This window comes from Canis lupus, chromosome 4, assembly GCF_011100685.1.
Source record: "Canis lupus familiaris isolate Mischka breed German Shepherd chromosome 4, alternate assembly UU_Cfam_GSD_1.0, whole genome shotgun sequence".
NCBI lineage: Eukaryota > Metazoa > Chordata > Mammalia > Carnivora > Canidae > Canis > Canis lupus.
This window is the reverse complement of record NC_049225.1, coordinates 24,916,815-25,136,320: the sequence shown is the minus strand read 5'-3', so window position 1 is coordinate 25,136,320 and position 219,506 is coordinate 24,916,815. Positions and strand designations below refer to the sequence as shown.

The 219,506-nt window shown below is 46.8% G+C and overlaps 7 protein-coding genes, 2 long non-coding RNA genes and 1 pseudogene across 47 annotated transcripts; 4 read left to right on the top strand and 6 right to left on the bottom strand.

Annotated features, from left to right (window-relative positions):
• The first annotated feature begins 21,907 nt into the window (after positions 1–21,907).
• On the top strand, positions 21,908–30,960 carry LOC119876182 (annotated as a pseudogene).
• A 38,711-nt stretch (positions 30,961–69,671) lies between these two features.
• On the bottom strand, positions 69,672–74,425 carry PLAU (plasminogen activator, urokinase). Its single transcript, NM_001194952.1, has 11 exons — positions 74,326–74,425; positions 74,025–74,097; positions 73,554–73,587; positions 73,290–73,397; positions 72,787–72,961; positions 72,514–72,605; positions 72,109–72,328; positions 71,743–71,891; positions 71,025–71,165; positions 70,526–70,674; positions 69,672–69,848 (listed from the first exon to the last, which is right to left on the bottom strand). Exons 2-11 carry the CDS (start codon positions 74,064–74,066, stop codon positions 69,672–69,674), a joined length of 1,287 nt encoding a protein of 428 aa, NP_001181881.1. The 5' UTR covers positions 74,067–74,097; positions 74,326–74,425.
• On the top strand, positions 72,538–76,717 carry LOC119871478. The gene is made up of 3 exons (XR_005357968.1): positions 72,538–73,420; positions 74,892–75,035; positions 76,385–76,717. It is a non-coding gene; the product is annotated as an uncharacterized LOC119871478 (long non-coding RNA).
• Positions 76,718–80,761: 4,044 nt separating this feature from the next.
• Positions 80,762–103,580, bottom strand: LOC111095488. Its single transcript, XR_005357967.1, has 3 exons — positions 102,988–103,580; positions 97,441–97,597; positions 80,762–80,824 (listed from the first exon to the last, which is right to left on the bottom strand). It is a non-coding gene; the product is annotated as an uncharacterized LOC111095488 (long non-coding RNA).
• Positions 103,581–103,959: 379 nt separating this feature from the next.
• Positions 103,960–159,319, top strand: CAMK2G (calcium/calmodulin dependent protein kinase II gamma). 26 transcript variants are annotated; one of them, XR_005357965.1, is made up of 23 exons: positions 103,960–104,166; positions 105,534–105,628; positions 116,811–116,870; positions 124,374–124,428; positions 125,313–125,378; positions 127,784–127,856; positions 128,006–128,108; positions 128,537–128,620; positions 129,067–129,161; positions 129,757–129,879; positions 133,791–133,874; positions 134,118–134,160; positions 136,719–136,781; positions 138,778–138,821; positions 146,573–146,605; positions 148,797–148,865; positions 150,032–150,076; positions 151,370–151,418; positions 152,613–152,726; positions 154,645–154,720; positions 155,042–155,144; positions 156,606–156,850; positions 157,294–159,319. XR_005357965.1 is itself a non-coding variant. In XM_038534385.1 (23 exons), exons 1-22 carry the CDS (start codon positions 104,102–104,104, stop codon positions 156,836–156,838), a joined length of 1,743 nt encoding a protein of 580 aa, XP_038390313.1. In that variant the 5' UTR covers positions 103,961–104,101; the 3' UTR covers positions 156,839–156,850; positions 157,294–159,319. The 26 variants fall into 26 exon arrangements, 25 of the variants coding, with proteins under 25 accessions (XP_038390313.1, XP_038390320.1, XP_038390336.1 ...); XM_038534385.1 differs by having other exon boundaries at positions 103,961–104,166; positions 105,558–105,628; positions 155,042–155,136; XM_038534384.1 differs by having other exon boundaries at positions 103,964–104,166; positions 155,042–155,136.
• A 611-nt stretch (positions 159,320–159,930) lies between these two features.
• On the top strand, positions 159,931–168,277 carry NDST2 (N-deacetylase and N-sulfotransferase 2). 6 transcript variants are annotated; one of them, XM_038534379.1, is made up of 16 exons: positions 159,931–160,067; positions 160,738–160,973; positions 162,223–162,261; positions 162,350–163,705; positions 163,893–163,980; positions 164,293–164,447; positions 164,632–164,817; positions 165,097–165,225; positions 165,357–165,539; positions 165,632–165,728; positions 166,255–166,378; positions 166,517–166,691; positions 166,943–167,062; positions 167,168–167,277; positions 167,449–167,551; positions 167,648–168,277. In XM_038534379.1, exons 4-16 carry the CDS (start codon positions 162,701–162,703, stop codon positions 167,771–167,773), a joined length of 2,601 nt encoding a protein of 866 aa, XP_038390307.1. In that variant the 5' UTR covers positions 159,931–160,067; positions 160,738–160,973; positions 162,223–162,261; positions 162,350–162,700; the 3' UTR covers positions 167,774–168,277. The 6 variants fall into 6 exon arrangements, with proteins under 6 accessions (XP_038390307.1, XP_038390308.1, XP_038390303.1 ...); XM_038534380.1 differs by having other exon boundaries at positions 166,892–167,062; positions 167,168–167,240; XM_038534375.1 differs by having other exon boundaries at positions 166,892–167,062.
• A 122-nt stretch (positions 168,278–168,399) lies between these two features.
• ZSWIM8 (zinc finger SWIM-type containing 8) lies at positions 168,400–182,835 on the bottom strand. Of its 5 annotated transcripts, none has more exons than XM_038534370.1 (26): positions 182,336–182,835; positions 180,045–180,198; positions 179,698–179,792; positions 179,349–179,521; positions 179,065–179,172; positions 178,871–178,952; positions 178,613–178,733; positions 178,173–178,374; positions 177,852–178,027; positions 176,490–177,483; positions 175,579–175,710; positions 175,267–175,446; positions 174,978–175,161; positions 174,669–174,767; positions 173,769–173,893; positions 172,868–173,108; positions 172,609–172,767; positions 172,282–172,510; positions 171,818–172,107; positions 171,439–171,662; positions 170,419–170,907; positions 170,004–170,187; positions 169,725–169,901; positions 169,434–169,553; positions 168,998–169,108; positions 168,400–168,877 (listed from the first exon to the last, which is right to left on the bottom strand). In XM_038534370.1, exons 1-26 carry the CDS (start codon positions 182,541–182,543, stop codon positions 168,417–168,419), a joined length of 5,718 nt encoding a protein of 1,905 aa, XP_038390298.1. In that variant the 5' UTR covers positions 182,544–182,835; the 3' UTR covers positions 168,400–168,416. The 5 variants fall into 5 exon arrangements, with proteins under 5 accessions (XP_038390298.1, XP_038390299.1, XP_038390302.1 ...); XM_038534371.1 differs by having other exon boundaries at positions 170,028–170,187; positions 182,336–182,834; XM_038534372.1 differs by having other exon boundaries at positions 168,406–168,877; positions 168,998–169,176; positions 182,336–182,834.
• Positions 182,836–184,599: 1,764 nt separating this feature from the next.
• Positions 184,600–185,923, bottom strand: CHCHD1 (coiled-coil-helix-coiled-coil-helix domain containing 1). 2 transcript variants are annotated; one of them, XM_038534383.1, is made up of 4 exons: positions 185,755–185,923; positions 185,512–185,630; positions 185,330–185,421; positions 184,780–184,906 (listed from the first exon to the last, which is right to left on the bottom strand). In XM_038534383.1, the coding sequence occupies exons 1-3, from the start codon at positions 185,876–185,878 to the stop codon at positions 185,332–185,334; spliced, it is 333 nt and encodes a 110-aa protein (XP_038390311.1). In that variant the 5' UTR covers positions 185,879–185,923; the 3' UTR covers positions 184,780–184,906; positions 185,330–185,331. The 2 variants fall into 2 exon arrangements, with proteins under 2 accessions (XP_038390310.1, XP_038390311.1); XM_038534382.1 differs by lacking the exon at positions 185,330–185,421 and having other exon boundaries at positions 184,600–184,906; positions 185,755–185,916.
• Positions 185,924–188,462: 2,539 nt separating this feature from the next.
• FUT11 (fucosyltransferase 11) lies at positions 188,463–194,077 on the bottom strand. 2 transcript variants are annotated; one of them, XR_005357964.1, is made up of 4 exons: positions 193,354–194,077; positions 192,612–193,237; positions 190,467–190,967; positions 188,463–190,221 (listed from the first exon to the last, which is right to left on the bottom strand). XR_005357964.1 is itself a non-coding variant. In XM_038534381.1 (3 exons), the coding sequence occupies exons 1-3, from the start codon at positions 194,059–194,061 to the stop codon at positions 190,820–190,822; spliced, it is 1,482 nt and encodes a 493-aa protein (XP_038390309.1). In that variant the 5' UTR covers positions 194,062–194,077; the 3' UTR covers positions 188,463–190,819. The 2 variants fall into 2 exon arrangements, 1 of the variants encoding a protein (XP_038390309.1); XM_038534381.1 differs by having other exon boundaries at positions 188,463–190,967.
• A 191-nt stretch (positions 194,078–194,268) lies between these two features.
• On the bottom strand, positions 194,269–219,193 carry SEC24C (SEC24 homolog C, COPII coat complex component). Of its 3 annotated transcripts, none has more exons than XM_038534366.1 (24): positions 219,040–219,193; positions 217,049–217,247; positions 214,646–214,781; positions 206,068–206,243; positions 205,488–205,859; positions 205,092–205,228; positions 203,589–203,657; positions 202,189–202,300; positions 201,626–201,753; positions 200,273–200,411; positions 199,950–200,065; positions 199,653–199,777; positions 199,314–199,505; positions 199,013–199,106; positions 198,679–198,795; positions 198,157–198,327; positions 197,570–197,666; positions 197,322–197,467; positions 196,962–197,100; positions 196,696–196,814; positions 196,421–196,600; positions 195,969–196,160; positions 195,648–195,737; positions 194,269–195,503 (listed from the first exon to the last, which is right to left on the bottom strand). In XM_038534366.1, the coding sequence occupies exons 2-24, from the start codon at positions 217,218–217,220 to the stop codon at positions 195,363–195,365; spliced, it is 3,360 nt and encodes a 1,119-aa protein (XP_038390294.1). In that variant the 5' UTR covers positions 217,221–217,247; positions 219,040–219,193; the 3' UTR covers positions 194,269–195,362. The 3 variants fall into 3 exon arrangements, with proteins under 3 accessions (XP_038390294.1, XP_038390295.1, XP_038390296.1); XM_038534367.1 differs by lacking the exon at positions 219,040–219,193 and adding an exon at positions 218,164–218,860; XM_038534368.1 differs by lacking the exon at positions 203,589–203,657 and having other exon boundaries at positions 194,270–195,503.
• Positions 219,194–219,506: the final 313 nt, after the last annotated feature.

Below are 219,506 nucleotides of genomic sequence, written 5' to 3'. Positions count from 1 at the left end.
TATGACCAAATTACTGATCCTTTCATGGCGCACTTTGTGTACAGCGTCTGGTGAATGTCTTCCTTATCTCAAATTCTCTTTTGCCCAAGCTTTCCCATGCCAAGGTAACACTTGCACTAATATGTCCAAGCTGAAGATCCTCAAGTCAAATGAAAATATTTCTCAAAGTCCCACATTTTGCAAGAGGCTAAACTATGGGTGTGTTGTCCCGTGCAACTTTTTTTTTTTTTTAAGATTTATTTAAGAGAGATGGAGACAGAGCGGTGGGGAGGGGCAGAGGAAAAAGAGTCTCCAGCAGACTCATGATTAGGGGGCAAGGAGCCCCTAGGATCTCAACCCAGAGACCATGACCTGAGCTGAAATCAAGAATCTGATGCCACCCGGGCACCCCTGGCTTATTCAGTTTTTTAAATTATTTTTTGTCTGGTAATACAGATCCCCTGTTTCTGCTGTGCATGCTGCCAAATCCTGCACTTTTCCTTCTCATGATACCTTCACTTTCTTGTTACTGCTTCCATATCCTTACAGGCAGTGGAATTCATTATCTATTTTAAGCTCACATTTGTTTAGTACTCTATAAGTTCCAGGCACTGGAAAAACCCTTATTCAAATTCAGGTATATGCAGTGTACTTTTTTATTCTCCCCCATTTTACAGATGAAGAATCTGAACTCTGTAGTTTATCTAAAATTTCACAAAGGGTCAAGCTACCCAATTTGTGGGACCCAGTACAAAATGAAAATGTGGATCCCCTTGTTCAACGAGCGGGGAAAACTGCTGTTAAAGACACTAAAATGGGGCACCTGGGTGGCACAGTCGGTTAAGCATCCGATTTTTGGTTTCAGCTCAGGTTGTGATCACAGGGTTGTGAGATCAAGCTCTGCCTCGGGCTTGCACTCAGCGTAGTATCTGGTGGAGAGCCTCTCTCCTCCCTCTGCCCCTCCCCGCCTCTAAAATAAATAAGTAAATCATTTTTTTAAAAGATACTAAAATATAAGGTTTATTCCCTTCTTTGCAGCCTCTCTCTCAACTTGTAATGTTATTTTTTATTTATTATTTAATGTCACATTACCTGATCAGCGAGATACCTTTGATGTGAATACAGAACCCCCACAAGAACTTGGGGGCCCACGCAACCCACTGGCTGCCTGGAGCCCCTCCTGCCAGCTGCCAAACTGACATACTGTTCCCAGCTAAAGGCAAGCCAAGCCAGGCATTTCTCCTTCCCACAGGCCTTCCTCTACAACCCACAGCAGATGCGTGACCACAAAAGGCTTCTTTCCCTCCACACTGAGGCTTGCTCAGTAACTGAATCAAGGGAGAGAAAGAGGCCCACTACCCCTTAACAACCCCCAAACCTACGGTGGTACCGGGAGCTTGAGTTGGGAACAGCCACCACGATGCCTCACCCCTTGTCACTATGGAGAGCACACTCGGAACCCTGCCCAGGACAAAGCAGAACCCAGCTGGGATCACTGGACAGCAGTGGGGACAGGAAGGGGAGGCTACCGGAGTGGGGTTAGGGGACCAAGATGTTGGGGGAGCAGGCAGCCTAAAACCCATCTGAAGGAGATGGTGAGAGGCAGGACCATACAAAGCTGCAGCACCAAACCCCTGGTGCATGCTCCACGGTCCCATTGGACTTCTAAAATAAAAACTCGGAGATAAAATTGTTAAAAATCAAGACAGAGGGGATCCCTGGGTGGCTCAGCGGTTATGTGCCTGCCTTTGGCCCAGGGCATGATCCTGGAGTCCCAGGATTGAGTCCCACATCGGGCTCCTTGCATGGAGCCTGCTTCTCCCTCTGCTTCTCTCTCTCCCTGTGTCTCTCATGAATAAATAAATAAAATCTTAAAAAAAAAATCAAGACAGTGACTACAGAGCATTAGACCTCAAATGTGAAGCTCTTCGGAGAGCGGAGCTTGTGTGACTACACCGACTGGACATCCTGGCCTGTGATCCCGGCCCTAGTTCACAGCTGGTAACCCAAGTCTGACCACAATGGACTCTCAATTACTAAAGATTTCTCAGAAACCACCTTATCTCTCAGAAACCCTCTCATCAAAACAAATGAACTTTTTGTCTAGCCCACCACAGCTACCAAAGCTGTTTTCTCTGCTTATTATTTCACATTAATAATATTTGGGCAAAAAAAAATAATAATAATAATAATATTTGGGCAATGGAATTATGTACAATCTTTTTTCTGTAATCTTTACTCTTTACTCTGCCTCCAGGTCGATGATTATATACCTTATGTGCAGTTTAACACATTCTTCTGTCCTGTGTATTTCCTGCAAATCAGCAGCAAGATTCAGAGGCTTAATCATGCACTAGTCTTCTCACTGAAATATATTGTTCTTACCTCCAGGCTAACCATATTAGCCTCCCTAAAATACCACATGGCACATCCAGGCCAGTGCTCCCCTCTATCCACATCCATGTCCGTGTCTGTCCCCCTCCTTGCGGACATCCGTGTGCACACATCCATGAGCACACATCTTCCTTCCACACATCCTCTAAAATCTTCCATGGCACCTTTTAATGAATGTTAACATCAATGCCCTCCACAGTCTGGGCTCAGACCAACCTCTCTGTCTTCTGCATCCCTGCCCAGATGCACAGGCAAGTGGGTTAAATAGCTCAAAGAGCACAAATTTGGACTGTGAACCATATTTGGGATTGAACCATAATCCCAGCTTTACAATTTGATTGGGACAGAACTCTGGCAGATGGCTTTTCTTCTCTCTGCCTGAATTTCTTCCCTTGTAAGAAGTAAAATAATTCCACCCTTATAGAGCCGACAAGAGGGTTGGTAAATGAGTTTGTGCAAAGCACCTAGGAGATCCTTTGTGAAAGGAAGCTGCTATGGTTACTGGAGCAGTCACAGGAGATATAATCACAATCTCCAAAAATTACTGGTAGAGTTTCCCTTTGGAGCTTTTGCCTACATTTCTTTCCCAACTAGAAAGCTCTCTCTGCCTCTCTAATCTTGCCCACTGTGGTAGGGGAAATTCTAAGATGTCTGCCTAGATTTTCTATCCCTGGTATAATCCACAAGACTGCAAATGTAATGGATTTTACCTCCATGGTGCTATTATGGGTGACCTTAAAATAGGGGACATTATCCAGACAAGTCTGACCTAATCCCAGTAGCCCCTTTATATATATTTTTAAAGATTATTTATTTATTTATTAATTTATTCATGAGAGATGCAGAGAGAGAGAGCGAGAGAGAGGCAGAGGGGGAAGAAGGCTCCATGCAGGGAGCCCGACGTGGGACTCGATCCCAGGTCTCCAGGATCACACCCCGGACTGAAGGCAGCCCTAAACCACTGAGCCACCGGGGCTGCCCCCATCAGCCCCTTTAAAACAGAGTTTTCTTCAGCTGGTCACAGAAGAAGAAGAAGGTAAAAATTAGAACCACAAGAAGGATTTAACAAGCTGTCGCTGAATTAAAGATGCAGGAGGCCATATGTCAAAGAGTGCAGGCAGCGTCTAGGAGCTATGAGTGGACCCTGGCTGACAGCAGGGAAACATGGACTTCAGCCTCACAGCTGCAAGGAACTAAATTCTTCCAACAAGAAGAATGATCCTGAAACAGATTTTCCCCCAGAACCCCCAGACAAGAGCTCAGTCCATCTGACATCTTGATTTCAGACTGTGATACTGAGCATTGAACCCAGCCACACCATGCAGGATGAACGCCTGACCTTTACAACTGCGAGATAATACATAAGGGCTGTGAGGCATTTGTTACATAGCAATAGAATACTAATGTGTCTACCTTCAAAGCCCACTTCTAGTCCTTTCTATATGACTCCCTGGCATAAACTATTTATACAAATCTTTCTTCCTTCATAACACTTTTCACAATTGCCCTTTTATCACATGACCAATTGTACATTTCTCTCCTATTATAGAGACTGCTAGATGTCCCCGATATTTGTTCTGTTCTTTCTCCACAGGAATAGAACCCCAGATTTATAGCTGAGCATTTAGCCACACTATTCCAAACTGACACATGGCAAGTTACAAAGCTTTGGTTTTCTCATCTCTGAAACAGGAATAATAATCTTTTCAGTCTTTTTTTAACACAAAGGGCTTAGCTCATAGTCAGCACAAGAAAAGCATTAACCAAGGTCAATTCACAGCCAGCACTGGACTAAGAACCATCATGAAACTGAGTCACAGAAAATGTAGTGAAGCCCATGTGGTCATGTACCAACCAAGAAGAGATCACCATGGGCCTAAGGATACGAAAGAGTTTATGGGACAGTGGAACTAAATCTGGCTTCAAAGGAAGAATATTTGGTTAAGCAGTCAAGAGGCAAATATTCTAGAATAAGGCCTGGAGGTGGGAGCATGTTCTGGGACAGTGGTTAAAGTACAATAGTCTACCCTTACTCATGGAGAATACATTCCAAGACTCCCAGTGGATGCCTGAAACTGCAGATAGTATCGAACTCTACCTATTTACACTGTTTTTTCCTACACATACATACCTATGATAAGATTTAATTTATAAATTAGGCACAGTAAGAGATTAACAATAATAACTAATAATAAAATAGAACAATTAGGGGATCCCTGGCTCAGCAGTTTGGTGCCTGCCTTTGGTCCAGGGCATGATCCTGGAGTCCCAGGATCGAGTCCCGCATCGGGCTTCGTGCATGGAGCCTGCTTCTCCCTCTGCCTGTGTCTCTGCCTCTCTGTCTCTCTCTACCATGAATAAATAAATAAAATCTTTAAAAATTCTTTAAAAATAGAACAATTATAACAACATACTGCAATAAAAGTTTATAAATGTGGTCTTTCTCTCAAAACATCTTACTGTACAATATTTGCCTTTCCTCTTGTGATGCTGGTTGATGATCAGATGCCTAGGTGATGGGTCAAACGAGGTGAATGACAGGCACTGTGATGAAGTGCAGAGGACTCTCAAACTTCTGCCATTTTCAGAAGGAAGACCAGCTGCTTCAGGGCCACAGTTGATTATGGATAACCGAAACCCTGAAAGTGAGACTTTGGATGATAGGGATGACTGTCATCGGATGAAAGTGAATGTTCACACAGCTCAAAGGTAGGATCAAAAAGGTAAATTTCCACAAGACTATGACCTACAGAGGTTAAGGACTGTATGACTTTTTCTCGTGGTTGCAGCCAGCTTAGCATCGCTCTGCTGTATAATTAGCCTCAGGCCACTAATGATAGGGAACCTTGTAAGATAAGTAAAAATTTAGCATTTCTCAGTTAAAAGTAATTGAGGAATAGTTTTTGATGGTGGGAATTATTTTACACAGTGCCCCATGGCATGGGAAATTTCAGATTGTTCTCGGTCCACAGCAGTTTTCTGAGATAGGTGGAAAACAAGAAGTACAGCTCTCTTTTATTACACAGACTGGGAAATTGAGACACAGTAGCAACTGTCAGTACAAATACAGTTTGTGGAAATTTGAATCAAGGAAGGAGGTGAACATAAAATCTGAGTCTTCTGTATATGGTTGTATTTATTTGTTTAGTTTCTGTTCTCTCCTCCTGATTCATTTTTGGACTGCTCTACCTAAATCGTGTGCCTAAGAATTGGCTTTAGCTTCTCAATACTTTCTAGTAGACTTCCCACCCACATGAGTAAATCTATAACTTACACACAAACACAAACACACACACACGCTGCATCCCTCAGGTCGCACAGATGTACCATCTCTGCTCAGACCATCTCACCATCCTCTTCCCCACACTGTCCCCACATCAGAACCACACAACAGCTTAATTAGTACTTCTGCCTTTTCTTCCCTAAATGCTACATGAACACCAAATCCTGCCCTCCACCCCCACCCAAAACCACAACCACTTCCCCCATCACTTTGAAGACAACATGGAGGGCTCCCCGGGTGGCTCAGCAGTTTAGCACCACCTTCGGACCAGGGTGTGATCCTGGAGACCTGGGATCCAGTCCCATGTCAGGCTCCCTGCTTGGAGCCTGCTTCTCCCTCTGCCTGTGTCTTTGACTCTCTCTCTCTCTCTCTCTCTGTGTGTCTCTCATGAATAATGAATAAAGAAAAAAAAGGAAAAGAACGTGGATTTTCTCTTCTTTTCTTTTTTACCACCTATTTCATTGAGGTGTGATTAACAAAACTTAATATACACATATACACACACATATATAAGTGTACGACATAAGATTTTGATACAATATGCACTGTGAAATGATTACCACAATCAAGCTATTTCACACAATCATCATCTCATGTAGTTACATTTTTCCTGTGTGTGAGAATACTTAAGATCTACTTTCTTAGAAAATGTCAAGTATACAATAAATTATTACTAACTATAGTCACCAGGCTGTGACCAGTCTCTAGAACTTATTCACCTTATAACCTAGAGTTTGTACCCTTTGACAAACATCTCCCCATTTCTCTCACTTCCCCCACACACACCCTGGCATTCAGTCTTATTTCTTTTCTTTTTCTTTTTGTTTAAGTTTTAAAATTTGAGTGTAGTTGACACATAATGTCACATTTGTTTCAGGTATACAACACAGTGACTCACAAGTTTATACATTATGCTATGCTCACCGCAAGTATAGCTACCATCTGCCACCATACCACATCATTACAATATCAATGACTATATTCCTTATACGTTCCTTTTATTCCCACACCCCTTCTACTCTGTTTCTGAGTTCAACTTATTTAGATTCTACATATCGTGTAGTATTTTATCTTTGTGTAGTATTTTATCCTTATCTTTCACTCAGCATCATGTTCTCTAAGTTCATCCATGTTGTCACAAATGAAAGAATTTATTTCTTTGTTAAAGGTGAATAATATTCCACTATTTACATATGCCATGTTTTCTTTTCTCTTTGACAAGCACTTAAATTGTTCCGTGTTTTGACTATTGTGAATAATGCTGCAATGAACGTGAGAGTACAGACATCTCTTCAAGAACTACATTTTATTTCTTTTATATAAATACCCAGAAGTGGGATTGCATTTTCTAAAGAAGACATCCAAGCAGCCAACAGGTATATAAAAATGTGCTCAACATCACTAAAAATCAGGGAAATGCAAATCAAAACCACATTGAGATATCACTTGACACCTGTTAGGATGGCTATTATCAAAAAATCAAAAAATAGTAAGTGCTGGCGAGGATGTGGAGAAAAGTGAATCCTTATTCACTGTTGGGAATGTAAATTGGTACAGGCATTATGGAAAACAGAAGTGAGGTTCCTCAAAAATAGAACTACCTTATGATCCTACTCTTCTCCCTTTTGACCAATTTTTTAAAAATTCAATGTGGATTTAAATCACTTTCAGCTTCACACTTTTTCCATGTTCTCATTTTTTTTATTGCACCTTAACCTTCTGCATTGTGTGAGAAAGCTACAAAGAAGGCTATTAAAAATTATGTAAAACTTCAACTCCCAGAGATAACTACTAATAACATTTTAATATATTCCCTTTCAGCCTTTTTTCTGCTCATATATATTTTTATGTGTGTGTTCATTTTTTTCTCATACAAATTTTTACTGAGATAATTTACACACCATAAAATTCACCCTTTTAAAGTATAATGTTCAACTTTTATTCCTGCTATTTTCACCTCAACATTATTATATCAAGAACATATGCGCATGACATTGAATATTCTTCAAAACTTGATTTTTGTGGTTAGCTTATAGCCATATTACATTTAAAGTGTGCAAGAATCATAGTTCATTTAAAAATCTTCTTGGTGGACATTTAGGTTGCCTCCAACTTTTCATTATTGTAAATAATGCTTGGAAAGATAGCCTTGAGTTTTTATTTTTATAGGCATTGAATTATCATTTTAATACATTTATTATTTATGAGAGGGATAAACACCATTGGCTGCCTCCCCAATAGGCATCTCTCTCTCCCTCATCCTTAGCTTATAGAATCTCACAGTTTGGAGAGGTATATTAATTATCTATTGTTGTCTATATATTACACCAAAATAATAATCCTTTGCTCTCTCTCACATTTTCTGTACCTTAAGAATTTGAAAGTGGCTTGGCTGGGAGGTTCTAGCTCAGAGTCTCTCTGGTTGCAGCCAGCAGGAGTCATCTCCAAAGCTCCTTCAGTCACAAGTTAGATACCTGGACTGGAAAGTCGAGGAGAGCTGGAGGCTTAAGTGGTAGAGCCTTTCAAGAATCTCTTTCCATTTGTACATAGTCCCCCCTCACCACTATCTCACAAGCATGCCAACTGCAGGGTAGCCAGACTTCTTATACAGGACTCAGTACTATAAAAGCACATCTCTCAAGAGATCAAGAGGTAGGCAGAAGCTGTATCACCTTTTTAACCTAGTCTTGCAAGTCACTAATAGCATTTCCCACCTGAGTCATGCACAGGCCTAGCCAGATTTCAGCAAGGGAACATAGAGAAATATCAATGTGACATTTAAGGAGAACATTTGGGAAATCTAACCTGCCAGAAGAGGCAAACATGCTCAGAAAAGGTGGAACTCTACCCAAACCTAAGGGGTGAACCATGATTTGTCTGAACCAAGTATGCCAATCCCACTCTTTGTTATTAGTGCAAAAGACTCTGCTAGCTGCCCACTCAAAATTTATTTTCCCTTCCTCCTGTCAGAACCCAGCTAAACACGCTAATTTACCCTGGCTCTTGCAGCTGGGACAGCCAAGTGATAAAATCTGCCTTAATGAAACTAAGATAAGAGATCCAGGAAACCCTTTCATTTTCCTCTTGTAAGTCCTTTTCCCTTTCTGATGCATAAGAATACAGTTCCAGAGATAGTGCTTGAAGGCATGGGCCAATCAATACTGTCTATCTACTTGCTTATAGTGATTGGTTCAGGAATGAGCATTTGGTCCAATTTGGTCCAATATGAAAAAGAGTGACTCCCAGGGATAGGACCTCCCAAAGACAAGCTTTCTTTTTCCCTCAAAGCATAACGTGAAAATAGGAAGCATCTGCAATCATTTTGCTTTCATGAGGGGAAAGTTTGAAGTTCTGAAGAATACAATAGGAGCTTGAATTTGAAGGCAACAGCAAGAAGTGAGAGCGAGAGACAGAGAGAGAAATCTGTCTGCAGTGAAATTTTTAATCTGGACTCAATCCTCACCTAAAGCCAGACTGACCTCAGGATTTCTCAGTTACTGATAGTATTAGTCAGGGCTTTCTTGAGAAACAGAGCCAAGAGGAACCAAAGAGACTTATTATAAAGAATTGGCTCATGCCATTACAGAAGAGGGCAAGTCCCAAGAGCTGCAGGGTGACTGGCAATCTGGAGACCCAGGAGAGCAATGTTTTAGTTCTAGTCTAAGTGTGAAGGCCTGAGAACCAGGAGAGGTGATGGTGTAATTCCTGTCAAAGGCCAACAGGCTCAAGACCCAGAAAAATCCATGTTTCAGTTTCAGTCTGGAGCCAGGAAACAAACTAATGTCCCAGTTGGAAAATAGTCAGGAAATAATGAATTCTCTCTTACTTGGGGGAGGATTACCCTTTTTGTTTCATTCAGGCCTTCAGTTGTTTGGAAAAAATCCACTCATGTTAGAGAAGGCAATCTGCTTACTCAGTCTACCAATTTTTTTTTTTAAGATTTTTATTTTTCTTGTAGTCTCTACACCCAACGTGGGGCTTGAACTCATGACTCCACAATCAAGAGTTGCATGCTCCACAGACTGAGCCAGCCAGGCACCCTCAGTCTACCAATTTAAATATTAATCTCATCCAAGAACACTCATCACAGAAAACACCCAGAATAATGTTTGATCAAATATCGGGGCACCCCATGGCACAAGCTAGCTGACACAAAACTAATCAGCACATTGAGCAAATTAATTCCTCGTGTGGTTTAAGCCAGTTTGATTTGGATTTTCTTTCCCTTGCAACCAAAAAAGACTAAATTGATAGCCTTGATACTAAACTGATACAAGGAACCTACTGTGTGCTAGACTGTGCCAGGTGCACCAAAACGGTGAATAAGACAGAGCTTCCAGTCTAGCAGCATGTGTAGGAAGACTATTGCTTTTTTTTTTTTTTTTTTTAATTTCCTTAAGTAATCTCTACCTCCAATGTAGGGCTCAAATTCACAACCCTGAGATCAAGAGTTGCACCTTCCATTGACTGGCCCAAACAGGGGTCCAAGACCATCGCTGCTTCTTCTTCTTCTTTTTTTTTTTAATGATATTGAAGTTTAACATTCAGATGACCCACAAGTTGGTTGACATCTTGACTGCAACCTCATGAGAGACCCCAACCCAGAGCCACCCTGATAAGCTGCTCCTAAGTCCTTGACCCACAGACATTTATGTGAGATAATAAACATTTTTGTTGCATTAAAATTTCAGGTAATGTTTTACCTAAGAATGGATATGTAATATACCCCTTCCCCAGACATATTCACTAATCTGACTCCTTTCATCATCATAGGTTAGCTTTGTCTGTTCTTGAAATTTATATAAATGAATTCATACTATATGTACTCTTTTGTTCTTGGTTTCTTCCACTCACCATATATCTGTGAGAATCATCATATGCTTACATCTAGCATAGTCTGTTTTTTTGTTATTGTTGTGTAAATATACCAAAATGTATCCTTTCTACTGCTGGTGGACATTTGTTTTCCTTTTTCACATTTTGACATGTAAATAAAACTTCTATGAACATTCATATAAGTCTTTTGGTTGGATACATATATACTCATTTTTCTTAGAAGCCATTATTAAAATGTAATATTCCTTGCTTCTAACTTTCCCATACTACTGCCCACTCTGATATTTTATTTGTTAGCGTGTCCTACCATTCTTTTGAAAATGACTTAAAACTCAATCTCACCTTTTAAACATTTCCAAACAGCCTTTAATTTGCAAATTTTAACTACGTATAATGGCAAAGGAATAACCAGAGGACACTGTACTGTTTTCTTAGCTGTGTGGAGAATCAGTTCTAGCTCCCTCATTCCCATGGGTTTTTAAAATCTATCAAATGGAACTTTCCATCCTAGATTTTTATGTACATAGAACTTCTTTCAGCAATGTTTTTGCAGATCCCAGAATTATGCTAGTGAGTAAAACTACTACATAACAAAATTGATGAACAGCTCATTTTTGCATATGCCAGCAGCAGTTCTCAAATGTTTTCATCTCAGGACCTCTATACACTTCTAAAAATTATCGAGGTCCCCAAAGATCTTTTGTTTATGTGATTATATTTATCAGTCTTTACTGCTTTAGGGGCGCCTGGGTGGCTCAGTCAGTTAAGTGTCTGCCCTCAGCTCAGGTCATGATATCAAGATCCTGGATTGAGCCCCACATTGGGCTCCCTGCAGTTGGGAGCCTGCTTCTCCCTCTCCCTCTGCCTGACGCTCCCCTTGCTTGGGCTCTCTCTCTCTGTCAAATAAATTTATAAAATCTTAAATATATATTTATATTTATATGTATATTTATATTTACTGCTTTAAAGTAATTGATGAGGAGTGCCTGAGTGGCTCAGTCAGTTAAGCAGCTGCCTTTGGCCCAGGTCGTGATCCCGGGGTCCTGGGATCTAGCCCCGCATGGGGCTCCCTGCTTGATGGGCAGCCTGTTTCTCCCTTTCCACTGCTTGTGCTTTCTCTCTCTCTCAAATAAGTAAATAAAATCTTTTTTAAAAATTGATGAATATGTATTAATTCATTTTTTAAAATAATGATAAATCCATCATGTGTTAACATTTTTTTTTTCATCATGTGTTAACATAAATACCATATGTTTGTGAAAAATAATGTGGACCCCCCCCCCGAAAAGGTTTCAGAGACTCAAAGCAGTCCCTGGACTACACTTTGAGAACCACTGGTCTGTGCAATGAGTTCTTTGCCCCTATTGTATCATTTTGTAGCAATCATCTTTTATTTTGACTTTCCAATATCACATCTTTATTTGGTGACAAAACCCTTCTTTCCAAAAGAGAATCTATTCAAGATGGTTCAGATGAATCTGACCACATCACTTTTCTCATTCAGTGATAAGTATGTGTGATCCATGATTGGCTAGAGGTTCTTGGGAACTCTCATGCTGAGCTATTAGGAAATTATTTCTCTCTCAATCTCTCTCTGCCTCTGTCTCTCTCTCCTGTCTTCCCTCTCTACCCCCCAGGTTGCAAATCATGGCCTAATAACAGCTGTCTTCCCCATTAAGTAGAGAGCCTTCTAAGAGATGGAAAGATTCCATCCCTGACAACATAATTTGAATTATTGGAGCAAGCAAGCCAGGATTGCAAAATCTCTCCTCCCTTTTCTCAGTTGTGTTAGCCAGTTTGCTTAAGTTAGGTCTTTGTCACTGGCAAGTGAAGAAACACTGGTTAATATACATTGATAACATTTGTACATCACTTAAAATCTTCAACATTTAAAAGCAACACGAACATTTCAGGTGTTGTGGTAAGGCAACAGGCAAATTGTTTAGGGGCATGAAGTCTCCCAGACATTTAGGTCAGTAGTTCTAAATATTGGTTGCACCTCAGCAACAACCAAGGGAGCTTTTTCAAAATAGAAACTTTAAACCCTGCCCAGTTGGTCTGTGCTAAAGCTAAAGAATATGTATCATTAGTAAGATCCGTTGGTGATTCTGACAAAATCAGACTGAGCTCTAGCATTTGAAAACACTAATCTAGGAAGCTGTTCACTCTATCTATAAGAACAATATTTACTACAGTGTGAATTTCTATTTTCTTCTTTATAGAAGAAAACTTCTTTGGCTGGTACAAGAACGCCATGATTTTCAGAAATTCATTTAAGAGAAATTTTGAAATTTACAAATTTAGTGAAATGTTCATCCGAGGTATAGCACCCATGTACTCCTATCACCTCTCAGTCAAGATCATTTAGAAGTTCCTCATAGATTTTGAATACTAACCCTTTGTCTGATAAAACATTTGCGAAAATCTTCTTCCATTCTGTAGGTTGTATTTTAGTTTGATCAATTGTTTCCTTTGCTGTGCAAAAGCTTTTTATCTTGATGAAGTCCCAATAGTTCATTTTTGCCTTTGTTTCCCTTGCCTTTGGAGACATGTCTAGCCAGAAGTTGTTGCAGCTGAGGTCAAAGAGGTTGCTGTCTGTGTTCTCTTTCAGGATTTTGATGGATTCCTGTCTCACATTTAGGTCCTCCATCCATTTGAGTTTACTTTTGTGTATGGTGTAAGAAAATGGTCCAGTTTCATTCTTCTGAATATAGCTGTTCAATTTTTGCAACACCATTTGTTGAAGAGACTGTCTTTTTCTTTTCTTTTTTTTTTTTTTTTGAAATATTTTATTTATTTATTTATTCATGAGAGACACAGAGAGAAAGAGAGAGGCAAAGACACAGGCAGAGGATGAAGCCGGCTCCATGCAGGGAGCCTGACGTGGGACTCGATCCTGAGACTCCAGGATCACGCCCTGGGCCGAAGGCAGGCGCTAATCCACTGAGCCACCCAGGGATCCCCTGAGACTGTCTTTTGTCCAGTGGATATCCCTTCCTGCTTTGTCGAAAATTAGTTGACCATAGAGTTGAGGGTCCATTTTTAGGTTCTCTATTCTGTTCCATGGATCTATGTGTCTGTTCTTGTGTCAGTACCATGCTGTTTTGATGGTTACAGCTTCATAATATAGCTATAAAGAACTTATCAAACTCAACATTCAAAGAACAAATAATCCAGTCAAGAAGTGGGCAGAAGACATGAACAGACATTTCTTCAAAGACATACAAATGTGGCCAATAGACACATGAAAAAATGTTCCATATCACCCAGCCTCAGGGAAATACAAACGAAACCACAATGAGATACCACCTCACCAGTCAGATATAGCTAAAATTACCAAGTTAGGAAACGACAGATGTTGGTAAGGATGTAGAGAAAGGGGAACCCTCTTACACTGTTGGTGAGAATGCTAGCTGGTGCAGTCACTCTGGAAAACACTATGGAGAAAAAGAAAAAAAAAACACTATGGAGGTTCCTCAAAAAGTTGAAAATAGAGCTACCTATGACCCAGCAATTGCACTACTGGGTTTTTACCTCAAAGATACAAATGTAGTGATCCGAAGGGGCACATGCACCCCAATATTTATGGCAACAATGTCCACAATAGGCAAACTATGGAAAGAGTCCAGATTCCATCAACAGATGAATGGATAAAGAAGATGTGATATACGTATCACCTCTTTATATATGTATAAATATATATAAATATAAAACATATATATTATATAATGGAATACTACTCAGCCATTAAAAAAACGAAATCTTGCCATTTGCAACAACATGATGGAACTAGAGCCTATTATGCTAAGTGACATAAATCACCCAGAGAAAGACAATTATCATATGATCTCACACATATGTAGAATTTAAGAAACAAAACAGAGGATCATAGAGGAAGAGAAGAAAACATAAAACAAGATGAAATCAGAGAGGGAGACAAACCATAAAAGACTCTTAATCATAGGAAACAAACTGAGGGTTGCTGGAGGAGGGGGATGGGATAACTGGGTGATAGGCATTTAGGAGGGCATGTGATGTAATGAGGGCTGGATGTTATATAAGACTGATGAATCACTGACCTCTACCTCTGAAACCGATAATACAGTATATGTTAATTAATTGAATTTAAATACAATTTTTTTGAAATTAAAAAAAAAGAATGCTTTAGCTGTGAATAGCAGACTGGCGTAAATGAATAGGAAGTTAATTTCCAAATTTGACTATGATAGAGTAACAGGGACCAGATTTACCCTCTTGCCTAAAAACTATATATATAAAAAAAAAAAAGACAAAATATTTGAAACAATCATTTTCAAACATTGGACAATAGGCAGTCCATGGTATTGATCCCTGAAAGAAGGGAAATGAGGGGTACAAGCTTTACAATTGCCCTGGCTCAATGCAGGGAAGGAGAACCCAGAGTCCCCGGTACCCCTGAGTAGAGGAGGTTTTGCACGGAGTACAGGCAGGTCAAGGTGAGTCAGAACTTCAACAAAAAAGCCATATTTTGCAAATAGAAGAATATCCCACAGAATCCAAGGGTAAGATGTGCAGCCAAGTCTCATAAGAGACCGGACAAAAGGGATCAGGGATTAGTCAAGTACAATAGCAGCTATCTTTTATTTCTGTGTCTTCTTCAGGAGCGACTTGTTTTCCTGGGCACCTGCTTCATTCTCCATTCTCCTCCCTCTATAGTCTGAATTTCTTTACTTTTTCATCCACAGTCTGGAAAATGACTGTCCAAACTCTCTTTGTTCTCCCTTCATTTTCTGTTACGTGCATTTCCCCTCATTACTTGCATATTCAATAGCGTCTTGATTTGCTTTTCAGAGGACCAGAACTAACAAATTAGCATCAGTACATTCTGGCTTATTCAGTCTTAAAAACAATCATGTGGGGGTGCCTGAGTTAAGCGTCTGACTTCAGCTCAGGTCATGATCTCAGTGTCCTGGGATCAAGCTCAGTATCCCAGCTCAGCGAGGAGTCTGCTTGTACCTCTGCCTTTTCCCCTGCTCATGCTCTCTCTCTCTCAAATAAATAAATGAAATCTTTAAAAAAATAAAATAAAATAACGATCATGTGAAATATGGCTATCATTATGAACAGTCAATCCTCCAACATGAGATGAAGTTCATACCTGTGGTCCCTTCTGCAGTCCTTTCCCTCATTAAAAAAAAAAAAAAAAAAAAAAAAAAAGACAAAAACAAACAAACCCAGGAGGTGGGGCAGCCCGGGTGGCTCAGCGGTTTAGCGCCGCCCTCAGCCCAGAGCGTGATCCTGGGGAAGGGGATCGAATCCCATGTCGGGCTTCCTGCATGGAGCCTGCTTCCCCCTCTGCCTGTGTCTCTGCCTCTCTCTCTCTCATGAATAAATAAATAAATAAAATCTTAAAAAAAAAAAGCAGGAAAAACATCTTACACTACTCTCCAAGAATGCGTAATAATTATAGGTATAGGGCAGCCTAAATTAATAGAATGAGACCTTCATCTTCAAGGTCGCCTAAATTCATAGAATGGGACCTTCATCTTCAAGGTCACTAAAGAGACACCTAATTTACGTGATCAAATATGTAATTTCTTGATTGAAAAAAATCACTGTATTTTAGTTTGTTTATTCAGTTTTTCCTCCTAAGAGCAAAGGATGAATATATTGTATTTACTTGCATAATTAAAGTCATAGCTTTTCCAGAAGAGAGGGCAGTCAACTTTCAATACATATCCAAATCTTCACTTATTAGGAAGAAGGGCTAATATAACTTTTAAGTTATATTATAACTTTTAAGTAATAGTTTTTATTTGACTTTAAAAATGTCAAGTTCCAGTTTCTGTCATGGCAATCCATTGCAAATGGATTCATTTCATTTAGTTCTAAAAACAATAATGTTTTACATTCATCTACATTTTACAGAAGAGGAAACTACATGTCAGAGAAATTAGGAAATTTACCCAAGGTTGCTTCACTGAGTCTTGGAGACAGAAATTAAACTGACTTCCTTCCAGCAGTAATTTTGTTCTTTTTGTTGCTTTTTGAGATGCCACTGAAAATCTAGTTGCTAAACTCTTTGTTAATAATTATATATGGATTTTTAAGCAAACTTGCTTGTCCTTTTTGTTATTTTTTTTTTCTTGAGAAAGAGAGAAAGAGCTCAGGGGGGAGGTGAAGAGAGAGAATCTCAAGCAGGCTCCGAGCATGAAGCCCCACATGGGGCTCAATCTCATGACCCTGAGATCATGATCTGAACCAAAGTCAAGACATTTAACCAACAGAGGCATTCAGGTGTCCCTGTCCCTTTTGCTATTTAAGAAAGTGTGAACTGTGAACTGCTTTGTCAAAAAGTTGAATATACATAGATATTTGCTATATGTTGCTCAAGTTTCTGACACAGGGGGAGGGAAAAGGCTTTCCTTTTCTCTTCCCCTTTCTCTTCACTGGGGCTGAGCTTTCCACTGGTATCTAGTAAGAGTGGAGTTTGGTATGTCCAGGGTTAGGAAAACAAATAAATATAGATTTCTCACTATCGGAGAAAAGTGTTACAACTATGGCAAGTGGCTCAAGTGGTTGAGTGTCTGCCTTTGGCTCAGGGCATGATCCCAGGGTACTGGGATCAAGTCCCACATCGGGCTTTCCATGGGGAGCCTACTTCTCCCTCTGCCTATGTCTCTGTCTCTCTCTGTGTCTTAATCTCTATGTCTCTCACAAATAAAGAAATAAAATCTTAAAAAAAAAAAAAGAATTGGAGATATCAGTATTACGACCTGATTAGATAGACAGACAAATGTAACTGTGTATATGTGTGTGTTTCTGTTCACTAGAAAGTCTAGAAGCAAGGACATTCTAATAACAATGAGCATGTTTAGATCTTGGTTTCTAGATAACATTATCCACTAAAAGGAACCAGTTCTCCTTGCTAAAATGGCCGACTCTAGGAGAAGTATAAGATATATGTATTTAGAACATTTTATGACACTAGAAAGTAAAAAAAAAGTTTGAAAAATGATAGAGACATGTCCCTAAGACATAGCAATCAGCTTGAGGGGGCTCCCGCTGGTCAAGTCTGGGACAAAATGAGTATCAAAATAAATAATAACAATAACAGATTTTAATCCTATGAGTAAAAGAGAAATCCTGAGCCCGTACTGTCATTAATAGGAGAGTAAGGAAAGTTCTATCCTACTTAATAAATCTAGGGAGAATGATAAGTCTAGAAAATTCTCATCTCATAATCATCAGAATAATAATTTATTCAGGTTAGAATCATTAATCAATGCTAAAACTGGTGAAAATTTGATAAGAAACAAGACATTCAAATGATCTCAAAGATCTTTGCTACAAATTAATCATTAATTATGTTACAATAGAGAACCTGGCAGACAATATCTTAGCTAAGTAATTAAAGTTGATATCACCATTAATGGAACAAATTGATACCATGTACCTCCTCATATGATCCCCAGAGACTAGCACAGCATTACTTCTGTGAGATTCCTATCGAAATGCCTAAATTATAAAGAAACAGCAGACAAGTTCCCATAATTGAGAAACATTCTCAAAAGTAATTGGTTTGGACTGTCCAAAACTATCAAGATCAAGATCATGAAAGATAACTAAGAAACTGAGAAACTTCCAGATTGAAGAACACTAAAGAAACACAACAACTAAATGCAACATGTGATTCTAAAATCAAATCCTGGAATGAATGAATGAATGAATGAATGAATGAATGAATGAATGAAAATAAATAAATAAAATCAAACCCTGGACCCATAAGGGACATTACTGAGACCATGGGTAAGATTTGTATGGGGTATATAGATTAGATGATATTACTGGATCAATTTAATTTCCTGATTTTGATTGTTGTATTGAATCCTTTCACTCAAGAAATACAAACTGAAATATTAAAGGGTAATGGGGCATTGTGCCTACAACTTATTCTCAAACGATTAAGAAATAATAGTAAGTGGGGGCAGCCTGGGTGGCTCAGCAGTTTAGTGCCGCCTTCAGCCCAGGGCATGATCCTGGAGGTTGGGGATCGAGTCCCACATCGGGCTCCCTGCATGGAGCCTGCTTCTCCCTCTGCCTGTGTCTCTGCCTCTCTCTCTGTGTCTCTCATGAATAAATAAGTAAAATCTTAAAAAAAAAAAAAAAAAGAATAGTAAGTGGAGGATCAAGATGGGGGGTTTCTGTGTACTATTTTGCCACCTTTTTGGTAAATTTGAAATTATTTATAAAAAAAAGTTTTTGAAATGAAAAACTATGGCAGCTTCTTCCCCCCAAAGAGCTCTAAGAACAGCAAACACTTGTGGGATTAAAAGACTGGAGGAATACAAAACAAAAATTTTCATTTCAATCATTCATGGCTACATAATAAAAACACTCCAAAATTCAGTGGCTTTATTATATTCTCTGTCATGATTCTGTGGATTGACCAGCCTCAGTTGGGAGTTCTCCTCCATGTGAGGTCAGATGAAGCCCCTGTCATTTGGGCCTCCACTAGGCTGGATCATCCAAGATGGCACACTCCCATGTCTGGAACTTCGCTGAGGGTGGTTAGAAGGAGGGAGAGGGCATATATGGGCTGCTGGGAAAGCTGGGCCTCCTTCTCCATGCAGTCTCAAGGTCTCTCTTTTTCTACCTGGCCTCCCCCGAGTCACTTCTCCATGTGATGTCTTTGGGGCCATCCGATTGGGCAGAGGCCACCAGCGGGTGGTAACAGAATTCACCCGAGGCAGAACAAACGAGATGGAAGTTTATTGAATACACTGTAAGGGGAACAGCGGGCAGAAGGAGCAAAGGAGAGACTGCCAGGAGACTGGTTGGGGGGTGCTGCAGTTAAGAGGGAAGGTGAGGAGGGATAAGAACTATGCAATTTTCTTTTTTTGATACCTGTGTCCAGGTGTAAGTAACCCATTGGTCAGCTTGGGTTTATGGATATTTTGAGGTGGGTCACCTAATGGGCCTGTTTATATTCAGCTTGGGGGATCACTGTGGGCCCTTCTACCGCACTCAGGTTTCCATTGTTTAAGTTGGTTGCCTAAAAGTGGCCTCTACAATCTCTCCTGCAGTAAAGCCAGACTTTCTACATGGCACTTTAGGACTCTCTTCAAAAGTGTAAAAACAGGGCCGCCTGAATGGCTCAGTGGTTGGGTGTCTGCCCTCAGGTGGTGATCCTGGGGTCCTGGGATCTGTCCCCTTGGGGCTTCCTGGAGGAGCCTGCTTCTCCCTCTGCATATGGCTCTGCCTCTCTCTGTGTCTCTCATGAATGAATGAATGAATGAATGAATGAATGAATGAATAAATAAATAAATAAATTTTTAAAAATGTAAAAACAGGACCCCTGGATGACTCCGTTGGTTAAGCATGGGACTTTTTTTTTTTTTTTTTAAAGCATGGGACTCTTGATCTCAGCTCAGGTCTTGATCTCAGGGTGGTGAGATCAACGCCCCCCCAATGCTGGGCTTCTCCCTCTGCCCTTTACCTCCTCACACTGCCTCCTCTGACACACACAGCAGGAGTGCTCTCTCCCCTCTTTCTAAAAAAAAAAAAAAAAAAAAAAAAAGCACAGAAGCAAAAATTGCTGAGTATTCTTAAGTCTAGAACTGACCTAATGTCATTTTCACTGTATTTTTTTGATTAAACCAAAACAAAACAAAAAGGTAGAGAAATGTTCAAACAAAAAAAAAAATGCAAAAAGTGTATGAGCATTCATGCACCCATCATCTAGCTTCAAAATTTTGTATGAAACTTTAAGTCTAATTTAAATTATTAATAATTAAAAAAAAAGAATGAAGTCAATCCAGATTCTATGTGAGAGGGGACCATACAAAAGCATGAATAACAGGGAGTATACCAGGGGCCATCTTCACAGCTTAGCTACTGTGCCCTCACAGCTAGTTTACCTGTCTCCCTGCCAGAAATTTGTTATATTTTAAAATCATATTAGAGAAGTCATCTTTAAAATCCAAATATGAACCAATGCAAACTAGATTAAATCTGAGACATGCTTTAGATTCTTGTATAATCTTTCTTTTCTTCCTCTAACCATTTACATAACTTTGTGGTTGTTTCTTGTGGTTTTAAAACAGCTGTTTTCTCATTAAAAGTTTGTCATATCTGAGTAGTAAACTAACTACTTTGATTTATGAAGGTGTTCTTGATTATATTTTTATTTGTTGTTTAGATTTCAAGAATGGGTTGAAATAACCAAATGGATTTTGATAATGATGTTCTTCCACTGCTACGAAGTTTTAGCAGCTTTATTAAGATTTATTATAAATGCTATAAAATTCACACATTTAAAGTATATAGTTCAATGGTTTCTAATATGTTTACAAAGTTATGAAACCATCACCACAATCAATTTTAGAATATTTTCATTATCCCCAATTTTCTCAGTCACTCCCTATTACAACACCCTTAACCCAAGGCCTAGGTACCACTAATCTATATTCTGTCTCTATTGATTCACCTATTCTGGGCAATTCATATAAGTGGAATTATACAATCAGTATGTGGTTCTTTGTGATTCACTTCTTTCAATTAGCATGTTTTTAAGGCTCAATCATATGATAGTACGTATCAGTACCTCACTTTTTTTTGTTACTGATAATATTCCATTATGTAGATATGCCATATTTTGCTTATTAATCAGCAGCTTGTGGGCATTTGGATTGTTTCCACTTTTTCAGTATTATCAGTAATGCTGCTATGAACATTCAGATACATGTTCTTATGTAGACATAAGTTTTCATTTCTCTTGGGTTGACATCTAAGTCTATGAATATTTAATTATATTTTATAATACATTAATTATATATGTAATAAATTTTATATAATTAATTATATTTAATTACATTTAAATACATTTATACATCTGATTAATTTTGTATCTTTTATAATACATCTGATTCATTGATATTTTTATGAGAAAGCTAATGGTTATTCTCCAGTTATTAAACTTTATCTTTCTTTTTTTTTTTAAAGATTTTATTTATTTATTCATGAGAGACAGAGAGAAAGAGACAGAGAGAGAGGCAGAGACACAGGCAGAGGGAGAAGCAGGCTCCATGCAGGGAGCCTCATGCGGGACTCGATCCCAGGACTCCAGGATCATACCCTGGGCTGAAGGCGGCTCTAAACCGCTGAGCCACCCAGGCTGCCCAAACTTTATCTTTCTAATCTACAGTGAACAGTAAATAATAGTTAATTTGAGGGAGGATGATTATAGAAGTTGATGAGAACTTTACTTAAAGGATAAAGGAATTTAGGCACTTAGACATTGAATGCAACTTCATGGTGTAAAATCCTGATTCTAGCTCACTTGCTGTAGCCGGCCTGCATTCTGCATTCTCCCACCACCTTCAGCAATCGCAATGGAAGAGGAGTTTGGAACTCATCACTGACAACCGATGTGGCATGCGCATGGCGAGCTTTGCTGGAGACCATGCACCCTGAGCCATGTTCCCATCCATCATCTGTTGATTCTGACACCAGGGTCTTATGGGTGGGAATGGGCCAGGAGGACTCCTACATGGGCAATGAGGCCCAGAGCAAGCAGGGCATCCTCACCCTCAAGAATGTCATTAATCACAGCATTGTCACCAAATGGGACAACATGGAGAAGACCTGGCACCACACCTTCTACAACAAGCTGCACGTGGCCCCCGAGGAGCACCCCATCCTGCTGACCAAGGTCCCCCAGAACCCCAAGGCCAATCATGAGATGATTCAGATCATGGAGAACTTCAACACCTCCAGCCATGTATGTGGCCATCCAGGCTGTGCTGTCCCTGTATGGTTCTGGCCACACCACTAGTATTGTCATAGCCTCTGAGGATGGGGTAACCCACACTGTGCCCAACTATGAGGGGCACACCTTGCCCCATACCATCCTGCATCTGGACCTGGCTGGACAAGACCTGACAGGCTACCTCCTGAAGATCCTCACAGAGTATGGCTACAGCTTCACCACCACAGCCAAGCAGGAAATTGTGTGTGACATCCAGGAGAAGCTCTGCTACATTGCCCTGGATTTCAAGCAGAGATAGCCATCACCTCATTTTCCTCCTTCCTGGAGAAGAGCTACGAGCTGCCAGATAGGCAGGTGATCACCAGTGGCAACAGCGGCTCCACCTATCCCAAGGTTCTCATTCAGCCTTCTTTCCTGGGTATGGCATCCTTTGATACCGGAGACAGCCTTCAATTCCATCATGAAGTATGATGTTGGTATCCAGAATGACATCTATGCTAACACAGTCTGTCTGGTGGGAATGCCATGTACCCCAGCAATGCAGACCGGATGAAGAAGGAGATCACAGCTCTGACGCCCAGCACAATGAAGAGCGAGATCATCTCTCCTCCTGAACGCAAGTACTCCGTGTGGACTGGGGGCTCCATTCTACCTTCACTGTCCATCATACTTCATCCTGAGGTTGAGAACATGTTTATGGACGAGAAATCCATTCATTTTAGAATCTGCAAGACTGTGAGGTTCTTTTTTTTTTTAAGATTTTATTTATTTATTTGAGAGTGAGAGAACACTAGAGAGACAGAACAAGCATGAATGGAGGAAGCAGGCTCCCTGCTGACATGGGGCTCAATCCCAGGATCCCAGGATGATGACCTGAGTAGAAGGCAGACACTTTTTTTTTTAAGATTTTATTTATTTATTCATGAGAGACACAGAGAGAGAAAGAGAGGCAGAGACACGGGCAGAGGGAGAAGCAGGCTCCATGCAGGGAGTCCAATGTGGGACTCAATCCTGGGTCTCCAGGATCATGCCCTGGACTGAAGGCGGTGCTAAACCTCTGAGCCACCAGGGCTGCCCCACTTTTTTTTTTTTTTTTTTAAGATTTTATTTATTTATTCATGAAAGACAGAGAGAGAGGCAGAGACACAGGCAGAGGGAGAAGCGGGCTCCATGCAGGGAGCCTGATGTGGGACTCCAGGATCACGCCCCAGGCCAAAGGCAGGCGCTAAACTGCTGAGCCACCCAGGGATTCCCAGAAGGTAGACACTTAACTGACTGAGCCACCCAGGTGCTCCTGACTGTGAGGTTCTTGATCTGTGCAGGATATTAATGTGTAAGGGCTGCCTCTTCCAAGATTTCTCTAGAAAATCTTGCCAGAGGCTGGCAAGAGTCCTGAACCAGTTGTCATTTCTGTCTTGCCGGTCTGACAGGGTTGGGAAGGTATGAGCCTAGGTAAACCCACTTTCCTTTCTTACCAGATATTTTCCTGCCAAAACACAGTGGGTTGTTAGTTGCCTTGAGTTGGAAATTGGTTTGCATTTCCAACAGTAAATTTATTCATCCTTTTAATTTATGTAAGGTTTTTGTACACAATTCTCTCTCTCTCTCTCTTTTTTAAGATTTTATTTATTTATTAATGAGAGACAGAAAGAGAGAGAGAGAGAGAGAGAGAGGCAGAGACACAGGCAGAGGGAGAAGCAGGCTCTATGCAAGGAGCCCGACGCGACTCGATCCCGGGTCTCCAGGATCACGCCCTGGGCGGAAGGCGGCACTAAACTGCTGAGCCACCGGGGCTGCCCTGTACACAATTTTAAATTCTTTAAGAGACGTGGACAAGTTTTGGTTTTCTATTGTCATGTGAGAACATTAGGCCCCAGGGATGCCTCATTGTGTGAGGAAAATAAAGTGCTGCAGTAAAAAAAATCAAATCAAATCAAATCAAATACTGATTCTACCATTCACAGGACGTGAGACCTTAAGCAAGTTACTTAACCTCGCTGAACTTCACTTTCCCTGTCTGCAAAGTGAAGGAAACTATAATAATAACTACCTTATCTAGGTGTTTGTGAGGATTAAATTAGATACCTCTAAACCTACTACTGGGCACTTTGTAAGCACGTATTAATTGTTAGTAATTATTAGTAATGATTTATATGCTGTTGCATTCTTACATTTTTTGAAAAAAATTATTTAATTATTTTAGAGAGCGAGAGAGAGTAGGGGGAGGGGCAGAGGGAAAGGAAGAGAGAATCTTAAGCAGACTCAGTCCTGATTGTGGACCTGAGATGGGGCTTGATCCTAGGGACCCTGAGATCAGGACTTAAGCTGAAACCATGAATCAATTGCTTAACTAACTGTCACCCAGGTGCCCCTACATTCTTGTATTTTTATGATGAACATGCATTGCTTTTGAAATTCTAAAAATTATTTTTAAATGTATAGTCAACCTTAATTTTGAGTGTTTACTAATTTAAAGGCATTCTTAAATTATCAAATCATGCTTTGAGCTGGAAATTTTCACCCTGCTCTCTTGGTGTTTCAGAGAAAATGGAGGCTGCTGATTTAAGGTTTGAATTGTCCTTTTAGTTATTTGTTTCCATTTTATAAACCAAGGAAGAAAAATTTCCTGGGCACAAAAATTAATGAACTTGTGGTACTATTTTTTTTTACCAAAATTGATCTTGAAACAACTACTAACAGTATTAAATTTCCTAATCTACAAAGAGTTCCTTTAAATATTCCATTGGTCATTTGGATCTTCAAAGCAAAGCAAGTCCAGCTAAATTTCATGTTGACCCCTAAGGCTTTTTGTTTTAGTGCAAGAGAACTCTGTTAATAATCTAGCATTTTCCCCAAGATCCTGTCTCATTTCCCTCTGGCTGATTTGAACACTCCATTTTAATTCATTGCCTGTGGAATTAGTAATTATATGATTTCTCTTGCGACTCCAATCTTAAATAATGATATCCCTTCAATAAGTCGTGTTCTATTTATAGGACTGAAAGAGAAATTTGATTTTTTAGAAGAAAACAGCAGCAATACTAGATAGAAATCACTGCTTAAATGTATTTTAGAAGACATTTCCTAGCCTTTTTTTTTTTTTTTATTGCTTTATTCATGTTTCTGGTCAGAAGAACCAGGATGCAAAATGGGGAGCTTGTGAGATTCTCAACCCAGCTCGACCCACCAATGCTTGGACTCAACTAGTAGCCACTCACTAGGATCTCCAAATGGATACCAGGGCCATTTTCCAGACCTTAGGAGTCCTATAGCCTTTAACCACCCAACTTGTAAGTACCTACAAGCTAACAAGTGCTTTTCTTGAGGCTATCTTTCTGTGTGTATGTGTGTGTAGCAGCTTTATTGAGATATAATTTATATACTCCGCAACTTACCCATTTAGAGTGCACAATTTATTGATTTTTAATATATTCACAGAGTTGTGCAATCCTTACCACAATGAATTTTACAACATTTCCATCGCCCTAAATAGGAACATCATATCCACTAAGAACACTCCACTTTTCACATAATGACACCAAGCTAATCCAAAATGTATTTACATTTATCCTACTAAAGCAAAAGAGACAGATTAGAAGGAAAGCTCAAACTGTGCATAGTGGTCTAATTTTTAAATTCTGTCACTGTGTTTTGTCCTATCTCAAATTATGGAAAGACTATTTTCCAGGATTTTAATTTTTGTTAATTTGGGAAATTTATATTTTATAACCCAAAAGATTGAAATTGAGAAGATACAGAATTTTCCAGCACCTAAAATTGTTAAAATAGGCACCTGGGTGGCTCAGTCAGTTAAGCTCCCGGCTTCATTTGCCTCAGGTCATGATCTCAGGGTGGTGAGATCCAGCGGTGAGTCAGGCTCTACCCTGGGTATGGAGTCTACTTAAGATTCTCTCAGTACCCCTGGGTGGCTTCCGGGGTCGAGTCCCACATGGAGCTCCCTACGAGAAGCCTGCTTCTCCCTCTGCCTGTGTCTCTGCCTCTCTTTGTGTATCTCTCGTGAATAAATAAAATCTTAAAAAAAAAAAAGACTCACTATATTATGATCTGAACTTTGCAGTCTAGAAGAATATGTGTCTCTCAACATTTTTGAAAATATGATGATGAACATTCTTCTATCTAGAAAGAAAAAAATATGATCCTATTTATCAAGTTTCCAGAATAGTGTAGACTTTTATGGAGCACTTGCGTCTTCTCATCCTAAAGGCCTGAGTAGGCTTTAGGGACAAATGGAGTAAGACATAATGATGTAACTTAAGAAGCATTACAAAAGAAGATATGTCTTTAATTATTGCAAGGACATTCTTCATTTTGCTTACAACAACATCCCTGGTTACAGAAGTCAGAAATTCATATGGGCTAATACATTTTTATTGTAGGCACTCACACCTTAGCACAAATTATTTTAATAACTACACTTACCTCTTAACCCTTGCTTAAGTACAGAACTAAGATGTTCTGATAGTAGAGGAGGTGCTTTTAAAAAGATGGAAAACAAGTAATTTTATAGCTTACAAAGGGGAATTGGAACATACCACATACATTAAATTTGTTAGGTTACTTATGGCTCACAACGACACCATGAGATAAGCAGTATAATTTTTATTTTAAAAGAAGGGGAAAAAGTAAAAGACACCCGGGTGACTCCATTGGTTTAGCATCCGACTCTTGATTTGGGCTCAGGTCATGATCTCAGGGTTGTGAAATCAAGCCCCTTGTCTGGCTCTGTGCTCAGTCAGTACAGAGTTGGTTGGGATTCTCTTTCCCTTTCCCTCTGCCGCTGCCCCCATTCATGCTATCAATCAATCAATCAATCAATCAATAATCTTTAAAAAAGGGGGGGAAGAGTCTAAACAAGTTATTAAGGTCACACAGATTATACAAGGAGAACCAGGATTTTAACTCATATCTATCTGAGTCCAAAAAAATCAGAGCACCCACTATCTGTCCTGAATAGAGAATAAATACTTGCTAGATGCTGGGGCTGGGAAGGAGAGAATGTGGAGAGCAGAGCTATACCGAAACCAAACCTTCCGTTCTCTACAATTTTTTTTCTGTGCCCCTGGTTGCCACAACCACCTGCTGGCAGCACCTCCAACCCCAATGGTTCAGCTGTGCAGAAGTGCTAATGGGTCCCTAAATGCTTCCTGGCTTAGTGGAGAGGGGAGCTACTGTAGTTGACTAAGTTAGGATGGCAGCAACTGCTGCTGCCTGAGCCACACACACTCCAGCAAAACTTCCTTATTTGGAAAAGTCTTTCCCATGCTATCTGGGCAGAAAGAATACAATCTTACATTTAAGAAAAACAAAATGCTTTGACCTACATCAGAAGGAGCACTTGAAAACACTGAAACACAGAGAAATGGCAAAAATATCAAGTATATTTCCCTTTTTAAAAGATTTACTTATTTATTTATTTGAGAGAGAGAGAGAAAGAGAAAGAGAGCATATATGTGCAAGCAAGCAGGGGGGTGGGGTAGGTGCAGAGGGAGAGAGAGAATCCTGAAGCAGAGTCCCCGCCCAGCACAGAACCTAGTGCAGGGCTCAATCTCAGGACCCTGAGACCATGAACTGAGCCAAGATCAAGAGTCGAATGATTAACCGACTGGGCCACCCAGGTGCCCATGACCGGTATATTTCTAAATACTTTGGTCAAGTGGAAGGTACGGGGCAGGGAGGGCGGTGGGTGAGGGGGGAATGCTTCATCAGATAGCTAAAAGAACATTCAAGAATCCTTTTTCTTTAACCCCAGAAGTTGGTCTAGTCAACAGTAAGCTTTACATCTCAGTTATATGAAATTTAGCACACTTTTTACTGGAACAAAGAAAAATACATTTTAGAATTATTTATGCTGATCAAGCCAGGAGGGACCTTAATGGCAGACACTGTACTTTCTCAGATACTGTAGCATTGCTTCTCCTCCCCTGTGCAGAGGCTATATTTGAAAAGGCAGGACCAAGTGGATATTTGCAGGATGGGCCAGTGAGGTCAACCTGAGTGTCAGCAATTGTGGCTCCTGGAGCAGCTCCACTACCAAAGAAAAGAGGGGACTTAAGTCTCAACTCTGCCACTAACTTGCTGGGTGAATTTGGGCAAATTACTTAACCTTTCTGAGTGGACCTCTGTTTGCTCTCCTTTGAAGAGAGGTTGGACTAAATGATCTCAACAGCCTTTGTGGAATTGACTTTCTATTTTGTGACTTCCATAATATGGAAAAGGGTTTGTCTAGGCTAAAATGTGCAATAGAAACCATAGGTTTCCAATATCCCTTACACACCCCTCATTTCCTAACTTTCCTCCTGGTCATTCCTCCCAAAGGACCCAGTGGTATGCAAAGCACAATAAGCTGAATATCATTCCCAGTGCTTATCAAAATTTATCTGTCCCATGTTCCATTCCCTCAGAGTCTGCTTTCAACCACCTGGCCCTGAGTGATGACGATTAAATCAGATAAAATAATCCTCATTGAGATTAGCTAACATGTAACCCCCCTTGCAAAATACCTTAAAAATAATCACAATATACATCTCCTCTCCAAAGTTCCTAATATCTGCATTATTCACTTATGTGTAGGGAGACAATTAGTGAAAGGGTCTTCCTATGCCCCTCAAATTGCATTAAGATTGTATTGCTGGGACGCCTGGGTGGCTCAGTGGTTGAGAGTCTGCCTTTGGCTCAGGTCCTATTCCAGGGTCCTGGGATCAAGTCCCACATCGGGCTCCCCACAGGGAGCCTGCTTTTCTCTCTGCCTATGTCTCTGCCTCTCTCTCTCTCTTTGTCTCTCATGAATAAAGAAAATCTATTTAGAAAAAAAAAAGGTTGGATTGCCTTCTCTGATCGGTGACACTTGGTGAAGTTGTCTTATCTTGGCAGGAAGATTGGAAACTCAAGATGGAGATTTTGTTTTCCTCTGCATTAATCTGCAGCTAATGCCAGTGAACATTATCCTTGTTTAATTACACTCACTAACCAACTGACACAACTTCCCCTGGGAAGAAGCTTATCCGACTCTGACTCATGCTTTACAGCGTGTTGGATTTGAGGAAATGGATAATATACGCCCCGCTGGCTTTGGAATTTTAAACAGAAACCCACATGCCGCCAAGTCTCCAGCTTACTCCCAAATATGGGAGAATGTGTGCCCCAGCCACGGTTGCAGGAGGCATGCTCAGTGTGACAACAGGCAAGACCCAGGGTGTGCGCTGAGTGCCAGGCCAGGCCAGGCCGGGGGAGCCAGAGCAAGCATCCACTTATAGGAAAAGGAACAACCCCAGAAAAAAACAAGGAGAATGCCTCTTCTAAGGACTATGTCCCTTTTCTAGAGCTATCTTGATGATGACTTAGCAGTGAATGTCTTATTAAAAGTGGAATTAAAAAAAAAAAACAAAGTGAAATGAGTTGCCAGCACCAGGAACTAAAGAGGTATGATTTCAAGGGGCCAATCTTTTTTTTTTTTTTTTTTTTTATTCATGAGAGACAGAGAGAGAGGCAGAGGGGAGACCTAGGCAGAGGGAGAAGCAGGCTCCCTGCGGGGAGCCAGATGTGGGACTTGATCCCAAGACCCCCTGGATCACGACCTGAGCCGAAGGCAGCCGCTCAACCACTGAGCCACTCAGGTGTCCCTTTTTGTTGTTGTTAATTTATTTATTCATGAGAGACACAGAGAGAGGCTCCAGGGGCCAATCTTAAGAGGTTTTTAAAGCAGACACAGCATGTCAGAACAGGAGAGAAAATGATAGGAGCTTTGTGTTGAGCTGCTGGGGTCCCCCTGCACCCAGATCATGGCAAAAAACCATCTGGTAGCCAGTGTGCACCAGGCTTCTCTAGAATCAGAGATGTTGCCAGAGCAGAGCTAACTGGGGGCGATTACTCTAATGTCTGAGTCTGAGCTTTGGGGGCAGAGGACAGTAACCCAGAGGAGAAAGAGATGGCTCATCAACTGGAGGTCAAAAAAGAAAGATTCACAGTCCGATTTAACTCCGATCCCCAACTCCATGGCTGAGCCCCTCCTCCTTTTGCCTTGATGGAGTATTTTCTTTGCATAAGACACTGTACGAAAGCACTTCATGTGCATCATTTTATTCGGGTAGGTTTTTTTATTATCCCCATTTACAGATAGTAAGATTAAAGCTCATACAGGTGAAGTAACTTGCCCAAACTCCCATAGCCAGTACACAGCAAAGCTGAGGTTTGATTCCAAGTGCTTCCTTTCTAAAGGTGATGTGTTTATTACACAGGCTGCCTTAAAAAGTGTAAGAGGGAATATCAACCCTAATCCACCACTCAAAAATAAGCACTGTATTCTTTCCAGATCTCTCTTCATATAAATGTTTGTGGTGTTTATTTTAACCTGATTTTAGTAGAATAAAATCTGAGATTGACAGGGCTTCCAGGAAGAGGGAGAATGAGTCACCCTCTGTAATTTATCCAGATTTCTCTTCCCCTTAAAAAGCTCTAGTTTAGGGAACCTGCACTTGGTTGAGTCCTAAGCCCTCTGCTGGTCTCCAAGAGGCGCGGGTGTCTTGCTGGGAGCATCATACCCAAGTACACAGTAGGTACTCAATTGTTTCTCTCCAGTGGCATTGTCAAAGATAGATTTTTCTGTGATCCTTGCCCTCTGCTCTGGTGTAGATATTTAAGAGCTTTGTGTTCCTTTCCTCTCCAGATGGTGCTGGAGAGGAAAGGTGTTGGAGCCAAATAAAGAACCAACTGCCCAAGGAGCCTAAAAACGCAAACACGTCATGCTCTGGAAAGCAAAATTGATGCCACTACTGCTGTCCTAAGACTGCCCTTTAAAGCCCTTACTCAGGGGCACCTTGGTGGCTCAGTTTGTTAAGCATCTCACTCTTGATTGTGACTCAGGTCATGATCTCTGGGTTGTGAGGTCAAGCCCCACATTCGGCTCCATGCTGGGTGTGGAGCCTGTTTAAGATTCTCTCTCTCTCTCTTTCCCTCTGCCACTCTCCCCTGTCTCCAATAAATAAATAAATAAATAAATAAATAAATAAATAAAGCCCTCCCTGAATTTGTAATCCTGGTCTTTCTCATGGCTCCTGATGAAATGAAGAACTTTGAGGGCAGAGATGGTCACTGGCGAGGTTAAATGTGTGTGTTGTGGTAGTGGGGAAGAACAGAGTGGGATCTAGGTTCAATGACACTCCTTGAGCTCATAGGAGCTCCTGTCATCAGATCTAGTGTGACTTCAGGAGGCTAGAGAATCACCCACAGGCAATGACAGGACTGACTCCAAGGGGCGGTGAATTTCCCTGATTGGTCATGAGGCCTTAGCTGAGGAAGCAGAATGAATCATGACAAAAGCTAACCAAGGACACAGGAAACCTGCTTTCCTTCTCACTTCTCACTAACCAGTACCTTCTCTGTAACACGTATAACCACACATATTCTCTTAGAAAAAAAAAATTACATATATTTTACTATGATTGAAAAAAAGATACCAATCCAGGTTCAATATTCTCTCTCCTTGGGGCACCTGGGTGGCTCAGTGGTTGAGTGTCTGCCTTTGGCTCAGGGTCCTGGGATCGAGTCCCACATTGGGCTCCCTGTAGGGAGCCTGCTTCTCCTTCTGCCTATGTCTCTGCCTCTCTCTGTATCTCTCATGAATAAATAAATAAAATCTTTTAAAAATATATTCTCTCTCTCCTTATTCCCATGTCTATATATTCCTCAGGGTTTTTTTCCCCAAGCAATGTAATCCACAATATTGCATTTGAATCCCCTCAGTTTGTGATATAATAAGAGTTGTTATGATTAGTTTCCTAAACCAGAGATTACTAATTTTTGTCTTTTTCTTTTTGCTAACTTTTTGTGGAAGTGTGACATATATACAGAAAAGTGCACAAATCATAATTGCTCATCCTAAGGTATACATATCTTTTTTTTAAGGTATACATATCTTTGACTTTGATAGATATTGTCAGATATTTTTCAAAGGTGGTTGTAACCAATTTACACTTCAGTAGCAATGTCTGAGAGCTCCAGTTGCTCCATATCCTCACCAACACTTAGTGTTGTCTGCCTTTTTTATTTTAGCCTTTCTGGTGTGATGTGTAGGCATCTCCTATTGTGCTTTTTTTTTTAATATTTTATTTACTTATTCATGAGTGACACAGAGAGAGAGGCAGACACAGGCAAAGGGAAAAGCAGGCTCCATGCAGGGAGCCTGACGTGGGACTGGGCTGAAGGCAGCACCAAACCACTGAGCCACCCAGGCTGCCCTCCTATTGCTCTTTTAATTTGCATTTTCCTGCTAATTAGAGAATTGAGTATTTTTTCACGTGTTTATTAACCATTGGATATGCTAGGGGCTTTTTAAGTTTTGTTTTCCCAGTTATCAAAGTAATACATGCTAATTGAAAAAGATTTGGCAAATACAGAAAGGAATGATGATGGCTTTGTACTATGTCAATTTAGCTAAATTGGAACTATGTTTTTCAGAATTTTTTTCCTTGTCTGGTTCTGGGCTAGAGTTGGCCAGGAAACAATTTGCATAGGCCTTGGAGGGCAGAAGGGAAGGAGCCATGTTTTTGCGCAGGAGGTCTGAATAGAGGCAGGCACCATTACAGTTCACACAAGTTGTCTCAGATCTGCTGACTCATCTTGTTGGCACAGGAGGGCAGTTGGACTCACAGTTCCCAACAGATTTTGTCCTTCGACTTGTCTACCTCCTGGGTCAAACGTGTGTTTAGCTCCTTGCCAAAGGATCCAACTCCTTCTGCAGATCATTGCCATCACTGAAGCTAGAGGTTGTGGAGGCAGTGAGAGATTGATATGACAGTTCTACTTCACCCTTGTGGTGCCACATTTTTCTTGCAATTTCTGGTTTGCTCCCGCTCCCCCATATTTCACATCTCTTTGTTCTTCCTGACTACCTACCTTCCTGATTTCAGGCCCAGCCCCAAAAACATAAGCAGCAAGTGCATGCAAGCTGTTGAACCAGCTCCTACGGTTGCATGATGTCAAATCCCCACAATAAACCTCTGACTCTGTCATTCTTAGATGTTCTTCATCTCTAATTAAACACTGAGAAGAAACCAACTTCACCTCTCAACCCACACCCATGGGCCACTATCAACATCTCAGTGTGTATTTTTCCCACCTGGCGTCTTTTCATTGAAGAGAATGAGCTCTGAGGTGAAGGATTGCTCAGGGCTCTGCTGGCAATGTGGCAAAGCAGTCAGTATGTTGGTTTCATCCCTGCTAATGTGGTGTGTTGCTTCCACTGGGTCCCAGAATCCCTGAGTGACTCTTGACTCCTCCAGCCTTCCTGGGGCCTTCTAGCTCTGAGCACGAGCTCTGTGCCTGTGAGAGCAGCTTTTGATCACATTTTCCTGGGCTCTGTAGCCACCTGCTTTTACAGCTTCCCCATTTTGTTCTGACCAAATTATAGGAGTTCCACCTTTCTGTTCCTCTTCAGAAAAAGAACAGTCTTTTAAACCAAGAGTCATGCTGTCATCCACACCCAGAGAACCTACCGAGAAGTGATGGCCACCAGGGGGCCAGAGAGAGTCCTCAGGCCTTCTCCCCACCAAACACAGGTCCCGTGAAGTCACGTAGAGCTGGAGTCCTTTGATTTAAGCATTACTGTCTTGAGAGTTCTCTTTTAAAATATAAGTACTCCTGAGAGAGGCAACGCATGAAATCCATAATTCTCCAGAATGCATTTCCCAGATGCACTAGTAAGTGACATGGTATCACAAAACCTTCTGGAAGAGAACAGGCTGGACAGGAGGCAGCCAGGGGAAGGTGAAGCCAAAGAACAAATTACCTGCTGTGCAATTTGGCCAAGAACCTCCGGGACAATGGGTTTCACAAAAAACAAGAGTCAACATCCATTTTCTGCTCAAACCTGAGACTTGGGCCCAGGCTCTGCTCCTCAGCTAGAGGGTGGACCCACGGGGACATTGTTTCTGAGAAGAACAGAACCAGAGAGAAGCATCTGGAGATAGAGTGCAATTTAGAAACTAGTGATGATAAGAAGGAACTGGTGACACATACTCTCCCAGTGTGTCAGTTCTGCCTCATTGGTTTCTTGAAGAAGAACAAAAAGTGGGTGTTGTCGTTAAGGTTTCTTGCTTTGTTTACTTTCCTTTTCCAACAGCTATACCTACGGTTGGGCTCGTTACTGGTTTGTTCCTATCACCACCCACCAAGAGGAGAGGACAGTTACCCCACAGGCTGACTGCTCACCCGGGAGCCCCAGGAAGGCAAGGAGGCCATAGCCCAAAGCACAGGAGTGCCCAGGGGTAACATTATCCTGCCAGAGCTAAACAAGAAACTGGGTGTTTAGAATAACTTCAAGAAAGTCGTGGGTGTTTCCTCTGTCAGAGAAACAAGAAACCACAGTGAGATAATGGATGGCTATATTCAGGTCACAGATTATCAGCTGCCATTGCTGCTTCCTGTTCAGAATTCGATGAAACTCCTTTCTAGTCACTTGGAGCTTCATGGATTCTGCAAGTGATAGCATTTAGTCGTGTGAGGCTTGGAAGTGCTGCTAACCAGAGGTGCCACTGGGGTTATTTTGAAGATGGGTTGTGAGGCTTCAGGGGCCTGTTCCTGGTAAGAGTAGGTGGTGAGTAAGAGACCAACAGTAAGAATAATTTTTTGCCAAACTCTTGGTATTTTTCAGGCTTTTAGATTAAGAGATTTTTTGGTACTACTTCATTTGACTCTTTCTATAAAAAGACTTTATTTTTAAGTACCCTTGATACCCAACATGGGGCTTGAACTCACAACCCAAGATCAAAAGTCATATGCTTCATCAACTGAGCCAGTCAGGAGCCCATCATTTGACTCTTAAAACAAGTGCTATGTAAAAGGCAAGTTGGTGAGGATACAGAGAAACTGGAACCTTCTACACTTTTGCTGGGAATGCAAAATGGTGTAGCCACTATGAAAAGCAATGTGGAGGTTCTTCAAAATGTTGAAAATAGAATTAACCCACAACTATATGGTCAACTAATCTTCGACAAAACAGGAAAGTGTATCCAAAGGGAAGAAGATAGTCTCTAACAAACGGTGTTGGGGAAACTGGACAGCAACATAAAAAAGAATGAAGGCGGACCACTTTCTTACACCAAACACCAAAATGAATTCAAAATGGATCAAAGACCTAAGTATGAGACCCGAAACCATGAAAATCCTAGAGAAGAACACAGGCAGTAACCTCTTAGACATCAGCTGTAGCAAGTTCCTGCTAAATATGTCTCCCGAGGCAAAGGAAACAAAAGCAAAAATAAACCATTGGAACTTCATCACAATAAAAATCTTCTGCACAGGGATCCCTGGGTGGCTCAGCAGTTTAGTGCCTGCCTTCTGCCCAGGGCGTGATCCTGAAGTCTGGGATCAAGTCCCACATCAAGCTCCCTGCATGGAGCCTGCTTCTGCCTCTGCCTCTGTCTCTACCTCTCTCTCTCTCTGTCTCTCTCTCTCTCTCTCTGTGGGTCTCTCATGAATAAATAAATAAAATCTTTAAAAAAAATCTTCTGCACAGTGAAGGAACAATCAATAAAACTAAAAGGCAACCTACTGAATAGGAGAAGATATTTGCAAATGACATATATAATAAAGGATTACTATCTAAAACCTATAAAGTACTTATCAAGCTCAACAACACCCCAAAAATGAATATCCAATTTAAAAATGGGCAGAAGACGTGAAAAGATATTTTTCCGAAGAAAACATATAGATGGCCAACAGACACATGAATAGATGCTCAACATCACTGATCACCAGGGAAATGCAAATCAAAACCACAATGAGCTATCACCTCACATCTGTCAGAGTGGCTAAAATTAACAACACAGGAAAGAACAGATGTATGTGAGGATGTGGAGAAAGGAGTATTCTCTTGATGGGAATGCAAACTGATGCAGCCACTCTGGAAAGCAATATAGAGTTTCCTCAGAAAGTTAAAAATAGAACTACTCTATGATCCAGCAATTACACTACTGGCTATTTACCTACAGAATACAAAAATACTAATTCAAAGGCATCCTGGGGCATCTGGGTGGCTCAGTCAGTTAAGCATCCCACTCTTGATCTCAGCTCAGGGTTATGAGTTCAAGTCTGTGTTGGGCTCCACACTGGGTGTGGAGACTACTTTAAAAAGGGGGGAGGGGCAGCCCAGGTGGCTCAGCGGTTTAGCACCGCCTTCAGCCCAGGGCGTAATCCTGGAGACCTGGGATCGAGTCTCGCATCGGGCTCCCTGCATGGAGCCTGCTTCTCCCTCTGCCTGTGTCTCTGCCTCTCTCTCTGTGTCTCTCATTTATAAATAAACAAAATCTTTAAAAAAGGGCGGGGGGAGATACAAGCTCCCCTCCCCGTGTTTACAGCAGCATTGTCTATAATAGCCAAATTGTGGAAACAGCCCAAGTGTCCATCAAAATAAAGAAGATGTGGTATACACACACACACACGCACATGTAATGAATTATTACTCGGCCATAAAAAAGGAATGAAATCATGCCATTTGAAATGACATGAATGAAGCTAGAGACTAGTATGCTAAGCAAAGTAAGTCAATCAGAGAAAGATAAATATCATATGATTTCACTAATATGTGAAATTTAAGAAATAGAACAAATGAGCAAAGGATAAATGAGAGAGAGGCAAACCAAGAAATAGACTCTTGGCTATAGAGAACAAACTGGATGGTTACCAGAGGGGAGGTGGTTGGGGGGAATGGGTGGAATAAGTGATGGAAATTAAGGAGTGCACTTGTGATAACACTGGATATCACATAGAATAGATGAATAACTATATTGTACATCTGAAACTAATATGCTATATGTTAACTAACTGGAATTTAAATAAAAAATTTTAAAAATAAAAAAATTGAAAATATAGAATTATTGTGTCATTCAGCAATCCCACTTCTGGGTATTTATCCAAAAGAATTGAAATCAGGATCACCAATCAATATTAGCACTTCTATGTCCATTGCACCACTATTCACACTGGTCAAGATGTGGAAACAACTTAAATGTTCACTGAAGGATGAATGGATAAAGAAAATGTAGGGGCACCAGGGTGGCATTGTCCATTAAGCCTCTGACTCTTGGTTTCAGCTCAGGTCAGGTCGTGCTCTCAGGGTCCTGGGATTGAGCCCCATGCAGGGCTCCATGCTCAGTGTGGAGTCCACTTGAGATATTCTCTCTCCCCTCCCCTCAGCCCCCTTCCCCCATCCCACCCCCACCCCACAAATATGCTCTATCTCTCTCAAATAAATAAATAAATCTTTTTTTAAAAAAAGAAAGAAATATACATTCAATGGGATATTATTCAGCCTTTAAAAGAAGGAAAGCCTAAAAATATGTGACAGCATGGTTGAGCCTTGACGACATTACACTAAATGAAATAAGTCAGTTACAAGACAAGTATTATATGATTGCACTTACATGAGACACCAAAAATAGTCAAACTCCTAGAAGCAGAAAACAGAACTGTGGTGGCCAAGGGCAGGCTGGAGAGTTGCTAATCAATAGGTTTAGAGCTTTAGTAATGCAAAATGAATAAGTTCTAGAGATCTGTATAACATTATGCCTGTAGTTAACAATACTGTGTTATACACTTAAAAATCTGTTAGGAACAGATATCATGTAAAGTGTTCTTACCACAATAAAATAAAAATACAAATTTAATTTTAAAACCACCCTATGAGAGCACCTGGGTGGCTCAGTCGGTTAAGCATCTGCCTTTGGGCTCAGGTCATGATCCCAGGTTCCTGGAATTGAGCCCCACATCTGGCTCCTTGCTCAACAAAGAGTCTGCTTCTCCCTCTCCCTGTGTCCCTACCCCACACCCATTTGCTGTCTCTCTCTCTCTCTCTCTCTCAAATAAATAAAATCTTTAAAAAACACCACCCTATGAGAATGGTACTATTATTATCCCCATTTTATAGATGAGACAAGAGGATCATAAATGTTAAAGTAATTTGCCTAGGGGTCACAGTAGTAGAACTGGGAGCTACAGTCAAGACTTGCTTCTCTCTCTCTCTCTCTTTCTCTCTCTCTTTCTCTCTCTCTCTCAGTACTTTATTGAACTATCATTTGCATATACTTAATATGTGTATACCCATGTGGCCACCAACCAGATTAAAATTAGAGCACTTACATCATTCTTAAAGAGTTCCCCTGTGCCCCTCTCCAGCAAGTACCCACTCCCCCTAACTTCCAAGGTAACCAATATTCTTTTTTTTTTTTTTTAATTTTTATTTATTTATGATAGTCACAGAGAGAGAGAGAGAGAGAGAGGCAGAGACATAGGCAGAGGGAGAAGCAGGCTCCATGCACCGGGAGCCTGATGTGGGATTCGATCCCGGGTCTCCAGGATCGCGCCCTGGGCCAAAGGCAGGCGCCAAACCGCTGCGCCACCCAGGGATCCCGGTAACCAATATTCTGACTTCTACCCTCATACATTCATTTTACCTATTCTTGAACTTCATATGAATGAAATCATACTCTTATATCTGGCTTCTTTTGCTCAGTATAGTGTTCTAGGATTTGTCCACACTGTATGTATCAATTTATTCCTTTTTATTGCTTGAGCAGTATTTGATTTTATGAATATACTATCCAGTTTACTCATCCATTCTCTTGTTGATGAATATTGAGGTGGTTTCCAGTTTTAGAGCCCTTTTGAATAACGATGCCATGAACATTCTTCTTAGGTAGGAATAGGTTTTACTTTATTTAATACTGTCAAAAAACAGCCTAGTTGCTCCACATCCCTGCCAACACATGGAGTCATTGGTCTTTTCATTCTTGCCTTTAGAATGAGTGTGAGAATGGGCTCTTTCCAATTCCAAAGCCTATGCAGCACCATAAAGTTCTGGATTTGAGCTCTTGCTTCATCCATGGCTGTCTGTCTTGGGTAGGAATAAGTGGCCTAAGTACCACTTACATGCTGGCAGCAAGAATGAAAAGTGGCTTTTCCAAGACAGCTAGTGTCTTAGAGATCTGCCTCCTCCATCATTTCTGAGGCGTGCCCATCAAATTCAAGATTAAGTGTATACATGCCATTCTCTAGGAAAGCTCTCTTAGAGAAAGCTCTCCTGTGGCTTCTGGTACAGGGGTGTGTGCCAAGTGTGTGGCCAGTGTGGTCAGAGCCTACTGTGAGGTTGGGCCTGTTCTTCACTGTTAACAACTTGGAGTGCTTCAAGTTAGAACATCAGAAGGCTCTCAAGGATGTCCTGGCCCAGGAAGTGCGTTAGCCTGAAGCATAAAAACTCTACAACTATTTTTTGGCTTGGTGTTATCCCCCAGTGTGACCTTGGGTGAGTTTTTTAACCTTTTGTGACTCAGTTTTGTAAACTATTAAATGGGGGCAGCAATTGGTTCTTCAAGGGCTTCTTATTGTTCTTAGAGTGTTTGTTTCCTCAGCTCATCTTTCCCTCACATCCCCTGTGCTTCTACTGCACTGACCTATTTAATGTTCACCAGCAGGATATCTTCTTTCTATAAAAGCTGCTTTTAGACAGGGTATTCCCTTTCTCTGGAACAGCCTTTCCCACCTTGTCCAACTGGCAAACCTTTCTTTATTCTCCAACACTCGACATAAGCTGTATCTCTCTGAAGCCTTCTCTGGTCATTCCTTGTCTCTTCTGGCAGATGGAGGGCCCCATGACAGTTGGTATTATACATCCATTCCTATCACATTGTTCTTTGTGAGTCTTCCCCATCAGGCTGCGGGTTCCTTAATAAGAAAAAGCTCTAGCCCTGTGTCAGGCTCATAACAGTGGCTCAATAAACATTTTCTGAATTAATGAATAAATCTTGAAAGAAGAGGAAATATAGAAAAAAATTTTTTAAAGGAAATTAAGCTTTCATTATTGTCTTCGTTAGTAAAAAAAATATATATGCATATTATAAAATATTCAAGCAAGGGAAGTAGAGGTTTCTCCTCTTCCACCCTACATCCAGGGACAGCCCTATCAGCAATTTGCTTCCAGACCTTTTTCTATACGTGTACATTTTTTTCCCAATAATGGGGTCATATTGTTCAGAAACCATTTTTATTTGTTATATCATGAACACCCTTTGGAAATGTCTCCTTTCTTCATTATTATTCAAATATAAGTTGGAAGAACAAGTCTCAGACTTTGTAAACAAGTAGGGGATAGAAACTTAAGGACAGAGTTTCCTTCTCCATTCAAATCTCTAAGAAATCTAAAAAGTCCCTTACTCATTCATTCCTTTGTTCTTTTTTTTTTTTTTTTTTTTTGCATGGAGCCCAGTGAAGGACTTGAACTCACAACCCTAAGATCAAGACCTGAGCTGAGATCCCATCTAGGCCTTGCATCTCATTGGCTAGAACAAAACAGGATCCAGGACCCCCAGACACTTTGACTGAGTCACTCAGGTGCCCCAAATCCTTTGTTGTTTTCAGTTTTTAAAACTTTTTTAGGGACACCTGGGTGGCTCCTCAGTTGGGTGCCTGCCTTCAGCCCAGGTCGTGATCCCGGCATCCGGGATCGAGTTCTGCATCGGGCTCCTTGTCTATGTCTTTGCCTCTTTCTCTCAGTCCATGTCTCTCATGAATAAATAAATAAATCTTAAAAATAATAAAAATAAAATAAAACTTTTTTTAGAGGGGGGGTTGGGAGGAGAAAGAAAGAGAATCATAAGCAGCCTCCATGCCCAACACAAAGTCCAAGGCAGGGTTTCATCTCACAACCCTGAGATCATGACCTGAGCCAAAATCAAGGGTCTGACACTTAACCAACTGACCCACCCAGGCACCCTGTTCCTTTGTTCTTTTAACTACAAAAGTGATGTGAATGCACTGTAACAGATTCAGACAATACAGAAGTGTATAGAGAGGTAGATGTTTTCCATATATGTATGCATATATGTGTATGCAAAATTTTTAAGAAGAAAAAGATTTTACTATATGTGTTGCTTTTTTCTTCTTAATAGCTCATGGACAACCTTCCATATAGAAGGTCTCTATCAACTGCATTCTTTCTGATGCTTGCATAGTATTCCTTTGCATGATATACTACAATTTAGATGTTTTCTAACCCACTGTTGATACAATACATCCATTCACAAAATACTATTGAACACCAATAAAAAAAACTAAGTATCAGTGTGGAGCTCACTATGACACGTTTATCCCAGGATGCTGTGGGAGCCCAGAGGAGACACACAGACTGGGGAGCCTGTATTTGACAGTACCTGTAGCCAAGGAGGATGGAACAAAAAATGTGAATCTAAAAGGCCAGCTGCCAAGCACTTTCCCTCCCATCTAGGCCTTACATCTCATTGGCTAGAACAATGCAGGATCCAGGACCCCCAGAAGGAGCTTCCAGAACATGAGCTGAATGGAGCAAGCACATTTTGCTTTAGATGAACAAATTGATTTTGCAGAAACAGGAAATTTCTCTCATACTTGAAGTCCTAAAATAGAAAAAATATGCTGGGATGCACAGGGACTTGGGGAATTTGGTTAATGTTGTGAAGTAAATTTGATGTGCATTTTGAATCTGACAATTTCAATGTGAGCTGTTCCTCGCTTCTCGAAAAGGCTTTTACTGAAAATTAAGAAATGTCAACTATCAAAGAATGTTCACATAGTAACAGAATGAAGTAAGAGAACACTTCTAAGTATCGCTGTTCTCAAAGGTGCAGGAAATGGAACCCTTCAGGCTCCACTGGGGAGACTATAAATCAGGCAACCTAGAGAGCCAAATGTGGCCTGGCCCAGCCTTCCTCTTTAGCCTTGACTCCAGATTTTCTCCCTGACACTGGCTCTGGTATTCCTCCAACTTAGCACACTGTCCACCTGAGGGCCTCTACACAGGCTTTCTTTGTCTGGAAAGCCCCTTGCTCCCCAGTCATCCTCAGACCCCTGGTCTCTCTAGTCTTCCTATTCATCCTGGATGTCTCAGCTTCAGGGAGGCTGTCTCTAAACTCCTAGTACAAATTAGTTTCCTCTTTGTACATTCTCTGACAACTCTGTTCTTTTTTTTTAAAGAAGTTACCACAATCCCCATAATATATTAATTCACGTGATTATTTGTTTAGTGATAATGTCTGTTTAGCGACACAGGATGAGCCTGTGTCGTTTTGCTCATAGCTGAATACCTAGGGTCTCATAAGTGTCAGACACAAAATCTCACCCAATATATATTTGCTGAATAAATGAATGCTTTTAGAGGGTAGTCTCTATCAAAATGGTAAATGTGAGGATACTGTGTGATTCAACCATCCTACTGAAGGACTCTATCCTATGGAAACAGCAAGACTGCCCTGAGACATGGGTGCACGTGTATCTGTGGATGCATCATTTGTATTAGCAGAGGTTTAGAAAATACCTCATGTGATACATCATTCAATGGAATACTATATAACCATTCAAAGGATATATATATATATATATAAATAACTGAATTACTGATATGAAAAATGTCAAGGGAGGGGTGAATAAGTAGAGCACAAAAGATTTTTAAGGCAATGAAATTACTCTGTATGATACAAAAATGATGGATACATGTCATTATCTATTTGTTGAAACCCATAGAATGTACAACACCAAGAGTGAACCGTAATACAAACTATGGACTTTGGGTGATAAGGATGTATCAATATAGGTTCATTGATTACAACAAATATACCACTCTGGTGGGCTATGTTGATAGAGGGGGAGGCTGTATGTGGATAGGTGTAGGGAGTATATGGGAAATCTTTGTACCGTCTACTTGCTTTTGCTATGAGCTTAAAAGCGTTCTTTTAAAAAATCTATTTAAAGAAAAAAACAAGTCCTTGGGCCATATATGGAGGATTTCTACCTTTTCATTTACATATTTTACACATTTGTGTTTTTTGAATTTGTTACACTGCGCATATATATTAACTACCTTTGTAATTAAGAAATATTAAAGATCAAAAAGAAAGGAAGTAAAATACTGTCAGTCTATATATACAATCCATACTGTACGACTGCATACATGCACAATAACAAGCAGACATGCAAACATACTCAGAGCTCTTTAACCACCAATGATAGTATCCAAGCCTTTCCCTCAACATCTGCAGGATCACACATTTTCATTCAGTGTAGACCTTGCAGAGGGAGAGGAAAGCTGCTCAACTCCAGGAGATTGGATCAAACTTGGTCCTGAAAGAGGATGAATCTGGGACCCAGGGGAGGTTGGTCTGCAAGACATCTCTGCAAGACATCCAGGGAGGTGTCTTCTAAGCCTGGCACACTGTTCTTTCAGGTAGGCCCAAATAAGGTTTTTTTGCATAATTACAACATTTACATATTTTTTTAAAGATTTATTTATTTATTTGAGAGAGAGAGTGAGGAGGGGGGTGGAGAGGAGAGACAGAGGGAGAGGGAAAGAGAATACCCCAAGCAGACTCCACACTAAGCTCAGAGCCCAAAGCAGGGCTCAATCTCTGGACCCTGACGTCATAACCTGAGCTGAAATCGAGAGTCAGATGCTTAACCAACTGAGTCACCTCGGTGCCCCAACATCTACATATTTTTGTTGTGAAATTTAGACAATACAAAAAAGTACAAAGAACCAATAACCTATAGCTCCACATCCTAGTAATAATAGGACCTAGAGATAGAAACAACTTGGTGTAAATTCTTCTAAACTTTAAAAGTCACACATTTATAAACACAATATGTGTGCAAACATCTTATAAAACACTTGCCTGATTGACATATTTTCCTATTTTCATTTCTTTTTATATGCCTCTGCACTGGAGCTCTCACTTTTTTTTTAAGAAACATTTTATTTTGGAATAATTTTAGATTCACAGAAAAGTAGCAAAGGTAGTCAGAGAGTTCTTGTGTAACTTTCACCCAGCTTGCCCTAACATTAACACCTTACATACCTGAAGGTATCGAAACTAAGACATTAACATTAGTATAGTACTATTAACCTAAATTTAGGCACTGTTCAGATTTTACTAGTTTTTCCACTTATGTCCTTTTTATATTCCAGGATACCACACTGCATTGACACAAACAAGTTTTCACAATTTTCACCAGCTTCTTAAGTTGCCACTGCATGTAGCACTAATGTGGGTCCAGAGTGCCTTCCTACAGTTTTCTATCTCCTTGCTTTCAGGCCAAACATTTACTTTTCTTATGTGCTTCTCCATAGACTGCCTTTTCTGAACCCCATAGATAAGAGCTCTCTCTAAAGACTCCTTTGGTCAGATAAATCCTGCTCACTGCCCTTTCTCTGAGTAGAGTAATTCCAGCCAGGAGGTTTGCTCATTAGGAAGCATCTCACCCAAGACTGGATTAGATCCATGGTGCTCTGGCTCCCCTCATTGTGCATCTTCTCTATGCCTTCCATTGTAATTCCAACACCATGACTTCCCTGAGCATGTCACCTGGGAGCCAAAGCCTTTACCTGCTTTCTCACTCATTCAATTCCTATGTCACTTTTAAATGCCTCCAAGGGTGCCTGGGTGGTTCAGTCAGTTAAGCAATTGACTCTTGGTTTCAGCTCAAGTCATAATCTCAAGGTCATGAGATCGAACCCTGTGCTGGGTTGCATGCTGGGGCGTGGAGCCTGCTTAAGATTCTCTTCCTCTCCCTCTGTCCCTCCCTCAATGCCCCCTCTCTCTAAAAAGATAAAGTAAAATAAAATAAAATAAAATAAAATAAAATAAAATAAAATATCTCCAAGATGCCTGAAACATTTTGCAATAATCTTCATGGGTCTTCCTTTGAAATGTCTATCCAAATTTTATATAGCCACCAACTATTCTAATCATTAAGGGAAGCTCTAGATGCTCTTATTATTGACCAACATTTTGGGGGTACTTCATTTGTCTCTGGTACAGAAAGTTGGACAAATCTCTTCAGTTCGTCATACATTTATTTCATCATCAGTAAGTAGGTGCCTTCTTTTATTTTTTCCCCCTACATACTCATCCTTCTCCTCACCCCATAAGGGATACTCATTATAATGCATTTAGTACATGTCCTTGGGGCATGCCTGGATGACTCCGTCAGTTAAGCAGCCAACTCTTGATTTTGGGTCAGGTCATAATATCAGGGTCATGGGATCGAGCCCAACGATGGGATGGAGCCCCACGTTGGGCTTCCCACTTAGTGGAGACTCAGCTTCAGGATTTTCTCACTCTTCTGCTCCTCCCCCACTCACTCTCTCTATCAAGTAAATAAATAAATCTTTAAAAAAGAAAGTTACACATCATATGTAACTCTTTTCTTAAAAGATTTTATTCATTCACTTGAGAGAGAGAGAGAGTGCAGGAGCAAGGGGAGGGGCGCAGGGAGAAGCAGACTCCCCACTGAGCACAGAGCTGGACACAGCCCAGAACTTCTGGATCATGACCTGAGCCAAAGGCAGGCAACTGAGCCACACAAGCACCCCTGTAACTCTTTTTTTTTTAAATTGTTATTTAAAAAAATACATGTCCTTGGGTTTACAGGCATTCTTAAAAGACAGTGTTCTCTTTTTTTTGGACAGATATGATGTTAGTTTACATAAATGGTATTATACCATAAGTTTTAGTATATTTCTTCCCTACATCACCTGGGAGTGACATACATTTTTAATATTGTTGTGTGGCTTTGAGTACATTTGATTCATTAAATCTGATTGCTGCACAGTACTGCAAAATGGGCATCCATACATTTTACTTCACCATTTCTCCAGGGGGTTGAACACCTGGGTCGCCTCTGCACGCAATCCTCTAACAAATTTGCTTGTTGATGTTCCATTAGGGACCTTTTGAGAGTTTTTTCCAGGGCAGTATACCCAGGAGTGGGATTGCTGGTTCTTTGGGTATAGCATATTTAAATTCATGAGATAGAGTCAGATGGCTTTTAGAATGGTTCTACAAGTTTATATTTCCACCTGTGGTTCCCTCTCCCCCATACCTTGCCAACACATATTAGGTAACATATGACTTGTCTAACTTTTGCTAATCTGATTAACACAAAGTGATAATATGTTTTAATTTGCATTGCTCAGGATGCTTCTAAGGTTGAGCATCTTCACCTACTGGTGAGCCATTCTGATTTCCCATCTGTGATTTCCTAATTTATCAATTGCTCACTTTTCCATTGGGTTTCTTTTCTTTCTTTTTTTTTTAAGATTTTATTTATTTATTTATTTATGAGAGACACAGAGAGAGGCAGAGAGGCAGAGAGGCAGAAGCAGTCTCCAAGCAAGGAGCCTGACGTGGGACTCGATCCCAGGTCTCCAGGATCACATCCTGGGCTGAAGATAGCGCTAAACCACTGTGCCACACAGGCTGCCTTCCATTGGGTTTCTGGTCTTTTTCTTGTTGACCTGTGGGAGTTTCCTATACATTCCAGATAGTAATCCTGAGTCTGAGCAAACTGGATTCCTAAACACAGACTGCTCTAGAAATGGGCTTTTTGTGTTGTTACAAATATACTTTTCCTCTTTATGGTCCGGTGATAAAAACTGGCCACCTTATTGTGGTGGAGCCATAGTCTCCATCCCGTGAAATCCACAATCACAGGGGTCCGCGCAGTGGCCAGCCAGGGCCGACCTGGGCATATGAGTAGAGGGACACATGATTTCAGGGGTGGCTGAGCCTGTCTCATGACCTGGGTGATATACAAAACGAGAAAGAAAACAGAATTGGGGAAGCTGCTACTACTAGCAACTTAACGGCCAAACTTCACACATAAGTGTTCTTAGTCTGTATGAAACTAAGCTGTTTTTTCTATAAAGTTTCCATGTGCAATATTGGATGAGAAACAGGGTCGAAGGGGGGAAGGAAACTGTGGTGATATAAACTGCTTTATTCACGATGACTAAAACCTCTGTCTGTTTGAAGTGAGCCTTTGCTAGACCTAAAAGGCTCTATTTTCTCAATAACCTGATACCAGCTTTTGTCACTAGCCATGGCAGCTGCACTAAGCTGTGGGCTCCCTTGTGTTATTTTTATCCAAAATACTCACTGGATCCCACTTGGTCACCAGTATGTGCAAAGAAGGTTTGAGGGCCTGAATGCACCCATCTACTTCACAGTGATGAATGCCAGCCACATGGGCAAGAAGAAGCATTTTTATTAAGTGGCTGGGTAAGGCTCCCGCTGCCCTCAGAACAAGGTTCTTTAGTAAAAGCTGGATCAGAGAACTCAGCTGTGGCCAAGGGGCCTCAGCAAGGCTCCCTGTTCCCTCTCTCTGAATCAGAGAGTTCATGACCCAACCAGCTGCATAGAAGAGGTCTGCCCTTCTCAGAAAGGCCAGGCCCTTTATGGTCCATATGGAGGCAGAAATCAGAAGAGAAGACATTTAGTCATTTTTAAGAGGTTTTATTTATTTCTTTGAGAGAAAGAGGGAGAGAGAGCATGAGCAGGGGGAGGGACTGAGGGAGAAGGAGAAGCAGACTCCATGCTCAGCATAGAACCTGACACAGGGCTTAGACATAGAACCTGACACAGAGTCCTGGGATCATGACCTGAGCCAAAGGCAGATGCTCAACCGACTGAGCCACTCAGGTGTCCAAGAAATTTAGTTATAAATCCCCACACAGCAACAGACCATTTCTCTTCCTGGGCTAAGTCATCTTGCCCTCAGACCTGGACCTGCCTCCCTTCCTCAGCACCTCTATCAGAACAATTTCTAAAACCCAGAGAGTGGCATAAACAACCTTGAGGTAGCCAAAGCTTATCTTCTCTGAGCCCCTTTTGACAGCAAAGTCCACATACTGTCCATCAGGCCATCTCCCCTCCTCAAGCCTTTCGCCCCAGCCAGAGTTCTGGGCGCCACCCCATCTTTAGCTGCTTTCACCCCCAGCCCAGCAGAGGCCGCTAGAGTAATGCAGATGGAGCCAGTGTTGGCAGGAGCAGGGAAAGGGCTCCCAACAGGGCCTTGGGGCGGTATAATAGTCTGTCCTTCAGAAGCTCTTAGTCCAAGAACCCAGCTGGGCCAGCACTCTGAGCCTCCTGCTTGGAGTTCCCCTCACCCCTCTCAGAAGTGAAGCTAGGGCCAGAGTACTTCCATTTTATGATTTTAAAAAATATGTTTCCTAGTTCCATTTTTATGGCTCTGGATGTTTTTTTAATGTCCCCTCAAATTACTAAAATTGTGGTTTATTTCAAGTGTCTATATTTAGTAAATTAAACCTTATGATACTCCCACCTACCCTCAGCCCCATATACTGCAACATAATGGTACCGTTCACAAGCTGTATGAAAACAATTTATAGCACACTATATAGTTGACATGGTCTTGGTAATGGGACAGGTTTGAGAGGCACGTTTTTTGCTGAGCCCAGTGAGTGATGGATACATAAGCCCCACATATAAGGTCTGAATGTAAGGCCCTTCATGAATGGGAGGCCCTAGCCAAATGGCCCTCCTAGTCTACTGTCTACTCTCCACCCCTGCCCTCCAAGGACCAAGCCATGGAGGAAGATTAAACTGAGTGCAGAGTGGAGAAGGGGTGTGTGTGTCAGAAGTTACTGGTCCCCCTCTTCCAGTTCCCAACCTGTCATCCTCAGATGGAGGGATGCATTCAGCGGGCTTCAGGGATGAATCTGGATGGCAAGAGGGAGGCCTCTCTGCTCCTAGCTGTTCTGTGTACAAGCCTCTGACACCCCAAAACCTCCACTCTGGGCCATTATTCCCACCCCTTAGGCCCCAGAGCCTTTTCCTGTGGTTGTGTTGTTTTTCTCAGAGCAGGAAGTCTTCCTGGAAATTCTCCAGGAATCCAACATCCTCCTTCTCACCCAGGGGACACTGGCCTCAGGCGTGCAGCCCACCCCACCCATCCCACCTCCACTCTGGGCTTAGACAGGACGCCTCATCAACAGGAAATCATCTTCCCAGGACCTAGCATCTTGCCCTCAGAATGCTCTGGGCCTCTTCTCCTCAGGAACACTCAGAACAACCACCTTTTACAGTTGAAGAGAAAATAACAACCCAAATTTCCACAGTGCTGCTTATCTGCTTGTCCTTTTTCTTGCCTGGGACCTGGAGGCTGAGCACCATGAACCACCCCACCACTACCACACACACACACACACACACACACACTCCACTACCAAGATCTGTGGTTTCTGCTCTGGAGCTCAGCACTTTCAATCTCTTCCTCCTCTTTCAACTGTCAGAATCCCCATCTGATCTAGTTGTCATGGGAAATAATAAGGCCGACGTGAATGACTGGCAAGGACCCCAATATTCTCTCTCCTGGGAAGGTTATATTATAGATTGATAGCTCAGGTATCCTGAAGAGTCTATGCAACCCTAGTCCTCCTGGATGCTCCTGAAATATGGGGTTCTATGGTCAAATATGTTTGGGGGACATCATATATATATATCTACGATCCTTTATTCACAATGTTGAAGTCAAAAAAAGTCCTGAAAACAAAATTTTTCATCACTTGGGGTAAAACTTGACCTAAATGATGTGTAGTTTTTTTCAGATTCTTTATTTAACCTACTTGGTGTGACTGTCCATATGTTTTGCTGCAGAAGTATGTGATTACAGAGCCTGTTCCACTCTGCTGAGGATGCTATGGAAAAAATAGCACATTCACTATATTATCTTGTTAAAATATGAAAAATTCCAATTTCTGAATATATCTGTCCACAAGGGCTTTGGATTCTGGATTGTGAACTGCATACAACCCCTTGACTGGATATTTAGCCTATCCATAGCATTTTAAGGCCCTGAGAAGCCTTGTCACCAAGAAACTAAACTTAAAGAGCATTCTCCAAATTTATTTGACTACAAAACTCTTTGTTCCACTGCATACCTATTAATACCTCACAGAACTTCCATGTGGACACTAGGAAAGTCTAACAGTGGACGCTTAGATATAGGAAAATGTGGATCATCCTGAAAGCTCTTAGATCCTAGGTCCTAGGGAGAGTTTTTCCTTATTCTCAAGGCTAATGCTGTGGGAAAGAAGAAAATCTGGAGTAGGGCAGACTGAGGCAAGACTCTGATGACTCATGTGGGTCTGGGACAGGGACAGGGCCTGCTAGAAAACCCAATTAGGACAGACACCTATGTCAAGACTCAAACTAGAGAGCCAGACAAGAATCAGGAGGGAAACAGTTAAAAGTTCAGCTGAAAGGGTGCCTGGGTGGCTCAGTGGTTAAGCATCTGCCTTTGGTTGAGGTCATGATCTCTGGGTTCTGGGATCCAGCCCTGGGATAGAGCCCTGGGATGTAGACCGCATGAGACTTTCCTGCTCAGCAGGGAGTCTGCTTCTCCCTCAGCCCCTCCCCCTGCTCATATTCTCTTTCTCTCAAATACATAAAATTCTAAAATAAATCAATACATAAAAGTTCAGCTGAAGATCAGAAAAGCAAGAAATACAATTTAAAGCACGTGGAAGGGATCCCTGGGTGGCGCAGCGGTTTAGCGCCTGCCTTTGGCCCAGGGCGCGATCCTGGAGACCCGGGATCGAATCCCACGTCGGGCTCCCGGTGCATGGAGCCTGCTTCTCTCTCTGCCTCTCTCTCTCTCTCACTGTGTGCCTATCATAAATAAATAAAAAAAATTTAAAAAAAAAATAAAGCACGTGGAAGTCCAAATACCCAACACAAAAATCCTGGAAGCTAAGTTAACCGTTTGCCCCATCCTATGAGATTTTTTTTTTTTTTTTTTTTGGTTCTCAAAACATTCCACTATTTATTTTTTTTTAATTTTTTATTGGTGTTCAATTTACTAACATACAGAATAACCCCCAGTGCCCGTCACCCATTCACTCCCACCCCCCGCCCTCCTCCCCTTCTACCACCCCTAGTTCGTTTCCCAGAGTTAGCAGTCTTTACGTTCTGTCTCCCTTTCTGATATTTCCCACACATTTCTTCTCCCTTCCCTTATATTCCTTTTCACTATTATTTATATTCCCCAAATGAATGAGAACATATAATGTTTGTCCTTCTCCGACTGACTTACTTCACTCAGCATAATACCCTCCAGTTCCATCCACGTTGAAGCAAATGGTGGGTATTTGTCATTTCTAATAGCTGAGTAATATTCCATTGTATACATAAACCACATCTTCTTTATCCACTCATCTTTCGTTGGACACCGAGGCTCCTTCCACAGTTTGGCTATTGTGGACATTGCTGCTATAAACATCGGGGTGCAGGTGTCCCGGCGTTTCACTGCATCTGTATCTTTGGGGTAAATCCCCAACAGTGCAATTGCTGGGTGTAGGGCAGGTCTATTTTTAACTCTTTGAGGAACCTCCACACAGTTTTCCAGAGTAGCTGCACCAGTTCACATTCCCACCAACAGTGTAAGAGGGTTCCCTATTCTCCGCATCCCCTCCAACATTTGTTGTTTCCTGCCTTGTTAATTTGCCCCATTCTCACTGGTGTGAGGTGGTATCTCATTGTGGTTTTGATTTGTATTTCCCTGATGGCAAGTGATGCAGAGCATTTTCTCATATGCATGTTGGCCATGTCTATGTCTTCCTCTGTGAGATTTCTCTTCATGTCTTTTGCCCATTTCATGATTGGATTGTTTGTTTCTTTGGTGTTGAGTTTAATAAGTTCTTTATAGATCTTGGAAACTAGCCCTTTATCTGATGTCATTTGCAAATATCTTCTCCCATTCTGTAGGTTGTCTTTTAGTTTTGTTGACTGTATCCTTTGCTGTGCAAAAGCTTCTTATCTTGATGAAGTCCCAATAGTTCATTTTTGCTTTTGTTTCTTTTGCCTTCGTGGATGTATCTTGCAAGAAGTTACTATGGCCGAGTTCAAAAAGGGTGTTGCCTGTGTTCTTCTCTAGGATTTTGATGGAATCTTGTCTCACATTTAGATCTTTCATCCATTTTGAGTTTATCTTTGTGTATGGTGAAAGAGAGTGGTCTAGTTTCATTCTTCTGCATGTGGATGTCCAATTTTCCCAGCACCATTTATTGAAGAGACTGTCTTTCTTCCAATGGATAGTCTTTCCTCCTTTATCAAATATTAGTTGACCTCCTATGAGATTTTATATGCCTCCTATAAAAATAAAGACCTACGCCCACTCTAGAGTTTGCATTATATAAAACGAAATGAAAGCTCCTGGCTGGTGTGTTAAATCAGTGAAGAGGCAGCTAAGCACATAATGCCTCCTCCTGACCCAGGTGGAAGGGATACTGAGCGATTTGTAAGAATAGCAAATTCAGGCAATAAGAGCTTCCAATATATTTCTTGTATCTTGGTCTCTGACTGCTGCTGGATGTTATCATTCTTTTAAATTGCAAATTGGTAAAACAAAAAGAAAAATCCTGTTGGGCTCAGTTACCATGTGTCAGTGGGACCAGAGCCGGGAGCTGCAGCCTGTCAGAGTATGCAGGTGAGGAGGTGCCATCCTGGCTAGGACTCCTTAGCAGTGTTGGGTCTGTTAGATGTCAGGAAACTCTTCAGAGTTAGCTCTGGGTGACCTGGAGGATAACTCATTAATGGCTATCTCTGAGCTCTTAAGGCTGGTGCTCTGGAACAGCATGAGCACACCGGGAAAAGGATATGCCAAATCCATCGCAGGCTTTGTTGTCGCTGACCCCTGCCTCTTGCTACTGTGAGTACAGTATGTTCAAGGCCTTTTTTAAAATGTCTCTTCCAAAAGTCTCACACTCAGCTTCTGGCTACCTCCCTGTGCCTGCCCTCTCTATGGCTTATTCTTAGTCTCAGGGTTTCTCAACCTTGGCACTATTGACACCGGGGACCACATAGTTCTTTGCTGTGTGTAGCTGTTCTATGCACTGAAGAATGTTAGTTAACCCTAGATGCCAGTAGCATCTCCCCACTTATGGTAACCAAAACTGTTTCCAGAAACTTCCACCTCTAGAGGAGCAAAATCACCACTCCTTGTTGAGAACCACCGTTCTATGAATGAGGAGTTAGCATGACAGACTGAGTGAGACCCCAGTTCTGCCCTGGGCTAGCTGTATGCCTAGAATCCATAATATTTCCTAAATGACCCTATAGTATTTCTGGATGAATTTAACTTCTCTGATCCTCAATTTCCTCATAAAATAGAGGAAAATGATAATAAATATCTCATGGGCTTGTTGGGAGGGTTAAATGAAGTGACTCATGTAGAAAGATTAAAGTGATTGGCACAAACGAGCATTCCAATACCTGTGGGTTATTATTTACCCCTTTCCCTCCAGGGCTCCACACCTGCTTTCAGAGTGACCACTAACTGACCTTAAACTGCCTTATAAAACATTTCAAAGCATTTCATTCTGACCTTCCCTCTCAAACTTCATTTCCTTAACATTGCCTCCAGCTCAACACCCCAGACCTATTGACTGCTTGCAATTCCAGGGAAGCAGTCAACTTTTTTATGGCTCCTGTGGTCTTCGTGCATGCATGCTGTTCCTTATGCTCAGTATTCTCTTCCCCTCCCCTGGCTGACTGCTGCGTACCTTTCAGGTCTCAGTATGGGCAGCACCAAGTCCAGGAAGGCTTCACCTCCCAAGCCAGGACAGAGGGAGCCTCCTTCCACTCCTGTCATTTTGTTTCTGATACTTGCATGGCCATTGCCCAGTTCTCTGAACTACTCTCCTGACTGGGATCTCTGTGAGGCAAGGGATGCTGTGTTGCTCTATGCAGAGTCTCTGGAAACTTGCTCAGTGCCTGATGTCCAACAGGGACTTTGTAACGTTTGTACAGTTGATGCCTAACTTGATGAACTGCTTCAACATTAATATGGAAAAATTTCTCTTCCTTCCCAGATAACCAGGCATTAATCTTTCCATTTGAATAGGTAGTATTTGAAAATGGAACAAAATTCGAGTTATTAAAAGGTATAGGGAGGGGGCCCCCTGGGTGGTGCAGTTAGTTAAGCATCAATTCTTGGTTTCAGCTCAGGTCATGATCTCAGGGTCCTGAGATCAAGCCCCGAGTCAGAGTCCACACTCAGCATAGAGTCTGCTTGAGATTCTCTCTCTTCCTCTCCCTCTGCCCCTCCTGCTTGTGCTTTCTCTCTCTCTCTCTCTCTCAATAAATAAATAAAATCTTAAAAAAAAAAAAAGATATATGGAGAAGAGTAAGGCTCCCTCTCCCATCCTGCAGCTCCCTGGTCTCCCTCCCTAGAGGTCACTACAGTACTGGGCAGCCTTCCACTGATGTCCAACTATGTGCTTATGTGCTCCCCCACTGTCAGGACTCCAGCCGAGGCAGCCAGCATGCATCCTCTCCGTTCCCCAAATCCCACTTGCCATACTCAAGAAAATGGATACATTGGGGGCAGGAAACAAACTTTTGACTCTTTTCAAAGGCAGCATGATAGGAGATGGCAGATGGCAGGGGTGACAGCAAAGGGGAAATCTGGTAGTTCCCAGCATGGTCACCACCCCAAAATCTCCTCAACTGTCTACACACACATGAACACACGCACGCACATACGTACACATACCCAGAATAAAAGCAGAAGCTGTGGGGACATCCCCTGGAGCACTGTCACCTGCAGAGCCTCACCCTCTCCCTCACTACCTTGAGAAATCTGAGGGAGAGGGAGGGTCAGGCCCAGCTTCAGGCTTCCTCCTTCCTCCCCAATTAGAGGAAGCCAGTTTCAATGCTGAGTCACTTCCCATGGGGTTGGGCTTTACCTGGGGGTCTGAGTCACCACACAGGTGCCAGTGAGGGAGAGGTGCTGTCCGATATGACACATCTGCTTGCCCAGGAAGGACATTAGCCATTGGGGGTTGTGGAAACTACTGCAAGTCTGACCCTGGGTGCTAAGAACCCATGCTGTTCTGTGAAGGTCTTTGGAGTTCTGGGCCAAGGGCAAGCCTTTGGCTCCTTTGTTTCTCTAACACCTTTTCCTTTCTCCTTCTCATCCCCCTCTACCCATGGGGAATGAGCCATCCTGACCTGCAGCTCCCAGCACCTCTGTGGATAAAGCCACAACACTCCTGAGAGGACAGGGGTAAAGGCCCCTGAGTCCCAGGCACTTCATGGGGCTTCCATAAATGTTATTTGCCTTCTCCTCTCTCTGGATTGAGGAGAAAGTCCAGGGCCTGAGAAGTACCAATAAGCATACTGATTCCAAGGTAGCCTCAGCACCTGACCTAATATCTCTCTCTCTCTCTCTCTTTTTTTTTTTTTTTAAGATTTATTTATTTATTCATGAGAGACACAGAGAGATAAAGAGGCAGAGACACAGGCAGAGGGAGAAGCAGGCTCCATGCAGGGAGCCCAATGCAGGACCCAATCCCAGGACTCCAGGACCACTCCCAGAGCCCAAGGCAGACACCCAACCGCCAAGCCACCCAGATGTCCCCTGACCTAATATCTCAACCATGCCAGGGGCGTCCCAGAGCTGGCCAGAGGTGACCAACCAAACCCTGGGAGAGGCTGGACTCTGTCCTGGGAATCTTCACCTTGGCTTGGCTTTCACTGTGCCTGTAGCAACTGTTTCCACTCCTATTAAGCTGTACTAACTGTAGTAGGCTTAATAATTGCCTCCCAAAGATGTCCACATCCTAATCCCCAGAATTTATGAATCCCAGTTCACATGGCAAAGGAGACTTTGCAGATGCAATTGAGTTAAGGATCTTGAGATGGGGAGATTATCCTGGATTATCCAGGTGGACCCAATATCATCACAAGGGTCCTTATAAGAGGGAACAAGAGGAACCAGAGTGAAAAGAGGGTCTGTCACGATGTAAACAGAAGTCAGAGTGATATGGGACCTGACGCCAAGGACGGAAGGCAGCCTTTAGAAGCTAAAAGGCAAGAAAAGAGATTCCGCCTAGAGCTTCAGTCTTACTGACTCATTTTGGACTTTTGACCTCTAGAACCATAAAATAATATATCTGGTTATTTTAAGCCACTAAATTTGTGGTCTTTTGTTACACTAACAGTAGAAACTAATACAGATTTTGGTACTGGGAGTAGGGTGTTGATATAACAAATACCTTAAAAACCAAGTAGCTTTGGAATTGGTCCATAGGCAGTGGACAGAAGAATTTTAAGAATGATAGAAAAATCCTAGGCCGCCTTGAACAGACTTGTTAGTAGAACTATGGATGTTGAAAATTGCTAATGAGGAGTAAGAAGGAAGTGAGGAGCACAGTAGAGAGAAAACCTATTTTGTCTTAGAGAATATCTAAATCATCACAAACAGAATGCTAGTAAAAATATGAAAATTAAAGGAGTTGCTGGTGAAGGCTTAGAAGTAAGGAATATTTTATTGAAACCTGGAGGAAGGGATGCCTGGGTAGCTCAGTGGTTGAGTGTCTGCCTTTGGCTCAGGGTGTGATCCTGGAGTCCTGGGATCAAATCCCACATCGGGCTCCCTGCATGGAGCCTGCTTCTCCCTCTGCCTGTGTTTCTGCCTCTCCCTCTCTGTGTCTCTTGTGAATAAATAAGTAAAATCTTAAAAAGAAAGAAAGAAAGAAAGAAAGAAAGAAAGAAAGAAAGAAAGAAAGAAAGAAAGAAAGAAAGAAAGAAAGAAAGAAAGAGAAAGATGGAGGAAAGAGAGGAGGGGTCTTTGTTATATAGTGGTGGGAAACTTATCCAAATTGTATCCTTCAGTTATATGGAAAGCTGGAAAGCAGAACTTGTGAGGAATGAACTTGGATATTTAGCTTAGGAGATTTCCAAAGAAAGTATTGAAGGTGCAATCTGGCTTATTTTTGTTCTTTATAGTAAAATGTGAGAGAAAGAGATAGAGGGAAGAACTATAAACAAAAGAGAAGTAGGACTAGTGATTTGGGAAATTCTCAGCCTATCTAGATTGGCAAGGGTGCTAAAATTAGAAGAATCACTGTCAGAAATGAATACTCTGGGGAGAAAGCCAAACATGTGACTAGACAACCTTTTGTTAATGCCTTGAAGGATCAAAAGGTATTCATTTACCCAGAGGACTCTTCTGAAAATATTAGGCATGTGACTCATGAAACCCCACCACCACCTCAGTAGAATCCAGAAATAGAGGTGGGACCATCCAGGAAAAATCTGTGGAGGAGACTTTTGTCTAATGAAGTGAATGTCTGTGACATACATGGGAGACCTACAGGTTCTTGGGAATTTTATACCAGCAGAAACAATGTCAACTTGGATTGAAAGGGACAGAGAACAAACAAAATGAAAGAAATCTGATAGACTCCCAACATTCTATAGGCAAGAAACAAGATGATAAAAATTACTCAGCTGCAAACAGAATTATCATTCAAGTAAAAGATGGAACAACTAAGAGAGAGGGGCAAGCCCAGAGGTCAGAGTCTCAAGCCCCAGAGGATTATTCCCAGGCCTTGAAACCTAAAGGAGTTTGCCCAGCTATATTTTGGAATTTCTTAGGACCAGTGACCTTTTTTCCTTTCATTTTCTCCCTTTTCTTGAGTGAGAATGTCTAAAACTATTATTCAATACCTATCCCTGAAAGCTGATGACTTGTTTCCTGAGTTTCACCAGTGCACAGATGGAGGGAAAATGGTCCTCAGAATGGATTGTACCCAGTGTCTCACTCATATTTTATTTAGAATATTTAGATGATGAGATGTAAAGGATTTTGAGCTGATAAGATTTTTTAAAGATTTTATTTATTTATTCATGAGAGACACAGAGAGAGAGGCAGAAACATAGGCAGAGGGAGAAGCAGGCTCCCTGTAGGGAGCCCAGTGTGGGACTCGATCCCAAGACCCTGGGATCATGCCCTGAGCCAAAGGCAGACGCTCAACCACTGAGCCACCCAGGTGTCCCAAGCTGATAAAATTTAGGTCAGATTTTAGACTTTGAGTGATACCCTGATGGATTGAGATTTTGCAGGAGGTTGGAATAGAGTGGGTGTGTTTTGTATATGAAATAAATGTGAAGCTTTAGGGTCCAGAGGTTAAACTGTGGTAGGCTGAGTAATGACCCTCAAGAATATCCACATCTTAATTCCTGGAATCTGTGAATATGTTAGCTGACGTGGCAAAAGGGACTTTGCTGATGTGATTAAGTTAAGGATTTTAAGATGGGGAGATTATTCTAGATTATCTGAGAGGGGACAGTGTAATCACAATGGATAAGGGGATTCTTAAAAGAGGGAAAAAGGAGGATCAGAGTGAGAGAAGGTGTGATGACAGAAGCCAAGGCTGAAGTGATGTGGAGTCATGAGCCAGGGAATGTAGGTAGCCTTTAGAAGCTGGAAAAGGCAAAGAAATGGATTCTGCTCCCCTAGAGCCTCCAGAAGGAACACCGCCCTGCTGACCAATTTTGAACTTCTGACCTCAAGAGCTATAGAATAATACATTTGTGTTATTTTAAATCACTAAATTGTAGTAATTTATTGCAACAGCAGTAGGAAACTAATACACTAACCCTCTTCGGGATCCCTGGGTGGTGCAGCGGTTTGGCTCCTGCCTTTGGCCCAGGGTGCAATCCTGGAGACCCGGGATCGAATCCCACGTCGGGCTCCCGGTGCATGGAGCCTGCTTCTCCCTCTGCCTGTGTCTCTGCCTCTCTCTCTCTCTCTCTCTGTGACTATCATAAATAAATAAAAATAAAAAAATTTAAAAAAAAAATACACTAACCCTCTTCATTCACCAAGTTCCATACCATTCAAGCCAACCTGCTCATCTTCCACCTGAGACACTCTGCCTTTTTATCTCCTCTAGACTTCCAACTTGACATTTATAACTAATTTCCCCTCCAGACTTCCACCAACTCTTTCCTTGGCACTCCTTCACTTTCTCTTGTTTCCTGATCCTTCCCAGATCTGCATTAGCCTTTAACTGGATGGTTTAACCTAAACAATATATTAAAATCATTTGGATGTGGCTGGATGGGATGGGGATAAGGGAGGGGGAAGATTTGTAAAAATATTGAAGCCCCAGCCTGGACAGACTAAAGCAGACTCTCAGGTATGTCATTATTAAAGCTCCCAGGTGGTTCTAATGTGCATACTATCATCGAGAACACCTGCCAACGTGTTGCTCCAGGGTTATCAAACTTTTATATGCATAAAAATTACCTAGAGAACTCTGGATGTTAAGTGCCAGGATCTCAGGCCCAGAGTCTGGTTCAATACATAAGATACTCAGATCCTACTCTTCTGACAATCTCCCCGGAGGGTAAGATGCAGGTGGCATTTGGAACTTTAAGAGACATTTCCACAGCCTCCTGTCTGCTCTCTCCCCCAAGAGACTCAGCTAATTGATAAGATGAATTCCTTAGATCAATGATTCTCAATCTTTGATGAATATCAGAAGCACCTAGGGAGCTTGCTAAAAATACAGTTTCCCAGACGCCAATCCAGTTTCGTTTAACCAGGTTATGGTTAACAAGCTCCCCAGGAAGTTTGGGTTCATACTTCAGTCTGAGAATAAGTGCCTTAAATCAGTGATTCTCAAATTTGAGTATGTAACAGAATCACCTGCAGGGCTTCTTAAAACAGATTGTTGTGCTCCAACTCTAGAGTTTTTAATTCAGTTAGTATGGGATAGGGCCTAATAATTTGCATTTCTAACAAGTGCCAGGTGATGCTGAAGTTGCTGATTTAAGAACCAAACTTGGAGGACCACTACTTTGTTTGTTTGTTTGTTTGTTTGTTTGTTTGTTTGTTTGTTTAAAATAAGCTATATGCCCAATGTGGGACTTGAACTTGTACTTACAACTGAGATCTGGGGTCCCTTACTCTACCGACTGAGTCAGCCAGGAGCCCCAGAGAACCACCACTTTAGATTGATGTTCTAAGCAAAGTGTTTATTTCATCATATGCCTTTCTCCGTCCTTTCTCCTGATTCAGCCATGAAAGAGTCAGCCAAGGAGAAAGAAAGGGCTAAGGCAAGTAGCCAAAGGAGTTTTGACCTGAGGAGGTTAAAAGAGAGGCTATCAGAGAAGGACTTCTGGTAAGCTCACCATAGGGGCATCCTAGCACAAATCTAATAGGTCTCCAAGGCCAGGGATGGTGGCCAAAGTCCAGTGAAAAATAAGAGTGATATGATCAATAGCTGTTAACTACACACACACACACACACACACACACACACACACACACATCGAGCCCTACCGGGACTCAAGGACTTACAGCTACCCTAGCAGAGCCTCTCAGCCTGTGATGGCATGCAGGTAAAGTAAGTAATAAGAGAAAATTTGAGGTCACCTTTGTCACCAAAGTAATTAGAGGAAAAGCCAAGCTGAGACTATAGAGTCCTGCTCACCAATAGTATTGACCTCAGCTTATACATATGCTCTAGAGAAGAGAACTAAAGAGACCAAAAAGCAAAGATGGGAAGAGCCAGATGAAAGAGGAAAGTCATTCCCTGTCCTTTTTATTAAGAGGGAGTGAAAAATTAAGGGCAACTGGCAGGGGGATGGAAGGATTGGGCTGGGAACCCAACCAGCCAAAGTCTTTATTTATTTTATTTATTACTAAATCCATTTTATTTTCATACTCTGCATGCAGGAATTGGCTATGTGCTAAGTGCATGTGACCTGCTCAAACACCAGAAGTCATGTCTCAGTTTTAGGAAGCGAGAGAGCAAACAGCTAGAACTAGTCTGCAGATCCCCTTATATGTACCAAAAGCCTAAGCACTAACTTACTGACAGTGCATCACAGGACTGGAGGTTTTGGAGAAGTTCCTGGAGTCAGAACCCCAGTCACAGGGCTGAACAGACTAGGGATGTTTAGGCAACAAGCATCAATGTCTGCAGGTTTGGATAACATCACTGCTTAGTGATCCTGGTGATCAAGAAGTTCTCCAACTGGGTGGACTGAGTCACAGAGGCCATCAGCAGATCTAGCCTTGTAGATACTGATCCTCCAAATTCCACCAAACTCTAATTTGTTCAACTACCTACTAGATATGGCTTTAGGGAAATCACTTATGGTAGAACCTCAGCTATAAATTTATGCAATTATCTTACCTGTCTGAAGACAGGAAGCTAAGCCAAATGATACCTCCTTCTCCTTGCATCCCCCAGCCAGGCGCCAAGTTAATCCTATCTTCACAAAATCTCCCATATCTGCACACTCTCCTCACACCCCCACTGCCACTGTCCTGGTTCAGACCGTCTGTAGCTCCCACTTGGCTCAGATAGTGGTCTCTGAACCCACTTTCCCTGTCCATAATATCATCTAGGCCCAAGAATCTTCTTTTAATCCATATTTTATACTACCACATGCCCCAAACCTTTTAATGACTGTCCACCACAATGAAGTCCAAAGTCCTTCATGTGGCAGGCAAGGTCCTCTGGGTTCTATCTCTCACCAATCCCTCCAGACAAATCACCTGTACGAAACTGGCTTTATACCCCATCTACCTGAACAACCTGCAGTTCCTTAGTGCCCCCTTGCTCTCTCCTGCCTCTTTACTTTTGCACATGCTGTGTCCTCTGCTCAGATTGTCATTTCCTCCTTCCATATTTGCCCTCCAAGACCCCATTCTTATCCATCCATGACCATCGTGCACATCTTCCTCATAGCTATAGGAACGTTGTACCCCGTTTATTTGCTTGTCTCTTTTCCCAGTTGACCTTTTACTCCCACTGAAGCTGAGACTGGGGCTTTAACTTCCACATCCAGTACATAGCACAGTGCCAGGCCTGCAAGAAACTCTCAATAAATGTTTGTTACATGAATGAAAGATAAATCAACGAATCAATGAGTATCTTGAGTGCCCTCCCACCCCCCAATACTCATCAGCTTGGCCTGAGTGTCCTTCTTGTAGAAGTCCTTTTAAAAAAATGCCATGTCCTTGGGCTGGTAGCATATTAAAGTTAATGAGTTATTTTAGACTTTAACTGGGTGATCAAGCAAAACAAGGGCACACACACACACACACAAAAAAAGCCCCGGGAAAGGAGGTATTAAGGCAAGGGTGGGGAGGGCACCTACATCTCCTTTTAAATGCAAATAATATTGCTTCATATGTATATACAGTTTATAAAGAACTTTCACATACTTTACCTATGATGCCTGGATCCAGAAAGGTAGGTTGGATGAGTGTTATTAGCTACATTGTATGGACAAGGCTTGGAGATACCTGTAACACCTAGGAAAAGGCTTATGACAAAACAGTCAAAGGAAAAGGACAAGATACAAAATGATGTGTAGAATGTGAACACAACTAGGTAAAAAAGAAGCAAATAGAAAAAAAAGAAATACATCAGAATGCATTCATTCAATAAAAATTTGTTAAATGTCTGCCATATTCTAGACATCATGCTAGGTGCTGGGGATACAGTAGTGATCAAAAACATATTGTCCCTCGTGGAGGTTATAATCTGATGAAAAAGTGAACATCAATCAAATACTGATGTAGCAGAGACAAAATTGCAACAATTACAAGTGCATTAAAGAGGTGATACTTAAAAAAAAAAAAAAAGAGGTGATACTTGTTGCCATGACATTATAGACAGAGGGATCTTTTTTTTTTTAAGATTTTATTTATTTATTCATGAGAGACACACACAGAGAGGCAGAGACACAGGCAGAGTGAGAAGTAGCCTCCATGAAGGGAGCCAATGCAGGACTCCATCTTGGGTCTCCAGGACCAAGCCCTGGGCTGAAGGCGGCGCTAAACCGCTGAGCCACCTGGGCTGCCTCTAGACAGAGGAATCTTATATAAATAGAGGTAGCCCAGGAAAGACTTCCTTGAGGAAATGATCTCTGAAGCACAAGAGATAACCAGTCAAAGAAAGTCTCAGGCATGAGATGTCTGGGCAGCTCACTGGTTGAGCACCTGCCTTTGGCTCAGGGTGTGAGCCAAAGATCCGGCCTGAGATCCGGTCCTGGATAGGGCTCCCTGCATGGAGCCTGCTTCTCCCTCTGCCTGTGTCTCTGCTTCTCTCTGTGTGTCTCTCATGAATAAATAAAGTCTTAAAAAAAAAAAAAAGTCCCAGGCAGAAGTAACGTTATGAACAAGGGCTCCATGATAATAAGAAAGGGGCTGATGAGTAAGAGAATTGCATAGTAGAGCAAGACTGGGAGAGGTTGGTTCCAGGTGGAGCTGGAGAGAAAATAGGGACCAGACACTGCCCGATACAGCCAGCCAGGAGCAATGGGAGTCATTAGGTACGCTTGCATTTTCAAAAGATTTTCCCAGAATGGATTGGTGGGGTTGTGGGAGGAAGTTGGGGTAGAGATAGAATCAATGGGGGAAGCCAGTTGGGAAGCTATAGTGGTAGTTGAAGCAGGAGCTAATGGTGACTCTACACAGGTGCAAATGAAAAAGGGATGACTTCAAGAGCTATGAGGCAAATTGCCAGGATGGGATGAGGGGCGTGAGGGGAGAGAAGCATCAGGAGACTCCTGGGTTTCTGGATGTGAATGGAGGTGGTGCCACCCAAGTCAGAGAGTGATAGAGTAAGTTCACCAGGTTGGGGTCTGAAAAAAGGGCCAATTTGAGGCAGGTTGAGTTTGAGGTGCCCTGTATGAGACAACCAAAAGAGGGTGTCAAGTAGACAACAGAAAATAAGGGTAGGTCTGGCTGGAAATAACCATTTGCAAGTCAACTGTTTATTGGTGGTAATTTAAGCCTGGGTGTGAAAGAGACTGTGAGAGAAAGTTTAAGGTGGGAAGAGGAGAAGGTCTAGGATGAGGCCTTAGGGAACCTGATATTCAGGGCCACTAGAGGAGGTTGATTGCAAAGGAGACACAAGAAACCAGAGATGTTAACAACAGCTATGAAATCCTATGGGAATATTTTATTTTCACAGTTACTTTTAAAATTGGGTGGAATTTTTTTTTTTTTTAAGATCCATCCATTTATTCTAGAGAGGGGAGGGGAGGAGCAGAGGAAGAGGGAGAGAGAGAATCCCAGGCAGACTCCCTGCTGAGAGCAGAGCCCAACATGCGGCTCTACTCCACAATCTCAAGATCATGACCAGAACTGAAATCAAGAGTCTAATGTTTAACTGACTGAGCCACCCAGGTGCCCCTACTGGGGGAAAATTTTAGTTAAGGAAAAATAAATTTGGGCAGTCCAGGTGGCTCAGCGGTTTAGTGCCGCCTTCAGCCCAGGGCCTGGTCCTGGAGACCCGGGATCAAGTCCCACGTCGGGCTCCCTGCATGCAGCCTGCTTCTCCCTCTGCCTGTGTCTCTGCCTCTCGCTCTGTGTCTCTCATGAATAAATAAATAAAATATTTTTTTTAAAAAAGGAAAAAAACTTTTTATGACTTCTGGACCTCAATTATCTTTCTGGATTTTGAAAAATAGTACCCATGGGCAAGAGGTGGTATTCAAAACATTTAATTAGCAGGTCTTCAGAGTACCAACACTTGGATGGCAGCTGGAGTAGGGATGGGTCTCAGAGGCTTTTGCTAGGGAGCCCTCTGCCCACTTTTAACCTTATGGTTGCTGGATCATGAAGTGGAAAGCGGCTGGGTGGCAGGAGGCCACATGGAAGGGATTTTGGAACAATAGCTATTTCGTGATTGCTACTGATTATCAGCCCTGCCTAAGGGTCCTCACCAACTGAATCCCACCAGCTCCCCCCACCTCCCATTTTCTGCCTACTTGTTGCCAATGCTCAAATGCTTTTCTCTACCACAGCAGTTTATTCATCATTTCTTCCTTTTTTTTTTTAAGATTTTATTCATTTATTCATGAGAGACACAAAAAGAGGCAGATACAGGCAGAGGGAGAAGCAGGCTCCATGCAGGGAGTCCGATGTGGGACTTGATCCTAGGACTCCAGGATCACACCCTGGGCCAAAGGCAGGCATTCAACCGCTAAGCAACCCAGGCATCCCCATTTCTTCCTTCTTTAAAAAGTAATCTCTATGCTAAATGTGGGGCTTAAACTCATGACCCCAAGATCAAGAGTCACACACTCTAATGACTGAGTTATCCAGGCACCCCTAGTCATCATTTCTTGAGAACCCCTTGCCTTTTCATGTCTTCATGATCTTACCTATGCCTAGAATGCCTTTCTCCTCCTTGTTTGGCAAATTTCTTTGCATCTTTATAGGCCCAGGTAAAACATCACCTCCTCTATAAAATCTTCCTTGACTTCCCAAGGTAGAATTAATTGCCTCTTTATCACTGTTCTGTAAATATACATACTTTTATTATAGCATTTATCACATTGAATTGTGTCTTGGTTCTGTCTCCTTCACAAAGTTGTGAGCTCTTTGAGGACTAGGACTGTGTCCCATTCATTCTTATACCCCAGCATCTACAACAATGCCTGGTGTCCATGTACTTGATTTTTTTTTTTTAATTTGTTGAGTGATTCTCGAATAGGACTGCAAGGTCAGAAGGGGGCCTATGCTACCTTTTCTCCCAGTTGGCTATTTAAAACTCAGCAACAGCCCTGATACATGCTACAACACTGATGAAACTGAAGACATTATGGCAAGCCAAAGAAGTCAGTTACAAAAGACCACATATTCTATGATCCCAGTTGCGTGAAATGTCCAGCAGAGGCAAAGCCACAGAAGCAGAAAGTGGATTAGGAGCTTGAGGGGATGGGGAAGAAAAAAAGAGTGATAGCTAAGGACTATGGAGTTTCTTTTTGAGGTGGTAAAAACATTCTTGCACCGACTGTGGTGGTGTTGCACACCTCTGTGGATATAAAAATCATTAAGTTGTGTACTCTAAAGGTGAATTGTATGGTGTGTGAATTATATCTCAATAGTACTGTTATTTTAAAAACACCTGTTACATAAAAAAAACAAACACAAAACCAAAAAACAAAACAAAAAGAAACCCCACCACTGTGTCTGATTCCAAGGGAAGATTCAAATATTTGCTGCTGTTGAGGAAGATGGTCGCGCTGGGAGTGTGGAGAGGTAGGTGAGGCACGTGGTTGTTGTGGGGGGTTGTCATACGTGGAAATCAAGTTGAGTCCTTGTAATAAAACGGGCCACAGAATATTTCAGAAGGAGGGGTTCTGGTGAAAACGGAAACCACTTCAATGAAATCAGGTTTCAGCAAAAAAGGGATGAGGTTAGCTCGAGAAGAGTGAAATTTTACTTTGAAACTGGTGGCTGAGTGTGGTCTCCTCACTTGGCCTGGGAATTTTTTAAGAGGAAAGAGAATATGTAATATAGTATAAAATAACATAACATAACATAACATAACATAACATAACATAACATAATATAATATAATATAATATAATATAATATAATATAGGCGGCGGAGGGGGGGACCTCTGATACACTCACCCTGTAAACCCAGCATCTAGGAAGTAGGGAGCTTGAAAGGAGGCTGCCCTCCTTTTCCCAGGCTGGGAGCTGCTGGAAGGTCCTTTGTCACAGTGCAGGGCCTGCAGACTCTGAAGCCTGACTCTTCCACTTACCAGATGTAATGTTTTGGGAAAAGGGAAAATCATTCAACCTTAGTGCTTCCACTGTCTCTACCATAAAATGGGGGTAATGATAGCACATTCCTCACAGGACTGTTGTGAGGATTAAACCAGTGAAGATTTTTTTTTTAAGATTTTATTTATTTATTCGTGAGACACAGACAGAGGCAGAGACATAGGCAGAGGGAGAAGCAGGCTCCCTGCGGGAAGCCTAGGGTGGGACTCGATCCCAGGACCCCGGGATCACACCCTGAGCCAAAGGCAGATGCTCAACCACTGAGCCACCCAGGTGCCTCTCATATGAAGAATTTACAGTATCCAGTACAGGAGTGCCTGGCTGGTTCAGTGGGTAGAGCATGTGACTCTTGATCTTGGAGTCATAAGTTCAAACCCCATGTTGGGCAAAGAATTTGCTTAAAAAACCAAAACCAAAACAAAACCCAGTGCCCTGTACATAGTGAGGATGAGAAGAAGGCAGTCCCTAAAGGGATGGACAGGTTAGTGTCTAGAGCCACAATACTGGTGGCTGGAGAAGTGGCTGTTCCCTGGATAGCCTTGAGAGAGATTGGGGAAGAGGTAGCAACTGGTGCTGGTGGTGGTGGCGGCAGTGGCCGGGAGGTGGGGGTGTCAGGTCAGGGTGGTGGCTGGGAAATGGTCTGAAGAGTTAGCAGCAGCATTGCTCAACCCTGCTGGTGGGGCTCAGACTTCCTGTTTTCAGTGTCTGTGAGCCCTGATGCTGGAACTACTCATGTTGGAACAAGATCTTTCTTGGCCCCTGAGGCGGTGGGGGGGGTGGGATGCAGAGGCTATGAAGCAGCTCAGCCTGGGCTGGGCCCCTTAGCTTCACATCATGCCTTTTCTTTCCTGGCAAGCTTAAGCTTCCATAAAACCCACTCATGCAATCCTGGGGTGGAGGAGAGGAGGGGGCTCCTGCTCAATTCTGTAAGAATTTACAAAGTTTTGTAATAACAGCCAACGTCGTTGTGCCTTTACTAGGTGCCAGTATTGTACTAAGAGATTTGGGAACTCATGAATCCTTGTAACATTCCTGGGAGGTAGATATTATTATCTCTTTTTCACAGATGGGGAAACGGGCAGAGTCCCAAGTCACACAGTTAGTGTCAGAGCCAGGGTTCTAGTCCAGACTACCTGACTCTATAAACCATGCTCTGAACCACTGTATTACAATAAATAACTTGGCCTGCTAGATTATAGGGATTAAAAGCAAAATACTCTGGGTTCCTGCTTGCCAGTTGCCCAAGGTCTAGGGAGCCTCTGAATCGGAAGCCCACGAGACATTGCACCCTTAAACTCCACTCAAAAAACTGACTATTCATGCAGAGGACACATTCTGACCATATCTTGAATTTACTTGGACCTTCAGGTAATCTGGCCAGTTGTCCCCAAAGGATCTCAATCGAGAGTGCTTATCAGAAACATCTGGGAAAAAAAAGAAAAAGAAACCTCTGGGGAATTTTTCTAAACTCACAAGACCTGGCACCAGCCCTGACCTGAATCACAATCTCTATGGGTGGAGCATTGGCATGTATATATTTTTTAAAAGGTTCTTAGGTGACTTGGTTAAGAAACACTGCCAAAACCCATTAACATAGCTTGGAAATTTCAACATTTTACCATCCAGTTGTATCTCCCCACCTGCCTTCTACACTCCAGTTCTCCAGAAGTCAATGTTTGGTTCAAAATGTGTGGCCACCTCCATTAGGATACCACCTAGCTCTAGATTCTGAGTCCCCTAATATTTGGGATAGCAGTGACTGGTCATGAGCTCCATTAACACACTGAGAAAACTTAGCACCAGACCGTCACACAGATGATGGGAAATTGTTTTCTGTTCCCTGAATGCCACACTCAAGCTGGGCTGGGTTTTAGATCAGCAATTTGCACTCATGCAGGTGTTTTGCTTGGTTGAGGTCAGCCCCAGGGTTATTATGAGCAGGGTGAAGAGAATATGGTGGGGCCTATCCTAGCGGATCACTGTGTACAGCTGTACAAGATGTGCACTGTACAAAGGCATCAGTCTAAGGAGGGAATTGACAGTTGATATCAAGCCTGCACACCATGTGCTTATGTGATATGGAGGACCTACTCTATAACTCTTCTAGACTCTACTTCCCAAAGCCCCATTAAGTCCAGAGATTCAGCCCCCAAGAAACTCTGGGGTATATGCCACCACCATTATTTTCCACTTTTTAAGCTTCCCAACTCCCTCTCATACAAGTACCAAGAAGGAACCAAAGTCTTCAGAAAAATCACATTTTATTGATCTTTATTCAAAATTACAAAAATAGATATAAATAAAAATAGCAGAATATAATTATTAAATATTCAGTGTACACAAGTGGTCCTCACCTCACCCAGTGAGGATTGGATAAACTCAGCTGAAAGGTCAGAAGGGATAACTGGCCAAGAAAGAACATCTATGTAAAAATGAAACTGAAAATTTAGTGCTGGTCACAGGCCATGCCCCAGAATGATACATTCATAGGCATCATCACATGAGAGGCCCAAGAGGCCCTAGGAGTGACCTCTCCAGACCATTTTATGTGACATCAAAGTACACTCAGTTTAGGGAAATATCTAGACTTGCAGTCAAACTCAGGAACACTAGCTGTTACACACACTGACACTCAGCCTGTGCACCAGTGTGCAAACATATACACACATATATAATATTTCCTGATACATTCATGGAATGTCAGAGCCTTTCCATCAAGTCATTAGTGTCTCCACTCCCCAAGCCACTGTTCAACAGTGGCCACGCTCCCTCAAGAGACCTCTGTTCTGTTCTACTTCCTAATTAAGAAATTATTCATTTCCCAACAGTGGGCCTCATGAATGAATGCCCGCTGTTGGGGGAGCTGGCTCTCTTTCTACCTATGCTCAGAAAATGGCATTTTTCACTCCAGGAGGCTTTAGTTCATAGAAAGACAAACAACTGGTCAATACCATCCTGGGTCAGGGCCATTCCTCCATCCTGGCCTCAAGAGATCTGGGCACTCAGCACCCAGGCCTATATCTGAAGATCAAGCTATTGCTGCTCACTCTGGTGGGCAGTACAAGCAAAATCATCTCTGTAATAGCCTATCTTCCTCAGTTCCTTCCTTATAGAGAGCTGATGCAGATGGTTCTACAGCAAAAAATGATAGCATGGGAGTGGGTGGACCCCTCTCTTCCCTTGGCCCCTTGGGGAGCCTCAGAGGGTTAGGCCATTCTGTTCCCCTATGTGCCTGTGGATCCAAGGCAGGAAGCGTGAGACCCTTGTGTAGACGCCTGGCTTGTTCTTCATGGCACATCCACTGCCCCAGCTCACAATCCCAGTCAGAGTCAGGCGGCCTTGGGTAGAGCAGACCAGGGGCCCCCCGGAGTCTCCCTGTTAAGTCAAAGACACAGAAAGTGAGCCCCGGGAAAAGTGAAGAGGGGCCCATCTGACCCAATCACCCAGTCATCCCCAAGAGAAAGAGAGAGTTTCTTAGTTTTAAAATCCTTAGTGATTCCGCATTTCCTACCATATCAAGTTTAAAATACTCTGCTTGGCTTACAAAGCCCAGCTATCTGCCACAATTCCATCTGCATTCTCAGGTTCTTTTCCTCCCCATCCTGGAATATGTCATGCTCATTCTCATTTTTGTATCTTTCAGTGGCAATGTTCTCCTTTCTTCCCCGTCTCCTCAGATGCCTACAGAGTCACAGTCTCTTTAAAGCCTCCCCTCTTGACCACCTAATTGGCACTCACCCCTCGCTCCCCAACATCTGATCATTTACAATTTATACCAGGCCCTGAGCACTGAGTAGCATTATTTTTCTATTGTTCTCCTCTTTTATGGCCTTATTTCCTTCCTGTCTCCAGCCTGAAGTGCCTAGCACAGAGCCAGGCTCACAACTGTTTGGTAAACACATAAAGATCAGTTTAAACTGTCTAAGGCCTGAGCTCCTAATTCTGACTTCTTGGGGCTCTGGCTGGAGAGAGGCTCCCCAAAGTTGGCAGGGACAGGCTCACGAGCCCTGGGGAGTTCTGGGGGTGACAGGAAGAGAGGCTGGAACTCTCACCTGGCAGGAATCTGTTTCCCACTCTGGGTCAGCAGCACACAGCATTTGGTCGGTGACTTCAGAGCCATAGTAGTGGGGCTGCTGACACTCCTGGTGGGAAACCAGCTTCACAACAGTCATTTTCAGCTGCTCTGGATAGAGATAGTCAGCTAGATGGAGTAAACAAGGAGAAGTTTACATGAAGATGTGTCTGTTCAACCTTCCCACGGGACCCTTGGCCAGGGAGGAGACGAAAAGGTGCTCCTGTCAGGGAAAGCCTTTACTCTTTCTGTCCCAAATCTGAGCTTTTACCTCATGTATAGCCTCTTACCCCCTATCTATTTACCTTAATGATCCATCACTCCCTAAACAGTGCTCCCCATTCCATCCCTAAACCCATCTGCTACCTCCACAATGCTCCCATCTCTATCTCCACGTTCCTCTCTTGTTCAAGTTGAGCTCACCTCCAGGCGACAAGACTCCCCCAGGACCCTCTCAGCCAGCCCCAAATGTCACTTACTGGAATTCTCTTTTCCAAAGCCACTGATCTCACAGCTTGCACCAAAATGAGCATCACCACGTGATGGAGGGAGGCAGATGGTTTGTATGGACCTGGATGGCTGTGCACACTGGCCCTCATCAGAACGGATCTTCAGCAAGGCTGAAGGGGGAAGAGGGAAGCAGGAGAGGTCAGGGGGAAAGATCTCTACCTGGTCAGGCGGTCACCGTCTCTCCCCTCCAAATGCTGAAGGATTGGATGTTTATCCCCAAATCAGTTAGGGACAGAGGTCATCCTGGAAAGTCTGCTGATAGCTTATTACCTGAAACAAGTCTCCCCTGTCCCATTCCTCAAGGGCTTTGTTCCAGCTGCTGACATAAGACTCGGCCAGCCAGGGCTGCTACATACAGATGTATGGGTGGCTGAGGTAGATGAGCTAAATTCAGCCCATTGCTGAATTTCCAGATCCTGGGACAGGCAGAGGTTGCATCCAACAAAAGAAGGGGCCTCTCAGCCCAAGTCATACGCACATGGGGCCATTGACATCTAGATGAGGCTAAATGTTTGGAAATTCAAGGACTCCTACAGAGGAGCAGCAGGCCCCTCACATATGTCCCTTTATTATATAAAACAGGATCTTCAGTTCCCCCTAACAACCTCAATCTCCCATTTGGTTCTCTTCTTGGACCCCACTTCCTCCAATCATCATCTTTATGGCAGAAAAGGGTTTTCCACTCACCAATATCATTGTGGTGAGCAAGACTGTCAGCACTATAGTCCTCATGCAAGATGAGCTTTTCCACCTCAAACTTCATCTCCCCAAATGTTTTGGAGATACGCTTTGACCGACCCAGGTAGACAATGTAGTCATCCTTCTTCTGGGAATTACTGTGGGAGGGGAGACTTGTCAGATAGTCTGATCTCATGAGATCTTGTCATTTCCCCTCCACAGCAACCTCAGAGCACGACTTGTCCCCAAAGCCATGGACTGCATGGAGAGGACTTAAGGGGGGTGGAATTTAAGTGGAATCCTTTGCTGGGAAGGAGAATGGGATGTTTTGGGGGTAAGGCAGGAGGGTCAGGGAGAAGAGACGGAGGGACTTACATGAAGCAGTGTGTGGCGCTGACCACCCAGCAAGGACTAATGAGGCTGCCACCACACTGATAGGTGACAGAGCCTCCACGGTGCTTCCTGTAGATGGCTGCAAACCAAGGCTGGTTCTCGATGGTGGTGAATTCTCCACCAATAATCTTAAAGCGAGGCCTCAGAGCCTTCTGGCCACATTGAAACTCTGCTTTTTCTGGAGGAGAGTGGGGATTTTTTTCTGGAGAAGAAAGAAAAGGATGTCTTAGGGAGGCAAGTAGGATAGTGTCCCTGTCTTGTCCTCTGACCTCCCAGTTTTTCAAGGCCAGGCAGGCCTCCCTCCTCCACCCTCTTGTGATGGGATAAAGGGACACATAAGTTTGTCCCCTTCCACCTGACTGTCATAAACAGGTCAGTGACACTCACCAAAAGAGCAGTGCTGCACCGTGCACTCCTGGACAAGCTGCATCAGGCCAACCTGCACATAGCACCACGGCTTTCTCTGGTGGTCCGGGTTCCTGGTAACACAGAGAGGTTGGGGGGAGTGTCATTCCAACCCAGAATGCATTTTCTTCCCCTCCAGGGAAAAGTCAGCCAGAGGCCTTGCTATTCTCATGCTTATGGACAGCACTCCGGAAATATAGGGGATGGTAACAGGGTCCCTGTGGGGCTAGAGACTCTTTGCTGCTCCCACCTCACCTGCAGTAATTGTGTTTGCCCAGGCCCAGCTGAAGGGCATCAGGTCTGAGGGCATGGTACTGTTTCAGAAGAACAGCTGCGGAGTTCCAGGCCAGGCAGGGCCGGCCCCTGGTGTTGGTGTTGGCCTTCCCGCGGTAAGAGTGACCATTCCCCTCGTAGCAGGTTTTTGATGTATCTAAGGAAGAATGGGAGGATGAGAGATATTAGAAAGAAGAGGAAATTCAGACAGGTATTTTAGAGAGCCTATCAGGCCTCACATGATTTCAGGCCCGGCAGAAAGCACTAGAAAGGGTTTCCTTCCCTCCTCATTGCACATTTGTGCAACCACAGATTCACGAAACAGCATGTGTTTATGCTCCACTGTGTATATCACACAGGGATGAAGATGTTCCCTGCTCCACCTCCAGCTCCTGACTCCTGCCTGCTCTTGCACCTTGCCCATCCTCCCTGTCCCCAAGTCTCTGGTGCCCCCTCCTCCCCAGTTAGAGTCAGGATCCCCATACCTATCTCACAGTGTTCCCCCTGGAATTTCTTTGGGCAGTTGCATCGCTGAATGTTGGAGAAGTACTTGTAGGACACGCACGTTCCTCCGTTCAGACAGCTGCAGTTTGCTGGAGATCACAGAGATGGAAGGGTAAGCAAGGGGGGGGGGCGCAGGAGCAGCAAGGGGGGAGCCAGGCCTGCAGCGCCGTCTGGGAGGGGCCGCCCCCTGAGGCTTCTGCAAGTGGTCTGTGCAGCCAGATATTGTGCAACGGGTGGATACTCACATGCGCTAGACACTGGATGAAACTCATGGCTGCCCTGGAAGAGATGGAGGCGAGGAGAAGTTCATCCAAGGTCCCAGGCTCCTGGGCCTCAAAGATGAGGAAACACTGGCCCCAATCCCAAATCTCACCCTTTCCTCCGTGTCCCTCTGTCCTCTCCTTGTTCACATCTAACTAGCCCTCAAGTGCAAGATCATAGGTTTCAAGCAGGGAGAAACGGATGGACTCAAGCCGGCGTCACAGAGCCGGCAAGGAGGCTGGCGCGGTCTCTGGGGCTTCTTCCCCCCTTGCCCCAAAGTGGGAACTCCCTGAGCCGTCAGGATGCTCACGGCCACATCTGTCCTCCTCCCCCTGACGCGGTCCGGCCCCGCGGTTGCTGGAACCCGGGGCACTCCGGCCCCCTAGGCCGCCCCCCGCCCCCCTCGGGCCGCGGGGAGCCAGAGCGGGAAAGCCGCTAATTCGAGAGTCGCTCACCACTAGGGCGCCCAGGAGCAGGCACGTCATCAGGGCTCTCATGGTGGCGGGGCTGAGGCTCCGGGCGGCGGCTCTGCTCGGGAGGGAGAGGTCAACTTGAGAAGGACGCGGGGGAGCGAGGACGCGGGCCGGGGGTGCCGGCAGCTCGGGCAGGGCCGGGGCGCGGGCGGGGCTCCCCGCGGGGGGATGCCCGGCGAGGCGCACCGGCGCGGGCAGCGCTGACTCAGGCTCGGCGGGGCCGGGCCGGGCACCCCGCGCGGCCGGGGCTGGGGCGGGGGGTGTCGGGGCGGCCTGCACTCACCGGTAGCTGCGGCGGGGGGACGCGGAGCCGGGACGGAGGGACCCGCTGGGGCTCGGACAGTCCGCGAGGCTCTGGGGCTCCGGGGGCCGCGCTGTGCCGCTCGCAGGCTGCGGGGCTCTGTCTATATCAGGACCCGCCCCGGCCCTGGCCCCGCCCCAGCCTGGGATCTCCCCAACCCTTTCCTTCCCTCGGCTTCCCTGGGGACAGCCGCGACCTGGACCCGTGGGCTTCCACGGCCTCGGCTGGGAGCGGGGCGCAGCGCGGCCCCCAGCGCAGGGGACGAGCGAGGTCTGAACAGAGGGATCGAGGGGCATCTAACTCCCTCGGCCCCTCCTCCCGTTCACCTGGCCCCGGCTCCACCCCAGGCCGAGAGCGCCCCGAACTGCACTAGCGAGACTCTCCTCCGTCCGGCTCTGCTGTCTCTTCCCAGATCCCCTAAATCAGCTCTTTTCCAGTCTTCCCACCTTCGGCCCCCCACTGCCTAAGAGAGTGACCGGGACCCCGGGGTATAGGGACCTAGTGCGCGGCTCCTAGAGCTAAGTCTCTTTCTCCACGTGAAAATGCAGGTGACAGGGGCACCTGGCTGGCTCAGTGCGGGGAGCGTGGGACTCTTCATCTCTGCGTTGCCAGTTGCAGCCCCAGGTCGCTGTAAGAGGTCACTTAAAAATAAAATCTTTGAAAAGAAAGAAAATGCATGTGACACGGACTCGGTGAGTCTTGCTAACAGGGGATGTGTCTGTCAAATAGGAGCTTCCCAAAATTCATCAATCCAACCAGTGGATAAGACAAGCGAGTTTATTGCTTCTGAAGGAAAGGGCCTTTGGTAGTGGCTGGCAGGGGCAGCTTGTAGGCAAGGTCGGATTTTTCTTGCAGTTTGACTTAAGAGTGGTCTTTGAAAGTGAGGGCTTGATAAGGGTTGGATGAGGAATACCGGATTGTGAGAGCAAAGTCTAAGGGCACAAACTATCAATGCTTTCTATTGAAGTATTGATGGATGTTTCAAAAAGTTCCTATAACAAACAATCCTTTTATTTGCTGGGGCCAGAGTATACTTTATTGATAAAGACACTAGTAAAGCCTCATTAACCCTGACAGTAAGCTGTGGAGGGGTAAGAAGTTCTGTTTTCACATCTGAGGAGAGGGATTGGGGAATTGGAGGACAAGAATGAGATTATTTTTCACTGTATGCCCTTTTATGCTGTTTACATTTTTGAAAACATACCTTTGTATCACCCATTCCAAAAACGTAATTACAGATTTTTTTAAAAAACACATATGTATTGGGGATCCCTGCGTGGCTCAGCGGTTTAGCACCTGCCTTCAGACCAGGGTGTGATCCTGGAGTCCTGGGATCGAGTTCCGCATCCAGCTCCCATCATGGAGCCTGCTTCTCCCTCTACCTGTGTCTCTGCCTCTCTCTGTGTGTCTCTCATGAATAAATAAATAAAATCTTTAAAAAAAAAAACCACATATGTACTTAGTATTCCAGACTTCATCATAAAGCCTTGCTTCTAGTAAGATAAAAAATGATTGCTTATCAAACCAGATTGGCCTCCAGGAAGACAAACCATGTGTAAAGGACTCCACCCGCCCTTCCTGCCCTGGGCAAGGGCACATAGTTGTATAGACGTGCACAAGCACATATTCCTCAGACATGTGTTTGTTTGTTTTTTTTTTTAAAGATTTTATTTACTTATTCATGAGAGAGAGAGAGAGGCAGAGACACAGGCAGAGGGAGAAGCAGGCTCCATGCAGGGAGCCTGACGTGGGACTCGATCTCAGGACCCCAGGATCATGCCCTGGGCCAAAGGCGGCGCTAAACCTCTGAGCCACCCAGGCTGCCCTCCTCAGACATAGGTAAAGAAGCACAGCAGGGACTCTGAGGTTCAGTCCACCCCATCCCTTTCCCCTAAGGTTGGGAACCAGAGCTTGGGGTCACTTCCTGCTACCCAGAAGGACTGTCCCCAGTAATGGGAGAAAAGAGGGCCGATCCCTATAACTCACTAGGGCCCTAAAGCCTGGCCCAAGGCTTGGTCCCTTTTTCTGCTTGAACCTACAGCGTTTTGCTGCCTGGCAAACCTGCACGTTGGGTCTGGATCCACTTGAGAGGGGCAAGAGGAAGGCAGCAGAGGAGGGAAGAGGAAAGCTGCTTTGTTCTGCTCCTGACAGAGGCCTCAGGATGCCAGCCTCTCCTGGGGAAAGTGCCGGTTAACCATCCAGCTTTCATGAGGAAGGGGACCCATCATCTTCTGTAGAGAGTTTTTCTGTGCCCAGCTGAGCTGCCAACATCTCAGGGAAGGGACTGAATCAGAGAGGCGATAGGTCTCAGAGCTGGCCTTGCTAGTTCCTGGAGAGGACTGTAGCATGTTTTGTTTGGATTTAATTGCAAATAAATGTGATCAAAATGTAAACAGAGATGTTGCAGCCTGAGGACTTACCCCGAAACTACTAGACTGGGTATCAGGAAATTCCCAGCATACTGTCATGATTCACAGAGCACCCCCAACAGCTCTCATGACTCTAGATTACTTGGCTGGAGGCTGTCATGCTGATTCTTGAGAGCAGGATGACCTCATTTCCTCCTGGACAAAGAGGCTTGGAGACCGTTATGCAGCTGACACTTTTCTTCCCCTTCCTTCCCCCTGTGGTCCCTTCTCCTGGTTGAACAATACTGAAGCCTCCAACTCCGCTTTCTTTCCACTCTGCGATCTTTGGTGCTCTCTGAAATCTCTGTGTCCATCTTCTGGTGCACAACTGTGTTAGTCTTTTCAATTCCTTGAGGGCAGGGATCACATCCTCAAAGTCTTTGTCTCCTCTCAGCCTGGGCACGTGCCTTGTTCACATAGGTGCTTTATGAGGAATGGATCAGCAAACAAGTGAGAACAGAGAGCTTTGGGTCACTCTGGAAGTTCCCCTACTCTCTTTTCTTCTTGCCATAAAAAAATAATACTGTCTTGTGCTAAAAAGCACTTTTTTAAAAAAGATTTTTATTTATTCATGAGAGACAGAGAGAGAGAGAGAGAGAGAGAGAGGCAGAGGGAGAAGCAGGCTCCGTGCAGAGAGCCCGACGTGGGACTCGATCCCGGGACTCCAGGACCATGCCCTGGGCCAAAGGCAGGCACCAAACTGCTGAGCCACCCAGGGATACCCCTAAAAAGCACTTTGATACAAATTATTCCTCTTTGTGGCATAGCTGGAAAGCATTATTCCCACTTTGCTGATGAGAAGAAGGAGGTGGAGAAAAAAATACAGACTGATGTGTGACAAAGCCAGCACTAGGACCCAGGTTTTCTGATCCTTGTTCCCATGCTTTTTACCTCACTGCCTCCATGGAGAGGGGTACAAAACCGGGGTACAAGACAGAATGCTGTGAAGATGAGGGTCAGATGATATATAATGTCCCAGCTCAAGGGAGCCCTCTTGCTGATTTTGGAGACTGCCTTCCAGAATACTCCCTGGGCTATGGGTGCCTAGTTCCTGGGGAACCCTTGGTGTAGTATGATTTAGTTGCTTGCCTAGGTTCTGGGAACTAACTTGGTGAGCTCGCTATCTGAAGTTTTTATCAAGGGTGAGAGAATAAGGAACATAATTTCAGAATTTCATTCTGTTCTGACCCTCAGAGTCACACCACCAGCCCTCGCCTCTGTGGTTCAGGGGACCAAACTTCCCAGTAAGATGTGACAATGGAGACTGGTGGAGGGGCCCCCTTTCCAGAAGCTTCTCATAAAAGATCAGGCAGATGTCAGGTGTGCAAAGGGAACCAGGAAGTCTAAACTTGGCCCTGAGACTATATCCAGGAAACTGGGCCCCTGAAAAGGCTATTTTCTGACCAGCAGGACCTAAAGGGAAGTTCACGTCAAGTCACAGGATATATTCCTGGGTCGCTACACCAAGAATGCTCAGCGTGTTACTATATAGAGAGTACAGTGTCTAGCCCCGGGTCGGCCACATCCTAGCTGAATAATCTGAAGCAAGACACTTAACTCTCTTGATCTCAGTTCCCAATGTGCAAAAGGAGGCAACACCTGCTCTGCTTGTGCCTCACTTTGCAGATTGAATGAGATCATGATTGTGCGTGAAAGCATCCGTTTGCTCCTTTATGTACCCAGTGTTTTTTTTTAAGACTTTAAAATTTTTATTTATTCATGAGAGACACAGAAAGAGAGAGAGAGGCAGAGACACAGGCAGAGGGAGAAACAGGCTCCCTGCGGGGAGCCCAACACAGGACTCAATCCCAGGACCCAGGGATCACGCTCTGAGCCAAGGCAGATGATCAATCACGGAGCCACCCAGGTGCCCCTATGTACCCGGTATTGATCAGGAGCCTACTATGTGACAGGTACAGTTCTAGATACTAGAGAGAGAAGGATGAACTTCTGGGGCACCTGGGTGGCTCAGTCAGTTGAGTCTCTGACTCTTGATTTCATTTCAGGTCATGATCTCAGGATTGTGAGATTAAGCCCAGGTCCACACGGAGTGTGGAGCCTGATTGAGACTCTCTCTCTCCCTCTATCCTTCCCTCTGTTTGCACATGCATGCACACATGTGCTCTCTCTCTCTGAAAGAAAGAAAGAGAAAAAGAAAAAAGAAGGATGAACTTTGTAAACTACAATTCCTACCCCGAGTGCCTGCCTTGCCTTCCTGACTATGGCTGTACTGGTCCAGAAGACCAGCAATCTCTGGAGTGCATCCCAGAATTCCAGTTAAGTGGGGATGCTGTGTCCTTAGCCAACAGTTCCCAGCAACTGGCCAGCTGCATGTGCTGCTCACCACCCATAACCCTGACTCCCATTCCCTCCCCCCTTCTCCATTGTCTGTTGTCTGAAGCTCTTCTCTTTTTCCCCTACACCCAAGGCAGACAGATTCCTCTGCAATTCTGGGAAGGAGGCACCGAATGCTGGTCACATAGCTTCCTTGGGTCTGATGTTCCTCTGTGTGTTTAGTTTAGTGCTCAGGGAAAAGATGCTGTTGTCACAGTGGGTCCTGAAACATGATAGGGGAAGTGCTAGGACTGTTAGGCCCCCAGCAGCCTGCGGAAAGAGTGGACCGAGTAGGGCAGAGGAAACCACATACTTGCTTCCTTACTCATGGAAAGCAAAGAGCCCAGGGACTGCACTCTGAGGTTATACTCTGTCGTCAGTCATGCCCTAAACAGAGCAGCCAACTTGGTCCCTCCAGCTTCAGCCTCTGACCCCTACTCTTTCTTCCCGTTCCCTGCCTCACAATCTCTGGCCCAATTCCTAGCCCCACCCAAGCCAGTTAGCTGAGATCTCTGCTTGAATATTTTGAGCTTTGGCTAAAATTTTCTTTGTCGTTAACCCAAACCCAGTTACTTCTTCAGTTGGAACTTGTGACCTTAAAGGAGTCTTGGTCATGGCTTTCCAGATCTAGATTTTGAGTACCCTCCAGGAACCAAAGCTAAGTTCTGGTCCCAAAAGTTCTGCTTAGGTTACTGTGCTGGATGGCAATGGCTGCTTAACTGGAATCTAGAGGGGATACCCAGGAGGAAGGGGCTGAAAATGGAAACGGGAAACTAATAGGTATTGCCAAAGAAGTAAATGATGTTTAAGGACATACATGCAGCCAGGAGTTAGTTATTCAAAAACTTTGCTCAGAAGAAAACCAACATATATCCCTAGCCCCAATGATGTATAATTTCATGTGCTCGTGGCTCCTCCAAGCTGGATTCTATATGCTTCTCGGTCTTTAAAGCAAGTGCAAGCACTTCCCTTTCCATTACACAGAGAGGAAAATAAAGGGCTAATGAGGGGAAGTGAATCATCTGAATTCATTCACTGAAAATGATGAGATTCAGAATTCAGGAGGGCTGGGGCCGATTTTGAGGAAACTCATGACACATTTCCACCCTCTCCCCTCCTCAGTCTGAATCCTTACTCCTCCCTTCCTGACCACCCTCAACCCCCACCCTCGGTCTCTCCGCCTTCCTACCCACCTGCAGAAGGGTGCTGCTCGCCTCTAAGCAGTGATCGATAACAGTGTGATGAGGCAGCCAAACCCTCGGGGGAGGTCAGTATCCTTTCAGAAGTTGTATAGGACAAAATGTATGGAAGTCTGTGAGAGGAGAGAGCAGGGACAAAGCAGAACCCTTGAGATAGATGAGTTTGCAGAGTGAAAGAACAGCATAAAGGTAGACAAGTAGGGAGGCTTCTCTTTACTCTGAGAGCAGTGATGGTGGAAAGTGCGACAGTGGTTAAAGAAGAGGAAGGTTGGAGGTGGCTGGCTGGCTCAGTCAGAGGAGCATTTGACTCTTGATCTGGAGCTTGTGAATTCAAACTCAACGTTGGGTGAAGAGATTACTTAAAAAAAAGGGGGGGGGGGATCCCTGGGTGGCGCAGCGGTTTGGCGCCTGCCTTTGGCCCAGGGCGCGATCCTGGAGATCCGGGATCGAATCCCACGTCGGGCTCCCAGTGCATGGAGCCTGCTTCTCCCTCTGCCTGTGTCTCTGCCTCTCTCTCTCTCTCTCTCTCTCACTGTGTGCCTATCATAAATAAATAAATAAAAAAAAAAAAAAGAAAAGGAATCATTAAAAGAAGAAGAAGGAGGAGGAGGAGGAGGGGGAGGCTGCTCCCTACAAGAGGATATTGTTAAAGATAAATGGTAGTAAGCTCCTTTTTTTGCTTAACATTCATTTCTTTTTTCAATCTTAGCAACAACCTTTAAGGAAAACTATTATTTTCTTCATGTTACAAATAAGAAAACAGAGGTTCGTAGATATTAAGCAGTTTACCCAAGGTCATGCTATAGGTAGATGGCAGACTTGGGACTCATACCCATACCTGCTTGATTCCAAGAGGTGGAGAACTATCTCTGATCCAAGTATTGCATTCTATTCAGGAAGGCAGGAATGCTTGTCCTTATACCTGGGGAATCTTCCTACTTCTAACCACTGGTGACATCCCAGGGTAGCCCCAGCTGTCCAAGTCATGTCTGTGTTGGTTCCTGCCTACCTAGCTTGAGCTAGATTTTAATAAAGATGTTTTTCCTTTTGTTTAATATAGCCAGCCACAGCTGGGTCTAGTCAGAGAAGTGATCACCGGGTCTTCTGGCTATGCTTATGTATCCATGTGGATCTCTGGAAACATCTATGGACAGTCCTCTCTTTTCATAACCATCATTCACCCATCATTAAATGATGAAAATGCTCTATGGTTCTTCTGTGGGAAAATAATAGTAGCATCTCTTTACTGAGCATGCATTTTATTTAGCAGGCATTGGGTAATAGTTCCATGTACATTATCTCATTTAATTCTCGATGACAAAAATGCAACACCATCCCCACCTTACAGATAAGGAAATGAAGGCTCTGAGAAGTTAAAGTCACATAGTCATGCCAATACATGGCAGGTCAAACCTAGGTTTCTGATTCTGAAGCCTGTGTTGTTTATCACTATGATAGTGTTGTCTCTTTACCACCCCCACCCCCACAGAGGGAAAAATGTACTGTGTTGAATAGGTACCTAGGAATCTGTAATATAAAATATTCACTAATTTTATGTTTTCTGACCTTGTTTGATGATAAGAATCACCTGGATGGAAGGTTTAAAAAATATGGAATGTTAGGTTACTTCCTTGGAAATTCTGATTCATTAGGTCCAGAATGGGGCTTAGGAATCAGATTCTCAATACGCATCTTACAAGATTCTTACCACCAAACAAGTTTGGGGAAAATGTCAGTCCATGCATATCTGGGGAGTGTTGGTTTACTTTTTTTTACCTGGGAAATGCCCAATTAAATCGCAAACTTTCTATCTATTGGGGCTTTCACTCCAACTCTATCCTTTGAAATGAGGGCCAGTGTAGAGATGGGAAAGATCCAGGGCTGGAAGGCCAACTTTTGGGCAGAATTTCTCAGACAGGGATGAATCAAGAAGGGAATGTACACCTGAGAGTCTTGTGCAAACCCAGCCAGCCTGAGGTGACTTTTCTAAAGAATCTATTCTCAAAAAGTTAATTGCTTCGGCACTTTTGTCTTGTTCTTTTTTTAGATCCTAATGATCATTTCATTTTAAAAATGCCAAGTGGATGGCTAATGGAGGGACTTTTCTATAGAGATTGAAAGAGTTTGGAGAATGAGAGTAACCCTCAAAGTCACAGCAGTGGATGAAAAATTAGTTCCCTAGGACCTCAGGAAAATTGGGAGAAACTGGGTAGAGGTGAGAACAAAGCAGACTTGAGAATATCTGTACTTACTTTCTGTGATAGTTCCTGACAGATCTTGCTCTGGCAGGCACCCTTCTGAGCTTCTCAATTTTTTTTTTCACCTAAGATCTTCTGGTTCCACCTGAGTAAAACTGGGTTTCCTTTGCAGGGAGGGTGGGAACTATCCTCAGCAACAATGGGCCCAGCAGCTTGTGGGATGACCATGATGTTTGTATTTTTAGTCAAGAAGGAAGCAACACTAACATTTTCCCTGAGCAGACCCTCTGCTCCACGGCATAACATCCTAAGGATTTATTCAGTCCATTGTGACAGTCTGCTATTTCTGTTTGCAAAGAAAATTCTACCCCAAATTCAAAAATAAAAGAATTAAGCTCAACTCAAGCTGTTAATTTCATTCAATCAACCAAAAATTACTTTCAAATACCTAAGGTGTACCTAGTGCTGGGTTAGGCCCTGAGGGCATGCAGAAAAACTTATGTTATCCTGCCCTGAAGAAATTTAAAATCTGATAAGGAAGACAAAATGAATATACAGGAATCAAAACACCATTAAGCAAGATGGTTACTACAAAAAAAGAAAAGAACAAGTGTTGGCAAGTTGTGGAGAAATTAGAATACTTTTGCACCATTGGTAAGATTGTAAAATGGTACAGCCACCATGGAAAACATCATGGTAGTTCCTCAAAAAAATTAAACAGAATTATCATATGATCCAACATTCCCAATTCTGAGTATATATCCAAAAGAATTGAAAACAGGGTCTCGGGATCCCTGGGTGGCGCAGCGGTTTGGCGCCTGCCTTTGGCCCAGGGCGCGATCCTGGAGACCCGGGATCGAGTCCCACGTCGGGCTTCCGGTGCATGGAGCCTGCTTCTCCCTCTGCCTGTGTCTCTGCCTCTCTCTCTCTCTCACTGTGTGCCTATCATAAATAAATAAAAATAAAATAAAATAAAATAAAAAAATAAAAATAAAAAAAAAGAAAACAGGGTCTCAAAGAGATGTTTGCACACTCATGTCACAGCAGTACTATTCACGATAGCCAAGAAGTAGAAGCAACCCAAGTGTCCATTGACAGATGAATGGATAAGCAAAATGTGGTACATACATATAATTGGAATATTTTTCAGTCTTAAAAAGGAAGGAAATCTTGCCACATGTTACAACATGGATGAATCTTGAGAACATTATAATAAGTGAAATAAACCAGTCAAAATAACCCCACAGATACTACGTGATTCTACATATCTTTAGATAAAGAGGTATCCAAAGTAGGCAAATTCATAGGAATGGAGAATGGTAGTTACCAGATGATAGGACGAGAGAGAAATGGGAAGTTGTTCTTGAATGGGTATAAAGTTTAACTTTTGTAAGATAAAGTTCTAAAGATCAGTTGCACAGCAAGGGGAATATACTTAACACTACAGAACTGTATGTTTAAAAATGGTTAAGATGGTAAGTTTTATGTGTATTTTTATCATAATTTTTTTAAGAAGTTAACATGAACCAATCTGACCACTAACCAAAATTGCAGTAAAGACAAGAACAGACACACTGAAGTTAGAGATGTCCTAGGCCTGAACACATCCTAAAGGATGTGTCATGTTGGATTGGTAGGACACGGGGAAAAAAGAAGTTCCAAACAAGAGCCCTGGAAAATGACAGAAGCTGGAACAAACACTTTATATATTATGGAGAGTAAGTTTTATAAGTCCTTAACTACGTGTATGTGTGTGTATGTGTGTGCACATGTATATAAGCAGTGAGAAATCTGGTGCAATTAGGAAGAGTTTACACCAAAGAGTAGTGAGAAAGAAGTAGAGCTAGAAAGGATGAGGTCTAATTGTAAGAGATCTTAAAAGCTAGGTGGAAGTCTGTACTTGATACCATAGACTCTAGGAAAGCATTATCGGTTTTCTTTTCTTTTCTTTTCTTTTTTTCTTTTCTTTTCTTTTCTTTTCTTTTCTTTTCTTTTCTTTTCTTTCTTTTTTTTTCTTTTTTCTTTTTTTTTTTTTTGAGCCAGAAAGAGAGGGAAAAAGAGTGCAAGGTGGGGAGTTGCAGAGAGAGAGAGAATCCCAAGCAGGCTCTACACCAAACACAGAGCCCAAGGCAGAGCTCAATCTCAAGATCCTGAGATTATAACACTGAGATCATGACTTGAACAGAAACCAAGAGTTGGATGCCTAACCAACTGAGCCACCCAGGTGCCCCAAGGCACTATACGTTCTTTTTTTTTTTTTTTTCTTTTAAGATTTAATTAATTTATTTATTCATGAGAGACACAGAGAGAGAGGCAGAGACACAGGCAGAGGGAGAAGCAGGCTCCATGCAGGGAGCCCGATGCAGGACTCGACTCCAGGATCACACCCTGAGCCAAAGGCAGATGCTCAACAGCTGAGCCACCCAGGCATCCCATGGCATTATAGGTTCTTAAACAAGGATATGTATAAGGTTTCTAGTAAAGCTGAAAACTCTTATCAGTCTCAATTGAAATAAGAGAAGCAAAAGAGAGTAACTTGGGTTTTGTCTAGGCTTGGGCTGGAGGGAATGGGGAAATGATAACCCTCTAGGACTGTGTGCTGGTAGCAGAAGGGAGAATTGAAATGACAGGACAGTGAAGGGGAAGTAAGAATGCAAGGGAAGAGAGGAGAGCTACAATTGCCTCGTTCTTGGTCTTCAGGAACTTTTTGTGTTTCCAAACTTGGAAGGTCATGTGTTTTGCTTTAGAAAGAGCCTTAGAAACTTCCTTTCAAGGGCTATACCATAAAAATCCATATTTGAAGGTCAATATAACAGTCTCATGAGTTAGAGTGGGAAGATTGAGGGTAGAGGGCCCCACGGCCCAATCCCAGGGGCACCTGTCAAGTACAAAAGCCATATAGTGGAGCATAAGCTGAGAGCTTTATCTTGAGGAAAAGGGTGACTGCCCACAGTGAGGGCTGTGGTTTCAGAGTCAAAGAATGGAGTTCCATTCCCAGCTCTATTGCTGACTCCATCCATGCACTAGGGTGAATCACTTCCCTCTGTAGGTCTCTGTTTTTTCCACCTGCTTTCACAGAAGACAGAAAAGACCAAAAGAAAAAGAAATATACCATGCACCTAATATGAGCAAAGAAGTAAGGCTGGAGCTGTAACAAAACTCAGAACTTATGACCATATGGGGGCCAGGTTTGACGTGCTCTGCTCTTGACATCAGAAGTCCATGGAGAGGACGTAAGTATTAAACAATACAAACAAATGTTGCCCCAGAGAGTCTGGGTTCTGGGAATATGAACTGGGAATCCCAACCAAAATTCCAGGTTTCCAAGTTCCCCTCAAGGAGTCATAAGGGTTATGCAGGAGGTGAATCACCACACCCAGGATCTGTCTTGGAGACCTAAACCACCGAATACTAGGCTCAGCAAAGGAAAGGGCTTGATTCAAATAGTATGGGGGTTTTAACCAGAATATAAGCAGTTCCCTTGGGTCCTAATGAGACCATGAAACAATTTTGCCCTAGGATCTGGATACTGTTCTAGTTCTGAGGTCAGCGGCAGTTCAAACCTATAAAGTCGGTCCCTGTGGAGTCCAATGGCCTCTGGCCTGGAAGACTACATGAATAAAAGAGCTCAGAAGACTGTGGGCCTAAAGATATTGAATTCATATTCTTCCCAAAGCCTGTGTTATTTCTCAGTCCAACTTTCCATAAGCAAAAGGCAGAGAGATGGGCAGCCCTTGTCAGAGTTTGGAAGAAAGACAGAGGAAGAAAGACATGTGTTGACTGCTCATCAGCAATGGTGGTTTCTCTGCCACAGGGAAATACTAATCCTGCCAGCCAGGGGAGGTTCATGGGAAACCCAGGGGGAAGAACAGACCCCAGGAATCTGGAATAGTTGAACCACTGTGTTCAAAATGGATTTCACATATCACTTCATACCCATTATGATGGCTATTATTAAAAAAAAAAAAAAGTGGAAAATAACAAGTGTTGGCAAGGATGTAGAGAAATCAAAGCCCTTGTGTATTGTTGGTAGGAATGTAAAATGGTACAGCCCCTATGAAAAACAGTTTGGCAGGTCCTCAAAAAGTTAAACAGAATTACCATATGATTGAGTAATTCCACTCCTAGGTATATACTCAAAAGAATTGAAAGCAGGGCCTCCAACAAATACTTGTACACCATGTTCACTGCAACATTATTCACAATAGGTGAAGTCAAAAGGCAAAGCAACTCAACTGTCCATCGAGAGATGAATGGGTAAACAAAACGTGGCATGCTATATATACAAGGGAATATTATTCAACCTTAAAAACGAATGAAATTCGAATATATGCTACAACATGAATGAAGCTTGAGAATGTTGTATTTAGTGAAATAAGCTGGACACAGAGGCCATATATATCATGGAATTCCACTTCTGGGAGGTGCTTAAAATAGAATTCACACAGAAAAAAGTAGAATAGAGGCTACCAGCATTGAGGGGAGAGGGTATGCAGAGTTATTTAATGAGTACAGAGTTTCTATTTGGAATGTTGAAAAAGTTCTGAAAATGAATAGTGATGATGGTTATAAAACAAAGCACAAGTATTTGATGTCACTGAACTGTACACTTAAAAATGGTTAAAAAGGTAAGTGTTATGTATATTTCATCACGCTAATAATTAATTAATTAATTAATAATTTTTAAATTTATTTTTAATTAATACTTTTAAATCTTACCATTTATGGTAAGATATATATTAGTGGTAAATCTTACCATTTATGTATATTTTACTAAAAAATGGTTGCCAAAAAAGAGGGGGACACAGGGATCTACCAGGCACTGAGAATAGGATTCAGAGAAACAGGGCTTGGGAAGGTGGCATCAATGATATTCAGAGTCTTGAGATGAGGTGGGGATGGGGGCCTGAGATGGAAACAAAGAGCCCGCCCATGAAGGAGAAGGATAAAGTGTGAGAGTCAGAGATGAAAGACAGAGAAAAGACCAAAATGGAGCACTGTTAGGCAATAGGGCTGAGTACGGAGAAAGAAATGGGGATTGGCAGGTCTAATTTTTTAAATGGGCCTGGGGTCTGGGTCTTTTCTTTGGCAGGCACGTGGACTTCCACGTTTAACCACCGTGGGGCTTGTGGTGGATGCTTCCGGGACCTTCATCCACTCTGCAGTGGTCATCTGGCTGTTGCCCTCTGAGGCTTCCTGTCTCCTCTTAGGGCTGACAGACACCACAGTGAGTCAGTTCTACCAAGACTTGACTCATTTTTGACCCAGTTTTGGTGATAAAACACACAAAACCCTGGAATTTGGCACTATGGCTCAAAAGGTATGGTGAGTACATGGTTGCAAGACTCAGATTCCTGGCTGCTTCCTGTTGCTATCCCATTTCTTTGTAAAGGTTGAAGTGAATTACATTTGAAGATTTTTTTTTTTTTTTAAGTAACCTCTACTCCCAACGTGGGGCTTTAACTTATAACCCTGAGATCAAGAGTTACATCTTCTACTGACTGAGCCAGTCAGGTATCCCTGAAGTGAAATACATTTAAAATCAGAGAGACTTGAATCCATATTCTGGCTTGTCTCTAACTAGCTGTGTGACCTTGGGCAAATTACTTAACCTCCGAAAGCCATGGTTTGGTTACTTGTAAAACAGAGCTACAAGCTCTGTAGCCTTGTGGTGGGCATTAGATGAGAAAATGTATGAAGAGCTTCTCAGCACTTTGCTGGTCACAAAGAAATTGCCTAGTAAGTTAAAATTATTATTATTATGACTACTATCAGTACCTTGAGGTCTTTGATTATCTAGGATTACTTTGCCACAAGGGCAATGAAGACTTATATCTGGACATTAAGTGACTCACACTCCTGTAGCCCTGGATTTAGGGCAGGAAGACCTGAATCTGATTTGGGATCCCCGATTTACTAACTGTGTGACCTTAGGCATTTTCCACCCTCTTGGTTTCCTCATTTGTAAAATGGAGATGATTACATAGAGTTGTTAATTTCAAATTAAATACTATGTGTAAAGATTTTTATAAATAACAACAACCAAAAAAGCATGGCTGTATAATGTACTCAGGATCAGAAGCAAGCCTATGTCCAGGCCAAGGTCAAGGTCCAGGTGGGAATCGAGGTTGGGATCAGCACAAGAACTATAAAAACAACTGTGATTGAGATCAGTTGGGGTCAAAACAAAGTTTGGGGCTAAAATAAGGAGGGAGTCATGAGCAGGGTCACAGTAGGGGGTTGGGTGGAGTTTTTAATTTGGGCTAGGAATCCACACCGGATGGTGCACTGTCTGAGCCCTGAGGGGTACAGCAGTTCTGTGCGGTGACTCAGAGGCGGCTACACTGCCTGGGATAAGGCTCTAATCCAGAGAATTTGGTTTGGGGGAAAGTAGAGTACAGGACTTAACAAATCCTCAGAGACTTATAAAAGTGTAGGCCTTTAGGTAGATAGTCCAAATGCAGTAGTTCAGCAAGCTCATCCCTTCATCCTCCCTGCAGCCTGGTAAGTAGCTACATCATATTAAGAATCACCCCATCTTCAAGTGTGTCCTGCACAACAGCGTTGGTTCTCACAGTTCTGATCATCCCTCCTTATCACCCATCTTCCATCATCCACCACCTACCCATCATCATCCATTCAACAAAGATTTATTGAATACCGACTATGTGTCCAGCACTTTGCCGGACCCTGAGGATCCAGTAATGGTTGGAGGCAAGCATGTTGTCTGTCCTCACGGAGCCTCAGTCTAGAGGGAGAGATAGATAATGCAGTTGATTTCGACCTTCTACATTTGTGTGTATTAGTGGGTGGTGGCAGATTCTAAAATCAGTCCATGAGGCAAAGATTGCAAAATTATTCTTGAAAATACCTTACATTGCCAGGACCTTGGCATTTAGAAGCACAAAAGCCAAGAAATAACATCTATTTCTCTTTGCACTTTGGGTGTCACCCTAAGATAGTAAATGTCAAGATCTGGCTTTAATGATGTAGTGTGATTTTAAATGAATGAAGGAAAGTCTTTGTTTCTTGCTCTTTCCACTGAGTATGTATGGTTGGGTTTGCATAAATTAACTTTATTAATGATGGGACTCCAGTATAAATACAAATTACACCATGTGTATGTAATTATTTTAAATATGTTAAGGAGGAATACAGTGCACTGTGAGAATTCACAGTGGAAGGGCATAACCTAGTAAGGGGTAGAGGAGTGAGTGATATGGAAGGCTTCACCGAGGAGGTGACATTTAAGCTTAGTCCTCATTAGCACGTCATAAAGGGAAAAAACAACTTTCCAGGCAGGGGTATTGACAAGAGGCAGAAAAGGGCTCAGTACATCTTAGGAACTGAAAGCCAATTAGGTTGATATTGAAGAGATAACAAAGGGCCTCCCCAAGTCAGCCCCCAAAGTGAGGACCTATCCTACACACTCTGATGCAGGTTATACAATGCGAGGTAAAGTGGTCTGAGACTCAGAGAATTAAATAATTCAGAGTACAGGGTTAGAGAAACAGAAAATTTTTAACACAAACAGAAAGAAGTTATTGGAAACATGAACAATGGGATTCACCGCTCTAGCTCTGAATAGCCTGTACAAAGACATAAGCCAGGAGTCACAAATGCAAACACCCGAGAGGCTAAGCAAGTAATGTAAAGAGCAAAGCAGGTGGAGTGTAGGACAATGTGGGGCAGGGAGTGTAATGACTATGGTAGACAGAAGAGCTCTTGTCTTGTTTAATGGGGCACCTGGCATTCAGCTCCTGCTAATTGTTGCCGAGTGAGAACTGAGGACCAGTTTTGCTAGATTTTCCATACCGTACCAGATGCTGTCAGTTCCAGCTTCTTCTGGCCTTTGGAGCCCACTTTTTTCCACCGTACAACAGGCTGAACATTCCTTATGAATTAATACCACCACTGCCCCTTCTCTCCCACACTGGAGCAGCTAGCTCCCAGCCAGTGACTGCTGGGCTTGGTGGGTAAATATGCTAATGCCTTTGCCTCTCGGGTGAGATAACTTTGAGACCTGTTCTACACTGCTTCTCTGAGTTCCCCAGAAGAATCAAGCCCCAGGTGATAATTCCCTTAATAGCCTTACCCTTACCTCTTACCTTCCCTGTCCCACTTTCCTACTTCCTAACTGGAGTTTCCTAGGATCACCTTCCAAGTAAACTATTTGAAACTGAAGACTTGTTCTGGGAGAAACCAACCTAGAACACAAAATGTTAAGAAATATTTGAAACCTGGAATTTTTTTAAAAAGATTTATTTATTTATTTTAGAGAGTGAGAGCGGGAGGGGCAGAGGGAGAGGGAGAAAGAATAACATACAGACTCCATGCAGAGTGAGAGCCCCACACCAGGCTCGATCTAATGGCCCTGAGATCACAATCTAAGCTGAAACCAAGAGGTTTCAGTCGGGTGCTTAACCAACTGAGTTACCCAGGTGCCCTGAAATCCAGATTTTTTTTTTTGAAGATTTTATTAATTTATTCATGAGAGACACAGAAAGGGAGGCAGAGACAGAGACAGAGGGAGAAGAAGTCTCCCCATGGGGAACCTGCAGGACTCAGTCCCAGGACCCCGGGATCATGACCTGAGCCAAAAAGGCAGATGCTCAACCGCTGAGCCACCCTGGTGCCCCTGGATTTTTTTTTTTAATGTCAAAACTTCCCAATTAAAACTGTGCAAGTCAACAGAAACAAGTTTATGGGTTGGATTTAGCCAACAGACCAGCGGTTTGGAATTCCTGACATAAACTAAGACTTCATCTTTCTTATAACAATCACCCAGGAAAGGAAAAGTGTTTAAGACAAAGTTGGATGAGAAAGTTCTAAGGGTAAGACTAGTGCTACATGAAAATGACTGCTTAAGATACTGGGAATTCCACCATAAGGAATGCTGCTGTGCAGTCAGGTCGGGAGCTCTTGCCCAGGGCTCCCGGCATGCCTCTTCATTTGAATACACGAGGGCCCGTGCAAAGTCTCAGAGCAGAGGCAGGCCCAGCAGCCGCCTATACCAAACTGGTTCTGCAGCAAGAGTGACAAGCCAGGGCCTGCTGGCTGCAGGGTCCTCAGAACCTCCCCTGGTTCCCAGTCAGCAACCATTCCTGGGACTACAAGACAGATGCCATTCTGCATCATCTTAACTCGCCTGGCCTCTTGGTGCAGCCAGAGTGTGCATGTGAGGAGCCAGTTGGGGGGTTGCCGTGAGCCCCCACCCTTGGCACCTCTTGCCAGGCCAACTTTCTAGGTAGTCATCCAATTCAGCCACCTAAAGTGCTGACAGGAGGCACTGTCATCCTCTACTGCATAGAGGAAGACACACCAGGCCCTGGAGGGTTGAAGGCTGCACCTGGCTGGGATGCCCGGACAGGCTCACGGGTGACAGGCAACACCTTATGCCCCAAGCTGTCTCCAGCAGTGTTTGCAGAGCCTGAGCTATTTTAGGTTCCTTTGTCATCACTGCAGGCACACTGGACTGGAGAAGTCTGATTAGAAGGGAAAGAACCAGTTTAACAGAGCTGGGCTGGTGCTGCTTCCCTAAGTTGGCACCATTGCACCAGGCAGAAAAGCCTGTGTCGATGCTTCTGAGGATCTGGACTGGGTTAAGATTCCAGCACTGACTTTAGAACAACTTGTCAGACAAAAGAGGCAAAGAAGAGGACTTTGAGCTTCAGGGACCAGCAGCTGTAATTCCCATTTTAGGAATAACCCCGACAATAATAATACTTTATTATAAATGTGCTCTAAAGTTATATTAAGTTCCCTTTATAGAAGGGATCTTATTTGATCCTTACTATAGTCCTATGGGGCAAACAGGTATTACCTGTCCCACACCTTAGATATAAGGAATCTAAAACTCACCAAAGTCAAAGTGACTCAAGGTCACAGTTTTAAGAAAGTGAGGATGGCAGGGCCCAAATCAATTTCAGAAGGAGTTTGGGAACCTAGATTTACACATCTAGAGGTCTTCATAGGAAAAGGGAAACTAAAGGAGAGAGAGGGAGCCTTGGCTTTCTGCTGGTGGCCCCGGGAAATGTGGTGCTTCATGGATCAGTAGCTAAGGAGTGGACTTACCCACAGAGCCTGTTGGTGGTCTGCACTAAAGGGCAATCACAGCAGGCCTCAGGGCAGCTTCATCTCCTCTCTTAGCTGGTGGGTGAGAAGGGTTTTTCTGTTTCCCTCATGCCGCCCCCTGAGTCAGCTCTCTGGCATTGCCCTGGCATGTCCTGGGCCCCACGCCCAGGCAGTGAGGAGGTGCTGGCAGATTGCCTGGGGAATGCTGCTGTCTTAACTCAAGCCAAGTCCTGGTTAAGACCCCTGACCAGAGGGAGCTCAACAATGGCTGCATTGGGGGCTTTGACTTGTAGGCACAGCAGCGTGAGTCTTCCTCATCCCTCAGACTTCCTGGCAGAGGTGGCATTGGGTACACACCTTTACCTAAGGGCTGCAGCCTTAGAGGGGATGCAGGGACCAAATACACTTTATAGACTGGCTGAGCCAGGCTGCTACCCCAGAGCCCTGCTTGGGTTTCTGGTCACATCCAAATAGCTAGGGAGGGAGTTGCTTTTGGACAGAAAAGGGGAAAAGAGAGCCAAGACTCCAGCCTGAAGCTGCCTCAGCTGTTTCTGGGGCTCTGACTCAGAAGCTGCTTCTAAGGAATGTTGAGCACATGGGCCTCTGAGCCCCTTGTCCAGGCACAGTGGAATGAACAGCTGGGGCGTGGGGGATGTTTTATCCTCCCCTCTGTTCTCTGAGGATATCTCCCCCAGCGAAACCCTACCAGGATAGATTGAAGACTCATCCTAGAAGGCCCTGGTCTCATTGTCCAGTAAGGAAGCCTCCCCAGACCACATCAGCCTTAGGGATCGACCCCAGCAATGAGTGTCTGCAACTACCAATTTGTACTTGTCAAAACGCTGCATTGCATGAGTGTGTTTTGGTCCCCTCTCTCTAGTTATCTTATCTCCCTAACTGTTGCAACTTCCTTGACTTCATGATTCTGGGCAAAAAGGAATACCCGAGATATAACACTCATGTGATAAATACATTGATTGACAGATAATCTGAGAAAAAAAGGAACAAAGAAAAGAAAGAAGCTATGAAAAATCAGTGAGAAAACCAGCAGTCCGCGTCACACTCTGTATGGTAGTCCAAAATCTGGGGACTCTCCTTTCCTTCCCAAGCAAAGCTCCCAGGCCACTTGGAGAAAGGAGAGAAGAAAAGCTGTGGAGAAGTGGCCCAGCACCTCCCTGCCCCCAGCACCCACTCAACCCAAACACCCTCAGATCTGCCAAGAGCCCTGGGAACTTTTCTCCCTTGAGAGAGGAGGGGGCTCCACAGTGATCCTCCAAATGTGGACAAAGGTTCTTTTCTCTGCCTCTCATTTTTATTTATTTCATTTCTCTAAAGCAGGTAGATATCTCATGGGATAATCCACACTGAAATGAGACCCAAGGAGAACTAACCCTGGAACAGGAATCGTGTTAGCTCATCACACAATACAATATTTTTAGGCTTGTCTGCGTACCTCCTTAGATCATAAGGGCTGGGAGGGCAGGAATAGAGTCTGTCTTGTTCACCAAGCTAGTCCCAGAGTCTAGCACGCTATGTGGTACACAGCAGTCAATCCACAGGGTATTCCATGCGTGTTTGTTGATTTGGCTAATTGAGGGGCATCTGGAGCCTGCCAGCATAGTCCTGCTATCTAGCTGCCATCAGCAGCTTTTATTCTGGAGCTAACCATTCCAGGTCTGGGAATCTGATGATCTATTGGAAGAAACTGAAGCCAGGTACACTGATAGGCTGTCTCCGGGGCCCAGGGCTCTAGGACAGACTTGGTGCTGGGAATGACTCCTGGGGTGGGGTCTGCTGAGTAATCCACAGCCCTGACATCTCTCTAAACCCAAGCTTACTGCGGCCTCTAGTGGACAAGCAGAATCACTGCCCTTTTGTGGGTGGAGGTCCAGCTTCCTCACCTCTGCCCCCGGGGATCTTCAGGTTCTCCACCCATGGGCCCAGGGTCAAGAGCATACACAATAGCACCACCAGCAAGACAACAAACCATATTGTAACAATAGACCAGACATGGAACAGACCAATCCATTAAAAAACACCCATTATGTACAGTACATAGTAGTCTGATAAAAGCATGAGAAGGAGAAAGAGGGAGATATGGGAATAAGCAAGATCTCTGCCCTTAAGAAACCTATGCTCTAACCGAGAAGGCAAACTGAAGCTTAAAATAAGCACACAGTGAGCCTGAAATTGGGTGCCAGACATTTCAAGAGCTGAGTTTAGAGGATCAGCTTCACTTCTCTATGCCTCAGTTTTCTCATCTGTAAAATGGGGATATAAAATTTACCTTGCAGTGTTATATGTAGATTATAATAAGATGATGAGGAGAAAATACGGCATTATGTTTCTTGCTGTTATTCAAGTAATCCATGTTCATCATAAAATTTAGAAAGCACACTTAAGGAAGAGGGAAAAGTCCACACTGATACCACAATCAGAGATAAATACTGTATATCTAACAATGTACATACTTAACATGTTAATCATGTCTATAGAAGCAAGGGCATTATGGGAATGGTATGAAATCACAAAACTGGCTAGAATTACAGAGGATCTAGAAAGTTCTAAATGAGCATCCATACTTAATTCTGAAAGAAAGAGCATTTCAGCAAAGATGTGATGATGTACTGAAAGTGATATTATTTCCCGTAGATCTCTGCATATATACTCATCTTAGCAGAGGGGCCTTCCCTGATTACCCTACATTAAATAGCACCTCTATCCCTTTCCCCAACTTTGATTTCCTTCATAGCATTTATTACCACCTGGTATACTAAGTATTTGTTTATAGTTTGTGCCTCTCACCAGAAAGTAGGCTTCCCGAAGGCAAGGACAGCATCTATTTTTTCCACTGCTCTACTCCCAGCACTGAGACAGTGCCCTGAAAAAAAGTAGGTGTTCAACCAATATTTCTAAAAAGAAAGAGAGAGAAAGAAAAGTGAAGTATAAAATGAAGTTGGCAAAGGTAGGAGAGCTACTGCAGTAACTCTGGAGAGTGAGGTAGGCCAAGTCTAGGGTGGTGGGAGGAAAATACAGAGGAAGGAATGGATTCAAAGACATTTAAAGGGGAAGACATACTGGTGTTGATCCCTGATGGCATACATGATGATAATAATAATAACTACCATTCCTTTAGCATCAGGAATTGAGCCACTAACATACAAATATTATCACTAAATTGTTACAGCAACCCTGGAGTGAAAATTACATCTTTATTTTACCAGCGAGGAACATGAAGCTCAAGAAGTTTAAGTAACTTGCCCAAGGTCATACAACTAGTGTGAGTGGTAGAATTCAAACCTGGCTCTGCTTTCTAAGTGAGATAAGGGATGAGTCAGAGTTGACTTGGAGGGCAGCCCGGGGGTGGGGGAGGATGCTCAGCGGTTTAGCGCCACCTTCAGCCCAGGGTGTGATCCTGGAGTCCCAGGATCGAGTCCCACCTTGGGCTCCCTGCATGGAGCCTGCTTCTCCCTCTGCCTGTGTCTCTGCCTCTCTCTCTCTCTCTGTGTCTCTCATGAATAAATAAATAAAGTCTTAAAAAACAAAAACAAAAACAAAGTCGACTTGGAGATTCTGAACATAAGTCATTGGCAGGAGAGTCATGTTACCATCAGAGCTAAAGGAATTGGAGGAAAAAAATAGGCAAGGCAAGAGAAACAATTATAACAGTTAATTTTTATTAAGCCCTTAAATATGCAAGGCACTGTTTTATGTTTCTCATGCACTCCTCATAAACCCCTATAGGGTAAGTGCTATTATTATTATACCTACTTTGCAGATAAGAAAACTGAGACACAGAGAAGCCATAAAATGTGCAGACTCCCATAGTTAGTAAAAGGCCAGGATTTGGCTTCATTGTTCTAACTACCATATTATACTGTCTCTCAATCTGATTAATTTGGATTTGGATCATATTGAATTTGGGGAGATAGCAGGACATTCAAGTGGGAATATCTGGTAAATAGTATCTCTAGCCAAGATCTGGGATCTAAGAACCTCTGGACCTAGTCTGGTCAGAAAGTTGGGCGTTGGTCCTTCCTGAAACCCATCCCTGCCTGGCCCAGAGCCAAATACTATTAACATCTGGCTGGTCCCCAGATTTCTATTCTTTTCCTCCCTTCTAGCTCACCTGACCACCCAGTTTCCCCAAACACCTGCCTATCCCTCAGTATCTCAGGGCCTGACTCACACTCTTTTCTCTACTAGCAGTGACTCCTCACCCACAATTCCATCTGCCAATATCCTTCCCCTCCTTTCATCTCCTCCAGGTTTTCCAATTGTTCCAACTGATCTGATTGTTTCCCCATTAAAAGTCCCATAGTTCTTTACTTTTACCCTCGTGCATTTACTGAGTACCTGCTATATCCCAGGCACTTTAGAGGATACCAGGATGAACATAAAGAGACACAGACCCTAACCTCATGAAGTCTTTAGTCACACAAACACATGTAAGATTACACTTGGGACAAGTGCTTTGAAGAAGTGGTGGATGGAACTTTGGGGGTTGTCATTCAGGGATCTGATCTGGCCAAGAGGTCAGGGAAAAGCTACTCTGAGGAAGTGACACCTGAACAGAGAACTGAGGTTAGGCAAGGGGAGGGAAATGTGAGTCAGGCAGCCATTTTTACTATGGTACTAATCTTTTCTCGTATCATTGTTTTATTATCGTGCTTATCTTCTTGCCTCCAGTGAGTAAGGCTGCTTTAAGGCAGGGCCTATCTCTGGCCCATATTTTTATCCCCTATAAGAGTTGGGACCAAAGCTTACCCAGGGCAGTGAGATGGTTACCTAAATGGACTGAGGGGACATTGCCTCTCTCTGCAGAACCTCTCAGCATAGCACCCCCCAAGCCCCACAAGCACTAAGAGGTCACCCTGAACTCACCTCCAGCACCTCCTTTTTGTTAGACAAGGAACAGTGTCACTTCCAGCTTTGGGCCCATTTTGATGTCCACCCTGGATGAAGGTATCTTCTGGTATTAAGCTGGGGTTTCAGCTGGCGTTCCTTTGTGAACATGGAGGCAGCCTGCCCTGTGGACTCCCTGTGATGCACGTTAGGAAGGAGCCTCAGGGTGGTTGTACCAGGACGATGGAGTTTATTGGGGCCTCCAGGTCCTGTTAGCCTATGGCTTCCCACTTGCCCACTCTGTTCCTGCCACATAGGCCTTCTTTCCACCCCTCAAATATACCATGACCATTTTTATCTCAGGCCTTTACTGCAGTTCCTTCCACCATGGCTGCTCTTGTCCCATACCTCCAATGACTACCTCCTCCTACCATAAGGACACTATCATTTAGGTGTCCCTTGAATGTCTCTTTCCAAGGGCAGCCATGTCTGAGTGCCTCAGTTAAAGGAATTCTCTATTCCTCTCCACTCAATCTCATTGCTTTATTTTATGTTCTCTCTAGAACATGCTGCAGGCTAAAAGGACCACTTTCTAGGTTCATTGCTTGCTGGCTACACGAGGGCAAGAATTTTGTCAAATTGTTCTCTTAGGTTTCCATGTGACTGGAACAGATGTGATCCAAAAATTAAAGAAATAATGTATGAGTATCTCCATTGAGTAAGTGTCTAATCTGATTCAGAAATCAGATTAGATGGTGATAAAGCCACCTTGGGTTTAAAATACCAATGTAGATCCATCCCATTGCTGGTACCAGCACACCTGAATTGAACCCCCCATGCCATTTACCACTCCCTCACCTCAATATCCATTTCTATTCACTTTTCTTCAGTCACATTATCCCCAGCAACATGTTAGTTGTTTGCTCTTAGGCAAGTTGTTTTCCTTTTCTATTTTTTTTTTTTTTTAAGTAATCTCTACACCCAATGTGGGGCTCAAACTCAGTACCCTGAGATCAAGAGTCAGATGCTCTATCAGTTGAGCCAGCCAGGTGTCCCTACTTTGCTTTTCTAAACTCTAGTTTCCTCTTTGGCAAAATGGGGCTGATGGCCCCTACACTCAGAGTGTGGTGGCGAGGATTAAATGGAATAGAGTACTCAATGCCTCCACCTTTCTTATAGGAAGCTCTCCCTAAAGGTTAGCTACAATGGTGGTTTTATTATCTTCACCACACCTTTCTCATTCACTTTCCTCTGGCTCTCCCGCTCCTCCCTCTAGCACTTTGTACGCCTCAGATCTGCCCACCAGGGGGCCCCACCTGCCACTCCGTGCCCTGACCACCCCACAGGTGCAGGCAGCCGGGCCCTACCTCAGTATCTCTCTTCTTTCTCTCATGACAGTTTTTGTCACCTCTCTGCTGGTGCTCCCTCTTGGTCCTAAATATCTCAGTCTTGTGTCCCAATACTCCACTCATTCTACAAATGATTATTGAGCACCTACTATATGCCAGGCTTTGTGCTACGTGTTAAGGATACAAGGAGAGGGCAGCCCGGGTGGCTCAGCGGTTTAGCGCCGCCTTCAGCCCAGGGCGTGATCCTGGGGTCCTGGGATTGAGTCCCACGTCGGGCTCCCTGCATGGAGCCTGCTTCTCCCTCTGCCTCTGTGTGTGTGTGTGTCTCATGAATAAATAAAATCTTAAAAAATAAAAAAGGATACAAGGAGAAAGATAAGGTACCCCCCTGTATTCAAGGAGTGCACAGTCTCTAGTGGGATGGTGGAGCAGTGGAGAGGCAGAGAGAGCCCTGACCTGGACTGAGGATGGGAAGGCGGAAACCAGACTGCCCTTTGGAACCAATCCTCTAGCTTGAAAATGGAAGGAAATTTCTCCCTGTTAGTCCCTCAGCCCCTCCCTCCAAATACCACTGTTCCTCACATTATATACTCCTACAACTTATCCAAAATTCTGAACTCAGCTCATTCCCAGCACCTCAGACACTTCAGTTCCTCACATCAAAGTTTTTAGACCTCACCCTGAATGTCCTCAGCCTCTCAACCCAACATCTCAGCCCCTATGCCCAATTCTTCAGAGCTCAGCCCCTCATTTAAAATTCCTCAGCTCCTCTTTTAAGAAGTACTGTAGTTATGGGTTAAATCTGTGGTTTCTAATCCTTTTTTTCAGCTCTTCAACACAGCAGGGATGGGAAAACACTCTCACTAAGGACAATCGCTGTTGGAAATAGTTACTGAGGATGGGGCATATCAACTATTCTGTGCATGGTTGTGATTTGATGTGTCTTCCAGGGGAGAAAGGGGCATCCCTCACTAGGCCCCCTAGTTTAGAACTTGTTTATTTAAATGTTTTCATTTGTCAGGGTGTCTGCCTAGCTCAGTTGGAAGAGCATGCGACTCTTGATCTCAGTCAGGGTCGTGAATTTGAGTGGGTGCTGGTTACACGAGGGCAAGAATTTTGTCAAATCGTTCTCTTAGGTTTCCATGTGACTGGAACAGATGTGATAAAAAAAATTAAAGAAATGAATGAATGAGTATCTCCATTGAGTAAGTGTCTGGATTCAGGAATCAGATTAGATGGCGATAAAGCCACACCTTGGGTTTAAGATACCAATGTAGATCCCATTGATGGTATGAGCACATCTGAATTGAAGCCCCCATGCCATTTACCACTCTGGGTGTAGCGATTACTTAAACAAATAAAACTGAAAAAAGAAATTTAAGAGTTTTCATTTGTCTTTCTCACTCTTTTTTTTTAAATTTATTTTTAATTTTTATTTATTTATGATAGTCACAGAGAGAGAGAGAGAGAGAGAGGCAGAGACACAGGCAGAGGGAGAAGCAGGCTCCATGCACCAGGAGCCCGACGTGGGATTCGATCCCGGGTCTCCAGGATCACGCCCTGGGCCAAAGGCAGGCGCCAAACCGCTGCGCCACCCAGGGATCCCTCACTCTTCTTTTTTAAAAAAGAAAATTTCATTTATTTGAGAGAGCGAGAGAGCACGCACGCCCGCGCGCACAAGCAGGGGGAGGGGCAGAGAGAGAGGGAGAAGCAGACTCCCCGCTGAGTAGACAGCCAAATGCAGATGTGGGGCTCTATCTCAGGACCCTGAAGGATCATGACCTGAGCTGAAGGTAGAGGCTTAACTGGCAGAGCCACCCAGGTACTCCTTTCTCACTCTTATCCTCATTGTCATATTTTGTTACTAGTTTCAAGTACCTCACCACTAATAATTTCCTCAGAGTCCTTGGAGAGAGGCCATGACCTCACCACCCAGAATTCTCCAAAACTAGCATTAGAACCTTAGAGTTGGAGGGGACTTTAGAAGCCACTGCTGTGAGTTTCAAACTTCTTTCAGGAACATTTTTTTAGCCAGAGATTCTTCTTCAACAAAATCTTATGCGGAACCCCAATATATATGTTGAGCAGCTGCTGAGGCATGACCTGTAACCTGTAGGTTTCTGTGGAATGTGGATTGAAAGCCCCTCATGGGCACAAGACTAAATCTTTCCCAAATTTATTTTACAACATCCTCCAACAAGCAGGTAATTATTCTGTTTCCAAGAGTGTCATCCCCCTTGCATTTAAAGCACCTCACTTTCAATTGCCCCATTTTCCTCAGGTCTGAAGAATAAGTACCTTTATACTCTAAAATTGCTTTTGAAAATTTGGGAGGGAAGCTTCTTGAATTCATGGGGCAAATCCTGTGGTGTAATTTTTGGAGACTTCAAGGAGAGGGATGGGAAGAATGACAGAGGGTCCCACCCAGTGGAGCCCCTCTGGTGATTACCAGAGCATCAATTTCCTGTGTGATTTCCCATTCCCTGCGCTGTGGGCACAGCCTGAGTGCTGGTGCTGCCCAGGGGACTGGCTGCAACCGAAGCAGCGCAGCTCTAGGACCCCATGAGGTTGCCATAGATACTGATGCGCAGGGAGCTAGTGAACTCGTTATTATTTATATGTAGCTTCCCTCTAATTGCTGTGGGATAGCTGGAGGTTGTGTGGGTACTACAGCAGTGGGGATCAGGAGGGTGTGTGTTTGTGTGTGCACACAAAGGTGTCTCTAGGCTCCACATTGCCACTCTGGCCACGTCAGAGTCTGACCAGTTGACAGAAGTAGTGAGAGAGGGAGAAGCGAAGTAGACATAGAAAGGAAAAAGGAGAGAGTGATTTGAGTTTTGTTGTAATTGTAAAGCCTAACTTTCCACTTTATTTGGACGTTTCTCAAAATGAGAGGCATCGCCAAGCACATAGTAGGCAGTCGATAAACATTCGTTGAAAGGCAGCTAGTTCCACTTACATGGTAGTGTGAGTCATTCCCCAGGCTTTCCCCCACTATTTTTCTCATCATTCTTCCTTTTGCCCAGACATTCAATGAGAAGAGCTTTATAAGGTTACCCTCAAATACCCAGCATAGAAGGCTCACCCTCAGTAAGGAAGATAGCCCCCCTCACAGTGGGTACCTGGGAGTTGTAGTCCTGATTTTACATTTTTTTCCCTGGGATACCCTAGGGGACTTCACACCAGCCCTAGCTTGTTCTGATCTCCCTCCATCTTCTCGCTGCCCCTGACGTTAATGAATACAAAGTTTCAGCATGAGGAGGGCAGGAGCCAAGCTGTCCTGAGGGCTCGGAAGGGCACATGGATGACTAATATGCAGCCCCTATTTCTGGAGTGCAGACTAGACATCACTTCTGCCTTTAAGGTGGATGACAGAAATTCAGGACTGTCATCCCCACAGATAATCTCACGGCCTTGCCCCACGCTGGGACTTGGAGCTCAGGCTCTCACCCCAGTGCTTTGAGATAGGAAGTGGCCTTACTCCCCAGCGCTTCACTTCCTGTTGCCCTGGGGAGGGGTGGGGCATGGTGATCTGTTCACCTCAGCCCCTTCCTCTGGCTGGCCCTCTGTGCCCTCCTCCCAGGCAATCTGTTAAAGCTTTTCCTCTCCTATTCCCTTAATCGCCCCCACTGGGCAGTCTGGTTCTCCCCAGCTCTCAGGGCTGTTGGGTGAGGAAAGGAGGGGAGCCTTCCCTGGGAGCTTTGCTCCACCCACCCCCTCAGGGAGGCAGCCTGGGAGCCTGGGAGCCTCTCAGCTGCCTTCTCGGTGAGCCAGCCCGCTGACAATGGAGGCCTGACTCCCAGTGGGCGTCCTGCTGTAATCAAGACTGAGCCGCAGCAGTTGGCCCAACTCCATCTTGCCCAGTTGGGGCTGGCCCCTGACTTGGGGTACAGCTGCCTGGGCAGGGCAGCTTGGGAACCCGCCCAGCTCATTTCTCCTCCACGGAGACAGTTAATGTGCCTCAGTTCCTACTGTCCTCTGATAGTGGGGACAGAGGAAGGGGTGGTAACTCCCCTTGCCAGGGCCCCAAGTAGTCCCTTCATTCCACAAATGTTTACTGAGGGACTAGGGCTAAGTATACAATGGTGAACAGAGGAGGCAAAGGCCCTGCTCTATTGGAGCCTACAATTTAGTGGGAAGGCAAATATTAAACAAATAATAATAGCTACCTCTGTTCTAATTAGATGCCAGGAGCTACTCAAGCTGCTTTATGTGATTTGGCCTGTTTAATACTCACAATCCTGTGAGGTAGGTGCTACCATTCTTCTCAGTTTTCAGATAACGTACTGACACACACAAAGATGAAGTGACTTGCCCAACATCACACGGCTGGTCAAAGAGTTGCCCGGAGATCCAAGCAGGCAGTCTGACATCAGAATCCAGTGTCTGGACGACCACATTCTAGCTCTACCGCCTCTCACAGCAGTAAATTAAAACATATCATTACAAAATGTGGTGAGTGCCATGAAATGAAAATATACAGGGGGCCCTGCAAGAAAATGGGGATACTTTCTCCTTCCTTCCGCTTGCTCCTCGGGCCCACAACCACACAAAACCTCGGTGATGGGTCCCACCTCAGCCCTCTCATTACTGGCCTGAGAGAGAAAGGACGGTCTCTCCTCTCCAAGGCGGGAGGGGCAGGAAGGCAGAGTCCCACCTGCATCCTCGGCCCCGGCCTGGTCTCCCTGAGCAAACCGTGCCTGAAGGGTTTTATCTAATAATGGCCCTGAGGCTTAGCCAGGTCTAGACTATCAGCTCCCAGAGGGAAGGCTGCTGAGAGAGCGCGCCCCGCACAGGCGGGTGCGGCCTGACAGCGACTTTTTGACCTTGGCGCTCTCTCCACAGGGCGGCAGCGGGGCCGGGGGCGAAGGGCCGCGGGAAAACTCTGCGGGCCCGACCGCGCGGCGCCCCCGGCCCACGCACGCAGCACGCACGTTCCGAGCCCGCGCAGGGCCGGCTCTGGGACAAACCCGCAGGTCGCGAGGCTTCCGGCTCCCCCGGGGGGGCCCGCGCCGGGACCCCCGCGCCCCCGCGCCCCCGCGCTCCGGCGCTCCCCGGCGCGCGGCCGGCCGGGCGGCTCCCGGGGCGGGGCGGGGCGGGGCGGGGCGGGGCCGGCGGCGGGAGGCCCCTCCCCGGGGCGGGCCGGGGGCCGGGCGGGGGGCCGGCGGGGCTGGGGGCGGGGCGGGCGGGCGGGCGCGGGGGTGTCCCTCCCTCCCTCGCTCTCCCCGGTAAAGTCTCGCGGTGCTGCCGGGCTCAGCCCCGTCTCCTCCTCTTGCTCCCTCGGCCGGGCGGCGGTGACTGTGCACCGACGTCGGCGCGGGCTGCACCGCCGCGTCCGCCCGCCCGCCAGCATGGCCACCACAGCCACCTGCACCCGCTTCACCGACGACTACCAGCTCTTCGAGGAGCTCGGCAAGTACGGCCCGCCCGCCGCGCGCCGCGGCCCCCCACCCGGTCCCCGCCGCCCGGGCGCTATGCGGCTCCTCGCCCCGCCCCCCGGCCCTGCACCGGCCGCTGCGGCGCCCCCTCGGCCCGCCCCACCCCCAGCCTTTCCCGCCCGCCGCCTCCGGGGCCCCCTGGCCCCCTGGCCCCCAGCTCGCTGCCCCGCAGCCCCCTCCGCGCCCTGCAGCAGCTGCCCGGGCTGCTGCACACCGCGCTGCCGCGGGGACCGCAGCCCCCGGACCGTTCCTGGGCGCCCTCCAGCCCCGCCCCTCCCTCACAGGCGCCCCCCACTCTGCCCCCGCCTGCTCGCCGCGCCCCCTCCTCACCCTGCTCTGGAGCTCACTCAGCACCCTGTCCCACGTCCCACGCGCCTGGCACTCTGGACCCTCCGCGGCCCTGCAGCTCCAACCCCGCTGCGGTGCCCGAGTGGGGGGGGGGGATGTTTGGTGCCCGGCCCCGCCCCCCGCTAGTGATGCTTCCAGGATCCCAGCCCCGCTGCTGGGCAGTGCTGCAGCACCCCCTTGTCCCCTCCCCCTATCCCTGCAGTGGTCCCGGGAGCCGCGCGCCGCAGCCGCAGCATCCCCCTCCCCTCTGCACTGAGCTGGCCGCTGCAGCAGCCCCGGCCCCCCCACCCCCACCCGCGGCGCCGAGCCCGGCCACTGCAGCCCCCGCCCTGCCCGCCCCCCTAGACGTTTCCAGAGCCAGAGAGTGCGAGCTCCCATTTGGGGGGGAAAGTAGTGGAAAAAATCGTGGGGTAGGGGAGCTATGGATGTCTGAGACCCACAACTAGATCCTGTCTTTCCCCGCCGCCAGTCGAGCCGGGGATGCAGTGGGATGATGCCGGCTGTTAGGGGTTTGAGCCTCACTTTCTCACCTTCCCCCAGGATTGAGGGAGATTTCTCTCCCGCAATCATACCCTCTTTCTAATCTCTCCTTCCCCTACCCTCAACTATTCCTGCTGAGAGAAGGGCAGGGTCTGTCCCTTCTCCTGGTTCTCTTGGCCGGGACTGCAGGGCTGTCCGTGAGATGCAGCAGGTGTGTGTTTTAAGCATTGCCCACCGGCTCTTGATGTACAGCCTGAGGTTGGGGCTGTTGCTTTGTCCAGCGACTAGAGATGTGAGGGTGGGATGAGGTGGTCCCCCCCCACCCCCCGCATCCGTTCAGTGTCCTGCAGTGGCCACATCTTTCTACCCCACGTTAGAGGGTGATGGCCACTATGCTGATGTGTCTGATTTTGACTGAAGGGCTGGTGATGGGAGCATCGCTGTTCTCAGACCTGAAGCGTGTCTGTGTCACTCTGCTCTGCTCCGTGTCCCAGTTCTTTCCCCCTTCTCCCTCCAGGGGTGCTTTCTCTGTGGTCCGCAGGTGTGTGAAGAAAACCTCCACGCAAGAGTATGCAGCAAAAATCATCAATACCAAGAAGTTATCTGCCCGGGGTGAGTGTTTCCCCATCTTGGCCTCTCCCTAGGCCGCCTCCAAGGCTCTAGCTTCTGAAGATGCTCCAGGAATTGGGGGTTGTGCATTTTAGCCCCTGCAGAAGAATTGGAATTTCAGGGTTGCTTGACTTGGAAGCCAGGCAAGGAGTTGCATGGTGAACCAGAAGTGCTCAGGTAGAAAAGAATGAAAAAGATGTAAGACGTGTAGGTAGCCACAGGGAGGAATGGTACCTGAAGGCTCAAGAGAGTTTGGTCTTTAAAGCAGGGAGAGATGTGGGGAGTGGTGGTAACAGGGAACGGAGAGCTCCTAATTTGGAGTCTTCTGTGTTGGGGGCAGTGGGCAGCCACTCTAGGCCTGTCCTAATCCCCATGCCCCAGTGGTGACTTCGGATGGAAATGCAGTAAATGAACAGCTCTGACAAATCCAGCCTCCCCCTGCCCACCAGGCGGCAGAACAGACTCCCAAGGGAAGGGAATCTGTAAACATCAGGGGAGGCTGCTACTGGCGAGGGCTTCTCGGGAACAAATCCTGCCAGATGAACTTGATTGCTTTTTTGATCAAATTACAAAGTTAGTGGTGCAGCAGCAGATGCAGCCTGTCCTGGGTGGAGGGTGATGCCTCATGGTCTGGAAATCTCAATGGCCTGGTCTGGGTGGGAGCCGCATGGCTTCCAGGTCCGAGGATTGTGAAGGCTCAGGCCGTGGAGCCTTTTTTGTGAGATCCTCCTGAGTACCTGAGGCCAGGAGAGTGAAGCCCTGTCTTTCACACCTCGATCCTACACTCCCTGAACCTTGCATTGGGTGCTTGCCAAACTCACCTCATCTGATAGGTATAGACCCAGCAATGTGTGAAGTGCTCTGTGAACAGGTCTGGTGAGTACCGAGGTATTTGGATGGGTCGTCGTCATCGTCGTCAAAGACTGAAGGCTGAAGGCTGCACGGTGCAGCAGGGGGACAAAAGTGTTTAGACCCAGTGAAAGGAATTTGTATGGGGCAATAGGATGCCACACATATATTAGCAGCATATACAGATGCCCTGGGGAAGGTGAGGACTGTCGCTAATAGTGACCCAGGCGACTCTGGCATGAGAGATATAGTTGATGTCCCTAAGTATCAGAGAAGCTATTAAATTCCATGGAGATGACAGTGGGCTTCTGTCATGTTTTTGGTTGTTCCGGGACCGGTTTAGCAGGGCTGTGTCTGCCTCCTGTCTGGGAGGGCTTCTCTTCCTCCCTACAGACAGGGCTTGTCTTTTTTTTTTTTTTTTTTTTTTGACAGGGCTTGTCTTGCTGTCTCCCAGCCTCCATCTCTTGCTGTTTCTCTACATTGGCTATAAAGTTGACTTATTTGTTTGTTTTCTTTCTCTCTGGGTACCTTGAGTCGGCGGCAATGGTTGCCATAGAGATAATGTGGGCAGTCAGATGCCCTCCTCCCCTGGGGTAGGGGGATGACACAGTGGGCTGGGCTCTTTGGCAGACATCCTCTGGCCAAGGGTGCAGGGCGCAGGCAGGGACGGCAGTGCAAGAGTGGATACCTTCCTATGCCCACACGGCATAGCCCTGGTGCATCAGAAATGGGGCCGGTGTCTGGTGTCTTGAGTTAATGATGCAATGCTTCGTGTTCCTCATCTCACCAGTGTCCTCTGACCCAGGGGTGAGGGAGGGAGGGACGCTAGGAGCCACACTCAGGGATGTGAGGGTAGCTGTCGTGGTGACTTTGTGGAGCTGCCTGCCTTCAGTTGTCATTTCTCTCCTCCTTCCCTACCCCCCTGAACTTCCCTGACCTGTGTCATCATGTCCTATTGCCTCCCTCACCTCCTTTCAACCTTGTCTTGTCTTCTCCAACTGACATCTTTCTCTCCCTGCCCAAACTGGATGAGGTTTGATTTCTCTTTGATTTTTTTTTTTTCCTCAAGGAAAGGATTCTTGTGTAAGATCATATGCTTCAGACATCAACTCCCCCTCTTGAGACAGTTATGCCAAGACTGGGGCTCTGTTGTGTGCAGGTTAACTTAGGGACAGAGGCCTGGTCCCGGCTGATGGGCACGGATGCCAACAAGAGGGTCAGGAATCTGTCAGTGCCAGTACCGTTTGGAGGTGGGAGAGTGGGAGGGTGTTGTCTTGGAGATGGAGGGACCAAGCTGGGGGCTGTGCTATAGGTGTGGGCACAGGGGATGTGAGCTCGTGGAGAGTTGGGCCAGGGCGCCCACTGGGCTGGTGCCCACGGGGTTAGGGAGTGAAGGCCCATGGCTTCCCTACAGCCTCTCAGTTTACGCTGTATATTTTATAAAGGTGCAGCAGCTGGAGCTGGGTTTCACTCTTCCCTGTCTAGGGCTCCGCAGGTGTTGGATTTCTGTGTCTGGGAATGTGGTGGGCCCACCAGAGTCATCCGTGAGGGGCTGAAGGGGCTCGCTCTGCTGAGTCTCTCTGCCTGTCTTCTTGTTTGTGATTTTCTGTGCTGCGAATTGAGAGAAAGAAAAGGGTATCAAGCTGCTTCTCCTGGCATCAATGGTGAAATGCTCAGGAGGCATAGGGAGAGGTCCCCTGGTCTTATGGGGGGACTGGACCTGGATGGGAATCCTTCTTTTACTACGTTGTTTCTTGTCGTTGTGGCCTCGGGGGCCCACGTTCGCAGCTGTGGAGTTCGTGTGGCTGCGTGTTGAGCACCGTCTTTGTCTGCAGGCCTGTCTCCGTAAAGTCACTGAAAGTCACATAACGTCACTCCCTCTGCTTGGAACAGTGATAGGTGTGGAGTTGGGGCTCTTAAGGGAGCCCATGGTTCCAAGCTTAGCTCTCCACTAGGCTGAAGGAGGCATTTAAAATAGGCTTGGATGCAGGAGCTAGTGGGCCAGGTGATGGCAATGATAAGTCGTTATTTTAAGATTTAAGAGCACCCCCCCAAGGAGCCTGAGCCCTTATGTCTTTTTTTATTTTTAAATCTTCAGATTCCCTTCTTATCTTTATTCATATGCATATAGATTTTCACCTCATGGAGCATAACATTTTATATCCTGCTCTCTTGCTTACATCCAAAGCGTTTCCCCATATTGCTATAGTTGAAGGGCAAATGGTCCTTTCTTCTTCCGTAATTTAGGATTTATCCTTGGAACAGTTCGCATCATAAGGAACCTCTGTATTTGGACCATTTATCTAGATTCCAATTGCTTTTACTACAGTGGGTACTTGGCCTTACTAAGAGATGCTACCAGAAACAATATTTTGAAATCTGTTGCAGCACTTGCTGTGTTTATTTATTTAATCTGTATACCCCATTTGAAGAAATTTCTATTGAGGCTAAATGTAAATAAAAGCTTTCCTCTTCTTGAGGACCCGGGAGGTAAAGGGTAGGGACCACATCTATTTATTTCTTTACCTCTGTGTGGGCAGGGCCCAACAAAGTGCCTGACACATACCTGGCCTGTACACATCCAATGAATGGATTCAGTGGACTACGTAACCAATCATGGTTGCTTCTTGGCTTTGGCTCTCAGGAAACTCAGAGCCAAGTTGTTGGAACCCTCGTACCCTAGTGCTGGCTTGTGTTCCCCCTTTCTGATCCATGGAGCTAGACTGTAGGCCTGACACGGCTATTGGAGAGGACACAGGTTCAAGACCTGTGTTTGGGGCCTATTTGGCAGGTGCGAGATGTAGGAAGATAGTGTAGCTTACGATTCTTTCTTCCCTGTCAGTAATGGCCTTATAGGGCAATGTTGGGACTTCCTCTCAGCAGCGATTTTCAATTTTAGTGTGCAAAAAGATCACCTGAGTACTGGTTAAAAAGTACAGATTCTTGGGCTCTATCCATAGGAGGTCTGGGGTTGGGACCCAGACTCTACATTTTAAACAAGTGCCCTAGTAGATTTCATGCAGATGGCCCCCATAGCCACGCTTTAAGAAATGCCATCTAAAATCAGCAACGGCACCAACGATCGCTCTTGTCATGTTCTCTGAGATTTACCAGACAAACCCTGGCCCGGCCGTCTCCAGGTGGCATCTCTGCCGGTATGTGGCCATCTGTGCACATGGGCTTTTCTGTGATGAGGGGCCTCCTCCTGAGCCCCCGGATTGGGGTGTCAGCCTATGTCCAAGGCTACGGCAAGCTAAGTGGCTGAAGGTTGTGGCATGTTGGCCACCAGAAGGGCAAAGGCTGTCCCTTTCTGGGTCCAGCTGGCCCTGGGGACTGAAATAGGATCCCCCTTGGTGGTGCCAGCTGCAAGTCCCCACCCCCTTAGTGTTGGCCTGAGTAGCCCCCATGACATTTGTGTCCCTTGCGGTATCTTCAAGTGAGACTTTCCTGTTAAGGATCTGGGTGAAGCGAGGGGAGGCGGAGAGGGGAGGGCTGGGGAGGTGGTGGTGGTTGGAGAGGAAGAGCAATCTATGCAGTGCTGGAACACTGGGACGCTGCTACTTGAGGAAGCATTTAAGGAGGTTGTATGCAAAACTGTGCTTTCCTCCTGAGGATAACAGGCCAGTCAATTTCTGTTGACAGAGAAATGGGCATCCTATCTATAAATGACTGAGCTTCCACTGACTCGTCCCCCTGAGTGGATGAGAAAGCAGCCTGGAGGTCCCTTTTCTGGGCCAAGGCTTATCCTGGGCCGGTTTTGTCATACAGTCACGCTGTGAGCTATGTGAATCAGTTCGTACAACATTGGCCTGTCACCCTGCCATCCCACCCGCCTTCCCAGAGTGACTTTGGGTACTGGCCTCATGGATAGGGATGGAGGTTGGAAGGTGGCCCCATCCTTGCTCTCTCCCTACTGCTTGCCCTGGTCTCTCATCATAACCTGTGCTGAAACCCTAGAGGTAAGTGACTGACCCCATTCTCTGCTGAGGCTAGAGACAGGGAAGGGAAGGGAAGGAATGGGTATGACAGACTTCTGCCCCCAGCTCTGTGCTTGCTCTCTGGACAGCCTTGGCAGGCCAACAAGGGCCTGATCCCATGGGTGCCAAAAGGGTGATGACAGGAAGAGATGGGCACTTTGCACCTCTTGAGTGCCTCTCGGCAGAGGCCTTTTGTTGTCCACCCATGGCCAGAAAGATCTGCCCCAGGGCCAGTGGGGAAACCAAGGCACCAAAGGTTGGTTTGTTTATTTTGAGCTCTGAGTATGCCAGTGATTTTTGCCAGTGCTCTGACCCCAGCATCCTCAAGCAATGTAGTTTTCACCACCCCGTGGCTCTTCCCTTTAAAACACAGATTCTGGGCATTCTGTTCCTGTGATGAATGCTGATATAACATCCCCACACCTCTATCTAGGCCCAGAGCTCTAAGCCCGGGGGAGCAAACCCCTCTGTTTTGCTCGCTGAGGCCTGGCTCTCATCTGTACCCACCTCTCTAGGTATAGACTTCTCTGTAGTGGGGATATTTCCAGCCGCTGCCCCCCCCCCCCCCCAACACTGTCTCTACTTCCTGGGTCCTATCAGCACGGCAGCAGCTTCCCATCTGCTCCCCTCTTTTCTCCTCCCTCTCTTTCCCCTCCCCCCCGCTTGCTGCTGCCCTGGGAGGAGCTATTTTTAGGGGCTGCTTCCTGGGATGTTTTACTTGGGGCTGGTTACCATGAAGGAAATGTCACCAAAACAGTGGGCAAAGGCTGCAGGCACCCAGAGCCCTGCCGGGGGCATGGAGAACTCAGCAGCTGACCCTGCTCTGGCCCTGAGAGCATCCAGAGTGTCCAGCGGCAGAGCCCTGTCTTCTTGGAGCTTGCAAGTGACCCCATGGGGATTTTCTCCATCCAAGCTGGTTGGGGAGACTTTTGCTATAGACCACTTCTTGGTGTCTCTCTCCCTTCCCTCCTCAGTTCAAGCTTCTCTGAAGACACAAAGGCCAAAGTGGGGCTTGGGTCTTTGTGTCACCTTGTTGAAGCTGTTTGGGTAAGGACTAAAAGGAAAGGGAGGATGCCAGATTCCGGGACAGAGCCTGGGGGAGTTCATGTGACCACATTTTGGGCCCCATCCTACTGTATTCACGGCCCTCGACTGGTCCCAGCTGTGTGAGTGTGAAGGAATTCGAAAGCCATGACCCGTGCTCTTACATGCTGGTTGGACTTTGCTCTTAATTGGAGACTCTTTGCACCTTTAGAGTGAGATTCAAAGAGGAAGGGATATGGCATCGCAGTGTCAGGATGAGGTCAGTGGGAATGTGGCTTGGGATTCCCACTGGTCAATGCCTAAGACCAGGGGCTGTTTATAAGCAGCTGGAAATGTGGATTATGACACCAAATCCCTATGGTGCCCTTGTTTCTTCTCTTCACAGTGATGCTCTGGGGGCCAGACGGGGGGCCTCTGCTGCTCCCACTCGGGAAGGAGGAGGAGGAGGGCACTCAAGAGGGCAGCAGGAGGAGGCACTCCACTTGAAGCATCTGAAATTAGGCTGTAGGAAGCTGTAGGAACCTTCTCATTTATGTTGGGGGTCCAGGCACAGACCCTTGAAATACCCTTTGAAAAGTCAAAAGTGTCATTGTGATTAGAATTTGGGGAGGGTCCTCATAACTGGGATAGGACTCTGGGTTCTTTCCCATTACAGACAGTTGTGTATTTAGGTGGCAGTAGAATCTTATTTGAAGCTAGTGCTGGCATTTGTGGTTTTAGAGAAACGTCACTAAATCAGTCATGTCCGTGCAGGGACATGGAGGGTCAGGGGCCACCCTTCCCTGGCCCCTTATCCTGTCAGGGGAAGGAAAGTACATTTGGAAAAGGCTTCTCTTTTGGATTTAGGGGGGAGGTGGTTCTAGAACTTTGCCTCCCCTTTGCCTCACGCTGTCTGCTCACTGCTTCCTCTTCTCTGCCTCCTTTGGCACTGACTACCTGGTCACTCCTTGCTGCTCTTCCTGTGATGGGTCCTTGGCCTGAACCAAGTCTTGAAGTGCTTGGGCAAAAGGCAGGAGAGGCAAGGCCTGCAGGGATACTTGTTTCTTGGACCTGACTCTGGCTTGGGTGGGCTGTTGGGGAAGGCCGGAGCAGGTCCCTGATAACGGCCACTTCTGCTTTCTGCTCCTGTTGCTACCTCTGCTATTGAGAGGGAAAACCTTGCAGAGAGATGTGGTTCGAGCTGGGCTGAAGGTCGACAGGGGTGGGTCTCTCCATGGCAGCAGCACACAAGCAGGCAGGAAGTGGCCCTGTGCAAAAGCGGGAAGTGGCTGTTGTCAAACAGGAAGGGGGGGCTGGGCCACGTGAGGGGGCGGGGAATAGCCCAGTTGAAAGGTGGGTGGGAAGAGGGTCAGCCTTGGAAGGCCTAGGAACAGAGAGCTCAGTGGTCAGTGGAGGAGGGGTATCTCGGGGGAGAAGGCCATCTTTGTGACAAAAGCACCAGGTGTGCTTTTGGTGTGTTATCACCTTAGGATGCCCGGACAGGCCCTAGACCTGCCACTGTGGACTGAGTCAGTTTAGTGGCTCCACTGTTTTTGGGGTTGTGATGCTGTGCTTTAGCCCTTGCAGTTGGGAAAGATACCGTACAAACCATATTTGTTTCTGAAATATCACTGCTGCTCCTGGGGTGGAGCCCTCTGCTTTTTCTCAGACATGGACCAGTCCTGGAGGGGACTACAGGACAGGAGGTGTGTGTGGGGGAAAGGGACAGGAAATAACACTGGAGAGGCTGGGGTACTGGCCTGCTGTGCGTGGTGTAAAGACGCAGGGAGAGTATGGTAGGCAGAAACCACATGGCTCATTGAGCAGAGCAGAGCTTCTGGATGGCAGGACGCCACAGCCACCAAGGGTGATGCCTAGGAAAAGGAGGGATCCTGCAGGCAGTGGCACTTCCTAGGCTGTCCTTTCTCTGAAGCCCCTGTCGCTGACCTGTCACCTGCAGACTGTAAACAAAGGCGAGCCCCTGCATAACAGGAGGGAACACCTTCACGCCCATGAGGGCTGCAGCCGAGCCAAGTTAGAGGGCTCTGCTGGTGTGTTGTGGACTCTCTGGCTGCCCAACCTGAGGGAGAGTGGGTCCGATTCTCGGTGTCTCTGCTGAGAGCCACGGCTGAGGTTCTCACTCTGTGCCAGGCACTATACTGAGCATTTACCCGATTACCTCATTTAATCTGCAGATATCACTGCCTCCGCTTTAGAAGTGAGGAAACTCTTTCCCAAGATATGTGCCTGGCTCCTTTTCTCACCTCCTCCAGGTCCTAATCAAATGTCACTTCCTCACTTTCGGTGACCATCCTATTTAAATGTGTACTGTTCCCCTTCCCTGCTTTATTTTTCTATATTGCACTTGCCACGACATTTAATGTGCCATTTCTGATTGTCTGTTCCTCCCCCAGCCCAGCCCCACTAGCCTCTATGAAGGCAGGGGTTTTTGTCTTGTTTTGTTCACTGCCGTATCCATAGCATTCAGAACAGTGTTTTCAAATGAATTGAATGAGGCTCAGATGGATTTAATAACTCACCTGGCATAGCAGTGTTCAGACTCAGCCCATGGCCGTCTGACCCCAAAACTCTTGTGTTAATGGATGGAGTCATGCTAAGGATCAGAGCAAAGACCAAGGAGCAGCCTAGGGTTCAGAGAAGATGCAGGGACTCAGCTCCTTGGACATAGGGTTGAATTAAGTGGCTATCAAGGACCCTCTGGACGTTGGGCAGCTCCTTCGAGGAGCTGGAAGTACGAATCTGTCTCTCTCCTCTCTCCACTCTGAGTCACTGGTAAAGCCAGAGCACCCTTATTTTTAGTGCTGTTGCTCTTGTGGGACTGTAACCATTAGCCAGTAAGAGACTTAAGGGAGGAGATAAACATTAATCTTCCAGGCCTTCCCCTCAGCAGCCACCTCCGCATTGCGAGATGCTGTTCTCCTGCACCTGCCTGGGCAGCCGAGCCCCAGAGGTGTGGGTCAGAAGGTAGTGAGGTGAGTAGTCAGAGCAGGGGAGGCTTTGGAGCTGGCTAGCTTGGTACTTCCATCCCAATTCCAGGAGCTGGGAGGAAGGTCAGGATAGACCTGACATCTTCCTGGTCAGATCAGAAAGAAGCAAGCCCCCCTGCCACTGGACAGGGCTAACAGTACTTCCTCAGCTAACTCCAGGATCCCGATGGATCCCAGGTGATGGGGGAGGGTGGGGTCCCCTCTGGTTCTCTAGATGCACCCTGGTCAGTGGTAATGCCGAACCTGAGGATGGAAAGGAAGGTCTGACCCAGATCTTTGGGCAGCTGGGATGGATTAGCTGGGCAGCAGGAACTAATCTCTGCCTGTCCCCACCTCCTTCCACAAAGCAGGGCTGTTGCTAAAGGGAAAGTTTAGGACAAAACAGGGTGATTGGTGAAATAACAAATCTGAATTCCTTTTAGTCTGTAATCCCTGCATTATCTCAGACTACATGATCTTGGCAGGCCTGGGTTCGAATCCCAGTTCTATCCCTTTCCTGCTGTTGGCTCTCAGGCGAGTTATTTAATTCCTGTGGGCTTCCATTTCATTATCTGTGAAATGATAATATTCATAGCACCCACCTGGTAGGATGGTTTGGGGGCTCATGGGGAGCTCTACAGAGGCTCTTTGCTGTTGAGGTAGGGGTTGGGTGGGCAGAAGCCCTTATGAGGGGAGGCAGGAATTGCTTGGCAGATATGGATATGAAGGCACCTGCCTGGACCTGGAGAAATGCCCCCGAAGCCTGGAGTCTTTACTAGATGTTCTCATTTTTCTTTATCCTGTCATCATTGCATAGTGATGCAATGAGGGAAAGGGCTCGAGTGAGGGAAAGGGCTCGAGGCTCAGACTACCTGCATCCACTGCCTGGGGCCTTGGGTGGGTTACTTTAACTTTTTAAGCCTCAGTTTCTTTTTTTTTTTTTTAAGCCTCAGTTTCTTCATTTGTCACATAATGGAGTTCATCAGATCCTTTACTTCACAGGGTCTCGGTGAGGATGAAGTAGGATAACCCATGCCTCTGGCTGGCATATGGTGAATCGTCAGTAAATAATGGTTGTTACTACCATTGGTGTTCTTTTTTTTTTTTTTTTTTTTTTTTTTTAAGATTTTATTTATTTATTTGTGAGAGACACAGGCAGAGGGAGAAGCAGGCTCCATGCAAGGAGCCTGATGTGGGACTCAATCCCAGGACCCCGGGATCATGCCCTGGGCCAAAGGCAAGCTCAACCACTGAGCCACCCAGGCATCCCTACCATTGGTGTTCATGATAAATCATTATGAAGCCCCTATTATGGCAGGAACTCTAGGAAGCATTGCTCAGAAAGGCCTCACTCTTTGAAGAGCTTGTGACTGAAAGATAATGGACGTAATGTACAATGTGAAAATTATAAAAAGGACAGTGGAAGACGGGGGAATCTCGGAGAGAGAAGTCACATTTGCTGGGAGAAACAGGGAAGACTTTGTGAAAGAGGGGACTGTTCGGCAGGATTCTAGCAGGTAGAAGGGGGAGGGCTGCTAGGCCGCCTTGCTTTGAATCGTAGCATCGTCTCTTTCTACTTCCTGGAGCTCTGCTTTCCTGTGGAAGGAATTGACCATCGCAGCTTACTTGCACCGGGGGATTCCTAGATTCTGGTCCTTTCACCAAAACAGAGTAACCCCAATGTCTGAATGCCAAGAGGTAAGAGCTCAATGGCAGTACATGGCCAGGAGGATCCTGGGGAGGAGCAGGATTACTGTAGAATGGGCATCATAATAGTGCCAGCCTCATAGAGTTGTTACGAGAATACTTTAAAAGATGATTCTACCTAATGTAGAAGTAAGCTCTCAAGAAATGTTAGTTCTGGTTATCATTTTGTCAGATCGTTATCATCTTCATCATCATCTTGGTTCTCAGCATCATTATGTTTCAGGGGACACTATGAAGACTAAGTCAGATTATTTGCGAAATTCCTAGCACAGTGCCTGGTCATATAGTAGTTGTTCAGTAAAACTTTGTTATTAGTAGTGTCTCTATCAAGAAAGAGATTCTGGACACCCTGGCCCAGTGAAATCCCTGCTGTAATGAAAATCGTAGCAAAGGTGTAGTTGAAAACCTGGATTCAAGTCCTGACTGTGCCTCTCACTAACTTGAGGGACTTTCCTAGGACATTTCCTCATTAAAAAAAATCATGATACCTGTCTCTGGGATTGCCGTGACTTGCTGCATTAATTTAGCAGATTAGTAAAAAGTGCATAGTTGGTGCCTAGTAATTGAAGGACTATGAATAGCGAAGTGGTCCCAAATAGAACAAATGGCTAATGGTTTTTGTTTTCTCTCTTTTGCTTTTAGATCACCAGAAACTAGAACGTGAGGCCCGGATATGCCGACTTTTGAAACATCCAAACATTGGTAAGCACCTTCCCTCAGGGTATTTCTTGGGCATTTTGTAGAAAGTAGGGAGAACAGAGATCCATTGCTTTTGTGTCTGAAACCAGTTCTGTCCCTGGACCTTTGCCTGGTGTAATTTTTTTGTCCAAGTGGGATAACCGTTGTATCTTGCTCAGAATTCTGGAGCATTCTGGTTTAGAGACCTGAGGGTCTCTGTCCCTGCTGTGCCATTTCAGGGCTAGGATGTGAGGTACTGGAACAGGTTTCAGACTCCCTTTCTTCCCCTTCTCCTTCCGTCTTTGGGCTGAGGTCCAGGGTCCTCAGCGTGTGAGGTTCTGGGCTAGTAGCCTGCCAGCGTCCCTCACCAGGGGCCTACCACAGCCATCGTAAAAGGGTCCGGATTTTGTTTCTGGACTTGAAAGAGTTTTGTTCCTGTTACGGTGTCGTGCACACTCTGGGGGTTTCCATGGTGCTCCCGTTTGTATTCCCCAGAGCCAGGAAAGCAAGCTGCCCACCCGCCTGACTTCTCTGGAGAAGGGATGGCAGGAGCCACTCTCGTGGGGAAGGAGAAAAATTTAAGAGGATTTCTCTCTGCTCCCACCCTGACTTGGGGCACAAGAGCACATTGTTGGTTGTTCTAAAGCCTGAGGAGGTTTGCCTGCCACAACCCACTCGAGCTCCGTTTTACATTGTTCAGCTGAAATAGTCTTTGCCAACAGCGTTGGCCCTGATGTGGCGCTTCTTGCAGAGGGGATGGAAGCCGGGCTGGCTGCAGTGTCTAAGCAGAAACCCCAGTCTTGACTTGAGGCGGGGCAGGGAGCATCTCCTAGGTTTTCCCTGAAAGCCCTGAGTCATCACAAAGAAAAACACGTGTTCCTTGCTCCTCAGGCATGGCCTAAATTTCGGGGCTCCCACAGAGCCCCGGAGGCAGCCCGCTCAGCTCTGCTGGAGGCCAGGGCTGTGAGGTGACTTGCCGAAGGTTGCTGCTTCCTCCAGAGCTACCCAGCCTCTGGTTTCCCAGACCTCAGGCTGGTAAAGCTTAACGTGAGCTCTCATGTGGGAGAGCTGAGGTCGTACTCCAGCCGAAGGGGCGAGGAGCAGCTCTGAGGTAACCAGAACTCCAACCATGCAGGGCTTTACAGATCGCAATCAGCAGCTTGGATTACACCTGAAGCAGATTGGCATAGCCCCTGTTGAGCTCTGCTGGTGCGGTGTGTTCCGCGGAGCCAACACCTCTCAGCTGACGGATCCTGGGCTTAGAACTACTGGAACTCCCTGGGTGAGCTCTGAAGGTAGACGCTCACCTGGTCTAACTGCATGGTGGGGACCAGTGTGTTACCCTGGGTAGGAGAGAGACGATGAGAGAAACGCCTAGAACAGCAGTCGCAAATTCAGGCATGTTTTGTTTGGCCAGCCCAGTGGGCTAAAAATATTTTATTATTTGCCAGTATTTAAAAATGAGATCTCGCATTTTGGGAAAAAAAAAAAATTCTGCTTCCCAGGCTTTCCAGTCAGACCTTGTGGCTCTTCCGAGCCTGTATCCATGTGCGGCCAGAGTCAGTGAGGGCTGGGCAGTGGCTGCCTTTGTAGCCAGCTGGCCATTTTCCTTTGCCACTCCTTGTTACCTCATGTTTGTGCTGCCTACCTGGTCTCTGTAGGCTTTTGAGCTTGTGACCTCTAACCTGGAAGTTTCAGAACAGGAAGAAAAAGCATGTGGGTCACTAGAGTCCTCCAAAAGTGCAGAAGCATTTTGACATTCCAGTCCCAGGTCTCAGGGTCTGAGGACAGCAACTTCCTTCCTTTATGCTACTTGTGATCAACTCATAGAGCAGTGATGAATTGTCTCATGTAGAGAGGAGAATAAAAGGTGCGGTAAGCAATGCAGGGCACAGAACCATGTCTGCGTTATCTGCAGCCCAGACCTGATTGACCCTAGAAGGCTTAGGGTAAGATGAAGACAGTTGAGAAATGACCAGGAAGGACAAACATGGGATTCTAGCTGAAAACAGTTGTACCCTTCTTTTTATGCATTTCTAGAAATTAACTATATACTTTTGACCTTTTAGACCATACTTGGTTTGGTAGCTCTTTCCTTTTTATTTTATTTTTTAAGATATTATTTATTTATTCATGAGAGACACAGAGACATAGTCTGCAGAGGGAGAAGCAGGCTCCCTGCGGGGAGCCTGATACAGGACTCAATCCCAGGACCCCAGGATCATAACCTAAGCCGAAAGCAGACACTCAACCACTGAGCCACCCAGGAATCCCGCTCTTTCCTTTTTATCACCTACTCCCAGGGCTACCTGGGGACCTGGCAGTTGGGGAACCATCTACCCCAGCCATCTGCTCTGTTAGGAGGTCTGCAGGATCCAAGCCAAGCCAGGCCAGGCCAGGCCCACTTACTTCGTCAGCATCTGATTGCCTAGAATCGTGCTTCATTTCACAACTGCTCCCAGGTCCTGAGAGATGTTGGTCTGAGGCCTTATTCTGGGGTCAAGAGCAGCAAGAGAGAAGGGTGAGTCAGGACTGTGTCCTGGGAGAGCTGGCTGCCCAGGCTTTCTGGCTTCCGGTGGGAACTGGGGCTCCTGGAGATGCGGTGGGGCTGTGGATCCAGGAGGCGGAGGTTGCCATGGTTCCTGATCTGGCTTGTGGCAGAGAAGAGGCCGTTCTGTGCCCTAATTCACTATTCTTCCCCTCTCTCCACTGCCTCATCCTTCAGAGCTGTGGCCCTTTTGGCTCCAGCTTCTTTAACTCCATCCCGTAGGGATACAAGTGGACTAGCCCAAGAGTGGTGCAGAGTTGAGGAAGCTGAGAACAGAGATCACATGGCCACCCTTTGGTTGCTGTCAGACTTGGAGGCACTTGAACTCAAAAGGCTATTTGGTGCAAGGCACCAGGCCTCTCCAGTTTTTTTCCCTAATAGATATTCTATCCCAGGAGTTGAAAAGCATGTTGGAGAAGTGAATGCTGATGTAAATTGTGGGGCCTGGGGGTGACAACGATGTGTCAGTGTAGATTCGTTGATCCTAACAAATCCTAACAAATGTGCCCGTCTGGTGGGGGAGGCTGCTGGTAGCGAGGCTATGCATATGTGGGGCAGGTGGTATGTGGATGGTTTCTCTACTTCCTACTCAGTTTTGCTATGAACCCTAAACTGCTCAAAAAAAATAAAGTTTACTGATGGAAAAAAAAAAAAGCTTATTGGTTATGAGGCATACTGCAGAACCTAAAACTGTGGGAGAGTGGCCAGAGGTATGGAGTTGAGAGGAGGAGCCGGCAGTAGTACTGTCTACAGTCTGAATGGAGCACGTTCTACCTGTGATCTGCTTGCTCCCTGCTCTGAATTCCTCTAATGAATAGACTCTGTCTTCCTTCGTGCTGAGTTGTCTCAGCAGGTTCGATCACAGTCTAGCGTTATGTTATGGTTTAGAGCCGCACTACTGAAACTTTCATGTGCTCAGGAATCACCGAGAGATTGTGTTAAACTCAGGTTCTGATGCAATAGGCCTGGGGTGGGCCGGAGCCTGCTCGGGAGTGTGGGGGGATGCTCTGCGGGGGTTGCTCACACTGCTGGTCCGTGGGCCGTGTGTGGAGAAGCAAGCTTTGTGGCTTCGGTATCGTGTTGTCCAAGTTTGAACATGGGGTTTGCTGGTCTGTGACCTCCAGCAGATTATTTAGCCTCTTCGTGGAGTTGTGAGAGGGTTCATTCAGTGGGCAAAGGAGGCCTCAGAAATGAAGCAGTGAAAACAGGGACTCCAGCTCCTGGAAGTGACCCCCTAAATCCTCAGCCCCTGCTCAGTCCATAAGATATTTAAGCAGGACTTCCATTTGCCTCAGACCCAGGCCCCATTGAGCTCACAGTAAGTGGAGCAAAAACAGGGGCAAAGAAAAAAAAGAAAACCTTGAGTCATGTCCAAGCAGCTCCTAAATCTCTGCCGAGGGGAGTCCTGCCCACCTGCTCCTGGCGGAGGGCGGGGGAGGGAAGACTCAGGCCCCTAGGAAGCAGGGCCTCCTTCCCACTATGCTATTGCTGCAGACGCTTTTAACAGTGACACTTTTCCAGAGTGTTATGAGCCAAGATTTGCTAGTTAAAATGTGGCATATTGTTGGGTGGTTTCTAAAGAATCGGAAATAGCCACAGCATTTGGGTTATGGTGTTGTTAGTCCTTGAAGGTATGAAACGTCAAGTAAAGGTATTAAGGTGTTTGGGCTGTTTTTCTCTCCATAGTTTTTTTAAAACATTAATCCGTTTTATCGCTGACATGCAGTAAATGCTCTAGAATCCTTTTTCAGGTCTTCCTGTCTGTGGACTTGGTTTGGCCCTTGGCCTTCAAGCCCTCTAATCTGTGGAATGGGCTGGGTGTCAGATTATTTGTTTCCACGCATCCATAGCATCCTTTATGTCTACTCCGTAGCCCTTACCACAGTAGTGCCTAGTGATATGTTTGTGCAAGTGCTGGTTTAAAGCCTGTCTTCCCCATTGACCTAGAAGCTACACAGCAGCGGGGCGAGGTTTCTCTTCCTCACAGCTGTATCCGTGGCATCTGCAGCAATGCCTGCATCAGGGAAGGCACTTCATGGACACTGTTGAGCAGATCAGAATGGCCAGAGCAAGGGGGGACTGGTTGGAGTTCCTTTGCCCAAGGGGACAGAGAAAGTGACTCCCTCGAAGGCAATTCTATGATATCAAGGATGTCAGTTGATATCAGTTTGTTTTGGCTTCACGTCTTAGTTCTGCCACTTAGGATGTCCTTGGATGAGTTCCTTTTGGGGCCTCAGTCTTCTTCCTGTAGGTGAGGATAACAGAGGTAACGTGAGAGCTCAATTAAATAACGTATGTAAAGCACGCGGCACAATGTCCGGCACATAGAAACAGCTCAACTAAATGTTAGTTGTTATAAGTTGGGTCATGATTGTCAAGATGCTGCTAAGTAGGCACTTAGAGGGGTACAGTCAAGTTTTTCCTCTTGTTCTCAGTTCTCTTAATTTTCTTTACAAATTAAGAGATTTAATGGGGGCAGATTTGTGGGCAGATTTTGTTCACAAATCTGAACAAGATATGAGGCCTTTTGCACCTGTTCCTTCTTGTCTTGATGGTACCTTGCTCTGGGGCACACATCAAAGCCATTCTCTGGGCTGGGTGGCTTGGAAGGATTAATCTCCCATTGCCGCTCCTCTCTTCTGATTCCCCGGCACTGCTACCTGCCACCTGGGCTCTGTGTGTGGCCTTCCTGGAGAAAGGGAAGTGCCCTTGCCTGCCTGTCTCGGCATAGGCATGGGCACCTGTACTTTTTGCTGCATTATCAGCTCCACTGTGCTGGATGAGGGGGCAGGCCTGGGGGGCTCCAGGGGATGCTGGGAGAGGCAGGGCCAGGTGGCAGGACTCCCCCGGGAGTGGTTGTTAGCATCATACCTGCTGTACTGTTAGTTTACTGTCCTGCTACTGTTAGTCACCTCTCTAGCGAAGCTGGTCTTTAGCTTCTGGGACAGCTGATTTCCAGGGGATTATTTGTATTACACACTTTAATGCTTTTTAATAGCAAATTTTTAATTAAATGGAAAGTCCTTTTGGAAGCGAGGGAGCAGCAGCTACAGCAGGACTCTGGGTATAGCACCAACGGAGACCAGAGAAGCGCAAGTGAGGAGGGGGCTCACAGGGCTTTGGGGGAGGCCCACTTGAGCAGGATCGGTTAGGGTGGGAGGGAAGAATGCGTCTGGCTATAGCGCCTTCCTCCTATCATCCGGAGGCCCAGAGAAGTATGAGCTTGCTTGCCGAAGTACAGAGAGAGCAGGTGGAGGAGGAGGGATTTTAGAAGTACCCCCTGCCTTTGATCCCCTTGGTAATTCACAGTTTGGGGAGGAATTTGAGGTAACCAGATCAGAGTTGAGTAACTAGATCAGATCAAATAAAGCAGGCAACGTGAAGTGTAAACAGTCGGGTGGCCCTCGACCTAGCCCTGGCAGGCCCAAGTCCTCGCTTGTCAGCTGAGAACCATGGAGCGGGAGGGATAGCCACAGGCCTGTATTTTACATTCTGGCTGCTTTTACTGTGGTGGGAGAGGCTGTAGGGAAGCGCCTCGGCCCAGACGGAACAGTCTGATGCTGGAAATGGAGCCTGTCTTCCGGGGTTGTTGGCAGCTGGGGTCTGCCAAGAAGAGACACGGTGACTTCTGTGTATCCAAGAATGTCACTGGTCGGTTTGGTGTCAGGCCATTCCTAAAGTGCTCCGTGAGGAGCTCCTGAAACTGCCCAAGAGTGGTGTGAAGGTCAAACAGAGGTTCCCCTTCCCAAGAGTTCAGGTGAGGGAAGGGACAGCGGCGACAGTCCGCCAAAGCATCACCTCGTGTTTGCATTATAATGGTACTGAGGGGTTGGCATTTACGCCCGAGGTGGCTTTGTGGGCAGAAGCTTGAAGAGGAGACCTCGGAAGACATTAGGTTGGTTTTGGCCCAGGAGCTCTGGAGGAGGGGCTGCCCTCCTCTGCTCCGAGCTGTGGCCTCCCGGGCCCATCTGTGCTGCTGTTGTAGGTGCGTTCGTGGGTAGTCTCTCTCATGGTCTCCGTTGCTCTGGTGCCTGGCTATGTGGGCTACACCACATTTCTTATAGGAAGCAGGGGTGTAGACCAATCTTTGGAGTCAGAGAGAGCTGGGTTTACGTCTTGATTCGTTGCATCTTTGGCCTTTGCAAAGATACAGTGTCTCTGAGCCTCCAGTGTCCTCATCTGGAGAATGGGAGTAATCTTCCTCTCAGGATGGTCGTCCGGAAAAATAAACTCCTCAGAGGCAGCCACTGTGTCCTTCCTAAATCCCACCAGCTAGCAGGGAGTCTGACATGTGGGCACTCAGTACACCCTTGTAGAATAGGGAACGTGTGTAAGGAGCCTAACCCCAGGCCTGGCATGTGAGAAGCACTGAAGAAACAGTGATTGCTGTTATTGCCTGAGTCTGCACGTCGCCTCCCATGCTCACCATCCATCAGCCTCATTCCATGTGCCTTCCTGCTGGGCTCTACCTTCCTAGCTTCTTCCCCTCCCTCTAATTCCCCTTTGCCCAACTACTCCTGTGGAAGAGCTCCTGGGCTCTCCCGTCTTGTCATTGTCTGTCCCTCTGCGGTCAGCCTCCCTAGGTGCCCCTCGCTCTCGCTCTGAGTTACACCGTCACGCATCATATCCCAGGACCTCCCTCTCTGGGAATGGCCCCTCTGGGAAGGCTCTTGCTTTTCTCTGTCTTGTCTTACTTCTTAGCCACAAAGCGTCTATCTCTTGCCTATGTCTGAGGCAGTCTGCGGTGACAGCCAGAGCCCTGGACCTGGGGTCCGGTTGTTTCTCTGCTCTGTGGCTGTGTCACTTTGTCTTGGGGGGCTGGGGGTGACGGGCATGTTGCTGCTTCTCGCTGCCACTCCTTCAGAACACTGTCCAGTGAGGCTGACAGTCTGGGGCCGGGGTGGGGCTGCTGCAAAGGAGAGCAATAGGTTTCCAAGGTTTCTCTCTGTTAATCTCTGTCCCCATCTCCTCTCTTGCAGTGCGCCTCCATGACAGTATTTCTGAAGAAGGGTTTCACTACCTCGTGTTTGACCTGTAAGTGCCACTTTCTGAGGGTTTGGGGGCCTTTCCCTCCAGCTGGCTCACGACGAAGGCTTGGAAAAAGACCTAAACTGGGTCTTGAGCCTCTGCCGAGGGTCCTTCTCCTTTGCCCAAGGGAAAGGATTTGATTTTGACCTTCCTCTGCTAATGGACAGGTTGCTGAGGGGACCTCATTGCTCACTCACTGTCTCCCCCAGGGCTCCAGACCCCTGGATGGCATTACTCTCGTATTTCTGTTCAGCAGCACACCTTGTGCAGATGCTTTTTTCTTGTTTCTTGGTGTGTTGTCCTTAGCAGAGAAATAGAATGCAGCTCTTCGCATGACCTTAGAAATTCTGGGAAATTAAAGGTGGCTTTTACTAGTAGTCATCAACTGGACTCCAGTTGGTCTCTCCTCCACTTTGGTTGTTGTTTAATATCTCGAAAGTAGCTCTTCACCTCCTGGAAATGCCTCTCCAGGATTTTCAGGATTGGGTCTCTGTGTCCTTGATCTCATTATTCTTTAACTTTAGAAGTAGGTCTGTCCTTCTTGGGCAGCTGTGTATCTTAGTATTCATACTGGTCTCAAATAAAGCTATGACTTTCTGAGGAGGTTGATTATTTTCTCTTATATCCCTGTATATTCATCTTTGCCTGAGCATTAGCTAACTTGTAGGTTATAGAAACAGAAATGTGCAGGAGGAAGGAAGGGCCCATGTTACCCCAAGGAGAAGCTCCATGTCATTGAAGGATTGAACATGTTCTAGGCTCTTGGATGGAATGCATATAGAGTTGGGATTTCTTTAAAAGCTGTTCCATGGTGTGACCTGTTGCCTGTTGGATGCTAGAGTTGGCCAGCTGACCTGCCTCCTCTGACCCTCTCCGTCTGTTGGTTGCAGTGTTACTGGTGGGGAGCTGTTTGAAGACATCGTGGCCAGAGAGTACTACAGTGAAGCTGATGCCAGGTAAGGCAAGGGCCCTGGAGTTCAGTGTGAGTCTCGGCCCCTTCAGGGGGGCAGGCTTTGTGCCTGTTTCAGTAGTCTTTGGACATAGGTCAGAAGAGCTCCTATCTGAACAAAGATTCCATACAGCTGGACCTGGGCTGCATTTTATGGGCGACGTTAGAAGTTAGATCCGTTTTTTGCGGGGAAGCACTTGCAAGTCTACTTTACCCTTTCATCCCGAAAATACCTTTTCTTTGCACTACTGTGTACTTGCAGGCCTGCTCAAGGGCCCTCCCTACCTCTGCTTTTTTCTTTTGACAAATTGTACTGTATGCAAGGCACCCTGGGGATGACCAGAGATGGAGGAAATGTGGTCTGTGTTCTGAAGGAGTGTAAACATCTGGGCTAATCAACCAGGAACCTTCTCAAAAGAGATTCCAGCCTGGATCACTTAGTCTCTTGACCACCATGATGAGCTCTGACCTAGGGGTCCTCAGGCTGGAAGACAGTTCATTGGCTACATGCCTCAGGCTTCAGTCCCCCATAGAAGCCCTGGCAGTATTCCTCCCACACCACAGCTCTCGGGTGTTTCTGTGGCCCGCCTTTCCTGCCTCGGCTCCTCCCCCGGCCCTGAGTTTTCTCTGAGGGTGATGTCCATACAACCTGGTTTTGATCATCCTGCCTGCAGCTTATCTGGCATATGTGGCAGCTCTGGCTGCCTCTAGAGAGTGGGGGAGTGCAGCTTCCTCACAAATTTCTCAACCCTGAGAGGCCAGTGTTTGCTGATCAACTTCAGATGCTTCAGCCTCAGGAAAAATTCTCAAGTGGTGTGATGAATTCCAGTGCCAGCAGGGGAGGACCAGACTCTGGGGCAGGAGGAGGCGGTGATAGCTCTGGGAGCCTGGCGGGGAGGAGGGAGAGCTGGCTAGGGGGAGGGGTGGTGTGTGACTGTACCAGTGGGCTTGGCCTGGCTCTGCTGGGACACTTCGCACTTTTGCCATTTTTGGCCAGAAGGCTCTCCCTGCTAGCCTGGCTCTGTTCTAATTATACATTTCTGTGGAGACTTGCTTCTTCAGCCCAGTCTTAAAGTCTCTTTGGCCTACTCATGGGCTGTGTCCTGAAAGGAGGCCTGAGCCTCAGCCTCCTGGAGCCTGGTAAGACCCCTTGGCTCTTGTGGAAGCCCCGGAATTGGATTTTAGAGGAGGAATAAGAAGTCCAGGTCATGGGCCCAGCACCACTCTGCAAGCCTGCTTCACATACCTGGTAGGACCTGCCGGCTGGGGCCTCATTCTCAAGGCCAGTGATCCTCAACCTCAACACTCCTGACGTTTGGGGCCAGAGAGTTTTTTGTTGTGACGGCCCCTCCTGTGCACTGTAGAGTTTCAGAAGTATCCCTGGCCTCTACCCACTAGATGCTGGTAGCATCTCCACCTTAATTGTGACAACCAGCAATGTCTCCAGGTGTTACCAGATGTCCCCTGGGGGCAGAAATCATCCCCCTCAGCATTCACCATTGCTCTAGATTGCCAGTGCTCCCTGCCAAGAGCTTGACTGCAAATGTAGCAGAATGTTTTGGAAGGTGGGCAGCCTGATTAAGAAATAGGTGTGGGGGCACCTGGCTGGCTCAGCTGGTGGAACACTCAACTCTTGATCTTAAGGTCATGAGTTCAAGCCCCACGTTGGGTGTGGAGCCTATTTAGAAAAAAAAGAAAAGAAAGAAATAGCAGCTGAAGGTGACTCTGGGTTAGTTTTTCTTTTTTTCTCTGCAAAATCATCAGAAATGCTCCTGGGTTGCCCTGTTTGGAACCTTCTTAAGTACATTGTTTCTTAAAGATGTTTGTGTACTGGGGTTTTATCTCCCCTTCTAGAAGATAAACTTCAGGGTGGACACTGGGTCTTATTCATCTCTGTAGTCTATGTGAGACGAGGCACAGTGCCTATAGGTAGTCAGTAAATGTTTAAATAAATGAACGAGTGTACCCCCAGCAAAACGACTGAGGTACACTTGTACAATCCTTCCTAAGATGCTACCACAAGCCTCTTCTCCAAGAACAGACTTACTGTGGGGGTTGGGGGCAGGAAGGAAGGGATTGGATGGTCTACTTCTCAGGAGTGTCCCTGGTCTCTTGGAAATGGACTGGTTGTATTGGGCCTTTACCGTCTAAGGAGGCATAGTGGACTCTGTTCTGCTCTGTCCTCAGCCATTGTCTAGTGGGACACCCTCGACAAACCACTTGATGGGCTTGGCACTCAGTTTCTTCTTCTGTAAAATAGGTTGAATGCGATGACGTCCCGAGTGGGAGGTTTTAGCTGTTGTTCAGTGATCTCCTGTGAATCTGTAACCCAGCGTTACATGCTTGAATCTGTAGTGTGGTCCTGAGTGGATTAACCCCGCACTGACATTCCCTTGCCTTGTGCTTTTGCAGCCATTGTATACATCAGATTCTGGAGAGTGTTAATCACATCCACCAGCATGACATTGTCCACCGGGACCTGAAGGTACTACCCAGGCTCCCCCTTTGCCTCCCGCTCATGAAGCATAGGCGCCACCTGGTGCCAGGTGGTGGGACTGCGGGGACCCAAACGCGGCTTCCTCAGGGCGGAGGGGGCCGGTGGGTGCCTCACCAGGTCTTCTCTTCCTCATACAGCCTGAAAACCTGCTGCTGGCAAGTAAATGCAAGGGTGCCGCTGTCAAGCTGGCTGACTTCGGCCTAGCCATCGAAGTACAGGGAGAACAGCAGGCTTGGTTTGGTAAGAGTGACCCTGTCTTCCTGGAATGTGGCCCCCGCCCTTCCTCCTCTTCCTGATCTGCTTTCCTCTTTCAGAACTAGAAGCCAGAGCCTTCATGGTCCTGGGCTCCTCAGAGACCCGAGAAGGGGGAGGGTACGGAGCGTCCCCTGGCCCTAGGTGACTCAGTACAGTGAGTCTAGCTGTTGTCAGCACTGCATTCTTGCTGCCTCTGGGGAGGAATGGGAGTTCCTGGTAGGCACACGGACTTGCCCTCTGATTTTATCCTGGGCCATCCAAGAAACCCAGCTAGTCATCTCTTGCCACCCATGAGCTGAGGGCTTAGTAGCCAAAGCACCAAGAACGAGAAGAGACTTGGGGTAAATTGCTAATATGGTTTTAATGAGAGAGAAAGTGGGTTCAGTGTGCCTCCGCCCTCTCTTCTGCTACAGGTTTTGCTGGCACCCCGGGTTACTTGTCCCCTGAGGTCTTGAGGAAAGATCCCTATGGAAAACCTGTGGATATCTGGGCCTGCGGTAAGCCCATTCCACACACTCAGCTTTTTGGTGTTAAGGGCACTCTACTTCCAGCGATGGTGAGAAAGAGGCATTGCTATTGCGTGTGGGCCCCACAGGGGTCTGGTGTATGTGAAATCACAGTGTTTGCTCTAGTGCCCCTGGGATGACGGTGTTCATCGCACGCTCTTCCCCAAGTACTTCCTGGATTATAATGCATCCTTCCTAAAGAGGGATTTAGCCACGCCTTAGAGGATGGGTTATGCTTGCAGAAATCCCTAATGTGGCTTGGTGACATGGGGAATGAAGCATAGCAGGAGGGGCTGGTGGCACAGCAGCATCAGCTGGCATCCACTTCTACCTTTGGTATAACCTTGGCTTTCTGGGTGGCTGAGCCTTGTGTGGCTTTTCTTCGTTCCTCAGTGAAGTAGGTGACTGACCCCAATGACCTGTGTTCTGTCTCGTAGGGGTCATCCTATATATCCTCCTGGTGGGATACCCTCCCTTCTGGGATGAGGATCAGCACAAGTTGTATCAGCAAATCAAGGCTGGGGCCTATGATGTAAGGACTGGTTTGTTTTCGACTCTTGGGCTGTATCCACAAGAGGGGGCATGTTTAGTGTGTCATGGGACACAGGGAGTGTCAGGGGACTTTGAGGACCCAAGGATGGGCACACAGGTCTCAATTCTCGGCACAGCCTATCTCAGGAACTACTTCTTTGCACAGCCTTTCTTGGTAGCTATAAAATCCAGGAGCCCCTTGAAGCTCTTTGATCCATTATTTGCAGAGAATGGCCTGAGAGGTGTGTGCTGCATACTATAGGGACAAGAAGTGTCTGGGCTCCCTCCACTGTCTGGGGCCTTGGGCATGTTGTTGAGCCACTGTCTTTTTTTTAGTAAGGAGATGGGGTTGAATCAGAATGTGTTGGAGTCCCCTTTGTGCTCTGACCTGATATTCTGGCATTCTAACTGTGATTCTATCTTCCTCTCGTAGTCTTTAATTTGACACAGGTGCTGGGATGCCCCAGGGCTTCTCCAACTCTCTCCCAGGCAGGTTTAGATAGTACAGATTATCCCTATAAGTATCCCTTATAGGAGTTGGGACAAAGACAGAGGCTCACAGATTTCATGTGCCTCCTCTCCCTCTTCCTGCTTAGTTTCCATCACCAGAGTGGGACACAGTAACTCCAGAAGCCAAGAACTTGATCAACCAGATGCTGACCATAAACCCTGCAAAGCGCATCACAGCTGACCAGGCTCTCAAGCATCCGTGGGTCTGTGTAAGTGTCTTCACCTGGGATGGAGGAGCTTGGGGATGTCAGCCCTCAATGAGCCCTCCGTACTGTCCTCACATTCTTGTTTATGAGCAGAGAATAATCAGTCCTCCTGGGCTCTGAGAAAGGACCCAGCAGAGAGGGGGGGGACTGAATAGGGACCGGAGGGATTCAAGGAAGCAGGTGGCTTAACTGGCTTCAACCTGTTTCTTCCCCATTTGTCAGGTGTGACTTAGCTCTGATCTGGAGTGAGGGCTTAGGTTGACCCTTACATTCTAGGTCGTTGATGCTGGAAAGCAGCTGGCAAAACCCAAAGTGAATTGCCAAGCTTAGGGTTCATAATCAGATCTCAGCTGTCACGCAACTGTAATGTAAATGTGTCCAAGATCCAACAAATAAACAAAAGGGGTCTCTGGGCAGTTAAAAAGAACATTTTGAAGTTCAGTCACAAAACTCAACCTAGGAGAAACCTCCCTAGGCTGTCAATAGGGATCTATAGGGATGTTTTCTTTCTTTTCTTTTCTTTTCTTTTCTTTTCTTTTCTTTTCTTTTCTTTTGCCTTTTCTTTTTTCTTTTCTTTTCTTTTCTTTTTTTTTCTTTCCTTTCCTTTCCTTTCCTTTTCTTTTCTTTTCTTTTCTTTTCTTTTCTTTTCTTTTCTTTTCTTTTCTTTTCTTTTCTTTTCTGATTTTATCTTTTTATTCGTGAGAGATACAGAGAGAGGCAGAGGGAGAAGCAAGCTCACTGCAGGGACCCTGATGTGGGACTCGCTCCCAGGATCCCGGGATCACACCCTGAGCTGAAGGCAGGCGCTCAACCACTGAGCCACCCAGGCATCCCGACATACTGTTTTCATAAACACTTATATAAAGTTCTATAAAGTGAAATATCTGTTTTCAAACTAAGAAGAGGGTCTGCTACAATTACATGTCTTGACAGCCATGATGCATTTATGTATTTGCCCTTTTTCATGTTACTTGATGCCTCTCCTGTGCCAGTCACTGTGTGGGCTCTGGAGATACAAAGATGAGTGGGATGTGGTCCTTTCCCCAAGATCTTAAAAATTATCTGAGGAGCTAGGCACTCACATAGGTAACGATTCTGCAATGTGACAAATACATAAAAGGATCTAATGAGTGCCCGGAACTCTTGTCTGGTGAGCAGTGAGATTACTGAAGGCTGCATGGAGGAGGTGACTCCTTCCTGGCTTTTAGCAGCTGGCTGGGAGTTCCTCAGGATGATAACCTGCAGATAGAGGTTAACGTGAGCCAGGGTGAAAAGCCATGGGAAATTGTGGCAAGTTTAAGGAATGTTAAGTAGTTTGGTTGTAAATGAAGATACGCCTACAAAAATGCAAGAGAACTGAAGCCAAAAAGATTCCATGACATACAAGTTTCTGTCTAATGAGTTTGGATTTTATTCTGAAAGCAAAGGGAACCATTTAAGAGGTTTAAAGAGGAAATGAAGGGGCGCCTGGCTGACTCGGGCAATGGAGCATGTGACTCTTGATCTCAGGGTTGTAAGTTCAAACCCCACGTTGGGTGTAGAGATGGCTTAGAAAAAAGAAAAATCTTAAAAACAAAAATTAAAAACAAAATAAAGAGGGAATGAAATATGCAGTTAAGAAGGGCCACTGTGGAAGCTGTGTACAAAATGGAACTAAGAAAAGGAGGCCAGGGCACAGAGTTCAGGAAGCTGTCGTAATTGTCTGAGCAAGACCGGATGAGGTCCCAGCTGACGGTAGTGATAGGAGCCTGTCTAGTGTGGCAAGGAGTAGACAAATTTGAGAGACATTTGGTAGATAGACTCAAAAGGATTTAGTGACCAGTTGGATTTAGAGAGTGAAGGAGAGAGAGGGAGACCCCTGGGGACTGCCAGATTTTGAGTTGGTAACAAAGCACAGGGTCATGCCATTCACTGACCTGGAGGAAGAGCCATTTTGTAAGAAAGGATGATGATCTGAGTTTCACACAATTGAGTGTGGTGTCTGAGGACCTCTAGCTGGAGACATCGGACAGGTTCCAGAGATGAGAAAGGAAGTTAAAATTGGAAATGCAGGTTGCAGTCATTTCATTTCTGCGTGGGTGGTGTTGAAATAAATGGGATTGTTTTTATGCTGATCGAATTCCCAGTATGGACTTGTATTTGCTTCAGTAAGAGAAGAGATGGCCACTGAACACCAGCACATAAAGGCAGGCACAGTTAGAGGCACCAGCAAAGGGGGCTGGGAATGAGACCTTCTGTGGCAGGAGGAGGTTCAGGGGCAGGAAATCCTAAAGAAACAGGAGGTCTCAGTAAGGGAATGTCCGTAATCAGATGCCACAGAGAGTTCATGATAACGATGAGAAAGAATCCATGGACCCTGAGCAATTAAAAGCCATTGCTTCCTTATTTCACTGGCAGAAGCCGTGGAGTGAGAGACCAAAACCTTGCTTCATTGAGGTGGAGGGGGAATGAGGAGAAGAGAGAAAGAAATGGTACTATATGGAGAAGATGATGAGTCAGAGGAGTTTTTAGACTTTTGTTTAAGTAGAGGCTTGACTTATAATGTATAGACTGCAGACAAGAATATAGTCCAGAATAAGGGGTTTAAAATATTAGCTAATTGAGGAAGCAAAGGTTGGGGTAGTAAAAAGAGGTCGAAAGCAAATGAAAATCATTTTGTGGTTGGAGATCTGAGGTTGAAGGAGTTGTTGTGTGATGATCTCAGATTTCTCTTTGGGGAGAACTTTACAGTTTGGAGGAAGAAGTAAAATTATACAACTCAGAAAGGGTAGAGAAGGTAGGGAGACTTGCTTTCAAGGGAACCAGGAAAAGGAGTGGGTCAGGGACAAGGGGCAGGATGGTGGGGCAGCCCTATTAGGGTTATTGGCACCAGGCTACGTGATGGAAGATTTATTTTTCTAGCTAAGACAGCAACAGCAAAGGGAGAGGGTGAGCAACTTAAAACAGGTACACAAGGGCAGCCCGGGTGGCTCAGCAGTGTAGCACCGCCTTCAGCCCAGGACCTGATCCTGGAGTCCCAGGATCGAGTCCCACGTCAGGCTCCCTGCATGGAGCCTGCTTCTCCCTCTGACTGTGTCTCTGCCTGCCATTCTCTCTCTCTCTCTCTCTCTCTCTCTCTCTCTCTCTCTCTCTCTCTCTCTCTCATAAATAAAATCTAAAAACAAAACAAAACAGGTACTTAAAAACTAGGGATATAATTTGTTCTGGGAGTCATTTTCATAGCCCCCTCCATCATTCTATGTAACTTGTTAGCCCCTGAGGACGTCACTGTATTATGATACTACATAATAATTGACCCTAAATTATCAAGGAAATCATTGTAAATCATTTCCAGTGGACCCTTTAAGGAGGAAGGAAGTCAGCAGTGATACATTGAGGAAAAGTCACCATCCAAAATGACGAGAAGAATGAATGCTTCAAGGTGAAGACCCTTAGCTTCTCAGATCACAGCTTCCTTCGGGTCCTTGTGAGGGGGCTATTGAGAGGGGCTCTTGGAAGGAGTGAACGTTCTCTGTAGAGAGCAGGAACCCTGCCTCTTCTCTCACTGCTGAGGAATGCAGTAGGTGCTCAGTGTACAGTTGCTGAAGGAGTGACTGCGTGAGGATCACAACACACAGGATACTCTCTTTCATTCTGTAGCTTGCATTTCCCAAGGAAGGGGAGAGTGCTGTCTCACCCACCCTTCTCATCTAGCATCAATTACCAGTGGTGGTTTTGCGTTCAGATTATTGTCCTTACACAACCTTGAGTTTGGGGTAGTGCTTTTATTCTAAAAGCATCTTCCCATCTATGACTTCATTTTACCCTCAGATCTACTGTGGGGTGGCTGAGCACACAGCCCTCGATGATGGGACTAGGGTGAGGGGCAGAGGACCTGGCTGGAAGGCTCACAGGCCTGTCTCTTTGCCTTTTAGCAACGATCCACGGTGGCATCCATGATGCATCGTCAAGAGACTGTGGAGTGCTTACGCAAGTTCAATGCTCGGAGAAAACTGAAGGTGAGTCGCGCCTTTCCAGGCTGCCAGCATCCTGAAATCACAGCTTTTGACAGGACACCCCTGGCTCCATCATAAGAGGTAGCTCCCTTTGTGGCTGGAGCTGAGCTATGAAGGTTATACATGTTGGAGGAGCCCCAAAGACCCAAGGTCTTGAAGCTCTGGCCAGCAGCTGCCCTCTGCCTAAGATGAGGCTATGCTTTTCTAGAGTCCAGTTGAATTCACAGGCCTCTCTTCTTTCCCCAGGGTGCCATCCTCACGACCATGCTTGTCTCCAGAAACTTTTCAGGTATGTTTCCCCAGCTGTGCACTTTAATTCTCCTGAGGTGAGTGGGTCAGAATGAGGGGTTGCCATGCCAGTGCTGGGTGTCTCAGGCAACACTTTGACCAAGATGGCGAAGACCCTGTTTTGAGGGGCTGCTGCTGCTGGGTCCTATAACATGGGATTCTGGGGGACTTCTCTTTGGGTTCATATTTATGAATTCTTTTCTCTAGATCCTCCCAAGGAGTAACTTGCCCAGCCTCCCATTTCCTTGTCCCTGGGGATTCTTATTGAATTCTCTAAAGACTCTCAGCACTTTAAGATTTTAGCCCGTCGCTAGGGTATTGGACAATGTGCTGGGCAAAAGAAAGAGATGAGGTGTAGTGAATCTTCTCAGCCACCACCGTTAATTTGCCTACTGGGACGATCTCTACTTCATTGTGTCTAAGTAGAGATGACTAATAGAAATTTTTCCAGATGCTTAAACATTTTAGAGACTGTGCTTAAAATCTGCTTTGTAATACTACTAGCTGTAAAAGTGAAGAAATAGAGACCAGCAGGATGGAGGGAAAGCAAATTGCTTAAATTTGAGGGAGAAGTTGGGATAGTTGGGACCAGTAATTTGTAAATCACTTGATGTTTCTTTTTAAGATGCAAGACACTCCACCCCACCCCACCCTACCCCAACCTCCATCTTGTTCGCCCTTAGTGGGGAAGCACAGGGGCTTGCTGTGAGGAAATGGTTAATGTCAGAACTTAACTGAAGACAGAAGATCTCTTCCCACCTTACCCCTTCCTTGACCCTGCCCAGCCTCCCCAGCACCACTGTTTGAAGACTCCCTCCTCTCGTTCTCATAGCGAGATTCTTTCCCTTGCTTTCCTTCTATACTGACGTGGAAACAGAGTTGTATGGCAGCTGCTCTGGGCTAAGGTTGCTCCCTTGAGCTTGAGGGGCTTGTCTATGCTCGTTTGGGGTAACATAAGGGCCCTGGGTCTGAGGATGCTGCAGCTGAGAAGTCCTAGGGCCTCATGAGCTCTAACCCAAGTGGGAGCCACTGGGCTCTAGAGGGGCAGGACTGGAGAGTGAGCCAGGGGAGTGTCCCACCTCAGGCCTGTCCCCTGTGCTTCTAGTTTGAGGCTCATTCTTATGTGGGTATCCATGAGTGGAAGACTATGGTTATCGATTCAGCTCTCACAAATGAGAGCAGGAGGGCACAGCTTGGCTGCCTCCAACAGAGGTGGAGCTGTAGTTCCACATCAGGCTTCTTGCCCTCAGAATTATATGAAGCTCCTACTTTCTCAGGAGTATGAGAGCCTTTCTGGAGGACACTCAAGGGCATTTCTGTGCTGAACTAGAATGGTGATCTGTTGTCTCTCCAAGTAGAAGAAATGTGAAGACAGGCTACTGCTTCTCTTCTACACTGGGAAATCAGTAGACTGCCCTGTCCCATGGCCTCCACATCAGCCTTCCCACCTGTCCATTTCAGGAAATTGGTATCCTGGTTTCAGGAGACTGGTCTCCCTGTTAGGACAAAGCACTTTTCACTCCTCCCTAAAGAGCCTCCTCCTGTCCTTGTTGCTCAGACTGTCAGCCTTTGAGCTTACTTTGCCCTGGGTCAGAGGAGACCAAAAAAGTGCTGTAAGCATTCTAGGATGACCTCTGCTGCCCTGACTCTGGGACAGGTGGGGACAGAGCCTTTCTCTAGAAGCTTCTGCAGAAAGAGGTGTCACCAGGTGTAATCAAGAAGGAAGGGCACCTGTGTGGGTTTTTTTAGGAGTGAACCAGGCTGTTTCCTGAGTTTACCCCAAATAGAGGGTGCAGCTTGGCCCTGGACTCTGGCAGGTTGGCTAATAGTGGAATCAGGGTTTCTAGAATGTATTGCTTCAGCAGCCTTCGTTTTTTTTTCCTGGGGGCTCATTTCTTGGGCATCTTCACCCTCAGAAGACTGAAATACAGGCTGAGAAAAACTGTCTGTTCAAAGGCTCCCTGCTTTGAAGAGGGAAAGCAACCTGTGTCTGAGGAACTAGTGGGTTAAGAGAGGGATGGGGAGCTGGGGCCCATCAGTGAACTTAGCTGCACAAGGGCCATGCACCCTCCCTGGCTCCTGAGTGCCAGCGTCCCTCCTGTTTGGAATATGACCAGAGGAGAGGGTTCTCTGATAATAGCCTCATTTAAGTCCCCTAGGGAGGGACAGTCTGAAGATGAGGCTACGTTTCTTCACAGCCTCAAACTAGGGCTCAGCTGCCTCAGAAAGGATACCACCTCTCACCAATTCAGGCTTTTACCCGTAGACCCTCAGCTGAGGAGCTCATGGGACAGGTGCTAGAGCTCTGGTGATCCCCACAGCCTGACCGAACCCAGTCCTCTCAGGTCCCCAGACTGCTGCAGGGCTGGCTGCACCTGCTCATCAGCCTGCCCCCAGCGCCTTCGCTCCCCCAGCTCGGCTGGCTTGGCCACGCCGCCTGGGCCTTGCTGCGCGTGGGCGGCCAGCGGTTCCCGCGCCTCATGCTGGGGCATGCTCGCTGCTGACTGGCCCCTGTGGCTTTGCGGCAGCTCTGTGCACTGAGAGACTGTATCCCCTCAGTTGGCAGGCAGAGCTCCGCCCCCGCCTCGCCTGCCGCGAGCGCCGCCGGCCTGGCCGGGCAAGGTACGTGGCATGAGTCCCCCGACCGCCTGCCTCGGCTCCCTGCCACCCCACCAGGAGGGCCAGCATGCCAGGCCCACTCACCAGGGAGGCGAGTCCCATGCTTGCGGGCTGAGATGGGCATGCCGGACGGACCACCTAACTTGGCATCTGCGAGCGCATTGGTGTCACAGAGCCCCCTAACCAGCCGTGCATGCTGGGCGCTTGCCAACTCTCAGGAGGCAATAGCCTGGGGACGTGGAGCTGGGCAGCAGGAGGCTTTCCTCCAGACGGCCGAGAGCCTGGCCTGCCTGAGGGCCGTGGCCAGTGGCAGCCCCAGAGACAGTCCTGGGCATGGCTGGAGCTGCCCAGTGCTAGGACTAGGCTTTGTCAGCACTGTTGGGAGACCTCACAGAGGAAGCCATGCCCCTCAAAATTGTGAAGTCTGGCATTTGCAGGCCTCCAGGTCTGAAAGGCTGCAGAGTGCAGAAGCCGTGGGGAGAGCCGTCCCAGGGTTCGGATCCTTGCCCTGCCACACCCCGAGCGAGTCACCTCAGCCCTCCCAGCCTTAGTTTCTTTCTTTTTCTGGTGGCGCTAATAAGTAACATGGTGATGATTAAGATCATGTATGTCGAAGGCTGTCAACCCTGTCTGTATAGGACAGTTTGTCAGACATCCTGAGGCTGACACCCCACCCCAAAGAAAATCAGAATCCCAAGGACATAGGATAAGCATAATGATTTTTTTTTAAGCTCCCCAACAGTGATCCTAACGAGCAGAGTTCAGAACCTTGATGGATATAGAGCACATAACACAGTAGGTGGTCAGGCCATAGTAGTAAATACATTAAAAAAAATAAGTTGCACAAATTATCCCAGCATGACTGGAAATAGGATCATAGGCCATTTTGAGAAGTCAGAATTCTTGTGATGGAGGGATCCCTGTTCTCACTGGAGAGAGATGGGACCCAGCTTGGGCAGGAATGGCCACCTGAAGGGAAGAACGGCAGCAGTAATAGTGGCAATGGTTTACACCTAGTGAGTCCTTGCTACGTGCCAAGCACTCTGCTTAGTGCTTTTCATGCGTGGTCCCATTAGATCCCCACCACTGTTCTGTGACCTAGGCCCTACTTTTTCCCATTTTATAGATAAACTGAGGTTCAGAGAGGTTAAGTAACTCACTCAAGGTCATACAGGTGGCAACTGGTCGAGCCAGTGAAGTCCCGGTGGATCAGACAGTTGGGCTGATTCCATCCCTCTGCACCTCCCAGACTCTCCCATCCATGGTCGGTTACCTTCCCGTGGCCATGGTGACCAGCAGGTGTCACTGGCCTTCCTACACAAAGCCCATCAGCCTTGAGCCTCATCCTGTTCCTGGCTGGAACCCATTGAATACCTCATTATTCTGCCCAATGCTTCCTGCTCAGTGGGTCCAGAGAGTAGACTGAGGACCCAGTAAGCCTGGTGAGGACCTGCCAAGTCAAGGCTTCAACCCCCCTGGCAAGACCCTCCTGTAGGTGGTCCTGATCTCTGTGTCTGTGTCTGTCTGTCCTCACATCTGGTCTCCTTCGTGAATTGTGACACTCTTGTTTCTCAAGAGCTCTCAGGAGATGTCTTGCATCCTTCCAGCTTGGCCGTTCTGAGGAAGTCCATGGCATCTAGGGACGGAGCCCTCACCTTTCACCCTGGCACTCTGCTTCCAGACCTGGGTGGAAGCTGTTGAGGGCAGAGTTCCCAAAACAGCAGGCAGCTCCTGTACTGAATGTGGTTTCTCCTTCCATGTGCAGTGTGTCCCTGTTTCTGCTGAGACCTCTTCCGTGGCAGAAGAGATCCTGGGGTGCCACCCTGAGGGTCTGACGCCGCTTGAGATGCCCTTCTTGCACTGGGGCTACCAAGCCTTTTCCAGGAGACTCCTGGCCCCCAAGTCAGACACAGCAGACTCTTGTGGATCCGGCTGCCGGACTTCAGGTTAGGGAGAGGGTACAATTCAGGAGGCTTGATTTTCCTTTTTGTTTTCACAGCTGCCAAAAGCCTACTGAACAAGAAGTCAGACGGTGGTGTCAAGGTAGGTGTCTCCACCCCTCTAGCCCAAGACTGTCTCACAACAGTCTCTAAGGGGAAGGGTGGGGGGTTCTTGGCTTTGTTCCTCCTTTCCCCAGGAACCTTCCTATCCTTGCTTTTCTGCTTTAAAACCAGAAACCTTTGTGCTCAGAACAGCAGGTTCCATTGGCCTGAGAGGGCAGAAGAAAGATGTGTTTCTTTTGACCCTGGCTTGAGTGTAAAGACTCCGGGGAAGTGACCTAAATTATAGTTTCCTAGAGAGCTCAATCCTGAACCTGACTGCAGACGCATGCCCTCATCTCCATGACTTGACTCTCGGGATTTTTAGGTCATTTGGGTAATCTTCTTTTTTCCTTTTTCTCTTTCAAGCACAAACCCTTTTTATCAAATGAAAGCAAAGTTTGCCTGGTCCACTCAGAGTACAGGGCTTGGAACCTGAAGCCACGATCCTTTTTTGTCATATCTTCAAAGCACTTCCAGAACCCAGCTCAAATACTACTAAGTGAAAGTGTCTCAAACTTTGTAGAGGCACAGGCTCCTCAGAAACAGGCGAAGGACGTAGTGTGTCACAGCTTGTTCCTATTTGCTGAGGGAGCATTTCCTGTGGGATCACAGCAAGAGGAGAGAACAGGGGCCCTCAGGGACCAGCAGAAAGCCCTAGGGAGAATGGCTGCTTGGTGAAGGTGACGGAGAGGTTGCTAGGGGTCCTCACAGAGCCCACAGTGTTCTGTAAATGCTTTGGCGGCAGAATGGGTCCTGGGGCTGGGGCATTAGATAAGCTATCTTGAAGCCTACCAATTTACACCATAGCGCATTTCAAACTATGAAATGATCCAAACCTTTAAATTCCAACAAGTTTCAATTGGGCCGTTCCCCGGGATCTTATGTTGCCAGCTGAGATAGACACGTGTGCCCCATCCCCCTCCCTGCTCCCCTTCCTCTTCCCCTCATTCTCTGCATGCCTGCTTCTGTGTACTTCTGCACCAAGGAGGGGAGCTTGGGCTCCACACACACCAGCTGACATGGATCTGGGGGTGACCAGCAGCCCCCCAGTTAGAGGGACATGAACTGGAATGGGTGGAGCCAAGTTAGGAGAAGGTGGCAGGTTTAGTTGGCGAGAGATTTTGCCTATTTCTATCCAGGAGAGAAGCTAGAATCAGTGATTCTTTATAAAATATTTCATAAGTACCTCTGAGAGGCCTGGCACTATGCTCAGTTCTAGGAGCACACAAGAGGTACAAGAGGTGATGCAGTTTTTATCTAGCTTTGAGAAGTTGTCAGGTTAATTGAAGAGGAAATTGGACACACCTGAAATCAGCTAAGCACTGAATGGTATATGGTACTGAACCCTACATTGCATGGTGCAGTCCAAGAAGCTTCTGGGCAAAAACTTATTGGAGAAAGCTTAAAGGGTGTGGGAAGATTGGAGCTCCATCAGCGATTGCCTCTAGAGAATGGGATTGGAGGTGAGGAAGGTGGAAAGACACGCTTTCTTTCTTCTTCTTCTTCTTCTTTTTTTTTTTTTTTTTTTTTTTACCTTTTACACGTTTTCTTTAAAATGAGAAGGTGTTCCTTCTATAACTTAAAAACAACAAAATGTTTTTATGAATCCTATCATATATATTGACGTTCTCTGCCCAACTGGAACATGGGGTTAGTGGTAGAAGGCTATCAAAAATACAGCTGGATTGGTCTGTTGGGCAGTGGGATTGGAGGTTTGCGTGTCAGACCACAAGACATGTAGGCCACTGAGCAGAGAACCTATGGTAAGAGCAGTGCTTTCAAAAGATTTGGCCAAGGGTATAAGGATGAAGAGAAGAGGGAAGGAACTAGACACAGAGCTATCAATTAGGATTTGTTATAATCTGGGCATAGCATGAAGGAAAGGTGATTGGAAATAGAAAGGCTAATATTGAAAATACTTAGTGATCAAAAGAACACAGGCACCAACCTATCAGAATAGGCACTACCTATGGATAATGGTCCCCGTTGAGGCTCTGATTAGATATTGGCTCTGTTTAGAGGTGTATCAAAGGTTCACTCTGGACGTATTAAAAAGGACCCATCTAAGATAATGTCAAATTTCCTAGAATTTTGACCACCAATTGGAAGAATTGGTGGTACCTCTGTTAGAAATGGGATAGTTGTGAGAGAATGTCCATCATGATAGCCAGAGTTTTATTTGGACCACACTGAGATTCAGAGACAGGTGGAGATCCAGGTGGAGAGGTCTTTTAAGGTGACGGGAAGTAGCTGGTGGAGCCCAGGAAAGAGCTCAGCACTGGACATGCAGTTCGGGATGGGAATGAGGACTCACGTGAGTTCACTCATGCAGCTAGTTCTGTGCTTCACAAGCTGGGAAAACAGCCACATAACCCACCCTTTAAGGTGTTCAGAGTGAGGGAGAGACAGGGAAACCAGAAAGTCCTGCATGGTCTGGGGGGGCCTATGAAGGAGATGTGCTCAGGGCAGGCCCTGGCAGAGCAGAGACCAGCATCTGAGACAAAACAGGAAATCTTCCTGAAGGAGATGGCCCATGAACTGAGTTTGAAGAACTCCGTTGATCTGATCTTGCTAGGTTGAAGCAGGCAGGAGAGGGGGGAGGATATTCCAGGCAGAGGGAATTGTACAAGATACATAGGTTTGAAATAGCGTGAAGATTCTGGGAACTTCAGTAGCTCTGAAAGGCTGAAGGAGAATGATTGCACAAAATAGGACCTGAAATAAAGCAGTAACAGCCATGGTGGTGGTGAAAAGACAGATAAAAGAGCCATTGAAAGACAGGTTTCTGATGGAACTTTCTAGATGTTTGGGGCCCCAAGGATGAGTGTCAGGTGCAACCATGTAATCGTGTAAGGAGCTAATTAAAAAGATACAGCTTCCACGGTCCAGCTTGGAATTCAGATTCAGGAAGCCTTGGGTGGGAGGCAGAATCTGAATTTTAATAACATTCCCCTTCTCCCATATGAATCTAAAGCGCATGAAGGTTTCAGAGTTCAGTAAAGACAGAATTTCAGGGCCCTCTGTCATTGAGAGTCTGGAAGAAGAGGAATCATCAAAGGAAACAGAACAGAGGAGGTGGGGGAAGTACAGAAGTGTGCAACAGTGTCAGACCTTAGAGAGCCCTGGGAGGGATTAGGGCAAGGCAAAGAAACTGTTAAATTGTTTCAAATGAGAGCTATGTGGGAAAGCTAATGTCTGACCCTGCTATGTGCTCAGTGAGTTTTGTGCAGAGAAAAAGACTTTGAATATAGTGGTGGGAACAAAGGCAAAGAAACAAATGTTTAAGAAGGGAATGGCCAATCAAAATTAACAGGCCAGCAACAGGTTAAGGAAAATATTCACAGCAGATGTGATGGGAAGAGTTAATATTATTTTTATACAAAAAGCTTTCCCTAACAAATAATAGTCCGTCCCCCGCCCCCCAAAAAATCCAGCAGATAAATGGTCAGAGAAGTTGCACTGACAACCTAAAAAAGAGGAGGTAAAACTAGTTAACAAATGTGGATGTTTAGCCTCACTGGTGTCAGGGAAGAGAAAACACAAGTTGGAATGAGGTGCCATATTTTGACTCTTAAGTTTGTGATAGCAGTGACCCTTTCTGAAACAGCCTGCCTTTCAAAAGCCATAAAAATGTTCCTGCTGTTTTTACCCTTTAATTTTCCTTCTGGGAATTTCTCCCAAAGAAATAATTCAAGGGGCGTCTGGCTAGTTCCGTCTGAAGAGCACACGACTCTTCATCTTGGAGTCGTGAGTTCGAGCCCCACACTGGTTGTAGAGATTATTTAAAAAAAAATAAATAAACATTGGGCTAAAAAAAGAATAATTCAAAATATGGAAAAACTGAAAACAGAAGGTTATTCAACATGACTATTTCTCACTGAAAAAATTGGAGGCGATTTCAAAAGTCAGTAAAATAATGGCTAAATACAGGAAATCCATTTTACTAGACCTTGACAGAGTTATTAATTTTCATGACTATGTAATATGTTTATATTAATTGGAAAAAGTGGGATATAAAGCAGTATGAACACTGTCATCTAAATTTTGTCTGAAAAAAGATGTTGATTGTATTCAGTATATATTATGTGGATGGAAGAAGAAGTGGAAGTAACCCCATGAAGTTATAATAGTAACTTCGCTGGGCAATGGAAATTTGGGAAACTTTTATTTTATATATTTTTCTGTTTTCTACATTTTTTTTTTACCTACACTGTGCGTTACTTTGATAATCACAATAAAAATCAAAATACTATTTGTTTTAAAAGTAAGGCATCAAAAAAAATAAAAATAAAAGTAAGGCATCAACTTGTATGTAGCTTATAATGATGTTTTTAAATTATGTAAGAAAAAAGACTAGCAAGAGATATGGGATTACAGGTGGAGTGGATTTTTTTCCCCCTTTTTTGTTTTTCTAGTTGCTTGTAATGTGGCTGCAGACCTTTTAGAATGTATGTATATTTTTAGATATATACATAAAACAATGAATGGTTGGATGGAAGTGCTGCAAAAGGCAGAGGAGAAGACAAAGCAAGAGGTGTGGGGTTTGACTTTTCTGGACTCTCTTGAAGGTCAAAGTCATGACCTGTGTATATGAGGGAGTCCTGTGAGGTTGCCCAGAAGATGCTGACCTGTGAGCACCCTGGGTCCCGTATAGATCCCACCTTGCTTTCCCAGCTTCTCCCTTCCCAATTCCTGGCACTTAAGGTCTATAGGAAGTTTCCTCTTCATTGTCCAGAAGCTTTCAGAAGATGCTAGGATTTTAGCATTGGTTGGAACATCAAGACCACTTTTTGCTCTTGAATTTAGGGACCCCAGATTTTGGTTTGATTTCTCTGAGAGCAGATACAGGGACGCAGTGTCTGTAGAAGAACGACAGCCATGTATGAGGACAAGACTGGAGAGGCCAGAAACTCTCAGATCCTGAGAGGCCCCTAGTTGAGGAGAGTTAATGCGTTTTGCTCATCCCAGGCCAGAATGGCCATCCAGTCTTAAAAAAAAAAAAAAAAGAAGAAGAAGAAAGAAAGAGAGAGAGAGAGAGAGAGAAAGAAAGGAAGGAAGGAAGGAAGGAAGGAAGGAAGGAAGGAAGGAAGGAAGGAAGGAAAAGAAAGAAAGAAAGAAAGAAAGAAAGAAAAGAAAGAAAGAAAGAAAAGGGGGGATATAGGCATCTCGTGAAGTACTGTTTGAATATTTGTGGAAGTATAGAACGTAGGTTCAAATCCTTTTCTGGGGGATCCCTGGGTGGCGCAGCGGTTTGGCGCCTGCCTTTGGCCCAGGGCGCGATCCTGGAGACCCGGGATCGAATCCCACATCGGGCTCCCGGTGCATGGAGCCTGCTTCTCCCTCTGCCTGTGTCTCTGCTTCTCTCTCTCTCTCTCTCTCTGACTATCATAAATAAATAAAAATTAAAAATATTAAAAAAAAAAACAAAACAAATCCTTTTCTGGCTTCAAACTTTATTTTTTTAAAGATTTTATTTATTCACTCATGAGAGAGAGAGAGAGAGAGAGGCAGAGACACAGGCAGAGGGAGAAGCAGGCTCCATGCAGGGAGCCCCATATGGGACACTGTCTCGGGTCTCCAGGATCAGGCCCTGGGCCGAAGGCGGCGCCAAACCGCTGAGCCACCCAGGCTGCCCTGGCTTCAAACTTTAAATCAATATTTTAATTTTTAAATAAAAGTGAGATGTGGTTCTTTTAAAATGACCTGGTATTTAAACCATGCTGCAATGTGCTGGTTGAGAGGAGCTCAGCTATGCATGGCTGCCGGTAAAGTCAGGGCCTGGAGCAGAAAAGGATCTTGGGTTTGCATGCAGGACAGTTGAGGAAAAAGAGAGCCAGCTAGGATTGGGAACTTACTGCCCATTAGATGAAGCAAACAATTGAAAGTGCTTAGCTTAAGGAAAGGTCCAGGTAAAAGCTGCCTGTACCACACAGCCAGGGCCTGTAAACCACCAGGACCAAGGGTGGGCCCAGTCAGTGCTCCCGCAGCCTTCACGCCAGCAATGTTGGGCAAGTTAGAGACCTGTGCTCTGCTTTAGCCTGAGGGGAAACCAGAGTCAGCAAGCCCAGTTCAACTCAGAGGAAGTTTGTTGATCGTATCCTACCTTTAAGGTATTTCACTAGGCACCGATGAAGTGACAGAGATGGACCCTCCCTCACATTGTAAACACTCTGGTTGGATAAAAGGATAAACATGAATGTAAACTAACTTCCTCTTTTTGACGAATAACTTTGGAAATAAAGTTACATATTTGGGCATAAATGAAAGGCTATTGTAAAAGAAGCCTAATTTGGGGGCTCCTGGCTCTCATTAGAGCATGTGACTCTTGATCTCAGGGTCATGGGTTGGAGCCCCACATTGGCCATAAAGATACTTTTTTTAAAAAAGAAGCAGCAGCCCAATTATTCTTAGGCTATCTTTTTCGTTTATTTTTTTAAAGATTTTATTTATTTATTCATGGGAGACACACAGAGAGAGGTAGAGACAGGCAGAGGGAAAAGTAGGCTCCCCGCAGGGACCCTGATGCGGGACTCGATCCCCAGACTCGATCCCCAGACTGAGGATCACGCCCTGAGCCAAAGGCAGACGCTCAACTGCTGAGCCACCCACGCGACGCTAGGCTTTCTTTTTCTTTAGATATAATTTTAAGTTCTTTTAAATACTTGTAGTCCCTTTCTTTTGAATTTATTATAGTCCTGAAAATGTCTTCTAAAGTAGAATGTCAGCTTCTTGAAGAAGGAACGTTTACCTGACTCGTTCACTGTGCCTAGAACAGTAGTCAGACAACAGACAGACATGTTCTGAAGGGACTTCTGTCTCCCAGCAAGCTAATTATAAACTTCTCAAGTCCCTTTCACCTTTTAGACACAGTCTTCTGAGATGTATTTTCATTGCTCCATGTGGCCTTTATTTGTATGCTTTTGTTTCACATCTGAACAAAAAATCTGAGCATCTATTTGGCTGAGGCTAAGGAATCCCTGCTTTTAGCAACCCGCCCCCCCCCCCCCAGGTTACATCTTGACATCTTCATGATCACTGCACTTTTAGTCACCAGCACCCCTATTTTCCCATTTCCCACTAATTGCAAGATGCAGTGAGATTGAAATCTTCTAGGTGAGTGTGGCCATGCCAACAAAGAAAAGGATGCCCCCAGCTCACTGTTTATCAGATGATTTTCAAAAGCTCAACATCTTTCTCTGAAAAGCAGTGTAAGGATGCAGCAAAAAAAAAAAAAAAAAAAAAGAAAAAAGAAAAAGAAAAAAAGTCTCGGTTCAGAAGTCTAAGGTTTCCAAAGCTGAATATGACCTTGAATGGCTTTTACTATTTGCCCAGTAGCTGCTCACCTGAACTGTAGGCAGACCTAGTAATGAGAGAAGACACATAACCTGACAAGGAGCCCGCCTTACAAGCCCAAACCTATAAATTGGCAGCAGAATGTTATCTTTACAAACTTGTGACTTAACCTCTTCCCAGAGCTTTCTGTGAGCAAGGCGGAGGCATCTTAGAATACACTAAATCTCTCTTTGTGAACCCGACAGCAACGGAGCTCTTGTCCCAGGGCGTGGAGGGATTCGTGTGCCTGGTGGTCTAGGTGCTGTTTGAATCCTTCTGGTGCTGGGCTCCAGGTCTCCTTCTTCCGCTCTTTTCTCCTGAGGCAGAGCCCACGCTGGTGCACTAACCTGCAGCATCTCTGTGCTTCTCGTCTTACCTCCTCTTTCCCCTTCTCTTTCCCTTTCGCTGTGGTGTGTCCAGAAAAGGAAGTCGAGTTCCAGCGTGCACCTAATGGTGAGCCTTGCCTGCCCACCCACCTGCCTATCCATGCTGCCTGCGCCCGCCTGCCAGCCACGCAAACCCATTCTGCCATGTGCGTGTGCTTCACTCATCCTCACTGCATGTCTGTGCTGTGTGGGCAAGCGCGGCCTGTCCTGCCAGGCAGGGGCCTGTTGCCCGAGGTCTCCCGGTGGCCTCAACAGTGGGCATCGGAGTGTGTGGTGTGGCACTCCCTGCTGCAGAGCTCCGACTGCCTCCAGCAGCCCAGGGCAGAAAGGGAAGCTAGCAGGGACTTGGGGCCAGGTGGCAGTCACAGGGAGAGACCCTCACTCACTGTTGCTCAGGAGGAGAGGCCCTGCTCACCCAGCACTTCCCACAGACTGGCAGCCAGTGGACATCTGGGCGGAGGAACTGGTTGTAGGCCCGCAGCCCTGAGCCTCACTCTCTGGGCCTTTGCCTCTGTGTGAGCGTCCGTTAGCAGGGTGTGCCCAACGTTTCATCCTTCCTACCCACCCCACAGGGGTTGGGGAACAGCTGAAAGACTATAGAGAATGTCACCTCCTTTCTCATGGGACACAGGCCACCACGGGGAGCATAGCAGCCTGGATTGTTATGAAAGCATCCATTAAAGCCAGAGGTGGGGCCACCTGGTTGACATCCCAACCCTCTGCAGATATAGCAGCTTTAAGGAGACCCTGGAGTCTTTGCCCCCTGCCAGGGTCTCTGTCTCAGCTGGGCTTTGCCGGCAGGACATCCTTCATTCAGGCAGCCCCAAACAGATTGGACTTAGTAGCTGAGCTAGGATGGCTCTGCCTCTTCTGCGGGGGATTGGAAGAGAGCAGAGTTCATGTGAGTGTAGACCCACTTCCTGACTCTTGCTGGGACCCCTCTTTTCCAGCCTGCAGGGTTCAGTGGAGTGTGGTAGCACTTGGTGCCTGGCTTAAGGTTCTATGCTTAGTCCTGTGTTTGGGGACGTCTCAGCTGTTGACAGGAACCTAGGGTTGGATTCCTTCAAGTCTGATCCAAGGGACCATAAAAGAAGCCTCAAGGCAAGAAGAAGTAGGGCGGTCTGGATAGCTTTCCATGTGTATCCTAGGAGAGGAGACGCACATCTGACCTGACAGTGTGTCCTCATTTGTGTCTGCTCAGAGATGGTAGCTACATGTTTGGCTGTCTGTCTTTTGAAGAACTTGCAGGCATCAGGTTGTTCTTCAGTGGCCACTGGCTCCACTGGGACTCCCAGTGAGACAGAGTACATTGGTGAGGGCAGTGGAAGAGGCAGAGAGCCTCTTACAGATATGGCTCCCTGCCCTGGAGATCAGCCTCCTTCCTTCCTCACCATCCTCCCCAAACCCTCCCTACCTGGGCCACTCAGTATAACATTTCAAAAGGCAAGGAGATATCCCAAGATAGCCCAGTGGTCTGCTGCTGTCAGGAATGTTGGCCTGCTGGGGAGCCTACTCTCCTAGGGGCTGGGTTCTGGGACCGCAGCCACAGTCACCCCCCTGGATTCACCTTCCCCTCCTTGGAGCTCTGCCCTCAACTCCCAATTGAGCAAGACCAAGATTTATGAGGCAGAAAGGCCAACAGCACAGCCTTGTCTCCGCTCCGTGGGGGCAGTGGGTGCATTTTGTATCCAAAGTCAATATATCCCCCCGCCCCTTCCTCTCTGGATACCATCTTCTAGGTGAGGTTTTCTTTCTCTTCATGTTCCTCTTCTTTTCAGATCAGGCTTCAAGCTGGTGTTTTAAAGGAAAGGAAATGCAAGTGGCAGGTTGAAAGGGCAGCAGGAGACTGCCCACAGATAGGGGACCTAGAGTTTCTGCATTTTGTTCTGCTTTCTTATAAACCCTTCTTTTTCCCTGTAAAATGAGAAGATCCTGAATTTATTTTTTGTGAAATATGATTGTGCAATGACATGGCATCTGGCATAAGCAGAGATTTCTGGAGAGATGCTTTGAAACAAGTCTTTGGGCTGGTCCCACCTTAAGGATACCTCCAGTGTTAGGTCTCTGGGCCCCTCCAAATACTACCCCCCCTCCAGTCGATCATCTCTCTGATCATTGCTTCCATCCACATAGTTTGATGGAGGCCACCTCAGGCCTAGCTCCTCCGGGCCAGGCCGGGGGCAAGGGAGGTCTGGGAGTCAAACCTTAGCAGCTTCGGTGACTGTAGAGGAACTAAACCATCTGTTTTCTTGTCTCAGCCACAGAGCAACAACAAAAACAGTCTCGTAAGCCCAGCCCAAGAGCCCGCGCCCTTGCAGACGGCCATGGTACCTCCTGACTACGGCTTCTCCGCCCCTGCCCCTGGCTGCCTCCCGCTTCTCTCCTTTCCTCTTCTTGCCCTCCCTCCCAGGCCTCCTTGGGCCTTTCCTTCTCATCCCTGTAGAGCAGGGTGCTTTGTGTACTGCCCCATGGGCCCCCTCCCCCTCATTGTCCTGTGTGGCCATGCTCCTTCCTGCACCGCAGAACTGCTGCTCCTGCTCCTTTTGCTATTGAGGGTGGGGAAGAGTGGTCAGGGCTCTCAACTAAACCTCTTAGCCCCAGGCTGGGCCCCCATGGGTCTGCCGTAAGGGCCAGGAAGGTGAGTGGCTTATCAGAGGGTAGGAGCTTTCTTGGGACCTGTCATTCAGTTCTTGGAGTCCCCCTTATAAAATCTGCTTCAGCCTCTCCTTTGCAAAGCTATGAACAGGAAGGAGGGCTAGGGTCCCTTACCTCTGGACGGTGCTGAGGTCTTGGAGTTCCTGGAGAGCTCCGTGCTGAGGGCACTGTGTGCTCTCAGAGATCTTTCTGCTAGTAGCACTAACTAGAGAGTTAGCAGAGGAATGACTGGGAGAGAAGGAGGGGAACTGTACCTGTTGCTCCTACTTCCTGCAGACCTGGACCTCCATGCTACCTCATGGCACAACAGGGAAAGGAACTCTGGGGAAGGCAAAAGATGGTAAAGCAGGTAGCTCCATAGGCTCAGCTTGCTGAGGGGGCATTCTGGGTCTTTCTGAGAGACCTTAGTCCACTCTCCCTCTATCCCTGCCTCCTACCCACCCCTTGATGAATACTGTTGGCAGGGCCTGGCCTGTGCCTCAGCCCCACAGCTCTTCCAGTGTACTTATCCTGTGGGGAAAGAACACTCAGATCCAGCAGGAATCACAGCAGGAATCAGGGACAGATTCCTTGTCCTCTCAGCTTCCCTGATACCTGCTTTTGTTAAGTGTCAGGCCTGGCCTTCTTGCTCAGCCAGTACTGTCCCCTAAATCTGGGGCTTCCCAGCTGCCTGGACCTAGTTGAGCCAGAACATTTTGTTTTATGGGACTGGCTGGCAGGCAGGCCTCAGTGGTCATGATAGGGTCTATGAGGGACTGGGGTAAAGGATGGGGTCCCTCAGGGAAGAGCTGTAGGTCTGTCCCCAGGTCAGGAGGATAATTTTCATCTTCTCTCACAGGAGCCACAAACCACCGTGGTACACAACGCTACAGATGGGATCAAGGTGAGTGGTCCTGAGCTGGTCTCCTGCTTTAAAGATCAGCAGGAAAGAGGTGGGCTGGATCACAGAGTCTGTAGGTCCTGCAGATGGCAGCCTACAGGCTGCACCTTGAGGCCAAGGTGTGTGCAGAGTCTAGGCTGGAGACAATGTGTACCTGTTTGTCGCTCTGTTCCCTGGAACGGTACTATACTTCAGGCCCTATAGTCAGATGGGCCTGGGTTTGAATCCTAGGCCCCTGAATAAGTCACTCTAGCACTCTGCACCTCAACTTCCTTACCTATAAATTAAGGATAATAATAATGGAATGTCCGTCCATGACTTGTGAGGCTTAAATGACAGCAAACAGCTAAAAAAAGAGACAAAAGTATAATCAGACCCTAGAGCATCCTCCATTGCCTCACCCCATTATGCCTTCAATAGCTTTGTCTTCTTATTTGCACCACCATTAGTAAATATTTATCGAGCCCCAAACCATCCGGGGCTCTGGTCTACAGAGGTGACAAGACAAAAATCTCTCTCCACAGGTGTAGGGGAGGCAGATAATAAACCAAAAACCAAATAAGTAAAATAAAATCCAGTAGTGGTAAGTGCTATGAAGAAAATGACACTAAGTGAAGAGAGGGGGTGAACAGGGCTTTTACTTAAGTGGTCAGGGAAGAGCCTCCCTTAGGAGGTGATTTTTGAGCTAAAAACTAAATGGTGGGAAGGAGACAGCCAGGCAGACTCTGGGGCAGGGGCAGAGTGCCCTAGACCAGAGAGCTGCGAATGCAGGAGCTTAGTATGTATGCAGAACAGGGGAAATGAAGCAGAGCTAAGAGCGTGGAGCTGGGAGGGGAGCAGCAGGAGGGTGATGACGCAGGCCTGCTACTACGGCTTCATAGCAGTACGCATTTTCTTCCAGCCTCAAGGACAAGCTATTAGAGGGGAGGGGCAGATGGAGAGGGAGAAGCAGACTCCCCACTGAGCAGGGAGCCTGCTGTGGGGCTCGATCCCAGGACCCTGAGATCATGACCTGAGTTGAAGGCAGATGCTCAACCTACTGAGCCACCCAGCCAACCCGACGACTGTAGGCTTTAATGACAGGATAGATAGTTTCATTTACTGAGTTGAGGAAGACTAGGGAAGGAGTTTGGGAATCCAAGGTTCTATAAAAGTCGGATGGCAAGAGTGTAAATAGAGCCTTCTATGATTCTTCCCTGTACCTCCTGCAGAGCACATACGCTGCTTTTGTTCTGCTCAGTTCCTCTAGTTTCCAAGGACCTGAGTGTATAGAAACGTGTTCTTTTTGGCCTACAGGGCTCTACAGAGAGCTGCAACACCACCACAGAAGATGAAGACCTTAAAGGTAGGTGCTGGCCCTTGGTGGGGAAGGGACCCCAGCAATGTCCCAGGTACCTTGGTTCCAATGGGGTACCTGTCTTGTCTGTCCCCAGAACTGAGAATGGTGCCTCCTTATACTCTAGGAGAGGGCTTGGCAGAAAAGCTACTTTCCATGGGCTAAGATGTGAGGTCGCTGTCTGGCCTGGCTGGGCAAGAGATTTCTCTTTTTTGACCCCAAGTCTGGAATAGCTAAACTAGAGCTTTTCCTGGGCCTTTCTGGGGCCAGGGCTCAGAGAACTGTCCCTGTTGCTGATAAGGATAGGACATCCCAGTACAGAAAACATCCTGAGTCCCTGGAGCAGGAACCCACATATAGAGTGAGTCATTAGTAGGGTGACCAGTCGTCCCGATTTCCCTAGGTCTGGAGCAACTCCCGGGATGTGGAACTTTCAGCTTTAAAACCGGAACAGTCCTTGGGTACATTGGGATCAGCGACTATCGTCGCAAAATCTTGGCATGAATGATGGAGTCAGGACCACATTTGGCCATGTCCTAGTGGTCCTGTAAGGACCACCAGCCTAAGCTTGGGCCTGGCCAGAGGGCCAGGGGGTGTGGGAGGGCGTGGCAGACCAGACCAGTGGGAATCTCTGTCCTGCTCTTTGGTTTGGCCTCCTGGGATTGCTCCCTTTGCCATCAGTAAGTGACCTGAGGCCAGGGTCGCAGAAAAGTTGCAGGACAGAGCTGAGAGAGCACCCCCAGGAGCAGTAAAGGGGCACTGAACCTTTGGAACCTGAAAAAAATAAAAAGCATAAACATATAAAGGAGTTAAAACCAGTACTTGTAAGGCTGCTGGGATTAAGGCCAGAGCAATTCAGTTCTGGAGATGCTGGTGGAGGCTCCTTCACGGCTCTTGACCTTGTAGCCTAGCCCCCTGTGACATCTTCCCTGGGAGCATGGGTACCTGTACAGGCTGTTCAAAGGCTCCTCTGGAAGCCACAAGCCCAAGACTGTGCACCTTCCTGGGACTGTCAGCTGGGAGGCCTCTCTGGCAGAGGTGGCAGCGTGGGATGTGGTCCAGTGTCCACAGCAGCCCGAGGCGTTGCCTTGCCCCGGCTCTGCAGTGCCACGGGCTTGGGTCCTGTCTGGCTTGCTCGCTCACCTGCCTTGTTCTGTTTGTTTTGGCTGCTCTGCCTTGCCCTGCCCTGCCCTGGCTGGCTAGCTGCCCCGCTCCGCACTGGGAATGGCAGCTCGGTGCCTGAAGGACGGAGCTCCCGGGACAGACCAGCCCCCTCTGCAGGCATGCAGCCCCAGCCTTCTCTCTGCTCCTCAGCCAGTAAGTGTGAGGGAGGCACAATCTGGCTTCTGTCTCCCTGGCTCATCCTGAAGCCCCTCAGGGATCCCCCCAGAGCTGTCAGGCCAACCCAGCTGTCTATCTCAGTAAGCTTGGGGAGCTCGGCCTCTGCTGGGTGGGAGAGCTGATTGGAGGTGCCTTTAAGGCCAGGCAGGGGCCCCTGGGACCAGGGCCCAAAGACATCAAGAGTGGGTGGAAGAACATGGTGGGAAGGAATAGAAAGCCCCTGGGATATTTGGTGGGCCTTGCCTCAGCAATGAGCCAGGAAGAAAGGCCAAGTCAGAAATCAGGTCAAAGGTGGTGGGAGCGGGGGTGATGGTGAAATTGCTGTAGCCGAGAACCATGTTGGGATGGGGTGTTGCCTGAGGCTCAACATATCATATTGAGAGCATGAGGCTTGGGGTGAGAAACACCTGAAGTAGCTTGAACCTCCCACAGCCTCAGCTTCCTTATCTATAAAGTGGGAATAAAATAGCACCTACCTCAGAGCTCTGTAATGAAAAAGACATGAGATAGTAGAACGTCTAAGTTGTGTCATGTAGAGAATGCCTTTGTCTGCTTCTTTTCCTTCTACTGTCTATCCTTTTAGAGTTTATCAACACGATCCTCTTCACCCACAGGGCCCCAGTCAGGTCCTACAAATGGGTTCAGTGGGGTTGGAGAGGGAATGTGTGTGTGTGTGTGTATGTTTGTGTGTGTGTGTGTGTGTGTGTGTGTGTGTGTGTACACACGTACCTGCTTGCCTCTGGAAAGTGGGTAGAGCTTGTTTGTTCCCCCAACATGCTGCTTACTCACCTGGAGCTGCCTACGTGACAGCGCTGGTGGCTGTGGGGCCCCACCTGGTGGTGTCTTTGGCTGTGCTGTCCTCTCCCAGCTGTGCCCCTCGGCTGTGCTGTTCTAATGCTCGCATTTGTCTTGCAGCCTCTTGCTCCTGTGAGGAAAGGCTTGTAGCTTGGGCCAGCCCGGGTCTCTGGTCAGGGTTAGCCTGAGCTCAGTCTGAGCCCTCCTTTACCCTAGTGGTGCTCCGGCTAACAGTGCTGTTCCCTGTCAGTGAACTGCCGATGAGTGCAGGGTACCACCAGCAGTTCCTCGGCTTTGGATAGCATGGGGGTGGGGGACTCTGAGGGCTCCAGTTCTGCCTGCCTGTCATTCTGAGCCTTGTCTTGGTTTTCTTGAGGGACACATCCTGGCATGAGAGCTGGTATGAGATTTAGAGCTTTTCCGAGGCTCATCCAGGGTAAACGGAGCCATCTCTGGTGAGAAGCTCCATTGAAAGAGTGTTTATAGTACCAAGATCCTTTATCCCAGAAAAGCCCTGTGGAGGAGATGAGCAAGGTGAAGAGAATTAAGCATCCATCCCAGGGCTCTGTTCATCCTTTTAGAGCCCTCATCCCTGGCTAGGTTCTGCTCTCAGGCTGGCTGTTGCCCAGGGCTAGGTTCTGGACCACTGAGTGAGGGTTGGGGGTGGTGTGGTGTGGTGGAAACTGAGACCTGACTGAGCCCCTTCAGGTGAGAGAAGTAAGCAGGCAATGGAGACAGCCATATCAGGAGATGCTTCTTCTAGAGGCTAAATGTGCTGGGGATGGGATCACGGACTCTAGGCAGAGTATTAATGATGGCTAGCCTCCTCAATTGTAAAAGACAAGAGCGTTTTCTGCATCCTACTTGTTAATGGAGAGGGAGATAAAGGCCAGAGAACCATAACGAAAGGGTGGGCTTCAGGAGGAGGGGGCCATTAGCTCCATAGACAACAGAGAAGGAATGAAGAGAAAGTGGGCTCGCTCTCCCTGAAGAGGGCCTCGATGTTAAAGATAGAGATCACAGGGATTCTCTGAAGGATTGGGGAGGGCTCTCTGTCACTTAGGAAGTAAATTGCTGGATTTTTTTTTTCCCTCCACAGTGCGAAAACAGGAGATCATTAAGATCACAGAACAACTGATTGAGGCCATCAACAATGGGGACTTTGAAGCCTACACGTGAGTAGAGACCCATTTCCTTGAGCCCACGTTGTCTCTCGAGGCCCTCCCTCCTCCCCAACATCAGCTTGTACCCTGCGAAAAGGGAGAGCTGGGCCTTGGGCACAATGTCAGAATTAAACCCCAGGCCCTTAGGCTGGCCTCTCTCCCGGGTAGATACCCTGTGATAGTATCCCACCCTGCCATGGGGTCCCGGTGGCGGGCCCTAAGATCTTTGCCATCTTGTTGGGCCTAGCCCATAGCTGACCTGCTGAGGACAGACACCACGGACAAGAAAGACAGTCTTCATAGGAGACTGACAGGCTGCTTTTCTTTCTGCAGGAAGATTTGCGATCCAGGCCTCACTTCCTTTGAGCCTGAGGCCCTTGGTAACCTCGTGGAGGGGATGGATTTCCATAAGTTTTACTTTGAGAATCGTGAGTGGGTTCGTGCTGCTGATATACTCCTGCCTGCCCCTTTACCCCCTTTGCCTCTGTCCCTGCTCACCTCCTCTTCCCAGATGCCCGCTTTTCCCTTATTTGACATGCTTGGCTGCACCCTGGTCTGTGTGTTTGCCTCCTTGTACCCTGAGGATGGTCTTAAACTGACACCTTTGAAGGACCTGCTCCAGAACCCCACGTGTCCCTTCATTCTGCAGCAGCTCGGTGGCAGTGCTGGTTGCCACAGTCAGGGTCACTATTTCTCTAAGCCTCGCCTCTTTCCACGAGGACTGGAAACCACTGAGATAAGGTTGAGATGATGTCAGCAAGTAATAATGAAGCTCTCTATCTACAGGTTTCACAGTAGAGGAAATTAAAACCAGGATAAGAATGTACAAGCAAGTAGTAGGGCACTGGAGGTGATTTATGAGATCAGAAGTTGTGGCTTGGGTCCTCCTGAACACGGAGGGAGACAGTCCTGGCTGAGGGGCTGTGCACTCTGCACTGTTCGTGGAAGTCCCAGGGATAAGATGATGACTCACCACCTCCTATCCTTCTCTCCACTCTAGCACCCTCCTCTTCCCTATTTTTTTTTTTTTTTCTTTTCTTTCCTACTTTATCCTGGGCCTTCCCCATCCTGCCCTGAGTTTTATTTTGTCACTGTTTTCTCTACTAACTACCATCTTCTCCATGTCTCAGCTTCAAATGTAAACCCTTGGCTACCTAACTAATTCTATTAGCCAGAAGCAGTTTCAGAGTTCATAGAAGCCCTAGGAGGGTCTCAGGTAGCCCCTATCCAACATATGAAATGAATTAAAATGTGAATCTCATTAAAAGCAACTCCATCTGCAGTGCTGGCTGATAATGGCAAAACAACGTCTTTTGGCTTTCCCCCAGAAGAACCTGGGAACCCCAGGAATATCCTGAGCTTGGTGCTTTGGTGATTCAATTTTAACTTTGGACATTTTTTTTTTCTAAATCACAAATCCATTTTGAAATCTTAAGCTCTTGATTTTGCTCTGCAGCCAATTAGGGACAAGCCAACCCTTAGGAAATCTAAACATCAGCCTGGAAGAGTGGAAAGATCTTAGGCTTTGTTAAAGAGTCAGATGGTCTGAGTTCAAATGTTGTGTGATTTGAGCAAATTACTTAACCTCCTTGAGCCTGTTTCATTATCTTATAATAAAAATATTGACCAAGAAATAGAGCTTATGTATGTAAAACCCCAGCACAATGTCTGATTAAAGTAGCAGTTGCTATTATCCTCGTTCTCCACCTCTTTCTTCCTTTTGGATAACTGAGACTTATTGTCCTGGGATTTCCTGACCTCTGGTGTCTGCGGGACTTAGAGACTGCCAGAATGGTTGCTGGAACGAGGGGCAGACCTGGAAGTGCAGGCTGGGAGGAAAATCCGTGCCTGGGCCTGACGCCCTCCTACCTCCTACATTTTGCCTTGCCCCCTGCAGTTCTGTCCAAGAACAGCAAGCCCATCCACACCACCATCCTGAACCCGCACGTCCACGTGATTGGGGAGGACGCAGCTTGCATCGCCTACATCCGCCTCACCCAGTACATCGATGGGCAGGGTCGGCCTCGCACCAGCCAATCGGAGGAGACCCGGGTCTGGCACCGCCGGGATGGCAAGTGGCTCAATGTCCACTATCACTGCTCAGGAGCCCCTGCTGCACCGCTGCAGTGAGCTCAGCCACAGGTGCACCTGGTAGGGGGGGTGTGAGGTAGGGGACAGGTGGGATCAGAGGTGGGAAAGTCACACTGGGGGAGGAGATCTCGACCATCTCAGAGGCGTGGCAAAGGCGGGCAGACAGACTTGTGTCTGGCCCCAGGACTCCAAGTTAAGTTGGGTGACTTTGAACAGGTTATTTCCCTACCCCAAGCCTCAGTTTCCTTAGCTGTCAAAAAGAGAGAGAAAGTGGTTCCTATTTCTGTGAGTTGTGAGGATTAAATAAGATACTCCTAAGTGAAGCATTTGCTCTCAGCAAATGTGAAGTGATGTTATATTTAAATGCTAGCTTCTCCCCCATCCTCCACCTTCTCAGGCAGACTTGGCCATGTGTATAGTGTGTTTAAGTCCTTGGAACTCATCTGTGTGCTTATTGTCCTTTGTTCTGTTACCACATCTGTCCTCTTTGACAGGGGCATTAGGAGATCCCAGCCGGAGGTCAAACCTTCGCAGCCAGTGGCTCTGGAGGGCCTGAGTGACAGCGGCAGTCCTGTTCGTTTGAGGTTTAAAACAATTAAATTACAAAGCGGCAGCAGCCAATGCACGCCCCTGCATGCAGCCCTCCCGCCCGCCCTTCGTGTCTGTCTCTGCTGTACCGAGGTGTTTTTTACATTTAAGAAAAAAAAAGAAAAAAAGATTGTTTAAAAAAAAATGGAATCCATACCATGATGCGTTTTAAAACCACCGATAGCCCTTGGGCTGGCAAGAAGGCAGGAGTTTGTGTGACACCCGTCCTGGCATGAGCAGCCGGCTCACCCACCAGCCTTGAAGAGGTGAGCTCGGCCTCTGGCCTCCATGGACTCGGGGGGCCAGGTGAGAACTCTGACAGAGCTCTGGGGGCTGTGATGTGATTGCAGCCCCTGAGGTGGCCTGCCTGCCCCAGGTCTAGGAATGGACTTCTTCTGAACTTGCATAGCGCCTAGAATGAGGCTGATGAGAACATCGTGGCCGTCAGACCTACTTGGGAGAGAATGCAGAGCTCCCAGCCTGCTGTGGAGGCAGCTGAGAAGCAGTGGCCTCGGAACTGAGGGACTGAGGGCCTGGACGTTGCTATACTGTTCCATTTAGTGTAGAAGGGAAGAGAATTGGTGCTGCAGAAGTGTGTCCGCTACAAAGCTGATGAGAAACCTCGTGTTAGTCTGACATGTACTCACTCATCCATTTCTATAGGATGCACAATGCACGTGGGCCCTGATACTGAGCCCTAATACCTGCAGCTGGGAAGAGGGAGGGGTTGCTGCTTTGCTTTGTGTTTGTTTTCTTATAACTTAGCAAGGAGAGAGCCACGCCCTGGTCAGGGCTCCCCTTGCTGCTTTTGGCAGTTCTGTTTCTGTGCTAATTTGGACCATCCTTGTCTTGCCTTTTCATGGTGGTGGTCCCCGTGCTGACCCTCATCTGGGCCTGGGCCCTCTGCCAAGTGCCCCTGTGGGATGGGAGGAGTGAGGCAGCGGGATTGAGTTGATGGTTGTTTCTATGCATTCAGGCTGCCCTCAGGACTGCCTCCCTTCTTACTCTTCCCTTGCTGCACGTCCATCTCTTTTCCTGTCTTTGAGATTGACCCGACTGCTCTGGCAAGAAGAGGTGTTCTCTTTAAAGAGGCCTCTACTGACCACCTGAAGTATATGACTTACTGCTGGACAATCTGCATGGGCATCACCCCCCCTCACCTGCATGTACCCAAAAGAGGTGTCCAGAGCCAAGGCTCCTACATTCATTGTCCCTCTCTGTGCTCAAGGAGTTCCATTCCTGGAGGGAAAGATCTATATATACTCTAAGCAGACAGCAGAGAAGATAATGGAGGAGCAATTGGTCATGGCCTTGGTTTCTCCAGAACAACTGTGCAGACTTATCTGCACAAATATCTGCACTATTGGGGGAAAGGTGGGTAAGCCCTAGCTTCCTGGACTACCTTCAGGGGGCACAGGAGCTGGGAGAAGAGGCAAAGCTACAGGTTTACCTTGGAGCCAGCTGAGAAGAGCAGACTCACAGGTGCTGGTGCTTGGGTTTAGCCAGGCTCCTCTGAGCACCTCATGCATGCCTCAGCCCCTGGGCCCTCGCCCTTTCTTGCCCTGCAGCCTGCAGTACCAGCACGCAGACGCCTTCACCACAGGGTTTGGTTTTGCTGGCTTGAAGAAAAATGGTCTTAGAGTTCATTAAGACCCATAGCTTCATATGGCTGCTCCAGCCCCACTTCTTAGCATTCTTACTCCTCTTCTGGGGCTAATGTCAGCATCTATAGACAATAGACTATTAAAAAAAAAAAAAAATCACCTTTTAAAACAGGAAATGGAAGGCATTTGATGCAGAATTTTTGCATGATGACATAGAAATAATTTAAAAATAGTTAGTGTTTGTTCTGAATGTTGGTAGACCCTTCATAGCTTTGTTACAATGAAACCTTGAACTGAAGATATTTAATAAAATAACCTTTAAACAGTCCATTGTGTTACTGCTGTTGGAGGCTGATGGCCAAGGGCTTAAGATTTAGCAGCCTGGGTTACAGGGCCTCAGACGGAGACATGTAGCTTCTCCCACTCCCTTGGGGCCCGTTTTAGAATAAAACTTCCTCACAAACTCCTCAGCCTCCAAGCAGCCCGCCCGGCGGGCTGCAGCGGCCAAGGCGAGTCAGGCTGGGGAGCGACGCTGCGGGTCCGCGGCGGTGGGCCGGGGTCTCGCCCCGCCCCCGGCCCCGCCCGCGTCAGGGCCCGCCCCGCCCCCTCGCCCTCCGCGGGCCCGCTCGGCTCCCCCTGCGCCGGGCGGAGTGGACGAGCCCGTAGCCTGGCCCCGCCCCCGCCCCGGGAGCCCCGGCGCCCGACGCTCGCCGGACTGTGCCACCGGGCGGGGAGGTGGGGGAGCGCCTCTCCGGGCGGGGCGCGCGGCCCGCAGTCTGGGAGGCCGACGCTGCCCAGGGCGCTGCGGAGGGCGGCTCGGCTGCCCGGCAGTTCGGCAGCGCGGCTGCGAGGCGCGGACTCCGCCGGGACCCGAGCGGGCGCCGCGAGCGGCAGCGCGCCGCCTCCCCCCCCCCCCCCCGGGTGGCCGCGGTGGTTGGGCCCGGCTGCGGCAGAGCGTTCGCTCGGAGATGGCGGAGCCGCGGCGACGCGGCCAGAGGCCCCGAGAGCTGGGAAGCCGGGCAGCCCCGGGACGCGGCGGAGCCCGGGGCCAGCGGGGACGCCGCCTAGTCCGCCGGGTGAGCCGCCCTTGAGGGTAACCACCCCCACTCAGACTGTGGCCCCCCCGCGGTCGCCCGCAGTTCCTCCCCTCACACTTCCCCTCAGTGTTGCCACCATCACCACCCGCGGGCTTGTCCCGGGCGGCCCTCGGCGCGGCCCCGCGCTGCCCTCTCCCGCGGCCCTTCCACCCGCCGCCCTCCCGGTTGCCTCAGTGCCCTCGGTGCGGGGCTCCGCCTTCCCTCTGGGCTCTCCCAGCCCGACGCCTGCGTCGATGTCACCCCCGGCTCTCCTCAGCGCGTCCCTTGCCCGGCTCCCGGCTGGCGCTCCCTTGGCGTCCACCTGTGACCGCATGTACCTCCTCCGCAGGGACCCCCGGTCCGTGCCCCCCCGGTGCGCCAGCCCCGCATCCCGTCGTCGCTGCTCGGCGCCCCCTCCTCCGCCAGCGGCCGCAGCGCTCGTCTCCCCGCGCGGGGCCCCCAGCCCCGCCTTCCCGGTCCCTAAGCCCGGGTGCTGTCGCCCAGCAGGCCCGGTGACCCCCTCGGTTTCTGCCCCCAAGACCTCCCGGCGCTGCCCACACGCGCAGCACCCCTGCCCCGTGTCCCTGCTTCGGGGTTTGCCATCCCACCCCGCGCTCTACCCCAGTAGCTCCCGGGGCGCCCCTTCCCTGAGTATCGCTGCTGCTTCTAGGTGTGAAGCCGACATGCAGCGGTTTACCAACACAGGCTGTGGAGCTTGACGGGCCTGACTCTGAAGCCCTCCACTCACTGGGCTGTGTGATCCTGGGCAAGTTACTAAGCTTCTCTGGACCTCAGATTACTCCTGTGTAAACGGGGATAATAATAGTATCTACTCCTTACCTACCTCCCAGGGCTGGTGTGAGCGTTAAATATTTGGAAAGCTCTTAGAAGAATGTCTGACGAAGAGTAAGCTCTCAGTAACTATTTGCTGTTTTTCTTACCATTAATGGGTGAGACACCCTGAGTGTCCACTCCCCCCACCCCCCAGTTTCCCTCCAGTTTCCTTTAACTCTTAGGATTTACCCCTTCCCATCACCATTTTGATCCTCCCCGAGCTTTTTTTTTTTTTCTCACGTCCATTAATTTGACCCAGACCAAAGCCCAGCTGTTCTTAAATTATCTCCCAATTCCAAGGAACCCTGTCTCTGCCTAATCACCCCTGAGTTGTGTGTGTCTGGGAGGGGGGTAGTAGAGTGGGATTGTCAGTCATTGGCCTTACTAGGAATGGCCGAGCTGGAGAGAGGAGCATTAAAGCTTTTAGAAGCAGTCTATCTATTTAAGAAAACAGTCTCCAAAATTAGGCCTCCCTGAAACTGTTTTCTGATCACACTGTCCTTACCTCTCTCTTATTGGTTGGATATGACTTAAGCTCCTGTTGCTCTCATCCAGCCCCACTCAGTTTGCTGTTTTTGAAACAGGCTTCAATCCCTCATGTCTCCACAGTTTAGCTCAGGACCTTCCTGAGCTGTTCAGTGATGAGGATATAGTATCACCTAGGCTAAGTTAGGAAGGAAAGCTAAAGTGATAGAGAGACTCTGGAGTCAGCTCTCCGGGTTATCTCAGGCCCCAGTGATGTGGCCTGCCCTGGGGCTACATTTTTGTCACCTCTCTGACACTGGTGCAGGTGAGGTGAAGGGCAGGGGCTGAGTAATTTTTCACAAGCAATGGAAAAGAGAGTTCCCAGGTTCTGGATTTGGAAGTGAATTGACTGATTACCTAGCAGCATTTCTCTTGCCTCTTCAACTCCCCCCACTCTAGCGTCCTCCTGACTGCAAGTTCGTTAGTGCTTTTAGCTTGTGATGTTGGGTTTGATTGATGAGGAAGATTAACAGACTCATGAGTTTCCTCTTATCTGATATTTCGTTGGAGCACGGGACTTGTGGGGCTTTCCGTCCCTCCCTCCCAGGCCGACCAGAGCTCCTGCTGGCTGACCAACTGCTCAGTCTTGGGCTGGGAACTTTTTTCAGAGCAGGTTCATTTTCAGCCTCCTGGACTGTTTGATCTCTTGTTGATGAGATTTATTCCCTTCCAACCCTTGAATATACTGCTCTAGCTCAGAAATTAGCTCAGGAAGGGGAATTTAGACAGTGTTTTCAGAAAGGGAACAAGCTATGAAATGAAAGTATGAGACTTGGATTGTGTTGTTCTTCTGCAGGAGCTTTTTTTGGAAAAGAAATCATCCTGTGAGCAGGAGGTAAGAGAGATGCGTGAAGAGGGGAATGGATTAAAGATACACTTTCAGGTGGAGAAGTAACCCATTGATTTTTCTGTCTTATAAATAGTGAGAGCAGAGATGATGAACTTTGTTAACCTTTGATGTGAGGAGCTCAGCAGGACGGAGAGTGGAACCTCGCTAGATTTGCATCCTGAAGCCATGGAGCAGGGGGCCATGGTGACCTGAGACCAATGGACTCTGTCCAGTTGCCCCTTATTGCCCCTTCTGACTCCCCTACCCTAAAGTAAGGGTACTTGACTCCAGCTTTTCAGGGGGCTGACCCTGAGGAAATCCTTTTCCCTTATTTTCCTATCTTTCTACCCTCCTGAGAGAGCCCCAGCCTATAGAACTCCTACCTCCCATCCCCTGAGGTAGTCCCCATCCCTGCCTCCCCTTCCCCGCCTCCCCTTCCCCCGCCATGCTCAAGCTGTGGAAGGTGGTACGCCCAGCTCGGCAGCTGGAACTGCACCGCCTCATACTGCTGCTGATTGCTTTCAGTCTGGGCTCCATGGGCTTCCTGGCTTACTATGTGTCCACCAGCCCCAAGGCCAAGGAACCCTTGCCCCTGCCCTTGGGAGACTGCAGCAGTGGTGGAGCAGCTGGCCCTGGCCCTGTGCGTCCTCCAGTCCCGCCACGGCCCCCCAGGCCACCAGAGACAGCTCGAACTGAACCTGTGGTCCTTGTATTTGTGGAGAGTGCATACTCCCAGCTGGGACAGGAGATTGTGGCCATCTTGGAGTCTAGTCGTTTTCGCTATAGCACCGAGCTAGCACCTGGCCGAGGGGACATGCCCACACTGACTGATCATACCCGTGGCCGCTATGTCTTGGTCATTTATGAAAACCTGCTCAAGTATGTCAACTTGGATGCGTGGAGTCGGGAACTGCTAGACCGGTACTGTGTGGAGTATGGTGTGGGCATCATTGGCTTTTTCCGAGCCCATGAACATAGCCTACTAAGTGCCCAGCTCAAGGGCTTTCCCCTTTTTCTACACTCAAATTTGGGGCTCCGGGACTACCAAGTGAATCCTTCTGCCCCCCTACTGCATCTCACACGCCCCAGCCGCCTAGAACCTGGGCCACTGCCTGGTGATGACTGGACCATCTTCCAATCCAATCATAGCACATATGAACCAGTGCTTCTTGCCAGCCTTCGGCCAGCTGAGCCCCCTGTGCCAGTACCAGTGCCTCGCCGGACCCGGCTTCCCACTGTCATACAGGACCTGGGGCTTCATGATGGCATCCAACGGGTGCTCTTTGGCCATGGCCTTTCCTTCTGGCTCCACAAGCTTGTTTTTGTTGATGCTGTTGCGTACCTCACTGGCAAGCGCCTCTGCCTAGACCTTGACCGCTACATCTTAGTAGACATCGATGACATCTTTGTGGGCAAGGAAGGTACCCGCATGAAGGTGGCTGATGTTGAGGTCAGTCTTTTTCCTCCAATTGCTTTCCTTAGAAGCTGTGTCAAGCTCTATCCTATCAGACTACCCTGACTCTGAGCTTGTCATCGGTATAATCTCTGCCCTTTTCAGTCAAGAAGTACGCTGCTTCTCATTTTTCTTCTGTTTAGTGTGCTCTCATGATTTCTCGTGTTCCTGCCACCTTTTCTAGGCTCTGTTGACCACCCAGAACAAACTCAGGACCTTAGTCCCCAACTTCACCTTCAACCTGGGCTTCTCGGGCAAGTTTTATCATACTGGTGAGTATTCTTCTGCCCTCTCAGCATATCAGTCTTAGTGTGATCTGTCCCTTCACTGTTCATCTTCCTGGGTAGACAAGTTGGAGAAAAGGGGCAGGGTTTGGGATCAAAATGTTGTGTGGAGCGGGCGGCGGATGTGAATTTAGGTTAGCATGGTTGGCTGGAAGACAAGTTAGCGGGGGGACAGATAGGCTTAGGTAGGCAGAGGTCAACAATCTTGTCCAAAGAATGGAAGGTGGTCAGTATTGTTACGGAACAGAGGAGGGCACAGGGCCCAACTGGCTGTGGTCAGTGGTCAGTGTGTGATCATAGGGACAGAGGAGGAGGATGCAGGGGACGACATGCTGCTGAAGCACCGCAGAGAGTTCTGGTGGTTCCCCCACATGTGGAGCCACATGCAGCCACACCTGTTCCACAATCGCTCCGTGCTGGCTGACCAGATGAGGCTCAACAAACAGTTTGCTCTGGTGAGACACTTGGATCTCGTCCCCATACTTTTGCCCAAAGATAATGCTTCCTTTTCAACCTTCCCCTAATGGGTACCCTTTCCCTACCCTGTCCATTTTTCTTTCTGTGGAGGCATCCCCACCCTCTTTACCCTCTACTCCCTAAACCTCACCAGGTCCTGGTGAGAGTCTATGCCATTCCCAGGAGCATGGGATTCCCACGGATCTGGGGTATGCTGTGGCCCCCCACCACTCGGGTGTATACCCCATCCACACGCAGCTCTATGAGGCCTGGAAATCTGTGTGGGGCATCCAGGTGACCAGCACTGAGGAGTACCCCCATCTCCGCCCTGCCCGCTACCGCCGTGGCTTCATTCACAATGGCATTATGGTGAGGGACCCCCAACACAAACTTGAATCAAACTCCTATGTTTAGACAACCACCACCCTGCATTGACTTCCTTCCTATCAACTTCTAGTCCAAGTTTACATAATAGGGGGTAGAGGGGTAAAACATCATAGTGCACATACTAGGAGTTTTAGTGGTATAACTCAGACCTCTACAAACCCAAGGAATCGTTAATGCTTAGGACTTTTGTTCCTTATCTGCTTTTCATTCCACCTTTCAAATCTCATCTCTTCCCCGCCCCCCCCAACCCCCTTCTTCTAGGTACTGCCACGGCAGACGTGTGGCCTCTTCACTCACACAATCTTCTATAACGAATATCCCGGAGGTTCTCGTGAACTAGACAGGAGCATCCGAGGTGGAGAGCTCTTTCTGACAGTGCTGCTTAATCCGGTAAGGTGCTGAGAGGAAGGGCTAGAAGACTGGAGGGCCGAAGTGTATGGAGGCTGGGACCTTTGCTTACCAAGCCTGATTCTGAGGTGGGGTAGGCTCTCCAGTTCTGACATGCAGGCACCCCCTTACAGATCAGCATTTTTATGACCCATCTGTCCAATTATGGAAATGATCGGCTGGGCCTGTATACCTTTGAGAGCCTGGTGCGCTTCCTCCAGTGCTGGACACGGCTGCGCCTACAGACCCTTCCTCCTGTCCCTCTCGCACGAAAGTACTTTGAACTATTCCCTCAAGAGCGAAGCCCCCTTTGGCAGGTATGGGTGGAGCTCAGGGTGACCAGAGATGTGATGAGGGCGGGGAGGGTTGAGGAAAAGATTAGACATCTGATTCTTTGCTTCATCTTCAGAATCCTTGTGATGACAAGAGGCACAAAGATATCTGGTCCAAGGAGAAAACCTGTGATCGGCTCCCCAAGTTCCTGATTGTGGGCCCCCAGAAGACAGGTGAATCATCCCTAGCTAACTTCTCTTTCCCTGCCTTACACCCAAAGGATTCTTTGGCCAAAGAATTCCCTTCACATACCCATCCCTCCTTAATCCAGTCTCCTAAGACAGTGTTTCTTAATTCTGGTGGTGCATCAGAACCTTCTGTGTTTTGTTTTGTTTTTTTTAAAGATCCACAAGTGAGGGTACCTGGGTGGCTCAATGGTTGAGTATCTGCCTTTTGCTTGGGTCATGGTCCCAGGGTCCTGAGATCAAGTTCCATGGGGAGCCTGCTTCTCCCTCTGCTTATGTCTCTGCCTGTGTGTGTGTGAGAGAGATGAATGAATAAAATATTTAGAAAAATCCACAAGTGATTCTGATCCAGTCAAGGCTGAAAACTATTCTAACACTTCTCTGGGCTTCTCTCAGTCTAGTTTGTCCAAAGGGGATATTACTACCCAGAGTGGTTATTTTCTCACCTCCCTAAAGTCCATGTTGTTGATCTGGTTTCTTTCCCACAAAAGCCTGAACTTTCTCTCCTGCTTAGGGACCACAGCTATTCACTTCTTCCTGAGCCTGCACCCAGCTGTGACTAGCAGCTTCCCTAGCCCCAGCACCTTTGAGGAGATTCAGTTCTTCAACGGCCCTAATTACCACAAGGGCATTGATTGGTGAGGCTGGGACCCTTGGAATGTTTCTCAGAGGAACACTCCCTTCCCTCAAAATACCCCGTTCCAACTTCCACTAGCACAGATGTTTGGCCCCTTCACTTTGCAAATTCTCTGCCTCTCATCTGTACTACTTCCTAGGTACATGGACTTCTTCCCTGTCCCTTCCAATGCCAGCACTGACTTTCTGTTTGAAAAAAGTGCCACCTACTTTGACTCAGAGGTTGTACCACGTCGGGGGGCTGCCCTCCTGCCACGAGCCAAGATCATCACTGTGCTCACCAACCCTGCTGACAGGGCCTATTCCTGGTATCAGGTGAGCCTGAAACTAGGGATACGTTAGGGCTTAAGTGAGGGAAGTGGTGACTGCTAGAGCGACAGAAGGAAGAGGGTAGGGAAACTAAGCCAGTCGCTCTGGGGAGGGGTTCTTATGCTGTTTATCCACCAGACCAAGAGTAGGGCAGAGTAATTCTCTCAAATCACCCATCCCTTCCCTTCCTATTCCTTGTCCTTCAGCACCAGCGAGCACATGGAGACCCAGTTGCTCTGAATTATACCTTCTACCAGGTGATATCCGCCTCCTCTCAGGCCCCTCTGGCACTTCGCTCCCTGCAGAACCGCTGTCTTGTCCCTGGCTACTATTCCACCCATCTGCAGCGCTGGCTGACTTACTATCCCTCTGGACAGGTACAGTCCCCCAATAGACCCTGTTGGGGTCCCCCTTCCCTTCCTCTTCCTTCAGTCTAGAGGCTTCTAAGGAATACAGAAGAAACCACATCCCTGTCCCTTTAGTTGCTGATTGTGGATGGGCAAGAGCTGCGTACCAACCCAGCTGCCTCAATGGAGAGCATCCAGAAGTTCCTGGGTATCACACCCTTTCTGAACTACACACGGACCCTCAGGTGGGAGAGTATGACCCAGGGGAGGAGGAATCTGGGGGAAATGGGGAAGCAGGTTGACCATGTCTGTTTGGAAGAGATGTGTGTCCCTGTGAGCTGGGAGAGGTAGTGTACATTTCTGGGGTTTGAATTTCCTTTCTCCCTACCAACCAGCGGCCTCTTCTCGTCAAGCAGGTTTGATGAAGATAAGGGATTCTGGTGCCAGGGTCTTGAAGGTGGTAAGACTCGCTGTCTCGGGAAGAGCAAAGGCCGAAGGTATCCAGATATGGACACTGAGGTGAGTAAAGCCTGGGACAAGGTATCCCTCTCTACCTCTAAGATCTCATCCTTGTCCCACTCCTTACCATTTCTGCCTCCATTTTTCTCCTATTAGTCCCGCCTTTTTCTTACGGATTTTTTCCGGAACCACAATTTGGATCTGTCGAAGCTGCTAAGCCGGCTTGGACAGCCAGTGCCCTCATGGCTTCGGGAAGAACTGCAGCATTCCAGTCTGGGCTGATGTCCGGGCCTCCTGTACCAGCAAAAGCCCCCTGCTTCCCTAAAGGGCAAGCCCAGAGCAGGGCCCAAAAGGGGGATAGAGTGGCCCAGCCCCTGCCCCTTCTACCTCAGTGGCCCCCAGGCCTGGGATGGCTGAGAAGGGAAGGGCAGTCCTTTCCCACAGCTCTGGGGTCTTATAAAGGGGCTTCCCTTGATACCCCACATCGTGGTACTAGGCACCTTTGACCCATGGTCTTAGAAGGTGGGCAGGAATGAAAGGGTCCAGGCAGGGTGTAGAGGAACTTATTAATCCAGTGACTTCCCTCTTCATCCTCAGCAGTATATCTATCTATACCTGACTATGGGAGGGACCCCCTACTGTGGGATCAATGGGATCTACCTGTGGCCCGGCCTCCCTAATGTCATTCACATTGAATGGGGACGAGGCCGGACAGTGGCTCATAGAGCTAAGTATGAGCCCTAGCTGTGGGCTAGAAATGTCCTTAAATAAACATCCTTATTTTTCTGTTTTGTCTGCCTCACTGGAGTGGGAGGAACTTAGACTAAAGCAAGTATCAGTCTTTTCCCCCACCCTGGTTCAAAGCTCATCTGCACGTGGAGGGAAAGAAGGCAAAGGCCCAGGCAGACTAGAGTAAAAAAGGAGTTTATATATTTATAAATGCCAAATAAATACCAGAGGCCACCCAATGCCCCCTCCCAGACAGGGCTGTCTCCCCCAACCCTAGGCTTCTAGGGTCTGAGACATCTTGGCCCCAAGCTACAGCCCAAGAGCAGCTGCCAGTCTGGGCTACCAGAGAACTGAGTGGGGATGATCTGTCCAGCCAAGATTCACTCCCTCTGTGTGAGGGGCCCCCATAGCCACAGGCCTGTGTCCCTGTATAGGACCCTAGAGGGGCCAGACTCATGGGGAGAAGGTGGTCATCTCGAGGGAGACCCGCTGCCACAGCTCCTTGGTCTGTTTGCTGCGCTTGAGGTTCTGCAGGATGTCGTTGAACTGCATCATGCCCATGGGTGTCAGGCAGAAGGCGCTGCGGGCACTGCGGATCGCGTTCACAAAGTCGTCGTAGTCGGCAGGGGTCAGGTGAATCAAGCGGTGGTGGATGTACTAGAAGAGGATGAGCCACTAAGCACAGAACCAGGCCCATCCTCCCTAGCGCACGGGGTAATCTGTTCCCTGCCTGCCCAGGAAGTGCTCCGCCCTACTCCATACTTCCTAGGTTGTCACCTGCATGTATGCCTGCTGGCAGCGCTGCACCAGTTGGTGGAAGGCCGGGGCACGCAGGTGGTTGTGGGCATGAGCAGGGCTCAGCCGCTGCAGCGTCTCCATGACGATCTCCTGCAGCACAAACGGGCTCAGCACCCCCTTGGCTGCCCCCACACAGAACTGGTGCACGTAGTTCACTCCTGGGGGGCAGGGGGAGGGGCATGAGACGGGGGTGGCCACCTCTGCCCTAGGGACCCAACTTTTATCTCTCAGCTCTGGCCTGGCAGAGAGCCTCCCTCCACCCCAGGAGCTGAGGTAACCCCCCCACCCCCCGCGCACGCACACATACCCGACCAAGGCCTCAACTCTGAGCAAGAGCTAGGAAGGAGGTCTGGGATAGGAAGGTGGGGGAAGCGGGAGGGGGGCGGACAATGGTCCTGGGGAGAGGAGGTGTTACCCAGCTTTGCTGCCAGCCCCAGCAACCATTTGACATCATCAGTGTAGGGGGGGGAGCGGGAGAAGTTGTTGGGGTGATCATTGTGTGCTCTGCGACCCAGCATCTCCAGTGCCAGCATTCCTGGGAGAAAAGGGTGGGCACACGGTGGGGGTACATCCTTTTTCATCCTCTACCCCGACATGGTACACCTGACCCCACAGTAAACCAATTAAGAGCTGTGGGGAGGGAGGTGTCGCTGAAGAGCCTGTGGCACAACTGCAGGTGGGGGCACAAAAAGGGACCTCCTCTCACCAACACGGTAGGCAGCGTGCAGGTGGTGCAGGCTGTGTGGGTTGACGGGCTGACTGTGTGTCTCCTCCTCGGGTGGTGGAAACCCCCCGCTCACCAGAGGGCTGGGCTGTGTAGTCAGGGCAGGCAACGAGGCACCCTGGATGGCTGGAAACGTGGATGCTGGATGGACACTGCTCACTGAAGGTGGGATGAAAGCCAGATGAGGAACTCCCGGCCCAAAAGGGGACAGAGAGGGTTCCTCCCCCAACTCCCTGCCCTGTGTACCTCCCCTCCATTCACCTGTTCCCTGTCCCCACAACTCACAGGCCACACTGGTGGGCAGTGGGAGCCCTGGCTCTGTGTGGTAGGGATGTACTGTGATGGGTGCCATGGAAGGGACGGGGAAAGACACAGCAGTGGCAGCAAGTGAGGGGGGAGTCACTGAGTAAGGGTACTGAGCCCCCAAGAAGGCAGGATGCACACCCTAAAGACAGGGAGAAGAGAAGAGAATTCTATTAAGATGTAGCTCTCCCCCTTGGTCCCACAACTGGTGTCCCTACATTTTTTATCTTAGTTGGCTGGCCTGGGTCCCCCAGCCCTCCACCACCTCACCAGGACAGCCCTAGGACTCTCCCAGAGGACCCCACTCCAACCCCACACGAACCCTCAATGTTTTTCCACCTGCCCAACCCCCCCCCCAGAACACTGGTCTCACCTGTGGGTATGCAGAGCTGGGCACAGGGAAGACGGCAGGCCGGGGCATATGAGGCATTGGGTGGGCAGGGTGTGCTGGGTGGGTGAGGTATTGAGGGCTGCAGGGCAGGTGGGGCTGTAGAGCAGTGTAGGGGTGCAGGCCAGGGGAATGACCATGCCCCAGTCCTGGACCTGGATATAGACTGGACCCCACTGAGATGACTGGCACCACTGTGGCTGCTGCTGTCACTGCTGCCGCTGCCACTGTAACCGGCTCAGTCCCTGGGCCCCCCCTGCCCTCAGGCAGCCCCCGCCCAGCCTCCCCAGCTGCCCTGATCCCACTGGCACTACAGCTTGTAGCCCCTTCACGGGCTGTGGATGAGCCACCTGCTGTTTGCTCATATAGCCAGAACCACTGGTGAGCAACCTCAAACAACACTTCGGGGTATACACCCCCACCCTTTGCCGCCTCTTCCACTGCCATGCAGGCCTTCTCCAACATCAGGTTATCCTGGAAGGGAGGGACACAGAGGGTTAAGGGGAGGGGCTTCCCTCAGGGTCGCTCTTAAATGACATTCCACCACCTCTGAGTTGGCTGGTTCCCGGGGAGGCATCAGAGGTCAGGCTGATGCTCAGAGTCCGTGTCAGAGTAATGAGTGCTTCACACAGACGCTGAACAAACAACTGACCAGTAGAAGACCCAGGTTATAGTCCTAGTTCTAAACTAACTTACACCCCCTCCCATCCAATTCCACTGTCTCCCTAAAGTCTGCCCTGAGTATTCCAGCCTGCTGATCACCTCCATCCCTAAAGCACAGGCCTCCATTTCCTTAAACTATAAAATAGGAATAATCCTAATCTCAGAGTCGTATGGTAAAAGAAGAAATGGATGTGAAAGTGCATTAACAGCACAACAGGACAAACGGGATAATCTGTGAGCTCCAGGACACAGGAATCAAGAGCTGAACTATTGATTTTCCTCATGCCCAAAGTCCCTGCCCAGATGCCTCAAAGCAGGTCCCCAGATTGCCCATAGAAATACCTGCTCCTTGCACTGCACCAGGGCCCGCTGGATCTCATTAGGGTTCAATGCATGGGCATGAGGCAGGCAGCTGAGGGCTAGCTCCGCCGCTGCCCTCACCATATTGGAGTCTCGTGCCCGTGATGCCCTGTCAGCCAGGGATGCAACCTCAGGGGGTGTCAGGTGTCCATCCCAGCACTCTACCAGTATAGTCAGAGCTGCACTGCCAATCTCCATTGCCTGACCTTCAGGGAAAGGAGCAAAAATCAGAATGGGGTGAGTACGGGCACCTCTGGGGAGTGCAAGTGGTATCTGAGATCAGTAATTCCACGAGGATAAGACTCTCAGCTCTATCAATAAGTACCCCCCCCCCATACCCCAATCAAGACACTGGGTTTACCTGTAATCCAGGAAACGTGGGAAGAATAAGTACGTGAGAGCCAGTTGGGAGAAACAAAGTTGTGCAGGCCAAGGGCATAAAGCCCAATCTCGAAGGCGCAAAGGTGCAGGTTGCGGTGAGGACCCTGGTGGCCCCCTGAGGAAGATGGATGTGTGAAAATGGAAGTGCTGCTGTTGCCCCCTGCCTTGATCAGCACTGTCTTCGCCAACTCGAAGTAGAAGTGTGCAGCTGCCTCTGATGGCTGATTGGGTACATGGGGGGCATGACTCTCGGGACGGCGGCCCTTGTACCTGAAGGGGCAATGGGGTAGGGACGGGGATTGGGGTTTCTCTGAAATGGGTATCCAGGTTGTTTGGGTAAGACCAGGGTAAGTGGGGTTACGGGGGAACATTAGCTGGATTACACTAGGGATGTGGCTCTGAGGGTGGGCCAGAGGAGAGGAGATGGGTATTTCTTCCACTGACCTGCCAACCTCAACGGTCTTTGCCCGGGCCCCTCCACTGGCACTGGCCCGGCGACTTCCACTGGAGGACGAGGAGCCCAGGGAGTCCGAGGAAGAACTGCTAATGCTGTCACTGTCCTGTCCTCGGCCCCAGGAGGTGGGGGCCCAGCCCCCTCGAAGTGGCCTCCGGCTTAAGGTGGGGGAGCTGTCCGACGTCGTTTCGGGGGCACTGCTGTCAATGCTGGCCATGCCTAACCCCCCAAGACAAGTCAGTCTCAGAAGCCAGAAGTTCCAGAGTTCAGACTTCAGGAATATCCTCCCCTCCATGTCATCCCACAGGCTGTCATACCTGTGTGTTTCTTCTTAGGCCGCCCTGGGGAGCCCCAGCCCCGTCCATTGTAGCCTCCACGACTGCCGAGTGCCAGGCGGCTGGGAACCTTCCCTTCTGGCCTTGGGGTCAAGGCTGCCTCAGATGGGAGACCCTCACAGGGAGAATGTGGGGAACTTTCTAGGTGGGAGAAAATAGGACATTGGGATGAGCTCAGGAAAGGGGACCCCAACATGGTTCCTATACCATTCATCCCCCCTGCCCAGTGCCCCCACCTCACCAGGCACATTCTTCTCTGTGAAGCCCTCAGTGGGGCCTGGCCCAGCCCCTGCAACACTCCCTGGCTGAGCAGGCCCTGCAGAGCCCGAGGTCAGTGGTTGCAGGGCCCCTGGGGCAGATGGGCCCCCATGCTTTGAAGGAGACCTCTGGCTGGCTGTGGCTGGGCGGCTGGATGAGTAGAACGAACTCAGTGTTTGGGGCTTATGCGTCTGGCTCTCTCGGTCCAAGAGTTTGTCTAAGATCTGAGAACAGAATCAGACAAGATGCCCTTTAGCTCCTGACTTCTATTTCTATTTACCTTCCTCTCTCTTTGAAACAGCTTCCAGAAGCCTTCCCCAGTTACAACCATAGGCGGAACCCCCCATCCCCCAGATAGGGGCTGGCTTACGTATCTTGGTATCCTAACACTTAACCATAGGACTGAGTATATGGATATTCAATAAATATGAAATAAACGTAAAACTGACTTTATGCCCTTTGCTTTTCTTCTTCCACCCCCTGCCCAAGCACTCCTTTGAGACCATTAGTCTTTTTTAGTTAGTGGGTTTTTTGTTTAGTTTTTTAGAGGGAGAGTGTGTGTGTAAGTGGGGTAGGGAGGGCCAGAGGGAGAAGAGAGAGAGAATCCCAAGCAGGCTCCATGCCCAGTACAGAGCCTGACACAGGGTTCAGTCTCATGACCTTGAGATCGTGACCTGTGCTGAAATCAAGAGTCAGACGCTCAACCGACTAAGTTACTCAGCAACCCCCCCACACCCCATTTGGTCTTACTCTTTATGAAGTGTCCCCAGGATTCTCCATTAATCTCCTATGGGCAGTATAGCCCTTTCCTTATTGTACTGGAATCCCCTGAGAAAGATGGTAAAATTTGCTGCCTGTCAAAATCCCAGTACCTCTGTCCCTACCTTTTTAAGCTTGGCTTGGTCATCCTTATAAGTGATCATTAGAGCCAGTGCCAGGTCACCCTTCTCCCGACGTGTGCCTTCACAAAGGAGGGGATGCTCTGCCTCACTCACTGTTGTTTTCATACCTGTGAAAAGAAGGGTCTCATAGGGACTGAGAATGGCCATAACTCCCAAGATGCCAAAGGTGAACACGCTGGGGCTACTGAGTCAACCAGCATATGACATAAGGAGTTCTGACCCAACCCACATCCCCTGTGGAAGGTCCCCACCATTTATTATACCCAGCCTTAGCTCCGATCTACGTTTTAAGACCTTCATAAGCTGGCCCACTCTACCTTCATAGCATATCCATCATTTCAAGGAAGTTGGACTCCTCACTCTCATGAAGACTCAATTATCCCTGTTTTTATTCATGGTCTTTTGTCCCTCTACCAAAAACCTAACTGATCTTTTAACCTACATTCCATATTCTATATCCTCCTGGAGTCCTTCTCCTAGATTTTTGTTTTGCTGCTCTTACAACACTAAACAGCCATAGCACACAATTTGTTCCTAAATTCTTTTTTTTTTAAGATTTATTTATTTATTCATTCAGAGAGAGCGAAGAGAGTGGCAGAGACACAGGCAGAGGGAGAAGCAGGCTCCACGCAGGGAGCCCGATGTGGGACTTGATCCCGGGTCTCCAGGATCACACCCCAGGCTGCAGGCGGCGCTAAACCGCTGCGCCACGGGGGCTGCCCTGTTCCTAAATTCTTGACTGTCTCATAGGCAGTACTTGGCTTATACACGTCATTCTGGCTGTCCCACTGCCATACAGCCCCTTCAAAACAGGGCCACATCTCACACCCTTCATGGCCACAGGCTTAGCTCATAGTTGTGCTCAAGATAGTCTAGACTCACCTAAGGCAGCAACTGCTGCTTCAAATCCCAGCTCCTCATCCCCAGGCATCTCGTTGTTCCAGTTACGACTTGGAGGCCGGGAACCCGTGGGAGAAACCACTGGACGAAAGTTGAAGTCAGTCAGCCAGATAGAAGCATCATGGGGAAGAATAAAATGTAGGGAACCCAAGACCCTTATCATTCCAGACCTCTCATGAAGCTGCCTGATGGGTCCCAAAGGCAATTCAGAGCTTTGGGGCTCTTGGTTTCTCCTGAGAGAAAACTACTCCTACCCAAGATTCCTACTTGCTATAAAGTCATGCACCGTACCTGGAGCACAGAGAACGTCAAAGATGAAACTGGCCAACATGAGAGGCAAAACAGGCCGATAGTCACAGAGCGTCCCCTCCCGAAGCTCCTCTGCCCGGCACCGCATGGTACTCATCTCACTTGGACCCAGAGGAATCTTCTTGAGCAGGGCAGCCACCTCAGACTCCTGGTATGCCAGCTTCACCTAACAGCATAAGCACAGCTCAGACCTCTGTTGTGCCAGTACACATCAAGCCGCAGGGCTCTGAGGAGACTGCAGTACAAGGCTCAGATAGATAGACCCTCTGACCTCCAAGGCCTTGGTAGAAGCTGGGGGCCGCTGTAGCTCCAAGGCAAACATGCCAACTCGGAAGGCCAGGTTGTGGTGCTCTGGACGTTCACTTAGCACTGTTAATAGGAAGGCTGCCTTGGTCAGGGTGTTGGTGGCCACCCAGGTCTGACGGCTCGTAGATACCTTGTTCTTCTTGCCCTAAAGAAGTAAGTGCAAGGAGGCAGGCTGATGAGTCTGACTCATCTTGGTGGAGTGAGAAGGAGGCTCTCACTTGGGGTGGGGCATAGAAGAGGGTTGGGGCAAGTGGGGAGGTAGGTGGGAGTCTCTCACCTTGGCAGGGGGCGGCTCTACCTTGAGGTCGGGTGGGTTGGCTAGCAGGTCCTGGGCAAGCTCCACGGTGAGGCGGGAGGCCTCACTGCTGTAGCCATGCGCATGCAGGGCCTCAGCACAGGCAAACAACACCTGGGGAGGACATGGGCCGCACACAGGCTGAAGCCCTAACTTCCAGGGGCAGGACACCATACTCACTCATGCAGCACACATCCCATGAGTCCTTGCTATATGCTAGGCCCTCTACTGGTCCTGGGTATACCACAGGAACTCACAGTCTGATCAGAGAAACAGACACACAAACACACAAACCAGCGTGAAGCCAGCTACCACTGGGAAAGGTCGAGAGGGGAACAGGTGAGTAAGATACCTCACTGGGACCTGGGGTGGAGAAGCAATCTCAGGGACAACTTCCTAGAGGAAGGGATCTCTGAGATATCTGAGACCTGAGGAAGGAACAGGAACTAACTGGGTAAAGTGAGGGAGAACATTCTACGCAGAAAGGCCAATCTGTCCAAATATAAGGATGCAAGAAAAAGCATGGCAAGCTAGAGGAATGGTTCAGCTGACCAGTATAAAGGACAGAAGAGCTGGATGAGGCTGCAGAAGCACGCAAAGATCGGACCAAGTAGAGCCTCACAAGTCATGCCAAGGACCTTCATTTTTAAACTCAGGGCAGTGAGAAATCACTGAATACTTTTAAGCATCAGAGCGACACAACCAGACAGCCCAGGAAAATCAACATGGAAGCAATGAAGAGAATGGATGGCAGGCAGGAGGGCCAGTTAGGAGCCCCACCACAGGATTCTAACAGCCATGCTCCAGTCCTGACACCCCTGACTAGAGCCAGACGGCCCCTCTCCCAGCTGTGGCTAAGGAGCACCCTCAGCGTCCTCTCGGCGTCCTCTCACCTCCATGCGGCTCTCCTGTTCCAGTGGCTTCAGCCCGGCAAACAGGTCATGCTCCTCCCCGGCCCCGCCCTCGGCCTTCTCTTCCTCGCCCCCAGCCCCATCCTGGGCATTCAGATAATATGCCTGGTAGTCATCATCCTCCTCTCCGACTGCAGTGGCTGCCTCTTTGGTTTTGGGGAGCCCATTGCCACTCTCATCTGTGGAAGGGAGGTCATCCCGGGTACAGACCTCCCCAGGCAACAGGCCACGGGGGCCAGCAGAGGCTGTGGGCGGCTCAGGCCCTTCCGAGAAGTACACACCACCATCTTCTTCGTAAGTATCTGGGGGCTCAGGAAGGAAGGTGGGTGGACCTCGGGAGCCACCAGCAGGAGGGCAGGGTGGCGGGCTCTCAGGGAATCCACCAAAGGTGCTGGCCTCTGCACCCAGGGCCAGGCTGCTGTCATCCAGGCTCATCTCGGCCAGATCTGGCTCCAGGGAGCTGTCTTCACTGCTCAGCCGTCGCTTGCTGCCGCCGCCTGCTGAGCCCTTGCCCCCACTGCCAGCCCCACCCAGTGCCTTGGCTTTGCCCCCACCTGGGCCCATCTTATGCAGGGCCTTATCTCCCCCCTCCGCAGAGAGGCGGCGGGGACCCCGCTGCGACGAGGGGACCCCCTCACCCAATCCCTTGCGCTTGGCCCCCGGCTCCTTGGGCCGCACAGCTGGCTCAGAAGGGAGAGCTCGGGGCCGCTCCCGGGATTCCTCCAGGCCCCCAGGGCGGGAGGCACCTGGCCGAGGAGGCAGGGCCCGGGCCCAGCACAGCGCCAACTTCCGGTCAGTGCCGCTGTAGGTGACACCGGGAAGTGGGTAGGCCTCTTCCCAGTTGAAGTAGCAGGCCTCCACTGCTGGCCGGAAGCCAGGGAAGAGCCGCTCCAGGGTCTTTTTGTGCTGTCCCCGCTTCACATTCTCAATCACCTTCAGCTGCCACTGGCGTAGCTGTGCACACAGTTCCCGGCGACTGTGGGAACAAAGTTGGGGAGGCTGCAGGGGGGCTACACTCTGCCCTGAGAGGGGATGGAAGGAGACAGAGCCGGCACGAACCCCAGAAGGGGGGCCCAAGGAAGGCCCCAGGGAAGCACTGCTCCAAACAGCCCGTACCCATCACTCCAACACTTAGGCATCTGGGAAAGCGGGAGCTATTTCGGGGAGGGAAGGAAGAAAGCCTCTCAGAAAAAGAACTCCTAAATCTCCAGCAACCCTAATACTCAGCACCTGCCATTTCCTGAGGACTAGAAGAGAACATGTCTATGGGTCCAGGAGATGAGGGCTCGGTCTGTCTGGGCTGGCCCGGGATGGGTGCCATGGCGAGCGTGGGGAGAGACTCACCGCTGGGGACTGAGTGCAGGGTCCAGAACAGCTAGCCTCCACAGGGTGACCATCTCGTCACACATGCTGGCACACGCATGGGCGGCCACCTCTGACTGCCCATTGCTGCGGCCCGTGTGCCCACTGGCGCTGCTGTGTGAGGCTGAGGTGCGCACGCTGTACCACCAACCCGTTATCTGGAAACAAAGAGGGCCCCGAGATGCACCTAGCAGCCCGGAGAAAGAAAGAGTGGCGCTCCCCAGTGTCCCCATCAGGAGGGAGGCGAGGGTAAGGGAAGGAGAAAATGAACCACAGCGGAGCTCGCCAACCCCGGAGGGTTACCTGTTCATAGGTGAGGCACTGGTCAGTGAGGATCTCCAACAAGGGGGCAGCATTGCTGTCCCTCCGTTTGAACATCTCCCGCACGATGCTAAGTAGGTTCCAGACCCCCTCTGGCTCGCGGCCCCTCAGAGGGCGCAGCAGACAGGCCCACTCGGCAGCAGCCGGAGGTTCCGTGGAAGACAGATACATGGAGTTCACGTCACTGTGAAGGCAGTGGGTGGAAAATGCTAACCCTGAGATGGGTCGCATGAAACAAGTGCACCAGGGCTTTGACACAAAAGGGGTCCTGACCCCAAACATGGAGGGGGGGGAGGGACGCTACAACAACAATTCTTGATCCTCAGGTATTAACAGAACAAAGCAAAGGATCTGTCAATCTGTCAACAGCCTGAAGGACGCTCCCCTGCACCACAGACACAGGCGTGAAGCGATCCATTTACCTGAAGACCACAGGCGAGGGTCCACAGAACTTGTGCAAAGTCTTCTTGATGTTGTCAGTGAGTGTGGATTCATCCAAATACCAAGTACTCTGGTCAGAGGCGGAGGGCCCTGCTGTGGGGTCTGGGGGTGACAGGCAGTCAGTTACCTAGAGATAGGGGCCTGGATTCGCCTGACAGCAGCAAGCTGTTTTTAGTCAGCGGTACTCTGCGCTACCAGCTTGCTTCCTTCCCGCCACCCTTCCTTCTCTCCACACTCACCGGGGGCTCCACACACGGTGTTGATGGCCGTGGACTGCGAAGAGAGGAGTTCATCCAGAAGACGCTGGGCTGTGGGGAGGATCTGAGCGGGGAAAGGGACAAAGGCACAGATGACCCCAGGAGGCACTGCTCTAACATGAAGACTCGATCGCAGTCCTGAGCTCCGGGGCTGGAGGAGGGCGTGCCTCACTCACCTGCTGAGGGAGTTCACTGATGAGGTACTGGGCAAACTTCTGCAGCTGGTCCCTCTGCAGCCGAGACAGGGACTCTGAGACTGGGGCACGCAGGCAGACTGCAGAAGCCTGAAGGGGACACGGAGAGAAATAGAACAAGCTGAGAGAAGGCTTGCTGACGCCGGAGCCGGGGAAAGACAGGCAGATTCAGGGAGGCGAGGGGGCTCACATTGTGGCCAGGCATGCAGCAGAGAAGGGGGGGATGGAGCGTAGGATAGGGCCGGGATAAATTGGGAGGGCCTCACGTTGTGGATGCGGAAGAGACAGAGTGCCACGACGTGAGTGCACCATTTGGCCCCAGCCCCACAGGTGCAGCTGCAGGAAGTGACCCGGCAACGGTCAAACATCACAGCCACGTTGTAGGCCCCTTTGGGGGGGACCATCTGAGGTGGCACCACTGTAGCACTCAGGTGGAACCCTGGGAAGAAACATGGGTATGGTCAGGGAAAGCCATCGAGACATAATTCTCTGCCCTCAACCCTGGCCCTGCAGTTATCCTGACGACCTGCTCTGGCTTCTTGCAGTAGGTCCTTCATTCCTAACAAAGGGGATAGGAGGAGCAGGGGTTGTCACAGGGCACAAGGGGACCCTTACCTATCTGCAGTGGGTCTTTCACAGCCCTCATGCGGAACAGCTGATCCCCTCGCTGGAACTCGTCCGCACTGCCATTGGCCAGGCAGGAATACAGCCTGATAGTGAAGAAGACGACACAGCCACAACTCAGCAAATACCCTTCAAGAGACCCTGTCAGAGACCATAATGCCCTGGGCACTCTCTCCCCAGTGTCACTCCCTCTTAGGGAAAATCCCAGGCACTCTCTCCTCCCCTTGTCGTCTTCTTACCACAGCCCCAAATACAGTATCTCCTTTGTTCTGTAGGAAGCCCAGCACACAGTGTGGAATATCAGGACCCACTCCCCACCATCAGTCCTTTAGCCTCACCGGATATCCTCTTCATTCTCAGGGAAGCTCCAAAAAGCAATTCGGAGCTGTAGCTGCTCAGGCACTGGGGGATAAACTTTCTCCACCACTTCAAATGGGATATGAAATGCCACCTGCTTTGCTGATAGCTCCACCAATGGGATCACCAGTCCATCTTGGAAACAAATGTTTGGGTGAGGGTAAAGAGAAGGGGAAATGAAAAGGGCCATGATTACTTGGCACCAATGCCAGTGCCTAACTTCTTGGGCCCCACTTCACTATGAAAGAAAGGGGAGATCTGGATGAAAAACCCAGGGACGTTCCAGTTAGGATACATTAACCCTTAAGGCTCCAACTGGGGGAGGGGAGCTAATCAACTGCAACCAACAGCCTGCTACCTAAGGTCTAGAAGAGAAGTTACCAGGGATATCCCAGAAATTCCTGGCCAAACAGGTGTGTTCCAAGATCCTAGCAAGTAACCCCTCTCACATGGCTCGGCATCTAATTTCCCTCATACCTAGCACTTTAGATTCATATTACATTGTTAATGTCTCTTCCTCTGACATTCTCTTCTCTAGTTGCTTTTTTACTATCCCTTTTTCTCTAGATGACTCTAGACCTCTACCTAAGGAGTGAAGATAGGCCAGAGCCCAGAGGAGTTAAGAGAGAGAGAGGTCCATTAAAAGAGAGACTGCATGTCCTCTGGCACACCTGAGCCTTGGCTTCCTACAATGCAAGCCTGGGAAGGGTGGGGAGGAAGATGGGTTATCCTAGGAAAACCTAGCTACTGCTCCTGTAATCACCTGCAGTAGGATGGAGTTGCTACTCAATGTTTCCTGCACTGTTTTAATCAAAAAGTGATGAAACAAAAACAGATTGCAAATGTATCTCACCAAATTGCTAATCAGAGTAGAAGACAGATCAGAAAATCATGGAGCTGAAAGAAACCTTTTTTTTAAAAGTTAATCTCCTTATTTTACAAGCAAGCAACTGGGGGTAGCCCGGGATGGCAGGGGGTTTGGGGAATGACATGCTTTTCTAGATTTTAACCTATTCAGGAAAATACTGATATGCTGAAAATTTTCATCAACATGACTTCAGTTACTTCCCTCTAAGCCCCAAGGCTACCCATACATGCAAATGTGAGAAAAGCAAAGAAACCATAGAAGACCCACAGTGAAACTGCCTATGATCTTTGTGGGCATGTGGGTGTGTGTACACAGAACATACTCCACCTCTCCAACTGAAGTTGAACACTACCACTCCTAACGAGTCACATGTGTACATTTCTCTCTGTCCCAGTGGTGCTAAAAGTGCTAAAAATCTCTGCAGGGCATTTTGGAAAACAGGACTCTTGGAATGGCTGGAGTAGAATCACACCCCCAAATGCCTAAAAAAGTCAGCTTGCATTGAGGCCCAGGACAAAAACTGTGCCTTAAGGAAGGCAGGGAAAGGATGTGGGGAGTCTTGAGGCTGTGGATCTTCACTTATCATCACTCTCCCCTCAATCCCCTTTAATTAAAGGAAAAATCTTCACAGCACTGCTCAGTTAATTCACTGAAAGACCTAACGATGAAAGAAGCTTACTGCAAAAAAAAAAAAAAAAAAAAAAACAGTAAGGGTGTTTCATAAGGAAACTCTAGAAACAATTACCTACACCCTTCCCCGGGGTCCCAGATGATAGAAATCTAAGGCTCTAATCCAGCGGTCCCAGCCGGGGCTCCTGACAGATGTTCAACATGGCTGGGAACCAAGCCTCTGATCTGAACCTATGTAACTATGGAATCTCCTCTCACAGGCCAGTTCACCTACACTTTCCTCTGGATGGAACCCCTTCCTGGTGTAGCCAGGATCAGAGACTGTCATCGCCCTTAACAGGAAGTTCCCAACGCACTTTGCAATGGGGTCGACACACCTCAAGTGGTTCCCTTCTTCACGATCCACCCCCTACCCGCCTTCTCTTCTATTTTTCTGGCTCGCCACGGGCGGAACTGGTAAGTATTCCCAAAGTCAGGGGAGTTTTTTTTCTCCTACCCCATCTCTAAGACAAATGAACCACAAAAGACGTACTTTGTCGTTAATCCTACCCACCGGAGGATTTCCCAGCCCTCACTCCCATACACACGCACACAGGCGCGCGCGCGCTCGCGCTGGCGTGGAGGAGCCAAGCCCAGGAAGACTGGAAAAGCGAGTCCAGAAGTCCGTTCCGAGCTTGGGACAGCTCGCGGCCGGGACAGCTCCCGAGCAGGGACAGCTCCCCAGCAAGGCCCGAGCAGAGCCAGTCCGCTCCCTTCCCCCTCCGTCACCCTCACCTCGCATTCTGGTACCGCCGCTGCCACCGCCGCCGCCGCCGCCAGTGGGGGAATTGGGCCCCGCGGACTGTTTGCGCCATCCCCGCCAGTTCTGGCAGAGGCTCTCGGCCTCGGAGATGAAGGAACAGAGCGAATCCTCCTCAAAGCGGTCCGAATCTTCGAATGAAAAGCGCTCTCCGTCCTCCCATTCCGCGAACATCAGCTCCATGGGGCCTGCACCCCCCGGGGCCGGGTCCCCCCCCGCGGATCCGGGGCCTGGGCCGCCGGCCGGGGGCTGAGGGGAGGCCCGGGGCCTGAGGGGCGAGCCGGGGCTGGGGGTGGCCGGGGCGCTCAGGGCGGCCGTGCCGGACGAGGATCTCAAGCCTGGAAGGGATATGGAATCGGGCCTCGCCCAACTGCGAGGTGCGAACAGGGATCGTGGCCAGTACCCGAGACTCCGGGCCCGGACGAAGCGCTCGGCAGCCGGGGCCTCTCGGCGGCTGCGGCGCCGCCTCCCCCATCAGCTGATCTGAACTTCCGGCCGCGCCGGCCACCACCACTTCCGCCCTCGCGCGCTTGGGAACCGGACCCGGGACCGGCAGATGTAGAGGACCTGTCTGTCTAATTACTGCATTTCCTGCCTTTTTTTCTCGAACCCACCCTCGGATACCGTAAGAGGAAATCAATACACAGAGGAGTATGAAATGACTACAGATCCCAGCAATAACTCGGCGTCCATAATGTCCCCGAGGAATAAACAGCCGCCATGAACGCCGGGAAACGTAGGCTGTCAAGCGATAACACAGAAACTATTAGGTGGAGTTTACGGTTTTAACTCCGGATAGGCCCTGGGGCCGCATAACCTTCTGGGAGTTGTAGTCCAGAAGCCTGCATTCCATCATACTTTTTAATAGGGTCTCTTCAGGGAAGTACCACGAGAAGAATGCACTTGATTTCAGGAAATGGTTGTACGGTTTTGTCAGTGGGTCCTTTTTTTTGTGCTATGGACCCTTTGGCAGCCTGGCAGTCTTTAGACCTCCCTTCTCCAGTTGTTATAAACGCACAAAATAAAACTTAAAAATTACAAAGGAAACCAATTATGTCGAAATACAATTGCCAAATTAATAAAACAAATTTGTAACACACTGATACTTTATTTACACATTAAGACCCAAATACAGTAATTTTGAAGCTAGTGATGGGTATAAATGATACTGAGGTATCTGCAATCTACTATATGAAAATATGATTTCACATAGGTATTGCTGACATACTGTGGTATGTTTCCCTCAGTCCTAACTGAAGTGCTAAATTTCAGTTGTAGTTAAAGACAAAATTTCTTTCCCATTTATGTCCACAGAACTCAGGTCCATCCCAAAGTGCATAGGCACTGGGCTTCTTCCTACAGCCAAGAGCCTCAGCTTTCAGAACTAGGCAACTGCCCAGTGCTTTATCCATGGGATATGAGGACTATAGGAAGAGGTAGCTGTGGGGGTCAGGGAAGTAAGACCCCTTCTTTATCTTAATAATTACCCCATTGGAGCTTTAGAAACCCCACTGATCCCTTTGTCATTTTAATGCTCTAATATATATAGAAAAGGTTAGATTAGTTATGCCTGAAAGGGCAGAGGTACCTAAAATGCTACACAATTGTTTCTAATATCAAGGGGTCACAGAAGTTAATGCCTTCAGCAACTAGGGAGGTAACTTAATGAGAGAAGTGAACAGGTGATACAAAAAAGATAACTGCCAAACAAGTTTCAGTTTTACCATTTGGGAGAGGCCAATGCCAGGTACCTGGGGAAGGGAGACAAATGATAATCAGCTCCACTTAATTATTGCCATGCAGGAAGAAGAAACTGGTGTTGCCAGATCCTTTTTTTTTAATGGAAAGCTAAAAAGTGGATTTTTAATAACATTTTCTTATTTTTGAAGGTGGTCATCTAATTAAAAAAAATTTTTTTAATTGTGTTGGCTAAATAAAATACATCTGCAGTAACTTTGGTCACCAGTTTGTGAACTTTTGATGATTCTGGGAGCATCCAGGGGCTATACACAAAATAGGCAGTCACTAAATACTTACCAAAAAACCCTCTGCGTAGGCAGACTTCAACTCCCTTATTGCATCTGAAAGCAAGGGCACTAAATAGTGTAAGGTCTTCAAATACAGAGCAAGAATAAATTTGTCCTGCTCCGGGGGCAAATCAGGGAGCAAAGAACTTCCAAAGTCTTGGGGAGGATACAGAGTTCAAGTATGGAAGGAGAACCTAATCTACAACAAAGGCCAAGTTCTCTTAGACAATTTTATTTCAAGATAAAGCAAAACTTCCATCCTGACAGTGAGTCCCAAGGGTGAAAAGGCATCTTGCCCCCTTCCGCCTTTCAAATAGAGAGAGCATGGCAGTGCAAACATCTCTAAAACACCTCCGCGTAGTTCTCAGTGGCTACAGTCCAGTCATAGAAAATGATTCTCCATTTTCAACTAATATGAGATTTGTTAGGAAACCTCTGTAACAATGTATTCAGTTTCTTGGGGGGTAAATTCCCAGATTCTCCCAACGTGTACTGGATGGATCTCATCTTTCGGGCTGCCTGAAAAGACAGAATGAAAACAAAAATGACAGCTCTTCAGTTTATCCTGACTTAAGCCAACAGTTCTTACAATGCACAAAGCACATTAATACATTAGCCAGCCTGGAATTATCTGTGTCATCTTCCCAGTCCCCTTTCAAAAGGAACTTGGGACCTACAGGTGACTGTATGGCCTGAAACTACCATGCCAGCTAGCAATTCATTCTAGGCTAAAATCCAAACAACTGGCCCTTCATTATCTTTAACTCTCTTTCAGACAATAATGTCCATTTGAGCAACACTTTTAAATTTTACAAAACGATTTTCCCATTCGTCTATTTAACTCACAAAATTCTGTAAGGCAGGGGTTAATATGAACCTCATTTTACAACTGGGATAGCTAAAGCTTCGAGCAATGAAGCAAATCGCTCGAGATGACAATACCTTCAAACCCATAACCTTTTCCACTCTGGCGTGAGTGAAATCGCTCCCACAATTTTCCTCGCCTTTTTAGAATGAGAAGGACTTCCTATCAGCTGGCAAGAGGCAAGGAGAACAATTACTTGTATCCGTCCCCCCGCCCCCAATTTTCCTCCAAAGAGGGCACCCGAAAAGCCTTCTGTCACCTCAGCCCTTGAAGCACAATCGAAGAAATCCTGGATCTCTTTTCTGCACGCTTCGTCGCGGAATTCATTCTGCTTCCAACACGCCATCATCACCGACATCTCTGTGATACAAGTCGCCTCTGGAGGAGCAGAACGAGAGCACCCTCAGTCACAAGGAAACCTTTACCTTCAGGCTCTCCCACAAGCCGCCCCATGCATCCGTCCCGCTTCCGCTCTGGAGCCTCCCTGGCTCCCATTGCTCACCGCCCCTCTCCCGCCGTCGTTCCCCGACACGGTTAGCTAGGATGAGGGGCTTGTTGGGCTTCAGGATAGGTTTCCGCGGGTTTCCCAGCCGCGGCAGGCGACCCCGCAGACTGGGCGTCGCCATTGCGCACCGAGCTCCCGGCAGGCTCTGCGTCGCCTTGCGTGACCCTGCGTGACCCCTAGGCACCCGACGGGTTTAGGCGCGCAGCCTGGAGGAAGAGGGGCGGTCGCTCGGTTTCTTGGCCTTCTAGGCCGGGTACTGGCTGGGCTCGGACGCCTGTTGTTCAAGACCTGTGTGCAGGTTAGGAGGAGAGTCTTTGGGGCTCGTGCGCTGACGTGGACCGCTCTCTTATGGGCTCCGGGCGATGCTAGGCCGGGAACATCCGGGAAAGGACCCGATAACTGGGACACCCGTTGATGGTGGTGGTAGCTGGCTGAACCAGAGGATGACGTCCTCTGGACGGCTGACATAGGCAGAGGATGGGAGCGAATATGAGGTTTTTTTTTAAAGATTTTATTTATTTATTCATGACAGACACCCACACACACACACACACACACAGAGGCAGAGACACAGGCAGAGGAGAAGCAGGCTCCATGCAGGGAGCCCGACGTGGGACTCGATCCCAGGTCTCCAGGATCACAACCCCGGGCGGAAGGCGGTTCTAAACCGCTAAAAAAGAAAAAAGAAAAAAAATAAAAATAAACCGCTGAGCCCTCCGGGCTGCCCGAATATGAGATTTTGAGATGTTAGTTTGGGACAGATTCTTACTATGCTTTTTTTTTTTTAATTCCTGTTTTAACTAGTCTAAAAGAACTGTTGGATTTTACTCTTTAAGACCACCCCAAAGCGGTAAAGAAAAATTAGGCTCATATAAACAGTTGCTACTACCGGGGCACGCGGGTGGCTCAATTAAGCGTCCCACTCTTGATCTCAATTCAGGTCTTGAATTCCGGGCTGTGAGTTCAAGCCCTGCATTGGGCTCCATGCTGGGTGTGGAGTCTACTTCAAAACCATACAGAGGCGACTGAGTGGCTTAGTCAGTCAGGCCTTCAGATGCCGTCGTGATCTCAGGGTCCTGGGATTGAGCCCCGCTTAGTGTGCTCTGCTCACTGGGTGGGGTGGGAGTGGGAGGGTCTGCTGCTCTCTTCTGTGAATCTCTCTTGCTCTCAAATAAATAAAAATAAAAAATCTTTATTTTTTTTAAGATTTATTTATTTATTCATGATAGACATAGAGAGGCAGAGACACAGGAAGAGGGAGAAGCAGGCTACATGCCTGGAGCCCGTCGCAGGACTCGATCCGCGGACTCCAGGACTGTGCCCTGGGCCGAAGGCAGGCACCAAACCGCTGAGCCACCCAGGGATCCCCAATAAAAATCTTTAAAAAAAATAAAGTTATTACTACTTATATATCCTTTGCTCTCCTTTGTAATGATCTCATTGGGTAGGGTGAGGTTTAAGCATTTATCATCAAATTTAATCCTCTCTCCAATCCTGTGAAGATACTTGGTGGTATTCCTATTAACAGACTTGATCCTTCAGTTGTGATGCCTAGCTTCATCAGACTTGCTTCTAAGTGACTTTTAGCTTCTTACAAAATTCAAAGATGTGCCAAGGATTCTCAGAGCATTTAGAAATGAGCACCAAGGAGCGCCTAGGTGGCTCAGTTGGTTAAACATCTGCCTCTGGCCGGGGTCATGATCTCAGAGTCCTGGAACTGAGCTTGTATCTGGATCCCTGCTCTCCCTCTTCCTCTAGCTGCCACTCCCCCTGCTTGTACTTCTCTGTCAAATAAAATATTTTTATTTATTTTTTAAATATTTATTTATTCATGAGAAACAGAGAGAGGCAGAGACACAGGCAGAGGGAGAAGCAGGCTCCATGCAGGGAGCCCGATGTGGGACTCAATCCCAGGTCTCCAGGATCAGGCCCTGGACTGAAGGCGGTGCTAAACCACTGAGCCACCCGGGCTGCCCTGTCAAAATATTTTTTTAAATAAAAAAAGAAATGAGCTCCAATAAGTGTTTCTGGTAATGGGAGCCTAACTTGAACAGCTTTTAGTTCATAAGAGGACTACTTTGGAGGAACAATATTTATTTGGTTGTGTAAAGTTTAATGTGCTAAAATGAAAATCATTTATCACAGATGTTTAATTTTCCCAATGATCTCTGCATGACTGGTTCTTTGTCATCTGTTGAGTTTCAGTTCCTGTCAGAGAGGCCTTCCCTGATTTCCCCCTCCCCCCTCCCTACCATCAAGCCACTTCAGTTTTTTCATAGTGCCTATCACAGTTTGAATTATCTTGTTCATTTATTGTTTACTTACCAGCAACACCCATTTAAATTTTTTTTTTTTTTTTAATTTATGATAGGCACACAGTGAGAGAGAGAGAGAGAGGCAGAGACACAGGCAGAGGGAGAAGCAGGCTCCATGCACCGGGAGCCCGACGTGGGATTCGATCCCGGGTCTCCAGGATCACGCCTTGGGCCAAAGGCAGGCGCTAAACCGCTGCGCCACCCAGGGATCCCTACAACACCCATTTAAAATGTAAGCACCATGAGAGAGGGGGACCCTGTCTTACTGAATCCCCGGTGCCCAGAATAGTGACAGTAAATACTTGTTAAGTGAACAAATGTTTGACATATTTTTCCAAGTCTCCAAGTGTATCATACTCAGCCTAGAAATATAACCAAATAGACACACTGTTTAAAAAGAAGTCATTTATTATACAAAATGAAACCTGAGATAATAGAAAATTGCAACATATGGAGTAATAAAGGCATCAGTCCCATGCTCCACCACCACTCCAGCAGCACAAATAAAACAGATTCTTAACCAGACACTTCTACCACCAATAATGCTAAACCTTTTGCTGTTTACAGAGCAAGCTGGGCCCTAACGGTAGAAAATGCACATTGTTTGCTCTCTCCTGATACTGATTCTGGTGGAAATGTAGCACCTGGTTTACTCTGCTCTTTTATGAATACTTTTATGGTGACAGGATTAAAGGAGAAAGTCTGGGAAGTACTATCCAGAAAGCAGGCATGAGTCTCCAGCCACAAGCATTCTTAAACAATTGGCCCACTTTGTACATAAAAGTGCTAAAGGAATGCCAGTGTGAACTGGTGCAATTAGGGAAGGATGATTTTACAAATTGCACTTATCCTTTTTATTGCACATACTGAAACCTGATTCCTAAGTTTGCACTTGAACAGTATATTTTGCATTATAAATCAGCACCTGCATTTAAATAGATTGCAAGTTTAGAAATCAGAGTCCCTGAATATGACTTCTTCTGTGGGTCCCTACGATACCCAATTTTAGTATAAATGTGTTTGAAGGTCTGTCTTACCCTCTTGTTCTTTTCTGCACAAGCCAAACAGGTTAAGCAAACTTTCTATGCTGTTGTTTTACTAAAAAATACAATGGAAAAAGAACCACCCTGGCAGTGAAATCCAGCCCAAATTGTTGTTCTCCTTGGCCACATCCTTAGATGTCATGATACTAAGGATGAGACCCTCGTTGTTGAAAAGCATCTAACACATACACACACATCTGGTTGTAAATTAGTATGTGTGTGTATATAAAGGTACGTATACACATTAATTTACAAACAGATAAACTGATAGGCAGATGGAACTTCTCTAGTGCTAATTAATGCATTAATAGTACATTACAACCAGAGTAGTGTTAAGATCCAAAGTATTCTTTTTCCACCGGCCCAGAAAAATCTAATGGTCCCCCTGCCCATTAAGCTTTATTTTCAAACCACAGCAATAAAAGGCTGAAGCTATACCCTCAAATCTGCCTCACAGCTTTTTATTTAGCCAGCCACTTCTGGCTATTTTGCCTCACCTCTCATCTCCTTGCGCTTAGGAAGAGGAGATGGGTTCCATCAAAATGTAGCCTCGATAAGTATTACAAAGTTATACAGAAGGGTATCAGTAACAGAATGAATGAAGTCGGAGTATTCATCCCACATAAAATGAAAAATGCTACATAATATGAGATACTTACTACAACTATATTGCTGGGCTGTTTTTTCCAACATAATTTTCATGACTCTGGGAAAAATGGGACTTTTGTAGCATATAAAAATAATAAAATAGAGGGAAGAGTTCATCAGGCAGACAGAAAAAACCTAAGACTTATCAAATCTGCAGTTTGATTTGCACTGGTCTATTTTAACATTTCAAAATCATTAAAAATCATCAAAGAGACTTTTTTTCTGTCATCATTTCCAGTCTTAATCTCTAACCTAAAATAGAGCAAGACAATTCATTAAATTGACATGGCATATATTAGCCATTGAATCTTTCTGTGCATGAGTTGAGAATGAATTCCAGATATGCTCTAAAAACAAACAAAATAGCAGTAAGAAAAGCTGTCAAATCTATAGCCAGTTTAATGCAGAGGAGAATGAATGTAGGGATGGTGGCAAGGTCATTGCATCTTCATTAGATACTGTGGAAAAGCAGGAAAGAAAAATCCATTTAAATTAAACAAGTTTGACATCAAAGGCAAGTAAATGACATAAAAAAATACAATTCCATAGAACCAGAATACAACCCACGAGGAGTTTGGCTGTACCACCAACATAACAGTATATAAAGTAGAAGATGAGGAAAAGATTAGGAAAAAGTACTAAATAATGAAGAGTTTAAGGAACAGCATCAAAGTTTTAAGACCCTAAACCTGACCCATCTTACCTCATTCTTAGCCAAGTGCCAAGGTGTTGTTCCAATCACAGTTGAGAGGATGAAATGGCTAGAGAAAGATGTAGTTCCTTTAAAATTCTGTTCAATCAGCACTTTGAAATGAGTGGGTGTTTCAGGCTTTTGCTTCCCACTAATCCAAGAACTGGAGGCCTTATTACCACAAGCTGAGACACTGGATACACATCACTAGGCTAAAATATCAGTGGATATAACTGGAATTCCTTGAACTCATTATAAGACAGTGTTCATTAAGGGTTGTGCAGCAGATGCCCCTTATGTCCCATAGTAGAATAAGGACTTCCATCTCCTTAGCTCTACCAAGTTAAAGGCTCTTGCAAGGGTAATTAGAGATTTTGGTTCCTTTTCATGAAGATCTCATGTAGGTAATCCCAAAATTTCATCTGCTTTGTCTCATTGTTGTGGATCATGGCAGTGAGAGCTTCCCCCTGGTCCAGACCTTGCCAATAATCTTGCAGCCACATCTCCTTCCAGCTGAAACATCAAAAGAAAAGTTGGATTATGGAACCTCTACACAGCTATGAGTCCTGCCTTCTCTGAATCGTGTCAAAGAAATCTTAAGCAGATACAGCAGTCTCTGGCTGGGACAGGGCTCTGCTTTGAAGGGGAGGAAATGTGAAGTAAATCTAGTAGTAGTACAGGTGACAGTAAATTGCAAACGTGTATTTATCACACAGCCCACACAACCCACCCCTAATGAGTTAAAGTTCCTGACTTGCTCACTCCTGGTTCCCAAATATGGAAGGAGTTCAGAGGAAGGCAGGGCAAGGGCCAGACTACGGAACCAGAAGTCTCTGAAAGTAAAGCCTGGAGCCTCTTTAGTTATTGTATAAATTGCACCTTTAATGAAGGTGCAGTGATGTCCAGTGTCTAGATGAAACATATTTTCTTTTTTAAATGTTTTACATTTTGCTTCTAGTAAATCATAATGAATTATGTTCAGCATAGATACAAACTACTTGGCGGAGGAGGACTCCATTCCCAGAACCAAACTGTGCCAGCAGTGTATACAAACAACCCTCTGCTGCCATCCACTGTGTAAGCCAGTCTCTGCAGGATATTCTAACAGCCTTGCTTTCTTAAGCTTAATAATCAGAGCTTAATCACCTCTCCCTGAACACCTGTGGTTTCCTACAAGTGGCTTCAACATTTTCCCACCCTACCTCCCATGCTGACATTGTTTCCCAATGCACCGCCTGGCAGTAGCTTCCTCACTTCTCTTCCAATTCACCCACCATTTCATTATTATCTATTGAAAGCAGTCCTATTTTGTTTAGAGTGAACATAATTGTTTTTATTTTAAAGATTTTTTAAAAATGGATACTTTAATTTTTTTCTAAGATTTTATTTATTCATGAGAGACACAGAGAGAGAGGCAGAAACAGAGGGAGAAGCAGGCTCCTTGAAGAGTCCACCCCAATGTGGGACTTGATCCCAAGACCCCAGGATCACGCCCTGAGTCAAAGGCAGATGCTCAACCGCTGAGCCACCCAGGCATCCCGTGAACATAATTTATCATCCAAATCAGAGTACTTTTAAGAATGAAAGAAGGTGCTACTAATAATTATACCAACAGACGTAAACCCTGCTGCAGACAAACCTCTCAAAATACCCATCTTTGCACTGCTCATTCCCACCCCCATCATATGGAAGGTACTGAATAAACAGCTGAGTTGATTTTCAGGACAGTCCAGCTCCTGAGCCTGGTATTCAAGCTCTGTAGAGCCTGGCCCCAGCTTATCTACCCAACTTTGTCTCTCCCCCATCACTTGCTCCGAACAGGCCCCCTCGGCTCTGGTTGAAGCCTTTTGTTGTTGTTGTTGTTGAAGCCTTTTTGAATCACTATTGTAAACACTGCTCACATAAGCTGATCCTCATGTTGTTGCCTTGAATTGTATTTTGCATCTTTTACTGAGCTTTTTCGGTCTGGTCTCCCCAACTAGACTCCTGACACTTTTTCTTTTCCCTGACACTTTAAAGGCAGCCTAAGCCCATGTCATGATTTTCTTATACAACAAACAATCCCCTCAGAATCTAGTTACTAGCTCACTGCCCACAGTAAGCAAGTAAGTCAGCCATTTGATTTGATGGCGCTACAGGGACCCCAGCTATCCTTACCTGTCATTCTCAGGAATCTCTTCCACACTGCCAAAGCCAGGTGTGGGCACTGGACAGTCCATGTGTGAGGGCTGGGCAATGTGAGGTTCAGGGCCAGGGATGTCCCCGGGAGAGGCTGCGTGGGCTTTCTCGGCCTCCAGACGAGCCAGTTCATGGTCACAGACAAAACACTCGAAGCCATTGAGGTAGTTAGGCAACATAGGATCATTCACTCCCCACTCCCGGTGCTCCAGACTATCCAGGAGGAACTGGTTGGTGATGCCCCCAGGTTGCTTATATGCCAGGTATTTCATGTATTCTTCGTCATTCTTGTCCAGAAAGTCAATAAATTCTGCCAGCTTCTGCGGGGACTCAAAGTCATCGATGAGGATGATGGAGTGATTGTCGGGCATCCAGTCCCTCACTGAAGGAGAGCCGCGATACACAGGCACGGCCCCGAGATGCATGGGGCGCCACAGTTTCTCGGTCATGTAGTCATCACAGATGGCATTTTCGAGGGCCAAGTGGAACTTATAGCGAGACAAGAAGGCCAAGAGCTCTGGATCCTCGGTGGTGGCTGTGGCTGTGTCCTGTAACCGCGGAGTGGGCAGCTCCCGGTTTTGCAGGCATTTCCCATAGGAGTCCACCTGAGCGGGGTAGAGGACGGCCGTCAAGCGGGTGCCGCAGGTCGGCCCGGGCACCGGAGGTCCCGGCCTCAGCCGCGCGCCCCCTCGCCCCCCGGCCCCGCCCCGGCCCCACCCACCGGGATGTAGCGCATCAGCTCCCGCACGTAGCGGTCCCGGTCCGCAGGCACGTCGCAGTGGGACTGCAGGTAGAGCAGCGGCGCGTAGCCCCGGAGCCGCCACTCGGCGCGCTCCTCTAGCGGAGGCGCCGCGCGGCGCAGGTAGGCGGCCCCGGGCAGCCACTGCAGCGGCAGCGGGTAGTCCGAATGGCGGCTGAAGGTGGCAGTGAGATTGAAAAGGCGGATGCCAGGACCGTGGCTCAGCAGGAAGTTGTTGAGGGGCGACTCCTCGTGCAGGAGCGCCCAGCTCTGATGGGCCAGGCGCGGCAGCGGCGCCTCAGACGCGCGAAAGTCGGTGCCGTAGAAGAGCAGCGCGCGCGTCCGCGGGTGCCCCCGCGCCCGTCGGTCCCGGGACGCCACGCACGCCCCGCGCGCGCACTCGATGCGCTCCGAGTCGCCGGGGAAGTGGGGAAACAGCCCCGGGCTCCACCACAGCAGCACCGGCAGGCCCACCGCCTCCTCCCCCCCGGGCCGCGGGGCCCCGGGGCTGCGCGCCACCCCCACCGCGCCCAGCGCTGAGGGCGGCCGGAAAACCGCACCATCCCACGGCTCCGTCCAGGCCGCCTCCCCGCCGGTGTCCCCCTCGGCCTCAGGCCCGGGGCCGCTGACCGCACAAGCACTCAGCGCCCCGAGGACGGCAAGCACAGCCCAGCCGCGGCCTGCCGCCATGGCCGCTGGCAGCTGCCCCGCCACCCCCCCAACTCCTCCCGGCGGCACCAGACCCCGCCCTGCGGCGAGCGGCGACCGGACAGGATCCGACGCCCACGGGGCGTGTGACGCATGCGCAGTTCCGCGCAGCCGGCCACTTCCTGGGAAGTGCTAGGCCTCCCAGGATCGAATTGGGGGGGGGAAATGGTAAGTCACGAGTAAAAATGAGGCTGTTACATCTTAATTTATTTTATTTCTTTACAAATTAAAGATGCATTGAAAAATAAACCAATGAAGAGAAATGAGAGGTCCAGAGCAGGGGCATCCCAGGCTGGGAGCAGACAAGCCTGGCCACCATCAAGCCTAGCCCTTGTCCTGCCCCAGCCAGTTCAGGTTGGAAGATAGCTGTCAGCCACTCTGTCAATACCACAGCTCGAGTGGTGTCCGGGCAGGAGAGAACAGAGCTCCAGCCACCTCTGCCTCTCTCCCCAACAACTCCCAGCTTGGAGAATCAGTGTTTCCAGTGGGAGCGCAGAGTGGGAGAGGGGCTGGCTCTGTGAGGTATTGCAAGTTGATGACCAGGCTCCCTACAGAACCATCCAGTGTTGGAGCCTCTCCAGCTGGAAAAGAGGCTGGTACCTCTTCCAGGTCCTAATCTTTGCAATTCATTTCCCAGGCTCATTCATCTGTGACAATGTGCCTCTATCCACTGAGTGATCACCAATCATTACAGGAAAGAGAGAAAAGCTAATCAGCCACTCTCCATAACTTTTGACTTGGTTGCTGATTTCTAGGCCCAAGAAGGACTGACCAACCACTTTTCTCTCCACCATCTATGGTCTATACCCCAGCTCTTGTGCACCTGTATGTTTCATCCCTAATATAGGAAGTTGTTGATGACACTGAGCTGAATTAGCACCCCCCGCCCCCATGGTAACCCTGGGATTCCCACTCCTTCCTGCCTGCCCCTCTCTTCTTGGAGGCTGGTCCAAGGGGACACATAATATTGCCAGAGTCTGGGTGCCTCCAAATCCCCCAACACCGAATCATATACAGTGAACTGAGAAACTACATTCATTACGACAGGATTAGCAGGAAAAGGAGGATAAAGTGAGGGGATAGGGGCACCTTCCATCAGCAGGACATGACAGAGTGGTAGGATACTTGATCCCAGAAAGGTGTCTCCTTATACCTCCCCCACCCCCCAAAGAGATTGAGGTCAGCTTACATGACTTAGATACGGAACTGTTCCAATTTCTCTGCCATCCTGGGATACTTTCTGGAAGCTGGCCTGGGACCCTATTGCCATTTACCCACTTGCTCTAGCTCAGTAGCTGCCGAATTTCCTTGTGCATATGACAGAGAAAGTCCACATACGATGCTCCTCCGCTCAAGCTCTTGTCTTCCACCAGGAAGTGCTTGAACAGCATCTCCAGCTTATCCTCCTGTTTCACCACGATAAGCTATGGCCAAAAGATAGGGTCATTAGGCAGCACCAAAAGGAATGAAATACGCCCTAACATCCCATTATCCAATCACTTATTCCCACCCCTCTTCCAGGGGAGGACTTGACAAAGTAAGAAATGCAGGGTTTAGATCAGTGTTACCTTCATGTACCGTGATCGCTGTGCCCTTAAGCTATCAATGAGGCCTCGCACTTTCTTGGACAGTGGATTATCCAAAACTGGCAAAACGCTCTGCAACACAAAATTAATTTATCCTTATGGTAAAGATACTCTGAGCCCAGTCACATGGGGCAGCACAGAGGTATTCATCATCTGAAACGAGCCTGGGAAATGACAGCACCCTCCCTCCTCCCCAAATACTACCTGCTATTCAAGGGGACTAGCACCCAAGATTTACTGGCTCCCACTCATATCACAAAATGCATTTCCACACCCATATTCCCCTTGACTTCCTGCTCTCACCAAGCCACTGGTGATCTGACTGAAGGAGGAGACATTGAAGAGACTCTGGACAACACCCTGCTGGACACTTGCTCCCACCCACAGGAAGAGGTTGAGCCCATTCTCCAGCAAATATATATCCCCATTGCTTAGACGCTCTTCAGATGCTCGAACTGCTGGCGGTTCAGTGGCACTCTCAATGGGAGACTTTGTCTAAACAAGAGGAAGGGGGCAAAAGGTTATTGACCAAGGACCATAAGACACATTTGTGCCCCCCCCCCCCCCCCACACACACACACACAAAATTTCAGAAAGCTAAATCTCAGTAACCTTCTTAGTGTGGAAATTACATCAGATAATGTAGGTTAAAAACAAATTCACTGGTGTTAGACACAGATAATATTAACTCCTCCCTTCCTCCTATGATGCCCCTTTCTCAACGCAATGTCTCACACCCCAGCCCTCAGTCGCACCAATGGTAGGAGCCGAGGATAAAAGAAGACATTGGTCTCAGCCACATCCATGGAAGTAACCAGCTGTCGGACATAGGCACGGTCATCAGTAGTGACTTCAGCTCCAGGCTGCAGGACATCACTCTTCAACACACAGTTCAGGTAAACTGGAAGTAGCTTCATGCACTCAGGAAGAATCAACTGCAGGGGTTATTAAAGTAAAGTTAATGATCATGAGAAATCTCTCCCAGGTGGAAAAATTTGTCCCAGCAATTCCTTCAATGGGCTTGTCCTACCTGTCCTGCAGAGGAGGGGCTGGCACAGTTCTTTCTGTAACAGGCCAGGATCTGGGCACACTGAGTGATGAGAGTATCACGAACAGTCTTCACAGGGCTATTGAGGACCCCCCGGTATGCTGGAAAGGGAGACAGCACAGTCACTGACTGGCCACCCCATCACATGTGCTTTCCTGCCACCATACCTACCTGGGAGTGCTACATCATTGACAGTCACCTCTCTCTCAGCCCCAATCCCACTTCCCAATCCCTGCCTCTACCCTCACCGAACTTGGCCATGTAGTTGATGAGAGTGTCAGTCTCACAGTTTCTATACAGATCAGCCAGCTGGGTGCAGCAGTTCAGGGCCAGGTTGTGGATGCGGAGCCGTCGCTGCCCTGCACAGCTGGTGTAGAGCAGGGCACACTAGGGGAAAGGAGAAAGGGAGAACTCATACCCTTCCCTCACCAAAGCCCTCTGAAAGCCTGTTCTTTTGCTGTATTATTAAGCTAGAAGAAAGACATGAGCCACCCTACCCCAGACTCTTCTAGTCCTCTCCCCCACCTCCTACCTTCTTCGTAGCAGCCCATTTATAACCAGTATGATATTTGACACTTCCTCCCCAGCCCCTGCCTGCTGCCTGCTACCTGCAGGAGGGCTCCACTCTCTTCATTGAGCCGATCATCATGCTTGAATTCCACAGTCACCGTCTTGTCCCCATCCAGCCCAGCCAGCTCCACATCTGTTGTGTTGCTCATGTAGAAAGCCCCAAAGAAATCTACCGCACGGATACCTGAGACCACGTGGATAGGGTCAGGGCTACAGATATCATAGATGCCACTTGCCTCCCTCCCAGGTTTAGCCCCCAACCTGCTCTTCTCTAACCAGGACTGACCAGTGCTTGTCCGAACGCGCATCACAGCATCAAAGCCAACAACCTTCTGTACATCCCGACGGAGGTCACTCAGGAACCGTTCCTGGTCATTCTCCACCTGCAGCCCCCCAGGCCCAGAGTCACATCACTGACTACATTACGTCCTGAAGACTATCTCCCTGCATCCCCTCCACTCTACAAGCTGCTGAGTCATAACAACAGTGGAGATGATAATAACGATGATAATGATAGCTTTTAAGCATTTACTACATGCCAAATACCACATTAAGTATTTTACGTATAACTACTTGACCCTGATGAAAAACCCTAATTAAGTATTAAAATCCCATTTTACCGATGAAACAAAGAATAATTGAGTAATTCTCTTAGGTCAGACTCTTAGTATTCTGGGAGGGCCAGAATAACAACTAAGGACAATTCCAAGCCTCATGCTCCTAACCACTACCCTTGTGGTTCTCTTCTTTATGTTATAGTCTTCTCCTTCACTAGGATTCCTATTAATGAGTCAGCAGCTAAAGAACTACTCCATGTGTAAGCAGATATTCCCAGTCCTGCTTCCACTTGCCACCCAGAGTCCCATATCCTACCTGAAAGCAAGCATATTTGTAGACAGAGCCACCAGTGAGCTGGGGTACAACAGAGAGTGTGGCCACATCCACATACTGGTTAGGGAAGAGGAAGAGATCTACACAGCAGCCTTGGGCCACACACTCTTTGGCCAGGGTCTGATAGGCACCTGTCTGAGGCTGGAACAGAGTCTGGGGAAGAACAGAAGAAAACATTCAAATACTTCAGCTCTACCCTATTTGAAAACTATATGTTTAATACAGGATATTCAAATATATCGAAGACTTCAGATCTATTTCATAGGTTATTTGCAACAGTAGTAGGACATTCTCTAAAAAAAGAATCTATTGAGGGCTTTGACATGAGATGAGGTAGAGAGGTGTGGGAGCACTAGAGAAGGTTGGCAGTCATAGACTTGACATGTGAAAGAGCAGGGTGTCTAGTCCCAGTCCCCCTTCAAGAAAGTTAAGAGTATTGCATTGTGAAGAATTACCACCTTCCTCTATAATGGAAAGTCCTCCCCCCATCTCCCAGTCCCACACCTTCTCCTTGTCTGTGTTGATCAACTTCCTGTCGTCTCTGTTCTTCAGTTTCCCTGGGGCCTCTGCAATGGGCAGGGAGGTATGGAACAGAAACAGCTTCCCTGCACACTCAGCAGCCTAGGAAAGAGAGGACTACTTGTTCATTCTTTCCTTTATTCAGCTATTATTCATTTATTCCTTCCCTCGTCATTTAGTCAGTGCCAAATACGTCAGATATGCCAGTGATGAGTTACTGGACAGTCATCAATCACTAAAGAAACAGGGGTTATATCCCAAGGTATCAGATGGTCAAAGGAAAGCAAGGCAGAGGAAGTTGCCAAGGTTCTAGCCTTACCTTTAGAGCCTCCATCCCAGCCTGAATAACTGGGGCAAATACTGTTTCTGTCTCCCTTGTGTCTGCGAACATTTCAGGAATCTGATCCAATAAGCTGAAGAGACAGGTGATGGAAGGAAATCAAAATTGCTATCCAGACTCGATTCCTCAGTCCTCAATTCTCTGAAGAATCCAGTGGCCTCTAGACTGAAACTCCTGAGGCACAGTCCCTATCCATCTGCTGACCCCTCTGCTCAACTGTCTGGTCTTCTTTGATTGTACCCACCCCACTCCCACTTTATCTCTACAATCTGGCTCTTACCTCGTGATGACTGCCCGAGACTCGCTAACGTTGACAAGGAAGCCATCCAGCAGCGGCACAAACATGTCAGCCACATCAGATACAACCATCATCTGTGGCTGGGCCAATGAGCTCTTCACATTGTAGAAGTGGAGCACCTTATTATAGGTGACAAAGCCAACACGGATTGCTGATTCTTCTGTTCCTCCCTCCCTGTAGAAGGTAGCATTGTTACCCATACTTGCCATCTTCTTCCCCAGCCAACTTCATGACCTCAAGCTCTATCTACTGAGTCAAGCCGGAACCCTCCCACCCCCATGATTTTGTCCAAAGAAAGCACCTTGTCTCCAGAAGTCTCACCTAGGTAGAAAGTCTAACAGTGACTTGAGCTCCTCACAGAGGAGCCTAACAAGACCACTCCTGATGGCATTGTAGGAGACGTCAATCATGAAGATGAAGGCAGGGGGGCTGGGGAACTTATTGTTCTGCAAAAGAAGGAAATGTTGGGGAGAGAGGTATGGGGTATTGGTAAGCAGACTAGTTGACTAGAGAGAAGTCAACATCAAAGAGGACAACAAAAGGGTGAGGGACGAACACAGCGATTCTTAGTCTCAATGTGCTCCACCCACTGCTCCTCCCCACGCAACTTTCCCTTACCTTGCAGTAATCTACAGTGGCCAAGAATTCATAAGAGCCCAGGGATAGCTCAGGACGGTCATAAGCATCGACACGTTTGCCAGTATGATCCAGATGTTGAAAATACTGGGGGGGAACTGTGGGGGAGCATGCAGAAATTACTCAAATGTCCACTCTCAATCTTAGGAAGTCTTGCCCTGGCTGAGCTCACTCTACTGCCCCACATCCCCATATATGCCCTATTCCCCAGTTCCCGAATAATGGAACCTCACCTATCTAACTAGAAAGAAAATAATGAAGATGCAGTCCAAAACACCCCCCAGTCCCAGCCTCTGTGAACATACCATCATTGATACAACTGCAAAAGCAGCACTGGAAGCGCCTCCCTCCTTCAATGAACTGCATGAAGGGACACATGTATGCTTTGCAGCGATTGCAGCGCAAGGGGCCAGATTCCCCATGGTCCACAACATAGGGTGACGCCTAAGGAGCAAAGGAGAAGAGCTCACACAGAGAAAAGCTACAGTGGGTTGAGACATGTGGCAATAGATGAAGAGGAACGACCTGGAAGGAGGAGGGCATAGCTAAGATATTTTGCCTAAGGAAGGAGTACAGTGAAGGGGAATGAAGATAAATGATGAGGGTACTGGTGACAGGAATGTTCCTAAGAGTTCAAATTCTATAGTTTCCTCTTCTTTCTCCTCTTTAGAATTCCACTTCTTGAATGAGAAGACCTGTGAAAATGGACCTACCAAATCAGGGGCTGCCACAGGCATATAAGGAGAAAGCCAAAGATTATCTAGGATTCTCATTTTTGGCCCTATCTTCAATTCTCTTCACTCTTGCCCTAGGAATCTTAACTTTGCTTCCTTCCCCAACCAAGTACCTGGGACACTGACCCTCCCCCATCCCTGGGTTTCTGTGACACCTACCTACCAATGACCCAAGTAGATGTTATCCTACAAATAAAAGATCAGCGGCCAAGTGTCTAACCATCCCCATTGAGACCCAGAATGAGAAAAACACAGAGCAAGACAGAGAGAAGCAGGATGTAAACTGAGTCTTGGGCTTCCAGTTATAGAGAAATCCATCCTAAATTCAGTAAGCTAGGCCTCCTCTCACCAACATGAGGCTATCCTACCAACGCCTGGCAGAGCAGCTGACAAGCTCGCGCTCTCTTTTCATGCTGATTTCAGGTACTGAGGTGATAAATCAGGACCAAGCCAGGTAAAAGAAGGACTATGAGACCCTAATCTACCCTTTTTTCTTATATGCTGTCCTAACATTCCCTAACTTACCAGGGATGATAGGACTGTACAAAAGAAAAAACAGGATAAAAAAAAAAAAAAAAAAAAAAAAACAGGATAATGTACTTGTAATCATTTGGAGATAACCATGCTATGAGAAGCTTCTGCATTCAGCTGTCTCCTCCCCTACAAGTTGGCCCTACCTCTTTTTCATAGTTTGCCTCCCATATGGACTGTGCTTCCATCCAACAATTTTTAGGATTTTACCTTCATCCCGGCCACCTATGCCATGAGGCATAGGCCCTGGGGTAGAAAGCTATTGAAGATACTCTCCCTTCACACCCAACCAAGACTTCTTCCATTATCAATGCCAGCATCATTTCTAGGAAGAAGTCTTATTCCCTCGCTCTTCTTCCCATTCATTATACTCTAATCCTTTCCCTGACTTACCTCTTCTGGTGGCAGCCTTGCCAATGGCTTGATAACAGCTGCCAGGGGCACCTGAGCCTGCTTAGCCATGTCAGATGTGCAAGGGATATTATAAGATGTGCATCGGATGTATCGGGGACTTGCATTCCCTGGAGGAGGTAGAAAACCTGGGTCAGATCAGAGAATCCCTCCAGACACTAGCTCTCCATTGCTGATACACGCTATCACCACAAAAAATGCTAAAGCAGGTGGCAGCTTTTCCCCTAGAGACCAAGGAGGGACTGGTTTCTGATTGAAGACTGACGAAAGCGAGGCACCCAGGTGGCTCAGTCGGTTAAGCATCCAACTCTTGATTGCGGCATAGGTCATGATCTCAAGCCCCACATTGGGCTCCATACTGGGCAGGGAGTCTGCCTGAGATTCTCTTCCTCTTCCTTTGCCCCTCTCCCCATGTGTACTCCCACTCCCTCCCTCTCTCTCAAATAAATATAAATCTTCAATAAAAAAATGAAGCTGACAAAAGCTTATCCATAAGCTGATAATCTTGGAGAAAAAGCTCTCACAGGGAGAAATACCCTTCTTACCTTGGTCTTTCACCAGGAAGTTCGTGGTGACTAAGGGTGGCACCTGTCCCCGTACTCCAGTAACAAATGGCTCTGAACCCCGGTTGTTCCTGTCATCTTCAATAACCTGAATCTATAGGGAAGAAGTGGAATGAGTGAGATGACAGAAAAAAGGGAACTACCAGGTCCTAGAGAGCCAGGAGAAAAAAAGGCTAGAGCTACAGCATGGAAACTAGTAATTTGCCAAGAAATCCTCATGCATCAGGTCTGTTCTCCTTCTGGAGATCACATAAAATGCTACAATGCCAATCTTCCACCCTACAGTCAGCAGCAAAATGCTAGACAGGAAACACTAGAGAATGGACTTCTTTATGAAATGCCCTGATCCCCAATCAGTAGTGACCACCCCCTTCCCCACCCCCAAGGAAAGCTCCAAGTCTTGTCACAAACCTTCAAACATGATCAGATTCTGCTTCCCTCCCCCATCAAGCCTCCCCTCCCCCTCCTCTCACCAAGACACATCTGAGTCAGAGCTGGAAAACAGACAACAGTAACCATGTAAAAAATGAATCTACCTGGAATGACTCTACACTCAATGAAAGCAGAAGGAACAGGGTGAGGAGAGGATTAAACAGAAATGACCAGGTAAGGTGAGGAAGCAGATGCTGCCTTATTTTCAGGCAAGCATCAGTGTGTCAATATGGGAGAAGAGGATTAAGGACCCAATCCTTACGAGCCCAATCCTCAGTCCCCCACATTTTGACAGACCCAGCAAAAGGAAGGGAAAAAAAAGATCTTGCAAAAGTTATCAGATCTTCGTGTAGCTGATGACCTTTGGTCAGTTACTTTTAAGATGGTTTGGTAAAACCAGAAAAAGTAAGGGGAGAGTAAGACTCCATATCCCACAGCAGAAAGAGTTGAAACATATCAGAGTCAAACAGACCCTCCAGATGAGAAAGCGGCCCACACTTTTCCCAAACCAGCAGTCTCGTCCCCTGTGAGAAATGCCAGTATTCCACACTTGCACCTACCCAAAGTTCCTCCACAAGCTGTAGATAAATCAATCCCCAAAGGGAAGAACCTACCACTCCACTTTGTCCTGTTCTATCAAATGTCACATGCAGGCTCCTAGAGGACCCAGCAGGACCAAAACCAACGCTTAACATGCCACCTGATCCCACCCTTAGAGCCTGATCTACCAACCCATACTCAAAGCACTGCTAACAGCTTGTTATTTCATTACATGATGATTTGAGACATGCACATCCTTCTGGTTTGTAAAAGCAAGGGTCTAGAAGGACTAAGGGAAGAGGATGGAGAGGGATGGACATGGTGGATGAGGTGAAGATGAGGTCACAGACATGCATGGGTGGCATTAACACAGGGATGACACGCATACACATACCACCCCCTGCACTTACTGGACTAGGAATGGCATCAGGGTCTATTCTGTGCCTGGTTTTCTGCTGAGGAGGCAGCTCATTGAGTTGCTTTTAGTGTTTTAATAATAAAGGCAGCAGGGGAATACAGGGAGGGAGACAAAAGAACAAGAAGCAGATGTTACTTCTCTCGACCCCGATGAGTTAGACATGAATAGCTGGAGCCCAGCTTATAGTGCTGAAATCAGGCCCTCTCTAGGTTAGAAATTCCAAGTCTCGCTGGCCCAACACAGAGGCTTTAATGGCTCAGACTATGATATAGAAATATAACAGGGCAAACAAGAAGCAAGCAGAGGTTTTACAGGGAGGGGCTGAATGGGAGAAATCTTAAGGAGGAAGAGGAATGTTCCCTCCAAAAGGCCAAACCTCCCATCTAAGGACTGTGCTTATTAAAGAAGCCTTTCTGGGCAGCCCGGGTGGCTCAGCAGTTTAGCACCACCTTCGGCCCAGGGCCTGATCCTGGAGACCCGGGATCGAGTCCCACATCGGGCTCCCTGCATGGAGCCTGCTTCTCCCTCTGCCTCTCTCTCTTTCTCTCTCTCTCTCTTTGTGTCTCTCATGAATAAATAAATAAATAAAATCTTTAAAAAAAAAAAAAAAAAAAGCCTTTCCTGACACCCAACTAGACTCTCCTTTGCCCTGGAGGGGAAAAGGAGAGGCTGCTTAATCCTCTAGGGTCCCTCTTAGCCAACAGGGTCCTTCACCATGGTAATTCCCCAAAGGAAGAGGGAAGAGAACAGAATGGAATATGACAATGGCTAAGCATGGTGAGGTAACTGACATAGCAAATGTTGTAGACAGAACTATAAACTACCCCCACTTAGGAGTACAGTCCCAGCCTCTATTCCAAGTAGGATAAGAAGGCTTGAGGATTCTGATGATGGCTCTAAGGGTGAGATTCACCCTCTTCCTGGGAAAAACAGCTCCCCCACATTGCCCTTATAAACTATAGATCACTTTCCCCCAACTACATAGCAAGATTCTAGCCAACAAAAGTACTGGAGGTTTCCTCCTAAAATACTGTCCAGCTAGGGGCAGAGAGAAACCAGTGAGGCTTTCCTTCTCTTAACACCTACCATCAGAGAATTCCCACCAGCTCTACCCATTAAGCAGACTGCTACCCTGCCAAATCTAAGAGGGCAAGACCTGGACCCAGCTATTATTCCATAGAAGGGGAGAGGTTACCATGCTATGTCCAACAGTGACAGAATGCAGCACTCAACCCAGAGCTCTACTGACACTACTTATCACTCTTGGCTTCCCCTCCTTTCCTGCCCAGCTATGGAGTAAAATTGCCTCCAAAAGTCTTCCAGGGCCTCAAGCTCCAGTTCAGAGTCAAAAATCAAATCTAGGTTCTACATCTACAAGAAGATGAATGAAAAGGGAAAATAATCGGAAAATGCTAGGCAAAGATCTCATCTAGACTGACTCATTTTTCTGGCAGCCACAAACTCCTTCCCTAGGACCACATAAGTATCTACTTACAGGGCTTGGGATGGCATCAGGATCCAGGCGTTTAGGAGGCAGTGGTTGAGGAGGCCCAGGCTGACTGCCAAAAGTGGGTGCTCCTGGGTAGGGACTTCCATAATTGGGCTGAGGACCCCGGGCTGGTCCAAAGGAACCTGAGAGACAATGGCACAAGATTCATAAATTCAAAATACCCTCCCTGTTTCTTCTTAAGGCCTCAGGAAAATGGCTAGACTCCTCTAAGTGCAGAATTATGAGGTAATAGCCATTCAGAGAAAGGTCACACTATCTGAACTAATACCCTGAAACTGTCCATCTAGGTTACCACTTAGCAAGCAATACTAAAGGCAAACAAAAAAACACCTGAATAGCTGAAGCCTTTGGCTCCTAGACGGACCTTGGGAAAAAACTCACCATTTTGCTGCAGCTGATAGCCTGGCTGCTGGGAGGAGTGCATAGGTGGCGGTGGTCCTGGCGGCCCAGTCATTTGGGTGCCAGGAGGCAGAGCTTGAGGAGGAGGTGAGGACACGTGGTTGGGCTGGCTCAATGAGGGCCCCCCAAAACCCTGTCCAGGCAGGAACGGACCAGTCATCGAAGGCATCCGAGGACCCCCTGAAGCTGGGGATGTGAAGGTGGAGGCCTGTGGTGGGGCAGATCGCTGGGGAGGCTGGGCCCCAAGATGACCCTGGGCCTGGCTAAGGGGAGGAGCCTGGCCCTGAGGATAAGAGCCATACAGACCAGGGTTGGGGAAACTTCCTGAGGCTGAGGCCAGTGATGCTGGTGAGCCTGAGAAGTAGAAGAGGTAGAGTCAGAACCCTAGTCATTTTGCCTTCTTAATCAGTAAATCACTCCTTTTCCACATGAGGAGCAAGAATGGTTGTCCCATTGGCTGGCATTCAGAAACACTAGAAATAAAAGGGATTCAGGTATACCCCAGAGTCTGATGCTTCTAAAAAGAAGGAGATAGTCACATTCCTGGGTCATTTCTACTCACCATAGCCTAGCCCCACAGGGGGAAGGGCTGGGGCCACAGCACCACTGATCTGCATTCCGGCCAGCTGAGCAGTCACCTGTGCACTTGTCGGGGGAGGGCCATAGGGCTGAAGCACAGTTGGCTGGCTGACCACAGGGGCCAATGGGACTGACCCAAAGGGCTGAGACCCTGGGAACCTGTGAGGACAAGGAAGGCAGAGATGACAAGCATGCTGGGACACCCTTCAAAGTTGGCAGGAGCTCCACATCATACAGGAAACTATACTTTTCTACAGCATCTTACTGTCATCCTGGGCTGTTTTATGGCTTTGTACTTTTGTACACTTGTAGATACATTACATTCCCAATGATCTACACTATGATTATCCATAGAAAATCTTGTTTTTCATTAGGTTCACTCCACAAACATATGCCAAGCACCTTCAGATCAAGTATTATTTACTCTACTAGATTATCACTTCCTCTGACTTAATCCTTTGTTGAAAAATTGCCTCAATAAACAAACAAAACACTTCAGTATTGTAAGTAGAAGTCCTGAAGAAGCTGGAAAGTGTGCAGATACATTAACACAATAGGCACTTAATAAATGTGGGATCAAACAAATGCAGTTTGTTTTACTTTTAAACCAAAGTATTTAAAAAATATATATAAATAAATAAATAAATAAATAAATAAATAAATAAATAAATAAATAAACCAAAGTATTTAACTACTTTATCCTGGTAAAGTTGTTAAGAGCAGAGTAGGTCAGCTGAGTTTGACACTGTACTAATCAGAAAGATGATGCCAACTCTACTAGAACGGGAAACAGGACATAAACCAGATAGCCTTCTAGCTGAGTTTATCTAGCAAAAGCCTCATTACTTGGATAGCTACACTGGACATTCCCATGGTATTAGATGGGACATTAAAATATAAATACAAAATTATTCCGGTATCATTACGTATCAGCAAGTAACTGCACTGGCACTTATGGTGATATTACTGCAGAAATCTACAACACAGATTATTGTACATAACAAGCTCCATATGCAATTTCATGAATGAATCAAATTCTTCACAATAGTTAGTTACACTGAAATTCTGATTTATCCTTTCTTCTTATTTTGTCTCTACTGAATAACTAACCAAATATAATAAAGTATATTTGGTTAGTTCCTATTAGTGTTGTAGTTTAACACTTTTCACTCATTCATTCATTCAACTACTCTTTCCTGAGCGTTATGCTAGTCAACCTTTCACCTCCCTAAGCTCTTTGTTGGGCTTAGCATTTCTTGTTTTCCACAGCACCAAACATACTGTTAGCTCCATAGCCAATGCTCATAAATCCGTGTCAGAATAATCATATTCCATGGTCACTACTCCATTAATATGAATGCTATCAACTACCCACTGTTACTCCATCACATGCCCTAGTAATATCTGTAAACAGGTTCACAACTTTTAAAGCATCTCTAAGTGCTTTATTTAATTCTCATAGCAAAATGAGTGCATAGGTGGTGGTGGTCCTGGCAGCCCCTGAGCAGATAGAAGAGTGAGACATGAAGAGTGTAAGTGGCAAACCAAGCTAGAACCAACCCCAGAACTGATTTTAGTTCAATGTACTTTACTTTGTAATTGTAAAATATAACTGAAATAGAAAAAAAAAAAAAACATAGGATAAATATGTACTGATGAATAATTATTCAAACACCAATGTAACTAAAAACAAAGTCAAGAAAAAGAACACACTAGCACCGAAAGACCTTATGTGCCTCTCCTCCATCACAGCCCTCCTTTTTCTCCCAGAGGTAACTGCTTTCCTAACTTCCTAATAATCATTTCCTTGTCTTTAGAGCAACGTAATTCAGGGGTGTCTGGGTGGCTCAGTGGGTTAAGTGTCTGACTCTTGATTTCAGAGCCTCATGTCAGATTCTGCGCTGGGCAGAGAGATTCTCTCTCTCTCCCTCTGCCCCTTCCCCGCCCCCCTAAAACAACAACAACAAAAAACAGTTCGCTTTTTTTTGGGGGGGGGTTATTTATTTGACAGAGCACACAAGTGAGCACAAGCGGGGGGAACAACAGAGGGAGAGGGAGAAGCAGGCTCCCCACTGAGCAGGGAGCTCGACCTGGGGCTTGATCTCAGGACCGTGAGATCATGACCTGAGCCAAAGGCAGAGGCTTAACCAACTGAGACACCCAGGTACCCCGACTTTTTAAAACTTTTGTAAATAGAATCATATTATACATACTCCCTGGGTTTGGCTTCTTTTGTTCAACTATGATTATGAAATTCATCTATAATGGCTGACATTGCCTTTCATCATTAAATGTTATTCCACTAAATAAATAAGCCATGATTTACTTAAGTACTTTAACGTAGATGGATATTTAAGTTTTTCTATTTTTTTAATAATACAGTGTTGCTATTTATACATACATGAATTTTTCTAAGGCATATATCTATGAGTGAATTGCTAGATCATAAGGTATGTATATCTTTAATTTTAAGAGATAATTCCAAATTATTTCCCCAAAGTAGTTGTTCTTAATTTGCATCTGACCACTGAATAACAGTTCCTACTACACCATATCCTTAGCAATATTTGGGACTGTTAGACTTTAATTTTGCCACTTTGATGGATACATAGTAGAATCTTATTATGCGGGATGCCTGGGTGGCTCAGCGGTTTACCACCTGCCTTTGGCCCAGGGTGTGATCCCAGAGTCCCAGGATCGAGTCCCACGCCAGGCTCCCTGCATGGAGCCTGCTTCTCCCTCTGCCTAGGTCTCAGCCCCCGCCCCCCTCTCTCTCTGTGTCTCTCATGAACGAATAAATAAAATCTTAAAAAAAAAAAAAAAAAAGAATCTTATGCTTTTTGATTTGGACTTTTCTTATGAGATTGAATAGCTTTTTAATATGTTCTCTTTTTCAAAATATCTTAATTGTACTATACTCACTCCTCTTGTGATGATGTGAGATGATAAAATGCCTACGTGATGAGACAAAGGGAGTAAATGATGTAGGCACTGTGATGAAGTTACTACTGACCCCATGATAGTACATCAGAAAGAGGATCATCTGCTTCCAGACTGCAGAATGGGAGACTACTATAGTGGTTGCTTAGGGTACAGGGGGGATTGAAGGAATAGCTAATTAACAGTAGCTACTGAGCTAAAGGATATGGTGTTTCTTCTTGAAGTGATGAAAATGTTCTCAAACTGAGGTGATGGTTGCACATATCTGTGAATATACTAAAAACCAATGAACTGTATACTTTAACTGGGCAAACTGCGTAGTATGTGAATTTTATCTCAATTAAGTTGTTTTTAAAAATCCAGCCAAATAAAATTGCCCTAAAACCTCATACCTCCTGCCAGCTTTTGCTCCTCCTTTAGCCAAACATTACAAAGAATTGGTCTTTATCTCCATGTCTTTGGTTCCTATTTCCCTTTCTTTTTAAATATCATTCTTTCTGGGTTTATTTTCCTGTTTTTTTGTTTTTTTGTTTTTTGAGATTTTATTCATTTATTCATGAGAGATACAGAGAGAGGGACAGAGACACTGGTAGAGGGAGAAGAGGCTCCCTGTGGAGAGCCTAATGTGGGACTCAATACCAGGACCCTGGGATCACAACCTGAGTCAAAGGTAGATGCTCAGTCACTGAGCCACCCAGATGCCCTATTTAATAGTTTTCTCAACCAAGGTCTATACATAGTAAACTCTCAGTCTGTTTGTAAATGTCTTTATCTGTGCTTTCTCCTAGCTAAGTACAAAATTCTACACTGACAATTATATTCCCTTAATGCTTTTAAGATACTAGTCCACTATCTGATCTCCTATAATAGTCTCTATTTAATCTAGTCAATTTATTTTCTCTCTGAGAATCCTTTACAGCCTGAGTTGAGAGTGTAGTTGTTTTACATTTGCTTCTATAATATACTCCCATGATACTGCCACCCAAGATGACATTTTTTAAAAAAGCTTATAAATATAATTTCCAGGGGCACCTGGGTGGCTCAGTTGGTTAGGTGTCTGCCTTTGGCTCAGGTCATGATCTCAGATCCCAGGATTGAGCCCCACGTTGGACTCCCTACTCAGTGGAGCCTCCTTCCCCCCCTCCACTGCCCCTGCTCATGCTTTCTCTTACTATCTCTCTTTCTCTCTCTCAAATAAATAAAATCTTAAAAAAAGAAAAAAAAGAAATTCAATTTCCATAGCATTTGATTCATTCATTCTTTTTAAGTGTACAATTCAATGACTTTTAGTAAATTTATGAAGTTGTACAACCATCACCAGAATCCAATTTTAGAACATTTTCATTACCAAAGAAGATCCCCTGTGGGGAGCCGATACAGGACTCAATCCCTGGACGGGGATCATGCCCTGAGCTGAAGGCAGATGCTCAACCACTAAGCCACCCAGGTGTCCCCAAAATACTTATCTTTAAAAAGAAGTGACTGATGGATTCAAGAGTAGAAGTACAGAATCCTATTAGGAGGTTGTTGTAGTAGTTCAGGTTTAGGATGGTAGTGGTAGGGGTAGTGAGAAAGAGATTTGGGATATGTTTCACAGGTAGAGTTAGTAGGATTGCATGTGAGACAAGAGAGAAAGAATAAGTGTCAATGTCTTTTAACCTGCTAGCTTAAGCAACTGGGCAAATAGTAGTGCAGAAGCCTGCTTCTTCTTCTGTCCATGTCTTTGCCTCTCTCTCTATGTCTCTTATGCATAAATAAATATAATCTTTAAAAAAATAAAAATAAGTATTTTTTAATTAGTAGAGAATGAGGAGAGTATATGCTAAATTTTTAACAGATACTATTTTCAGTAATCACATTTGTGATAATGTTAGTACTATTTACTGAGACTATTGTATATAATAATGGATAAAATAAATGAGAAATTATGGCATACTTCAATATTCTAATTCCATCATCCCCATGGCCTCAAGAAAAAGAGGAGATGGGGTGCCTGGGCTCAGCTGGTTGGGTGACTGGCTTTTGGTTTTAGCTCAAGTCATGATTTCTGGGTGTTGGGCTCTGTGCTCAGTGGCGTGTCTGCTTGGGGATTCTCTCCCTGTGCCTCCCCCTCACTTGCACACATAGGAGCATGGTCTCTCTCTCCTTCAAAAAGTTAAATAAATCTTTAAAAAATAAAATAAAGAGAAGAGATACAGATATAGAGGATAAGAGAAGTCTCTATAGTCTTGAATTTGAATTGGAAGTACAAATATAAACTAAAGAGAACATATTTATATATGTAGATATGTGTTTCTTAACTATGCCCACTGAAAAGGACCAGAAATAACCAATCAGGTAGCAACAAACATGCCTAGTGCCCTATAAAATGTCATTTCTCACCAACAAAATAAAGGATTTTTTGGAAAAATGGCTAATTCCTAGTCTGGGGTTTAAAATATATAAGATAATCTTAGAACATCTTTTCATACCCAAAGATTCCTTAGGGTCATCCCAAAAGTACTCAGGATTCAAATTGAAGAGATTCCCATTGGTCAAAGATGGGGCACTCTAAGCTTTAATAATGATGGTTAACTACAGTGGACTGAAACCTAGCAAATATGCTTAAATTCACAATAACATTAAGAAGAAAGAATTGGGAGGCACACGGGTGGCACAGTTGGTTAAGCATCTGACTTGGTTTTGGCTGGGGTCATGATTTCAGAGTGGTGTGATCAAGCACAGCAATGGGCTCTGCTCAGTGCAGAGTCTTTCTGGAGTTTCTCTCTCCCTCTGCTCCTTGCCCACTGCACACTCACTCGCTCGGTCTCTTAAATAAATAAATCTTTTTTTTAAAAAAAGGAAGAAATGGGTCAGCCCAGGTGGCTCAGAAGTTTAGCGCTGCCTTCAGCCTGTGGTGTGATCCTGGAGACCCGGGATTGAGTCCTGCGTCAGCTCCCTTCATGGAGCCTGCTTCTCCCTCTGCCTACGTCTCTGCCTCTCTCTCTCCCTCTCTCTGTGTGTCTCTCATGAATAAATAAATAAAATATTTTTTAAAAAAGGAAGAAATGATCACCTTCGGTAGATAAGAGAGGACCAATTCATTCTCTTATAAACTGGTAAATAAAGGTAAATGAATTGCACAAGTGGTAACCAAATAACACATGAGGAGAAATGTCAATAATTATATTCAAACAAATAAATAAATGAAAAAGAATTTAAAAGTATCACCATCTTGGAAACCCAACAAATTCATAAACATATATATTAATAAGCACTAACAACTGCCAACACAAAACTATCACAAAAAAAAGAAAACAAGATATTAGGAAAACAAGTCTCTGGATCAAGCTGCCAATTGGCAAAGAATACAAAGAACACATGGAACTCTGAGATGGAATTTGCAACCAGGAGAATCCAGACTGTGGGAAATTCTTTAGGTCAATTGGCTTCAGTTCTTTAACAGATAAATAGAAAAAGAAAGAGATAGAGAGGGAACCCACAGACTTAAAAGACACATCAAGTTGTTTGTTTTTAAATAGGCAAACAACAGTTTGCCACAGTTTACAAACTAAGCTGTGGTATCTAAAGATGTATATTTGGGTGTAGACGATTTTTAAAAACATAAGAAAGTGGTTACTATAAGAGGATAATCATTACTTATGGGGATAAGGAGAGAGTTATGATTGAATTAAAGCACCTGGAAGGGGCTCAGGTGTGTGGCCGAATTGCATTTCTTCATCTGGGTTGTAGTTATAAGGGGTTCCCTTTATAATAATTTACTAAGCCTGTGCTCACTTCAGCAACACATACACTAAAATAATTTACTAAGCCACACATTTCTTTTATATGGGTTGTTTTGGTATGTGTTTTATATTACAATGAAAAGATCGATTGCATAAACAAACAAATGAAGAAATAAATGCAAACATGTTACTCCCCAGCTCAAAACTCTCCAATGGCTTCTCACTGCAACTAAAATCAATTTTACACTTCTTACTACAGCTTACAAAGCACTATATGATAGGGCTCTTGCCTATATTCCTGTCTTTTCTCATCCACTCTCCACTCTGCTCTAGCCACACTGGCCTTCTTGCTCTCTTTCCCATCCACCAAATTTTCTCCCTGAGGGCCTTTATAGTTGTTTCCTCTATCCAAGACACTCCTCTTCCAGATCTTTGGCTAGCTCCCTTTATCATTTCACTGATGTTTCAAATATCATTTCAAGGAGGCTTTCCTTGACCAATGTAGTTAAAACAGCTCCCTACTTCCTCACAAGACATTCTGTATATCCTTACTCTGTTTTGTTTTTGATATTTGTCTACTTGTTATCCTCTGTGTACTCCACTAGATTATAAGTTCCATCAAGGCAGAGATTTGGTCTGTTTACTGCTTTATCTCCAAACTCTAAGTGGTTCTTTTTTTTTTTTTTTTAAGATTTATTTATTTATTTATGATAGACATAGAGAGAGAGAGAGAGGGGCAGAGACAGGAGGAGGGAGAAGCAGGCTCCATGCCGGGAGCCTGACGTGGGACTCAATCCCGGGACCCCAGGATCGCGCCCCGGGCCAAAGGCAGGCGCTAAACCGCTGAGCCACCCAGGGATCCCCTATCTCCAAACTCTAGAACAACATCCAACACATAAAAATACAAAATAAATATTTTTGGGCAGATGAATGAATGACTTCTCTATACTGCTTCTCAGTGTTTTCCAACACACAAGGTTAGGGAGCACTTCCTGGGCTCTTTCTATAGGCTAACTTTCTATGCTAAACATGTATCTTCTGGACACGCAATAAAAATGTCAAAAAGTGACTCTTCCATTACCACACAACACACCTTACTCAGTTATACTTTATTCTTTGTTTACCAAGAAACAAACAACAGTCCAACAGAGATGACTGCCTTTCTTTAATGGACTTCAATATAAAGACAGTTGTTTATTGGATCATATGCCACCAAAATTTTTATCATTTATATGGCTTTTCCTTGAGTATCTTTCCTTTCATCACTGGTCACACCCAAACTTAACCAATAAGTCCTACTAACTGCCTGATCTAGAGGAAAAGTAGAAATCAGAAGAGACATAAATAATTCTGAGATCCCGGGCAGCCCCAGTGGAGCAGCGGTTTAGCACTGCCTGCAGCCCAGGGCGTGATCCTGGAGACCCTGGATCGAGTCCCACATCAGGCTCTCTGCATGGAGCCTGCTTCTCCCTCTGCCTGTGTCTCTGCCTCTCTCTCTCTGTGTCTCTCTCATGAATAAATAAATAAAATCTTAAAAATGATAATAATAATAATAATTCTGAGATCCCTTTTTCTTGTTTCTCCCTGAAGACAGGTTCAGTAGGATTGCAACAATTATGGAAGCTATATGTCTAGTCAAGAAAAAAACTCAAGTTCACAGAAGGAGAAAGAATATACAAAAGAACTTAGGTACAAAGACGGGTTAATGATCTACAGAGTGGACAACAGCAGCACCTATAACCTGGAAAAATGAAAACTAAATACCAAAAAAATGGAGGGAAAAGAGAAAAGGATCTAAGAGAAAGGCAAAGAAAAACAGTAGAGGAAATAGGCCCTCATCCATTCCTAATTCTTCTAGTTTCATCAGACCCATGTTAGGCTGACCCAAGTACATACCTCTGCATCTGAACAGTGGAGCTTGGCCCATTCTGTACATCTCCTTGGCCAAACTGGCCATATGAAGCCTGGCCACAAGGGGCCTGTGCTGTTGAGGCTGGAGGTGCCTCTGAAGAAGGTGGGGCTCTTGACACACCTGAGGGTAAAGGACAGAAACTAAATGATTGGGAAATAACTTTCTTCTCCACCCTGAGCAAGGAACATAAAGCAAGGAAAAATAAGCTCAGATCTTCACTGGCATAATACCACAGCTTTGCAATCAAAAGTTTACCATGAACATGCAACTCTAGTTACAGAAGATTGTCAACATGGGTGACCAATCAGAGTCTCTACTCTCCTAGATATAGTACAGGTGAAGCTGTAACCAGAGCTACAAGAATATTGAGGCTTCCTCTGATCACCATAGACTCTCACTCAATCCAGGTCAGTCTAATGTTCTTACCCTAGACAAAAAGTCAACTCTTTAAAAAAAAAAAAAAAAAGAGAGAGAGAAATTTTATTTTATTTTTTTAAGATTTTTATTTATTTATTCATGAGAGAGAGAGAGAGAGAGAGAGAGAGGCAGAAATACAGGCAGAGGGAGAGGCAAGTTCCATGCAGGAAGCCTGATGTGGGACTCGATCCCGGGACTCCAGGATCATGCCCTGGGCCAAAGGCAGGCACTGAACCACTGAACCACCCAGGGATCCCCAGAGATTTTATTTTAAAGTAATCTTTATGCCCAATATGGGGCTCAAACTCACAATCCCAAGATCAAGAGTCACATGCTCCACCAACTTGGCCAGGAAGGCACCCCAAAAAGTCAATTCTTTTAAGGAAAAGATCCTACTCCAGAACTCAGACACTTAAAGCATATGAGAAAGATGGTGCAAAAGATAATCAAGTAATATACTGAACCAGATTACAAAGAAAAGTTCCTCTTGGGGAGATCATTCTGTCAACCTCTTTTTCATATATGCTACTTATTCTAACCATCTTTTCACCCACATCCAAGTGTTGATGCTCCCAATATCACATGGCACGGGAAAGTGTTCTCATAGTTTGGAGACTGCCCAGTGGTTCAGTCAGGACAGTTGATTTGCGCTCCCATTAGTGCTGCCACCTTTGTCTTCACAAAAGCTGTACTCTGTCCTTTCTGCTCATCAGAGGTGCATCAAAGCTATTTCTACTACCCCCAACCTTTCTGCATACCATCCCCAACCATCCTTCTCACATGAAATGCAGGGAATTAGTAAGTTGGCACATCACTTTGGAAATGTTGCTGACCCCTATTCAAACAATTGTTCTATTTTGCTCTGTTCCTCAGTAGAGATTAGAAAATTCAAAACCTGCCTACAGACTAATTAATCTGAACCTGATCACTAGCTATCACAGAACCAGATTCGTTTTCCTTTCAATAACAAAGCTTCCTCTTGAGGCAATGCCAAACTCCATCCTGATAAGCCAGGACTTGAAAGATCAGAAGTGGACTCTGTCCAGCCAAAGTCTCAACCCAGACTAAGGTTCTTCCAAAGACATGAGACCTAATCTCACCACTTAACAATTTTTTTTCTCAAAATTATATTTAAAATGGTAACACTTCATTCATTTCCCAAATCTTACTTATGCCTTCTTGGTGCCTTCTTTTCCCATATCCCTGTATGGAATTTACTATCTTAAAAAGCATAAAATGTTTGGCATACTCTAAGTCTTCAGCTAGCCCAACCAAAGATCTACCGTTAACCATTTTCCAAAAAGCCATATGGACAATCTGTAGAGTACCAGCTGCTCTTCTTGAAAAAGTAACATAAAAGTCAAACACTGATCCTAAGGCAGCACCAGATTAGTCTTCTCTTATTTCCCTGATATTACAGAGCATCTAAGAAGCAGAGGAAACTCAAGTACTCAAGTGAAAGCAAAGAATGATATCAGTAGAAAGATATAAGAAGTACCACTGCACTTTTTATCCATGAATTAGCTCCCCATGTCTCAGGGTCATTTATAGATAAAACCATCAATCCAATGAGGCATTATCAATATATATATGAGGAACACGTAATTTCAGCGAGATTTTAGGTTAAAGGGAACCGGCAGTCCTGGCCACAGACTCTGCAGGAGTCGTGACCACAACCTTTCCATCCAGCTGTGAACAAAGCAGGCAGTTGAGGCTGTATAGAGTGACACTCACATGAAGTGAACTGCCACTGAAACTGGAAGATGTGCTTCCACTAGATGTTTTAAGGCAGAACCTATTAAAAACAGGGAAAGGCAGACTGCCCACAGAATTCTCAGTGACTGAGAACCAGAGTCATGTTCCTCAATCCCATCTACCTCAACTCTCTAGGCAGCTTAGGTAGGGCAATGCCACCCAACCTGAACACTACTGATTCCCCTCCTTAGCTCAAAGAAAACTTGGAAACATACCTGGGGGAGATGTTTGCTGATAGCCTGGTACTGGGCCATTGTAAGCTCCATAGGGAGTGGTGGGGGCTGTGGACCCTGGTTGCCCACCATAGCTGGATTGATGATACCCTTGGTAGACAGGCTGGGGCTGCCCAAATGGCGGCACAGGTGGAGCTGACTGGTTGACGTTCATTATGAGTGCATCCCCACTTAGTCTCACCTAAAAGATGAGAAAGGAGAGAAAATAGTCAAAATCAACTTCTAAAGAGTCAAAATCAATAATCAATAGAAAATAGTAAAAATCAATAGTCAATAGAAAATAGTCAAAATCAATTTCTAAAGGATAGCAGCTATATAGGCTAGGAAGCAAGACATAAAAAAAGACTGACCTTACCAGGCAGTTATCAGCCTAATTGCTCCCATACTACCACATAATCTTTGTAATTTTCTTCCCAGCCAGTAGTCAGATTACTTCCTCAAAGTAAAGATTTGTTACTGTGAACCCCATGCTTTGTCACTGCCAAGAGGGTATAAATTTCAACTTCAGATAGGTCCAATGGATGGAGCAACAGCCTCCATTCCTAAGTGGTATGAGTTCTAGCGTCTAGTCTCACACTGACTCCTGCCACTGATGAACTACTGTGATATTATAAGTAAATGAAACAATGTTCCACTTTCCATTCATTCACTCTAGCATGGATTCATTCAACAAACACTGAATACCCTCTAATATGCTAGTCACTCAGGCTACACATATAAACAGATCAGCTAAATTCCCTCCTTCTCAAAAGACAAATACAGAGTAACTGATTAGAGAAATGCAATCCTTTGGCTGAACTGCAATAATTCAAATGCTACTCCATTCCCAGTCTTCCCACCAAAAGAATGTATGGATTTGAGAACGGAAGCACTAAAATCATTAAGTGTAAAGGACACCCACAAACTCTAGCAAGGTACCAGACTCCAGCCAAGCGCAGGGCAGGTACAAAAACTTCTCACAATAACCTATGAAAACAGTTCAAAGATCAATGACAAAGATTTCATGTAAAAAGATCACCTATCCTTCAAGCAGAGGGACTAGGAATATTTCAAATCCCATGCCCTTCTCCAACTCCATTTCTGCTTTCCTTATATACCTGTCATGAATCTAGACCACCACTGAAGTTATTACAATCTTGTCCAGCAACAGAGGAATGACTTAGAGGGCCTTTCGTGGGTCCTTCCAAGAACAAGACTGTCTGATCACATCTAAACAGCCTTATTCTGACTACTCTACAGACAGATGGGGCACAAGAAGCAGGAGAGTTCACAGCCGCTGGAGTAGAACAATGGGCCTCTCCCATTTGCTAGAGAGGGTCATCTTGATTACAGAAACGCTGAGCTGCTCCTGGACTGGAATTCTTTAAACGTAAGCCATCTCAGGTACTGTTCTTCCAAATCCTAAGCCTTGCACCGGTCACAACACTCAGCTTGACAGAGGACCCCTTCTTCCCCTGTATCTTCCGAAAGTCAGTGTGAGGGCGGGGGCCGGAGGAAAGGAGCTTCTCCGCCAGGAAATAATCTCACACCCCAGAGTTGGGCGAAAGGCTCAAGTCTGGACTCCATTCTGGGTAGACAGCCGAGAGTGACAACCCAGGGGGCGGGGCAAGCTTCCTAGAACTCTGAAAGTAGTCGAGCTTGTGGAGGCTGGGAGCGCTGGGAATTAAGACCAAGAAGCCAAACTAGCATCTCGGGCCACGACGAGAGGGCTGATCCATTGAGCATGGAGATCGAACGGCTTGCGCCCTTCAACAAGCTCCGGGCAGGAAGCGGGAGCCGGAATCTGGGCCGGGAGCAGAGAAGGGGAGATCTAGAACTGATCCAGGATTCTGGATGCGTGAGGTGAGGGTCTCTCCTCGTGCCCCGCCCCCAGGCTCCTCCCTTCCTGCTCAGACCAGACCCCGATCAGGCCAGTGGTACCCCGGCCTCTCCCCTGCTTTCCTACCCACCAACCTCCCGATGCCACTCCTCACCCGGCTCCAGATCCAGGTTCGACTTCGTTCCTAACGTCAAGGCTCCCAGGCCCAACTTCCGGTTCCGAGGGGGACTGAGCCTCGTCCCCGGAAGTTCCTCCCCCACGCCCTGGGGGCGACCACTCCTTCTGCCACGTCTGCAGGAGACGCGGCCTCAAGAACCCGGATGCCGCGCATGCGCCACTGCTCTCCTCGCGTCATGGCTACCCCCGGGGATTCTCCGCAGAATCTTTTGCATTTCCGCCTTTTATTTTTCCCCCAGATGTTCTGGTCACTTTATAGTCCCGCTAAGATGCGATCGAGAAGGCTGTGCCAAGCTATGTTTAGTAACGCTTCCACAATCCCCCTATGACACATTAGTGACCTCTCTGATCTCTAGTCGTAGCCACTTCCTGCTGACCCCTGACCCCATTGATTTCCGTCTACGGAGATGCTTTCACCTAGGACTCTTGCTGGTTCTGAGATCA

Excerpts from the sequence above, each read along its gene's own strand:
- PLAU (NM_001194952.1), bottom strand. The coding sequence starts at position 74,066 with ATGAGAGCCCTGATGACGTGCCTGCTCCTGGGCGCCCTAGTG. Across the intron at positions 73,588-74,024 it reads TGCTCCTGGGCGCCCTAGTG|GGCAGCCATGAGTTTCATCC; the intron begins GTGAGCGACTCT and ends CATCTCTTCCAG. Across the intron at positions 73,398-73,553 it reads TCATCCAGTGTCTAGCGCAT|CAAACTGCAGCTGTCTGAAC; the intron begins GTGAGTATCCAC and ends TGTGATCTCCAG.
- CAMK2G (XM_038534384.1), top strand. The coding sequence starts at position 104,102 with ATGGCCACCACAGCCACCTGCACCCGCTTCACCGACGACTACCAGCTC. Across the intron at positions 148,866-150,031 it reads CGCCCTTGCAGACGGCCATG|GAGCCACAAACCACCGTGGT; the intron begins GTACCTCCTGAC and ends CTTCTCTCACAG. Across the intron at positions 152,727-154,644 it reads TTCTCTCTGCTCCTCAGCCA|TGCGAAAACAGGAGATCATT; the intron begins GTAAGTGTGAGG and ends TTCCCTCCACAG.
- NDST2 (XM_038534375.1), top strand. The coding sequence starts at position 162,701 with ATGCTCAAGCTGTGGAAGGTGGTACGCCCAGCTCGGCAGCTGGAACTG. Across the intron at positions 165,226-165,356 it reads TGACAGTGCTGCTTAATCCG|ATCAGCATTTTTATGACCCA; the intron begins GTAAGGTGCTGA and ends ACCCCCTTACAG. Across the intron at positions 167,063-167,167 it reads CTTACTATCCCTCTGGACAG|TTGCTGATTGTGGATGGGCA; the intron begins GTACAGTCCCCC and ends CTGTCCCTTTAG.
- ZSWIM8 (XM_038534370.1), bottom strand. The coding sequence starts at position 182,543 with ATGGAGCTGATGTTCGCGGAATGGGAGGACGGAGAGCGCTTTTCATTC. Across the intron at positions 172,768-172,867 it reads CACAGAGAAGAATGTGCCTG|AAAGTTCCCCACATTCTCCC; the intron begins GTGAGGTGGGGG and ends TCTCCCACCTAG. Across the intron at positions 171,663-171,817 it reads CCACGTTTCCTGGATTACAG|GTCAGGCAATGGAGATTGGC; the intron begins GTAAACCCAGTG and ends CTTTCCCTGAAG.
- CHCHD1 (XM_038534382.1), bottom strand. The coding sequence starts at position 185,878 with ATGGCGACGCCCAGTCTGCGGGGTCGCCTGCCGCGGCTGGGAAACCCG. Across the intron at positions 185,631-185,754 it reads ACGACGGCGGGAGAGGGGCG|AGGCGACTTGTATCACAGAG; the intron begins GTGAGCAATGGG and ends CTGCTCCTCCAG. Across the intron at positions 184,907-185,511 it reads ATTGTGCTTCAAGGGCTGAG|GCAGCCCGAAAGATGAGATC; the intron begins GTGACAGAAGGC and ends CTGTCTTTTCAG.
- FUT11 (XM_038534381.1), bottom strand. The coding sequence starts at position 194,061 with ATGGCGGCAGGCCGCGGCTGGGCTGTGCTTGCCGTCCTCGGGGCGCTG. Across the intron at positions 193,238-193,353 it reads AGCTGATGCGCTACATCCCG|GTGGACTCCTATGGGAAATG; the intron begins GTGGGTGGGGCC and ends TACCCCGCTCAG. Across the intron at positions 190,968-192,611 it reads GAGATTCCTGAGAATGACAG|CTGGAAGGAGATGTGGCTGC; the intron begins GTAAGGATAGCT and ends TTGATGTTTCAG.
- SEC24C (XM_038534366.1), bottom strand. The coding sequence starts at position 217,220 with ATGAACGTCAACCAGTCAGCTCCACCTGTGCCGCCATTTGGGCAGCCC. Across the intron at positions 201,754-202,188 it reads CTTCCTGGTGAAAGACCAAG|GGAATGCAAGTCCCCGATAC; the intron begins GTAAGAAGGGTA and ends TACCTCCTCCAG. Across the intron at positions 196,161-196,420 it reads ATCCTCGGCTCCTACCATTG|ACAAAGTCTCCCATTGAGAG; the intron begins GTGCGACTGAGG and ends CCTCTTGTTTAG.